At 37.7% G+C, this 288,358-nt stretch overlaps 1 protein-coding gene and 1 long non-coding RNA gene across 2 annotated transcripts; both read left to right on the forward strand.

The window, feature by feature from the left end:
* Window positions 1-77,965: 77,965 nt before the first annotated feature.
* Window positions 77,966-181,339, forward strand: LOC133250034 (bifunctional heparan sulfate N-deacetylase/N-sulfotransferase 4-like). Its single transcript, XM_061421205.1, has 9 exons — window positions 77,966-78,193; window positions 80,073-80,299; window positions 126,642-126,804; window positions 150,092-150,274; window positions 168,176-168,272; window positions 170,973-171,096; window positions 173,226-173,400; window positions 180,175-180,345; window positions 181,226-181,339. The coding sequence occupies exons 1-9, from the start codon at window positions 78,029-78,031 to the stop codon at window positions 181,337-181,339; spliced, it is 1,419 nt and encodes a 472-aa protein (XP_061277189.1). The 5' UTR covers window positions 77,966-78,028.
* Window positions 181,340-186,226: 4,887 nt separating this feature from the next.
* LOC133249228 (uncharacterized) lies at window positions 186,227-194,591 on the forward strand. The gene is made up of 2 exons (XR_009736880.1): window positions 186,227-186,323; window positions 191,440-194,591. It is a non-coding gene; the product is annotated as an uncharacterized LOC133249228 (long non-coding RNA).
* The last annotated feature ends 93,767 nt before the right edge of the window (window positions 194,592-288,358 follow it).

Consider the following 288,358-nt stretch of genomic DNA (forward strand, 5'->3'; position numbering starts at 1 on the left):
GAACTGAAGAGCCCTGGTGGGTATCAGTATCATCAGCCTGGATTAATAGAGAAATGTGAGGAAATGTAAAAGGTGTAATGGACTCCCTCTAGGTCCCTACATTCAAAGTAAGTACGGCAAGGGCAGTTGAGGCAGCTGCGCCGTGGAAACCCAAACTGCCTACTCAGTTGAACAGGAACATGGATTGTTAAGAATGCATTGAAGTAAAAACAAGTCACTATTTCTTCTAAACATGACTTTCTGTTTTTTGGGTTTTTTTCCCCCATTTTAGTCTATTAGGCCACCTGTGAACACATGAAAGTGTTCTCCAGATCATTTTCTAATTTAGCCTGAGTGAAGAGACTCACAGTAGCAAGTAATTTGTGTTCTCAATTTAAACCAGAGTACACTGAATGAAAACTGGATTTTTAATATTGGCCATGTTTAAATAACTTAAGATTCTCGTAATAAAAACAGGGGATGTTTATTTCATTCTAGGCTGATCACCTTTCTGACAGGTTCAGGAGGTACAGCAAGTGTCTGTAGAGCTGAGACAGAACTTTGGAAACAGAAGATTCAGCTCTGAGAATGCCTCTTGCATATTATTAGTGTTTGTGTCCTTAAGGTGCAAAGGTGTTCTCTGACACAGCAATATGGAGTTAGACATGAATAATAGCATAGCAGAAAATGAGGGATCAGAAAACAGCATCCCAATCTCTAAGATGAACATCCTGTAAGAACTTGAGAAGTCTTATTGTCTGAGTTTTCTATTTCTCCATACATAAAAAATATATGCACAAGGCAGGTTTTCATGATTTGCATCATTAACAACATGACATGCACACAGCCTCAGTAGTGTCCAACTCTTCTGTAACCCCATGGACTGTAGCCCACCAGGCTCCTCCGGCAAGAATACTGGAGTGGGTTTCCATTTCCTACTGCAGGAGATTTTCGTTAATTCTTCAAGGTAGATCTTTTTATTTCTGTTTTAAGGATGGGAAAACCAAGGTTCAAAAAATTTACTGTTAGTTGGCAACTCAAGTTTCTGCTTTAAATCTTTACTTCATTATAATTTTAACACATCAAAAAACCAATAGAAGTTTGGTTTTTTTTTTTTTCATGTTAACAAAATAGATTTTAAAATATTATTATTATAGAGAAATTACAAAAGATATTTATAAGAATCAGATGTACAATATCAATATAGGAAGCAAACAGAAACCAAGGTATTCCAATTAAGATGAATGATTAGGAAGACAATTTTGGAGAATTGAAATAAAATTTGCACAGAAATGTCAGGATCTTTATATATCATTTAGTCTCTGATCATATGCTGGGAGGGATTGGGGGCAGGAGGAGAAGGGGATGATAGAGGATGAGATGGCTGGATGGCATCACTGACTCAATGGTCGTGAGTTTGAGTAAACTCCGGGAGTTGGTGATGGACAGGGAAGCCTGGCGTGCTGCGATTCATGGGGTCGCAAAGAGTCGGACACGACTGAGCAACTGAACTGAACTGAGAAGAAATGTATTGGACCACACAAAATAATGTCTACACATGTGTCTAATATAGATACTTACTCAAGTTAACATTGTATTTCAGTGTCAGAATTTCAGTAGTGTAATGATAATAGCTATATATAAGAGAGGTCAAAATACTTTCATTTTTATTACTTCTAAGTAAAAATATCAGAGGTATAAGTTTATTGAGAATTAATCAGTGATATAAATGATTATGAATCAAATCTCTTAATTCAAATAAAAATATGTTAATATATCATTGTAAGCATTTCATATACTGATTCTAGCTTCACGGTTCCTGTAACAGTGATGAGATAGCTCTGGCTTCATCTGATTATATCATTAAACACCATTTCATAACTGTATAACTTCCTGCCCAGTTTAGAGGAAATTAGAAAAGAATGAGAAATAATAACTTAAATGCTTCTTTGAGATTCTAGGAGAGGAACTGTGTGAATTATAGCAAACAGTTCAGCACACATTTCAGTCTCTAAATTTATACTTCTGGTACCACTTCAGTGATCTGTAATAGTTACAAATCAGAGAGAATTTCAGAAGTGACATCTTAAAATGACCTCTTCCAAGAAAAGCAGGTAATTTATTCAGAGATTTTTTTCTGCTGCTGCTCAAAAAGTCTATTGAGATTTTTATGGTTTTCTCTATTCAGTGTGGCATTTTCCTGGTTAGTTAATCAGCTTGTTGATTAATTAAAAATTTTTTTAAAATTTTAAAACCATTTTTTTTAAATTCTAGGGGTTTTGTTTTTCACAAGATCTAAATGTTCTTCAAGTTGCAATATTATTCTTATTGTATCATCTGATTATCTAACCCAACAGGCTCAAATACCTAGTTGTATAAAATGACTCAGAAACTGAGGAAAACATGTGTACCTTTGAACATGACCCTCTATTCATTTCAACCAGCTGACAGTAATTGCAACCGCACTGGAAATGTCTTCACCCTAGAGGTGTGAAATGTGAGCACCTACCCCCCAGTAATTGATCTCCATTGATTCCAAATACTGTCATCATTCATTCACTGCATGTTTATTGAGCACTCCATGTTTCAGGTACTGTTTTAGCCCCATGGAATATCAGATCAGATCAGATCACTCACTCAGTCATGTCCGACTCTTTGCAACGCCAGGCCTCCTTGTCCATCACCATCTCCTGGAGTTCACTCAGACTCACGTCCATCAAGTCAGTGATGCCAGCCAGCCATCTCATCCTCTGTCGTCCCCTTCTCCTCCTGCCCCCAATCCCTCCCAGCATCAGAGTCTTTTCCAATGAGTCAACTCTTTTCATGAAGTGGCCAAAGTACTGGAGTTTCAGCTTTAGCATCATTCCTTCCAAAGAACACCCAGGTCTGATCTCCTTTAGAATGGACTGGTTGGATCTCCTTGCAGTCCAAGGGACTCTCAAGAGTCTTCTCCAACACCACAGTTCAAAAGCATCAATTCTTTGGTGCTCAGCCTTCTTCACAGTCCAACTCTCACATCCATACATGACCACAGGAAAACCATAGCCTTGACTAGATGGACCTTTGTTGGCAAAGTAATGCCTCTGCTTTTGAATATGCTATCTAGGTTGGTCATAACTTTCCTTCCAAGGAGTAAGCGTCTTTTAATTTAATGGTTGCAGTCACCATCTGTAGTGATTTTGGAGCCCAGAAAAATAAAGTCTGACACTGTTTCCACTGTTTCCCTATCTATTTCCCATGAAGTGATAAGACCGGATGCCATGATCTTCGTTTTCTGAATGTTGAGCTTTAAGCCAACTTTTTCAACTCTCCACTTTCACTTTCATCAAGAGGAATATATCAGAGTATAAAGACGGAAAGCTTCTCTACCCTCATTTGAGTGTCGGGGAGAGTTGACATATATAACTAAGTAAATGTAGAATAGGATAAGGTGTACTGAGTGAGGTTTGGAGGAGGATATATTAGTATACCACAGTCAATGTTGTTTTAGGGGATATTAGATGGAAATCTTGAAAGAGGTCCCAGAATTTACTGTCAGTATTACTTCAACAAACCAAGGATCCTGTTTATCTGTGTGAAATCAAGAAAATCATTGTCAGCCAAGGAAGATCTATTCAAAATAAATAATTACATGAAATGATGGAATATAACTCCCATTACATTTGAAATGCAAATTATACTGAAAATCTTCCCAAGAGTTCCCTTCCAAGAAAAAGAGACTGGGTCACAGTTGTTTTGTTTTGTCTTTAAATAATGTCATCAGATTGATTTCATAAAGTTATAATCTATCATATATTGAAAATTAACATTTTAGAAGAGAGGAAGGAATTTACTAACATATTCCAAAAGGAAATTAAGCTACAGCTGACACAGCAGCCCAACACATTGAAAGATAACACATTGAAGACTGACGAAAAAAAGGAGGTTTGAGGTAATGCCAAATAACTCCAGTATATACATGTACATTTGATTTTGTGGAACTAACATAATCTCACACATTCTGGAAACTGCATGACTCAGATACATTCTTTGTTGTCATATAACAACATTTTGTGTTTATTAAAATCTTAAAATGTACCACATATTTTTCACATATAGGAGTATTGTATGTTACTTCAATTATTCCTAACATGTTACTTCAATTATTCCTAACATGTGGGAAGTTAAGAAACAGAAGGTGTGAGTAATGTAAGCCGTAGAGCTTGTTTTGAATGCATACTGACTCCTTGGGCTTCCCTGGTGACTCAAGCAGTAAAGAATCTACCTGCAGTGTAGGAGAACCAGGCTCGATCCTTTGGTCAGGAAGATCCCCTGGAGAAAGGAATGGCTACCCACTCTAGTATTCTCACCTAGAGAATTCCATGACAGAGGAGCCTGGCGAGACGGGGATGGGGACTACAGTGCCTGGAGTCACAAAGAGTCAGACATGACTGGGTGACTAACAGTTTCATTTTCAAACCGACTCCTGATTTCCTAACCACAGTGTGACCTTAACTCCTATAAGAAGTTTGTCAAACACTACTCCAGTGTGGACTGAATACAAGGCAATCCATTGGCATTTGGGAAAAAAAGTACTAAGACACTGATTGATAGTCATCTAAAAGAAAGAAAGATTTGACCTAAATTATGATTTTGTAGAGATGAACCCTGATGCCCCACTAGACTGAATCTCAGACAGCATCCTATCTTAGACCATATGCACAGCATCCTTGGAGGAGAAAGGGAGTGATACAGTGAACAGCTTTGACAGTAGCAACCTCCCTGATTCTTCAATTCCAATCTTTTGTTACATATTGTTTATGAAGTCACATAAAGGCATTTACAGATATGTATGCCCTGGTTTGACCATATTAACCCTCCCAGAGGAAGCGAGAAGTTTGAACACTCTTCCTAGGAATAGACTGCCTTTTAAACATAATACCAGGAACTCAAGCACAAATGAGTAGCAAGAAAATGGCACAGCCAGCAGTACTCCCACTTCCCGGATGCATGCTTTGTCTGTCAAGTCACATTACGGTTTTCAAGCCAGGATCTCTAATCAGATCTGACTTGTTCAGTCACATTTCTTTCAGTTAAGACATTAAAATTTTTGTTTGAACCAAACAAAGGTATTATGCTGTTAACAAATAGAATAAAACATTGAAAATAATGTTCATTTTCTCATTTCTATTTTGCATATTTTATAAAGAACATAAATGATTATAGGTGGACAAGTATTTGATTTATAGAAATAAATATTCATGTACTAAGGACATAACCTCAAAATATTTACTGACAGTTGTGAGGCTACAGATCTAGATCAAAACAATTATCATTACAAATGGGAATGAATTTTTATTATAAGATTAACATTAATTTATGTCTGTTTAACATGCAAATTAATAGACATTAAGTGTCCATACTTACCAACTTTTGAATAATGTCCTTAAATGTCTGAATAAATCTTACTGTTTCAAGGTTACTTTTAACTCTGAGTTTTTTCTGTCCTTTTATAAGTGATTAAATTTGGGACATATGCATGCATTTCTCAAGAATATAATATGTTTAATTCATCTTCAGATCATTTTAACTCAAAGTACTTAACACTCCATTGGTGTCACCATCCACACCAGTTATTTCCTTTACCTTCAATATCATTCTGTGAGTGGGCTTCCCCTGTCTTCTCAGATACTCAGGCTCAAAGATTTCTCTATTTCCTCTCTATTTTTTAGCATAGAAGAAAACTGACAGTCCCTGTGTTTTCTTCCTCTGCAAGGCACTCCATTTGTCTCTTCTTTGCATTCTCGGCTAACACCACACCAAAGCTCTTAAAATATTACTTTAATAACCTCTGTTTTGCTGGTTTCCCCTGTCATGCCCAGATCCCATCTGACAGCCAGGATTGATCTGTCCACATTTGCCAGTTTATTCTAACTTTAAAGATTACAGTTTTTTGAAGAGGGCTTATTTCCAACCCTGAAGTCAAATTTTCCCATCTGGCTCACAAAACTCTCTGCCTCAACTGCCTTATCCTGCATCCTTTGGCCTGCTCATTCTGTATTTTGCCTGTTGTCCTGGTACAAGACAATACTGTCAAGCCTCGTTTTGAATGTTCATAGCACTTTGCTGATAAAATTCTTATGACATTTTTCCTTCTTCTTTTTATAATTACTCAGGTACATCTTTTTCTTCACACTGATTATCCTTGAGGATAGACACCATGGTTCACAAAATTAAAAAAAAAAAGAAAAGAATCTTACCAACTTCTAGCACTTTTGCATGCTGATAAATACTCAAAATTAATATTTGATGAGCTACTGCTAAGTCCGTTCAGTCGTGTCTGACTCTGTGCGACCCCACAGATGGCAGCCCACCAGGATCTCCCATCCCTGGGATTCTCCAGGCAAGAACACTGGAGTGGGTTGCCATTTCCTTCTCCAATGCATGAAAGTGAAAAAATAAAGTGAAGTCGCTCAGTTGTGTGTGACTCCTAGTGACCCCATGGACTGCAGCCCACCAGGCCCCTCCGTCCATGGGATTTTCCAGGCAAGAGTACTGGAGTGGGTTGCCATTGCCTTCTCCATTTGATGAGCAAAAGTAGTCTAAAATAATGTAATATTTTCCTAGTTATTTAGAATGGACTATAACATATTTTAGTACCAAACAGGCCCTAATTACTGTTTACATTTGTCTGTGGGATTGATTTTGAATAGTGTCCTCTGCGGCCAAACCCACCTGCCAATGTAGGAGACACAGATTCCATCCCTGGGTTAGGAAGATCCCTGGAGAAGGGAATGGCAACCCACTCCAGTGTTCCTGACTGTAGTACCTCATAGACAGAGGAGCCTGGTAGGCTATAGTCCATAGGGTCAGAAAGAGTGAGACACAACTGAAGGGACTTAGCAGTAGCACAGGCCCTAATATTCTCTATTTTTCATTGATTGGTGTATTTGACAGAATATTAGCTAACAGAAAGCCACTATGCATGTGGAAGCTACTTAGGGACATGTACAAAGAGGTAAAGGAAATTTGGCAGTATGTCATTTTATGGGAAGGTAAAGTATATTCTGGGTCAGGAAGATCCCTTGAAGGAGGGCATAACAACCCACTCCAGTATACCTTCCTGGAGAATCCCGTGGACAGAAGAGCAGGAATGGCTACAGTCCATGGGGTTGCAAAGGGTCAGACATGATTGATCAACTGAATAACAACAAAAGTATATTATCACAGCCAGATATTTAAACTGTGTTATGCCATTTAAAATAATTCATTTATCTCTAAAATCTGAGAAGGGGAGAAGAGAGATACAATTTACAAAAAATATGATAATAAATAATTCACTTTTGCATACTCTTTCTCACCTTTTTTAGATTTATTTTTTCCTTTTTGTACACTAGGTCAGATATCATAGTTTCTTCAAAGATCTGTTTTAAACTCACTTAATGAAATCTCTTCTGATTAACATTATACTGCACTATTTTTTTTATTTTTTTATTAATTTATTTTATTTTGTTTTTTAACTTTACAATATTGTATTGGTTTTGCCATATATCAAAATGAATCCACCACAGATATACATGTGTTCCCCCTCCTGAACCCTCCTCCCTCCTCCCTCCCCATACCATCCCTCTGGGTTGTCCTAGTGCACCAGCCCCAAACATCCAGTATCGTGCATCAAACCTGGACTGGCGTCTTGTTTCATATATGATATTATACATGTTTCAATGCCATTCTCCCAAATCATCTCACCCTCTCCCTCTCCCACAGTGTCCAAAAGACTGTTCTATACATCAGTGTCTCTTTTACTGTCTCGTATACAGGATTATTGTTACCATCTTTCTAAATTCCATATATATGCATTAGAATACTGTATTGGTGTTTTTCTTTCTGGCTTAAATCACTCTGTATAATAGGCTCCAGTTTCATCCACCTCATTAGAACAAATTCAAATGTATTCTTTTTAATGGCTGAGTAAGACTCCATTGTGTATATGTACCACTGCTTTCTTATCCATTCATCTGCTGATGGACATCTAGGTTGCTTCCATGTCCTGGCTATTATAAACAGTGCTGCGATGAACATTGGGGTACACGTGTCTCTTTCAATTCTGGTTTCCTTGGTGTGTATGCCCAGCAGTGGGATTGCTGGATCATAAGGCAGTTCTATTTCCAGTTTTTTAAGGAATGTCCACACTCTTCTCCATAGTGGCTGTACTAGTTTGCATTCCCACCAACAGTGTAAGAGGGTTCCCTTTTCTCCATACCCTTTCCAGCAATTATTGCTTGTAGACTTTTGGATTGCAGCCATTCTGACTGGCATGAAATGGTACCTCATAGTGGTTTTGATTTGCATTTCTCTGATAATGAGTGATGCTGAGCATCTTTTCATGTGTTTGTTAACCATCTGTATGTCTTCTTTGAAGAAATGTCTATTTAGTTCTTTGGCCCATTTTTTGATTGGGTCATTTATTTTTCTGGAATTGAGCTGTAGGAGTTTCTTGTATATTTTTGAGATTAGTTGTTTGTCAGTTGCTTCATTTGCTATTATTTTCTCCCATTCTGAAGGCTGTCTTTTCACCTTGCTTATAGTTTCCTTTGTTGTGCAGAAGCTTTTAAGTTTAATTAGGTCCCATTTGTTTATTTTTGCTTTTATTTCCAATATTCTGGGAGGTGGGTCATAGAGGATCCTGCTGTGATGTATGTCAGAGTGTTTTGCCTATGTTCTCCTCTAGGAGTTTTACGGTTTCTGGTCTTATGTTTAGATCTTTAATCCATTTTGAGTTTATTTTTGTGTATGATGTTAGAAAGTGTTCTAGTTTCATTCTTTTACAAGTGGTTGACCAGTTTTCCCATCACCACTTGTTAAAGAGATAGTCTTTAATCCATTGTATATTCTTGCCTCCTTTGTCAAAGATAAGATGTCCATATGTGCATGGATTTATCTCTGGGCTTTCTATTTTGTTCCATTGATCTATATTTCTGTCTTTGTTCCAGTACCATACTGTCTTGATGACTGGCTTTGTAGTAGAGCCTGAAGTCAGGTAGGTTGATTCCTCCAGTTCCATTCTTCTTTCTCAAGATTGCTTTGGCTATTCGAGGTTTTTTGTATTTCCATACAAATTGTGAAATTATTTGTTTTAGCTCTGTGAAGAATACCGTTGGTAGCTTGATGGGGATTGCATTGAATCTATACATTGCTTTGGGTAGTATACTCATTTTCACTATATTGATTCTTCCAATCCATGAACATGGTATATTTCTCCATCTATTAGTGTCCTCTTTGATTTCTTTCACCAGTGTTTTATAGTTTTCTATATATAGGTCTTTAGTTTCTTTAGGTAGATATCTTCCTAAGTATTTTATTCTTTTCATTGCAATGGTGAATGGAATTGTTTCCTTAATTTCTCTTTCTATTTTCTCTTTATTAGTGTATAGGAATGCTAGGGATTTCTGTGTGTTGATTTTATATCCTGCAACTTTACTATATTCATTGATTAGTTCTAGTAATTTAGAAATGAAAATGTAGAGATCACAACAGACAACACAGAAATACAAAGGATCTTAAGAGACTACTATCAGCAATTATATGCCAATAAAATGGACAACATGGAAGAAATGGACAAATTCTTAGAAAAGTACAACTTTCCAAAACTGGACCAGGAAGAAATAGAAAATCTTAACAGACCCATCACAAGCACCGAAATTGAAACTGTAATCAGAAATCTTCCAGCAAACAAAAGCCCAGGTCCAGACGGCTTCACACCTGAATTCTACCAAAAATTTAGAGAAGAGCTAACACCTATCCTACTCAAACTCTTCCAGAAAATTGCAGAGGAAGGTAAACTTCCAAACTCATTCTATGAGGCCACCATCACCCTAATAGCAAAACCTGACAAAGATGCCACAAAAAAAGAAAACTACAGGCCAATATCACTGATGAACATAGATGCAAAAATCCTTAACAAAATTCTAGCAATCAGAATCTAACAACACATTAAAAAGATCATACACCATGATCAAGTGGGCTTCATCCCAGGGATGCAAGGATTCTTCAATATCCACAAATCAATCAATGTAATACATCACATTCACAAATTGAAAAATAAAAACCATATGATTATCTCAATAGATGCAGAGAAAGCCTTTGACAAAATTCAACATCCATTTATGATAAAAACTTTCCAGAAAGCAGGAATAGAAGGAACATACCTCAACATAATAAAAGCTATATATGACAAACCCACAGCAAACATTATCCTCAATGGTGAAAAATTGAAAGCATTTCCTCTAAAGTCAGGAACAAGACAAGGGTGCCCACTTTCACATTACTATTCAACATAGTTTTGGAAGTTTTGGCCACAGCAATCAGAGCAGAAAAAGAAATAAAAGGAATCCAAAATGGAAAAGAAGAAGTAAAACTCTCACTGTTGGCAGATGACATGATCCTCTGCACTATTTTTTAATTTGGATTCACTGAGTACTTACATCTAGTTGCTTCTACCTTAGTAACAAAACATTTTGGCTAACCCAATAACATTCTTTACATGCTGCCTTTTTCCAGATTTATTTTGTTCTGTTTGTTCAATAGAAGATTGCTTCTCTTAGATATAGTGACAGTTACTTTTATTTATTTTGGTTCCTGCTAAAACCATGGAACTGTTTCAAGTACATACTAAGTACTACATCTGTAAAAGTTTCTTTGAATGGGAACAAGAATATGATTTTTAACAGGTAAGACACTATATATTTTTTTTTTAAAAAGTCAGCACATTCTTTTGGGGCTTACACAAATGTATCTGAACAATTCAGCATAAATCTCTGAACCAAATAGCAAGGTTAGATATGGCTTTCAAAAATGAAACGGATAAAGAATCACAAAGGATTCCTTTGTTGTTGTTATGTCATGAAATCATGTCTGACTCTTTGTGACCTCATACATGGCAGCACACAAGGCTTTGCTCCCCTTCACTATCTCTCAGAGTTTGCTCAGCTTCATGTCCATTGAGTCAGTGATGCCATCCAACTATTTCATCCTCTGTCGTCCCTTTCTCCTCCTGCCTTCAATCTTTCCCAGCATCAAGGTCTTTTTCCAATAAATCGGTTCTTTGCATCAGGTGGCCAAAGTATTGGAGCTTCAGCTTCAGTATCAGTCCTTCCAATGAATATTCAAGGTTGATTTCCTTTAGGATTGACTGGTTTGATCTCCTTGCCAATAAACAATGTCCCTGTCAAGATATGGAATGTAGTTGACCATGTATGAGTCATAAAAAAAAAAAAAAAACAAGAATTACTAATCTACTTTTACCTCCTGAATTGAAGTAGTACAACAAAATCAGAGGAGCAGTGTCCTTATGGAAGTTCACTTTAAGAACAAGGATTTTCACTTTAATTAACTAGAGAACTCCTAAGCAGATGATATCCTTGATGAGTGTACAGCTTTTCAGAATTCACATAAAACTTGTATAGGTGATTGCCTCCATCACTTGGTTTTGAAAGCAGGAGCTGGAATGTAAATTTAAAGATTATTTTAAATTTGTTCCTAAAGTACCCATAAATTATTTAAAAAAAAAAAAAAAAAAACAGATCTAAAAGTCAGCAGAATAGGTATCCCCTAGAAGATATCATCATAACAACTTGGAATTAATGCTGAGACAGAGCTACTTTCAATTGTCTTATCCTTCCCCTGCCCCCACCACATCTAAAACTGGTCTTCTTTAAATCAGTCACAATAACTTGGAGGTTAGAGGGCAAAGAAACAACTAATAAGTTTGCATCTTATTCTATTCTTATCAGATAAGGAAAAAATATGAAGAACTGCATTATTAAGACAGGTTACTGTCAAAATAAATGAGTCTTAAACCTTTCAAATTGGGTGCAGTTTAGTAGTGGACCCAGATGAAATTCCTCTATCGAAAACACCTCTAGATTCTTAGCCTGTCAATAAGAGTAATGAACAAAAAGATTTTTTAAACTTTCAACTAAATTGTTTAAAAAAATATGAACGCTTTGCAATTTGAGTCTCATTTCTTTGAGATTCCAATAACATACTATCTATAGCACATCATGAAACAGTTATAATTATATAACATTAAATGTTATTTTGTTTACTTAAGTTTTGACTCCTTCCTGTGAAACATTAAATTCTGAAACTAAAGTGGCCATTTTAAGTAAAATATGTGTGGCTCAGTGGTAAAGAATCCACCTGCTACTGCAGGAGAACCAGGTTCAAAACCTAGGTCAGGAAGATTTCCTGGAGAAGAAAATGGCAACCCACTCTAGTATTCTTGCCTGGAAAATCCTGTGGACAAAGGAAGCTGGCAGGCTGCAGTCCATGGGTTTTCAAAGAAATGAACATGACTTAGGGACTAAACAATAACAATAATATGTGGATCAGCTAAACTATTCATAATTGAGCTAACTATCATAAGTAGATAATGCCACATGTGGCACAGTAGCCATAGGCACTATGAGGGACAAGAGATTTGGAAACATAAGATTCGGATTTCAGAGCCTGGTTGAGTCCCACCATTTTTTAGATGAGTTGCTAACCTCAGCTGTGAAATAAAGATATTATAATACCTAGAATTATTTTAAACATTAAATGAAATACTATATGACAATATTCAAAAAATTTTTAATTCTCAACAAACATTATTCATAGAATAACAATATTTTCTATTTTCTCAACTTAAAAAAAAATGTTTTTGAAGTAAGCCTTCTTTTTTAAAATTCTATTCTTTTCCAAATCTACGCTTTCCCCTCTGCATATTTGGAAAAAGCCAAAGCAAAGAAATTGTCAATGGCAAAATTTATAGCCAATTTTACTGTCTTTCATAACTGGGTATTTGGGGCTTTGTAGTTAATATACATTAATATTTATTGCATAACTTTCCAGCACATAATTGACCACCTTAGATTTCATATAAGCATATTTAGACAAAAGCATAAAATTATGTTTAAAGATATATATATATATATATAGTGATTTCTTATAATCAACAATAATATAGAACTTTAAGCTCCATTAAAACAAGGAATGGCTCCTGTGTTATCTCCTTCCCATCTCATTTACTCTAGTCCAATTCACAGTGCTATATACATAAAAGATGCTCAAGAAAATCTGATCTGACTTTATGAATTGAATCCATTTAGCAAATAAATGTTATTTCAAGCATTATCTATGAAAGAAAAAATTGGTAAGTGGGACTTCAGTAAAATTCAAAACTTCTGATGTCTTCTATGGGCTTCCCTGGTGGCTCAGCTGGTAAAGAATCCACCTGCAATACAGCGGACCTGGGTTCCATCTCTGAGTTGGGAACATCTCCTGGAGAAGGAAATAGCTACCCACTCTAGTATTCTGGCCTAGAGAATTCCATGGACTGTATAGTCCCTGGGGTCTCAAAGACTCAATGTCTTGTACAAAAGATACCATTAAGAGAATGGAAAGACAAGTCAGAGAAAATATTTGTAAAACGCATATCTAATAAAGGATTTGCATCCAAATATGTAAAGGACTCTAAAAACTCAACAACAAGAAAACAGGCAACCCAAATGAAAATGGGCCAAAGAATTGAATAGATACCTCACCAAAGAAGATAAAAAGATGGCAAAGTATTCGAAAAGATATTTGACAGTGTATGTTGTTTTTGCTATTTAGTTGCTAAGTCATGTCCAACTCTTTGCAACCCCACAGACTACAGCAGTCCAGGCTTCCCTGTCCTTCACTATCTTCTGGAGTTTGCCATGAGTCTACTGTCATGTCCTTTGAGTCTATAATGCCATCCAACCATCTCCTCCTCTGTTGTCCCCTTCAACTGCTATCCTCAGTCCTTCCCAGCATGAGGGTCTTTTCCAATGAGTCGGCTGTTAGCATCAGGTGGCCAAAGTATTGGAGATTCAGCTTCAGCATCAGTCCTTCCAATGAATATTCAGGGTTGATTTCCTTTAGGATTGATTGGTTTTATCTTCTTGCAGTCAAAGGGACTCTCAAGAGTCTTCTCCAGCACCACAATTCAAAAGCATCAACTCTTTGGTGTTCAGCCTTCTTTACAGTCTAACTCTCAAGTCTATGTATTACCAGGGGAAAAACCATAGCTTTGCCTATACAGAAGTTTGTTGGCAAAGGTCCATATAGTCAAAGCATATGTCATTAGAAAACTTCTCATTAAAACAATTAAATTCCGCTACCATACCTATTAGAATAACCAGAGCCGAAGTACTGACATTACCAAATGCTGGGGAGGATGTAGAGCAGCAGGAGCTTTCAATCATTGCCTATGGGAATGCAAAATGGTAAGTCACTTTGGAAGACAGTTTGGCTGCGCCCCCTGGTGGCTCAGACGGTAAAGCGTCTGTTTATAATGCGGGAGACGCAGGTTTGATCCCTGGGTTGGGAAGATCCCTTGGGGAAGGAAATGGCAATCCACTCCAGTACTATTGCCTGGAAAATCCCATGGACAGAGGAGCCTGGTAGGGTACAGTCCATGGGGTCGCATGGGGTGACTGAGCGATTTCACTTCACTTCTATAACATTAAACATTTTCATACCATACCATCCAGTGCTTGCACTCTTTGGTATTTACTCAAATGATTTGAAAACGTATGTCCACACAAAAACCTGCACATAAATGTTTATAGTAACTTTATTCATAATTGCCCAAACTTGGAAGTAACCAAGATGCCCTTCAAAAGGTCAATGGATAAACAATATATGTATTTCTGGACAGTGGAATATTATTCAGCAATAAAAACATATGAGCTATGAAGCCACAAAAAGACATGGAGTAGTCTTAAATGCTTATTGCTAAGTGAGAAAAACTGATCTGGAAAGGCTACATACTATATAATTTCAATTAAATGATACTCTAGAAAGGGGAAAATTATGGAAACAGTAAAAACATCAGTGGTTGCCAGGAGAGGAAAGGGATGAATAAGTGGAAAACAGGAGATTTTTAGGAAAGTTAAACTATTGTCCATGAAATTGTAATTGTGGATTCTTGACATTCTGTGTTTGTCAAAACCCATAGAATTTACAATGCAATGAAGGAATCCTAATGTAAACTATGGACTTTTGTTAATAATAATGTATAAATCCTAATTCATCCATTGTAACAAATGACGGATCTGCAAGAAGATACAGGAAAAAAGTTGTATATGGGAATTCTTGCTTATTTTTTCTGTAAACCTAAAACTCTGTTAAAAAATAAAATAAGTGTGACTCTCATAGCCAAAAGGAGCTTAAGGAAATATGTACCTAAATGTAATGTGGTACCTGAAGCAGAAACAGGAAAAAGTGAGAATATGAATAAAGTATAGACTTTAGTTAATAATAAGGTATCAATATTGGCTCATTAATTGTGACAAATGTACCACCCTAATAAAAGACCCCATAAGTATTGGTATATATGAAATCTCGGTACCATCTCTGCAATTTTTTTGTAAATCTAAAAAAATTCTAAAATAAGTTTATTGAAGAAAAATGTTTATGGGTCATATACTCTTGAGTCAGGAACAACGCTTAGAAACATAAAAAGGAACATAATAGATTTCATGCATAAATGTAAATTTAGTTATGGAAATCATATGTTTAAATTAAAAAATATATTATCATTGAAGATTTAGGTATTAATTAGGAAGCCGTGTACAAGATTAAAATCATTCATGTGTGGATGTATGTGCTATCAGAGCAAAACAAAAACGTTTTTCATTTTAATCTAACCACACTATTTGTTAAGTGCAAAGGTTCCATGTAATTGTTATGCTCTAATCTCTTATTTTGGTTCATATTAAAATTTACATAAGTAACAAGTTGTCCCTACTATCTGCTATGACAGGACTATATATTATTTAAATTTACCTTCCCCAGTGGTTAGACATATGCATTGCCTGCAAATACAAATAGCAACTGACATTCCTAGGAATTTCACAGTTTAGCAGCTAAGTTGCCTCTGCTTCTACATATTCTTATACCTCATGCTAAGCCCACATATCCTATACATTATTAAAAATAGTTCCCCCCAAATACTGACTTGCTTTTGCTTCACAATCTGTGATAAATTATTTGAGATTAGTTTTCCTAGTCTCAATGAAAATGCCGTTTTCTCTCAACTTCATAACTCATTCCTCATGCAAAAGACAAATCTTGCTCCTGCAGCCCTATTGATCCAGGTGGCCCTTTTGGTTAGGAGTAAAGCCTCTTTAATTACTTTGGCTGACTTTCATTTTTTACAAAGTCTTAGGCACATTAACTGTCGTGCTGTAGTGTTCTCATTTGTCTTAAATTTAAATGCGCCTTAGTCTCCGGAGATTGATTGACTGTCTATATTCTTGAGAAACCACCTCCTGCCCATTCTATATTAACTCTGCGCAGCTTAGAAATCTGAAAGAGCCATCTTTCAGCTTCTCCTAGGGTTTGATAACCTCTTCTCTTTCCTTCACCAGAGGTGTTTTGACCTTTAATTAAAAGGAAAATTTGTTGTCTTCCTTTTAGAAGACAGCAAATAATGAACTCATTAAAATGAGGTTAGTGTTCAGGCCTTAGAGCAATAAGAGTTGAAGTCTCATTAGCAGCTAACAATGCAGAACACAGCACATAAATAAGCCTAATACGGCACAGCAAAATGCCTCAGTGCACTAAATTTGAGCAGAATCAAATGTTTACCATCAGTGATGTCTAGGGCATGAAGTTTTAATGCACTTAATAAAGGAAAGCAAATTGCTTCCTATTAGCCTTGAAATGTTACCACAGAAATTGCCCCAAAAAGTATATTATGTAAATGTAGGATATGTTAGTAATTAACAAGGATATTGTAGAAAAATACCTGTCTTACATAATAGAGGCAGCAATTAGAAAGAATAAAGATGGCTCAAAATCTCTAACGGTAATTCTAGAAATTAATGTAAAATACTGCAGGATGTGAGAGTAAGATTTTTTTAAGAGGCTTTATCTCATTCATGGCCCAAGGTGAGAGATATTTGCAATGTCAAACTAGAGAGCTGGTTAATAAAATGAAGCATTCCTGTAGTTGATTAAATATATTTTAGGAAAGAGATTCCTAAGAACTTATTTTAAAGAGTTAACTACACTGAATTTATTAGACGTTCAGAATTGTTTCAACAAATTCTAATATTTGGTTAAGTTTTTTCTTATAATGCTAAATGAGTCATAATTAGTAAAATAAGAATTAAGTTTTATTGAGTTTTATTTCAGCAGTTCAGAGAATGGAATGAAAGTATAAATCCTGTTTAATATCTGATATCTTTACCACAATATTTACATAGAATGGTAATGATACGCTTTTCGGTTTACATTGTTTCAGATTCCTTATATAAAGCTAGTTAAATATGTTTAAATATATTTTCTCTGCTTTTTTTTTTTGTCCTTTTGGGGTTTTTTCTTATATTTTAATTTTACTTTCAGAGAAAAAGGAATTTAATACAGCAGGAAGAGTGAACATCTGCATATTTGTATCATATTTTTACATGAAGATTTTTTTATTCTGCAAGATTTCTTAATTTACTTTTTTAAAATCAGAGGATAATTGCTTTATAACATGTGTTGGTTTCTACCATACAACCACGCGAATCAGTCATAACTACACACACACAGACACACACACACACAGACACACACACACACACACATATATATATATATATTTCTCATCCCTCATTTTGGCCATCACAGAGCACCAGCTGAGCTCCCTGTGCTATACAGCAGCTTCCCACTAGCTATGTATTTTACACGTGCGTGCGCGCTAAGTTGTCAGTCATGCTGGACTCTTTGCGACCCTGTGGACTATAGCCCACCAGGTTCCTCTGTCCGTAGGATTTTCCAGGCAAGAATTCTAGAGTGGATTGTCATGCCCTCCCCCAGGGGATCTTCCCAACCAGGGATCTAACTGTGTCTCTAATGTCTCCGTCATTGGAAGGCGGGTTCTTTACCACCAGCGCCAACTGGGAAGCCCTCTGTTTTACCTTCTCAATTTGTTCCACCCTCTCCTCCTCCCACTGTGTCTATGAATCTATTCTCCACATCTGCGTCTCTGCTGCTGCTGCTGCTAAGTCACTTCAGTCGTGTCCGACTCTGTGTGACCCCATAGACGGCAGCCCTCTAGGCTCCCCCGTCCCTGGGATTCTCCAGGCAAGAACAGTGGAGTGGGTTGCCATTTCCTTCTCCAATGCATGAAAATGAAAAGGGAAAGGGAAGTCGCTCAGTCGTGTCCGACTCTTCACGATCCCATGGACTGCAGCCCACCAGGCTCCTCCGACCATGGGATTTTCCAGGCAAGAGTACTGGAGTGGGGTGCCATCGCCTTCTCCAACATATATCTAATATTCATCTTTTAAAAAAAAAAATCCTTAGAGCAGTACTTTTACCTTATAATTCACTCCAGTATTTTTTCCAAAAATATTTGAAAAAAGCTTGCTTTAAGTCTATACTTTTGGGGCTCTCATGAAAACACAAAGAAAACAAATGTTATTTAACAACAAAAAATAATAGATTAGGAACACCTGCTTTCTGTAGCTAAAGCCAGTTCACTAAATGATACCCTGGGGGTGTTGAAGAGATACTTCACTACCCAAGAATAAATGTGGTTGGTAATTTCCAGTGTTCATCTGATACACAAAATAGGGGAACAAATGCAGGAGTCATCATGCACCACATCCAGTTCTCTTATGACCTGTATTCAGTTCATCATCTAATATTTAAAGTCCTAAATATCTTCAAACTACATCCCAAATCTGAACCTCTTACATTTCCTCTTACATTACCACCAACTCCGATGCACTTTTTTCTCAATGAGCATAGTTCCTTCTTCTAAATGTCTTCTTCTTCCATACATGTCCCCCTTGATGCAATTAATTCTTCATACAATGACCAGATTTTAAGATGTGATGAATATGTTATTTATGCTTGATCAAAATTCTCCAATGGCTTCTTAGTACTGTCATCCTACTGCACCATTAGCTTATTGTTTACTATGCGTCTCACTCACTTGAATATGAACTCATAAAGAAAGGACTTTGTTTTGTTCAAAAGCCAAATCTCTAGTATGTATGACAGCTGGAATATATTAGCTACTCAAATATTTCTTAATAAGTAAATACAACAACATATTTCACTTATTTGAGAGTCCTTCTCAAAATTAAATTACTTTAATTTAATTAAAATAATTTTTAATTCCTTTTTAATTCCAGAAAAATTCCTTATAAAAATATACTGTGAAAGGTGGATAATGTCAATCATAGAACTTTAAAGAATATCATTTACATATGAGATATTTTGAATGCTGCCTTCTTTTGTTGGGAAATGAGAACTGGACAGAAAATGTTACCATTAATACATTTTTGTTTTTGTCAGTCTCCTCTATGAATACCTCACTAGCTTTCCTTTATTTACTGAGAAGTGGAGTTGGTAGACTAGTAGGTGTTTATCAGATGATGTCAAGACTGTTTTGTTAAGAATCTGAATTGTAATTAGACTTTAAATAGAATTGAGCTTGAGGATGTGACAACATCTCACAGGAGCTTTCAATTTTCAAAACTCTTAAGTTTTGTCAGAGGGAGGGAGAGAGTTGCTAAAAGATGATTTGTCTACCAATATAGGAAATATCCACCTTAAAATAGTTATACCATGAAATACGATACACTTAAGTTATAAACAAATCTAGGTGAATAATGACATGTATTTCACACTTATTTTTAAAAAAACAAAACACAAATAGATATATCTTTTCCTGGCATTATATTGAGAAGATTCTACTACATATGAATTTAAACAATAAAAGAGATTTAATGCCTCAAATGTATGTAAGTTGACACATGACTTGATACTTAGCTTTTGGAAATGATTTTTTGATATGCATTTTAAAATGTATGTATCTGAATATATATTTGCAAAATATTAATCTATGTAGTATATGAAAAATTTCCAAAAGTTTATGGAATTGATCGTGAAAATTTTAAATAATCTAGATTTATTCAGATATGGTAAAATAACATGAAAATAAAATACAGAAATGCTTTCACCCAGAGACTATGTACTTATTTGCATAATTTTTCAAGGGGCACATTATATTAGCAAGACCTAGGAGACTGAAGATAGAAGTGGTTTGATAAATGCTTGCTGAAGTACAGTTACTTATAAAGTTTTTGGTATTTCCTTGAATCTATTTGGTGGCTACAGATAGATGTGTTTATTTACAAGTAATTTTTTGTCATTTCACCTATTCAAATAAGGTAACTACTGAATTTATGCTATTATCATGAATAAATGAAAAACTAACTCTAGGTTCAATTCTATTATCAGCAATAACATTTTACTCTTGTTTTCTAAGCCTTCAAAGGAATGTCCTTTAATTTTTTAATTTGACATTTCTGTCCTTTTATCCAAATATGTCAATATTATGAAATAATGATGCTTTTTAAAAGTTAAGCAAATAAGTTATCATGCACTACCTTAAAAGAGTAGACCCTGATAATAAATAATACATTTGCTAATAAATGTGGTAGGTTTATTCATCTATTAGCTAAACTATGTATTCTAAAATAGATATCCTTATTCAGAAAGACAGTGAGAGACTATTTTCTTGGGCTCCAAAATTACTGCAGGTGGTGACAGCAGCCATGAAATTAAAAGATGCTTACTCCTTGGAAGGAAAGCTATATCCAACCTAGATAGCACATTAAAAAGTATGGGAGAGGGAGAGGGTGGGAAGATTTGGGAGAATGGCATTGAAACATGTAAAATATCATGTATGAAACGAGTTGCCAGTCCAGGTTCAATGCATGATACTGGATGCTTGGGGCTAGTGCACTGGGATGACCCAGGGGGATGGTATGGGGAGGGAGGAGGGAGGAGGGAGGAGGGTTCAGGATGGGGAACACATGTATACCTGTGGCGGATTCATTTTGATATTTGGCAAAACTAATACAATTTTGTAAGGTTTAAAAATAAAAAAAAAAGTATAGACATCACTTTGTTGACAAATGTCCATATAGTCAAGCTATGTTTTTTCCAGTAGTCATGTGCAGATGTGAGAGCTGGGTCATAAAGAAGGCTGAGTGCTGAAGAACTGAGGCTTTTGAACTGTGGAGTTGGAGAAGACTCTTGAGAGTCCCTTGGACTGAAAGGAGATCAAGTCTGTCAATCCTAAAGGAAATTAGTCCTGAATATTCATTGGAAGGACTGATGCTAAAGCTGAAACTCCAATACTTTGGCCACCTGATGCAAAGAACTGGCTCATTGGAAAAGACGCTGATGCTGGGAAAGATTGAAGGTAGGAAGAGAAAGGGATGACAGAGGATGAGATGGTTGGATGGTATCACCCACTTGGTGGACATTAGTTTGAGCAAGCTCCAGGAGTTGGCAATCGACAGGGAAGCCTGACGTGCTGCAGTCCATAGGGTCGCAAAGAGTCAAATATGACTGAGTGACTATGTTGAATATGTGTGTGTGTGTGTGTGTGTGTGTGTGTATTTCACATGCCACCTAATCTACACATGTTATGCAATTTTTTGGTAGCCAATAAAGTCAGTGATTTATCTTTGTTCAAATCATTTATAGCATATCAATCTGTTGAATAATTACTGCACACAACTATTTTCACCTTTAAAATCTTGCTCTGCCCCAGTGGTTACTTCAATTGAGAAGATTCAGTTCAGTTCAGTTCAGTTCAGTTCAATCACTTAGTCATGTTCAACTCTTTGCGACCCCATGAATCGCAGCACGCCGGGCCTCCCTGTCCATCACCAACTCCTGGAGTTCACTCAGACTCACGTCCATCGAGTCAGTGATGCCAACCAGCCATATCATCCTCTGTCGTCCCCTTCTCCTCCTGCCCCCAATCCCTCCCAGCATCAGAGTCTTTTCCAATGAGTCAACTCTTCGCATGAGGTGGCCAAAGTACTGGAGTTTCAGCTAGCATCATTCCTTCCAAAGAAATCCCAGGGCTGATCTCCTTCAGAATGGACTGGTTGGATCTCCTTGCAGTCCAAGGGACTCTCAAGAGTCTTCTCCAACACCACAGTTAAAAGCATCAATCCTTAGTTCCTTTTAAATTAATAACAGAAAGTCAGTAAAAATTTAAAATGTATGATTTTCAAGTACAGTCTTAATGAAATAGGAAAAGCTTGATACTGAAAAGACATACGGATTTTCACTGGAAGTTTATTTATATTTTGAATAGAGAACAACTGAGAGAAATCACAGGGAAGATGAGAAGAGACTATATCTTTCTAAAAGAAAGTGGATAAAAACCTGCAGACAACTTGATGCTCTTAGTAATATATCCCTTGCTCCTGTGGGACATGAATGATGGAAATTGACAAGAAAGTTATTTTTTGTTTGTTTTTTATTTTGAATGAAATGTCTGTAGATACAAAAATGGTTGGTTCCAGGAAATTTTTAGAATTATTATAAGACCAACATGTCTGTCAAAGCTGTGGCAGGAAGCCTGTCTCCAAGACCCTAAAAATGTGTCACAGAGTTCAGATGTTTCCAAGCTGTATCCATGAAAGAATAGGGAGTTATATAAAAATGAGAATAGAAAGTACACCTTCTGTGCTCAAGAAATACTTGGAAATTGTTACAATTTTTAGTGAAAGAATGATATGATATGATATAATATGGCTAATAAGTGAATACCTTGCAAGTGGTAAAGCAGATGGCAAGAATGGACATTGACATTTTAGGAGTCAATGAACTAAAATGGGTGGGAATGGGCGAATTTAATTCAGATGACCATTATATTTACTACTGTGGGCAAGAATCACTTAGAGGAAATGGAGTAGCCCCCATAGTCATCAAAAGAGTCTGAAATGCAGTAAGTGGGTGCAATCTCGAAGACGACAGAATGATTTCAGTTTGTTTCCAAAGCAAAACATTCAAAATCTCAGTAATCTTGCAACTGAAGACAGAGAAGCTCTATACCTTTCAGCAAAAACAAGATCTGGGGCTGATTGTGGCTCAGATCATGAGCTCCTTATTGCAAAATTCAAACTTAAATTGAAGAAAGAATGGCCACTAGGCCATTCAGATATAACCTAAATCAAATCCCTTATGATTTTACAGTGAAAGTAAGGAATAGATTCAAAGGATTAGATCTGGTAGACAGAGTGTCTGGAAAATTATGAACAGAGGTTTGTAACATTGTACAGAAGGTGGTAACCAACCCATCCCCAAGAAAAAGAAATTCAAGAAGGCAAAGTGGCTATCTTAGGAAGCTTTACAAAAAGATGAGAAAAGAAGAGAAGTGAAAGGATAACCACTGTGGTATGGTAACTCACCTAGAGTTAGACATCCTGGAGTGTGAAATTAAGTGGGCCTTAGGAAGCATTACTACGAATAAAGCTACTGGAGGTGATGGAATTCCAGCTGAGCAATTTAAACTACCAATATGATGCTGTTAAAGTGCTGCACACAACACATCAACAAATTTGGAAAATTCAGTGGTGGCCACAGAACTGTAAAAGGTCAGTGTTCACTCCAATCCCAAAGAAGGGCAACACCAAAGAATCTTCAAACTACCATACAATTGTGCTCATTTCAAGTGCAACTAAGGTTATGCTCAAAATCCTTCAAGCTAGGCTTCAGTAGTATGTGAACTGAGAACTTCCATATATACAAGCTGGGTCTAGAAAAGGCAGAAGAACCAGAGATCATGTTGCCAACATTCATTGGATCATAGAAAAAGCAAGAGAATTCCAGAAAAATTCTGCTTCATTGACTAAACTAAAGCCTTTGACTGTGTGGATCACAACAACATATGAAAAATTCTTAGAGATGGGAATACCAGACCACCTTACATGTCTCCTGAAAAACCTGTATGCAGATCAAGAAGCAACAGTTAGAACTGGACATGGAACAAGGGACTGATTCCAAATTGGAAAAGGAGTACATCAAGACTGTATAGTCACCCTGCATATTAACTTCTATTCAGAGTGAAGTGAATGTAGCTCAGTCATGTCTGACCCTTTGCAACCCCATGGACTGTCCATGGAATTCTCCAGGCCAGAATACTGGAGGGGGTAGCCTTTACCTTCTCCAGGGTATCTTCCCAATCCAGGGATCAAACCCAGGTCTCCTGATTTGCAGGCAGATTCTTTATCAGCTGAGCTGCAAGGGAAGCACAAGAACACTGGAGTGGGTAGCCTATCCCTTCTGCAGGGGATCTTCCCGACCGAGGAATCCAACCAGGGTCTCCCGCATTGCAGGCAGATTCTTTACCAACTGAGCGATCAGGAAAGCCCTTTTATTCAGAGTACACCATGCCAAATGCCAGGCTGGGTGAATCACAAGCTGGAATCAAGATTGCCAGGAGAAGTATCAGGAGAAATATCAGCAATGTCAGATATGCAAAATATACCACTCTAATGGCAGAACGTGAAGAAGAACTAAAGAGCCTCTTGGTGAGGTTGAGAGAGGGAAGTGAAAAAGTTGGCTTGAAACTCAGCATTCAGAAAAACTAAGATCATGACATTGGCCCCATCACTTCCTGGCAAATAGATGGGGGAAAAGTGGAGGCAGTGACAGATTTTATTTTCTTGGGCTCCAAAATCACAATGGGTGGTGACTGATGCTGTGAATTTAAAAGGTGCTTGCTCCTTGGAAGGAAAGCTATAACAAACCTAGACAGTATATTAAAAAGCATAGACATTACTTTACCAACAAAAGTCCTTATAGTCAAAGCTATGGTTTTTCCAGTAGTCATGTACATATGTGAAAGCTGGACCATAAAGAAGGCTGAGCATTGAAAAATTGATGCTTTTGAACTGTGGTGCTGGAGAAGCCTCTCGAGAGTCCTATGGACAGCAAGGAGATCAAACCAATCAATCCTAAAGGATATCAACATTGAATATTCATTGTAATGACTGATGCTGAAGCTCCAACATTCTGGCCACCTAATGTCAAGAGCCAACTCATTGGAAAAGACCCTAATGCTGGAAAAGATTGAAGGCAGGAGGAGAAAGAGGTGACAGAGGATGAGATGTTTAGATGGCGACACCAACTCAATGCACATGAGTTTGAGAAACTTCGAGAGATACAGAGGAGCCTGGTGTACTGCAGTCCATGGGTTGCAAAGAGTTGAACACAACTTAGTGACTGAACAACAACAACAAAAATGAATACCTTGGTGTTGAAGATTTCCAAATGCGTGTGAGAAGAGAATTTTTCTAGAAATGAAATTAGGTAAGTCAGTTACAATACCAGACAACAATTACTGAATATCTGTATTGTGCCAAGAACTGTTATAAGAGCCCTCAAACTTGCACTGAATGATGAGAGATTAAAGAATTCAAAATGGAGACTGTGAACAAAGATAGAGCATGATTCCTAAGGAAGAATGCCAATATCTGACCCTGATTAAGACAGCTGCTTTAGAGGCTTGCATTTTTAAGACCTAAAATATAAAATGAGAATTTTTATCTTGAAATAAAATGTAATTTTGGTAATGAAAACAATTAATAGTTGATTTTAATCATTTTTCATCAAGATGCTCCAAGAAGTAACATCATATTTATCAAAAGGGTAATTGTTATTTCTAAGTATATTTCCACAGTTTCATAATACTAAGAAATTGATTTTGTTCTTAAACTCTTGTGGGATAAAAAATCCTGGAATAATGGAAAAGAACTCTTTTTCTACAGAATACATACAGATAGTTAATGCAATTATATAACTGAGTACATGTGCAGAACACATTTCTTATAAAATCACAGCTGTTATATTTTGCACCTTGCATTGGACACTAAATAGGGAACTGTGTTTGATCAAGGCTATCATGACCCCAGGAAACATGTCTACTTCCAAAGTATTAACCACCTTTTAAATGTTTTTCCCTAAGACTATAGCTTAAAATTAGGCAGGTAGGAGTGTGCATTGCTGGCAAATAGTTTGGGGGGAAAACTAAGATAAGTCAGGTACAAAATGTTTCCTACTATAGTGTTTAGCATGTTAATGTGAATTGAGAACTTCCTAAGAGATATAGCTTCCCAGTGGTGTTTGTGGTATAGAAACCCACTTGCCAATGCAGGTAGATGTAGGTTCAATCCCTGGGTTGGAAAGATTTCCCTTGAGGAGTGCACAGAAACCCTCTCCAGCGTTCTTTCTGGAGAATCCCATGGATAGAGGAGCTTGGAGAGCTACAGTCCATGGGGTCTCAAACAGTTGGGACCCCATGACTGAAGCAACTCAGCATTCAAGAGATATAATAGAGTTTTTACCAAACATTTTGAACATGAATTTACCTTTCATGGAATTATTAAATTTTACAGACTTAGTGACACACCAATCACCATTTGGAAATGTGTAATCAGGAACTCTTGTTTCACTGGTTGTTGGCTGTTCTGCAATAAAATCATCCATGATAACCCACTATTGAAGGCAGCCCAAGCTTTAACACTTCAAGGACCCCAAGCTAGCTCTGAAGATAATGATTCTGTCTCTGCCTCAGTGCAGACATAGCAGAACAAAGCATTTCTATCAAGTAGGCTCTCCAACACAGAAGTCAGGATTATTTATTCAGGGTGATTCAGATTACATACTAAAAGTTTCAACCTAACACAGAGAGAATTGGGGTCCAGTTTTGAATCTCTGGAAATATTTTGAGTTCTAAATGACTTTGCTCCCATCCTCACCTAAAAAAAGGTCTGACATTGTTTTTTTGTCCATGTTTATGTTTCTCTCAGCTCTCTGATTCCTTAGATTCCTGAAGCTATCTTTCTGTCATTGGGCTTACAATGACCAGTTTCATTCTACATCCCCAAAGAAGTCCTAATATAAAATAGTTCTATCTCACTATTCTTTTATCATTTACTTAAACACTTCAGCCTAGTGCAAATAAGACAATTATTCTTGCCATTACTCTATAAAATCCTTTGAAATAATCATACTATATGAGCCATGTATTCTGTTATACATGTATCTTTTTACAACTCAAAAAATTCTTATAGGCCATTATGGAGACTTAGGACCAAAGCACATGGAATATATCAAATAATATAATTGATGGGGAGACTTAAAAGCACTAGTAAAGGACAAACCCAGAAATTCAAGAGGTAATATGTTAAGGGTCTTACGAGTACATGTTTATTTGAATTTATTTATTTGATTCAAAATCCCAATCAATTAAGTAGAACATGAAAAATATGGAAACAGAAGTACAGAGAGAAGGGAATACTCAGTCTATGATGACCTTTGTGGACTGAACCTGAGCATAGTATTGAAGAGAAACTGGAGCGGTATTTTACCACCTTTATAAAATTTTTCTGATTCCAGAGAGACAACCAGAGGGCTAATATAAAAGCAGAAGCAGAAATTTATCTCATATACTTCCAGATTGGACTGAAGTCGGTGCCTTAGAATCCTGTGGAGACAGATATACCAGATACCGATGACATTCCCCCAGTGATCAAAGTATAGGGCACAAGACAAATTCAACCACAGTCGCTGGAAATGGAGAGCAAGACACATGGAGTGCTTTGCTGATACAATCAAATAAAATCTACAATACTCTAAATGCACTTCAAGTTTAATGATTTATAGCACCTTCATTGTGTTCTTTGATTATCAAGCAAAAAATGCAAACTCTTCACATACATGACATGAATTAATATTATTTTACAAGGTAAAACCAGTTTTCAAATTTGTCCTTCCCTTTGCCTGTATCTTTTAATCAGTATCAATGTTTAAACTTCTGGTATCCAAAAATCACTCCTGGTATGTTGAGACCACTCCCCTACTAATACATACACATCTTGTGCATATTGGTACCTATATGCTATGTGTATTGGAAAGCAATGATGATGTAGGACTTTAAACTCTGTTTTTCATACTAGGGATGATTGGGGAAGAAATATGTAGTGTAGCCATAGAAGTATTGATTTTTCCCTCAAAACTTTTCTCAACTTTTCCTTCACCTCACTGAATGTCAGAAAGCTGAATCATTAATTAAATCACTCCACTTTACTTCCCACATAAGCTCAAAAATAATTATACAATTTACTTCTTTCCATGCCCAGTACCACCAGTAGAAGTCATGCCTGTATTCTCTCTTACTGGAACTACTGCAAAAGCCTCCTGAATGATTTCCCTATTTTCTTTACAGTTTTCCTATGATTCCTTCACAGCCAGGAGCCAGGGGAACCAATTTAAACTATAAATAATATGCTAGATGAGGTGAAGTAGAGTGTGTATTAATAAATAACAATAATTAATTCATAAATGATAATTAATTAATAAATGATGAAAATGTAGGTCCTCTATTGTAGTTTCAATAATAGCATATACTATTTTAGCATATTATAATACTATAACAATAGCATATACTATATAACATTCAAAAAACTAAGATTATGACATCTGGTCCCATCAATTCATGGCAAGTAGATGGGGAAACAATGGAAACAGTGGCAGATTTTATTTTCTTGGGCTCCAAAATCACTGCAGACAGTGACTGCAAGCCATAACATTAAAAGGCTCTTGCTCCTTGGAAGAAAAACTATGTCCAACCTAGATAGCACATTAAAAAGTATAGACATCACTTTGCTGACAAAGGTCCATATAGTCAAGCTATGTTTTTTCCAGTAGTCATGTGCAGATGTGAGAGCTGGGTCATAAAGAAGGCTGAGTGCTGAAGAACTGAGGCTTTTGAACTGTGGAGTTGGAGAAGACTCTTGAGAGTCCCTTGGACTGAAAGGAGATCAAGCCTGTCAATCCTAAAGGAAATTAGTCCTGAATATTCATTGGAAGGACTGATGCTGAAGCTGAAACTCCAATATGTTGGCCACCTGATGCAGAGAACTAACTCATTGGAAAAGACTTTGATGCTCGGAAAGATTGAAAGCAAGAGAAGAAAGTGACAACAGAGGATGAGATGGTTGGATGGCATCACCCACTCAGTGGACATTACTTTGAGAAAACTCTAGGAGATAGTAAAGGACAGGGAAGCCTGGCATGCTGCAGTTCCTGGGGTTGAAAAGAGTGGGACATGACTTAGCTACTGAACAACAATAATAACTGTTTTAACATTAAAAATAAAAAATTCAATTAAATAATTACTTAATTGATTTACCATGCATTTGTGTGTCTAAAAAGAGTGATAACAATATACAAAGTAGTTTTGTCTGTCAGACACTTTCTGTCTCCATAACCGAAGGTAGTTTATTTAGGCTCTTTGCAACTTACTTTGCCCACTTGTGAAATGAGGTTAATAAAGGGATCATGGAGAGACTTGAAGAGAGTGCTTGGAGTGTTTCTCATAGTACCTAACAGTACCTTACACATAGTAAGTGCTCAATGACGCTAGATATTGCTGTCACCATTCTCCACTGTGTCCTCAGTATCTAGAAGAATGCCTAAAACAAGAAGCAGGGGTCCAATATCAATACTGTTTGAATGGATACATGAGTGAAAAACAGCACAAGGAAGTAGAGAGCCAGAGTTCCAGATTTCTGGCTTCCTGGAGACTTAAGTAAAAGAAGATGGACAGCAGTGGAACACTTAGATGGTGGGCAGAAAGCAACAGGATAATTGCTCTGAAACAGTATGGTGTTTTTCTACCTGGCCAGTTGTTCTTCAAATTGATTCTGATTTCAGCAGAAAGACCCCCAAACCCCAAACCTTTTTCCCCATAAGAAACCACCACATCTCTTCACTATTATCAGAAGACTGCATTTATTCTTCCTTAATTAACTCACCCATTCCACAATCAGAGCTAATCTGCCCCACATAAAATTGTTTAGAAGACTCAGCACATTGGTATAATGTTTTGTCGCAACATAAATTATATCAGATAGTTTCCTCTTTGAGTAGCAATGAGGGTTTATCAGGAAAAGAAAGAGAATAGATTTCTGAAGGAATAGAGATTTCTCTTAAGGGGAAAAGAGACGAGCAAGAACCGAGGCACAAACCATCAATGACGAACTTCAAAAGCTTCATATTTTAACCCCGGGTCAGACCTATCAGTCTTCATTTGTACATTGACAAATAGTCTCTGCACAAAAGTTCGTGAAATTCTGAGTCTGTTTCAACCTGGGTGGCCACACAGACTTACTCTAGTGAGACCTGAAGTTAAGTCAGACCAAATGTTTAGGCAAACACGCTCAATTTTGGCACCCTTGCTTTGTTACCTGGTTGTACCATTTAAACTTCCCATGAAGCATTTTTTTCCCACTTGGAAAATAGTATAGATGTAACTTCTCTGATTTCCACATCAAGATCTCATAAGTATAAATGCTCTTGGTGGTTCAGTTGTGTCCGACTTTGTGACCCCATGGTCTGTAGCCCACCAGGCTCCTCTGTCCATGGAATACAAGCAAGAATACTGGAGTGGGTTGCCATTTCCTACTCCAGGGGATCTTCCTGACCTAGGAACTGAACCCATGTCTCTTACATCTCCTGCAAGCTGATTCTTTACCACTGCGACATCTGGGAAGCCATGTAAATAGGACCCCATCTTGAATATTGAATGTAATAAAAGACTGTTCAAGGAAGACAAAAACTATCACTCTTTGGTATTTGATTTGAAGTTCTGGAAGTGTAAGCCTATACCAAAGTATGTATATAGTCATGACTTATTAATTACGTACATGTAGGGCAAGGGTTCAGTTCAGATCAGTCACTCAGTCGTGTCTGACTCTTTGTGACCCCATGAACGGCAGCATGCCAGGCCTCCCTGCCCATCACCAACTCCTGGAGTTTATCCAAACTCATGTCCATTGAGTTAGTGATGCCATCCATCCATCGCATCCTCTGCAGTCCAAGGGACTCTCAAGAGTCTTCTCCAACACCACAGTTCAAAAGCATCAATTCTTCGGCACTCAGCTTTCTTTATAGTCCAACTCTCACATCCATACATGACCACTGGAAAAGCCATAGCTTTGACTAGATGGACCTCTGATGGCAAAGTAACGTCTCCGCTTTTTAATATGCTATCTAGGTTGGTCATAACTTTCCTTCCAAGGAGTAAGCGTCTTTTAATTTCATGGCTGCAGTCACCATCTGCAGTGATTTTGGAGCCCCCAAAATAAAGTCTGACACTGTTTCCACTGTTTCCCCATCTATTTGCCATGAAATGATGGGACCAGATGCCGTGACCTTAGTTTTCTCAATGTTCAGCTTTAAGCCAACTTTTCCCTCTCCTCTTTCACTTTCATCAAGAAGCTTTTTAGTTCCTCTTCACTTTCTGCCATAAGGGTGGTGTCATCAGCATATCTGAGGTTATTGATATTCCAGCTTGTGCTTCATCCAGCCCAGAGTTTCTCATGATGTACTCTGCATATAAGTTAAATAAGCAGGGTGACAATCTACAGCCTTGATGTACTCCTTTTCCTATTTGGAACCAATCTGTTGTTCCATGTCCAGTTTTAACTGTTGCTTCCTGACCTGCATACATGTTTCTCAAGAGGCAGGTCAAGTGATCAGTTTTCCCATCTCTTTCAGAATTTTCCACAGTTTATTGTGATCCACACAGTCAAAGGCTTTGGCATAGTTGATAAAGCAGAAATAGATATTTTTCTGGAACTCTCTTGCTTTTTCAATGACCCGATAGAGTTAGCCTGATGGTAAACAATCTGAATGTTAGAATTGCTTAAAATGTATGCAGTATACCTTGAAATTAATACAAACAGTGCACTAACAATATTTTCTGAAGTTCCTTGATGGCTATAATCTCTAGTTTGAAGCTATATGAATCACCATTATAAACACAGATTCCTAGGCTCCATCCTATTCTCCAATTCAGAATACCCAGAAAATGGGCCTAGGAGGAGCATCCTGGTGATTCATTTCATTTCTTATGGGTAAGCTGGAAACAATTGCTTGACCTTCTTTAAGAACCAACAGGGGTGTATAATGAAATACATGTCCTTGAGTCCCATCATAGACAGATTAAATCAATAATTCTTCAAGTGGGTGCACAGAATTGACAATTTTAGCAGTCTCCTCTAGAAAATATTATGTGTGATGAAGTTTGAAAAACATTGCTCTCTTCATTATTTTGCAATAAGACAAAGTTGTACTTGCTTTATTAAACACAGAGGAACTCATTAGAAGAATATTAAATGAATGCAAATTATGTTTATTAAAATAATGAATTTTTGCTTTTACTTAAATAAGTTATATATTAATTCTCTTTAGTATCCAAATGACTTAGTGAGTCCTTCATGAATAATGCAAGGAAAACCTTCAAAGCAGTTAATATGTATTTTTATGACTTATAAAATATTAAAATAACTAAAGTTTGTTATCTAAACATTTAATATATTTTATTTTACATATATTCTTAAAAGTTAGTCAAATTTGTCCACAAAATGTTCTGATAAAATTAATATATTTAAAGCTGCATATTATTTCCTATATTTTATTATTTGATTTTTATTTCAAATTGAGACATATTATTTCTAGTCCATTAACAAGTTTTCCTAAATTAAGGTTTATTTTTTTTTGCTTTACTGTATTTTATTTATTCATTATTTTATATTTATATTTTTCCTGTCTGATATTTCCTGATATTTTACATTTTTCCTGTATTTTAATCCTTTATTTTTTCTATACTTCTTCTTTAATTTTCATGATTTAACACTTTTTTCTTTTATATTTATTTCTGACTTTTATTTTTTTAAGTTATATCCATTTTATACATATTAATTTATTTGTTCTCTCTATTTTTTTTTAATCATTGAAAGACATGGAACCATTCTTTCCTTGAATTTTTAAACTCAAAGAACATTTAGTTACAATGAAGTAGGAAATTCTGAATCTTTTAGAATTTTCTTCTTTTTATCCATTTGTTTTGTTTTTGCTTATAGAAATTGTTATTTTACTCCAAATTAATCAAGATTACATATTGGGAGGTGTGACTAGACAACTCAAATTATTTTAGAAATGGAAAGGTCTGTCAAATTCTTCATATAGCTAATTAGCTCCAGTGGAAGAAAATCCATCTGCCCTGCCCTGTGAGAGCCTGTCTTACTACACAATTTACAATTTAAGATTATAAGACATCCATGTGATAAATGTGTGGGTGAAATACAGAATCCTATCTATGTCATGTAATGGTATGGCCCATGAGCCATTTTTATCATTTTACCATCAGAAAAAAATGTTAGTAATAAAAGTAAATGAAACTAACTCAGTAGGTTGCTGTTTATTAATGTAGCTTTTATGTTTTAAATGTCTTCCACATATATGAAAATGTATTTAGCAACATGGCATATGTAAAATGAGCAGTAAATGAAAATGATGCAAGTCTTAAGAAAAACAATTTACGATCTTTCTTTGGGAGATGAGAAAAGGAAAAGCCTTAAGGCATCAAGGAAGGCTTCATACAAATAGATGACGTTTGGGCCAAGCTTTAAAAATGGGTAAGGCTGAAAAATGGGATGAGGAACAGCTGGACGCTTTTCAGGACAAAAAAAAAAAAAAACACAAACAGAAAAGACATGGAAAAATGTAGAAGGTGGACAGAGGACAGGGTGATTTACAGGTAGCTTAAACATGGAGACACCACTGATACCTACCTTGTGGTAAGAGATTGCCATATTAAGTAGTCATCAACAGCATTTTTCAAGATTTTATTATGTACCAGGCACTTAGCTAAGCACTTTGTATGCCTTATACAATGTAATCTTCATAATAATTGCGTGAAACAAGTATTAAGCACGATCTCATTTCACAGATAAGGGAAAAGATAAGAAGAGAAATGACCAACAAAGCTGAGTCCCTAATTGAATGGCTTCTCTGACCACAAGGGTGAAGTGCATTGCTTTTTTGGGGATGTTAGCATGACAGCACAGTGTAAAATAGAATAGAGGAAGGTGGGGAAACCATTAGTAGTCTGTAGTGTTTTAAAGTCCAAGAAAATAATATGTAGGTCTGCCTAAAGTTGGTGGCACACTGACTGGGAAAAAAATAGATCATTTGAACTTTTTTAGATGGCCCCTAGGAAAGCATCAAGTGGGCTCACATCCTCAGTCTAAATTAAATGTCTTACTGCATCTGTCACAACATGCTCTAGATTTCTTTCGGAGCTCTTATGATTTGTAATTTTGCATTTGAGGGATCCTCTATTTAATATCAGAGAAGGCGGTGGCACCCTACTCCAGTACTCTTGCCTGGAGAATCCCATGGACGGAGGAGCCTGGTGGGCTGCAGTCCATGGGGTCGCTTAGAGTCGGACATGACTGAGTGACTTCACTTTCACTTTTCACTTTCATGCATTGGAGAAGGAAATGGCAACCCACTCCAGTGTTCTTGCCTGGAGAATCCCAGGGACCGGAGAGCCTGGTGGCCTGTCGTCTATGGGGTCACACAGAGTCGGACACGACTGAAGCGACTTAGCAGCTATTTAATATCTCTCTCCCTCTCAGTAAAGCCCAAGGTGACAGAGGCTATGCCAAACCCCACATTGTATCCATCTAGAATAAATATTTACTGAATTTAAGAATGGATAGTGGATTAGTAAATATGGAATAAAGAATGATTTCAAGAACAGAGATGGAGTGGATGGGGATGGACTTGTGAGAACAGGGGAAGGAAGAACTTAATAAACTTAAATTTTGGAAAAAAAAAAAAACTATTTCAAAGTATAGAAGCTCAGAGATTGTGCATTGAATCAAACAATAAACACAGAAAAAAAAAACTTCCTAATAAAAAAAGATGCATAATTTTTTTAAAAAAATTTAAAGCTATATTCCAGAGTATATAACAATAAGCTCAACTATTTATTTTTTAATTCTTTTTATTTTCATATATAAATTGCTTTTGGGGGTAACTTTTAAAACCAGTTACATATGTCTATTTTTTTTTCCTTTTTCTATTTAGCTGATGATATTTAATTAAGATTAGCCAGGATTATACTCAGTATAACTGTAACCTTGGATAACCAAGAACCATACAGCTTATCAACCTTGTAATTCTCTTTTTTTCTTTACAAATTTTCAGGAAAGCTCCCTTAACTCTGGGGGGAATAAAAAGTAAAGTTCATTCATGCTCAAAAGAAATTGTCTAAACCTCTGCTCTTTTGTACCTTAAAAAATGGATAGGAGTAACCAAAAAACAATCTTAGTTATATCTCTAGTTGGAAGGAGTTTCTCACTTACATCAGAAGAAAATAAACTCCCTTTTAAAAATTCATTAAAAATTGAGAAAGCATTCTGAATCAATAATCAAATTACAATGTCCAAGGATATGAGATTCTGAATTATACTACATATGTCGACACAGAAATAATAGCAGTAGAATGATTGGCAGAAAATTTAGAGGACTAAGTCTGACTCAAAGATTACTGTCCAGATGTTCTTATCCTGTCTACAAGCAGGAAATTGACCTCTAATAATTCCAGAATGAGAAGTTAGGAAATATTTTTCCATGTTTAGAGAGTAGTTCTTTATGGAATTACTGATTTCCTACCTCCACTTTCCTTGTTCATATCTCCAGGTCTGTAATTAACATCCTATAAAATATAAATTTCCCTTTAATTTGTAAAATAAAAATCCAAGCTTTCAACTCAATAAGTATGCCTTAAAAATGACAGGAGAGGTTGCACAGTTAAAAAAAATACTCAGTTGGAACTCAAACTAAAGTTATCTTCCTATCCCTTACCAACAAATACAGAACATGTCTATATCCAGCTACTCTGAAAAAATGTCCCCAAGGAAAAGAACTATAATAATCTAAAATTCAAGAAATGTCTCACATAGAAATGAAAAATGATTTCAGTGCTGTGTGGTTAGAGAATTGCCTCTCAGCAATTTATAATGTGCTTAAGACTTAACTGCTTCATAATTTGGTAAACCTCAATAAAAATAATAACAAAAGTGATTATAATACCTGGAATATGAATAGCACATAACAGTAGCTATCAAAACCCCAAAAAGCAACAAAGACCACATTATTTTGTTTCGTTCATGCATACGCACTTGAAAAAGAGGCATCCCAAAAGCTTCATATTTATTTTTCTAAAATCATGTTAATTTCTTATTTATTTCAGGCATTACTAGAGACTCAAAATTTACTGCGCACTCAGGTTGCAAATTTTACCTTCAACCTTGGATTTTCAGGGAAGTTTTACCACACAGGTAAGAAGGAGCTTTGTATTCTCAGGCAGCTACATATAAATAGGAGAGAGGATTTTTAATGTTTTAAAAGTAGGAGAAATAGAATATTCAGACTGATTATGGGAAAAACTTGGGTGCATTATGAGTAGCGAAATCCAAAATCAATGAGACTTGCTTACTTTGGCAAATACTGTTGGAGTCAGGGCAAAACAGGAAGAGAAATGACTTAGTCAACTCCGTAAAAGAAACTATAACCATTATTCTATGTCTATGCATCCTGTGAAGCGTGGAGACGATGGTGGTGAAGATGATGACAATGAGATGATAATGATAATAATAACAATGGACAGTGTTTTAAAATTGTAGGACAACCTTAGGGGCACATATTTTTAGTATATTTTTTTTCTTTGGAAAACATATAGTGGTAAGAGAAGAATTTTAGCTTCAAGAAATTTAATAGATGTTACGCATCATCTTGCTTAATTTATTGTCCCTTCAGGATTTTCCTTAAAAATATTACAATGATTTGGCCAACATGCATTAAAACCATCACACTCAAACTTGTATTTCTTACCACATCTATCCAATCACAGTTTCATTTCTTGTCAGTCTCAGCCTTCAAACAAATCCTCAAAATGTGATTGGTGCGCATGGACTACTCCATGTTCTGCTATTTTTCACCTCTTTACCCATCTTTACCTCCAGAATTTGACTCTTATTTTCTGAATGCAGCATGATAATGGCAGGTACTACTATGGAGAAAACTATGTGGGTGAAAGTAATTGTCTTAATGGCACAAAATGGTGTCTTAGGGTTTGTATTAGGGCAATGCCTACTATCTGCTACTATTTCTGCATCTTTGGTGAAAGCTAAATGCTTTGTTTAGGGCTTTCCATTGTTGTTACTTCATAGTATTGTAGTAAAAACATTTCACAGTATTCTCTATGCATGCAATTTATTGACTCATTAAAAATATCCCATGCAAAGGTAGTCTTTAATTATCATAAGTTCAGTTCATTTACCCAAAGAGGTTTTTTAATGTTTACCCAAAGAGGCTCAGGAGGTTTATTAGAATATTGAAGCAGCAGTGTCATATTGGCTTTTCTTTAATGCTTTTTTCCCTCCTGCTTTGAAACATGTAAATCTGTTTAAAGTAATAGAAGGAAAATTGGTATTTAGACCAGTTGACAAATGAAATCACTGCATATTTTAAAAGGATATCTTGCAGTAAAAGATTTGGGTCATCACATCTGCACAGCCACAGCAATTCTAGCTTACAATTTTGAAAATAGACATGGTTTTATAAACCTTTTTCAAAACCCCCTCAAGAAATGAGTTCAGACCCAAAAATCACTGATTATGAAGTTATAAAGCAGGTAACTCTAAAGACTATGTCTACTCACACTGGGGAAAAAATATGGGATTGTTTGGAGTTCACACACTAACAATACTATTTTGTCTTAAATAGCTGTATAAGAAAAGTAAAAAGATTCTTCTGGCTGAAATATATCTGGATAACTGCCTCAGCTTTTATTTACTTTTCATATTCAAATCTACTAAACCTGTCAGACGTTTGCAGAGTTAATGTTGATAGCAGGTTATAACACTTCCCATTTCTTTTTTATAATCCTGAGCATGTACACACTACACATCCCACTAGGAAATGAACACACTAGTTAATATCACAGGGACAGTTGTTGGAGGAGGAAACCAAACAATAAAAAAAAAGATATTTTAATTATATCTCTTAATTGGACCTTATTGACACTTTATGTTGGTACTGACCTAATAAAAATAATGGAAGACACACTGTTCTGTTTTGCTCTGGGATAATGTGCTTTACAGATTCTGTAATATATATATATGTATAAGTTCTGGAAGCTTAATTACCTTCACATAAATATGAAGCTTTATTTGATTGGCTACATTATGTGTAGAATCATTGAAATGCATCCATGACATTTTCCAAGGGTACAGTCATGCTATATTAAGTACTTATTTATTCACTTGAGGATATCAAGGTTTCTTCCAGATTGGAGTTAAATATTGATAGTATTCACTTTCGCTAGGGCATGCCTCTTCCCTATCTAGTCGCTTCCTATATGAAGTTTTAACTATCAGGAGCTTAACAAATCAGAAAAGTTCTTTCCTTATCTATACACTTGACTGTGACAGGTAACCATGAGAAGATGGCCTTGCACAATCACCGTCTCAGATTCTCACAGAATGATCTGATTTTCCAATGCATGAAGATGCTGATTGATGAGTTTCATTGTTTTGAAGACACTTAATCACATATGCCTAGTGTAATAAAGATAGATTCTGTATTCCTAGACTGCTTCACTTATTTGTATTTTCCATGTATTCTTTCCTGTTCAGCTTCTCTGTCCTTCACATGCTGAAAACAATCTCACCCAAAAAGCACATTCCTAAAAGTCATTCATTCATGGGTGCCAAATTGAAAGAGGAAGGACGTTCTGCTGATTGAAAGTAAAAAATAATAATAATAATAAAAGCATGGAGTTCAGAGTATAATCTTTTAGTCTGGAAATATTTTAAAGCATGATTGGAATTACACAATGAAAGCTCAATTGAAAAATGGAGACATTACAGTATCAAGATGACTTGCAGGGATGGAGAGCTACAAATATTTTCTGTGGGGCAGGATTTCTGGTGACAATCATTACCAGTTTTTGTAATTGACAATAAATTGAATATGACACAAACAATTACCTCATGTATAATATTTTCAAACTGGAAAAATACATGTCTTTTCCATGAGAGTTCACTTTATATAAACAAAACAGAATCTTATAAAAAACTAACTTTTAAATATAGAAGTGAAAAAGTGTTACATTCATTCTCTTTTGCTTGCTTTTGTTTTACTTTATAATGTGCTGCTTCAAAGACTAGACATTGGAAACAACCTGCTTTTGTTTAAATCTAGGTTCTGACATTACACTAGCTATGTGAACATAAACAGATTACTATTCTGTGCCTCAATGCCTGCATCTCCAAAATGGGAATAATAATATCTCTCATATAGAACAGTACATAGCATGTCATGATATGCAAATATTTTTATTACTAAATATTTTTGTATAAGAATCAAATATTATTTAAAAATAGTGAACTATTCACATGTCTCTGTTTTCCAAATTTGGAACTATAGATAGCTTTTAATCAATTTTAATCATCAAACAATTCTTTTTATTTAGTATATTTAATTTATTCTATACTCACCTATGTGGAAGTGTGCCAGATTCAATACATGAAGAAAGTTAGAAACCTCGTCTTACAGTTTCAGAATTACAATATTTCACATATAATAGCAAATATAAGACAAACATTTATACAAAACTGATAAGACTCTGGAATTTTATGTATCTGATTTTAATATCACAACTGTGCCTTATGGAAACTAATCTACAGCCCAGAACTTGCTAAACTTATTCTTATTTGGCAGACTAAAAAACTTTTAGAGGCATACTCTTATCATATAACACAGATACTCCAAAAGCAGAAACAAAGAAATGAGTGCATAAATAGTTTACTTCTGAATTAAACACTTTTATCTTCATTAACAATGATGTAGATTTGAATCTAATCAGGTTAGAGGTAAAAGGGTCCATTTGAACACAGACACCTGAACAGACTAGCTTCTGCTGCTAAGTCGCTTCAGTCGTGTCCGACTCTGTGCGACCCCACAGACTGCAGCCCTGCAGGCTCCCCCGTTCCTGGGATTCTCCAGGCAAGAACACTGGAGTGGGTTGCCATTTCCTTCTCCAATGCATGAGAGTGAAAAGTGAAAGTGAAGTCGTTCAGTCGTGTCTGACTCTGAGCGAGCTCATGGACTGCAGCCTACCAGGCTCCTCTGTCCATGGGATTTTCCAGGCAAGAGTACTGGAGTCGGGTGCCATTGCCTTCTCTGGTGCTAAATAGTCATGTATGAACTACAAATTATATTCTCACATGTAATTTAATCATATGTTAGGTATCAAAAAATAAGTATTTACAAACGAGTCAAAAATTTTAATATTTTCATTTAGCTGGATTCAAAAACATTTGAAATTCTTCTTTGATCCCTCAGCATGACTTGATGTCATATTTTTCATTAAGCAATTCTAATGTCATCAGCTTGCCTTATGTGGCTTTGAATTATATGACTTGTATAAAATAAGAGAAAGGCTGATGGGAAATTAATCCATGGAGTGAAAAACAAAGAGGTCTTAAACATCACTCCTAATATTGTGGGGAGTGCTTACAAATTACCACACTTCCTGGTATAAAAATTACCAAGATTTTGTGATCAATCATGCATCTGTTTATATCAGTAGTCAGAAAAATTATCTTTAAATTTGAGTAATTTAAAAACACTTCATACTTAAAATCCATCTGAGGAAGTGACAAACTTCTTTACATTTGGATTTCAATATTTGAAATTCTTAATATATTAACAAAACCAATGAATTGTAAGTCTATAATGCTAATAATTTTGGCTCAAGTTAACAAAATTAAGATTTTTTTTCTGCTTATCTTATTTATAGAACTTTATCACTTTCAAAACTTCTCTTTATATATAGTAGCAACTATTATAGTAGTAATACTGCCAGTTAAACTTGTTGGTCCCTACACCTTTTGAGAATTATGGATTATAAGATATATACCAAGAATAACACATACATATAAATACACACAAAAGTTGACAGGCACTTAAGCTGATACATGAAGGTTCAAAAATTCAGTGACTATATACTAATATAGACTGAGGTAAAGTTTTCTCTTATTAATGCAAGTTAAAAGGATCCAATTTCAGACTTCAAGAATTTGATAATCTTGGTAAGGCAATATTTTTAAGAATGTGTGAAAATATGCAACTTTAGAACACCACAGGCATAAACCAGTAGGTACTATTTTTAAGAAGAAAGTGATCTTAGTATTTATGAATCAATAATTCACAATGTTAAGTGCTTTAATAAATTGATCTCATTGATTCTTCATAAAAGCCCATGAGATAGATTTTTATACTTCCATTTTAAACCAGGAAACTAAGACTCAAACAAATTAACTTATACAAGATCACATAGCCAAGGATACACTTTAACAAATATATGCTTTAACCCTCTCATGGCACTCCTTCATGATTCATGCTGTCTTTACTACAGGACACTTGAAAAGGAATATTCAGAGAAGACTCTTTTAAAAATTCCTTTAATATTTTTTAAAGTAAACAATATAAAATCATCATAAAACATACTCCAATTTGAAGAAAAAAATTATCCAAATAAATCCACCTCACACTATAAGCCAGGATTTGTTACTTAGCTTGTTTAGTTAAGTATCCAGAGACCATATAGGAATCAATTATGTTACTGATTGAGAATATTCTAAAATTGAACTGTTATAAAATTGTACAAAAGTTATGATTTCATACCATGAAAATGTCCTTGGATTGCTGTAACACAGCGAATTTCCTTGGAACTAACTTGCTGATGTTGTTTTCCTTCCCTTATTTCCCTTCTTGTATGACAAATGGTTTTTTCCTATGCATTAGGCATTGTTAACAAATTTTCCTAATAGAGGATGAAAAATTAATACTAGTTTTAAATTCTCAATTCAAGTTTTTATTGTGTTAATTGATTTTTTGTTTACATTTTATTAAATTATTATATCAAAATGAGAAATATTTATGTTTGTAATGGTAAGTCTAAAATATAAGGACACAAACATATTTATACAGTAAGAGCTCAACTTTTAAAAAAATAAGTAGAAAAAGAGTTAATGAAAAATACAAAAATGCTTCTACTGGTTAGTTCCAAAGATGATTTTTGGTTTTGGTTTTGTTTCTGAGTTTTATATATCATTCTCTATGCTTTCTGCCTATCTTCAATGAGAATATATTTTATAATAAAAAAAATTAACAGACATCATCATTTAAATTTAAAATTATTCAGTTCAATATTGGGCTTATATGCAGAAATATTTTTAAGAGTAAAAAGAATAATCATCTTTTACCAGGTTTCCCCTATTCATCCAATAAAGGAGAGAATTAATAGTTGATAACTTTAGAACAAAAATAGACTAAAACTTGCTCTGTTTTTTGCTGATGTTATCGTTACCACCGTCTGCTAACAAATCTAAACAATGCCAGTGATAAAATATCCCTAAAATCTAAATGTAAACAACATCTGCACTTACCGCTTCCCATCCCAACCCCTAATCCCACTGCCTCTGATATAATTTAGGCTATGGTCATTTCTCTTTTATTAAAACAACACAAAATTGGATTTAGGTATCAGTAGCAAGAAGAATAATCTGACAAACATAACCTTTAAGCTAATACAAATTTTTCACTTAAGCCATTTGTTATGTTTTACAGGGACTGAAGAGGAGGATGAGGGAGATGACCTTTTGCTTCGGTCTGTGGATGAGTTCTGGTGGTTTCCTCACATGTGGAGCCATATGCAGCCCCACCTCTTCCACAATGAGTCATCTTTAGTTGAGCAGATGATTCTCAACAAGGAATTTGCACTGGTGAGTACATTTTATTGAAGTATTTTTCAAACTATGAATTGTGATGTATTAGTGGATTGTAAAATCGGCTTATTGGGTTTACTCCGATAGAAATAGAACAGAACAGAAAATACAGGAGTGTGCCACAAGTGTTAGGACTTCCCCAGTGGAGCTACTGCTAAGAATCCACCTGCCAATGCAGGAGACACAAGAGATGCAGGTTTGATCCCTGGGTTGGGAAGATCCCCTGAAGGAGGGCATGGCAACCCACTCCAGTATTCTCATCTGGAGAATCCCATGGACAGAGGAACCTGGAAAGCTACAGTCCATAGGGTTGCAAAGACTTGGACACAACTGAAGCAATTTTGCCACCATAAGTGTTAAGTGTACATACTGCTTTGTTTCAGGCATGTGTGTGTACATGTATATGTACTAGGTCATGATGTGCTATAAAATGTATTCAAAAAATTAGGTCATTGTCTGAAAGTTCCTATCTCCTGCTTTATGAAAGTATTATACTATGAACAGGGAAAATAGTACTTTCTCCATTGTATTCCTTGCTCTTGCTCAGTTGCTAATTCATGTCCAACTCTTTGTGACTCCATGGACTTCAGCACACCAGGCTTCCCTGTCCTTAACTATCTCCCAGAGTTTTCTCAAACTCATGTTCATTGAGCCAATGATGCCACCCATGGGATTCTCCAGGCAAGAATACTGGAGTAGGTAGTCATTCCCCCTCCAGGGGATCTTCTCAACCCAGGCATTGAACCCGCATCTCTTGCATCTCCTGCATTGGCAGGCAGGTTCTTTACAACTGTACCACCTAAGTCAGATTTTTATTGTATTCTAGTACACAATAACTGTCCTCTCAAAAAGTATTTGTTGCAAGCCTGAATAAATCAGTTCAGTTCAGTCACTCAGTCATGTCCGACCCTTTGAGACCCCATGGACTACAGCAGGCCGGGCCTCCTTGTCCATCACCAACTCCCAGAGTTTACCCAAATTCATGTCCATTGAGTCGGTGATGTCATCCAGCCATGTCATCCTCTGCCGTCCCCTTCTCCTGCTGCCTTCAGTCTTTCCCAGCATCAGGGTCTTTTCAAATGAGTAAGCTCTTCATATAAGGTAGCCAAAGTATTGGAGTTTCAGCTTCAATATCAGTCCTTCCAATGAACACCCAGGACTGATCTCCTTTAGGATAGACTGGTTGGATCTCCTTGCCATCCAAGGGACTCTCAAGAGTCTTCTCCAACACCACAGTTCAAAAGCATCAATTCTTCAGGACTCAGCTTTCTTTATAGTCCAACTCTCACATCCATACATGACTACTGGAAAAACCATAGCCTTGACTAGATGGACCTTTGCTGGCAAAGTAATGTCTCTGCTTTTGAATATGCTGTCTAGGTTGGTCATGACTCTCCTTCCAAGGAGTAAGTGTCTTTTAATTTCATGGCTGCAATCAATCTGCAGTGATTTTGGAGCCCAAAAACATAAAGTCCTCCACTGTTTCCCCATCTATTTGCCATGAAGTAATGGGACCAGATGCCATGATCTTAGGTTTCTGAATGTTGAGCTCTAAGCCAACTTCTTCACTCTCCACTTTCACTTTCATCAAGAGGTTCTTTAGTTCTTCTTCACTTTCTGCCATGAGGGTGGTATCATGAGATTATTGATATTTCTCCTGGCAATCTTGATTCCAGCTTGTGCTTCTTCCAGACCAGCGTTTCTCATGGTGTACTCTGCATATAAGTTAAATAAGCAGGGTGACAATATACACCCTTGATGAACTCCTTTTCCTATTTGGAACCAGTCTGTTGTTCCATGTCCAGTTCTAACTGTTGCTTTCTGACTTGCATACAAATTTCTCAAGAGGCAGGTCAGGTGGTCTGGTATTTCCATCTCTTTCAGAATTTTCCACAGTTTATTGTGATCCACACAGTCAAAGGCTTTGGCATAGTCAATAAAGCAAAAATAGATGTTTTTCTGGAACTCTCTTGCTTTTTTGATGAATAAATAGAGTCCCTAGAACAATGACTCTAGGCCAGTGATTCTCAAACCAAGCATGTATCTTTTTCACTTAGAAGACTTTTTAAAACACATATGCTGGGGTCTCTGGTTCAGTAGATTGTCAAATAGGCCTGAGAATTTGCATTTTTGACAAATTTACAGAGGATGCCCTTGCTGTTGGAGCTGCACTTTGAGAACCATTGCTTTGGACTAGGAGTTGGTAACTATGGCCAATGAGCCAAATTTGGCCTGCTATTGGCTTTATATTGTTCTTGAGCTAAGATAATTTTGTTTGGGTTTTTTGAATTTATGTTTTAAAATGAAAAACAGAGACAATAATATTCTGTGACATAAAAATTACATACAATTCATGTTTCAATGTCCATAAATAAAGTGTTATTGGAATAGCACCACACTCTTCTCTTTATGCATTGTCTGCAGCTGCTTCTTTATTGCAATGGGAGAGTTGGGTAGCTGCAAAAGAGATTGGATGTCCTACAAAGTCCACCTCAAATAATTACTATCTGGACCTTTACTGAGAAAGTTTGCCCACCCCCGTGCTAGATAGGAAGTAAATCATCTATCCTTTTAACAATCTACTGAAAGAAATCTTTTCCCCAGAAAAACACTCAGAGGCATATTCTCACATCTTCACACAGTGTGGCAGATGGTCACAAGGGGTATGTGAATCCCCCAAAGGCCTCCATCTTAAGGTGGTTTTTTAAAAAATAAATAGTTTATTTGCACTGTGTAATTGCTGATAGATATCATTGTTTAAAAGTCAAATTGGGAGGCACAAACCCAAGGCCTTATAAGTACTAAAATATTTTATGACATTATGCCTAATTATTATGTTAATAGATCACCCTTCTTTCCATCTCTAAATCCCAAGACTTATGTCAGATCTGCATGTAGGATCCTCACTAGTCATTGTGGGAGCATAAAAAGCAGTTAAGATCATGGATTCAAGACTGTGTGTGAATCCTGGCCTTCCATCAATGGCTGTTTGAACTTGAACAAAAATTACTAAGCCTCTGTGTCTCAGTTTCCCCATCTGTAAAAATGAGAATAATCATGACAACCACCTCATAGGACCACTTTGTGGATATGTATAATGTACTTAGCATACAATCAGCATTCAGTGGTTATTAATCAATTATGATCTTTCTAAATCCAGACAATTATGTGGTTATATCTTACTTTAAAAAAAATATTGTTCAAAATATGGCTTTACAAAAGTTTGATCCTCACTTACTTTTGGGGAATGTCTAAAAAATTTTGTGCTGCCTCATAACATTGGAAAATTAAGTAAATATTCCTTTTTCAAAAAATAAACTTACCTTAAGTAAGCATGCTGAATTTTCTCAGAGCAGTTACCTTGAAAATAAACTGTATTTATCATTTGGCTTGAACCTCCCCCCACCTCATTTTCTCTCTGAAGCCTTGCTTTTTAGGCATGTAGATTATATTTCATAATGGTTGATTTCACCTGTTTATGTAAAAAATTTTAAAGCCATGCTGAGAGCACTGGGAAAGACTCAGATGTAATTGCTTTGTAATGAAATGTTGAAAGCTATTTAGAGTCCATTCAGCACACTTATATTTGTTCAGTCAGTGTGCTTAGAAACTAGACTGAAACCTATAAGTATATTTTATAAGGAAAAAATCTTATTATAGTTTGCATAATCAAAATATAATAACTAAAGTGAAGTCTGTTAAAAACACATACTGAAATGATATTGTTCTTTTCCTTCTGATGTTGAGCTCAATAAAACTAATCAGGATTCTTCTCGGGGTGACATTAGAACCCCAGCTTTATGTCATCCTGTACACATAAGATGACAATATGTGTGTTGTCCAGAGAGTCAGGAAGCATATTTCTTTCTTACTGAATTATTATCTTTCTATATCCAGATGACACTTCAAAACCCTCCACAGTATTAAGATGGGATAGGATAGTGAAAAGCATTATATTGGCAGGCTACATTTTACCCTTGACTGTTAGTAACATGTTCTAGTACAGCTGGCACCTCATTTAATGTCTTCATACCTCTGTTTCCTCCCCTGAAATGGTAATGATTCCCTTTTTCACTCTCTAAACTATAGAGCTTTTAGATAATTAATTTATATCAACTCATCTGCCAACCTAAAGCACAGGACCAGATAATCCACTGATCAATTTCAGTTCTAAAATTCTGTGATCGTTGATATTGGTCCACAAATTTGAAATGAACATCTTGAAATACTCATCTAGCTACAATCGAAGCAATTATGGAAAGGGATTTTCAAACTAAAAGGCCAATTTATACTGAAAAACATCCAAAGTGTTTAAATCTCTTTTTTATTCCATCCTGACATTACTCCCTATTCCTTGGTTTGACCTTGGCTGGCAGAGGTGTGCTGTGCTTTTATCAGTGAAAAGCACAACTGTTCTCACAACATTTACAAAAATGATTCACCTAACATATTAATAGCTTCATATTGATATTTAAAAAATTGTTAAACAATCAAACAAAATGGTTCATTTGTAGATTTTCTCTGAATTGTTTCTGGATAGAGTTTATTTTGTGTTGCAATATGTCTAAAAATCATGAGAAAAACATATTGCAAGACTGTTTCTTTACTATTTCATTGTGTAAGAAGAATTATTATTACTGTAAAGCACCATCATTCCTTAATTCACACACACTTAAGTCTGCAGTGTGAATGTTTGTGTGTGGGGGCAATGACGTATGTCTATGTTGAATCCATGACCACATGTGTACATAGTGTGTGTTTGTGTGTGCATTTATATATATATGCATGTTTAATCCATGAACATATATGCCATGAGAATGTGTTATAGAAGATGTTAGTCTATTGATTAGCACAGGCAACCCAAATATGGTCATTGTAACGAGTAAGGCAGTAGGGTGGGAGAAATAATTTTGACTCTTCTTTTTTTTTTCTTTTTACTAAATCATACATTTTGCTGTCAACAGACAGAAATAACACTTCGAAGATGACAGCAAAAAATTAAGGCTAAAGAGAACAAGAATATTCAGCTAATCTGCTTGATGAAAAAGTTACCAAAAAATCATTCCTGACTTAACCCATATCTCCTTTTCAAAGGAGAGAGAGAATACCTGTAGCATAATCCTGAATTATTTATTTCATTCCACAATAGATTTGTGGGGAAAAAGTAAGAAACGGTGGTTTGTTGTTGGAAGTTTTGTATATATATATATTCATTAAAATTTCCAAATGAGAGGAGCTTTTTAATTCACTAACAGTAGCAGACCGAAAATATCCTGAAGGGAAAAAAGAACACTTTTCCTCTTCAATGGTGACTTTTCAAAAATGCTGGGTTTTTTTTTTGACATTTTATCAAACAGTCTGAAACCTTATTCATAAGTAAATAAGTAAAAGATTCTAGAAATAAAGGCACAGGTTTTTTAATCTGCTTTTAAAACACTACATGTATTTCTGAACTCTATATAACTTGTTTTCATAAGACACAATATTCCTGATATGAAAAATTCTGACACTAAAATAGTTCTCATAAAAAATCTAAATTCATCAAAGAGCAAATGTGAACAATTAGTAAGTGTCGCAGTGACCTGCACATAAAATCAGCTATGTAGAAATTTCAATTAAAAAATAAAAGGTATGTGATAGTGGAATTAATGGCACAATGAAATAAAACAGAGACAGTGCTGCCTTTCATTAGCTGCTAAACCTGTGTGTTTACTAAATGATGCAGTATATAACCTTATGCTAAGTCACTTCAGTCCTGACTCTGCAACCCTATGGACTGTAGCCCACCAGGCTTCTCTGTCCTTGGGATGCTCCAGGCAAGAATAACGGAGTGGGATGCCATGCCCTCCTCCAGGAGGTCTTTCCAACTCAGGGATCGACCCAGGGTCTCTTAGGTCTCCTGCATTAGAAGGCGGGTTCTTTACCACTAGTGCCACCCGGGAAGCCCCAGTGCTGTATAGCAAATAACAGATGTCAAAAAACTCTGATAATTACAACCAATAGGGTATTTCAAAAGCAGGAAATGTAGAGAAGGTAATAATATTTAATCAAAAGTAAAACTGTGAACAAACATTGATTTGATAAAAGTTTTGGGGTTTTTTTTTTTTGTGGTTGTGTTTAGTCGCTAAGCTATGCCTGAGCCTTTTGTGATCCCTTGTGGACTGCAGCATGCCAGGTTGCTCTGTCCATGGGCTTTTCCAGGCAAGAATACTGGAGTGGGTTGCCTTTTCTTCTCCAGGGGATCTTCCTGACCCAGGGATTGACCCTGCATCTCCTGCAATGGCAAGAAGTTTCTTTCCATCGAGCCACCAAGGAAGCCGTGATGAAAGTTTACTATGGAGCAAACAGTATATTTTGTAGGTTCAGTGATGTATAAGGCAGTCTGTATACCCAGCAGAGTAGACACATGAGTATGGATTTAGATGAAATATAAAGAAGCAAAGCATCTAGGCATAGGAAAGTTTGAAATATTTTCAGCAGTTGCATGAGTTCTTGAGGGATCCTGCAGAATACATACCCATGTAGTACAAATATCCAAGTGAAATAATTCTAATTACTAATGTAATTGGGTATATTTGTTATCTTTGGCTTCACAACAAATTAGTCAAAAACTTAACAATTTAAAACGATGCACACTGATACCAAACAGTTTATGTGGGTCAGAAAGTTGAATATGACTTAACAAGATCCGACAGTTTAGGATCTCTCAAGAGATCTCAACCAAAGTGCCAGCTGGGGGAGCAGTCATTTCGAAGCCCAACTAGAAGGTGGACCAGCTCTGAAGCTCACCCAGGTGGTTGTTGATAAGACTTAGGGCCTCGTGGGCTTTCAGGCTGTGGACCTGAGTATCTCATTTGCTGCCTGGTTCCACGCTCAGTTCCTCACCATAAGGGCTCCTCTAGAGGGAATTAACAACAAGCAGTTGTTTGGTTATTTGGGTTCTTTGAATTTCCATAAGAATTGTAGGATCAGCTTATTAATCTCTGCACAATGGCCAGCTAGAATTTCAATAAGGGTAGCATCCATGGCTTTCATGGATCAATTTGGGAAATACTCTCATCTTAGCAATATTAACTCTTCGAACAGGCTGTTTTTCCATTTACTTAGGTGGTCTTTAATTTCTTTAACAATATTTTATATTTTCAGGGCATATGTTTTGCACTTCTTTTATTAAAAATATTTCTACTTCTTATATTCTTTTTAATGCTATTGTAAATGGACTTTTTATTAATTTCATTTCATATTGTGCATTTTTATGTGTAGAAGTACAATTGTTTTTTGTATATGGATCTTGTAACCTTCAAATTTGCTGCACTCGCTTGTTAGTTCAAGAGGTTTTTAAAATGGATTCTTCTGGTGAGTCTATATGCAAGCTCATGTTATATCTAAGTAAAGATAGTTTTACTTCTTCTCTTGTCTGGATACAGTTTATTTTATTTTATTGTCTAATTTTCCTGACTAGAACTTGCAATATAATTTTGAATAGAAATGGTAAGAGCAGATATCCTTGTCTTATTCCTGATTTAGGAGGAAAAATCCAGTTCTTCACCATTAATCATGATGCTAGTTGTGGACTTTTGAAGATACCCGTTATCAAACTGAAGTGTCTATCTATTCCTACTTGGTTGAGTATTTTTATCATAAAAGGCTGTTGGATTTGTCACATTTTTTTTATGTCTATTCAATTGATTGCGTTTTTTTCCCTTTTTTATTGTGATTCTATATTGCATTAATAGATTTTTAGATTTTAAACCAACTTTACATGCTTGTGATAAATCTCAGTTGGCCAGAGTACATGCTTGACATGTTGTCAAATTTAACTGCTTAGTATTTTGTTGAAGATTTTGCATCTATATTCTTAAGGATATTCTTCAGTAGCTTTCTTTTATTACGAAACCTTTGTCTGGTTTTGGTGTTAAGGCAATACCCGTATATACTGATGCACTTAACAGTGTGCCACATCTCTCTGAGATTTTATGCAATTTTAACTATTTGTTTCCTCTCTGTTCTTCAGATTGCATAATCTCCATCAATGTATCTTTCTTTAAGTTTCTGGATCTTTCCTGTGCCAGCTCTTCTGTTGAAACCCTTTAATAAACTTTTTATTTTAGTAATTGTACTTTTCAATTCCAGAATTTCTACTTGATTCCTTTTTTATAATTTATATCTTTTTATTGATATGCTCTATTGAATAAATCGTTGTCATCACACACTTCTTTACGTGTGTAAGTATGACTTGTTTCAGTACTTAGAATGCATTTGAAATCATTGTCTGCTATGTCTGGCATCTGAGCCCTTTGACAGCAGTTTGCATTGCTTACTTTACTCTGCTATCTATGGGTCACATTTTCCAGTTTCTTTGCATATCTTGTAATTTTCTGCTTAAAACTAGACATTTGGTTTGGTGACTCTGGTTTTGACCCCAAGGTTCTACTCTTCCTACAAGTCACCACTGACCTCATTCCCTCTAGGCTCTGGGGTTCTGGAATTTGGAGGAGCTTTCCCTACCTCCCATTCTCTACACCACATACACATGCTTAAGAACAAACTAGAAAGGCATGGGTCAAAGAATATTTTAGTGACTTCATCTTTTGTTAATTCAAAAGTTATCCTTGCCGGTACTGAAAAGAAGTTGAGGAGAGAGAAGAAAAGTCTTGCCTTTGTCTCTTCTACCTAAAGGTAAATTGTCTATGTTCTGGTCTTATCTTCCACTTCCCCTTTTCCTTGCTCCTTAAGGATAAAACCACTTTTATTTTACTGCTTTTATCATGCAGTTCAATCTGTGTAATCCACCATCCTAATTCTCCATACCAAAGCTACCATCCCACTTTTAAATTTAAGCCTTGTGATAGAAATGAGGCTATAATTGTTGATAATTTCCCCTGATAAGCTAGAATTTCTAGACTAGGTTTCCAAATTAAAACCCACTCTATTTTTGGAAATAATTTTTTGTAATGGTATTTAATCCTAAAGCAGGCACAATGCATATATTTTTAATTTTGGAAAAAGCATTAAATAAGGAAATCAAATATTAACGGCATTTCCTTGGAAGATAGAACAAATGTTTAGTAAATGGAATATTTGTATAATCTTGAATATAGTTATTTAATTATACTTATTGGAAATCTGTAATGAGCAAAATGGTGTCAAACAGAAGAAAATACTAAAAATCATAGTGGGAAGTTTATAGAAACCAGCCAGCAAGCTTGAAGCACATTATATGAGCAATTTAAATGACTTTGTTACTGAATATAGAACATTTACTTATAGATGTCATTTTCCAGCTGTTTAAAAGTATTTTCGTATATCTATGTGGTCAGTAGAGATATCCTTTCATCATTATGCCTATATATTGTTTTTGCTTTTTATATTATATATGCATATATTTCTCATATATTGTTCAGAAGTATCATTCACTCCATCACCATATTCCTTTCCTGTGACGGTACTGCCTGTCACAATCCCCAATCCTTTGTGCCTTCCTGTCAATACTCTTGTGTTTAATTCACAATAAAAATGAATAAAACTTTGTGTGAAAAAATGGCACACCTGTAAATTCAACCTTTAATATATGCTGTATCAAGATGGAATATTGTGTTACAGTGAGTGAGCTATTCATTTGTCACTGAAAATCTTCAGCATTTGAGTGCTTTACTGTTTTAACCATTTCAGAGAGTAACCTTTTAAAATACATAACTTACCACTTTTCAATTGATAAATGTGTACTAAGTATTATGCCACATTTTTTCATGATGGCTAAAAGTTTTCATGTTGATTCAGGTTATTTTACTATACTCTGTTCTTGCTGTGTTCTCAGAATCAACTGCAATTATGTGGATTGTTTGTTCCTAAACTATGTTCACAGAATTTTTTGAATTCTTGTGTCTACTTTTTCTAGTTTTCCAGTCTGTGGTTTGTAATATCGGTAGCTTTCTCTTCTAGCCATTGTCATACTATCTGGGTCTAGCAGCCAGGTTGCCATTTCAATAAAATGAAGTGGTCAGACTAGATGACTACTGAAACCCTGATGTCTCTAAAATCATATGAACTTGAATTGCCTTGAGCTTCGAAATCAGAGTAGGCTTCTTAGGCTTGCCTCTCAAGTAAAAATGAAAGCTCTCAATTTCACAAATGAAGAAACTGAGTTCATACATGACATGTACTTGGTCACACAGAGAATCCACATTCTGCCCTGGGGAGCCTAATTCAATGTTCTTTCAATTACACCACATAGCAACCCAAGCAAGAGCTGATGATTTGTGGGAGAACCAGACAGTCTCTCTCTAAGGCAAAATAAACCAATTTGTGTGCCCTGTTTTCCTAACGGCTTTTTGCTAATCATGCGTGTGTGCTGTGTGCTAAGTTGCTTCAGTAGTGTCCGACTCTTTGTGACCCTATGGACTGTACCCCGCCAGGCTCCCCTGTCTATGGGATTCTCCAGGCAAGAATCCTGGAGTGGGTTGCCATGCCTTCCTCCAAGGGATCTTTCTGACCAAGGTAATAAGTGTGACCTCTGCAAAGTTGAATCATTGTTGAAGAACCCAGACCTATCTCCTGTATTGAGAGTAGATGGTATTATATAAAATTTCAAAGATTAATATGGAAATTTTAGTGTATTAATGGCATAATGACCAATGTATTGCATAACAAGCAAAAATATTTTGACTTCTCTCTCAGCTACCTGTTGACAGCAAGTAGGTTTTTTACTCTTATTACAGTTGGATAATACTATTTAATAAAATTCTAGTTAGTTTATAAAAAGAGCTGCTAAGATTCTCAATTTCTGTTTTCACCAAACCTATGACATAAAGAATAGGAAAACTTTTAGCCAGGAAATTAGAATTGGTTTTTCACTAGCTATTAATATTCATACTGCTGAGTAATGGATTTAGAGAAAAGGAGTGACTTTTCTTGTCATGGTCAATCCTTGATTTGCCAGTGTAGTATTGACAGGTAGATGAAAGAATTTCCCCTAGACGGAAAATTTCTGCAATATATATTTATCTATTTGCTATTTTTAGTAGAGGGCACCATTAGAAACCCCCGTCCCCCATATTCCTATCTTAGCTGCAACATTTTTTTTTCTGTAAAGTGGCTATTTTTTCCCTGAACATGTTTAAATTCAAAGGAATAAATACCAGCTAGAAAATACACTTTAATATTGAGCAGCAATGATTGAAGGAAAATGAGCTATTTACATTACTCAGATACATTAACATGAATCTATCAAGGTTTGCATCTGTCTGTTCCGAGTATCTTATTATTATTTTTAGTAACTAGAAAATCTTAAATGTCATTCTTTCTGCTTTATGTTCTTTATGTATTTAAATATTTTAAGATTAACTAGAGGAACTCCAATTCTTTTCAGCTGCTGGTACATATATTAATTGCAACAAAGATTTCCCCTAGGAGGTAAGCTGATAACTGCTTAAAGTAGTTGTTAATATTTAATTTACTTACTATAAGGTAAATACATATTTCCTCTAAATATTAAGTTTCATTTATATAATACTGTCCACAAAATACAAAAGAAAAATTCACGTTCCTCTGAAGAAAACAAAAAGTTAGTTATTTTTATACATAAACATCTTTTATGACATGAGTTTACCCTGTGGGAGCCCTGTGTAGTTGCCCAGAGTATTAATTAAGCTCATGTGTTTAGCTTCAGACATATCTTGGTTCAAATTGCATGTCTGCCAATTACTAGATGTGTGTCCTTAGCAAATGACTGAAAATTCCTGTGTGTTAATTTTCAATGTGTAAAATGGGGATGATAATAGTTTCTACCTGATAGGTTTCTATGAGGATTAGATGATGTGTGTACATAGTCATATGTGTATAATGCTAAGCTAAGTGCTTGGCACATAAGTGTTTCAAAAAGTGTTTGTCATCATCACCATCACTGTTGTTGTTGTTTAGTCGCTGAGTAGTGTCCAATTCTTTGCAACCCCATGGACTGTAGCCCGCCAGGCTTCTCCATCCATAAGGTTTTCCAGGCAAGAATACTGGATTAGGTTGTCATTTCCTTCTCCAGGGGATCATCCTGACTCAGGGATTGAACCCAGGTCTCCTGCATTGCAGGAAGACTCTACCTTCTGAGCCTCCAGGGAAGCTGGAAAGTGTATCAAATTTGAATCATAATGATGGACAGTATTTCATGAATCCCTAATTAATGCACATCTAAACCTGCTGTGCCCTTAGAAATAATGAAATTTGTGGAACACAGAATACATTTAACTCTTGCCCTTATGAATCTCCAAAAGGAGCATAAAGAGTTGAAGAAAGGAAGAAGAAATTGATTTGGTGTCAGAAGAGGTTTGAGTTGGGAATTAAGAGAAAATTAGATTGTGTGGTTCTTGTGGGGCCAGAATATGCAGGAGCTTTTCCCCTTGGATTTGAGGGTCTCAGAAACCCTAACTTCAGCTGTACTGATCACTTTTGCTTAGAATGCTATCTTTTGACATTCCAATTCTCCAGATTCTCATATCACCTCCCCTAATTAATGTATCCTAATTTACTGCTCTTCTCTAACCTCCTAGATCAGGACTCTTATGTGCCTTTTATACATTAGATTAGGAAGTGGGCCGCTTAGCAACAAGGCATTGAGAATTCTTATTTCTTCATTCTCATTTCAGGGTACAGATGTCTTTAGTACTTGATGAACACTTCTAACAGAGAAGGCAATGGCACCCCACTCCAGTACTCTTGCCTGGAAAATCCCATGGACGGAGGAGCCTGGTAGGCTGCAGTCCATGGGGTCGCTGAGGGCCGGACACGACTAAGCGACTTCACTTTCACTTTTCACTTTCATGCACTGGAGAAGGAAATGGCAACCCACTCCAGTGTTCTTGCCTGGAGAATCCCAGGGACGGGGGAGCCTGGTGGGCTGCCGTCTATGGGGTCACACAGAGTCGGACACGACTGAAGCGGCTTAGCAGCAGCAGCAGATCACTTCTAAATGCATCCTCAGTACCCATTTTTACACTGTTCCTAGTAAACAAAGCCAAAGTGTGATAGTGGAGCCAAAATGTCTAGCTAGAGGGCTGATTTTTCAGCTTTTTCTTTAAGGTAGAGAGCATTTGGTATCGTTCTGGCCAGTTAGATGCAAGACTATGCTGTTGTATGGAACTTCCAGGAAAGCAGGTGAGATATGGTTAATGTCTGCCCTTTTGCACTCTGCCTTTGTTCCTTTCTCTTGCCCAGTATATTGTCTTACTGGCTGGAAATGACACATCCATCTTAAAACTATGAAGGAAAGGCCAAGAGAATCAGAGACCTCACTTCTGGCATTCTTGAACTTCTGAACCAACCACTTATCTCCAGATTTCCAATTACTCAAGAAAAATAAGCTTCTTTTTTTTAATCCATTGTTTTTTGTTTTCATTTTGTTTTTCTGATACAAAGTTTGACCATTTCCTATCCAATGCTTTTCCATTGCATTTTTTCTCATAAGTCATTTTTAGGTTTGCCTACATCCAAATTGCCCCCATTTCTAAAATTTGTAGACCCTTCAAAGGAATATTCATATGGAATGCCCTAAATAAGCCTTGGCTTCCCCAGTGGCTCAGTGGTAAAAAATCCACTTGCAATGCAGGAGCCGCAAAGACTCGGGTTTGATCCCTGAGTCGGGAAGATCCCCTGGAGGAGGGCATGGCAACCCACTCCAGTATTCTTGCCTGGAGAATCATATGGACAGAGGACCTGGCAGGCTACAGTCTATAGGGTTGCAAAGAGTCAGACATGACTGAGCAACTTAGCATGCACGCACACAAACATGGCCTAACACTTTTTAAGAAGTGTTGATGGTGAAAATTTTATGCTAATTATCAATCAATTATTAGATAGCAGTTCTGTGAGTGAATTCTTAGAATATTCAATAATACCATAATTACATTTCACTGACAAATTTTCATTATTTGCCTCAGTAACCAAAGTTGTTTGCAATTAAGTGATTATGAGCTAATTAAAATCTGAGACTTTTAAGATTTTTTTCAAAAATTTAACTCCACTCTACTGAGCATACCCTATTCAGATTGAATAATCTATCAAAAGCATTAATCAACATGTGTTTTTCTCTTTTGTTTTTTCAATTTGAAAAATTCATTCAGCTCAATAGGTTTTTTTTTTTTTTTATGTTTTATCTATAGTGGTTGAATGTTTTCATCATTCTGTGATTACCTCTTGAGAGTCAACACTTCAGATCCCTATAGTCATTTCTCAGTATCCTGAATAATATGAGAATATGAGAAATTGTTTTCAAACATGTTGACAGTGGAAAGAGTTAAAGCTGGTTATTAATACATGAGAATTGGAGTGATTGACTGAAGTTGTTTTGAGATGAAAACTGCACTGATACTTTGATTTCCAAATGGGATGCTACTTTAACATGAGGATAAGAAAATGGAAATATAATATTTGGTATGACAACATGTCTACAGAAAACCAGTAATTTAATCATCTTTATAGGCAGTTACTTAAGTGATCATGATTTGCTTTTTATTATATAGGCACCATTTGTTAACATAAACTTACTTTTTATTTGATGAAATTTATTTAACAGGCTCATAAAGTTTCCACGAAATTGGAAACAATCACAGATGGAAATTAGTTTAACTCTTAGAGAAGGTACACAATGTCACAGAAGGACAAAATGTAATAATACCCTGTATTTTGGAGATGGGGAGGAAATTTACAACCAGAGGAATGTCTCATTCTCATACCAAATGTTTAAAGCATTTTTCCATAAATGCATTAAGCTGACATTAAGGCAAAAAATGACTCCTAAGGGAAATTTCAGCATGACTCAAAAATAATATTAGAAATAAATCCCATTGCTCAGAGAAAATAATAGTTTATGCAAATATATTTCTGCAAAGTGAAATGCTTAAATTAATGATTCCAAATCATCAGCCATATAATTGTGGAAACATCCAAAAATTAGGAAATGTGCACAAAATTTTTAAATAAGGGACATTCCAGCCAGCTTCAAAAAGAACAAGTTGCTCTTCTCAACTTGTCTAACACACACACACACACATACCACAGGCATTTCACTTAAACCAGTGCTTTATTTCAGAAACATAGATAAGCAGGTAGATTTTCTTATTTTTTTTAATTTATTTTTTATAGAAGGATAACTGCTTTATAGAATTTTCTGTTTTCTGTCAAACCTCAACATGAATCAGCCATAGGTATACATATATCCCCTCCATTTTGAACCTTCTTCCCATCTCTCTCCTCATCCCACCCCTCTAGGTTGATTCAGAGCCCCTGTTTGAGTTTCCTGAGCCATACAGCAAATTCCCATTGGCTATTTTACATATGGTAATGTAAGTTTCCATGTTAATCTCTCCATACATCTCACCCTCTCCTCCCCTCTCCCTATGTCCAGAAGTCTTTTCTCTAAGTCTCTTTCTCCATTGCTGCCCTGTAAATAAGTTCTTCAGTACTATTTTTCTAGATTCCACAACATTTATCTTTCTCTTTCTGATTCACTTCACTCTGTATAACAGGTTCTAGGTTCATCCACCTTATCACAACTAACTCAAATCTGTTCCTTTTTATGGCTGAGTAATATTCCATTGCGTACATGTACCACAACTTCTCTATCCGTTCATCTGTTGATGGACATCTAGGTTGCTTCCATGTTCTAGCTATGTGGTAAATAGTGCTGTAATTAATAATGGGATATGTGTGTCTTTTTAAATTTTGGTTTCCTCAGGGTATATGCCTAGCAGTGGGATTGCTGGGTCATATGGTTTCTTTATTCCTAGTTTTTTAAGGAATCTCCATACCATCTTCCAGAGTGGCTGTATCAATTTACATTCCCACCAACAGTGCAAGAGTGTTCCCTTTTCTCCACACCCTCTCCAGAATTTATTGTTTGTAGAATTTTTGATGAAGGCCATTCTGACCGGGTGTGAAATGGATATCTCATTGTAGTTTTTATTTGCATTTCTCTAATAAAGAGCAATGTTGAGCATCTTTTTATGTGTTTGTTAGTCATCTGTATGTCTTCTTTGGAAAAATGTCTGTTTAGGTATTTTTCCCATTTTGGATTGGGTTGTTTGTTTTTCTGGCATAGAGTTGTATGAGCTTCTTGTATATTTTGGAAATTAATCCTTTGTCAGTTGTGTCACTTGTTATTATTTTCTCCCATTCTGAGGGTTGTCTTTTCACCTTGCTTATGGTTTGCTTTGTTGTGCAAAAGTTTTTAAGTTTAATCAGGCCCCACTTGTTTACTTTTGTTTTTATTTCCATTACTCTAGGAGATGGGTCATAGAGGATCTTGTTTTGATTTATGTCATCGAGTGTTCTGCCTATGTTTTCTCTGTAAGTTTTATAGTTTCTGGTCTTATATTTAGGTCTTTAATCCATTTTGAGTTTATCTTTGTGCATGGTGTTAAGAAGTGTTATAATTTCATTCTTTTACATGTAGCTGTCCAGTTTCCCCAGCACCATTTATTGAAGAGGCTGTCTGTGCCCCATTGTGTATTCTTTCCTCCTATGTCAAAAGTAGGTACTTATAGTTGCATGAGTATATTTCTGGGCTTTCTATTTTGTTCCTTTGGTCTATATTTCTGTTTTTGTGCCAGTACCATACTGCCTTGATGACTGTGGCTTTGTAGTATAATCTAAATTCAGGAAGGTTGATTCTTCCAGCTCTATTCTTCTTTCTCAAGATTGCTTTGGCTATTTGGGATCTTTTGTGTTTCCATATGAATTGTGAAATTTTTTGCTCTAGTTCTGTGAAAAATGCTATTGGTAATTTGATAGGGATCGCATTTAATCTGTAGATTGTGTTTGGCAGTATAGTCATTTTCACAATATTGATTCTTCCTACCAGGAACATGGAATATCTTTCCATCTGTTTATGTCATCTTTGATTTCTTTTATTAGTGTCTGATAATTTTCTGTGTACACACATTTAGTCTCCTTAGGTAAGTTTATTCCTAGATATTTAATTCTTTTTGTTGCAGTGATGAATGGGATTGATTCCTTAATTTCTCTTTCTGATTTTTCACTGTTATACAGAAATGCAAATGAGTTCTATGTATTGATTTTGTATCCTGCAACTTTGCTAAATTCACTGATTACATCTAGTAATTTTCTGATACTATATTTAAGGATATCTATGTACAATACCTAGAGCCAGACATCCTGGAATGTGAAGTCAAGTGGGCCTTAGAAAGCGTCACTATGAACAAAGCTAATGGAAGTGATGGAATTCCAGTTGAGCTATTCCAAATCCTGAAAGATGATGCTGTGAAAGTGCTGCACTCAATATGCCAGCACATTTGGAAAACTCAGCAGTGGCCACAGGACTGGAAAAGGTCAGTTTTCATTCCAATCTCAAAGAAAGGCAATGCCAAAGAATGCTCAAACTACTGCACAATTGCACTCATCTCACACGCTAGTAAAGTAACGCTCAAAATTCTCCAAGCCAGGCTTTAGCAATATGTGAACCGTGAACTTCCTAATGTTCAAGCTGGTTTTAGAAAAGGCAGAGGAACCAAAGATCAAATTGCCAACATCCACTGGATCATGGAAAAAGCAAGAGAGTTCCAGAAAAGCATCTATTTCTGCTTTATTGACTATGCCAAAGCCTTTGACTGTGTGGATCACAATAAACTGTGGAAAATTCTGAAAGAGATGGGAATACCAGACCACCTGATCTGCCTCTTGAGAAATTTGTATGCAGGTCAGGAAGTAACAGTTAGAACTGGACATGGAACAACAGACTGGTTCCAAATAGGAAAAGGAGTTCGTCAAGGCTGTATATTTTCACCCTGTTTATTTAACTTATATGCAGAGTACATCATGAGAAACGCTGGGCTGGAAGAAACACAAGCTGGAATCCAGATTGCCAGGAGAAATATCAATCACCTCAGATATGCAGATGACACCATCCTTATGGCAGAAAGTGAAGAGGAACTAAAAAGCCTCTTGATGAAAGTGAAAGTGGAGAGTGACAAAGTTGGCTTAAAGCTCAACATTCAGAAAACAAAGATCATGGCATCCAGTCCTATCACTTCTTGGGAAACAGATGGAGAAACAGTGGAAACAGTGTCAGACTTTATTTTTCTGGGCTCCAAAATCACTACAGATGGTGACTGCAGCCATGAAATTAAAAGACGCTGACTCCTTGGAAGGAAAGCTGTGACCAACCTAGATAGCATATTCAAAAGCAGAGACATTACTTTGCCAACAAAGGTTCGTCTAGTCAAGGCTGTTTTTCCTGTGGTCATGTATGCATGTGAGAGTTGGACTGTGAAGAAGGCTGAGTGCCAAAGAATGGATGCTTTTGAACTGTGGTGTTGGAGAAGACTCTTGAGAGTCCCTTGGACTGCAAGGAGATCCAACCAGTCCATTCTGAAGGAGATCAGCCCTGGGATTTCTTTGGAAGGAATGATGCTAAAGCTGAACTCCAGTACTTTGGCCACCTCCTGCGAAGAGTTGACTCATTGGAAAAGACTCTGATGCTGGGAGGGATTGGGGTCAAGAGGAGAAGGGGACAACAGAGGATGAGATGGCTGGATGGCATCACTGACTCGATGGACGTGAGTCTCAGTGAACTCCGGGAGTTGGTGATGGACAGGGAAGCCTGGCGTGCTGCAATTCATGGGGTCGCAAAGAGTCGGACACAACTGAGGGACTGATCTGATCTGATCTGATCTGATATACAGTATCATGTCATCTGCAAACAGTGAGAGCTTTACTTCTTTTCTGATCCAGATTCCTTTTATTTCTTTTTCTTCTCTGATTATTGTATTAGGACTTCCAGAACTATGTTGAATAATAGTGGTGAAAGTGGACACCCTTGTCTTGTTCCTGATCTTAGGGGGAATGCTTCCAGTTTTTCACCATTGAGAATAATGTTTGCTGTAGGCTTATCATATATGGCCTTTACTGTGTTGAGGTAGGTTCCTCCTATGCCCATTTTTTGAAGAGTTTTAAACATAAATCGATGCTGAATTTTGTTAAAGGCTTTTTCTGCATCTGTTCAGATGATCATATGATTTTTATCTTTAAATTTGTTAATATGGTATATCACACTGATTGATTTACATATATTGAAGAATCCTTCCATCCCTGGAATAAGCCCAACTTGGCAACCCACTCCAGTGTTCTTGCCTGGAGAATCCCAGGGACGGGGAAGCCTGGTGGGCTGCCATCTATGGGTTGGCACAGAGTCGGACACAACTGAAGCGACTTAGCAGCAGCAGCAGCAGCAGTAGTCATAGTGTATGAACTTTTGGATGTGTTGCTCAATTCTGTTTCCTAAAATTTTGTTGAGGATATTTGTATTTATGTTCATCAGTGATATTGGCCTGTAGTTTTCATTTTTTGTGTTGTCTTGGCCTGATTTTTGGATCAGGGTGATGGCGGCCTCATAGAATGAGTTTGGAAGTGCAATTTTTGAAAGAGTTTTAGAAGGATAGACATTAGCTCTTCTCTAAATGTTTGATAGAATTCTCCTGAGAAGCTATCTGGTCCTGGGTTTTCGTTTTATGGGAGACTTTTTTTTTTTTTAATCACAGCTTCAATTTCAGTGCTTGTGATTGGGTTGTTCATAATTTCTATTTCTTCCTGGTTCAGTCTTGGAAGATTGAACTTTTCTAAGAACCTTTCCATTTCTTCCAGGTTATCCATTTCATTGCCATATAGTTGTTCATAATGGAAGTGAAAGTTAAACTTGCTTAGTCGGGTCTGACTCTTTGTGACCCCATGGAATAGTCCATGGAGTTCTCCAGGCAAGAATACTGGAGTGGGTAGCATTTCCCTTCTCCAGGAAATCTTCCCAACCCAGGGAAGGTCTTCCCAAATCTTCCCAAACCCAGGTCTCCTGCATTGCAGGTGGATTCTTTACCAGTTGAGCCACCAGGGAAGCCCATTGTTCATAACTGTCTCTTAATCCTTTGTATTTCTGCATTATATGTTGTTATCTCTCCTTTTTCATTTCTAATTTTACTGATTTGATTCGTCTCTCCTTTTTGCTTTGTAAGTCTGGCTAAAGGTTTATCAATTTTGTTTATATTTTCAAAGAACCAACTTATAGTTTTATTAATCTTTACTATTGTTTGTTTCATTTCTTTTTCATTTATTTCTGCTCAGATCTTTATGATTTATTTCATTCTACTAATTTTGGGGGGGGGTGTTCTCTTTCCAGTTGTGTAAGGTGTAAAGTTAGGTTTCTATTTGATGTTTTTCTTGTTTCTTGAGGTAGGATTGTATCGCTATAAACTTCCCTCTTAGAACTGCTCTTGCTGCATCCCATAGGTTTTGAGTTGTCATGTTTTCATTGTCATTTGTTTCTAGAAATTTTTTGATATCCCTTTTGATTTCTTCAGTAACCTGTTGGTTATTTAGAAACATGTTGTTTAATCTCCATGTGTTTGTTTTTCTTACAGTTTTTTTTTTCTTGTAATTGATATCTAATCTCATAGCATTGTAGTCAGAATAGATACTTGATATGATTTCAATTTTCTTAAATTTACTGAGATTTCATTTGTGACCCAAGATGTGGTCTATCCTGGAAAATGTTCCATGTGCACTTGAGAAGAAGATGTATTCTTCTGAATTTGAATGGAATGTCCTCAGGATATCAGTGAGATCCATTTCATCTAATGTATCATTGAAGACTTTTGTTTCCTTATTAACTTTCTGTTTTGATGATATGTCCATTGGTGTGAGTGGGGTGTGAAAGTCTCCTACTATTACTATGTTACTGTCGGTTTCTCCTTTTATGTCTGTCAGTGTTTGTCTTATGTATTGAGGTGCTCCTATGTTGGGTGCATCAGTTCAGTTCAGTCACTCAGTTGTGTCTGACCCTCTGCAACCCCATGGACTACAGCACGCCAGGCCTCCCTGTCCATCATCAACTCCAGAGTCTACCCAAACTCATATCCATTGAGTCAGTAATGCCATCCAACCATCTCATCCTCTGTCATCCCCTTCTCCTCACGCAATCAATCTTTCCCAGCATCAGAGTCTTTTCAAATGAGTCAACTCTTCGCATGAAGTGGCCAAAGTATTGGAGTTTCAGCCTCAGCGTCAGTCCTTCCAGTGAACACTAAGGACTGATCTCCTTTAGGATGGACTGGTTGGATCTCCTTGCAGTCCAAGGGACTCTCAAGAGTCTTCTCCAACACCACAGTACAAAAGCATCTATTCTTCAGTGCTCAGCTTTCTTTATAGTCCAACTCTCACATCCAAACATGACTACTGGAAAAACCATAGCTTTGGCTAGACAAATCTTTGTTGGCAAAGTAATGTCTCTGCTTTTAATATGCTGTTTAGGTTGGTCATAACTTTTATTCCAAGGAGCAAGCATCTTTTAATCTCATGGCTGCAGTCACATCTGCAGTGATTTTGCATAGATATTTACAATTGTTATGTCTTCCTCTTGGATTGATCCCTTGATCATTATGTAGTGTCCTTCTTTATCTCTTGTAATCTTTAAGATCTATTTTGTTTGATCTTAAAATTGTTACTTGAGCTTTCTTTCCTTTGCATTTGCATGGAATATATTTTTCCATCCTCTCACTTTCAGCCAATATGTGTGTTGAGGTCTGAAGTGGGTTTCTTGTAGACAGCATATATATGGGTCTTGTTTTTGTATCCAATTAGCCAGTCTGTTCTTTTTGTTGGAGCTTTAATCCATTTACATTTAAAATAATTATTGATATATATGTTCCTATTGTTATTTTCTTAATTGTTTGGGGTTGATTTTGTAGATCTTTTTCTTCTCTTGTATTTCTTGACTATATAGATCCCTTTAAAATTTATTGTAAAGCTGGTTTGGTGGTACTGAATTCTCTTAACTTTTGATTTTCTGAAAAGCTTTTTATTTCTCCATCAATTTTGAATGAGATCCTTGATGGGTACAGTAATCTTGGTTGTAGATTTTTCCCTTTCAGTACTTTAAATATATCCTACCATTCCCTTCTGGCCTGCAGAGTTTCTGCTGAAAGGTCAGCTGTTAAGCATATTGGGTTTCCCTTGTATGTTACTTGTTGATTCTCCTTTTCTGCTTTTAATATTCTTTCTTTGTGCTTAGTCTTGGTTAGGTTGATTAGTATGTGTCTTGGTGTGTTTCTCCTTTGGTTTATCCTGTATGGGACTCTTTGTGCCTCTTGGACTTGATTGACTATTTCCTTTTCTGTGTTGGGGAAATGTTCATCTATAATCTCTTCAAAAATTTTCTCATACCCTTTCTTTTTCTCTTCTTCTTCTGGGACCCCTATAATTCAAATGTTGGTGTGTTTGATATTGTCCCAGAGGTCTCTGAAACTATCCTCAGTTCTTCTCATTCTTTTTACTTTATTCTGCTCTTCAAAAGTTATTTCCACCATTTTATCTTCCAGCTCACTGATTTGTTCTTCTGCTTAGGTATTCTGCTACTGATTCCTTCGACAGTATTTTTAATTTCAGTAATTGTGTTGTTTGTCTCTGTATGTTTATTGTTTAATTCTTCTAGTTCTTTGTTAATTGATTTTTGCATTTTCTCCATTTTGTTTTCAAGGTTTTCTATCATCTTTACTATCATTATTCTGAATTCTTTTTCAGGTAGCTTGCCTATTTACTCTTCAGTTATTTGGATTTCAGTGTTTCTAGTTTGTTCCTTCATTTATGTAGTATTTCTATGCCTTTTCATTATTTTTTTAACTTATCGTGTTTGAGTTCTCCTTTTTCCAGACTTCAAGGTTGAATTCTTTCTTCCTTTTGGTTTTTGCCCTCCTAAGGTTGGTCCAGTGGTTTGTGTAAGTTTTTTATAGGGTGAGATTTGTGCTAAGTTTTTGTTTGTTTGCTTTTCCTCTGATGGGCAAGGCTGAGTGAGGTGGTAATCCTGTCTGCTGATGATTGGGTTTGTATTTTTGTTTTGTTTGTTGTTTGGATGAGGTGTCCTGAACAGGGTGCTACTGGTGGTTGGGTGATGCTGGGTCTTGTATTCAAGTTGTTCTTTTGTGTGAATTCTCATTATTTGATACTCCTTAGGGCTGCCATCTATGGGGTTGCACAGAGTCGGACACAACTGAAGCGACTCAGCAGCAGCAGCAGGGTTAGTTCTCTGGTAGTCTAGGGTCTTGGAGTCAGTGTTCCCACTCCAAAGGCTCAGGGCTTGATCTCTCAGTAGTTGCCAGTCCAACAAGCAAAACTAACCAGCTGCTCCACACCAGGGGCCAGAAGGACTCTAGAGAATGTGGCATCTCAATCAGGACTTATATCCCCTCCTTCTCATTCTCACACAGAGCAAGAGCGTAGCCAAGAAGAACCAAACTTAAGATGTGCAGTAGCACTTCTGATGTCTGACATAGGCCTTCCTGCTGCAGAGTGTTTCAGGAGGAGCAGTGAAATGAGAAGCAGGCACTCTGAATAAGAAACAAAGTCCAAGAATGACTAGAGGTGCTTTCCCAGTACTTGTGGCAGCTTGGGGTTACCCAGTTTTTGTGGAAATAGGATTGCCCAGGTGGAGCAGGAACCACCCTGATTTTCTTTATTTAATACATGCTGTGCATAGATACTTGAGGTGCTAAGAATAGATATATATGGCAAGGTAAATTAGTTATATTATTTACTTGAGGTAAAATTACAAATGAACATGTGAAAATTCTGTGATTTGCATTAAACAGAATTATTTTGAGTACTTTCTTTTTCTCATTTCTGCTTATAGTAACTGTGGAAATGATATCATAATGGGATGGATAATGCTATTGTTGTTTCCATATCACTCAACACATTTACAAAGATTCTCTAGTGTTATTTCTTCCAGGTTAAAAACACTGTTACATGTTCTAAATATTTAATATCCAGTATCATTTCTCTTGTCACTAAGTTACTTCTAGAACTAGATCTTGACATGCAACAGAGGCAATAACTAATAGAAAGGTACTAACAGGCAGTCCTGGCATTTCTGGAGATAACCTGATAACACGTCTTTGCTACCCCTAACCCTTCACAGGTCTTTGCTTTCCTCTTTATTCAGCTTTGCTCAATAATCAATCACCATAACCATTCCCTTGAATCCTCCCTGAACTCCTTTATACTTCTTGGTTCATCAAACTCCCTCACAAAGCCTCAACTCAGTTTAAATCCAAATCTCTACCTAGTCCATACCCGTACCCCTGAAAGTGAATGTGGCTGGGACTAACACTGGACAGTTCTCACTTTACAAGGACTGCAGACCTCACGTAGATCCTCAGCGCTGCCCAGAAGTTAAGTAGCGACTTTGTTCACAGCCTTACTCCCCTGGACCACTCTTTCATACCTTCTCTTTCTGTAAAATATACACATCTTGCCCCATCCTCACTCTCAACTGATGAGCTTCTTATTTCACTGAAAAAAAAATATATATCAATCAGTTGAAAGGGAACTTCTACTTGGCCCCATCACTACAGCTACTACTTCAGTGTGAGGATAGCAAAATGGAAATATAGGTTTGATTTTCATCTGCAACATGTGAACCTGTCTAGACAGAAAACAAACGTAAAGATTGTAATAGTCATCATAGCTAGTGACTCTGGTGGTGATAATTATTTAGTACAGTTTTTTGAATATATAGATATATCACTTATTACCATAAACTGTGTTAACAGTGACTTAAATATACACTGTGGTCTGGCATCAGGAGCTTGTGGGGCTCTGGATCCAGCCCTCCATTCAAGAGCCTCTGCTACGAGCCCCCACATTTCAGCCAGCGGGAGTTCATCCCCGTGTGGTGGGCAGTGCCTGTGGCCTGTGATGTGTCGGACTTGCATATCCCGGGTGAGTCAATCACCCAGTGCTGGGAGATCCCTACCTGCATGCATGCCACTGCCTCATTGAGGGCAGGCACAGCATCTTCCAGATCTTCCTGGCTCTTGGACTGGGCCCAGTGGCCGCCCTGCAAAGATGCTTACCTTGAAAAACCAGTGGGCGGAGGTGGCACCTACTCTGCCAGTCACTTTGATGGGATCCCGTGCAACATGTACCCACCATCTCAGGGGACCTAGCAACACACACCAGTTCTGTTTCATTATGGACCATGCCTTCTGCCTGCTGAAGACAGGAGCATCCTTGCCCTACTGCAACCTCACTCCCAGAGAAGCTGGCGAAGTCCAGGTACTCAGACATCACCACCAAATTCAAGGAGACGCAGGTGGACACCCTGCTGGAGGCTGGCTTCCACCGGGAGGACACCTACACACAGGTTGCGGCCGACTGCCTCAGTGAGCCTTGTGGAAAATGATCACGCCCTTGGACACCAAGCACTAAAGCCACCGGGCCCAGCTGCTCAACTGCCCACACAGCCCTGGGGACCCCAGGCTTCAGGTACAGCCAAACCCCATGCCCCCACTAGGCACCTTTGTGACCAGGAGTGCAGGCTCTGGCCTCTCAGCCCAGGTCCAGACCCACACCAGCTGCGCAAGGTCAGTAAGCTTCCCTAACCTTTTCTCTGCACCTGGATTATCACTACCTTCCTCCCAGGGTCTTGAAGGTGAAATATACATTATATATATATATATATATACACACACACATTATATATACATATATGTAATATAATTGTATATGTGTATTATATATATGTGTGTGTGTATGCATCTGTATACACATAACTCAGGCAATTCCCACTTTTCTAAAGCATTTACCTTTCTATAAACATGCAGTTATTTTTCTCATCTTCAGAAAGTCCAGTGCTTATGTCATTTCTCCCTCCAACTCCTGCACCATTTCTTGATCCTTCATTTTAGCAAAACTTCTTAAAATCTTTGTTATACTCACTGTCGCCATTTCAGCTCCCTTATTCTCTCTTAAATCCACTTAAAAGCCACTCTGGCTTGCTTGCTCCTCACCACTCCATAAGGTCTTCTCTTTTCGGGTTCCCTAAACAGCACTGAGTGTTAAACCCAATGGGCAGTTCTTAGTTCTCATTGTAAATTCCTGATGTCCCTCCCGTCTCACTTGCAGTAGTCATTCTGAGTGTATTTCCTGGATTTATTCTATTTTCTCCACTTTCTTGATGTTAATTTGTCCCAAAGATTTACCCTAGGCCTCCTCTTCTGTCGGCATGCTCATTCTGTTGGTGATCTTAGTGAGTTTTATAACTTTAAATAAAATCTATATGTTGCTACCTCACCAAATTTAGGTCTCCAGTGGAACTCCTCTAAACACTAGATGTATTTATTTGACTGACTTCCTACCTGGTACATCCAATTGAATGTCTAATCCCAAACATGTGTCCTGTCCTTCTCCCCCTAACCTGTTTGATTTTTAAACTTTGCAGTCTTATTTGATGGCAATTCCATCCTTCTAGTTGAGCACCTTCTCTCATGTTTCACATTCAATCTATCACAATTTCCTTGGCTCCACTTTCACAATATATCCAGAATAAAAATTACTTCTCACTAGTTACATTGTCCCCACCCCATTCCACGCTATCCTTATCTCTCACTTATTATACAAACCTACTAACTGGTTCTTACCTGCCTCCTTACTTCCTTTCAGTCAACTCAACATAGCAGCCCGAAGAATTTTGTTTTTAATGATAGTCTAGATTAATCTATCTCTCAAACGTTCCCAGCAACTCCTCCTCTCATTCAAGGTAAATAAACATCACCATCCTTATTGAGGCATATTAAGGACTTACATGCTCTGCACCCATTCCTTCTTGTCATTGATACTGTGTCATGCAACTTCTGTAAAAGCATATTCAATGTGAATGGTGCCCCCTGGAGTTGTTCAGTAAAGAACTTGCAGCAGTGAGGCCTCTTGACATCACCTCTTGCTACTCTCCCCCTTTGCTCATGCTGTTCCAAATATAATTGAGTTCTTATTCTTCCTCAAAAATACCTGATGGGCTTTCAACTCAGAGCAATGTACGCGTGTACTGTCCCCTCTGCCTGGAATGATCTTCCCCAAGTTATCTGTATGGCTTAATCTCTCACAACTTTAGACCTGGACTCAAAATACTACCTTCTTCATGAGACCCTCAGTGAATCATCTATTTATTATAATGTTGCCACCCATACCCTTTGTTTCCTCTTCATTTCTCTGCTGTGTTTTATCTCCACAGCTCTTGTGCTTAGCTGTTCAGTCATGTCTGACTCTTAGCAGTGCTATGGACTGTAGCCTGCCAGACTCTTCTGTCTATGGGATTCTCCAGGCAAAAATACTAGAGTGAGTTGCCGTGCCCTCCTCCAGGGCATCTTCCCAACCCAGAGATTGAACTCAGGTCTCCTGCCTGCAGGTGGATTCTTTACCATTTGAGCTACCAGGGAAGCTCTTAGCTCCTTCTAATATAATGTTTATGCTCTGTGTGTAGTAAGTTGCTTCAATCATGTCCAACTCTTTGAGGCCCTATGGACTGTAGCCTGCCAGGCTCCTCTGTCCATGGGTGGAGAATACTGGAGTGGCTTGCCATGCCTTCCCGTAGGGGATCTTCCCAACCCAGGGACTGAACTCACATCTCTTATGTATCTTGCATTGGCAGGCAGTTTCTTTAGCTTAGCACCACCTTGGAAACCCTAATATAATATACACTTTACCAACTGTAATGTTGTTTATGATCTTGTTCTTACCCCACTAAAATATAAGCTTCCTGCTGGCAGAGATTTATATTTGCTCATTGCTATATCCTCTGTAACTAAAATGGCTCTAATACATAATAATAAATAATAAATAGATGTTGAATAATTAGCAATAAAGTGGGAATTCTGAGCACAAAAAGTTAGCAGTGAAAGTGCCTAATCAACTACATTTTATACAGTGTGAATGAAGACTTACTTAGTTTTCCTGTTAGTCATCTTTAAGCAGCTAAGTAGATCTTTAGCAGGTCAAGAATACTAAAGAGATGTGTCTCAATTGCTCAAAATAGCTCACTTAGAGTTGGAAATTTCACACTATAGAAGCAGTGCCATTGCTGTGCTATTTCTTTTTCAAAAGAAAAATCCATTTGTAACACAGAGCTCTCCAGAGATTTGTCACCATTTACTAGGCTTCGCTCCAAAAAGTGTCAGGACTGACCCAGCCAATTTCCAGGGTCATGCAGCCATTGCTTTTATCACTTATGAAAACAGAAGACAATCTCAGTACCCAAAACACAGTGCAAAATCAATGACCCTAGACTCATTCTCAAAGTTGACAATGTGATTCCAAGTCCTTATTAAAAGGAAAAATAGATAATGAGATCTGTTTTCTTGGGCACTAGTGTCACTCCCTAGAAGTTGTGTAATTAGGAGGACAAATCAATCATTTAAGTTCGAAAGGGTATTGTTAAATGCATTGTCTCTTTACTATGAGTATATTCATTTATGCTTTACACGTATATTCATTTATGTAATCATCATTTCATTTATTTTTCTTCTATATTCATTTATTAAATATATGTGATGAATTTGTTTAATACAAATTTTTATTTGCTATTTTCTTTAAAAAATATTTATAAAACAAGCATGCTGCTAGGAGTGGGCATATTAAACCATCCTAAAATGTGTTAGGTCTGGTTTCATAATAACAGGGAAAAATGCCTTTTGTCTGACTCTTCTCCTCTCTGTATCAGGACCTCCATCTATTGTTCAGGTTTCTCTTCAGCTATTGTGATTGATCTAGGGAATGTCTCTGGTATGTCCATGAATCCAGATCTCCCAACTGCCGTTTTTCTCCTTTTCTCCTCTGACTCTCTATGGTGTGCCAGGTCTTCTAAAAAGTACCTACCAATGATTGACCACAGAATTGTTCTTTCTAGCTCTTGTGTTGTGCCTGCAGATCTTTTGGCCCACATATTAGGATGTGGTTATCTTATGAAGGGGTATTCCTTTACATGCTGGCACAAAGGTGCTTGTAAGTCGTCAACATTAATACATTAGGCAATGTTATTTCTTTTTTTTTTTAAACTTTACATAATTGTATTAGTTTTGCCAAATATCAAAATTAATCCGCCACAGGTATACATGTGTTCCCCATCCTGAACCCTCCTCCCTTCCCATACCATCCCTCTGGGTCGTCCCAGTGCACTAGCCCCAAGCATGCAGTATCGTGCATCGAACCTGGACTGGCATCTCGTTTCATACATGATATTTTACATGTTTCAGTGCCATTCTCCCAAATCTTCCCACCCTCTCCCTCTCCCACAGAGTCCATTAGACTGTTCTATACATCAGTGTCTCTTTTGCTGTCTCGTACACAGGGTTATTGTTACCATCTTTCTAAATTCCATATATATGCGTTAGTATACTGTATTGGTGTTTTTCCTTCTGGCTTACTTCACTCTGTATAATAGGCTCCAGTTTCATCCACCTCATTAGGACTGATTCAAATGTATTCTTTTTAATGGCTGAGTAATACTCCATTGTGTATATGTACCACTGCTTTCTTATCCATTCATCTGCTGATGGGCATCTAGGTTGCTTCCATGTCCTGGCTATTATAAACAGTGCAGCGATGAACATTGGAGTACACGTGTCTCTTTCCCTTCTGGTTTCCTCAGTGTGTATGCCCAGCAGTGGGATTGCTGGGTCATAAGGCAGTTCTGTTTCCAGTTTTTTAAGGAATCTCCACACTGTTCTCCATAGTGGCTGTACTAGTTTGCATTCCCACCAACAGTGTAAGAGGGTTCCCTTTTCTCCACACCCTCTCCAGCATTTATTATTTGTAGACTTTTGGATCTCAGCCATTCTGACTGGTGTGAAATGGTACCTCATAGTGGTTTTGATTTGTATTTCTCTGATAATGAGTGATGTTGAGCATCTTTTCATGTGTTTGTTAGCCATCTGTATGTCTTCTTTGGAGAAATGTCTATTTAGTTCTTTGGCCCATTTTTTGATTGGGTCATTTATTTTTCTGGCCTTGAGCTGTAGGAGTTGCTTGTATATTTTTGAGATTAGTTGTTTGTCAGTTGCTTCATTTGCTATTATTTTCTCCCATTCTGAAGGCTGTCTTTTCACCTTGCTAATGGTTTCCTTTGATGTGCAGAAGCTTTTAAGGTTAATTAGGTCCCATTTGTTTATTTTTGCTTTTATTTCCAATATCCTGGGAGGTGGGTCATAGAGGATCCTGCTGTGATGTATGTCAGAGAGTGTTCACGCGCCGTGAGAGGGGGCAGACCCAGTGTGGCTGAGGCAATGTTATTTCAATGCAATTGATTCACCTTCTCTTGTTATGATATGGTTTCACCATGAGTTGACCTTTGACATTTATTATTTAAGACTGATCGCATGTCAGTCAGTCTGGTGGCCTCAGCCTGCAGTGGTATAACTCAGGGTGTCAGTTCTGGCCAAACATTAAGGTCAGGTTTAGGTGGTGAGGGCATCTAGCCACAAGTCCAGTCGTCAGTGACACAGCCCTGACTCATCAGCTTTGCAGAAGAGACTTCCCGCAAAGACTGAAGGTACTGAAACAAGTAAAGTGCTTATTAGAATGAAAAGAGAACAGTTATTTGTGAACAGGCACAGAGGCAGGCTCAGAGACCGAGTCACACCCTTGTGGTGGTTTGAATCACTTTTATGGGGCATTTCTTCCAGGTTTCCTTTGACCAATCATTTTGATTTGCCTGATTCTGAGTCTATATTTGGTATATCTCAGGAACCTCACATGTGTGTACTTAGGTCTTAACCAAGATGGATTCTAATGAAGAGGCATATGGGTAGTTGACATCACTTATCATGAGGTGACACTCCCTCCCTTTTTTACCTCCAAGGAGCCTTTCTGCACATGTGTAATCCAGGAGGTCCCCTTGACTTCAAGAATGAGGATTATGTGGTCTTTTATCTCTTATCTGGGCAGGGCCCAGCCTCGTCCAGCATCCTGCTTTTATAGAGTTTCTGCTATTATGGAGATTTTGTCCACAGGGGAGAAACTGTTCAGCCTAGGGCCCATCTATTGCCTGCCTCATGACTAGTCTCCTAGTTATTTTCTCTGTACACTAATCACTGGCTGATCAACATAAGATTTAATGTTTTTGTTGTTCAGTTGCTAAGTCGTATCTGATTCTTTTGAGACCCTATGGGCTATAGCCCACCAGGCTCCTCTGTCTATGAGATTTCCCAAGCAAGAGTACTGGAGTAGGTTGCCATGCCCTCTTCCAGGGGATCTTCCTGACCCAGGGACCAGACTTGCACCTCCTGCCTTGGCAGGCTGATTCTTTACCATTGAGCCAGCAGGGAAGCCCAGGAATTAATAGTCATATATGATAGTAACCAGCTAGACAAATAAATGTTTCTCGTGTATTAATGAATTTTCTTGAAGATAAACCATGCAGTACTTTAGCAAACTCTATCCTTGGTTTTCCTAGAATTCAAGCCACTGACATCTCACCTGAACCCCTTAAACCTTTTCTATTTATTAGAAAGGGGAAAGACCACCTGTATCAGTCAGATTTCCGTGACAGAAACAGAAGCCATTTGGAGCTTTTTTAAACAAAGAGAATTTTTATTCAGCTATTCAAGATTCAAGTACTTCCAAAACTTTGGAAAGGCTGATGGAGCAGATTCTAGGCTGTACTCCTCCTCTGGGACTTGCAGAGCCAGACAGAACTGGCTCCCTAGGGGAGCAATCGTTTCTAAAGTTGCTACTGGAGCTCTGACAGAAGTATAAGTTTTCACTGCTCCCCTGCAAATGGGCACCAAATTCTGCTTCAGAAAGGATCTTCCATACCAGCAACAGGAGCCAGGAGCTGCCAGGCTTTAGCATCTGCCCGCCTACTGCCTTCTGACATCTTTTCTAAGTACTTCTGGTTGACTGAAACTTGTTTGCATCAAAAATGATAGCTGCAGAGTTTCGGAAGTGTATAATTTTGCTTTATAACCCTTCCAAGTAAAAATAGTGGTAGGAGTTCTGATTCAGAAATATATTTATATTAAAATCAGTTCCCTATTGTCAGTAAAGTGCTTCTAGTCATTACCTGGGAGTGGGGAGAGAGGGTCACAGTAGTAGTAACTGAGTAGAAAAGCAGAAGCAATGAATTTAGAGGACTTGGATACGATTCTAGCTCTGACATTTGTAAACATGAGCAAGTTATTTGCCTTCCCTGAGCCTCAGTTTCCATATGTGATAATAACATCCAGGCTACCTTACAGGGAAATTATGAGGAGAATGCTAGACATGAATGTAAAAACACTTCATAAATATCAGATACTAAGTAGTTACAAGCAGATATGATCAGTAGGAAGGACTAATGAAAAGTTAAATGAGATCATGTCCATTACTGTTAGGTGTTTGGTGCTAAATATATTTTATTTTATTCTAGTTTTTGAAAACTGATGACCCTCTTTTTTAATGGTCTATAAATTACCCCATTATCTCATTTTCAAGTCAACTGGGAATTTAACATAAATGGAAAATTAGATCAAGTTAAGTTCCCAATCATTATTTGTGATGCCGTGTCATATTATGATATCATAGAACTCCTAGATCCTTTAAAAGACATGGTTTTAATAAATAATATAAAATAATTTACTCTGTCATTTTTATTTCTAATTTTGTAATCTCAAATGTTTCCTATATTCACATTAGAAAATATTTTAAATTTTGAAATTTTTGTGATCTTGTGAAAATATATTTAGTTCACTTTTTAGTTGACCAAGTCACTGTGAAGTATATTTTAAGCTCTAGACAGTAAAGAATGAAGGTTTCTACAGCAAGCCCCTTGATAACAGAAAAAAGAGTTACTAGGGAATTACTTTTCATTTTCTGTTATCATTTAGATGGAAAAAGTATAAACCCATAATTATCTAGTGTGATTTAGTATTTTGATTGAGCTCCAGTTGTCAGTGTGATAAGATGACTTTATGAGCAGTAGAACATTAAGCCCCCAGAAATCAATAGATATAATAAAATCCTTTTACTGTCCCTTCCTTCCTACTCACCAAATCAATTGCTTTTTACCTTCTAATTTTTTTCATGAAAGTTCTACAATTCATTTTACTACCTGTCAAAAGTGAAATGTCTTTTTTTTTTTTTGCTGAATAGATAAATGTTTAATATTTCAATTCTTTCATGATTTTATTTTCTATCTCTTTGCTTCTAGAAGATTCACATACTTATCTAGTGTTCTGAGCCCAAAATTTGGAATAAAGTATTGAAGTGAAAGTGAAAGTTGCTCAGTTGTGTCCGACTCTTTGCGACCACATGGACTCTACAGTCCATGGAATTCTCCAGGGAAGAATATTGGAGTGGGTAGCCTTTCCCTTCTCCAGGGGATCTTCCCAACACAGGGATCGAATCCAGGTCTCCCTCATTGTGGGCGGATTCTTTACCAGCTGAGCCACAGGGGAAGCCCAAGAATACTGGAGTGGATCAGATCTTCCCAACACAGGAACTGAACCAGTGTCTCTTGCGTTGCAGGCGGATTCTTTACCAGCTGTGCTACTAGAAGTGATACAAATGAGGACTAACAAAGTGATTGGTAAAGATGTTAGAATTCATGCGTTGTTGACTTTGTTATTCTTTTAATCATGGAACAAGACTAATACAAAACCATATGAATCACTTGAAAGAATAATAAGAATATAACAGGTTGTCACCCCTTTCTTTGTAAATCAGAACTACTTCTCTCTGCACCAGTTACACAACTCCTATTCACCAGACAGAGAGATTTGAACACACTTGATCTTAGACTTCTCTCATGAGAAACTTTATCTGTATGTCATACCCAGCTCATTCACATTTTGACTGCTGCATGATACTGATCCTCAGAAGGCTTTGGGACCATTCACTGAGCAACATGGAACTAACCAGAGAGATCTAAGGCTTTTCCCAGTACATGTTCCCCAGTGAGTGTCAGCATAAAAGTAGTTACCTTTTCCTTCTGGTAGTTTCCTAGCATATTTATAACTGGACTTTGCCAACCTTACTTTATATTGAAAACATAAGCTCCTGGAAGAAGTATTTTTCTTCTGCATACACAAAGAAATGAATTTTCCTCAGTACCTAGCCAAAGACTCCAGCTCATTTTACAGCATTGATTTCATAATTCAGTTTTTCTATGGAGCCATTTATTGTAATAGATGTTGGAAAACACATACTCCTAGTGAAAGAGAGGTGAATCTGGCTGTACAGTGAGGGCCAGACTGTGAAAGGAAGAATGAAGACTTGTTTAGGGCCTATCTTCTGAACTGAATGTGGCATTGACTTAGGCATTGTAGACACATGATCCATTCACTACTTGCTTATTATGCCAGACTGAATTCTTTCCCTGCTCTGTGTATCATATAATAGAAAATATATGTGGCAATTGTCAAGTCAACACTTTTTTTGTGTTCTGTTTTTTGATTCAGTCAGCCTTCATGTATTACTGAATATTGTCATCTATACCCTCAATTGATGAGATCCAACCCTTCAAGGCGTCTTTATAAAGCAGATAAGCATTAAAAGGGAGAAATACAAAGAAGCAGAAATTAGAAGACTACAGGTCGATATCATGTAGTTTACAATGTAATACCATCCTTCTACAATTTTCTCCTATTATTGTTTTAAATTTATCCTTCTTTCCTTTAGAGTTCACTGTTTACCCAAGAGAAGCATCTCATAGTAAACAGTAGGTTTTATAAAAATAAACTGAGCTGCTAAGATCTAAAACCAATCTTCACTTTTCCTTTACCCACTGTATCCACAACATCACTGACTCTCATATGGCATTTTTTCGTAGGCTTTTAATCTGACCACCAACAATCTAGGTTAGGTCCTCACGTTCCCTCTAAACGGTACCATCACAATAGCTTTGTAATGCACAGGCTTAATTCACATCTTCCTCACTTCTGGTTCATCTTCGCATGTGTCACCATATCCTGCTTCCTAAGACATAGAGCAGTCACGATCCTCCATGATCACAGAGCTTCCTTGTCTATGCCATTCAAATACATTAATTCCCAATCCCTGATGTTAACAGTAAAAGCTCATCACATTATTGTACGTACTTACCTTTTTGGTTGTCTTCAACATCATAGACACACACCCTACATTGTACTATTCATCTCTTAGTTGGGCAACTTACACACATGCCATTTTTTTGTTGTTGTTCTTTTCTGAGGAAGGGCCATGTCCTCTTCCTATCTTCCTCCCAAACTTTCTGTATTCAAAATTCAGAATTAATCTTAGCATCCCAGCTGACAAAGAACCTGTCTGCTAATTCAGGAGATACAGTTTCAGTCCTTGGGTCAGGAGGATCCACTGGAGTAGGAAATGGCAACCTACTCCAATATTCTTGCCTGGAAAATTCCATGGAGAGAGAAATTCGGCAGGCTACAGTTCATGGGTTTGCAAATAGTCGGACATGACTGAGCAACATGCCCAACGAATTTACTACAATTATCATAAGATCATGAGTTACTGAAGGACAAAAATGCCATCCTATTAGTTTTTATGTATTTCATCCTTCTCATAGAATTCAGTATATCCTAAATAGGTATTTGTGGAAATGATTTTAATTAAATTCAACTGACCACATGGCATATGATGTTATTCTGGCTTTCTTTTAGGAACATGGAATACCTATCAACATGGGCTATGCAGTGGCACCACATCACTCAGGGGTCTACCCAGTTCATATTCAGCTGTATGCAGCTTGGAAGAAGGTCTGGGGTATTCAGGTCACCAGCACTGAAGAGTATCCGCATTTGAAACCTGCACGATACCGAAAGGGCTTCATTCACAATAGCATCATGGTGAGCATGTATTGTTGTGTGTATCAAAGGCTCTCAGTACCTACATGTGGAATGAAGACAAAATCTAACTTCCAAAAAACTCGTTTACATGAGTATCATAAATCCCTTGCACACCATGATGGTCACACATTAATACACTGCTTGGCTATAGACTTGCTTCTTAAGCTGTGGGGTAGTTTTGGCAAATTCGAGACAAGCTCAAAATGTTGGAAGCAGGTTTCATGTAGGTCATCCCCTGCAGTTTCTGGATTTGTCTATGGACCTTATACTTCTGGAGAGTTTCTCTAGGTCCATTTGTTTGGCTGGTTCTATTTAGAGTTTTCTAGGCAAAATGTAGGTTCGTAAATCAAGAAAACACCTCTCAAATCACTACACTATCAACAGACAGAATCTAACAAGTAGTATCCAAGAGCTAAATTTATCCACTCAGTTTATTTTCAGTTTCAGACACTGGAGAATATCTTAGGATAGCAGTTTTTCATTGTTTTCTTCCTAGCATATTATAAAAATGAAGGTATATATTTTATTTTCAAATATATTAACTGAAAAATAACAATTTGATGGAAGGATGATGCATATGTTCCTATAAATGAAAATAAAACCAAAAGTATATCAGATGGGAATTTATAATTATTCATGAGAATGAAAAAAATTGTCTTGTTTTGCTTTGTGATAAAATAGCTCATCTTAAAACATCCATCCCCACATCCAGTGCCTTAGGTCATGTTCTCATCACTGGTTGCCAAGATCATAGGAAAGGTTTACAACTCTTCTCCCTCCTTTAAATATTTACACCTTTTCAACCCATTATTCAGGTTACTACTAGAATCATCTGCCTATCTATCTTTCCACCCAATAAGTATCTAAAACCAAAGAATAATAGCACGCATGTTAACAGAGATAATACTTAACATTCATTAATCATAAAACTTTAATTTGTTTATTGTAAATTGGTACTAGAGGACCTAAAGAAGCCTCAGATTTAATAGATCTATTGAAAATGCAACTAAAGGTATTGATGTCCATAGAAATCCAGCAGATATTAAAAGTTTTACCCTGATACAAATGCAGATCAGAGTGAAAGCAGTTTTCCCTTAATTGAGTAGTGTGACCATTTGCTATATTATTAAATAGAAACATTCCTTTAAGTCAGCACTATGTATTTTCATTTACCTTGGTTTTAATAAAACCTGTTATGAAAATTAAGCAAAGAATAAATAGTTATTCTGTGCAATTGAATACATGTCCTCAACCCCATTAGATTATAAGTGGTTTATTATTCAATACAAAGTTTTTGGAATAAAATTACCTATTCACTTTCTCTGTTGAACATTCTGAGTTACAACAGAATTAAGCACAAGACATGCCAGAAGCAATCATTAGATAATTTGACTATTACTGGGATTAAAACTTTAATTCAGAGTAGTAAAAACAAAACAGAGTGGTGAGGCTGATGAAAACTCATTGTTTTGAGGACTCTGAGATGTAAGTACATGTAAACTGTATTTCAGGATCAAGGGGAAAAGCGATCTAATACCATGAAAAATGTAACCTTGGAGAATCTCTATATTTGAATTAGGTTAACCCTAAGAAGCCTTTTTTTTTTTTTTTTTAACCAATTCTGTAATATAACTCAGCTGGTAGGTGAAATTTGTAGGCATGAATGAAAATGTTGTAACATATATGTCCTATGACTTTGGGCAGCTGTCTTAATATTTACATAATTACATCAGTGTCAACTCTTGATTACAGTAAGATTTTGGCTTTATCCACTGGGAAACTCCAATAGGAATGATAATATGCAGACTCTGAAGTCATGACACAGCAATGGAACTTTTAATTAAGTCATGTCAATATGCTGCTTTTTCTTTTTTCTCAGGTCCTCCCTCGACAGACCTGTGGGTTGTTCACACACACTATTTTCTACAAAGAGTATCCAGGAGGCCCCCAAGAACTGGATAAAAGTATCAGAGGAGGTGAACTTTTCCTCACAATCCTTCTAAACCCAGTAAGTATCCTATTTATGCTTTTCACAATAATTTCAGACTTTTCAAATATATGTTTCATTTTGTTTCCGTTGTCAACCTTCTCACAAGAGAGTAGATGGTAAATACTAGAGAGAAATTAGACTATATCTCCAAATTATTAAATTTCCTTAATAAATGTCAATCAAGAAAAGTACAGATTTGTTAGGATCCATGTGTTGACTATAACAATTAAATGTAAGCTAATATCTCAGTGTTGGCTCTTATACTTGAATTGTAGTAAAGACATATATACAGTTGTCTAGCAAGAGATACCAATTCAAGTGGGTTCGATCTCTTGGTCTGGAAGAAACTCAGGAGAAGGAAATGGCAACCCACTCCATTATTATTGCCAGGAAAATTCTAAGGACAGAGGAACCTGGCGGGCTACAGTCCATGGGGTCACAAAGAGACATGACTAAGTACATCCAAAAACATTCACAATATAGTGGTGTGTATTTTGTCTGTAAATTGAATCTGCTTCTAGCTCAAGTAGTAGTATGTCTATCAGTAGACATACATATTGCCATCTCTAAAAATGATCACAATGAAAAGCTGCATTGAAAATACATGATGTTTGTATTTAGTTCCTCACTTACGTCTGAGACTTTGTCACCCCATGGACTGTAGCACTCCAGGCTCCTCTGCCCATATAAATTCCAGCCAAGAATACTGGAGTGGGTTGCCATTTCCTTCTATATAAAAATACATAACTATGCATTATCTTTAAATACTAGGGTCATCTGAGGCTTCTTTTTAAAATATTCGTTAATTTTATTTGGAATCAAAGCTAGAAAATTTGTCCCTTTTAGTTGTGCCCTTTGATTATTCAGAGTTTTTCAATTTGATTTCCAGTTATATGTGGAAAAGTATAGCAATATGGGAATATATTGTCACTAGATAATGTTGCAATTACTTCAGCTTTTTCCATTTTTTCCCTTAAGGATTCCATTTCTGAGGTTTTAGAGAGGCATGTCCTTTTTTTTACATCCCATTGCACACAAGAAAATGTGAAATAGTGAGTTGTATGCTGTGTCTAACTTGTTTGGGTAAGAAATTTTCACACTGAGAGAAAATGATTCATGCTTTAAACAAAACTATGTTTCACTTGTCTCTGTTGAAGCTCCAGGTATGTTTAAATAAATTTAGATCATGTATATGCTATTTATAACCCATGAAGAAAGGAAATAAAAACCTAGCTTGTGTATAGATGAAAACTTGTAAATTGGATTGAAGGGGTTGAGAAATGGGGGCAAAAATGCATGTTGTCATTCAGTCACTAAGTTGTGTCTGACTCTTTGAGACTCGAGACTACAGCACTCCAGGCTTCCCTGTTCTTCACCATCTACCAGAGTCTGCTCAGATTCATGTCCATTGAGTTGGTGATGCTATCTGTTGCCCTCTTCTTTACCCTTCAGTGTTTCTCAGAATCAGGATCTTTTCTAATGAGTTGGCTCTTCCCATCAGGTGACCAAAATATTAGAACTTCAACTTCAGCATCTGTCCTTCACTGAACATTCAGGGTTGATTTCCTTTAGGATTGACTGGTTTGATTGCCTTGCAGTCCAAGGGACTCTGAAGAATCTTCTCTAACATCACAGTTTAAAAGCATCAATTCTTTGGCACTCAGCCTTCTTTATGGTCCAACTCTCACATCCATATATGACTACTGGAACCACCATAGCTTTGACTAGACGGACCTTTGTGGACAAAGTGATGTCTCTGCTTTTTAATACCCTATCTAGATTTGTCACAGCTTTCCTTCCAAGGAGCAAGCATCTTTTAATTTCATGACTGAAGTCACTGTATGCTGTGATTTTGGAGCACAAGAAAATAAAATCTGATACTGCTTCCACTTTTTATTCTTCTATTTGCCGTGTATGATTGGGCAAGATGCCATGATCTTTGCTTTCTGAATGTTATAAGTTTTAAGCCAGCTTTTTCACCCTCCTCTTTAATCTTCATCAAGAGCTTCTTTAGTTTTTGTCACTTTCTGCAGGTAAAGTGGTATCATCTGCATATCTGAGGTTGTTGATATTTCTCCTGGCAAACTTGATTCCAGATTGTGAGTTATCCAGCCTGGCATTTCATATGATGTGCTCTGCATAGAAATTAAATAAGCAAGGTGACGATATACAGCCTTGGTGTACTCTTTTCCCAACTTGGAAACAGTCAGTTGTTCCATGTCCAATTCGAACTGTTGCTTCTTGACCCACATACATGTTTCGCAGGAGGCAGGTAGGGCGGTCTGGTATTCCCATCTCTTTAAGACTTTTCCAGTTTGTTGTGATCCACACAATCAGAGGCTTTAGCATAGTCAATGAAGCAGTTGTTGTTGTTGCTAAGTCGCTTCAGTCGTGTCCGACTCTGTGCGACCCCATAGACGGCAGCCCACCAAGCTTCTCCATCCATGGGATTCTCCAGGCAAGAACACTGGAGTGGGTTGCCTTTTCCTTCTCCAATGCATGAAAGTGAAAAGTGAAAGTCAAGTCGTTCAGTCGTGTCTGACTCTTCGAGACCCCATAGACAGCAGCCCATCAGGATTCTCTGGAGTGGGTTGCCTTTTCCTTCTCCAATGCATGAAAGTGAAAAGTGAAAGTAAAGTCGCTCAGTTGTGTCCAACTCTTAGCGACCCCATGGACTGCAGCCTACCAGGCTCCTCCGTCCATGGGATTTTCCAGGCAAGAGTACTGGAGTGGGGTGCCATTGCCTTCTCTGAGTGAAGCAGTAGTAGATGCTTTTCTCTGAAATTCCCTTGCTTTCTGTATGATGCAATGAATGTTGGTAATTTGATCTCTGGTTCCTCTGTGTTTTGTAAACCCAGCTTGTACATCTGAAAGTTCTTAGTTCATGTACTGCTGAAGCCTAGCTTGAAGGACTTTGAGTATGGGGAATGAGCACTTTATCTGAGTATGAGTAATCAACAAACTTCTTCAAACTGCAGGAGTATTAAAAACATAACAGAACTGTCTTTTTTGTTGGGGTTCCACTAAACTGGGGAATAGCTTGGATGCTCTATGATTTTAGTAAGAAACTCTATTTTTCAAAACTTGTTTGCTCTCCTGTAAGACAAACTTATAAACTAGACAATCTTCAGTGTTCTTCAAAAGTATTCCTTTTGGATATTTCATTTTGTATGTGTTTAATTCAAGCTCACTGAGACTTAAAAGAATCAATAACATCACAAAATATTTTTGAGAGTTGATATATACATGTGAATGTGAGTGAAAGCAAATATGGGAAATCTTTCTCTTTACTCCTTCCCTCATTAATTGAGAATTTGATCTTCATAGAAGCAAGGGTCACATCTTCATACTGTTTTCACTTTGGGGTATACTCCCAACCCCAAATCTGCCCTTGTCCCCTCTTCAGGGGAAGGGATAAGCATCAGAACAATGATGATTCCCTCCCATGAACCTCTAGCCCCAAGGTCTGATTGTTACTGATATTCACCACCTGGGTGCCCATGGGGCTACTTGCCATTAAAGAGATGTATTTATAACTCTGCTTTTCAAAAACTTTGAATTTAGCACTCCATATATAGCATCATTCACAGACTAACAGTTGGCCCTTGACAGTGGTAAAGAACACGCCTGCCAGCACAGGAGACATGAGACCTGGGTTCGATCCCTGAGTCGGGAAGATCCCCTGAACAAGGAAACAGCAACCTACTCCAGTATTTTTTCCTGGAGAATCCCATGGACAGAGGAGCCTGGCAGGCTATAGTCCATGGGGTCGCAAAGAGTCGGACACAACTGAAGTGACAGGATGCAAGCATGCATAAATCGTTACTCAGAGGGTAATAGCTGGTCCTTTAAATAAGGTGGAAGACTATTTGGCACTTATACCTGTAGCACTTGCTATAAACTGACAAAATAACACTAACCTCACTTAAAAAGCTAATCATTGCCAACCAAAGTTATTTTAATTGCAGGAGAAATAGAACAACGAAAGAGGGGAGTTTTCAGGAGATTTCTAGAATCCAATAACAAACTATACTTAATCATTGTGAACTAATGGTGGTCTTAAAGTAGGATTATGAGTAAAAGCGAGAAACCCAGAGAGACAAAGAAGAAGGAGCAATGTTAGAGATGATTAACAGTGTGGATAATATAAGTCATTCTATGTACAGTGATATGAAGCTGGGATCAGACAAATAGCAGTCCACAAAGATATGGGAGTAAGGAATAATGCTGCTCAAAACATGAACAGTGTAGTCATAGGCAATCCAAGGAGAGGCTACTCAGCTCTCTAGGGAGACACACTGTGGGTGGCATTTGACAGAACCCAGATTAAAAAAAAAAAAAAAAACAGGTCTTAGTTCTAGAGCTGCATAAGCAGAAGTTATCAGATATATTAATCAGGGTTCTTCAAAGAAACAGAACTAAGAGGATGGGTGGGGGAGGGAATTATTACAAGGAATTTGCTCATGTGATTATGGAATTTGGAAAGTCTCAAAATCTACAGTGAACAAGCTAGAGTCCCAGGGGAGCTGATGGTATAGTTTTAGTAGAAGTTCTCTAGCCTGAGAACCAGAACAGCTGATGGTATAGTTCTAGCCCCAAAGTAGACAGGATTGAGACCCAGGAAGAGCCAGTGTTTCACTTCAGGTTCTTAGGCAGGTTAAAAAAAAACAAAACACAGTAATCAGTTCAAAGGCAATGGGGCAGAAGAAATTCCTTTTTATTCACAGAAGAGTGAGACTTTTCATTCTATTTGGCCTTCAGCAGATTAGATCAGACCCACCCACCTTATCTGCTTTCCTCAGTTGACCAATTTGGTTGTTAATCTCATCAAAAGCATCCTCATGGACACACCCAGAATAATGTTTGAGCTACATAACTTGTGGCCCAGTCAAGTTGGTACAAAATTAACCATCACACCAAATGAGGAAATTAAGATGGGAACAGACAGGAAGGGAGTGAAATAAAATGGGAAACAAAGGAAGAGGGAAGAAAGTGATGAATGAAGATACTGTAAGCTTGGAATTTTTTGTAGCTGTGTCCTGTTATGAATAGAGAGGCACCAGAAGTGATGCATTTCATGCAAAGATGAGCACAATAAAGGACAGAAATGTTATGGACCTAACAGAAGCAGAAAATATTAAGAAGAGGTGGCAAGAATACACAGAACTACACAAAAACCAACTTCATGACCCAGATTACCACGATGGTGTGATTACTCATCTAGAGCCAAACATCCTGGAATGTGGAGTCAAGTGGGCCTTAGAAAGCATCACTATGAACAAAGTTAGGGGAGGTGATGGAATTCCAGCTGAGCTATTTCAAATCCTAAAAGATGATGCTATGAAAGTGCTGCACTCAATATGCCAGCAAATTTGGAAAACTCAGCAGTGGCCACAGGACTGGAAAAGGTCAGTTTTCATTCCAATCCCCAAGAAAGACAATGCCAAAGAATGCTCAAAGTACTGCACAATTGCACTCATCTCACATGCTAGTAAAGTAATGCTCAAAATTCTCCAAGCCAGGCTTCAGCAATACATGAACAGTGAACTTCCTGATGTTCAAGCTGAATTTAGAAAAGGCAGAAGAACCAGAGATCAAATTGCCAACATCCATTGGATCATTGGAAAAGCAAGAGAGTTCCAGAAAAACATCTGCTTCTGCTTTATTGAATATGCCAAGCCTTTGTGTGGATCACAACAAACTGTGGAACATTCTTCAAGAGATGGGAATACCAGACCACCTGACCTGCCTCTTGAGAAATCTGAACGTAGGTCAAGAAGCAACAGTTAGAACTGGACATGGAACCACAGACTGGTTCCAAATTGGGAAAGGAGTATGTCAAGGCTGTATATTGTCACCCTGCTTATTTAACTTATACGCAGAATACATCATGTGAAATGCCAAGCTGGATGAAGCACAAGCTGGAATCAAGGTTGCCTGAAGAAGTATCAATAACAGCAGATATGCAGATGACACCACCCTATGACAACAAGCAAAGAAACACTGAAGAGCCTCTTGATGAAAATGAAAGAGGAGAGTAAAAATGTTGGCTTAAAACTCAGCATTCAGAAAACTAAGATCATGGCATCTGGTCCCATCACTTGATGGAAAATCGATGGGGAAACAATGGAAACAGTGACAGACTTTATTTTGGGGGCTCCAAAGTCACCGCAGATGGTGACTGCAGCCATGAAATTGAAAGACACTTGCTCCTTGGAAGAAAAACTATGGCCAACCTCAGTTCAGTTCAGTTCAGTCACTCAGTCATGTCTGACTCTTTCCGACCCCATGAACCGCAGCACACCAGGCCTCCCTGTCCATCACAAACTCCAAGAGTCCACCCAAACCCATGTCCATTGTGTCAGTGATGCCATCCAACCATCTCATCCTTCGTTGTCCCCTTCTCCTCCTGCCCTCAATCTTTCCCAGCATCAGGGTCTTTTCAAATGAGTCAGCCCTTCACATCAGGTGGCCAAAGTATTGGAGTTTCAGCTTCAGCATCAGTCCTTCCAATGAACACCCAGGACTGATCTCCTTTAGGATGGACTGGTTGGATCTCCTTGCAGTCCAAGGGACTCTCAAGAGTCTTCTCCAACACTGCAGTTCAAAAGCATCAATTCTTCTGTGCTCAGCTTTCCTAGCCAGCATATTAAAAAGCAGAGGCATTGCTTTACTGACAAAGTTCCATCTAGTCAAAGCTATGGTTTTACCAGTAGTCATGTATGGATGTGAGAGTTGGACTATAAAGAAGGCTGAGTGCTGAAGAATTGATGCTTTTGAACTGTGGTGTTGGAGAAGACTCTTGAGAGTCCCTTGGGCTGCAAGGAGATCCAACCTGTCCATTCTAAAGGAAATAAGTCCTGAATATTCATTGGAAGGACTGATGCTGAAGCTGAAGCTCCAAGCTCCAATACTTTGGCCACCTGATGCAAAGAACTGACTCATTTGAAAAGACCCTGATGCTGGGAAAGATTGTAGGCTGGAGGAGAAGGAGACGACAGAGAATGAGATGGTTGGATTATATCACCGACTTGATGGACATGAGTTTGAGTAGGCTCCGGAAGTTGGTGATGGACAGGGAGGCCTGGGGTGCTGCAGTCAATGGGTCGCAAAGAGTTGGACATGAATGAGTGACTGAACTGAACTGAGAGTTGATCTGCTGTGATCAATAGTCCTTCACTGACATCCAGAAAATAAGTACTGAGACTGCTTGATTAATGGCTATTTTAAGTTAGGTGGTTTCAGCAAGACTGGCAAAGAAGAAGCCTTCTGGAAGGAAAATGAGAAAAGAAGAAAACAGAAATAAAGTAATACTGATACCCAGTCTTCTCCTCTGGTCTCTCCTTTTTCTCTAATTTCCACTTAATTCTTTGTCAGAGTAAAGAGTATCTCCTTATTCTTTTTCATCAAAACCATTCTGAAGAAAAAAAGCCTACAAATTCAGTGATGTGAATGTATGTTTTCAACATGAGTTCACTGATATGTTGACTCTAAAGACTATTTGTATCCTCACAGAGCCTGTGCCCAAAGGAGATTCTATGACTGCATTTTTTTTTAATGTATCAAAGTCCCTTAGGGAGATATGATTTCAGTAGAAACAATCAACATCCATGAAATCATAGAGAAAGATGATCACTTCTCCTACCTACTGTTTGAACTGATTTTGAACATGGAAAACCAATGTCTTGGGGGCTTATAAGTAGAATAAGTGATCATAGTGTTAGTATAAACTCTAAAGATTTAAGACCAATCTCACCTTATTTCATTTTTCAATAATGACCTAAACTTTCACATCCTGGAAATACTATAGACACCTTATATTGTGGCATCTCTCTTGCATAGTGATTCTCTTTGAGGATTTGTAAATGATCCATAGATTTTTGTCCTTAGTGTTGGGTTTTCAGTATATTAATGAACGGATGGATAAGGATAAGATAGTGTGACACAAAGGTGGCAGTGATGGTAAATACATCTAGTATACATAGCACAGTGAATTTACAGACCAAATCTAGCAAGATGAAATTTAACAGGCAATAATAAAAAGCCCCAAAATTACTTTCAAAGAAAATAGTGCATAAATTCCAGAATTATTTAAGTATAAATATTATATAAATATAGATTAAATCTGCCAGTAAATTGTATGGACTGCCTCATGACATATTTGGTTTCTTGTCATTGAAGCTGTATAAACAAAAATTTTGTAGGAATGTCAAATCTATTACTTTTAATATCTCATCTGATGCTAAAACTGTGTAATTCTGTTCTTATCCAGTTTAGACATAGGTATATATTTTTCATTATGAAACATAAAAAATATGAAGTAGGTTTAATTTTACATATTACAAACCAGCACTACATATTTAGTTATAGTAGGGTCAGAGGAAAAAGGAAATGGCAGTTTATCAACATGTAAGAGAATTAATAATCAACCCTGCATATTCATTGGAAGGACTTATGCTGAAGCTGAAGCTCCAATACTTTGGCCACCTGATGCGAAGAGTTGACTATTTGGAGAAGACCCTGATGCTGGGAAAGATTGATGGTAGAAGGAGAGGGGGGCAACAGAGGATGTGATGCTTGGATAGCATCATTGACTCAATGGACATGAGTTTGAGCAAACTCAGGGACATAGTGAAGGACAGGGAAGCCACCAGGCTTCTAGCTCATGCTCCAGTCCATGAGGTTGTAGAGAATTGGACACAATTTAGTGAAACAACATCAACAATAAGAATTAAGGGTTTCTCTGGTGGTTCAGTGGTGAAGAATCCTCCTGCTAATGCAGGAGATATGGGTTTGATCCTTGAATCAGGAAAATCCCCTGGAGAAGCAAATGGAAACCCACTCCAACATTCTTGTCAGGGAAATCCCATGGACAGAGGAGCCTGGCGGGCTACAGTCTGTGAGGTCACAAAAAGTCAGACACAACTTAATAACTAAACAAAAACAATAGCAAAAGAATTAAAAAATTATATAAAATGAGAAGATATTCACTGGTAGATGTATTGAAGGAAGTAGAAGAGGAAGAAATTTCTATCATCAGTATCCTGAAAGAAATATTACTGCCAGATTTAGCAGATCATTTGAACTGATTGAATAGTTTCTGGATTCATTTGTATGTACATATCCTATGAGGATAATAAAAGCTGGGAAAGGTATATGAGGGAATATCCTGGAATTTCCCTCTCTAGAGTACTTTAAAATAGAATCAAAAGCTATAGAGTTCTTCCTTATTGCCTTGAGGAATGGGACTGGATTAAATATCCTTGAAAAGTTCTACCCCCTTGTTTGTTTGTGTTTTGTTTTTCCTGGTTTATAACTTTCACAACTCGGTTCTGCAGTCAAAAAGGCATGAACCACACTAAGACTATTGTAGCTGCTTTCTCTGTCTGGCTTCCACTTTAGGAATTCACATTATTTTGTGTTGCCCTTCTCTAGAACAGACCTGTATATCGCCTGTGCTCGAAAGTCTCTAATATTTGTCTTTATGCATGTTCAATGTTTTTTTTTAATTTCATTTTGATTCTAGCTGCCATGCTGTTCTCATAGTTTTACACATTTTAAAATATATGTCATTATTTTCTAATACACCATAAAGCAGAAAATTGGAATATATTTTTACATCTTGACTCATATATAAACTCCTGTTATTGTTGCCCATTAGATCTTTTGATTCAGCAAACTGCAATAATTGGGGTTTCTTGATTTCCTTAGATACCAACTGGTTTTGCCCAGATTAATGTAAAAAAAAATGAAAATTAAATGAAAGCTGTTTGAATGACATTTCAAAAGAATAGCTAAGCATCTGTCCACTTAACATTCAGATAACTTTCTCCTGGTTTTTTTTTTTTTTTTAGATTCCATCATGACCTCATCACATATTGATATTTTCCTGCACTGTTCCACACTTGTCAAATGCTAACATGTATTTCCCTAGTGCCGAATTCTTCCTGCATTTTCAATATAATCTTTGTACAGGCAGGAAGAAATATAATTTAATCATGTGTGAGGTGAAACAGCTTACACCAGGTAACCCACTATCATTCAAGTCAAGACACTACCCCATAAATTATGCAACAATTTACTGTAGTAGAGGAAGCCTGGAGTCTTGTCAGTTGCTGTCATCACTAACTACAAAAGCTTAAAATGAATATGCCTTGCTGGATTTAATATTTTTATAACTCATTTTAATTTTGTGCTCCACAAAGAACAATATGAAAATAGAATTTTCTAAGTTTTCTTGACAGATATATCTAAATATTCTCTGATTCTAGAAGGCTTTAAAATGGCAGTACTGGAGCCACGAAATCCACTGCATCATCCAAAGTCCAGAGCAGTGCCTAGACTCACTAACCTTTGTCTGATTTTGGCCTGTTGCAAATCCAGGTGAACAAAAAATATGAGCCTGAAAGAATGCTGTACTTGCAGTTACCAGTAGAGTATAATGAAACTGCAGTGATGTACTTCCCCACTACTGTCTCCTGAACCTTCACACACCTAGGCTGGCTAATGAGCTTTTCTTTCTTGTGTATATCAGTCTCCAAATTCATGGAATCTAATAGCAGGTGCAGTACATTATGAATTAGTGCTCGCTTTTCAGATAGATTAAAGACAGCTGCAAGGCTTAGGAAAACATCAACATGAACTAAGCTGAACTAAGCTTTAAGTTCTTTTAAATCCTAAAATAATATGGAAGTGGATATGTAAGATAATTCACAGAAACATATGCAGCACAGCAAAATAAAATGCACAAAATATCCCACAGCTTTTTTAAAGAAAATTATAAACCATTACAGATTACTAATACTCAAGACATCCAAATATTCTTTGATAATTTTGATTTCCTATGAATGCTGTGCTTTATAGAACATTGTAACCATCAGATATTTCATGTAGAACAAAGCAAATGCATATTCCAAGTGGTAAAGAACTGCACCTGGTTTTCCCTGGTGGCTCAGCAAAAAAGAAATCCACCTGCAATGCCAGAATCCCAGGAGACACAGGTTCGATCCCTGAGTCAGGAAGACCCCCTGGAGGAGGGCATGGCAACTCACTCCAGTATTCTTGCCTGGAGAATCCCATGGACAGAGGAGCTTGGTGGGCTATAGTCCACAGGGTCTCAAAGAGTCGAACACAACTGAAGTGACTTAGCACACACACAAAGAACCCACCTGCCAATGCAGGAGACATGGGTTCGATCCCTGGATCAGGGACAATCCCCTGGAGGAGGGCATGGCAACCCACTCCCGTGTTCTTGCCTGGAGAATCCTATGGCCAAAGGAGCTTGTCAGGCTACAGTCCATAGCGTCACGAAGAGTCAGACACAATCAAAGCAACTTAGCACACACGAACATAAAATGTACTTCTTTATAAAATAATATGTTAATATTTCTAACTCAGGATCATGGAAGATATTGACATATGTTTCAGCAGTATTTATTAAAGAATAATAAATTAACTTCTAACTGCCCTACTACAGTGAAATGTGCCTCTTATCTGGGCAGGAACTTTTGAAGCAATTAATGGTATTGGAGCTCTGAGGCTTTAGAGCCTGGGAGAACTGCCACCAACTGTGAGAAGAATGGACTCCTGTAGAGTATATAGATTGTGGAAAATTCTATTTCCACTTACTGAAAGACCTATAGTAACCTCTTTTTTTCCCTTTATCAGTTTTTCGTTTGGTCTTTAAAAAAAAAAACAGAACTTAAAGATTTGCAAGACTAACCTTTACAAAAGAACATGAATCTTCACTTCTGCAATGATTCACACTCACAGTAGGAATGTTGCAGAATATGGAGTCAGCTAATATCCATGGCTTCACTACAGATAATACTGTTTTGTTTTTGTCTACACTGAAAATCAGAATCAGAGTTAGTATAACGTTTTAGAGAATGCCGAGAAATTTTTGCTTTCTCCCAATTTGGGAATAGTGCATTTTTTTTGTTTTTTTTGCAGTCAAATTTACTTAGTAATTAGTATTTCAGAATGTAAAGTTTGCCACCACAAAAGACTAGAATAGTTTGTATCCTAGCCCTGAACTCTGTCTTCTCATCAAATGAGGAAAAGGTTGCTATTATTATATAGACATGCATCTTTCTATACCAGAGGTTCCTACAGGTCCTGATGGGATACAATTTACATTCCAATATATTTCTAGATCATGAACAAATCCATAAAATTGCACGGTTTGGTTTTTTTTTTCAATTCTGTTTCCCTAGAAAAAGAAATGAAAGCAGCATTATTTTATTGGGGGAAGTCTGTTTCATCTTGTGTAACTGGATAATTTAGTTTTCCCAAAGCATGTTATGAAAGATTGTGGGATAGCTCTTTTACATAAATAAATTTTCAACAGCAAAAAATACAACCTCCTATTTGTGTAGATGTTGGTCGATAGATTTCTCCTATTTTGAGGCTTATAATAGATAAGTATTACATACATAATGTTCTTAATAAGTTAAGGATTCTTTGAAAGCAAAATCAGTAAATTTGTGGTTATCAAAAATAAATCGCTCTGTATTAGTGTTTATATGATTTGGTGGCTAGTGAGATAATAAGAAAGTAGGTGCATTCTGTGGGAGCCCACAAAATTAATACTGATTTGTGTGTGGGTTTTTTTTTTGGTTTGTGAGTTTTCACCCCACCATTTATTCTCTCTTCTCCCCCACAAATTATATAACACCTAGATATTTCAGTGTCTTGTTTCTTTCTTTAATATTTATTTATTTTTAAAATTTGAAGTACATTGAAGAAAGACCATTTTGGATCACTTTATTTTGTTTCATTTTCATTATTTGTACTTTTCCTCTGGCTGCTCCTCAGAGTCAGATATTATGAAAATAAAACTACAAATTATTTTCTAAAACATGTTATTTTCATTTTTTTTATTTTAGAAAACCAAATTATTTTGTCTTAGATTTTCCATCGGTGGCTTATAATTTTGATATAATAAGGATATTTAATATTATATAGATATTAAACTTGCTGATATCCACTGAAGAATTAAAAAGTCTTGTCATTTTCATCCATATAGTCTTATCAGATGAACAAAGGTGTCTATCACTAAATTTGTTAAATGCTTCTTTGAGATTCATAAACTCTCAAATGTATTACTTGTTGATAAAAATAATTGGGAATGTGGTGCTTAATTTATGGTGAGTTGTTAAAATGTCATCAGTTGCTTAGAGTGTTAAACCTTGGCTACTATTTATATCTCAACTATTTGATTTTTTCAAGGAGATCTTCGTGATGTGTTCACCAAAAAGCAGTTCTGTTGTGTGGATATTGATGTGTGTGTATAAATCCATGAAGGAAGGCCTGGGAATCCTTCAAATCCTCAAATACCAATCCAGAGGAGTTGGTATTTGAGCTGAGCATTGTAGGGACTCATCAGACAAATGAGCTAGTGAGGTAGAAATAGGGAATGGGAGTTTGCAGCAGTAGAGGGGAAAGGTGTACAGGGTCACAGAGGGTAAAATGCTCATGGCAATTTTGGGAGCTATAAATGTTTGTGTTTTGCAAGAGTACAAAATGAAGGTAAAGTCATTGCTGCTGCTGCTAAGTCACTTCAGTCGTGTCCGACTCTGTGTGACTCCATAGACGGCAGCCCAGCAGGCTCCCCCATCCCTGGGATTCTCCAGGCAAGAACACTGGAGTGGGTTGCCATTTCCTTCTCCAATGCAGGAAAGTGAAAAGTAAAAGTGAAGTTGCTTAGTCATGTCTGACTCTTAATGACCTCATGGACTGCAGCCTACCAGGCTCCTCCGTCCATGGGATTTTCCAGGCAAGAGTACTGGAGTGGGGTGCCATTGCCTTCTCCGAAAGTCATTAAGAGTAGGTAAATAAAATCATGGAAATTTTTGTATGACATGTCACAAAAGAAGAGGAAAGGAATTCAAACAAGGAAGTGATAGACCCAAATAATATTTTGATTTATAATTCTAGCTGACAGGTTAGGGCCTTGGATACACACTCCTTCTAATGTCTACAGTACTTTTCTTTTTTTTTTTAATTTAAATTTATTTATTTTAATTGGATGTTAATTACTTTACAATATTGTATTGGTTTTGCCATACATCAGCATGAATCTGCCATGGGTGTACACGTATTCCGCATCCTGAACCCCCCTCCATCCTCCCTCTCCATACCACCCCTCAGGGTCATCCCAGTGCACCAGCCCCAAGCAACCAGTATCATGCATTGAACCTGGACTGCCGATTCATTTCATATATGATATTATACATGTTTCAATGCTACCCTCTCAAATCATCCCACCCTCTCCCTCTCCCACAGAGTCCAAAAGGCTGTTCTATACATCTGTGTCTCTTTTGCCTTCTCGCATATCGTTACCATATTTCTAAATTCCATATATATGCATTAGTATACTGTATTGGCGGAGAAGGTAATGGCACCCCACTCCAGAACTCTTGCCTGGAAAATCCCATGGGATGGAGGATCCCATGGGCTGCAGTCCATGGGGTCGCTAAGAGTTGGACACGACTGAGCAACTTCACTTTCACTTTTCACTTTCATGCATTGGAGAAGGCAATGGCAACCCACTCCAGTGTTCTTGCCTGGAGAATCCCAGGGACAGAGGAGCCTGGTGGGCTGCCTTCTATGGGGTCACACAGAGTTGGACATGACTGAAACGACTTAGCAGCAGCAGCAGCAGCAGCAGCATACTGTATTGGTGTTTTTCTTTCTGGCTTTCTATTCCCATTACTCTCGACTTCACCTCACTGTTTTCCCTCAGACTCTATCTCTGATTTCTCTTCCTCACCTGGATCCCCTCACAGGTGAGCTCTCACTGCTACGTGAATATGTAATATATACAAAGAGCCACGTGTGTAATACTGCTCACAGTGGTAAATAGCTTTATGTTTAGTGAATGTCATCTCCCTCACCTGTGCTGAATGTACCCTCAGGAACAAGTATTCCCTCAACAGGCACCTGTTCAATAAGACAGTACATAAAAATTATATCATCAGACTACCTGTGTCGACTGCATGCCATCATTTCATATGAGTTGTTTAAATTGCTTCAGAAGAAAAGGGAAAGGAAAGGAGAAAGAAGGAATAGAAAAAGGAAGCGGGGAAAAGAAATGAGAGCAGAGGGCAAATGTGGAAGAAAGAGAAGGAAAAAGAAGAGGCAAGGATGGAAAGATGAGGAAGCTAGTTCTCTCTCTTTTTGTAAAATCAGATGAACAGCAGGAATGTAAATGTATTCACCAAACTCAGAAGTTCTTGTTTTATTTTTCCAGGCTGGCTAAATACTGAAGAAAAAGTTGTGTAGTTTCTCTGTGCTTCAGAATTTCTCTGTCTGTAAATGAAATGAGGAAACTAATGTTGGTTCCTTTAGAGGGAGTATGAGATGTGACAAAAACTAGTGTTGGATTTTTTTTCAGAGAAAATGTAAATAATTTGGAAGTAATTCTTATTTGAGAAAGTGGAAGTATATATCACTTTTATTATCAAATATATTTGAGGATGTTAGCAAACTGCAAACCCTGAGTTTATTTACAGTGTGAATTTGCTTGATTGTTTCTCCCTGCTAGAACACATAAATCATGTGATAAATGCATTCTCTTTTACAAAGGTATTTATTTTATTATAGGCTTCGCTTCTGAAAATGTTCTTGATTGTCACTTTATTGTGCCTTCTGAGCTATTTTTAAACAATAAAATATCTATCATTATTCTTTATTCCAGTGAAGCAAACTGTGTCATCAAATGCAGTGCTTGCTTGGTTGGTCAAGACTTGTTTTGTTTTGTTTTGTTTTAATTTGATTTTGTTGTCTACCAAAGTACCTCAGATGTTTTTGCCAAAGGTTTTTGTTTTTGTTGCTGGCCTTGCTGATTTTAAGGCCTTTTGTTTATTTATTTTATTTTATTATTATTATTTATTATTTTTTTTTTTTTGGTTAATAGGGAGCTCTGCTAGAAACACTAGGTCCATACTTTGATATATTTTATGTTCCAACACTGACTGTTGTGCTCAGATGAGGAGTATTATAGAATTATAGCAATCTCTGTGTTTAGTACATAAAATTAATGATATGAAAAATGGAAGACCTTCCCAAATGAGACATAATTACAGATAATTTAGATGAATGAGTTGAACTTATTAGAAATAAGAAAACCCAAACCCACAAACCAAATGCAAAACTCTAGACTGACTTTCATTACATATTACAATGGGGAGACACTTTTCATGTCTGCCAGCATTGACCCTATAGATCTGTCTTCACTGGACTTCACACCTAACAAAACAGTCAGTGTTCAAACCTCTCAGTGATAACATTAACTAAAACTAGAGAAGGATCCAAGAGATTTACTTTTCATGAAAGACTGTGTTTTTGTGAATAGGGTTCATGGGGAGTTTAGCCCTGTATGAAAATTACTAGCTTAAGCAATGTAAAAGATAAGATATCAAGCATGAAGTGTTTCCCTGATTTACAATTGTCGCTTTTAAGCCAATTTAAGGTATCCAATAATGTCATTCAAAGTATAAAGTGTAAGTAGCAGAATTGTGCTCCTTCTTGAAGCTGTTATTATAGCCACTTAAACTTTTTTTCACACATAGATACACCTTCAAACTAAATGTGAATAAAAGATGTGACTTGAAAATTGCCGTTCTCTTGTAATTTCTTTTCAGAAGTCCATTCTGTAGTTCACTTAAATAACTTGCTCAAGCAATCAAATCAATACAGGCAGACTTTTCTACATGGGCTGCAATGTTATGATCATAAACACAAAGATTTTAGAAATTATGATCTATTTAAAGAAATAAAAAAAGAAACTTTAAACACATCACAATGCCCCAAATTGAAATCATCTTCTATTCCATCTTTTGCTGAATACACCTTAAAAAATATATGCTATAGCTTATAATGATTCTTGAATCTTTAGTAATTTAGATTTTAGAAAAACACCCATTCATAGGAAGTACGGTGATAGTGACTTACAGTGTGAGGAGTTATTAACTCAATCTAATGATTGGCTTTGGAAATGATTTTGTAGAGAGCAGGCATATTCCCAAGTAATATCAGGAGACATTCGTTTTGCACATTGATGCTCACTGTAGGTCATGTTGTATATCTGTTGAATGACTAAATCTATCAGTGCCACTGCTGCTGCTGCTGCTAAGTCACTTCAGTCATGTCCAACTCTGTGTGACCCCATAGACAGAAGCCCACCAGGCTCCCCAGTCCCTGGGATTCTCCAGGCAAGAACACTGGAGTGGGTTGCCATTTCCTTCTCCAATGAGTGAAAGTGAAGAGTGAAAGTGAAGTCGCTCAGTCGTGTCCGACTCTTAGTGACCCCATGGACTGGAGCCTACCAGGCTCCTCCGTCCGTGGGATTTTCCAGGCAAGAGTTCTGGAGTGGGGTGCCATTGCCTTCTCCGAAATCTATCAATAAATACCGTCAATTCTACTTTCAAAAAACTGAAAGTGAAAAAATTTGAAAGTTGCTTGCTGCTGCTAAGTCACTTCAGTCGTGTCCAACTCTGTGCGACCCCATAGATGGCAGCCCACCAGGCCCCACTGTCCCTGGGATTCTCCAGGCAAGAACACTGGAATGGGTTGCCATTTCCTCCTCCAATGCATGAAAGTGAAAAGTGAAAGTGAAGTCGCTCAATCGTGTCCGACTCTTAGTGACCCCATGGACTGCAGCCTACCAGGCTCCTCCGTCCATGGCAGGAGGAGCATTTTCATTTCCTCCATCCATTTTATAGGCAAGAGTACTGGAGTGGGTTGCCATTGCCTTCTCCGTGAAAGTTTCTTAGTCATGTCCAACTCTTTGCAACCCCATGGACTATACAATACACGGAATTCTCCAGGCCAGAATACTGGAGTGGGTAACCTTTCCCTTCTCCAGGGGATCTTCCCCATCCAGGGATCGAACCCAGGTCTCTCACATTGCAGGTGGATTCTTTACCAGCTGAGCCACAAGAGAAGCCCAAGAATACTGGAGTGGGTAGCCTTTCCCTTCTCCAGGGGATCTTCCCCACCCAGGGATCGAACCCAGGTCTCTCACATTGCAGGTGGATTCTTTACCAACTGAGCTATGAGGGAAGCCATCTACTTTCAAAGTATGTTCCAATTAGTGTTTCTCTCTCCACTTTCCGATGATGGCCCCCTTATCTCTCCTCCAGAGAACTGTTACCATTCTGGCCACCAACTCTGTTATTCCCAAGGGCAGTCAGAATGATATTGTTAAATCCAACACAGACAAATGTCATGGTCATTCTTAAATGCCTTCAAAGACTTCTCATTTAATCTCAGAATAAAATTCAAACTCTGGTCCATGACTTGGCCTTCTGCTGGCTTCTCTGCATTGACCAAGTTCCACTCAAACCACACCATGCTTGTTTCCACACAGTCCTTCAAAGATGCCAAGATCGTTTGCCCTTCACGGCTTTTGTGCTTGCATCCTTTTTGCTTATAAGGGTTACTTCCAGGAATTTGTTAACCCTGATGTCTACTGCCTCTCATGTCTCAGGTCAAAAGTCACCACCTCAAAGAATGGTTGCCTGGCCTTTTTTGCAGTCATTGTCTATGACTTGTCTGTCTTATTTTTCATCTTTTCATTTCATGGCTGCAGTCACCATCCACAGTGATTTTGGAGAAGAGGAAAATAAAAGCTGTCACTGTTTCCACATTTTACCCTCATATTTGCCATGAGGTAATGGTACTGGACTGGAAAAGGTCAGTTTTCATTCCAATCTCAAAGAAAGGCAATGCCAAAGAATGCTCAAACTACCACACAATTGCACTCATCTCACATGCGAGTAAAATAATGCTCAAAGTTCTCCAAGCCAGGCTTCAGCAATACGTGAACTGCGAACTTCCTGATGTTCAAGCTGGTTTTAGAAAAGGCAGAAGAACCAGAGATCTAATTGCCAACATCTGCTGGATCATGGAAAAAGCAAGAGAGTTCCAGAAAAACATCTATTTCTGCTTTATTGACTATGCCAAAGCCTTTGACTGTGTGGATCACAATCAACTGTGGAAAATTCTGAAAGAGATGGAAATACCAGACCACCAGACCTGCCTCTTGAGAAATCTGTATGCAAGTCAGGAAGCAACAGTTAGAACTGGACATGGAACAACAGACTGGTTCCAAATAGGAAAAGGAGTTCGTCAAGGCTGTATATTGTCACCCTGTTTATTTAACTTATATGCAGAGTACATCATGAGAAATGCTGGGCTGGAAGAAACACAAGCTGGAATCAAGATTGCTGGGAGAAATATCAATAACTTCAGAAATGCAGATGACACCACCCTTATGGCAGAAAGTGAAGAGGAACTAAAAAGCCTCTTGATGAAAGTGAAAGTGGGGAGTGAAAAAGTTGGCTTAAAGCTCAACATTCAGAAAATGAAGATCATGGCATCTGGTCCCATCACTTCATGGGAAATAGATGGGTAAACAGTGGAAACAGTGTCAGACTTTATTTTTGGGGGCTCCAAAATCACTGCAGATGGTGACTGCAGCCATGAAATTAAAAGACGCTTACTCCTTGGAAGGAAAGTTATGACCAACCTAGATAGCATATTAAAAAGCAGAGACATTACTTTGCCAACAAAGGTCCATCTAGTCAAGGCTATGGTTTTTCCTGTGGTCATGTATGGATGTGAGAGTTGGACTGTGAAGAAGGCTGAGTACTGAAGAATTGATGCTTTTGAAGTGTGGTGTTGGAGAAGACTGTTGAGAGTCCCTTGGACTGCAAGGAGATCCAACCAGTCCATTCTGAAGGAGATCAGCCCTGGGATTTCTTTGGAAGGAATGATGCTAAAGCTGAAACTCCAGTACTTTGGCCACCTCATGCGAAGAGTTGACTCATTGGAAAAGACTCTGATGCTGGGAGGGATTGGGGGCAGGAGGAGAAGGGGATGACAGAGAATGAGATGGCTGGATGGCATCACTGACTCGATGGACGTGAGTCTGAGTGAACTCCGGGAGTTGGTGATGGACAGGCAGGCCTGGCGTGCTGTGATTCATGGGGTCACAAAGAGTCAGCACGACTGAGGGACTGAACTGAACTGAACTGAATGGTACCGGATGCCATGACCTTAGTGTTTTGAATGTTGGGTTTTAACCCATTGTTTTCACTCTCTTTTACACCCTCATCAAGAAATTCTTTGGTTGCTCTTCACTTTCTGCCAATAGAATGGTGTCATCTGTATATCTGAGGTTGTTGATACTTCTCCCAGCAGTCTTGATGCCAGCTTGTGTGCCATCTAGCCCAGCATTTTGCATGATGTACTCTGCATGTAAGTTAAGTAAACAGGGGGACAATATACAGCCTTGTCATATTCCTTTCCCAGTTTTGAACCAGTCCATTGTTCTGTATCTGATTCTGTTTCTTCTTGACCTGCATACAGGTTTCTCAGGAGACAGGTAAGGTGGTTCGGTATTCCTGTCTCTTTAAAAATTTTCCATGGTTTGTTGTGATCCATACAATCAAAGGCTTTAGCATAGTCAATGAAGCAGAAATAAATATTCTTCTGAAATTCTTTTGGTTTGTCTATGATCCAAGGGATGTTGGAAATTTTATCTCTGATTCCTCTGCCTTTTCTAAACCAAGCTTGTACATTTGGAACTTCTCAGTTCACATATTGTTGAAGTCTAGCTTGAAGGATTTTGAGCATAACCTTACTAGTATGTGAAATGAGCACAGTTGTCCTGTAGTTTGAACATTCTTTGGCATTGTCCTTCCTTGGGATCAGAGTGAAAACTGACCTTTTTCCAGTCCTGTGGCCACTGCTGAGTTTTCCAAATTTGCTGGCATATTGAATGCAGCACTTTCACAGCATCATCTTCCAGGATTTTAAATAGCTCAGCTGGAATTCCATTACCTCCACTAGCTTTGTTTGTAGTGATGCTTTCTAAGGCCTACTTGACTTCACATTCCAGGATGTCTTTCTCTAGGTGAGTGACCACATCATTGTGGTTATCCTGTTCATTAAGACCTTTGTTGTATAATTATTTTCTATGTATTCTTGCCACCGCTTCTTAATCTCTTCTACTTCTGTTGGGAGGACAGATTCTACCCACATTCTTTCAGCAGTATAGTTCAGTGTCTCTCCAAGTTAGACTACTGTTCAAAATAATAACTTGGGGAAAATCTGTCTTTTTGTGATAGAGTGATTTTAACAGCAATAACTAACTATATTACATCAACTTCCAGGGCTGAACACATTTATCGCAGATATACATCTATCTATATCTGTATTTTGGAAAATTCCTTGCCTACCTCTCAGCCGTAGCCTCCTTGATTCATTCATAAACACCTATTAAGTGTGGTTAGTGTGCCAGAGATATAAGAAGACAAGAGTGCAGTCTTCACAGACTGGTGGAAGAAACAAACATACAACAGAAAATTTGGATATGGCTTTTGTGCGATCACAAAAGGCATAGAAACACAGAAGAGGGGAGATTATCACTGAGTGAAAAAAATCAGAAGTCTTCAAGGGTGATATGACATTCGAGCTGAACAGAATGTATAGAGTTTTGAGTGTCATTGAAGGAGAAGTGTGTTTCACCCTGTGAGGAATCTAATGAGATAGTGAACCAGAGTTATATAAAGAAAAGGGGATGGAAAAAAAATAAATAATACAAAGAGGATGGGATAAGAGTAAAGAGAGGAAATGAGGTGAGCAGAGGGCTGGGGCTGCTTTGTGCAAGTTTTTATGGATCATTCAAAAGGACACTGACTGATGTGATGCTCAGATTTAGAGACAATGCTAATATTCTTATTTCTTAATATTCAAGCTATTCCATCAACATGTTCTTCTTTGAGAAAGGATCGCCTTTTATTTTAATCACACCATGAGTTTGCTAGAACTTTTGAAAAAATCATCCTCATTTCAAAGAGCCCAGAAACCAATCCTGTTAGTCCTTTGCTCACAAAGAGGATGCTGGTACAAGAGATGAACAGTATGTGCTGTCCTTTCTCCCTAGGATGCTTTGCAAAATGAACAGCCTCAGAATTTATGAAGGTTAGTCTTTTAAAATTAATTTTAAAATCGTGTAACAAGTGGAAATATTTAATGTTGTGTCCATAGTCTTTGTGGGTTTTTTTTTTCTTTTTCTTTCTTCTCTTTCTTTACTTCTTTCCTCTTTTCCTTCCCTTCCCTCCCCCTCCCTTCCTCTTTGTCCCTTCCACCTTCCCTCTTCTTCTGTTTTCTTTAATTAAGAGCTTCAACACATTTATTTCTAAAATCAAGATAATTATTAGACCACAGAAAACATATTGTAATTTTATACTATCCACTGACATTTAATGTCACTTATAATGATAAAAATAATAGATTCCAATTAACAACCAATAAAGTAGAGTTTAAAATGAACTTATATTTAGAAAAACACACAGGCTTTGTAATATTTCACCTAATATCTTTAATGGAATGTTTTCTGTGTTAAAGAAAAACAGAAAGAAATCTGTTAGACTGCCGTTACCCAAGAAAAGTAACTTTTAACTTATAATTTTAATGATAAAAAGGAGGACTTTTTCATTACACATCACAAATGTGTAATTTTTGCACATTTGACTGTTAAACAGATGACTAAAAGGAATAGATTTAATATCTTACGTGTGAGTGTGTGTTAGCTTAGTTGCTCAGCTGTGTCCAACCCTTGTGACCCCATAGACTGTAGCCTACCAGGGTCCTCTTTCCATGGGGTTCTCTAGGCAAGAACACTGGAGTGGGTTTCCATTTCCTTCTCCAGGGTATCTTCCTGACCCAGGAATTGAACCCGGGTCTCCTGCCTTGAAGGCGGATTCTTTACCAACTGAGCTATGAGGGAAGATCTAATGTCTTGTGTGTGTGTGTGTATATATATATTTCTTTAATTAGACTTATTAACCTCAGTGCATCTTATTTGGTGTCACTGGGGGGAAAATACTGATCCATTAACAAACAAAACCAGATTTAAGTACAACTAGTTCACTGGCTCTGCTATGGCATTGACCAAGCTTTACAGTTTCCCTCTTGGAGATCTCACAGCTTTGTGGTTTGTTCTTTGTTCTTAGAACATTGAGCAGAGGCTACGTATTTTTGATTGCTGGAGAGCCCCTGAGAACAGAGGGAGTCTAGGGAGAACAGTTGCCTTCAAGGGAGGTTCATCTTACCAGTTTACTGGAGAATCTTGCTTTTCGAGTTCATAGTTAACACTTTTGCTAAGCAATATCTTATATCCAATATTTTTCTTCATTTTAAAAAATTCATTTGGATGCTTGCTCAGTTGCTCAGTCATGTCTGACTCTTTGCGGACTCTAGCCCACAAGGTTCCTCTGTCTGTGGGTAGGATTATCCCGGCAAAGATACTGGAATGGGTTGCTGTTTCCTCCTCCAGGGGATCTTCCTGAAAATAAAAATCAGATCAACATGTGTAGTAAAGGAGAAATTATAGGAGCAGACATAAAAATGCCTCTCTTCTTACCTGCCTTCTGTCTGAGTGCAAGTTACCTGTTCTCCACCTGATGATGCCAGGAGTGCAAAATAATTTGATGAAACATTAAAGGGAAACAAGCAGTTGCTCTTGCCTTTCAAAAGCTAGCATTAAAAGTGTGAACTGGAAATCTGAGTCCTCCCCATCTCAACTTCCTGATGCTCCAGGATGGTACTAATTCTGAGAGGATGATTGTTATCTTCTTAAAAAAGTAAATGTAGATGGATGAAAGCATGTTTACTGAGATGGGGAATATTGGGAGAGGAGCCAGTTGGGAAAAGGCCTATTAAGAGTACATTTATTGATAAGTTGATTTTGATATATACTTTAGGCATCCACAACATTATCTGTTTGTTATTTGGCTACAGCTCAGGAGCTCTGTCTGTAATATCTGAAATAGTAAGATGTATTGTCATCAAGATGACATATAAAGTTATGGTACTGAATGATCTATCTACAGAGCAGTAGAATAGATTCAATAACATGCAAAATTTCTTTCTCATATTTAGGAATATTATCCAAACTGCTATGTCTTATTAGTAATTGCAAGGAAAATCTCATTTTCTCTACAACAAAGAACAAGTCACTACACACACATAGACACAAAACCCAGTCTCTGAATGACTGTCATAATATTGAAATATGGTGATGTTTTAGGGCCTCTTTTTTCCTCTAATAGAGATATTCATTTCCTGAAATGGAAGTGTTGAGAAATTAAGGACATGGATGACTGAGATGACTTTCCGATTTGCTCACATACTAAAGTTTATGCTTCATTGGATACCTTTAATTTCCCCCCTATTTCTTCACCAAGCTTTTGAGTCGGTCTGAAGAGAAAGTGCTCTTGCATATTTAAGGCATTGTGACACAGGATCTGTACCCATGATCATATCTCTTTAGTGTCTACAAGGTCTCATAGTATCTTTTCCCCAGCTCATCTTTCTTGCTCCCTTGCCATTTTGGACGATAAAGAACCAGCTCATAAATGTTTAACAGACAAGATAAGCTAATAAATACAGCTGCAAATACCATCCCCTTACAATAGTCCAGGAATTATCTATCTTGGGATAATTCTTATGCCAACCAAGAAGAGCTCTCTAGAAGCCAAACTGTTTAAGTCAAAATTCAAAACAAAATCTACATTTCAAATGAGATATTAGCAACTCTTCTGGCATTTTAATGATGCATCTTGCCACTCATCTCAATAACCTTTTCATTTAATACTAATGCATTAGATTGTCTTTACTAATGAGTAAGGATTTGCCCAAGGAACTTGGTGTTATGTTCACAAATAAATTTTTGAATGGCCATTGAATTAATATAAATTAGAAATGTAGCTTTCATATAAGTCTTAGTGGTTGAGATATTTTAAGACTTTAATCCTGATGTCATGTCAGCCTGTTTGTAACAAATTACCTAACAGCCTCTTCATCCTCAACATGCATTATTCATAGTCATCATAATGATTAAGATAAAACACTAAATTATATATTTATTTAATATTTTATTTTTGAAGGGTGAGATATCCCAGAATATTCCCAGAAGAGAAAATTTTTGATAAGTGAATTTTGAAAATAATAATAAATAAATAAATATTCCTCTATTATAGGTTTGTGTAAAAGTGAGATACTATTTTGGTTAGGATATTGTGAGAGGAATAATATTGAGTAATAAAAGAGAACTGGTCCATTTCAAGCATTGTACTTTGTAACATATTTTTTGATAAAATTATTTTTAATAAAGGCATTATTTCATTTAATAAATTTAATGAGAGACATTATTTTTATTTGTTGAAACAAAATTTTAATAAAATATACAAAGACTCCAGTCTTGACAAACAGGCTCAAAAATAAATGCATTACAGTCCCTTCAGAAGGGCTGGATATTTTCAAATGCAAGTTGATTGGAAGCTTGCCTCCAGTCTAGATAAAGACCAGATTTATATATATAATATATATCCTCCAAACTTAAAGTCAGAAGGTCTATAACAAGATAGATAAAGAATATGATTTTATTCTGCTTCAGTAAATATGGGAAAAACTTAGCAAGTAAGTATTTTACATATCTTGTATCTGTGATGGTATGTGAAATTAACTGAGTCAGGGAACAGCTGGGTTAACCACATCCATTTGTTTACAGTATTGAAGTTTAAAGATTACATTTATAGTGAAAGGTGTCTTACTAAAGAATGCTTATCTGTAGAATAATCTTCCCCAAATATCTCCTTTCATAACAAGAAATGCTGCTAGAGGTGATAACATGATGGAAAAATTACAGCACAAACATAAAAGTCAAAGGGGCTTTTATCATCCAACTCCAGATACTTGATTAAATCTATTTCTCCCTAACTCAAGCTTTTCTGCACAATTTTTCTTCCTAAATATGATTGTGTAAGTCTATCTTTCTTTTCAATCTTTTCTCCTCATTTTCCTTCATAATACAGAGCTCCCAAATGAAGCAAAACATCAGGATGTAATGAAAATAATACATTCCTGCTTCATATCTTATAGTTAATTGTGTTATGACTCGTAGAAAAATTGATCCCAAGGTTTGTAATTTTTCTTATTCTCATTTCTTATGTTTGAAAGCTGCCTTTCCACCATTTCCTCATTAATGTAAACCAATAGTGGTCCTTGTTTGAAAGCACTTAATCAGAATTAGCCTCAAGTGAGTCGACTGATGGAAGAAATGGTAATAAATGAACAGGTGTCAACAAGAGTGCTGTTGAGCAAAAAATTCAGTTACCTTCCAGCATAGACTACAGGATAATTTATTAAAGTGTCAGAAGCAAACCTTTAAGGTAAAAAATGGCTGATGCAAAGTTCTCTGATTACCCAAAATGAATCTTTAATGTAAGTAAATGGAAAAGAACAGAATTGCAACTGTGCTGTTCACAATTCAAAATTAATTGGAAAATGGTTGGCTTAAAAATATGAAATACTCTAGCAAACTGACTACATAGTGAATAACATTAATTCCAAGGATTGTTTACACATAGTAGAGATCCAAAATGAGCAAGTGCTTTGAATCATAAACCTTATTTTTAAAAAGCTGCATGAAATCAGGCAGACGATGGAAAACAAAAAGTCACAAAAACAAATGTATGTTTCACTAGTTCTTTGCAGTTTTTATAACTTGAATTAAAAAAAAAATCATTCTTAATCTAGTTCAGTTCAGTTCAGTCATTCAGTCATGTCCGACTCTTTGCGACCCCATGAATCACAGCACGCCAGGCCTCACTGTCCATCACCAACTCCCGGACTTTACCCAAACTCATGTCCATCAAGTCGGTGATGCCATCCAGCCATCTCATCCTCTGTCGTCCCCTTCTCCTCCTGCCCCCAATCCCTCCCAGCATCAGAGTCTTTTCTAGTGAGTCAATTCTTCGCATGAGGTGGCCAAAGTGTTGGAGTTTCGGCTTCAGCATCATTCCTTCCAATGAACACCCAGGACTGATCTCCTTTAGGATGGACTGGTTGGATCTCCTTGCAGTCCAAGGGACTCTCAAGAGCCTTCTCCAACACCACAGTTCAAAAGCATCAATTCTTTGGTGCTTAGCTTTCTTCACAGTCCAACTCTCACATTAATACATGACCACTGGAAAAACCATAGGCTTGACTAGATAGACCTTTGTTAGTAAAGTAATGTCTCTGCTTTTTAATATACTGCCTAGTTTGTTGGTCATAACTTTCCTTCCAAGGAATAAGCATCTTTTAATTTCATGGCTGCAGTCACCATCTGCAGTGATTTGGGAGCCCCAAAAATAAAGTCTGACACTGTTTCCACTGTTTACCCATCTATTTCCCATGAAGTGATGGGACCAGATGCCATGATCTTCGTTTTCTGAATGTTGAGCTTTAAGCCAACTTTTTCACTCTCCTCTTTCACTTTCATCAAGAGGCTTTTTAGTTCCTCTTCACTTCTGCCATAAGGGTGGTGTCATCTGCATATCTGAGGTTATTGATATTTCTCCCAGTAATCTTGATTCCAGCTTGTGCTTCTTCCAGCCCAGCATTTCTCACGATGTACTCTGCATATAAGTTAAATAAGCAGAGTGACAATATACAGCCTTGACGTACTCCTTTTTCTATTTGGAACCAATCTGTTGTTCCATGTCCAGTTCTAACTGTTGCTTCCTGATCTGCATATAGGTTTCTCAAGAGGCAGGTCTGGTGGTCTGGTATTCCCATTTCCTTCATAATTTTCCACAGTTGATTGTGATCCACACAGTCAAAGGCTTGGGGATAGTCAGTAAAGCAGAAATAGATGTTTTTCTGGAAATCTCTTGCTTTTTCCATGATCCAGCAGATGTTGGCAATTTGATCTCTCGTTCCTCTGCCTTTTCTAAACCCAGCTTGAACATCTGCAAGTTCACGGTTCAAGTATTGCTGAAGCCTGGGTTGGAGAATTTTGAGCATTACTTTACTAGCGTGTGAGATGAGTGCAATTGTGCTGTAGTATGAGCATTCTTTGGCATTGCCTTTCTTTGGGATTGGAATGAAAACTGACCTTTTCCAGTCCTGTGGCCACGGCTGAGTTTTCCAAATTTTCTGGCATATTGAGTGCAGCACTTTCACAGCATCATCTTTCAGGATTTGAAATAGCTCAACTGGAATTCCATCACCTCCACTAGCTTTGTTTGTAGTGATGCTTTCTAAGGCCCACTTGACTTCACATTCCAGGATGTCTGGCTCTAGGTGAGTGATCACACCATCATGATTATCTGGGTTGTGAAAATCTTTTTTGTATAGTTCTTCTGTGTGTTCTTGCCATCTCTTCTTAATATATTCTGCTTCTGTTAGGTCCCTACCATTTCTGTCCTTTATTGAGCCCATCTTTGCATAAAATGTTCCCTTTGTATCTCTAATTTTCTTGAAGAGATCTCTAGTCTTTCCTATTCTGTTATTTTCCTCTATTTCCTTGCATTGATTGCTGAGGAAGGCTTTCTTACCTCTCCTTGCTATTCTTGGGAACTCTGCATTCAGATGCTTATATCTTTCCTTTTCTCCTTTGCTTTTCACTTCTCTTCTTTTCACAGCTATTTGTAAGGCCTCCTCAGACAGCCATTTTGCTCTTTTGCATTTCTTTTTCATTGGGACGGTCTTGATCCCTGTCTCCTGTACAATGTCACAAACTCTCCGTCCATAGTTCATCAGGCACTCTGTCTATCAGATCTAGTCCCTTAAATCTATTTCTCACTTCCACTGTATCATCATAAGGGATTTGATTTAGGTCATACCTGAATGGTCTAGTGGTTTTCCCTACTTTCTTCAATTTAAGTCTGAATTTGGCAATAAGGAGTTCATGATCCGAGCCACAGTCTTCTCCTGGTCTTGTTTTTGCTGACTCTATAGAGCTTCTCCTTCTTTGGCTGTAAAGAATATAATCAGTCTGATTTCGGTGTTGACCATCTGATGATGTCCATCTCAGTGGTGCTCTGCTTCTTAATCTAAGGCAAAGTCAAATAAAGCCCTTTATCTACACTAATAAAGACATTCTGATTAAAAAGTCAGATTAAGTCTTCTCTGTGAGTAGTTGATAAGTTGATAAGAAATCCCTATTAACACATTACAGAGATTCAATTTGTGTGTGCTATACAGTGGCTTTAAGAAGAAGCTAAATATTATCTGTATAATTCTATCAAGGATACATAGGCCATTTAACAAGCTTTACAAATTAACAGTGAAGTGGTCTAAGGATGTATAATGTAGAGTTTTATAGGGTGGTGTATTAATTAGGTTAAGGTTGTACATGTACCACTTATTGATCTTTAAGAGGGGGAAAAAAGAAAGAATTTCCATCATGCCACTGTATTTAGGGAAGGACAGATGAAGAAAGAGACTCAGTTTAAGTAAGTTTTTATAGCCTGTTTGTTTGTCCATTTGTTTTTCATTTTCAGCCTGATTTGATGATGTAGACAAAGTAGCTTTAAGGGTAAATTTTAAGTGTAAATTTTTAAGTGGAAATTTTTGACTTTACAAACCCATTACTGGAGAGTGACAATGTTCATTTTGGGGTCTGGTCCAGTCTTAATTAACTGTTAATATATGGATGGGTAAGGCTAACAAAGCCTCAAAATTGCTTGATCACCTGAAAATTTCTGTAATGGATGTGTGACCTACAGTAATTAGTGGGAAGATAATCAATTTAATACCTATCAGTCTATTTGGAATTGCATATATTTAATAATATTGGTATTGATATATTATATCTTGTTCCTTATTGAAAACCTCTAGAACTTACTGAAATGATACCTGTTCTTTTTGTCCAATATCTCAGAATTACCAACATAATTATTTAAAAAATTTATTTTAATATTCAGCTATTTCTAGCATCTATGTGGCAAAGCAATTAGATAAATATTGTCAAAAGTAAGTTTCAGATACACATATATTTCTCTTTTATATACATTTTTATGATCTTTAAGCAATCTGATATATCATGTACACATAAAGTGAACATGTATCATTGATACTAAAATTTGCTTGTTAGATGAAATTATGATTGGCAGTAATAGCAGTAATCATTACTAATAGCTTATTCAGTTCTAGAATAAATAAACAAGAATATTCTGTGAGACTTTCTGCTTCTACACTGATTATCCTACTGTTTCAGATTTTTTCATATTATAGATATGTATTAATGTGTTAGTTGAGGAGAAAAAACAGATAATAAGTATGTGATATACATTAAAGTAAGGACTTTTACTTGTGTGAGAAATAGGAATTGAAAAGAGTACTGTTACTCAGATATGAATAGTTCATATAAAAAAGTATAACTTTTTGTGATTTAGATCTCTCAAATTCTTCGTTCATACTTCTAAATATGCATTAATTAAAGAGAAAATATTTTCATATTTAAGTCATTAATATTACAAAAGATACATGACATCAAGACTAACATTTTTTTTAAATATCTATATAGGAATTATAATGCCAATCTCAAAGGAACCCTAAGTCAACCTTGAAGAATCTTATTTCATTCCATTAGCTTCTGCCTTTGGCATCTACAAGTTGAGTGAAAATCCCTGTAAGTGTCAATAATCTAGAGATTTCCAGATGCTGGAGAGTTAAAATGGGAAACCGAAGTTTAGATTACAAGTGTTTCAAGTTTAAAGATAGCACATGTGTTGTTGTTTTTAATTTTTGTTGTTGTTGTTCATTTCTCTTTACTAAAAGTCAAACCAGACTTCAGATATCTTGTCTGGTATATAAAGAGTTTGGAAGTCACTACTCCATCCAAACAATAAATAAAAAGAAAAATCAACAAGTCTTCTTAGGTCAGAGGACTTAGGTCATAGGGCAAACTGCTATCCCCAAAATTAGAAACACCAGTGAATAGGGATAATCACAACTTACTGGAGTAGAAACCCCCATGCAAACCAGTGGCCAGGTAGAAAAAACCTGAACTGTAGTTGATATGTCACTGGAGGTTCAGTAGAGACAAGTCTGAGGGTTCAACAGGGGCACTCAGTCCCAGGGGACTCCCCAAACTTTTGTGAGTTTTACATTTCATAAGCTCAACCAGGAAACTTCCAGTTATAAAATAAGCCACAGGAATGTAATATATAGCATAAGTGAAAGTGAAGTTGCTCAGTTGTCCGACTCTTTGTGACCCCATGGACTGTAGCCCACCAGGCTCCTCCATCCATGGGATTTTCCAGGCAAGAGTGCTGGAGTGGGGTGCCATTTCCTTCTCCAGGGGATCTTCCTGACCCAGGGATCGAACCCAGATCTCCCACATTGCAGGCAGACGCTTTACCATCTGAGCCACCAGGGAAGTCCATAGCATAAGGAATGTGCCCAATAATACTGTAATAACTTCGTATGGGAACAAATGGTTACTAGACTCATCATGGTGATCATTTCATAATGTATTCAAATTCATATCACCATACAGCACACCTAAAACTAGCATAATACTACACTTTGATAATATATATATATTTTTTAAGAGTGAACATCTGAGGAAATGCTTCTTGTGTTTCCCGCAAGGGGAAAGAAAAAGGAACCGTTTCGATATACCCCAGAGCACTTTGTCTTTCTTAACAAGATCTTCTCTTGGGAGACACTTTTCAACCAAAGCCTAGCCTAAAGGGATTTTATAAGAATCTAATTGATCTAGGAGAAGGAAAACACCCAACTCCAGGCCAATCTAGCCATCCTGTCCCACCTGAATGAAGAAGGTGACTGAAAAGTCCCTAAGAAATTCACAGTCCAAGACATAGGCTCACCACATGACTGAGAGCTAATCATAGGACCATAAACTGCTTCACCTTCTCCCACACCTCACCACCACATCAACACACATCTATTTAACATAGTACTTTTTATCTAGTACATCATGTCAGGCTATTAAAAAAAATTAAAAGCATAGTAAGAAACAAAAACACAATTTGAAGAGACAAAGCAAGCATCAGAACTAAACTCAGATACAGCAGATGTTGGAATTAGCAGACCAAGGTTTTTAATATCTTTATGATTAATAAGGTATACAGCATGCAAGAATAGATGGGCAATGTAAACAGAGAGATGGAATTTCAAAGAAAGCACCAAAAGAAATGATGGAGGTCAAAACACTGTAACTTAATGCCTTTGATGGGGTTATTACTTGTCTGGATATGGCTTAGGAAAGTGTCTCTGATATTACAGATCTCAAAAAAAAGAAAACAACTCCAAAACCAAAAAACAATGAAAAAAGACTGGGAAAAAGAAAAAAACAGTACATCTAAGAACCTTGGACAACTAAGAAAGGTATAATATACATGTAATGGAATTACGAGGAGAGGAAGAGAAAAGGGAAAGAAGAAATATTGGAAGTAATAAGCAGTGAAAATTTCCCCCAATTGGTGTCAGATACCAAACCATGGAGCCAGGAAACTGAGAGAGTATCTTGTAGGATACATGCCAAAAAAAACAAGAAGCCAGAGAGAAAAACACCTAAACCTAGACAGAAACAAACATAAAAATTACATCCAACTTCTTCCCAGAAACCATGCAAGTAAGAAGAGAGTGGAGTGTAACAGACTCAGAGATACAGATGACAAACTGGTGGTTGCTAGGGAAGGAAACAGTGGGGGCTGTGCACAGTAGGTGAAGGGAATTAAGTACAGATTTCCACTTATAAAATAAATAAGGCTTGGGGATGTAATATACATACTAAGGAATATACAACTTTATAGGATGATGTATGTAACTAGATTTATGGTGATCATTTTGTAAAGAAATACTGAATTACTGTGTTTTAAACCTGAAAATGCCATAATGTAACTCTGTTATATGTAAATAAATAGGAAAAATGAAGAAAATGGAGTAAAATATTTAAAATGTTGAGAGAAAAGCATCCACCAAACTAGAATTTTGTGAACTATGATATAATCCTACAAAGTGAAGGAGAAATAAAGACTTTCTCAGACAAAAATTGAAGGAATTTGTTGCCAGTATACTTACCTATGAGAAATGTTAAAGACATAGCCCTAGAGAAGAAGAAAATTATATAGGACATAAACTCAGAACTACACAGAATGAAAGGCAAAAGTAGGAACAAAGATTAAGGACAACGAAGAAAAAACGGTCAGGACCAGCCCAACAATGAACCGACCTGAGGGAGCGGTTCCGCAGAAGAATAAGGAAAAAGAAGACTCAGAAATAAAGTGGGGATCAGGGGGCTGATGCTGTTCACAGGCAAAAGCCCGAATCCTAATCCTTGCACGCCTTTTACTGTTAACTTCTACTTCCTCATTTGTGCTCTAGAGATATCTATTCTTTACAATCTCAGATCAGGGATAAAGATATACAGAACCGAGTTCAAGGCAAGAAGTTATCAGGAATAAAAACAGGAATTACATGATAAGGAATCATAAGGGATCAACTCTTCAAGAAGACATAACAGTTCTCAGCGTTTTTATGCCGAATAACAGAGCATCAAGCTCTGTCCGACTCTTTGCGACCCCATGCACTGTAGGTCGCCAGGCTCCTCTGTCCATGGGGATTCTCCAGGCAAGAATGCTGGATTCGTTTGTCGTACTCTCCTCCAGGGGATCTTCCCAACCCAGGGATCAAACCCAGGTCCCCCTCTTTCCAGGTGGATTCTTTACCATCTGAAAAGGGTACAAACTGTATAACCCCAACTATATGACCTTCTAAGAAAGCAAAAACTATGAAGACAGTAAAAATATCAGTCATTGCTAGGAGTTAGAAAGCAGAAAGAGATGCATAGTTAGAGCATAGAGGATTTTTAGGGCAGTGAAACTATTCTGTATGATATTATAATCATGAATATCTGTCCTGTGTGTGTGTGTGTGCTAAATCACTTCAGTCATGTCCAAATCTGTGTGATCCTATGGACTGTAGCCTGCCAGGCTCCTCTATCCATGGGAGTCTCCAGGCAATAATACTGGAGTGGATTGCCATGCCCTCCTCCTGGGGATCTTCCTGACCTAGGGATCTAACCCATGTCTCTTATGTCTCCAGCATTGGCAGTTAGGTTCTTTACCATTAGCACCACCCAGGAAGCCTGAATATCTGTCATACATTTGTCCAAACCAATAGAACATACAACATTAAGAGTAAACTCTGACATAAACTACGGAGTTTGGACAACAATGATGTGTCAGTGTAGATTCATTAATAGTAATAAATGTACCAATATGGTGGGGAATGTTGATAATGGGGAAAGTTATGTATGTGAGGAAGCGGGGCTTATGGGAAATCTCTGTACTTTTAAGTTTAGTTAATGCCATGAACCTAAAACAGCTCTAAAAAGATAGCATCTATTTAATACATGCATATATACATACATTCTTACATACATAAACCCTTGAATTTAGACGTGGCTGACTCTGACAAACATTTTGACAACAAACCATAATTTTCTTAAAAACATGACAACAAACAAAAACAAGTAGTAACCCTTAAAAAAAAATGTAAAATAACTGTTTGCTTAGATTTTCTTGAAAATAATTTGCATGCAATCTGAATAATTAATATGTAGTCCAGGTGCGTATTAAGAATTATATATATATATATGCCAATATGTAGTTTTTTGTCCAAAGAAAATAATTTAGGAATGAGTAATCACGATGGTGTGATCACTCACCTAGAGCCAGACATCCTGGAATGTGAAGTCAAGTGGGCCTTAGAAAGCATGACTATGAACAAAGCTAGTGGAAGTGATGGAATTCCAGTTGAACTATTTCAAATCCTGAAAGATGATGCTGTGAAAGTGCTGCACTCAATATGCTGGCAAATTTGGAAAACTCAGCAGTGGCCACAGGACTGGAAAAGGTCAGTTTCCAGTCCCAATCACAAAGAAAGGCAATGCCAAAGAATGCTCAAACTACCGCACAATTGCACTCATCTCACATGCTACTAAAGTACTGCTTAAAATTCTCCAACCCAGGCTTCAGCAATACGTGAACCATGAACTTCCAGATGTTCAAGCTGGTTTTAGAAAAAACAGAGGAACCAGAGATCAAATTGCCAACATCCGCTGGATCATGGAAACAGCAAGTGAGTTCCAGAAAAAACATCTATTTCTGCTTTATTGACTATGCAAAAGACTTTGACTGTGTGTATCACAATAAACTGTGGAAAATTCTGAAAGAGATGGGAATACCAGACCACCTGACCTGCCTCTTGAGAAACCTATATGCAGGTCAGGAAGTAACACTTAGAACTGAACATGGAACAACAGACTGGTTCCAAATAGGAAAAGGAGTACATCAAGGCTGTATATTGTCACCCTGCTTATTTAACTTATATGCAGAGTACATCATGAGAAACGTTGGGCTGGAAGAAGCACAAGCTAGAATCAAGATTGCTGAGAGAAATGTCAATAACTTCAATGACACCACCCTTATGGCAGAAGTGAAGAGGAACTAAAAAGCTTCTTGATGAAAGTGAAAGAGGAGATTGAAAAAGTTGTCTTAAAGCTCAACCTTCAGAAAATGAAGATCATGGCATCTGGTCCCATCACTTCATGGGAAATAGATGAGGAAACAGTGGAAACAGTGTCAGACTTTATTTTGGGGGGCTCCAAAATCACTGCAGATGGTGATTGCAGCCATGAAATTAAAAGACACTTACTCCTTGGAAGGAAAGTTACAACCAACGTAGATAGCATATTGAAAAGCAGAGATATTACTTTGCCAACAAAGGTCCATCTAGTCAAGGCTATGGTTTTTTCAGTGGTCATGTATGGATGTGAGAGTTGGACTGTGAAGAAAGCTGAGTGCTGAAGAATTGATGCTTTTGAACTGTGGTGTTGGAGAAGACTCTTGAGAGTCCCTTGGACTGCAAGGAGATCCAACCAGTCCATCCTAAAGGAGACCAGTCCTGGGTGTTCATTGTAAGGACTGATGCTGAAGCTGAAACTCCAATATTTGGGCTACCTCATGTGAAGAGTTGACACATTGGAAAAGACCTTGATGCTGGGAAGGACTGGGGGCAGGAGGAGAAGGGGACGACAAAGGATGAGATGGCTGGATGGCATCATCAACTCGATGGACATGAGTTTGAGTGAACTCCAGGATTTGGTGATGGACAGGGAGGCCTGGCATGCTTTGGTTCATGGAGTTGAAAAGAGTCGGACACAACTGAGCAACTGAACTGAACCGAGTGATACTTTAACAGCTTCCCTGGTGACTCAGCAATAAAGAATCCACAGGCAATGCAAGAGAAGCAGGTTGAATGTCTGGGTTGGGAAGATCCTCTGGAGAAGAGAATGGCTACCCACTCTAGTATTCTTGCCTGGAGAATCCCATGGACAGAGGAGTGTGGTGGGCTACAGTCCATGGTGTTGAAAAGAACTGGACATGACTGAGTGACTAACACTTTGCTTCCACTTTTAAGGCGTCATTCTTATACAAAAGAAGGATAGACTTTATGACTCTTTGAGAAAAAGAATGTAGGAAGACTCACACAACTAGATTCCAAAGCTTATTTTTAAAATATATTATGTATCTTTCCGTATATGAGTTATATCTCAAAGCACAAGATGTAAAAAATTTAGGGTAGAAAAATACAAGTAGGCTAATAGTACTAAGTTAATTATTCAAAATATATCCAACTATATATGATGTATATAGTATTCATTATCAACTCATAAATTCAGTAAGTTAATATTAATTGAGTGATCATAGATATAAATATGTTAGAAAAAATTCAAAAATATCTAAAATCCATTGCTATCTTTAAGGAGCTTCTAATTTAATAAGATAGACGTTAGGTTATGCTAGGTAAAAGTACATGTACTCAACCATTTTTGGCCTATAAAAGGGCAATTTCATATGGTTTACATAGCATAACAAAAAACTCACACGTTATGTTTGATATAGGCAGTAAGAAAAGGATGGAGTGCTACAATTATTCAGAAGGTAAGTTTGAAGAAGGACTAGAATTTCCAAAAGTAAAATGGAGAGCACATAGACAAGATTATATACAAAGATATGGGAAAATAATTATTATGTTTGAGAAATGGCATGCAGTTATATCAGAGTCAAGACCTGGGACTCGAGGTTAGGATTACATTGCAAATGGTCTCAAATAGTGTTGAAGTAGCTTTAGCATTAATTAACAGGTACTGAATGCAGTGAACATTTCTGAGGGGGAAAGACAAAGTTATGCCTTATGGTGAATAAAGTGGTGGCTGATGCTGAATGAACTACGGGGGCAAAGATAGAAATTTGGACCAGGGAAAAGAGTCTTGCAATAAAGCCAAGGAGAGGTAAATAGACTATAAATTAAAATGGTGAAAATGCAAATAGAAAGGAAACATTTGCAGCAAGACTAGTGCCAAGGTAGACTCAATAGTCAAATGACAAAAAGATTCTACACTGATAGAAACGGTAGAGAGAAATGAACTTGGAGAAATAAATAAGGAGTTAAGAAAAGCCTGGAAGAGCCACGTCTCAGACTGTACACATGGCAGTAAACTTTTCTGATCTTGAAGGTATTTCTGATTCCCTTACTTTAAGGTGGTTATATAACGAGACCTTTTATAGTATTGGGAGAGGATATTGTATAGCAAGAGAAAAGGAAATAAATGATTATGCACAGGACTCAGAGGACTTTTCTAAAAAAAAAAAAAATCTATAACAGAAAACAAGAAAGTATGACCCGAGTTTGTTATTATGGCGGAAGATGAGCACTGCAGAGGCAGAGGAAAAAGTCAACATTGTCAGGAGATTGACACCTCAAGTGGGGTGAAGATGTTAGGTTTGATGAAATCCTCTGGAGTTGGCAATGAGGAAGTTATTGTGTGTAAGTCGCTCAGTCGTCTCCGACTCTTTGCGATCCCATGGACTGTAGCCTACCAGGTTCCTCCATCCATGGGATTTTCCAGGCAAGAATACTGGAGTGGGTTGCCATTTCCTTCTCCAGGAGATCTTCCCAACCCAGGGACTGAACCCGGGTCTCCCGCATTGTAGGCAGACGCTTTACCATCTGAGCCACCAGGGAAGCTCAGAGAGTTTCTGATATGGAGGTCAAAACCAAAACCAAATTTAAAGTACTAATGAGTCAGTGCTTAGGGACAAATATGAAAGAATTTGACAAATTCAGTCAGGGGGACATAGCAGAAAGTTTGCATAGCTGCTCCAGGGTAGAAGTAAATTGAAGGCTATTTTAGAATTAAAAAAAAATAAAAAAAGAAACCTAGATGATTGTAGACAAAGTGGTAGTGGAGAAGTAGGTAGAATAAATTGCAGGAGTTTGACTTAGAACAGAAGAGAATGGGTAATTAGTAGGAAAAATGCCCTGAGGACAGAAGAGAGTGCCACCAAGAATTAACCTTGGGCGGGCCAGCCTAATCTGGTTCTTCTGAGGAAGCAGGAGAGAAAAAGAAGATAAAATTAAAGATTTTCAGAGATATTGGGAAAGACATTGCAGGAATGCTTAACTATCTCTTAGCATTGCTTTTATACTAAGATAGGAGTAACAACTGTTAATATCTGTTCGGAGAAAATTTCTGCAGTAGTCAACTTCCATAATTTTACTGAAAATATTGGTGGTGATGGCTCTTAAGGAAAAAGTGTTTTGGGGCTTCTCCCAGGACGTTCATGAATGAGTCACATCTCATTACTTGTAAGGTGATTCTATAGACAAGGCTTTGTGTGTTAATGAAGTTTTATTAGAATGCCCTTGACTTCCTGTTGTTATTTACTTAAAAGGGCTCTGACACTTGGGGTCACATGGCCACGACTTTGCGACTGAACACACAAACACACACTTTATTTATATTTTGACTCACAGTTCTCCCAATAAAATATATTAGATTTGTAAATATTCTTACCACCCAAACTATAACCTGGAAAATGGTACAAATGTAGACTCTTTAAGAGATACCAAGAGACTTTAGAAAGAAATCAGAACTTTCCACATTTAACTATTCAATTTGTATATACTTGCTATACAATGATGAAAAGAACTATCGGTATAAAACAATTATTTGGTGCTTTAACATTGGAGTTATTGAAGAATTGCTTCAGAAAGTTACTAAGATTTCTTAAGCTCCATCTCTGTTATTATTGTACTTTCAGTGAACATTCAAAAACACAGTTTTCTGTTCACTCTGAACCAAAGTACTTTTCTTCTCACAATAACCTTATGATGTGGGTATGATTATCCCCAGTTTGCAGATGGAGTCACTGAGTTTCTGAGAGGATAAATAGCTTCCCCAAGGCCAGTAGTTAGAAAATGATGAAGTCAGAAGTCACAGACGGTTGCATCTGGTACGAAATTCTGTGCTTTTTTTCTCATCCAGTCTCCCTGGAAAGTGCAGCTGTTCCATTTGAAGACATCACATAACATTTTTTAAAGAAGTTTATAATTGATGTTTGCTTTGACATTTTCTAAAGGTCTTTGTAAACCTCTAAGAGGATTATCAATTTTGCCGCACCTCTCTTGAGTTTGGTGCTTTGTTCCAAGTATGGTTTAACTTTAAACACTTTATTACCTAAAGTGAACACAGGTTTTGTTATCTCTGCCAGACATCTCATTCAGCACAGTCTTAATATTTGACTTAGTATATTCTTCAAGGTCATTGTCCATCTACTCCCTTAGACTTCTTAATATTTGATAAGAAATAACCAGTTCTATGATCTGTATATTCATCACCTGCCTAAAGTAAACAGAACCAAAATCCATTTAGTGTAAGATGTACTAAATTGAGCCACTTCTTGCAAAGGCCATCTGAAAAAATACCCTTATTTTCCAAAGAAAGGACTACAAATTGAAATATTCACTTTGGTGGCAAAGGGGATAGCTGTTCTTTTGCTCAAAAACATGTGCTTTTTTGAGATATAAAAATCTATGAAAATTGGTTTGAAAATGTAGATGTGCATCTTTTTTACCATGGAGGATATTATTTAAGAAAGTATGATAATATCCAGCCTGCCTAAATGTGAAGACAGAGCAGAGATGTGTGGATGAGAACCAGGAGGTGGACATGATATTTTAAAAAAGAAGAAAGAAGGGAAAAGAAAGAAAGAGGAAGAAGGGAGGCAGGGAAGGGAGGGAAGAGGAAAGGGGAAAGAAATAAAGGAAAATAAATTCAAAATAGGAATAAATTGGTTCTGATCTTCAGAGTACCAAAAATGTGGAATGAGAAAACAAATCCAAACAAATACGGAATGTAAGATTCAGTAGCTAACTGTCATGATCTCTACAGAAGAAATAGGGACCAATTGTTTTTCTTAGGGCCAAAGTCAAGGGTTTCTCACTGGTCAGGAAAGTAGTAACAAGGCCAACAAAATTAAGGGGGTTAAGGAGGAAATTTTTATCAAATGTTAAAAAAAAATTGTGAATTAACAGGAAAATGATACATTACACATAGAATATTGTTTAAGAGGGTTTGAGAATCATAAACTCCTTGCATTTTAAATCCAATCTGTGTTATTGTGTGTAGGTATGTCTCTTAAGTTTTAGTTTCTTCAGAAATTAAATGAGCATATTAGGGCAGTTGCAATGCCTAGAATTTAGGTTTGTATGTACTTGTGATTAGATATTTTTAAACTTCAGCTGTCCTCTTACTCAATGACTAGGCAAATAAATGCTTTTAACCTTGGGCCTTAATAAGTAAGCAGCTTGACACTGAACTGATTCTACTTCTCAGGTGTATTATTTCTACCTGTAATTTCCATCACTTGCAGTGGAGTATACTTGCATTCTAAGATAGCACTGGCTATAATGAATAAGAGGGAAAGCAGCAGAATCAATGTGCAGACTCCAGTAAATTTGTTAGGATCCAGACAACCAATTATATGAGAAGAATATTCCTCCCTTTCCACCACAGTGAAGACAATAAAGGAAATCTGAGATTACCTAATGACAGCAAGTGGGAAATCCCTAGGTATATTATCAATGTCCCTTGCTGACCTGTGGTCCAAAAAGTGAGAAAGGTAAATTGCATGGGGATAATAAACTAATTAGTACATGAACTGAATGTACTCCAGGTGAACAAAGATACTGTCTAACATTTCAGGGATTTTAAATGCCAAATTACATTTAGCTAGATAGTTTGGGGTTTCATAGAATAATTACTGAGCAGATCTACACACGGATGTCTGTTTTTGTGCCAGCAGGCAGGCAGGAGATGGCTCTAAGTTTTAATCACAGAGTCTCTTCTGTGCAGCTGCAGCTGAATGTCAAGTTACCCTTAGTCTAAAGCTCAACACTAAGCCTTATAGTATTATGTCCAGGCAGAGATTTCCTTTAACAGTTTTTACTTAAGCACTGTACTCTTTCTCATTCAGGTTTGAAATCTCCTGCATGATTCTTAAAAAGATACAGATTCCATTGTCACAATATTCGCTGCTTTATATTTATCTCTTTCTTTACATTAAAAATCACATTTAATTTTTGAAGTAAATTAATATTTACATTAACCCAAGAGTTTGCTGCTGCTTCTTAAAGTAAAGCAAGTTAGATCCTGATATTCTTTGTTGTTCCATTGCTCAGTCTTGTGTGCGACTCTTTGTGACTCCTTGGACTGCAGCATGCCAGGCTTCCCTGTCCTTCACTCTCTCCCGGAGTTTGCTCAAACTCATGCCATTCTTAAAAGTTTTAATTCATAAATTGTTTGGTTTCTCCTATGGACACTGATTTTAAATTCAGATTCTTTGAGAACAAAAACTTCAGCACATTTAGGAATACTTGGTTTCACATTTGCCTCTGGTTGCTCTATTGCTGTTTTTTAAGTATAATTCACAGTGGACTCATTCCTATTATGCACTTCTTAAAAAGCACCTACATAAGTCTATGTGACAGATAATATCACATACTCACTAAATGCATAACTATGTCTTATCTTTTCTGGTTTTCTCAGTTCTCCTGTGAGGTCCTTTGTTTGCAAGGGGTTCATAAATGTAAGCCCTCTGTACTCACATAAAAATATTCAAAACTTCTGTTTGTTATTTGCCAACAAGCAGGCAAGAGATAAGGAGATGGGGAAAGTCCAGATCCATGTAAGCTGCTGGCTTTCTTTCTTTCCATCTTTCATCACATGTTTCTCATTTTCTCATTGAGTGAAGCAGCAGATGGTATCTAAGAGTAAGAGAAATAAATTTTTCCTGTAAAAAATGTTTAGTTCTACCAAAAAAATACATGGTAATGAGCAAAACTATAAACTGTAAACATAAAAAAGGTTTGTAATACTTTACAAGTTAGACAATACCCAATAGTATACAACCTACTCCCTTTTTTAGAGTTTACAACCTGATTGCTTATGTCACAAATATTTTATTTCTTTTGGTCAAGAATTGGCAGTGTGAAATCTTCATACAAAGTGGAGAAAACCTGCAGGAAAACAGTAAAGTGCTATGATGAAGTGTTTTCTGCATCTATCTAAAGAGCTCCTCAGTGAATCCAGGGACTCATCTCTGTGTTCTGAAGAACTTGACGGACATTCAGTTGTTTGTCTGATTCCAAGAACGAAATAGGAGAGCTACATGGACCAATACTTCTCTACTACACAAGACAGTGAACAAGTCCCCCATGAAGCCACATATGCCTTTATTTGCTGCTAAGTCGCTTCAGTCGTGTCCAACTCTGTGCAACCCCATGGACTGCAGCCTACCAGGCTTCTCCATCCATGGGATTCTCCAGGCAAGATCACTGGAGTGGGTTGCCATTTCCTTCTCCAATGCATGAAAGTGGAAAGTGAAAATGAAGTCGCTCAGTCGTGTCTGACTCTTCACGACCCCGTGGACTACAGCCCACCAGGCTCCTCCATCCATGGGATTTTCCGGGCAACAGTACTGGAGTGGGGTGCCATTGCCTTCTCCCATGCCTTTATTTATCACCCCGTAAATATCTTTCTCATTGCTGATGGTTCAGTGATCTCCCCCATCTGGCCTCAAGCTTTCTTAAGCTATATTTCACTGTCCAGCCACATAAATCCTCTATTCCTGCTGAAACAGTGTGCTCACTGTCTTAGTATGCTGGGGCTGCCAAAACAAAATGCCACAGAAACCAGTGGCGTCATCAGCAGTTACCTTGTCACAGCTCTGGAGGCTAGAAGTCCATGATCCTGAGACCTCACTCCTTAGCTTGCAGACAGGTCCTGCCATGATCTTTGCTCTGTGCTCATGCATCCTTGATATCACTTTCTTCTTATAATGATACCAGTTAAATTGTATTGGGGCCAATACTGGGCTTCCCAGATGGCTCAGTGGTGAAAGAATCCATCTGCTAATGCAAGACCCACAGGAGACACAGGTTCAAGCCCTGGGTGGAGAAGATCTCCTGGAGAAGGAAATGGCTACCCACTCCAGGATTCTGGAGTGAATAATATTATTGCCTGAATAATCTCATGGACAGAGGAGCCTGGCAGACTACAGTCCATGGGATTGCAGAGAGTCAGACACGACTGAACTTGTAGACACAGGGTCAGTACTAAAGGCTACACTTTAATGTAATCACTTCTTTAAAGCCTCTGTCTTTAAACACAGTCATGTTTTGACATATTGGGGGTTAGGGCTTCAACAAATGAATTTTAGGGGAACACAATCAGCTCATAAGTTGCTTTTCTCCTATGTGTCCCATTTTCATGCTTTCCTTCCTATCCAGAGTGAAATAATACTAAATGCTTTCTTCTGAAGGTAGTCAAAATTTACTTACAGTCAAAGTCTAATTGAAGTTCCACCCATTTTGTAAATTCTTCCTGGACCATGCAACACACTGAAGCCCTTCTCTCTGTTTTCAAAGCAAATGTGTTCATCCAACTGCCTTGTAACTTAAAATATTTAAATTAAAGGAAAAGCAATCTTCTAAACTCTGCAAGAACTCATGCAATTTGAAATTCTCTTTCTGCTCTTAATAAGATTTTTTTTTTTTTAAACTTTACAATATTGTATTGGTTTTGCCAAATATCGAAATGAATCCGCCACCTGTATACCTGTGTTCCCCATCCTGAACCCTCCTTCCTCCTCCCTCCCTATACCCTCCCTCTGGGTCGTCCCAGTACACCAGCCCCAAGCATCCAGTATCGTGCATCGACCCTGGACTGGCGACTCGTTTCATACATGATATTATACATGTTTCAATGCCATTCTCCCAAATCTCCCCACCCTCTCCCTCTCCCACAGAGTCCATAAGACTGATCTATACATCAGTGTCTCTTTTGCTGTCTTGTACACAGGGTTATTGTTACCATCTTTCTAAATTCCATATATATGCGTTAGTATACTGTATTGGTGTTTTTCTTTCTGGCTTACTTCACTCTGTATAATAGATTCCAGTTTCATCCATCTCATTACTGGAAATAGAACTGCCTTATGATCCAGCAATCCCACTGCTGGGCATACACACTGAGGAAACCAGAAGGGAAAGAGACATGTGTACCCCAATGTTCATCACAGCACTGTTTATAATAGCCAGGACATGGAAGCAACCTAGATGCCCATCAGCAGATGAATGGATAAGAAAGCTATGGTACATATACACAAAGGAGTATTACTCAGCCATTAAAAAGATTATTATTTTAAATAATAATTTTGCATTGCTTGTTTTTGTGTTTTTTTACTTTCCTTCTCTGTTGATATTTTCATTGGATTATATTTTCTTTCTGCATAATAATATTTAATGGTTCCAGGTAAATATAACTTCAGATACTTAAGTAAAACTAAGAGAGATGTTGAAAGTGTTCTATAGTCTCTTTTTACATCTGTTCAGATCAGATCAGATCAGTCGCTCAGTCGTGTCCGACTCTTTGCGACCCCGTGAATCGCAGCATGCCAGGCCTCCCTGTCCCTCACCAACTCCTGGAGTTCACTCAGACTTACATCCATCGAGTCAGTGATGCCATCCAGCCATCTCATCCTCTGTCATCCCCTTCTCCTCTTGCCCCCAATCCCTCCCAGCATCAGAGTTTTTTCCAATGAGTCAACTCTTCACATGAGGTGGCCAAAGAATTGGAGTTTCAGCTTTAGCATCAGTCCTTCCAAAGAAATCCCAGGGCTGATCTCCTTCAGAATGGACTGGTTGGATCTCCTTGCAGTCCAAGGGACTCTCAAGAGTCTTCTCCAACACCACAGTTCAAAAGCATCAATTCTTCAGCACTCAGCCTTCTTCACAGTCCAACTCTCACATCCATACATGACCACAGGAAAAACCATAGCCTTGACTAGATGAACCTTTGTTTACATCTGTTATTTCCCTATTAAATGATGATCTCATGAAAATATAATAAAATATATAATTTTATTAAGAGCACAAAGAGAATTCAAATTGCATGAGTACTGGCAGAGTTTCAAAGGTTGCTTTTCCTCTAATTTAAATATTTTAAGTAGCCACATATTGATCAAGCAATTCTTCACTTATTTCTTCACAATTTTCTAAATCTCAGTATGGATATTTAAAGAAAAAAATATTTGGGGCTCACTTTCTAGAAAACTTTATGGACATTGCATTTTACTTGTAATAACCTTATGCATTTGCTTAGCATGCAACACAGATCCCATTATTGAAATTTAGAAATTTCTGATGCAATATGTATAAAATTGTTTGATCAATATATGGTGGCTTAAGATATTTAAATTAAAGGAAAAGCAACTTTTCAAATTTGCAAACACTCATTCAGTTTGAAAACTATCTCTTTATGCTCTTGATTTATAAATTTGTATAGCCAAAAAAGAGGTAAATTGTACTGCATTTTATTTTTGCAACTTTAAACATGTTATTAGTAGAATTGTTATCCATTTTATTAATTAATATAAATGTATGTTTTAATAAGTGATCACTTTTAATATACAAACAACTAGTTAGTGAAACTATGCTTCAAAATGTGTGGGCTATGAAAATATTTTACTTTTCATGCCCTGCTTTTCGCCATTTGCATTTCAGTTGAGTGTCTTCTTCAAAGTTTAAGAAACTCAACACATGGCCTAAATTCAACTCATAGACATGTTTTGTTTGGGAGGAATGTTGTTCAGTATTATTTTAAAATGTAAATACATTATCAAAATGTATAGGAAGTTTTGAAAAGTAGTATGGCTATCTACTGGAGAGTAGAGAGCAAAGAATTAGCTTTTCAGTTCAATACTAATGCCGCCACCCCTGATTGTCTTGAATGTGAATTTGAGCTTTTTCTCATTTGCGTCTTTTGGTTTGCTTTTATAAATCCAAACTATTTTATTGTACTTTAACTACTGCAATAAGTTCTTCTGAGTGTGTGATTCCTGTCCTTCTTATACCAGGAACTATGCAGAGTCCAGGGTAAAGAAATGTATAAAAATGTTTTCCCTGCTCCAGGTGTGCTGACGATCTAGTGGGAAAATAATTAATTAAAATATAGTAAATAAGCATATAAAGCCATATTCAAAGTGCTGTGGGAACACAGAAGAGAGAAAAAACTTTCATTCAAATCTTGCCTCTTTGGCGTTTCATTGAAGAAATATTACAAAGGAAACATTTAACTCATGTCAGATGTGCTGAAATAAAGACACATGGTATCTATACAAGCACCAAATTAAATCACAGGGACAATTTTCAGGCACATAAATTACTCTGGTTCAGGAGCAAAAGGATCATTAATATGAAAAGTGGTGAATTCGGAGACAATTTGTCATTATTAAAATTAGTGTTCTGTCAGTCCAAAAATCTCTGTTTCAGCAGTCCTTTTGTGTTACTGCAGCTGTTTATTGAGTTACCAGATCCAAGTGTTACAGGAGGTCCAACAGTGAGTGTATTATGCTGTTAAATATACAGGAGCAGACTGTAATCTGTAATGGTAGACTGACAGAGGATGACACATGTTAAACACTCAAATCTCAAAGAACCACTGTAACAGATAACCATGCATGGAACTGTTTGGGTACTGAGAAATGGACACATAGGGATGTTTTTGTTCACAATGCTCTTCATGTATTTAAAAGTATAGCCTGCTGGCGTGTAGATCAGATTTGACAGCTTGGAAATTATAGAACATTTTGCTAGTTTAATAAAAAGACTGAGGCCAGCGAAACCCATAGTTATGTCAATACACAACAGAGAGTGGAAAACAAAAATGGTAGCTGCTGCTGCTGCTGCTAAGTCGCTTCAGTCGTGTCCGACTCTGTGCGACCTCATAGATGGCAGCCCACCAGGCTTCCCCGTCCCTGGGATTCTCCAGGCAAGAACACTGGAGTGGGTTGCCATTTCCTTCTCCAGACAGAGGTTTAAAAAAATGGTGAAATGGAAAGATACAAATTTTTCTTTGTATGTGATCACTGCAAAACCACAAAGCTCGCAAGTCACTGAGATGATTATCACCACAGTAGGGTCAGCCTCCAAACCAAACTCATTTTAGCTACCTGGCTTACTTTAATCAAAATTTTAGTACCCCTCTATTTAAATATCTTAATATGTATTTTGATATTGTTTGTCCATCATGAGTTTCAATTGAGGAGTTATTATGATACTCTTTATTCAGCATCAGATGGAGAACCATTCATATCCTTCCCTTTGTTGTCTTCAGTAAAAGACAATAAAGGCAAAAAACACCAAAAAACCAAACGACAGATACTTTTAAATGAGAAACAATACATCTTGAGAGTTAATTTAAGTCAATATTATAAGTTATAAAAATAAAAGATTTAACCCATATTAAAAAAAGTTTTAACAAACATATAAGCATTTCTTCTGTTAAAATATGTAGAGAAGATCATTTTAAAGACACTATATCACTATGAACTATTCAGTTCAGTTCAGTCGCTCAGTCGTGTCCGACTCTTTGGGACCCCATGAATCACAGCACGCCAGGCCTCCCTGTCCATCACCAACTCCCGGAGTTCACGCAAACTCACGTCCATTGAGTCGTGCCATCCAGCCATCTCATCCTCTGTCGTCCCCTTCTCCTCTTGCCCCCAATCCCTCCCAGCATCAGAGTCTTTTCCAATGAGTCAACTCTTCACATGAGGTGGCCAAAGTACTGGAGTTTCAGCTTTAGCATCATTCCTTCCAAAGAAATCCAGGGCTGATCTCCTTCAGAATGGACTGGTTGGATCTCCTTGCAGTCCAAGGGACTCTCAAGAGTCTTCTCCAACACCACAGTTCAAAAGCATCAATTCTTCAGCGCTCAGCCTTCTTCACAGTCCAACTCTCACATCCATACATGACCACTGGAAAAACCATAGCCTGTGAACTATTAGAGAACCATTATTGGACAACATATGATTATATAAGTTTATTGAGAACACTCACATGTGCTGCATTGAACCCTACTTCCGACAAGGTAGAGGATTCTGTAGGTGTATCTTAACCTGAATCCATAACTCTCTAGCCACTTTTAGTTATAAGAACATTGTAAATATTTTAAGTTGAAAATTGTGATTTTCAACCCAAAGTCTTTTCTGTCTCCCAGTGTTAACTGTGTCTGCTTGTCTCCCCAGTAGCTTGAAGATGGTATGCGTGTGCATACATGGCTACATATGGGTGTGCAAGGGAATGTGTTACTATCTGAATGCATATGTGCATCCGTGCACATGAGTGTATGAAGAGCATATGTGTGAGTTGCAAAGTCTGGGGTCTCTTTTTGGCAGTGTGTGCTCTTTATCCCTGAAAGCCTTCCTGTTCTGGAGCCGAGTTTTCTAAAATAAATGCAGGTACTCGAGCTGTCTTTGTTTCATGTCAGCATGACATATCTTTCCCCATCCTTTTACTTTTAACCTAGTTGAGTCATATTTAAAGTGGGTTACTTGTAGACAGCATATAGTTGAGTCTTGGTTTTGTAATCCACTCTTGTAATATCTTTCTTTTAATTGGTGGATTTAAAATATCTACCATTAGAGCAATTATTGATAGTTGGATTAGTATCTATCATGTTGTAATTCTATTTGCTGTATTTTCTCTTGCCCCCTACCCTTTCTTTTTTGGCCTTTGCTGGTTTTAACTGGACATTTTAAATGACCCTATTTTATTTTCTCTTTTAGTGTATCAAATATACCTCATTTTAAAAGATTTTTAGTGGTGGCCCTAGAGTTTGCAACATACATTTTTAACTAACCTGAGACTACATTCAAATAATGCTATACTGCTTCATATGCAGTTCAAGTGACTTGTACCAGAGTTTTCACAGTTCTTTCTTCCCATTCCTTATGATGTTCTGTAGCTAAAAGTGAGTAGTTTAAAGTATAAAAATATACTTTAAAGTTTGAATATATTGTTAATTATAGAAAGCACATTGAGATAATGTCAGTCTCTGTCTGCCAATCATTACTAAGAAATCCCTTGCCCCACTTTGTTTCCATCCCATTAATTTAACAAGTCCCCAATTCTGGAATAATTTAACTGCCTGCTCCCTTCAGATCTATAACCGACTTCTAAAATGGACAAAATGTTAAAGAATATCATACAGCTTGAAGTCTCTATGAATTGATGTGATCTCAACAGGACCCTCAGAGCAACCACAGCAAGAGACTGTGCTTTCCATTAAGCTTTCTGTCTGGTTCTATATGACCACTATTTTAAAGCTTTTGTTTCTCTTAATCTCTTCTTCTATTTATTCCTTTCAGTAAAATTCTTTCAGTATCCATCAAGTTACTTATCCCAGAAAACTAAATGTCATCTTCAATTACTTCTTTCTTTCACTTTTCACATATAATCAAACAGGTCATTAGAGATTCATTATTTTTTTCTGTTTTTATAGAGATATGATTGACATATAATATCATGTAAGTTTAAGATGTACAACAAGGTGATTTGATGCATGTACATCACAAAATGATTACCACAGTAGATTATCATCATCATCTCACATAATTATCATGTGGTCGGTGTATAGTGAGAACAATTATGATTTACTCTCTTGGCAACTTTTGAGTATATACTAGAGTATATAATACAGTATTTTTAGCTATAATCACCATGCTATACATTAGATCCTCAGAATCTATTCCTCTTATAGCTGGAAATTTATACACTTTGACCAACATCTCCCCATTTCTCCTATCTCAGAGCCCCTGGTAACCAACATTTTAGTCCTTGTTACTATGAATTTGGCTTTTTAGATTCCAGATATAAGCGATACCACATGATATTTGATTTCCTCTGTTTGCCTTATTTCCCTAAGTAGAAGGCTCTCAAAGTACATTTATAGTGTCTCAAATGACAGGGTGTCCTCCTTTCTCGTGGCTGAATAATATTCCATGATCTCCACATCCTTGGGGTTACTTACTGGAAGATTATTGTGATTCTTTGGCATTTTCTTGGACGTGGGGTAGCTCCTCTTGGCTGCCGCCCCTGACCTTGTACGTGGGGTAGCTCCTCTAGGCAAAAAAGATGGGCTCAGTAAAGGACAGATATGGTATGGACCTAACAGAAGCAGAAGGTATTAAGAAGAGATGGCAAGAATACACAGAAGAGCTACACAAAAAAGATCTTCAGTTCAGTTCAGTTCAGTCACTCAGTTGTGTCCGACTCCCTGTGACACCATGAATCACAGCACACCAGGCCTCCCTGTCCATCACCAGCTCCCAGAGTTCACTCAAACTTACGTCCATCAAATCAGTGATGCCATCCAGCCAGCTCATCCTCTGTCATCCCCTTTTCCTCCTGCCCTCAATCCCTCCCGGCATCAGAGTCTTTTCCAATGAGTCAACTCTTCGCATGAGGTGGCCAAAGTATTGGAGTTTCAGCTTTAGCATTATTGCTTCCAAAGAACACCCAGGGCTGATCTCCTTTAGAATGGACTGGTTGGATCTCCTTGCAGTTTAAGGGACTCTCAAGAGTCTTCTTCAACACCACAGTTCAAAAGCATCAATTCTTCGGTGCTCAGCTTTCGTCACAGTCCAACTCTCACATCCATACATGACCACTGGAAAAACCATAGCCTTGACTAGACAGATCTTTGTTGGCAAAGTAATGTCTCTGGTGTGACCACTCACCTAGAGCCAGACATCCTGGAATGTAAAGTCAAGTGGGCCTTAGGAAGCAGCACTACGAACAAAGCTAGTGGAGGTGATGGAATTCCAGTTGAGCTATTTCAAATCCTAAAAGATGATGCTGTGAAAGCGCTGCGCTCAATATGTCAGAAAATTTGGAAAACTGTGTAGTGGCCACAGGACTGGAAAAGGTCAGTTTTCATTCCAATCCCAAGAACAGGCAATGCCAAAGAATGCTCAAACTACCACACAATTGCACTCATCTCACATGCTAGTAAAGTAATGCTCAAAATTCTCTAAACCAGGCTTCAGCAATATGTGAACCGTGAACTCCCAGATGTTCAAGCTGGTTTTAGAAAAGGGAGAGGAACCAGAGATCAAATTGCCAACATTCACTGGATCATTGAAAATGCAATAGAGTTTCAGAAAAACATCTATTTCTGCTTTATTGACCATGCCAAAGCTTTTGACTATGTGGATCCCAATAAACTGTGGAAAATTCTTCAAGAGATGGAAATATCAGACCACCTGACGTGCCTCTTCAGAAATCTGTATGCAGGTCAGGAAGCAACAGTTAGAACTGGACATGGAACAACAGACTGGTTCCAAATAGGAAAAGGAGTATGTCAAGGGTATATATTGTCACCCTGCTTATTTAACTTATATGCAGAGTACATCATGAGAAATTCTGGGCTGGAAGAAGCACAAGCTGGAATCAAGATTGCCAGGAGAAATATCAATAACCTCAGATATGCAGATGACACCACCCTTATGGCAGAAAGTGAAGAAGAACTAAAGAGCCTCTTGAAGAAAGTGAAAGAGGAGATTGAAAAAGTTGGCTTAAAGCTCAACATTCAGAAAACTAAGATCATGGCTTCTGGTCACATCACTTAATGACAAGTAGATGGGGAAACAGTGGAAACAGTGGCTGACTTTAATTTTGGGGGCTCCAAAATCACTGAAGATGGTGGTTTCAGCCATGAAATCCTCCTTACTTACTTACTCCCTGGAAGGAAATTTATGACCAAACTAGACAGCATATTAAAAAGCAGAGATATTACTTTGTCAACAAACGTCTGTCTAGTCAAGGCTATGTTTTCTCCAGTAATCATGTATGGATGTGAGAGTTGGACTATAAAGAAAGCTCAGCACCAAAGAGTTGATGCTTTTGAACTGTGGTGTTGGAGAAGACTCTTGAGAGTCCCTTGGACTGCAAGGAGATCCAACCACTCCATCCTGAAGAAGATCAGTCCTGGGTGTTTATTGGAAGGACTGATGTTGGAGCTGAAACTCCAATATTTTGACCACGTGATGCGAAGAGCTGACTCATTTGAAAAGACCCTGATGTTGAGAAAGATTGAAGGCAGGAGGAGAAGGGGATGACACAGGATGAGATGGTTAGACGGCATCATCGACTCAATGGACATGAGTTTGGGTAAACTCCTGGAGTTGGTCATGGACAGGGAGGCCTGTCATGCTGCGGTTCATGAGGTTGCAAAGAGTCGGACACGGCTGAGCGACTACACTGAACTGAACTTGGTGTTTTCTTGATTTTTTATATTCCTTAATGTCTTGCATATCTGCCTTCGCATTTCAAGTAACAATCACCTCCTCTAGTCTTTAATAACTGACTTTAGGAGAGAAATACCTTCTGACAGTCCTGCAAGGAATTCTGAATCTTTCTCAGTTCTTCTATAAATCGTTTGCTTCACAGTGTTCTCTTTTGAGAGAGTTCTTAGTTTTATGCCTTCTCTGAATCCAGCTATGTACTAGGCTGGGTTCCGAGACTCCCCCTTTTGCTTTCCCCGAGGTGGAGCTAAAGCTCAAATTTGTAGCCTCTCAGAGGCAGGCTTGGCCTGGTCTCCTGTGCATGCTCACTATGAGTCTTGGGAGCACCACTGCGAGCCCACCTGCAAAGTTGACCTGGTTTACTGCACATGCTCACTAGCTTTCTCAGGAACACATACTGAGGACCCTCCACAGGGTAAAGCTGTGTGTGGGTGAGCCGTGCAAAGCTCTGAGGTTTCCTATGGCCCACTTGAAGGAATCTGCAGACAGACATGCCCAAAGGCTTCTGGATGGGCTTCTTGATGGAATGAGAAGCAGTTCTCATTGAAGGAACTGCAACCCTTCAATGCCTCCAAGAGTGTTATCTGCCCCTCTTCCAGCCTGTTCCCATCCACCAGTCATTCAGCTCATGACTCAGGACTCTGGATGGGTTGAAAGACATGAGGATTCTTTGGGAGCATCCTGCACAGCTGGGGGAAGTGGGTGCTCCCTCACAAGCTTTCACTTGCTCTCTCAGGAGAAATCGTGGCTTGAGAAAAATGTGTCTTGGCAGTGAACTGTGCTGTCCTGGGGGAAAGGTGATATGGGGTAAACTTGAACTCTTTCTTTTATCCTCTCCAGTGCATCCAAACTCTATTTTTTTTTCCTCCACTGGAATCTGGACTTCCACAAGGGCTCTATCTTCAGTGGGTGATTGTCCAAGATGGTGTTCTCCAGGGACCCCTGGACTGAATCCAAGAGGAGCTGGACTCAGTTCATAGGCCACTGTAGGGGTCACAGCTGGGACCGAAGTCTGTATACCTATTACCCTTACCCACGGGTGGGATAGACTCCCTACAGTTCCCTTGGAAATGTTCCTGGATCCCACAGCTTTCTCAAAGGCACTTTGGTCGTTGTTGTTGTTGTTGTTTAGTCACTCAGTCGTCTTTGCGACCCCACAGACTGCAGTGCACCAGGCTTCTCTGTCCTTCACTGTCTCCGGAGTTTGCTCAGATTCATGTCCATTGAGTCAGTGATGCTATTTTACCATCTTATCCTCTGCCGCCCCCTTTTCCTTTTGCCTTCGATCTTTCCCAACATTAGGATCTTTTCCAATGAGTCAGTTCTTCACGTCAGGTGGTCCGTGAATGTACGTCAAATTGTTATTGTTTGAAGGTGAGACACAAATGAGGGACATATTCATTCACATTGCTGACATCACCCCTCGACTGATTATCTTAACACCATTTGAATCTGTTTAATTTGTGTCGCTTCCCATGGGTACTGGCCAGGTCATCATTATCTCTCAATCATTTGACTAGAAAAACCTCCTCAATGACTTCTGACCTCCAATCTTCACCTGTTTTCAAAAGGAAGTCAGGATGTATTTCTTAAAATGCACACCTGACTATACTTCACCCCTATTCAAAATTGGTCAGTGTTTCTCCATCGTTCTTCAGATTGAAACTCAAACCCTTCAAGAACTTAAAAGATCTATGTGAACTGGTCTTTTCCTTTCTCTTGCTACCTTGCCCCCTTGTATGGACTACATTGCATTTTTAGTTTCTGGAATGTAAACTTTCACCAACTGTCACACTCACATTTCTCTCTTCTAACATGTGACCTTAGCTTCAGGTCCCCATTCCTACTCCAACTCATTCTCTTACATGAAGTGGCCCTAACTCATCATTTTTCAGATTTTTAAATCCAAGCTTCTTTAAAAAAAAAAAATTCCAAAAGTCCTTCTTTAAGATTTTTTTTTTATATGAACCACTTTTTTTTTTTTAATTTGTTACAATATTGCCTCTGTTTTAAGTTTCAGGGGTTGAACCTGTACCCACTACATTGGAAGGCAAACTCTTAACCACTGCACAGCCAAGGAAGACCCCTTCTACAAGTCTTAGATCAGTGCCCAGCTCCCTGCATCTGTGTGATGTCATAGAGTAGGGAATTGCTACATCACATTGTATTATAATCTGCTATGTTCTTTACTATATCGCCACTTAACCCTCAACTCTTCTAGGCAAAAAGTATTTATAGTTTATTAATAATTATATCTCCAGTCCCTATTTAACTGACATTTGGTAGGCAATTAATATTTAATAAATTAAAATATTAATAAATAAATAATAAATTGGTTGATTGAAGAAATAAAAATTCTTTCTTTTCCCCCTTGAAAACTGTTGAACTCTGAGGCTATTAGCGCAGCTTACACTGATCACTAAAGGACATGTTTCCTCTGCCCAGGGGCTGAACTGCCCATGATTATTCCCGGGGTTATGAATTTGCACTTCTATGACTTTTACATAGCACTATTGAAGCATGGTTGGAAAGGAGATTCAATCTTTTGAAAAGAGAGTAATGCTAAGTAGCTCAGATGGGAAGCAGCTTTGGTTGGTTGTCTCCCTTCATGTAAAAACGATAGGTCTTTGTTCAGAATCAGGCCGTGCTAAAAGGCAATTATGGCCAACATCTAAAACCTGGATTGTGACTTGACTATTAAAACAAGACAAAACACAAATATATTCAATAGTGATATGGTTGTGAGCATGTGTTGCCTTTTAATGACTTAGGCCTCTATTAATGTACAAGAAAAATGGAGAGTATAGCTCCTGCTCACTGAAATAGAGCCGGCACCCACTGTTCTCTGTTAGGACAGATGCCTTCTTCCCAATGGCTTTGACGTTCAGGAAGCTTCTTCATTCAGGAAGATCAGTGTTTACACTCTAGTTGGTCTTGAATCAAAATAGTTCTAATTTGTTAATAATTCACTAACCAAATATTATGACTGCAAAACTGGGACACTGGTAAATAATCAGATGCAGAATGGAACTTCTGTTGCATTTAGCCTGATAAATGGAAATGGAAAATACAAATAAAAAATGTAATTTAGCAATTCATTGTCTCCTATTAAATACCAGCTGTTTTCAGGGATTTAGGACAGGGTGTTTTGTGTTTCCCCTCACGTTTGGAGAATATGGGGAATAATTGGAAAGCAATGAAGTTATTTCACATTTTCTACTAGCAAAAGTAGTGTATGGTATACCAAGGACTCATTTGTTTATTCAATAAATATTTGTTGTGAACCTAGTATTCCCTGACATCTTGCAAACCCAGGGTAGAGTGTATGAGAGAGAGCTTACATTTTAAAATGGGAGGAGGGAGCAAGAAAGAACCAGATACATAAGGTCAGGTGGTAAGTGCCTTGAAGGACAAGGGAAGGGGTCTAGGGGTACTCTTTGATTCAGGTGCGTAAGGGTGGAGCAAAGCAGACATCAGCTCATGGCATTACTTCCCTTGAGTACTGTCTGTCTATGAAATCTCATTGCACTTTGTGAAATAAAACAAAAGATTACATTTAACCATCTTGTCCTATATTGATTCTTAACTGCAGCTGTTGGAAGTGATTCTGGGGGATAAAACTTACATTTATTAAGAAATTGCATGAAGACTACAAAAGAGCTTCATATGTTAGATGTCAAACAGTGATTTTTACTCTGGTGTAAATATATCCAACATTTTCTGGTCTGACTAGAAATCACAGTGACTATCATAAGCATGATATATGCAGTTATTTCAGCAAATCAAAGAAACACCAACTTTGCTTACAAAAGATATTACCTCTGAGATGTATATCAACTAATTAAAAACTATATTAGATATGTTAACTACTCCATAGTTACTTTAATTGAATATGCATAACGATAATACATTTTATAAAACTGTAATTTATTGTTTCTATTTATAGTAGAAAATTCTGAGATTCAGAGATGTTAATCTATATGGTAGGGCAGAGACAGTCTTAAACCCAGGCATTTTGGTTCCATATTTCATATTGGTACTGTCCCACTGTGTGCACACCAAATCGATGTGAATTATAACAGCAACCCAAAATCCTTTATGTTTTCTGACTTAGGCAGTAAAGACTCCCAGGATAATATGTTATTATTTCTTTCTCTTTTTTTTTTAACTGTTTGATTAGCATTATTTTCTTCATCAAACCTGCTCTGAATTAAAAACAAAAGTTTAGTTTTTTACACACCCAGGAAAAGTCTTCCTTATAATAGTCAAGGGTGTGGGATGCTAAAGCATCAGCTGAGAGCAGTAATTAATTATAAACGCCTGTGGCGACGCTCATCTTACATGAAACCGCACTGAAAGTCACAGGGAAGGAAAGAGCTCCCTCTGCTTAGAGAAGCAGGGTGAGTGGTTGAATCAATAGCGGGAGTGTACTCAGTAGAGATTTAAAGACGTGAACTAAATCATCCCTACATTTTTCCTGTCCATCTGCCCTAGAGATGGTGAAATATGTTTGACTCTGGGCCTTTCTCTGCTTCCCTTTCTTCCCTTTGCTCTCTTCCTTCCTGCCCTCCTGCTTCTTCCTTCCTTCCACCCTCCCTCCCTTCCTTCTTTCCTTTCTTTGTTCCTTTCTTCTTGTTCTTGTCCTCTTTTTGTTTCTCCTTCTAAGACCAGTTTTAGAGAAAGACATTTTGAATGGTCTTTTGAAATCAATGTTTCTTTAATATTGAAAGTTTGGAGTTACTGTCAACTTGTAGAACACATTTCTATTAAGAAATATGCTAATCTTCCCATATGAAATAGCAGTTTCTGTCTTCACTGTGTATTATTTTGAAATGTTCAGAGTCAATAATCAGTTGAAATTGTATATGTGTAGAGATATAAATATTGAAGTAGTGACCTATTTCTTTCACTTCTAAAAACATTTAATACATAAATCAAATTTTATGTTAGATCAATTCTAGGAAAAGTTCACAAAGAAATGTTAGTTTTGACCTAATGTTGTTATAAATAAAATCTACCAGATAATTAAAATGATATAAGGAGAAAAAGAAGAAAATAGAAATTAGATAAACTTGTTACCAAAGTCTCTGGCAGAACCTTGGGTGTGAGCACTTATTCTGAATTCACATACCCAACTTTGAGCAATGATTTGCTGGGATTCCATTTATAATCTCAGAGAGAACACTCAAACCCTTTGATCTTCATGAACCTTTTCTCTAAAACAGGGTGAGTTCTTAGCACTTAATCAATACAACAAAAATGAACATAAAGCCCCATGGCAAAGTTATATAAATAAATTAATATTATGATTCAATAGCATCATGTATTTAAAAAATCAATCATTGATCAAATTTTCAACATATGATACTTTAAAAAAAAATAAAGTGGTATAATTCAATAGTGAATTCCAAGCTAATGATAGGCTTTTAGACTGAGTGGCAAAGTAATATAACTGTATTAGATTTGGGCAAATATTCCTTACTTTTGGCATCTGAAAACATAGACATAAGCATATACCAAGTTATTAGTTGCCCAGGTCTGAAAAGGTAGCATTGGGGTGCCTCTAATTATAATACAACAATTATGTCATAAGTGCTTAAAGCTGGTAATGTTGGTATAGTGCTTAAAACTTGGTAATGAGTGCTTAAAACTTGGCAATGTTAAGCGCAGTTTAATTCTTAGTATCTCTTGGTGGTTCCAGCCTATGTTCAGAACAAAAAGACATAAGATCTCCTTTTATAGGAAATATATGAGTACAATGCCAAAGCCCATCAGATGAACCATCAGAGATGCCTTCCCCTATATTCCATCTATGTTCACATTTTATGAGAACTAAAAGCCTAATCAATAATTTAACAAACTAATGGACATATTTTTAAACACAATGAACTCTTTCTGAAGAGCAGCACATTGACAGGGCCACAGAGGCAGAAATGGAAACTACCCACTATTATTTAATGTTTATCTGTGCTGTGGCATGAAGACAAGGCTAGCTGCTTTAAAACAGGATACATTTCTTCTTGCTCTGCAAAGTTACTGTATCTTCCTGTATTTGTTATAATACTGTGCTTTTCCTATGAACCAGGTATCTGACAACTCTGAACAATTGCATTTTTAGAGGCACTATAAGGCACAGAATTGATACCCAAATATTTCAAGTGTATTTTAAATAAGAATATATGCTCTAAAAATGATTTTAAATTCCAATTTAAGCTACTACACTTGATTTTCTGGTTATGGATATTAGCATCCATACAATTTACGCTGCCATTGTGTCTGTCATACAAGTAGGAAAAGCCAGAAAACTGTTCAGGTATTGGCAGTCTAAAAATATTTTTGCTCAATTTAAAGAAAGTTGATGCTTCATTTTCTGGATAAAATAAAGCTTTTGTTTTTGTTTCCCGCCCCCCCCCCCCCTGCTTTTTCCCTTATCCTTTCTACTTAATAAGAGAGACAAAATAAAATGATATACAAAACAACTGAATGACTTGCAGCTAAAGACTCAGAAGAGCAGTCACTTGCCCACATTTACAGAATAATAATTTGTTTGTCGCTGCAACAGGCTGTGCTTTTACCCACATTTAAAAATTAGCCTCCCCATGGCTCAGCAGGGGAAGAATTCACCTGCAATTCAGGAGACACAGATTCGATCCGTGGATTCAGGGTAAGATCCCCTGGAGGAGGAAATGACAACCCCCTTCAGTATTCTTGCCTGGGAAATTCCATGAACAGAGAACCCCGGGGGTTACAGTCCAGATGGTCACAGAATCAGACACAACTGAGCACGAGCATGACAAAATGAAAGGTTACCCTTTAGAGTTCCATTATTTTTTATCCAATTCCCTGTTACCAACATTTATATATCACTTTATTTAAAACCTCCTCTTTCTTTGAACAGTAGATACCTCCTTCAATAGATTTATTCCAGGTCATGATTTTCCTAAATTTGGTGCGTGTGTATTGCACCTGACATCGAGAAACTCTGTTTTATGTTTTTAATGAATAATTAGACTATGAGAGTAACTTCCAGCTTGATTTTAATTTTTACGACAGATTAAAGGAAGAATTTAGATTTTGTTCATGTTTGGTTATAATAGAGTTGAGAGTGTGGAGAGTGAGGGAGAGACACATGTCTCAGAGACAGTGACAAGGTGGAGGCGGCCCAGAGGCCAGCGTGGTGACAGAAGCCTGGCCTCAGTGACCCCTCTGGAAGCCTTGCCAACAGGGGGCCTACTGACATTAGCATTGGGTATCTCATTCTTAATCTCATCCGTTGAACATGATGTCTATGAATGGTAAAGTGCTACGCAAATCTCTGAGCTACAGTATTTCCAGGTCCAGTTGGTCTGCATTTGTAAACCATTTGCAGCATGTATCACAGTCATACCTTTTCTAGATGATGCTTTGGGAAGTATTGGGCAGGAGTAGTTTTACTATATCCTTAAGGAAATAACAATCAGAATAAAAGCACAGGATAAGTGGAGGAACATATTGTTTAGTTGCAAAGTCGTGTCCGACTCCCCATGGACTATAGCCCTCCAGGCTGCTCTGTCCATGGGATTTCCCAGGCAAAATTACTGGAGTATGTTGCCATCTCCTCCAGGGGATCTTCCTGACCCAGGGATCAAACTCACATCCCCTGCATTGGCAGGCAGATTTTTTACCACTGAACCATCAGGGAAACTGTGGTGAACATATACTGTCGTGTAAAAAATAGTAGCAATATATTATGTCTGTAAAAATTTATTTACAGCTATTTTATACTGAATTTCTTTTGACATTCCTTATTTATGCTTCTGAAAACATCCAATATTAATTTGTCTTACTCTTCCTCCATGCTTTGAATAGTTTTTTTTTTTTTTTAATAAACAAGACATGTGGCCAGAAATCCTAAAACTAAAATGTTCTGTCTGCTCAACAGGCACTTTTAGCAACTCATATATGCACAGTTCAGTTGTGCTTACAGAATTTTTCTTCTTAAAGTGCAGTCAGTTGACCATGTACCAGCACTAATTTATTTCTAACCAGTAAAACATGCACGCATGCTGCCTGGTACACAGCTATTGGAACTGTTGTGGCCAGGTTGCTCGCCTTTTTTCTCAGCAATGGGACATTTAAATGCAGAGGCGTGCCTCAGCTTAGAACCACACAGTGTCTCCAGACTGCTTTCTTCCAAACGTGCATTTTCCATTTGCCTTGCGTCCGTGTTTTACTTCCTTCAGAAAGCACAACTTGTTCTCCTAAGGAAATTCTGGATAAACGACAAAATTAGTAGGCCACAAAATCTTTTAAGAGCACTATGGCAATGCCCACTCTATAGTATACATCTGCTCATGATATAAAAATAATTTTTACCATATTCTCCAAGTAGTATTTTTTTATTTATGGTTTCGTCGGATTTTAGATGACAGGTGCCTTAAAATTCCATTTTAAAATAACAGTGCTAGAGGGCAGGTGGGAGATTTCTAGGACCTTATAATATTTCTTCAGACATTTGCCTGCAGCCTGGTTTTTCATAATAATTTCAGTCCTGAGGAACTATAATTATCCTGGACAATTCTACTTATACTGTCTTATTTCTTAATTATAGTAGTGACATGAGATAAATGTACACTTATTGGGATCAAATGCATATTATTTTGTGGTGATTACAAAGACGTTTTCATGACCGCAATTGCAATTATATGGTCATCAACTAGTGATACTATGTTATGTTCTAAAAAATCTATAATTAAGTCCTGCCAAGAGGGCACTTTCTATTTGGGGGAAAAAAAAATGAGCTTAAAAGTGAGAGAGAGTTTGACCAATGTAAAGACCCTGAACCTGTTCAAATGATTCCACATGAATCTCAAAATCATTATATCAACTAACATGTGAGGGATTTAATTTGAATTTCTATCTAAACAAGCTTTGTAAAGAATATTCTTTAAAATGGTTTTTCTCTCTTCTGACCTTTAAAATAAAAAGCTTTGAATACACCCCGGGGGGTTGGGAGGCGAGTAGGAATGGACTGGAAATATGATAGGCGTAATACTGCCTTCAAAGATAAATTTGTAGCCTATCTGTAAAATTCTTTTCAAATACTATAATTTGTTGTCTTAAAAATAATCATGTGAGTCCAAAAATAATTTATGTTCTGTTGTCATTCTGAGTTAAAAAAGAAAACCTTTACGTTGCCAAGATAATACCTAGATTTTCTACTTTCTTCATATTTTGGTCTTTTATTTTCAAAAGGCAAAAGTAAAGCAATGATGGATGTCAAACTCTATACATAAAACTGTTTAGGTGAAGGTTTGGGGTATATCATGTATCAGCTTTCCCTAGGTTTTAAATTCTGCTCTGCCGTTGAATAAGGGACCTGAACAAATCATTTAACTATGCCTCAGTCCATGGGGTTGCTAAGAGTCGGACATGGCTGAGCGACTTCACTTTCACTTTTCACCTTCATGCATTGGAGAAGGAAATGGCAACCCACTCCAGTGTTCTTGCCTGGAGAATCCCAGGGACGGGGGAGCCTGGTGGGCTGCCTTCTATGGGGTCTCACAGAGTCGGACACGACTGAAGTGACTTAGCAGCAGCAGCAGCAGCGGTTTCTTCATCTCTCGAAGGGGACAATAACCATACCTGCCTTATAAGACTGTGGTGAGGACTTAATCATTTCATACATGTAAAGGGCTTAGAGTTATGCCTAACACATAGTAAGTGTTATATACTTGATGGTGATATTTTATGTAATTCAGGATTTTGAGGAGAATAGTCCAAGTTCATCCACTCTCCTCCCTACCTTCAGCCATGATGAGGAGTATCTTTAACCAGCTTAGTGAGCTGTCCTCAGAAGATCCTTTTCAGCCTTCTAGTAAAGGGCATTCCATGAATCTGATACCTTTGACTTACAGCTTATACTACCTTACCAGAGTGCTTTTTTCTTAATTCTTGGGCAAGCTAAAGCTCTATTTTTTTCTAGTTTTATTGAGATATGATTGCCATACTGCATTGTTTAAGTTCAAGGTGTACAGCACAATGACGTGACTTAGCATACATTATGAAATGATTACCACAATAATTTTAGTGACTATCCATTATTTTATATAGACACAAAATTAAAGCAATTAGAAAAGAAATATTTTCTCCTCATGATGAGAACTTATAATTTACTCTCTTTACAAGTTTCATGCATAACATACAGAAGTGTTAATTGTATTTAGCATGTTGTACATTATATCCTTTGTAGTTATTTATCTTGTAACTGGAAGTTTATACCTTTTTGACTAACTTCATCCACTCCCTCCTCCCTCTTCCCACCCCCTCGCCTCTGGTTGCCACAAATCTGATCTCTTTTTCTGTGAGATTTTATATTTGTTTGTTTTTGACATATAATTGATGTACCACACTATCTTAGTTTCTGGTATACAACATAGTGATTCATTATTTCTATGCATTTTTTTTTGCTTTTTAAAAATTTTTTTAATATAAATTTATTTATTTTAATTGGAGAGGGAGAGGGTGGGATGATTTGGGAGAACGGCATTGAAACATGTATAATATCTTATATTTCTATACATTTTTAAATGACCACCACAATATGTCTAGTTACTATCTACCACCATACAAAGGTATTACATATTTATTCACTATATTCCCCACACTGTATATTTCATGAGTCATTGATTTTGCAACTAGAAGTTTGTACCTTCTCATCTCCCTCACTTATTTCTCTTCCCCCTGAGCCCCCTTTTCTCTGGCCACCACCTGCTTGTTTTGTATATCTGTGACCCTTGTTTCTGTTTTGTTATGTTTGTTCATTTGTTTTGTGTTTTAGATTCCACATGTAAGTGAAATCATACAGCATTTGTCTTTTTCTGTCTGACTTATTTCAGTCAATATAATACCCCCTAAGTCCATCCATATCACAAATGGAAAGATTTCATTTCTTTTATGGCTAAGTAATATTCCATAATATATATGTGTTACTATATATATATATATATATATATATATATATAGCATCTTCTTTATCCATTCATCTAATGATCAGCATTCAGGTTGCTACCATATCTTGGCTATTATAGATAACACTGCAAAAAAGATAGGCGTGCATGTATCTTTTCTAAATTGTGCTTTAATTTTCATCATATACATACCCCAGAGTAGAATTGCTGGATTATGTTAGTTATCTTTTTAATTTTTTGAAGACCCTCCATACTGTTTCTCACAGTAGCTGCACCAGTTTACATTCTTAGCAATATAGCATGAGGATTCTCTTTTCTCCACATCCTATCCAACGCTTGTTATTTATTGTCTTTTTTTATAATAGTCATTCTGACAGGTTTGAGATGATATCTTACTGTGGTTTTGATTTGCGTGTCCCTAATAATGACTAGAGATCTCTTCAAGAAAATTAGATATACCAAGGGAACATTTCATGCAAAGATGGGCTCAATAAAGGACAGAAATGGTATGGACCTAACAGAAGCAGAAGATATTAAGAAGAGGTGGCAAGAATACACAGAAAAAATGTACAAAAAAGATTTTCATGACCCAGATAATCATGATGGTGTGATCACTGACCTAGAGCCGGACATCCTGGAATGTGAAGTCAAGTGGGCCTTAGAAAGCATCACTATGAACAAAGCTAGTGGAGGTGATGGAATTTCAGTTGACCTATTTCAAATCCTGAAAGATGATGCTGTGAAAGTGCTGCACTCAATATGCCAACAAATTTGGAAAGCTCAGCAGTGGCCACAGGACTGGAAAAGGTCAGTTTTCATCCCAATCCCAAAGAAAGGCAATGCCAAAGAATGCTCAAACTACCACACAGTTGCATTCATCTCACAGGCTAGTAAAGTAATGCTCAAAATTCTCCAAGCCAGGCTTCAGCAATATGTGAACCATGAACTTCCAGTTGTTCAAGCTGGTTTTAGAAAAGGCAGAGGAACCAGAGACCAAATTGCCAACATCTGCTGGATCATGGAAAAAGCAAGAGAGTTCTAGAAAAACATCTATTTCTGCTTTATTGACCATGCCAAAGCCTTTGACTGTGTGGATCACAATAAACTGTGGAAAATTATGAAGGAAATGGGAATACCAGACCACCAGACCTGCCTCTTGAGAAATCTGTATGCAGGTCAGGAAGCAACAGTTAGAACTGGACGTGGAACAACAGACTGGATCCAAATAGGAAAAGGAATACGTTAAGGCTATATATTGTCACCCTGCTTATTTAACTTATATGCAGAGTACATCATGAGAAATGCTGGGCTGGAAGAAGGACAAGCTGGAATATCAATCACCTCAGATATGCAGATGACACCACCCTTATGGCAGAAAGTGAAGAGGAACTAAAAAGCCTCTTGATGAAGGTGAAAGAGGAGAGTGAAAAAGTTGGCTTAAAACTCAACATTCAGAAAACGAAGACCACAGCATCTGGTCCCATCACTTCATGGGAAATAGATGGGGAAACAGTGGAAACAGTGTCAGACTTTGTTTTTCTGGGCTCCAAAATCACTTCAGATGGTGACTGCAGCCATGAAATTAAAAGACGCTTACTCCTTGGGAGGAAAGTTATGACCAACCTAGATAGCATATTCAAAAGCAGAGACATTACTTTGCCACAAAGGTCCGTCTAGTATGGATGTGAGAGTTGGACTGTGAAGAAAGCTGAGCGCCGAAGAATTGATGCTTTTGAACTGTGGTGTTGAAGAAGACTCTTGAGAGTTCCTTGGACTGCAAGGAGATCCAACCAGTCCATTCTGAAGGAGTTCAGCCCTGGGATTTCTTTGGAAGGAATGATGCTAAAGCTGAAACTCCAGTACTTTGGCCACCTTATATGAAGAATTGACTCATTGGAAAAGACTCTGATGCTGGGAGGGATTGGGGGCAGGAGGTGAAGAGGACGACAGAGGATGAGATGGCTGGATGGCATCACTGACTCGATGGACATAAGTCTCAGTGAACTCCGGGAGTTGGTGATGGACAGAGAGGCCTGGTGTGCTGCGGTTCATGGGGTTGCAAAGAGTCGGACACGACTGAGCGACTGAATTGAACTGAATAATGATGTAAGGAGAAGGCAATGGCACCCAATCCAGTACTCTTGCCTGGAAAATCCCATGGACGGCGGAGTCTTGTAGGCTGCAGTCCACGGGGTCGCTAAGAGTCTGACACGACTGAGCGACTTCACTTTCACTTTTCACTTTCATGCAATGGCAACCCACTCCAGTGTTCTTGCCTGGAGAATCCCAGGGATGGGGGAGCCTGGTGGGCTGCCGTCTATGGGGTCACACAGAGTTGGACACAACTAAAGTGATTTAGCATCAGCAGCAGCAGCAATAATGATGTAAAGCATTCTTTCATGTGCTTCTTGGCTATCTATAAGTCTTTTTCCAAAAATCATGTCTATTTAGACCCACTGTCCATTTTTTAAGTGAATTGTTTGGACTTTTGTGGTGTTTTTTTGTTGTTGTTTGAATTCTTCATATACTTTAGATCAGTCAGTTCAGTTCACGTGTGCAGTTCTGTCCAACTCTTTGTGACCTCATGGACTGCAGCATGCCAGGCTTCACTGTCCATCAACAGCTCCCAGAGCTTGTTCAAACTCATGTCCATCAAGCCAGTGATGCCAACCAACCATGTTCTGTAGTCCCCTTCTCCTTTTACCTTCAATCTTTCCCAGCATCAGGATCTTTCTAATGAGTCAGCTCTTTGCATCAGGTGGCCAAACTATTGGAGCTTCAGCTTCAACATCAGTCCTTCCAAAGTATATTCAGGACTGATTTCCTTTAGAATTGACTGGTTGGATCTCCTTGCTGTCCAAGGAACTCTCAAGAGTCTTCCCAACACCACAGTTCAAAAGCATTAATTCTTCAGTACTCAGGTTTCTTTATGGTCCAACTCTCACATCCATACATGACTACTGAAAAAACCATAGCTTTGACTAGATGGACTTTTGTTGGCAAAGTAATGTCTCTGCTTTTTAATATGCTGTCTAGGTTGGTCATAGCTTTTCTTCCAAGGAGTAAGCATCTTTTAATTTCACGGCTGCAGTCACTACCTGCAATGATTTTGGAGCCCCAAAATGTAAAGTCTCTCACTGTTTGCATTGTTTCCCAATCTATTTACCATGAAGTGATGGGACCAGATGCTATGATCTTAGTTTTTTGAATGCTGAGCTACAAGCCAGGTTTTTACTTGCCTCTTTCATTTTCATCAGAAGGTTCTTCAGTTCTTCTTCGCTTTCTGCCGTAAGGGTGGTGTCATCTGCATATCTCAGGTTATTGATATTTCTCCCGGCAATCTTGATTCCAGCTTATGCTTCATCAGGCCCAGCATTTCGCATGATGTACTCTGCATGTAAGTCAAATAAGCAAGGTGACAATACACAGGTTTGACGTTCTCCTTTTTCCATTTGGAACCAGTCTATTGTTCCATGTCCTGTTCTAACTGTTGCTTCTTGACCTGAATACAGATTTCTCAGGAGGCAGGTAAGGTGGTCTGATGAATTTTCCACAGTTTGTTGTGATCCAGACAGTCAAAGGCTATGACATAGTCAGTGAAGTAGAAGTAGATGTTTTTCTGGAATTATCTTGGTTTTTCTATGATGCAACGAATGTTGGCAATTTGATCTCTGATTCCTCTACCTTTTCAAAATTCAGCTCAAACATCTGGAAGCTCTCAGTTCATGTAGTGTTGAAGTCTAGCTTGGAGAATTTTGAGCATTGTTTTGCTAGTGTGTGGGATGAGTGCAATTGTGCGGTACTTTGAACAATTTTTGGCATTGCCTTTCCTTGGAATTGGAATGAAAACTGACCTTTTCCAGTCTTGTGGCCACTGCTGAGTTTTCCAAATTTGCTGGCATAATGAGTGTGACACTTAATCTTTTGAGTGCAAATTTGCTGGCATACTGAGTGCAACAGCATCATCTTTTAGAATTTGAAATAGCTCAACTAGAATTCCATCCCCTCCACTAGCTTTGTTTGTAGTGACCTTCCTAAGTAGACTTCACATTCCAAGATGTCTGGCTCTAGGTGAGTGATCCCACCATCATGGTTATCTTGGTCATGAAGATCTTTTATGTATAGTTCTTCTGTGTATTCTTGCCACCTCTTCTTAATATCAGTTGACATCTTTTTTGGTGTTAATTCTAGAAGGTCTTGTAGGTCTTCACTGAACCATTCAACTTCAACTTCTTTGGCATTAGTGATTGGGGTATAGACTTGGATTACTATGATATTGAATGGTTTGCCTTGAAAACAAACAGAGATCATTCTATTGTTTTTGAGATTGCACCCAAGTACTGCATTGTGGACTCTTTTGTTGACTATGAGGGCTAATCCATTTCTTCTAAGGGATTCTTGTCCACAGTAGTAAATATAATGATCATCTGAATTAAATTCACCCATTTTGGTCAATTTTAGTTCACTGATTCCTGAAATGTCAATGTTCACTCTTGCCATCTCCTGTTTGACCACTTCCAATTCGCCTTGATTCATGGACATAACATTCCAGGTTCCTATGCAATATTGTTCTTTACAGCATCAGACTTTACTTCTATCATCAGTCACATCCACAACTAGGCTTTGCTTTGGCTTTGGCTTAGCCTTTTCATTCTTTCTGGAGCTGTTTCTCCACTAGCATATTGGGCACCTACCGACCTGGGGAGTTCATCTTGCAGTGTCATCTTTTTGCCTTTCCATACTGTTCATGGGGTTCTCAAGGAAAGAATGCTGAAGTGGTTTGCCATTCCCTTCTCCAGTGGACCACATTTTGTCAGACCTCTCCACCAATACCCATCAGTCTTGGGTGGCCCTACATGGCACGGTTCATAGTTTCATTGAGTTAGACAGTAATTCATATTGTAGATAGTAACCCAATAAAACTCTACTATTTTTAAGGTGAAAGATGTCTTCCCTACATGATATTACTCTTACTTTTCTCATGAAGTTAATGAAATAATTGTATTCATTGTTCCAAAGTATATATGTAAATAGTAAATAATAAAATGTATTTTTAAAATTCTTATATGTGTATATGAGGTTGAGGAACAAGTACAAGTATTGTCTATGGTAGAAATGATGAGCTCCCTTTTTAATGAGTTGCATTTGTAATTTCTTCAGTTTAGACGAAGATTATTCAAGTTCTCTTTTATTTGGTATTATTTTTTTCATTCCAGCTGCAATCCTTGATGAGTTGTATATAAGATTATATTTTTAATCACATTCGAATTTTTGTTGCTCTCTCAAGAGCAATCAATCTAGATTTATACTTTTTCCTAGACTCTGATCCACAATACCCAAATGCTGCCATATATTTAAAGTTAATCCTGAGAAAAGAAAAGTTATAAAAAAGTAATAAGTATGGAAGAGTAGTTGGCTAAAGGCAATCAGTGGCTGTGCAAACATCAACAGTTTCTTTATTGCAGTAAAATTCCTCATTAGACCCACAAAAAGACAAGTATTCTTAAGTTTGATTTCATTTCAACCCATATACATATATAGACTAAAAAAGTTCTGAAACAATTGTTTAATTTTAAAACTGGTATGATTCTGGTTCTTTGCTAGTCTGGAAGTTATTAGATTATTGAATTTGATAGTGTTGATTCCACAATGAGGAAAAAGCTAATATGTAAAGTAACACTATACCTTTAATGAACAATGAGGTTGGCTTATTCCAATTTCAATTTTTATTTTTAGAGTGAGTTTAAGAGTGACTTTGAAATAGAAATCAGATGTGTGACTTTCTACCAGTATTCAGTTCAGTTCAGTTCAGTTCAGTCTCTCAGTCGTGTCCGACTCTTTGCAACCCCATGAACCGCAGCACGCCAGGCCTCCCTGTCCATCACCAACTCCTGGAGTTCACTCAGACTCACGTCCATCGAGTCGGTGATGCCATCCAGCCATCTCATCCTCTGTCGTCCCCTTCTCCTCCTGCCCCCAATCCCTCCCAGCATCAGAGTCTTTTCCAATGAGTCAACTCTTCGCATGAGGTGGCCAAAGTACTGGAGTTTCAGCTTTAGCTTGCAAACTGCCATAACAAGAGATTACAGACTGGGTGGTTTAAACAACATACATTTATTTTCTCAGTTTTTGAGGTTATAAGTCTATGATGGAGGTGCCAGAAAATTCAGTTTCTTCCTGACTTAAAGACAGCCACTTTCTGGCTGTGTTCCCAATTGGCCTCTCTTCTGTGCATTGCAGGAGGGAGGGAGCGAAAGGGAGAGACAGAGAGAAAAGGAGAGAGAGGGGGGGAATGCACTGTGGTATTTGTTTTCTTATAAGACCACCAGACCATCAATCTAGGATCCTTATGACTGCATTTAAGCTGAATTACCTCCCTAAAGAACCTACCTCTGAATACAGTCACATTGGGAGTTACAGTTTCAACATGTGAATGTGGAGGGCGGGACTACGATTCAGTCCCTAATACCACCTAAAATGATAATTGTACTTCTTATAAAATTCCACGTTTAGGTGAAGTTCTTCTTAGAGCTTCCATGCCACTTTTGAGCATATGCATATGATATTTCTGGTCATTTTTATTTTTCAGATCAGCATTTTCATGACCCATTTGTCAAACTATGGGAATGACCGCCTAGGGTTGTACACCTTTGTGAACCTGGCCAACTTCGTTCAGAGCTGGACCAACCTGAAATTGCAAACTCTGCCTCCAGTGCAACTAGCGCACAAGTACTTTGAGCTCTTCCCTGAGCAAAAAGATCCTCTCTGGCAGGTAACACTGAACATTCTCTCCTGGGGTGAAAGAAAAAACCTAGCAATTTGTGAGTGCTGAATTGATGTTGGGAACTCAGCTGGAAATACTATAGCTGGCATTCAGCACAAACTTCTTTTTTATCCAGTAGTTGTATTCTCTTCAATAATGCTTTATATTTGTTTTGTGGATTAAGTATTTGCATTTGGGGTCTGTTTTTCTGGGGTTTTGTTTGTTAGTCAGTTGGTTTGGAAGTTTTGCCTAGAGGATATTGTTTCATTGTTGGTATTTTCTCAGAGCTAATCGTTTTGACTTGCATTTACCGTGGCCACTGACTAGCAGGAAAACAGTTAGGTGTTAGGTAGCTAGTGTTGCGGAGAAGGCAATGGCACCCCTCTCCAGTACTCTTGCCTGGAAAATCCCATGGACAGAGGAGCCTGGTGGGCTATAGTCCATGAGGTCGCTGAGTCGGACACAACTAAGCGACTTCCCTTTCACTTTTCACTCTCATGCATTGGAGAGGAAATGGCAACCCACTCCAGTGTTCTTGCCTGGAGAATCCCAGGGACGGGGGAGCCTGGTAGGAAGCCGTCTATGGGGTCGCAGAGAGTCAGACACGACTGAAGCGACTTAGTAGCTTAGCAGCAGCTAGTGTTGAGGCAGTCCGAGTGCAGGTTGGAAAAGAATTTCCAGACATAGAACATTTCAGAAAGGAGGAAGTTTATCAAGAAAAAACAGCAGAGATAAAGTGGGCACTGCGAGCGCAGTGGGCCAACACCTCCTGACAGGCATGGGAGAGTCAACCATTTTTGTGAGTTAATGGCCAATTTTTATAGCCTCAGGACAAAGGAAATTCTTGCTGGATGGTTTGCATTAGGTGATTGGTTGGGGTGCTATAGTGTGTTTACTGGAGTGGGCATCTTTGCCTAACTGGGAGTCAGGGAGCTTGTTAGTGATTACCAGGGGGCTTTTGGTAACAGTTACAAAGGGGCGTAGTCAGCTTTGGAGGTGACCTTGGTTCTGGGCTCTGTTCCTGTGGCCTTGGTGCAAGGCCTGTGGTTCTGGGGCAGGACCCATCATCTAAGAAGACGGGCTTCCCAAGTGGCTCAGCAGAAAAGAACCTGTCTGCAATGCAGGCGCCACAGGAGACATGGGCTGATCCCTGGGTTGGGAAGATCCCTGGAGGAGGAAAGGGCAACCCACTCCAGCATTGTTGCTGGGAAAATCCCATGGACAGAGGAGCCTGGTAGGCAGTCCATGGATAGCGTTGCAAAGAGTCGATCACAACTGAGCATCTGACCACACAGAGTAGATGTCTAGGAAGACAGAAATCAAGGGCCACCATAATCTAAATGCCTATAACTAGACCTTGATATGTACGTGTACAACACAGATAGTCTAAGTAGAAAAGGAAAGGCAAGTGTTGCTTCAAGCCCATACAGATTCTATCTATTGATAAAGAATTGTCAGTTTTAATTCAACTTTTTGTGGGAGCCACTGAGCCTCAGGGCATGAAAATGTAAACTAGCTGCTTCTTACCATTTATCTAGGAAAATGCTACCTTCTACTTTCTTGGTTCTTTATGCATCAGATTACATTGACCCACACAATCAATAAGCTGACTGCAGAGAGCAGATCAGATGGTCCCCTGCTAAGTAGTCAGTAGGGGAGTAGCGTCCTCATTAATGAGAAATCACTGTGAAACACACTTTTTACCATTTCCTCTCCCTTTCTTGTGTTTCTCTTTATTCCATAATTCATGTTACATGCCCTTCTGTATCTATATGGTAAAAAAAAAAAATCCCCCGTATGTTTATTGAGCATCTCCTATGTATAAGGCAAGGCTAATTGCTCTAGAAAATTCAAAGAAGAATAAAATGCAGTGCTTTCTCTCAAAGTCAATAGAACATTTTCTTGTTATTTTTATTGACCATTACATATTTTTAAATCTGTTTTAAAACAGCTACCGTAAGTCATACTTTATTTTAATGATTTATTCAGCAGTTTGGTGTATATGTTAAGCAGACAGATAAGTAAAAACAAAGTTTTTATAATGTGTGTAGTCATACTACATAGATGTTGAATTTCATAAAGGCAAAACCTTGTGTCCCATAAATGGTAGTTAAAAGTGCTCACATACGTATAAACTTGACAAATCATTGATAGTAAATCAATTCTTTTCTCACATATTTTTATTTATAAGATATCTATAATTCATGGTACAGGAACAATAAAAAGTAGCCAACTTAACAAAGGTCATAGATGATCTAAAAATGAGTCAGTGACCCCAAACTCTACTATCTTCAGAGGGGAAAAAAATGCTTTTTAAATGAAAAATTTATACATCTTAATGCTATATGAGTTTTAAAAAATAAATAATTGTGTTCACTGATAGTTTTCCATCTTAGAGACGGTACTTGTTTTCTTTGGAAATGAGCATAATCAAAAACACATCAGCTCCAATAAGATTTGGTCAATATGATGGTTTTAAATTTAATGATCAAATGTTAGATATGAAATACTGTGCTAGATGAACAGGGGTATAAATGAAAATTAGAAAAAGAAAACAGTGTTATTCCTTAGAGAACTGCATCACTTTGGAAGACATGAAAACATATGCATACACACACAAAAAAAGACATTTGTGAGTGTGACTGTTGTAATTTTGAATAGCATCATACAGGTAAATTCCTAGGGAGTTCTTAATAAATGATATAATTAATCAGAAAAGGCATCAGATCACAAATTTAAGTTGCTGTTTTCATTCATATTTCTATTATGAAAACATAGCTTATTATAAGAGTATTTAAATAATACTCAACAGTAAATGTTTACTAAAAGTCTCCTGCTTTAACACATGAATTATACTATTTATATGGTTACTTTTAACTGAAAAATGAAGTTGTAAACATTTCTTATTAACTAACATTCCATATGTTCCCAAATGTATTTAAGAAAGAAAACAAGAACTAGTAAACAGAAATACAGTTAAGTTGAACAGGGAAATATTCACATATATGAGATTTTGAGAACCATAGACTCATTGAAGCAAAACTTTTCCAGTCATAAAGGATATCCAGTGAACTAGTGAAGTTGCTCAGTCATGTCCAACTCTTTGTAACCCCATGGGCTGTAGCCTACAAGGCTCCTCCATCCATGGAATTTTCCAGGCAAGAGTACTGGAGTGGGTTGCCATTTCCTTCTCCAGGAAGATATTCCTGACCCAGGGATCGAATCCAGGTCTTCCGCATTGCAGGCAGACACTTTACCATCTGAGCCACCAGGGAAGCCATAAAACTGCAAATGATCTAGTGAAGAAGATAAAGGGCATAATACTTTTGATTTCCTTTCTATGGTGGTTTTCTCTTCTTCTCATTTCCTGTTTATAATAGCAAGCAAACAAAACAGCTATAAGCATTATCATTGTGTCCTTTGAACAGCATCAATTTAATTTTACAAAATATATATAATCTTGAAATTGAAAGTGTTGCTCAATCATGTCTGACTCTTTGTAACCCCGTGGATTGTAGCCTGTCACATTACTCTGTCCATGGAATGTTCCAGGCAAGAAGTGGAGTGGGAAGCCATTCCCTTCTCCAGGGATTGAACCCAGGTTTCCTGCATTGCAGGCAGATTCTTTACTACCTGAGCCGCAAGGGAAGCCCCACACATAAGCATAACCAACACTAATTAAAGATTTTACAGTCCATTCATGACAACCCTACAGAGATAAGATCAATTAATATTATGTATCTCTGTCACTACTATACCAGAGAAGGCAATGGCACCCCACTCCGGTACTCTTGCCTGGAAAATCCCATGGATGGAAGAGCCTGGTGGGCTGCAGTCCATGGGGTCACTAAGAGTCGGACACGACTGAGCGACTTCACTTTCACTTTTCACTTTCCTGCATTGGAGAAGGAAATGGCAACCCACTCCAGTGTTCTTGCCTGGAGAATCCCAGGGATGGGGGAGCCTGGTGGGCTGCCATCTATGGGGTGGACACGACTGAAGCGACTTAGCAGCAGCAGCAGCACTACTATACATTCTCTAAACGTTGCAGATACTGTATTATATTTAATATAAACATGCCTTTTTATTTAGTGTATTTCACTTTTAAAAAGTCAACTGTTATATTTCCTTAGATTTTCAGTTCATGCTTTTTTATTGTCACAAATAAAAAGAAAATGTGCAAAATGATAATCTTAACAGCTATTTAATTTCCGTTGGTTCCTTATGTAGATTTTCATTAGCACCAACTAATGGATATGTGAAAACTTCTTTGTCACCTAATTAAAAAGTGCAATATGAATATCTGCCAATGGCCAGCAGGGAAAGTACAACGCAGAATGTTCTCCCTTCACTGGAAGTGGATTCTTTTGAAGTTGTTTAATATGAGATATGTACTGAGCACACAAGGAACTCGATCCCTAGAGTACATCCGCCTCAGTGCAGTCCCTGGCATGTAAGATTCCTAAAATTATACTCATGGATTTCTATTAGTTCATGCCCCTTTTTGTTTGGGTGGAATAATCACTATAAAGCATAAAGGAATAAGGTTTCCTCTTTTTTTTTTTTTTTAACTCCCATTATAGAAACCCAAACCCCAACATGGAGGCAGTTGGAAGGTCAGATCATTGCACATTCACTAATCGGTGCTTTTAAGCTCTCAGGCTGTCAGGTTAGCTCAGTCTCTATCTCCAGTCAGTCACTCCAGGGTCTCACTATCAATAAATGTGCCAAGCGTGATGTGGATTCCTGCTCGCCTGTGTGACCAAGGGAATGCTCAAAGAGCTGCAGCTCCTCTCTTTCCAGGCCAGTGTCTCTAAAAGTAAAGAAACAGGGGAACAAAGCCACAGGGTGGTAACCTTAGGGAATTAACACCTTGGTAGATTCTCGCTGGGAAATCATCTAACTCCCGCTTAGAAATGTTGAAATCTGAATGTCTATGACATAAACAAATCACATGGTCTAGTGATACAAACACTGTAGATTCTATAAGTTGGTGCTGACACGGAGAATTAAGGATTGTAACAGCAAGAGGCAGTGGGGCATCTAGCTCAACCTATTCATTTTAGACACCTGAGGAGGTGCCATGTCTTGTTCTAAGTTACGTGACTTATTAGGGACAAGTCAGAACTGAAGCTCAAGTTGCCTTATTATTCCTGGAACTCCAGTTTAGTCCCAACCACACCAAGATGGTAGTTTTATGTTTAGAATAATAAATATACTTCTATCATTGACTGTCTATGTAGAACGAAATATCAGGAATACCTTGTGACTTCAGAAGCACAGGATGGAGTACTCAGTGAGAATTTATGCAAACAATGCTTTTGAAATACCTGTATAATAAAAAGAAAGGTCTTTGCCTTCATGGAATTTACAAACCATTATAGCTCCTGGTTATGTGAACAAAATGACATCATAAATTTGTCTTCATATTTTCCTCCTTTTTGTTCACTCTATACCTTATTTATGACTCTAGTATTGCATTTACCATATGGTATTGCAGACACTTGTGCTTGTCATATACCGGCTCATGCAAACCTTAAGGGGTAAGATGTTCGTAATCTAGAACCTAGCATAGTACCATGCTGCTAAGTCACTTCAGTCGTGTCCGACTCTGTGCGACCCCATAGACGGAAGCCCGCCAGGCTCCCCGGTCCCTGGGATTCTCCAGGCAAGAACACTGGAGTGGGTCGCCATTTCCTTCTCCAATGCGTGAAAGTGAAAAGTGAAAGTGAAGTCGCTCAGTCGTGTCCGACTCTTAGCGACCCCATGGACTGCAGCCCACCAGGCTCCTCCATCCATGGGATTTTCCAGGCAAGAGTACTGGAGTGGGGTGCCATTGCCTTCTCTGATAGTACCATAGCTACTGTCATTAAAGTGTCACAAATGTATCAGCAAACACAGAGGGTGTGTGTTTTTGTGTGCAAAACAGCAATAACGGTGGCACACTTGTTTCTCGGTAAGAGTAGGCATAGGACATGACCTTGAGGAGCACGCGCAAGCCAGTCAGGAAAGCTTTGTGAGCTGTCAGAGTAATTTGGGTTTGAAAGGCAACAAGTGTGTTCTGAAGATGAGAGGGGAATACTTTTTTAAGTGTTGGCCAAAAAAGATCATAGCAGAAGTTTTTGTTTGTTTGTTTGTTTTCGTTGACAAATAAGAACAGGGAGGAGCTGGAGTTAGGTAATAATCTAGATATGAAAGAGGGAAGCCCTGAGTAGCTTCATGGCTATGGGGGGAAAAAGTGAGATCTTAAAAGAAAATGTGTTAGAAATTGTTTGTGGGTGAGACCCTGAGATTAAAGGAACTCTGATATAAGTAATTATCCCCATAGCTGGGGAAATAACGGTTCTATAATTTCATAGTCTTCACTTCCCTTTATTCATCTTTTAGCCTTTCCGGTAAAATAGCCAGAACACTTTTATCACTTCACACTCAGAGCAGAGGCCAGACTTCAACACCATCTGATACATTTTTCCTAATCACCATGTGGATTTACGTGTTACAGCACTACATTTCTCTTCTTAATTCCGAATAGTATTTAAACCTTTCAGAAATTCTTCCCAAATACTCAGGTAATTCCTCATGATTTTAATTCTTTTAGTATTTTAGTTCTTTAGTTTACCATGTACCATTTCATTCTTTTGAGCATACAAGGCTGTCAGACAGTCTGACATCCAGAAATGGTGACATAAGTCATGGATTTTTCTTTTCCTGTCAATCAGTTGCAAATACAATCTTGTCAGGTTTCAAATTCTCCACACAAGTACCTTACTAAGGTTTCATCATGGAAAAACTACTTGCAGATAGCAAAAGAAAAAAAAATTATAATACTTTCATACTTGATGAATCAAAATCATCATCAGATAACTATTTTGAATCCTTAATCCAAGTATAACAATAAAAAGTGAATTTTTTGTGTATGCCCTACAGAAATGTCTGATAACTTTTAACATACTACTAGGGAAACATTATATGAGACCAACCTATTAATAAGAGTTTAAAATACAGTTTCTTTCATTGAGTTGATTATCCAGATTCCCTGATAGTATATTCATAAAGCCATAAATAATAATATAAGGTATTATATGCAAGAGTGTACAGTCATGTTTGAAGATACTCAGAGCTACAGAGTAAACTTGTCACTTTCCCCTGGGCTCAACTGTGCTTTTGAGAATATTTCACGGGAAAATACAAATAGTGTGAATTTATTGAATAAAGATGGTGTAATATGGTGAAGAATGCACAGGTGTTTAGGATAAATCAGAGGTATTTTGTGCTTAAAGCAATTCTTTTGCACTATTACCGTGATCCACACATGAACCGCAGGCCTCTTTCACCAATCTCACCCCCAGAGGCGGGCGTTTATGCACCTTTGTAAATCAGACTGGGCTCCCAGATAGTGCTAGTGGTAAAGAACCTGCCTGGGTTCGATCCCTGGGTCAGGAAAATCCTCTGGAGGAGGGTATGGCAACCCACTCCAGTGGCGGGCCTATGAGTCCATAGGGCCCAAAGAGTCAGACACAACTGAAGCAATTTAGCATGCAGGCACGAATCCGAGTGCTTTGGTAGAAAAGTTTTCTGAATAAGAATCAGACTATTACACAGGAGTTCTGTGGAGAAGGCATTCATTATGGATCAGTGCACACAGAAAGGAAAAGCTCTTCCAAGGAGCTGATGGACTCCCCGGCTTATGTGATGTGCAGGTAGAATGGAGTCTTTGCAAAGATGGTGTGCGTCTCAGAGTTTCTCCATAAGGATTTGCTGACTGAAGCACTGAGGATACATATCCCTAACCTATTAAAATTCTTCATCAGTGTATGTGAATTGTATTAGGCTTAAATGACTTTGAGAGACAAAACATTGAAAGTCACCAGCTCATATGATGCAGACTTGGAAAAGAATTTTCTTTAAAGATGTGCGCGTGGCAAAGTTTAGTAAGCAGAATAAAATTTAAAACAACACACCAAGATGGGCGGAAGCTGAAGAACTTGAAAAACAGAAACACCTTTCGTAGCATTCTCCTTTGAACAGTGAGGTCAGAATAGCAGAAAGCAAGCATACGGAATGGAGAGAAAACCAATAACCTGGAAATGTTTCTAATTAACAAAATAATCCTTCTACCATGAGCACTGGGCAATTTTAATGTTTCAGCTATTAAGGTCTAGAGATCTCCTAGTTATCTGGAAAAGACACATGACCTGAGAGAGGATAATCAGTCCAATTGATAGTTCCATGGTGTCCTTCTCAGGGAAGGGTGTGGAGAAGCGGTGAACAGAACAAATTGTTGGTAAAGAAAAGGCAGGTAGGTTGGAATAACCAGATCTAATGAGAGCAAAAGTTATTTTCATCATTCTATAAAACATGAATTTCAGGATCAGGACTGTGGTGTGACTTTTTTAAAGTATGTGTCTCTAGCTTGATAGTAAATTTGAAATTTTTACTTAATTAGAGAGGGAAAATCTGAGTGCTCATACCCTTCTTAGTAACATGATTTCATCAGAATTACTGCCCTTTCTAAGTCTGGTTAATCATCTCAGGGAATCTCGTGTCCACTCTACCTATATCTACCAAAAAGTAAATCTGCCTCACCTCATCATATATTCCATGTACAAAAGCTACCTGTATCCCGTTTACCTGTGTGAGAGATAGTTGCATGCATTTTCACTATGCTGGCACTGTTATCATACACACTGCCTAAAGCAGTTTTAACTGAGTATTTTTCCAAAGTTTCAGCATATCTATCATGCTACATACTAAAAACAGAAAATTACAGTGTGTAACAGTTTCAGATATGTAGGGAACACTCAGGGATATAATTGCTTTATAAGTTTCTGATCTTTAGAATTAAAACAATAACAATGGCACAAAGTATGAGAAAGTGCATGCAAATGAACCCCTTTTCTTATAATCACTGTAGAATCTTCTCCCCCTGCATCCCTTCTCTCATACACACACACACACACACACACACACGTGCAATTTAACAGCAGAGACAACCCCAGCTTTGGATTTAAAATCTGAAACTAATGTCCTGTGTCACCTTCAGCAAGACCTAAATAAAACACCTTGCATCTCAGCTTCCTCAGCTATAAAGAAGGGATAATAATATCTGTCTTGCCAGGTTGCTTTGAGGATTAGAAATAATCTATATCAAGCAAGTGCCTGGAATATAGACGGTGATCAATAAAAGTTAGAAATTATGTTAGCTGTTATTCAGACAATAAAAGGAGAGTCAGAGTAGGAAAAGTCTAAACAAACATTTTCAGAATATAAAATAGGAAATGCAAACATCCTGTTATTAAAGCTGTGATTAACAGAGACAAGAAGGAACATACCAAGAAAAGAGATGAAAGAAGAAATGTGGGCATCCCCAATAGCCGTAAAATGATCTAACATAGAAGGAATGCAGTTAGAAATAAAGTCTGTCCAGACCAATGTATACAAATGCCACCAATTATAAAATACCTACAGGAAAACTGAAGTAGTATAAATTGAATTAATAATAAAAACATTTGGGACAGAAATATACCTGATAAGGAAACAGCTTGGAGTTTCTTCAGGCAAACTTGAAGCTATAGGCTATTCTACCAAATGATGCAAAGACTCCTATATAATCCTAATTCAGTTTATTTCTGGATATTTTTTCTGCACATTTTATTATATTTAAACATAATCTAGATACATTTACTGCTTACTCAGATGGCTTTTTAAAAATGTTATTTTATTTTAATTTATTTTTTAAAAAGCTTTTAATGTTGTGTTGGAGTATAACCGATTAACAGCGCTATGGTAGTTTCAGCTGAACAGCAAAGGGACTCAGCATACACATACATGAACCCATTCTCCCCCAGACTCTCCTCTTATCCTATTTTGGGATATTCTTGCTATTTGGCTACTGCGACTCATCCACTTCATTATTTTAGCACTTGTTGTCATTCAGGGCTCAACTCACGTATCACCCCAAGCCAGAGGCCTTCCCTGATGACTAGAGCCAAAGCACTTCCTCCCATTCCTGTTTCTTTGTAAGAGCTTCCTGTCATGTTTCCTTCACTGCATTTCAGTACCCAGAATTATTTACTTCAAGTGTGTGTTTCTAGTCACAGTATGTAACATGCATACTAATAGTTGGTTATATTTCCAATAATTATATTCAACTAGAATGTAAGTTCTCTGAAGAGGAGACCTCTGTCTTCTTTATTGCTGCACTCTAATACATAAGAGTTGCTTGATAATTATGGACTGAATGGTTGATTAACTGTGATAGGATGGGCACCATAAACATTTGGTATAAGCATAGGCAGGCTTTGATACATGTTTGAAAACTATTGTAATATAAACTGTGTAGATATTTTACTTCTCAAACACCCACAAAAATTTCAGTCACTGATGATGTTCTTCATGGTGGCCCCAGAAGCTATTTCTTGCTATTTATTCATATTATCACTATAGAATTTAATCTTTATTTTCCTCGTATTATCATTTAACTGCATCATTTGCAAAGAAATTTAGTTTTCTACTATATTTTAGATATTAAGCAATAGGAAAGCAGTGTCAATTGCCTATTCTTATTGCATTTCACCATATATAACTCAACAAAGAACAAATCTCAGAATAGGTGTTCAGTTCATTATCTCAAATGGTTTTCTTACAAAGTGGATGAGCAAACTGATTGATTTTTTCAGTGCCACTGTTGAAAGTCAAAATCTTTTGTGAGACCTCTCTTGGTTGTGTATGTTTGACTAAACCTCTTTTCTTCTTTATCACAATATACACAGCTTTGCCATTCAAATTTCTGCATGCAAAACTGGTGAAACAAAACTCTCAGAGAAATAGGCAGATTGATAATGTAAGACTAAGAAAGAGTTTGACTCTCACACACAGAACGTGGATAAACATTCATTTTGGCAGACAAAGACACTAGTTATTTTAGTTGTACTTTCCCAGGAAATTACACTGATGGGAGTAAACTATAAAATAAAATTACCTGGTGCTGAGGTGGGCTTTCCTCGTGGCTCAGAAGGTAAAGAATCTGCCTGCAAAGCAGGAGATCTGAGTTCGATCCCTGGATTGGGAAGATTCCTTGGAGAAGGGAATGGCAACCCACCCCTGGAGAGTATTCTTGCCTGGAGAGTTCCATGAACAGAGGAGCCTGGCTAGCTACAGTCCACGGGGTCACAGAGTTGGACAACTGAGCTCCTAACACACTGGCACACTGGCACACTGGCAAGATGTTACAATATTTCTAGATTCAAATTTAGAGGAATCAAGGGATTATTTATATTGTGTGCATGCTCAGTCACTCAGTCTGATTCTGTGACCCCATGGACTATAGCCTACCAGGCTCCTCTGTCCATGTAATTTTTCAGGCAAGCATACTGGAGTGAGTTACCATTTCCTTCTCCAGGGGGTCTTCCCAACCCAGGGATCGAGCCTGTGAGTCCTCTGTCTCCTGCATTGGCAAGTGCATTCTTTACCATTGCACCACCTTGGAAGCACTTTAAGTATAATAAGTGTGAAAAAAAATAATATCCATGACTGAATTAGGATTATATAGGAGTCTTTGGATCATATGATAGAAGAGTCTGTAGCTTCAAGTTTGCCTATATCTCATGCATCCCAGGAATCTAGCCATCCAACTCTGAGAAGGGGCAGTCACCTTAGTTGCTGGTGCTTCTGACAAGGACCAGGAAGTCAGATCTCAGGATGAATATCTGCAATAAACCAGTCCATCAGCAAGCGTAATCTCTTTCTGCTGCTTCAGTTGCCTAACTAATCTGAACAAAGGGAAAAAAAAGAGTTTATGGGAGATCACAGAATAAACTTCCCAGGTGGTGCTAGTGGTAAAGAACCTGCCTGCCAATGCAGGAGACATAATAAACGTGGGTTTGATCCCTGGATTGGGCAAATTCCCCTGAAGTAGGAAATGGCAACCTGGTTCAGTATTCTTGCCTGGAAAATCCCATGGACAGTGGAGCTTGGCAGGTTACAGTCCAGGGGGTTGCAAAGAATTGAACACGACTGAGCGACTGAGCCCACAGAGTAAGCACTTTTTTTTATAGAGCACAATTTAATGTTGTTTAATATATTAACTCATTTAATGTTCTCAATAACTGTGCAAGGTAAACAATATTAATCATGATTTAATGGATGAGAAACCTGAAGTCCAGAGAGTTTGGGGAAATTGCTTAAGACACAAGCCTCCTGAGCTCACACTCTTAACTACGGAGCTCTGCTGCCCCACCAAAGTAAATAGGAATGATTTATGACAGATATTAGCTTCAATGAGAAGAACTGGCAAGATTTTGACCCTGAATTGTAGAAAAAAAATAAAAGTGTTGCCCAGAAATATAAATAATTCAAAGATTCACATGCGGGTATGAGTGTATCTATAATAGTGAATACAGCAGAACGGAAGCTTTGGTTGGTGTTGGCATTTGTTACCAGTGCCAGTTTCTCAGTCCTGTCTGACACTTTGCAACCCCATAGACTATAGCCCACCAGGCTCCTCTGTGTCCATGGAATTTTCCAGGCAAGAATACTGGAGTGGGTAGCCATTCCCTCCTCCAGAGGATCTTCCCGACCAAGGGATCAAACCTGGGTCTCCTGCACTGCAAGCAGAGGCCCCTGAATAGGTTTGAAGTATTTGTTGACGATTCACCATGAGACAAAAAGATTGTGCCAACATATAAACAATCTATATCAAAAGCAACCGGTTACTTCATCCAGAATCTTTTCTTTTTTCCTGCAGTGAAATGTTCTTGTTGAAGCATGCAGTGCAGTAATTCATATTGTGACACAAATTTATTTTATTTTTACTAGTGTTTCTATTTTCTGCAATCAGTTGTTATGTAAGATAGATAAGACCTGTTGCGCTTATTGGCTTGTAATCAACTACTTGATCACAGTTTCTATAGATGAATTCATCAAGATATTCAAGATGTATAGGAGAACCTTTTGTGAGGCGAATTCCCACAGATTGCATACATAACTGGCATTTTTGTATTACACTGTACTCTTGTTCCAGTGAAAGATGGTGATGGAAAATGCATCAGTTCTGTGATAGGGATCTGGTTCAATGATTTGTCGAGGAAACACTTTCAGGAAAAGCTTATAAGGGAAAATGTGGAACAGGAAAAAGCAGAGCACAATGCAGTCTTAGAAAAGTCAGGCCTCGACTGGATCTGCAGGGAGAGAGCTAATCATACAAATTGTCTGACCTTGAAGCAAGCTGGTCAGGCTGTCACAGCCCTGAATCAGTCAATCACTGGACACGGGCCATCTCTGGAAAGTGGCAAGGGATGCATGACTTCCTGTCAAGTGGCTTCTATTTGGCCAAGGCAGTACTGTCTCCCCAGCTTGTCAGAAATAGGGTGTTTCCTTCAGTGGAGGAAAAGGCATTCAACCTCTATCACTGCCCCATCCACACCTTGTACCACAAAGCTATACCTGCTTCTCATAGTACACTCACTCACCCAGGCACAATTTTTCCACAATTGTGAACATAATTCCTGGGGAAACCTATAAGAGGAAGGTCATTAGGAGAAACTGCAGCCTCATTGCTGCAGCCAGTTCCAAAGCTGAAACCAATGCACATTTTCTCCATATTTTCCCACCTCTGTATCCCCTACTCTGGCTTTCCCCCACCAGTGGGTAACAGTCCTGCTGGTATGGAAAGCTGACCTGGTGTGTTGAGTAGCTTCGGGACCAACTTCAGTAGCAGCAGCTTTAGTTTGTCCCACTAATTCCTTTCTTATAATTTTCTCTGGGAATTATGACAGAGGAAGGCTATGCCTGGATAAAGATAACTTATGAAGAACTGTACCAAAAAGATCTTCACGACCCAGTTAATCATAATGGTGTGATCACTCACCTAGAGCCAGACATCCTGGAATGTGAAGTCAAGTGGGCCTTAGAAAGCATCACTACGAACAAAGCTTGTGGAGGTGATGGAATTCCAGTTGAGCTATTTCAAATCCTGAAAGATGAAGCCGTGAAAGTGCTGCACTCAATATGTCAGCAAATTTGGAAAACTCAGCAGTGGCCACAGGACTGGAAGAGGTCAGTTTTCATTCCAATCCCAAAGAAAGGCAATGCCAAAGAATACTCAAACTATTACACAATTGCACTCATCTCACACACTAGTAAAGTAATGCTCAAAATTCTCCAAGCCAGGCTTCAGCAATATGTGAACTGTGAAATTCCAGATGTTCAAGCTGGTTTTAGCAAAGGCAGAGGAACCAGAAATCAAATTGCCAACATCTGCTGGATCATGGAAAAAGCAAGAGAGTTCCAGAAAAGCATCTGTTTCTGCTTTATTGACTATGCCGAAGCCTTTGACTGTGTGGATCACAGTAAACTGTGGATAATTCTGAAAGAGATGACCACCTGACCTGCCTCCTCAGAAATCTGTATGCAGGTCAGGAAGCAACAGTTAGAACTGGACATGGAACAACAGACTGGATCCAAATAGGAAAAGGAGTACATCGTGCTTATTTATCTTATAAGCAGAGTACATCATGAGAAAAACTGGGCTGGATGAAGCACAAGCTGGAATCAAGATTGCCAGGAGAAATATCAATAACCTCAGATATGCAGATGACATCACCCTTATGGCAGAAAGTTAAGAAGAACTAAAGAGCCTCTTGATGAAAGTGAAAGAGGAGAGTGAAAAAGTTGACTTAAAGCTCAACATTCAGAAAACGAAGATAGTGGCATCTGGTCCCATCACTTCATGGCAAATAGATGAGCAAACATTGGAAACAGTGGCTGAATTTATTTTGGAGGGGGGGCTCCAAAATCACTGCAGATGGTGATTTCAGCCATGAAAATAAGAGATGCTTACTCCTTGGAAGGAAAGTTGTGACCAACCTAAACAGCATATTCAAAAGCAGAGACATTGCTTTGCCAACAAAGGTCTGTCTAGTCAAAGCTATGGTTTTTCCAGTAGTCATGTATGGATGCGAGAGTTGGACCATAAGGAAGGCTGAGGGCTGAAGAATTGATGTGTTTGAACTGTGGTGTTGGAGAAGACTCTTGAGAGTCCCTTGGACAGCAAGGACATCAAACCAGTCAATCCTAAAGGAAATCATTCCTGAACATTCATTGGAAGGACTGAAGCTGAAGCTCCATTACTTTGGCACCTGATTCGAAGAGCCTACTCATTGGAAAAAAAAAACCCTGATACTGAAAAAGACTGAAGGCAGGAGAAGAAGGGGGCAACAGGATGAGATGGTTGGATGGCATCACTGAATCAATGGCCATGATGCAGAGGCATCAGTGAGACCATGATAGGTAACATGGGGTCTGGGCACTTGTAAAGTTTACTCGTAGCCTTCGTATCTTCTTGAAATAAATTGCAGCTGTATCACTCCATCTTATAATGAATAGCTCCTGGGTATGCTTGAACTTGACTTGGTTGGTCTGTCAGTATTAAACTTATGATAGTGAATTGTGACCACATGATTACTTTGAAAATCCATGACAAACATAATCTCTTCCAGGGCCCAGTAGCATGCCAGGAGCTACTGTTTGAATGAGGTGCTGCAGAACCTTAAGGGTAAACACTGTGCTTCTCCTCTGGGACTTGACCAGAACTCTGTTTGGTGTCCTTTTATACCATAGAGGCCATGGTCCCATGGGTCTGCCACAATGCATGGCCCAAGTGGGAGGACTGCTTAGACTTCAGACTTACCTCTTGCAGGGCTCTTTCTTGTTCTGGGTTCCCTCAAAACCAGCAGGTTTCTGCATCATTCAGTCAGTGACTCAGAGAAGTATTTCCTAGGTCAAAAAAAAAAAAAAAAGTGTCTAAAACCCAAAAGAAGCCTATAAAGCTTTGTGCTTCTATCTTAGTGAAAGTGCAAGTGTTAGTCACTCAGTCATGTCCAACTCTTTGAGACCCCATTTACTGTAGCCCGCCAGGTTTCTCTGTCCATGGAATTCTGCAGGTAAGAATACTGGAGTGGGTTGCCATTCTCTCCATCAGGGGTCTTCCAAAGCCAGGGATCAAACCCAGGTCTCCTGCATGGCAGGCAGATTCTTTATTGTCTGAGCCACCAAGGAAGCCTCTCTATCTTAGTAGTAGGAATTGCAAAGTACAATACTCACCTTTTACTTTGGAAGGCATGTCACCACATGCTCCAGGCCCCTGGGCCTCTAAAAACCAACCAAGGTGATAGGCTCCTGAAACTTGGCTGGTTTAGTAAAAGCATTCTTCAGAGGAACTTGGGTGACATATTACTAGAGCAGATATGGATTAAAAAAAAAAAACTGGTTTAAGTACATAAATATGCACCATAAATGATTAATTATCTTATGCCATTTTTAAATTGAATAATAAATGTAAAATTATAATTGTTAATGGTCAACATATAGTTTTTAAAAAGAATTTTGCAAAAATAATTTTTGAATATATTTATTAATTAGATTACCAATATAATAAAACCATTTTGTCAGTCAATAGATATTTTAAACGAAACCCTGTATGTGAGACAGCAAAAGAGACACACATGTATAGAACAGTCTTTTGGACTCTTTGGGAGAGGGAGGGGGGGATGATTTGGGAGAATGGCATTGAAACATGTATAATATCATATAAGAAACAAATTGCCAGTCCAGGTTCGATGCAGGATACAGGATGCTTGGGGCTGGTGCACTGGGATGACCCAGAGGGATGGTATGGGGAGGGAGGTGGGAGGGGGGTTCAGGATTGGGAACACATATACACCCGTGGCAGATTCATGTTGATGTACGGCAAAACCAATACAATATTGTAAATTAATTAGCCTCTAATTAAAATAAATAAATTTAAATTAAAAAAAAAGTGGTATCACTATCGTTTACCCTTTTTTTAAAGATTATTTAGTTACTTATGGCTGTCCTGGGTCTTGTTGCTTTGCATGGGCTTTCCCTAGTTGCGGCCAGCGGGGGCTACTCTTGGTGCAGCACTCGGGCTCTTCACTGCAGTGACATCTCTTGCTGTGGAGCACAGGCTTTAGGGCACACAGGCTTCAGTAGTCGTGGCACATGGGTTCAGTACTTGCGGCTCACAGGCTGTAGAGTATAGACTCGATGGCTGTGGCACATGGGCCACGAGTTCAGCGGCATGTGGAATCTTCCCAGACTGGGGACTGAACCAGTGTCCCTTGCATTGGCAGGTGGATTCTTATCCACTGAACCACTAGGGAAGTCCTTAGGACTCTTAGTTCTCAAGTGTCATGAATTGGATGGTAAATTTGGACCTCTATACTTGAACGGAATGGAGGCTGGTATAAGAGAAAGTTGAGATGGAGATAAAATTGGATATATGGCTATGTTGGTCATTTCCTCACCACGTCTGTGCAACAGTGACATATACACAATTTAAATTATTGTTTAGGAGGAAAGTAGGGACTAGAAATAATGATCTACATGGCATCTGCTTGTGGAATATGGCCAAACTATGAGATTATCTGGATCAGCAGAGAACAGCATACAGTGTAAAAAGGGAAGAAAAAATTGGCTAAGTCCAGAGTTCAAGGATGACTTTCCAGCCCTCTAGAGAAAAACAAGTAGGAATAATTAGGGCAGAGCACAGATATCTGAAAACCTGAGTTCAAACCAGGTAGAGACAAGCTAAGGATCAAGTATACAGATATAAAACATGAATTCAGAGGTAGGGTGGAAACTCAGAAGTTAGAACACTGAGCCAAGCCTGAGAAGAGTGATGGCAGGAGAGACTTGATGCAGAGTTCTAGCCTTGAAGGAAAGGAAGGTGCCATTTTAGAAGGAAACAATTTGAAAATCAGAACCAGAACAAGGTCTATCTCCTAGCTGAAGGGTAGTAGGCAAGAATTTGATGCTGTGGTTTGACAATTTTTATGGAACAGAGCCAGGTATTGATCACACGATAAGATTCATTATTCTTCCTTCTTGCAGAATCCATGTGATGATAAAAGACACAAAGACATATGGTCCAGAGAGAAAACTTGCGACCACTTACCAAAATTCCTTGTGATCGGGCCACAAAAAACAGGTAAGACTAACCAACTGTGCAGTTTGTGGGGGGTTTTGCATTTGTTTGTCATGAAACACAATGTCATATAGTATTAGATTAAGTTTGCCTTGGTGAAATATTTAGACAGCCATTCAAGTTCATTATTGAATTTCTCTTCATCCCTATGGATCATCTTTATGCCATGATCCTCAAAGGGACCCTAAAGTTGCTCATTTAATTAATTAAGACTTATTTTAAAGCTGTTCAACAGACAACACACTTTTGACAACTCTGAGCTTATATGTCACAGTTGTGGCATCTGATTTTTAATTTCTACCCTTTTTTGTGGCTTTGCCTAATTAACTGCTGAATTAAATTATAAAAGAGAACTTTGGCTTCATTCAAACTATTTTATACTGCATATCAACCTTGAATTGGCTTTTTTTCAGAACCACTGTCATTATCACCTTCAAATATTCTACCTGTGTGGTTTGTTTGTTTCTTTGCTTGTTTTCAAATAATCTTTATGTATACATATGGTTTGGATTTATTTTCTGATGCACCTTATGCTTATTAGGCAGCTTTTCCCCATGATATTTTCTCATGTGCTGAAGGACATGTGTATAACAATGCAGTAAAAGAGAGTGACAGTATTTCGCCAATGAGATGACACTTTCAATTAGACTATTTTATACTTTCTTCAGCATGTGACAGCTTTATATACTTTGCTCATGTCCTGATTAATTAAACTTTTTATTGACTTGCTGTATTTTGAATTCACAACTCTGACTAGAAGCATTTTCATCAGTGAGTGCACAAGCCATAACACAAAACAAACAGTGACGATAAATAAGCCTGGCCCAGATGAAGATATTTGTAATACAAGCAAGTAGATCATTTTAAAGGTTGTGGGCAAAATTTCCAGACTATTAGATATTGGCTGTTGAAATCTTTTTTTCCTCCAGGAATATAAATTGCGTTGCAACAATAAGTTACATGTGTGCAGGGAGAGAAAAAATGCAGCGCGTATTTTCATATATATCACTTTTGTTATTGTTCTTGTTATTTAAAATGTTCATTAATTTTCCACCAACTCCCTCACAGCTGTTCTAACACTGGAATGATGACTAAAGAAAGAAAGCATTTCTATGCTGTAAAACTATGTTGAAATTTTAATTTAAAATCATATCTTCTATCATTTGTCATTGAATATTACTACTTCTTAGTTCTACTAGGACACTACAGGTTAGTAAGTATAAATCTAGTTTTCCTCTTTGCTGGTTGTATTTATAAAGACAATAACTTACACCTTTAGATTTTCATATTTGACCTACCAGTGTGGAAATGATAAAGCTTTTCGCTGATTTGAGCTTTCCCAAGATGAACAAACAAGTCAAAGAAATTGGATGATGATTTTTATATGCTATAAAAATGAAATCTCCTTAAGGGCATTTATTAAATTTTGCCCTGCCATTTCACTAGGAGCCACCATTCTGGATTTCCTAGGTGCCCTAAGACCTATTGTTACTTTCTTTATCTACACAGTTCTCTGTGATCTCTTCTTCCAGATGCCCAGCTGCTATCATTATTGTTCTGCCAGTCCACCTGTGTAGTTCATTCCACGCTCTCCTAGGGTTGGGAAACCCAACGAAGTCTCCTGAGTGCACCATGTTACAAAAAGAAATAACCTTTTCCATAGGGAAGTTTTGATTTATGAGAGCCAGTCATTTCATGGTCCTTCCTGCTATGGCCCTCAATTTCTGCCTTAACCTAGGTTTAGCTGTGACACTCATGCCTTCTGTGATGTCATCCACTCAGTGGTTAACGTCAGCCAGTCTGTTCAGCCTAGTGCCTCATTATCAGGCTTGTCAGGGTAGGACAGTCAACTGCTGTCTTCCACAATCTTGCACCTCTCTTTCTGCCTTTCGGGAAATACTGAAATTTTTAAGGTACAATCTTGGAAAATGCTTCCTCCTGGAAGCCTTCCCTGATAGCCCAAGTCTAAATTACCCATTTTCTCATATATTGGAAAAGCACTCTACTCTTTTCTCATCATGGGACCTTCCTCACCTGTTTACTTGACTCAAATCCACAAATACACTTAAAGTCTACTGAGGCCAGCAAATATGTTTTTCTTATCAAGAGTTATCACCAATCATTACTACAGCGAGTTGTTCAGAGTTGCACTGGTCGACATCTGTTGAATAGTTTGATTAACTTTAATTGATTTGAACATAGTATTAATTGAGGTTCAGGTACTGTGCTGGATGTTTTTGATACTTTAGCCACTCATCTGACTTCAGCAGGGAAATCTAATCACCCAATTTCTGAATTTCTCCCCTAGCTGTATCAACCTACTTAACTTTGACTATGTACTCAGATTAAATGAAATGTTTAGGTCAATAGAACCATGAAGACTAATATAAGAACACAAATCATTGCCACATGAAATGCACTTAACTGCTTTTTAGGAAATCATTTTGACACCGGAATGATTTGGTCTTGCATATTACTTTTTGAGCAAAAATTTTGATAAATATTTGTCTTAGGACTTCCCTGCTGGTCCAGTGGTTACCACTCTGCACTTGCAGTGCAAGGGGGCCTGGATGCAATCCCTTGTTGAGGAAACTAAAATCCCATATGCTACTCCGCAAGCCTCCACCCATAATAATAATACAATATTTTTCTTGTCTTTTATTGCTATATAACCTTTTGTCTCCTTTTCTTTTTTTGTAATAGGAACAACAGCACTTTATTTATTTCTTCTTATGCACCCTTCCATCATCAGCAATCTCCCCAGTCCCAAAACATTTGAAGAAGTCCAATTCTTTAATGGAAACAACTACCACAAGGGAATTGACTGGTAAGCAAAATAACAAAAAACAAAGTCCATTATTAGCACGTGCTCATTCACAGATGGGCAATTATAGGTGTATGCAAGGCATCTACATAATTACAGAATAAATGTGTTATGTTCAATTCTACCATAGTGAATTAAAAATTAATTTATAATGATGATATGTTTAATCAGTGTTGCCTATAATTTGATTTGGACAGTGCAATAATGATAATATTTTTCTGGTAAATTAATATGATTGAATAAAGAGGATTATGGAATATTTTCATCAGAATTATTCATAAGGATATTTAAAATTCTCCTTAAGCATATTATTATTTTACTGAGTCTAGAGGTTTTTTTTTTTTTACTAAATACATAATTTGTCTTCACAATAATGCCTGAGAAAACAAATAAATCAAAAGGTTGTTTTCTTTTATACTCTGTGACTTGTATCTTCATTAAACACATAGATGGTAAATGTTGTATTGTAATCTAAGCTGATATTTGTCATGCAAATACCAGAGCGTTTCTAAAACCTTATTAATGCTAGTCACACAAGTGCATAAGAGGAAAATTACTTTGTACTTAATAAGTTATGAAAATTTTAAAATCACAATATTATCCCTAAACTAAAACAGAATAAACCTGATACTGTAACTGATGTTCACTCTGGTTTTTTTTTCCTAGCCATGTCCCAATTTTTAAGGAAAATATGGCCCTGATTTCCAAATCCCAAGTATATAAGGCAAATTCCCCCTGAGGTAAACTCCCCTCACTGCATACCTGGGTAGCATGTACTGATGGCTCAGTGGGTAAAGAATCCGCCTGCAATGCAGAGACCAAGGAAATGTGGATTGGATCCCTGGGTCAAGACAATCCCCTGGAGGAGGGCACGGCAACCCACTCCAGTATTCTTGCCTGAAAAATTCCATGGACAGAGGAGCCTGGTGGGCTACAGTCCAAAGTGTCGCAAAGAGTTGGACACGACTAAACAACTTAACATAGCATGTAACGTTATGTCAACATCACACATGAATCTGTCCTCATGAAAAGCTCATTCTTTTAAGATGCAGCTAGGATGAGAGTGGGGCCAAGGCGATGGCAGTGAGCAGATTTGAGTTCCCATTATGAGTATCGACGTGTCCACTCTGCACCTAGGATAGCACTATTCTGTCTTATTTAAAAAGACTAAATGAATTTGGAAATTGCATGCAAGTTACTGAAGGCAGAGCAGCAATTTCCTCTTATCTGTGGGCTCAAATGAAATGCAAATTGTTAAGCAGGAATATAGATGAGACTTTTCACCACTTCACATTTGGGAAACATGATAACAAATGTCAAAGAGGAAAATAAGTATCTTATATGAATTCTTAATTGCTCTCATTATTTATTTCTAGAACATTTGAGGGTTAGAGAAGTGGTGAGCTGTAAGGAGGGTTACACACATAATTAATGCCTTGCACTGAAATAACCTCTGAACATATTGATTCTATAACCTACACACAGAGGACTGTTCTGACAGCATATGGAGGGGTGAACATGCCGAGGCTCCGCAGGATCAACTGGCAGGAAATATCTCCTTAATTACTCTAGATAGACTATAATGTGTTCACATTGCTATACACACTACAAATTATGCAGAAGTTAAAAAGGAGGAAAGCAGCTATGCCCTAATCTGTCTAGTATTTTATAGCTATTCTGACTTACACATTTTCCTCTTTTGTGCACTTTAATCTCAATTTAAGAATTTAGCATTCAAGTATGCAAACATAAATTTACTATTTTAAAATATTTACTAGGCAATATGGTGTAATTTGCTGTTTGCCAAGGGTGAACTTAACTTCTTTAGATTTGGCTTTCAATAGCACAGAACATCAACCCAAATTTAAAGAATTTTCCCTCCATTCCTTAGCAACCTACCCATTCCATCTCACTCTTTCACCTGCCCTAAATAAATAGCCCATTAGAACAGTAATACCTGGGATTGTTTTCACTTTCAGAGTGTACAGAATAGTCTCTATTTTAACTATTATAATATCAATAATTAAAAATGTATATAAATGGATGTAAAAATGTTTAAATAATTTCCTATCCATAGTATGGTAGGAAACAATTAGACCTCAAATTAATTAATTGTCTTTCTCTGCCTTCAGGTATATGGACTTTTTTCCTACTCCATCCAACATTACAAGTGACTTTCTATTTGAAAAGAGTGCTAATTACTTCCATTCAGAAGAGGCTCCCAAACGAGCTGCATCTCTGGTCCCCAAGGCCAAGATCATCACCATCCTCATTGACCCTTCGGATAGGGCATACTCTTGGTACCAGGTATGAAGCAGTAAAAAATATCGTTAAAAGCATTTGGTGATAACTTGAATGTAAGCAATGGTGAATTACTAAAGTCCAGATATATTCAACAGTCAAATGTTAAAAGAGCTATACAAACAAGCAAAAACTATGAGAAATAAGAGCTAATATCTAATTCATATCAATTTGGGCAAGGAATTTCAAACATAACATAATAGAAAAAAAATCAAAACATTAAGAGATTGAACCATGTAAGCATGTAAAATGTTGGTCTGTCATAATTAACAAACTTAAGTATCCAAGTAGACCATCTTTAGCAATACATGGTAAAGGGCTTAGTTCCCTTAATTTGTGGGGAAAAAAAAAAAAAACTTCCTGCAAATTGTTAAAAATAAATAAATAGTAGAAAAATGAGGAAATAAACAAAAGACATAGATATATGATTTACATACACACACACAAATCCAACTGCACAATTTCTGTGTAAGAATGATCAACCCAATTATTTATCAACAAAATATAAAATCAAAATGGTACTCATAAATATCATCCTAGCATCCTGTTACCCTTATTCTCTCTGCTGACAAGGGTGTCATAATAAAGATGCTCAAACGTTCCAATAGAAGGATATATATGGAGATGTTTTTTGAAAACTGATGACAGTTATCAAACAGTTTGTAAAGATACTTTTGTGGTATGATTCCTCTTCTGGGAGCAGCCATAAGAAAACCTCAAAAGGATTAAAAATATATATCCTTTTTTATTCATCAGGGTACTAATCATAATAACAAAAGGAAAAGGAAATATCCAACAATATAGAATTGTGTCACACCAAAATGGAGTCTTCTTCAGCATTGAATGCTGGTTTTAATCCATAGAATGATAATTAAAACATTGTGTTCATTCTAATATGTGAATAGTAGTTTTAGTCGATCAGTCCTGTCTGACTCTTTGTGACCCCACAGACTATAACCTGCCAGGCTCCTCTGTCCATGGGATGCTCCAGGCAAGAATAGTGGAGTGGGTGGCCATTCCCTTCTCCAGAGGATCTTCTCAACCCAGGAATCGAACCCAGGTCTCCTACATTGCAGGCAGATTCTTAACTGTCTGAGTTACAGGGAAGTCCTAATAGATACTGATCCAATATATCTCATTAGAAATTTTGAAAGCACTGTGAGGAAGCATGAAAGGTGCTATAAGAGCAGTCTGGAGAAATAAACTTTAGACTTAAAACTGAAGGACAAGTAGGTATTAACTGAGTGAGGCAGAGGGAGACTGGACAAGAGAGAAACTCTGTGTAGTCCACTGGGTACAAAGAACCACAGCATAGCTAAAGAACTAAAACAAAGTCCATGTGATTAGAAAGCAAAGCCAAGGAGAACATCTGTAGGAGATGAGCCTGAGAGGCACATGGGAGCTGGAAGCCAAGTGGGAGACCAAGTGGCCACCATTCCTTGAGCAATCAAAGTGAGGTGAAAGTGAAAGTCACTCAGCCATGTCTGACTCTTTCTGACCCCATGGACTATACAAGTCCATGGAATTCTCCAGGAGTGGGTAGCCTTTCCCTTCTTCAGGGGATCTTCCCAACCCAGGGATTGAACCCAGGTCTTTTTGCATTGCAGGAGGATTCTTTACCAACTGAGGCACGAGGGAAGCCCAAGAATACTGGAGTGGGTAGCCTATCCCTTCTTCAGCAGAATTTCCCAACCCAGGAATCCAACCGGGGTCTCCTGCATTGCAGGTGGATTCTTTACCAACTGAGCTACCGGGGAAGCCCTGAGTGATCAAAAGCCTTTTAAAAGTGTTAAGCCAGTGTGTAACTACCAGAATTTCTTTTAGAAAACGATACTATCTGATCTTTGAAGAATGGATTGGAGTGGAAGAAATGACCACTCAGAGAAATCAATTAGAGGCTGTAGCAATAGTCCTGCTGAGAAATGGCGGTAACAAGGACAAAAATAGGAAGCAGAAACTAGGTGAGGCATAAAGTATCAAGAAATCTTTAGGGATTAAAATCAATAGAACCTGGTTATAAAACAGTGTCAAGAATAACTCGAATTTCCAGTCTGGGCAACTAGATGATAAGCATATATTCCCATGAAAAAGTACTGAAAAAGGATACAGGCATTGTGTGGGGATGGGGAAGGCTAAAGATGTGACATAGATGGAGATCAGGAGCTTATGGAATCACTGTCACACGAAAAGCAATAGTAGAGGTCGCTGGTGCTCTGGGGAGAGGTCTGAGCAGGAGACGGAAATTTGCAACTGAGAGGCCAAACGCAAAATCTGGTGAAATCATCTAAGGAAAATGTTTAGAGGAGAAAAGTATAGAACAGAATGAGGCAGCTAGAGGGGTAGAAGAAAAAGTCAGTGGTGTCATGACACCAAATACTAGGAAAAGAGCACAACCAAATGAAGGATCAAACGGCTGCTAAGAAATCAGACACCATGGACTGCAGCCTACCAGGCTTCTCCATCCATGGGATTTTCCAGGCAAGAGTACTGGAGTGGGGTGCCATTGCCTTCTCCGAGAAATCAGAGAAGCAGGCAAAATAAGGCCTGAATTATTTTCACTCAGTTGAAAGACGGGGGAAGAAGTAAAACCTTTAACAAACAAGAATCCATGCACAGCAGTCTGGATGGGTCAAGGAAGGTGTTTTCTGTGGTGGTGATTTGAATAATAATGAGAAACTTTCAAAGGAAGAGGGCAGTTAAAGGCCCCCCAGGGGAAAATGGGAAATCAACCCTGGGAGGATCCAAACTTCTTATCACAAGGGTGAAGGGCTCAGTCTTTGCGGCCTCATGGACTATACAGTCCATGCAACATTCCAGGCCAGAATACTGGAGTGGGTAGCCTTTCCCTTCTCCAGGGGATCTTCCCAACCCAGGGATCGGACCCAAGTCTCCTACACTGAAAGCAGGTTCTTTACCAACTGAGCCACAAGGGCAGGAAACAGCTTAGATGGAAGGCAGCACTCCTTTTACAGAGTCTTACTTTTCTTGTGCTGGGTCCATCCTGGCTGTCAGATGAGTCTATGCGCTCCATTTCAGAAACATATTTTCAAAGCATTAAACTATATAATATTACAAAGGAAACAAGTATATAGAAGTATAATTATCAAATCAGTATATACCAATATATCAGAAGTATAATGATCAAGTTTGCTACTTTTAAAAGTAACATCATTAAATGGCAAGATCTAATGCTGGGGATAATACTACTGTTTGAAGCAGTGATGAGCATAAACAACTTTTGATAGAACTGAAAGACCTATAATGTGATATAAAAGAATTGATTCTTATTGGTGGTAAAATCACAGGTACAATAACTGCTAAATTTTATTTAAAAGTTACTAAAAATAAAGAGGCATCTTCTTTTTTTACAGATCCAAGTTCTAAAGTCCTCTCAGTTCTATCAGTGGGTATCTATTAAGAACCCCTGCACTGAAACTTAAGGGAGGAAAAGTGTATAAATGTACATGCTGGTAAATTTGGAGGTCTGGGATAGAGAAATTAAAGTGACTGTGACTGTCTCTTTTATTTTAGAAAGTTGAGAATGAATTAACCTAGGAAAAAGAGAGGGATAATTTGGGAGGCAGTAGTTTGAGGAGCAAAAAGAGAGGGTGTGAATTCTTGGTACAGGAATGAGATAAACTTGACCAGAGAAATGTAAAATTGCTTACTGCAATGAACACCTAATTAAAGTTGATGCTCTTGAATGTATGGTGATAACAATCTATATGTACTAAAAACCAATGAATATGAATGTATACATAAATTAATGCCAAAATAAAGAAGATTAAAACATTTAATAACATTTTTAAATAACATGTAATTTTTATTTTTCCTTTTTTCTCTTGGCTTTTCAAATTTTCTTCAATAAACATATGTTGCTGAGAACAAATAGCAATGGACAGAAAAATATGGTTCTGCAAACTGAGATTGCAAGAGGTTGGGGACTGAAGTGGAACACTTGTCTTGGGAGCAAAATCCAGAAATTATTAGTAGAATCCATGAGTCAGTGACTCTCTCAAGATACAAAAATGTGTCTTTCTCACTTTATCAAAATTCATGTTGCAAAGCAAGATAATTTTTTTAATTGTGCCAAAAATACTGAGATGTTAAGCTCTTAATGAAACATTTTGAATGTGAATACATGGGGCAAAGTATTGCACATTTTCCTGGCAGAAAGCACAATCACTACTCAGAACAGATTTATATGAATCTTTTTATTTCCACATGGATTCAATCATTTTTTAAAAAAAGAGAAACTATGCCTCTTTTTTCAAGTAAATTCTTTGAACATACACATTTGAAAGGAATAATTTTTTTCTGATAATACTTTTTACTGCTATATTGCTAAGAGTAGGTTCCCCAGACCACTGTACATTTCAAAATAATGCAACCTATTACTTAGCCAGCCCTGTCTCTTCAGTAAGTACCATAAATCTGAAGCTTGACAGGTATAATTCAGAAACTCCTACAAATGTCACCTGCCACTATAATTTCTACCCCACATTTTTATAATGGGCCTCACAGAGGACCTGCAGTGCTATTTTTTCCAGTTCTTTTGTGACTTCTGGTCATATTTTTATGCTAATCTTTTTCATTGCATGAATATAAAAAAGTTGATGCTAGACTGGTGTAAGTCAATATAAAGCAGAATAGGTACAATTCCATATTATCACAGTGTGAAGTAAAAATGTTAGCATTACTTTATTAATAATGCACAGGGTATATTTATATTTATTCAAGTTATGTTGTTTCTACATCTTATATTAAGTAAATATATTATGTAGTCTCTATGTATATAGCATTTACAGAGAAGGTCAATAAATATACAATTATGAGAGAGGTTCAAAAGTTTTATTTCTACCCATCTACCACTCTTTGCTGCTGCTGCTGCTAAGTCGTTTCAATCATGTCTGACTCTGTGTGACCCCATAGATGGCAGCTCACCAGGCTCCTCTGTCCCTGGGATTCTCCAGGCAAGAAAACTGGAGTGGGTTGCCATTTCCTTCTCCACTACCACTCACTAGTTACTCTTTAACCATCCATCAGTTAATCATCTTTACTTTCTTAGTAGTTTTTATTTCTAACATATATGGGGCCTCAGTTCAGTTCAGTTGCTTGGTCGTGTCCGACTCTTTGCAACCCCATGAATCGCAGCACACCAGGCCTCCCTGTCCATCACCAGCTCCCGGAGTTCACTCAGACTCACGTCCATTGAGTCAGTGATGACATCCAGCCACCTCATCCTCTGTTGTCCCCTTCTCCTCCTGCCCCCAATCCCTCCCAGCGTCAGGGTCTTTTCCAATGAGTCAACTCTTCGCATGTGGTGGCCAAAGTACTGGAGTTTCAGCTTTAGCATCATTCCTTCCAATGAACCCCCAGGACTGGTCTTCTTTAGGATGGACTGGTTGGATCTCCTTGCAGTCCAAGGGACTCTCAACAGTCTTCTCCAACATCACAGTTCAAAAGCATCAATTCTTCACCACTCAGCTTTCTTCACAGTCCAACTCTCACATCCATACATGACCACAGGAAAAACCATAGCCTTGACTAGATGGACCTTTGTTGGCAAAGTAATGTCTCTGCTTTTGAATATGCTGTCTAGGTTGGTTATATAGGGCCTACTATTACATAATTCTATCAGGCTGTGATATACTTCCAAACTTATCCTGTAGTAAATTTTCTTTAAGTTCACTTTGAGATATCTTGCAAAAGCAATTCATCCATTCCCACACACCTCATTCATCTTCACTCAGATTTACTTTAAAGTTCTTCTGTTTCCACATTAATTTTTTTTCTGCTTATCAAAATCTTTCTCACTATATTTTAGCTCAATAGCTTCAATCACTAAAAAATACCTTCACATTTCATTCTGAACTGATCACTTATTGGTCTGGCTATCACAGCAAAAAACTTATACCTCTATCATACATATGACTTTATCACAATCTGTTGATTTGTTGCTTTCCATATAAGGTTTTCATTTCTTTGAAGATAGCATTTTGTCTTACCTATATCTTTTTATCTCTATAATCTATTGCAGTTCTTTATTCTGGCAAGGATCTTGATAAATGCTTGTGAAATTATATTGACTTGTGTTGGGCTTTTGAACTTGACCAATGATGGTTGGATGTGAAGGACTCAGAGGATTTGGTACTAAAAAGCAGCCTAGTGAATTCATATTTAGGAATTAGCAGAGTTAGGTGGAAGCCCTTGGGAGGGAAAAAGCAAAGTGCCTTGGGCAACATCAACATGAATGTGACATCTAAACAAGTGTTATAGACACCTGCCTTCTCTGTATACATAGCACCTGCCACACAGGGATATTGGGGAATTGTCAGAACTTGCCGGAGCGGCTGTAACCAAACAAGAGCACAGTAATGTGGAAGCCAGCCCCCGCCAGTTGAAGTCTGTTTTCATCAGGCTTGATTCATCTGGTCCCTGACATCTTTTCACTTCCACTCAGATCCATGGAGAAAATCCTTGTACTCTGTCTCTTGTCTTGCACCTAAATATTTTATATGTGAAGACAGCTACAGGCTTACATGAATGCCACTTGATATGTATAGAAGGCTTATACTCTAGAGAAGCCATATGCCAATGCCTCGGTTTCAATATAGCATGTACTTTTCACCTTGTTTCTCATTCTAAAATCAAGTAATCATTTTTCATTACTTTTTTGGAATAAAAGACACACACACTCATCCACACATCAAACACATACAGGCACACATACGTTTGCAGGCATAGTGATTGATTTTACAACTAACTTTCTTGTTAAAGCACCAAAGATCACATGAAGATCCAGCTGCCCTGAGGTTTAATTTCTATGAAGTTATCACAACAGGACATTGGGCCCCATCTGACCTGAAAACTTTGCAGAGGAGATGTCTAATACCTGGCTGGTATGCGGTCCACATAGAAAGATGGCTCACTTACTTTGCTACTTCTCAGGTAATGTTGTGAAATGAATTTCTTCGGTTTATTGTATCATGACAGTGTTGCACTGACAAACAGAAAATATAAATTAACATTGCCACAGATAGCAATTTATTATCAGAGATGATCATACCTGAGGAAGAAATGTGGCTTTTTACATTTCTAATGGCAGTGGTAGTACTACAATGTTAAGTGACTATGAAACACGTTCTTGGGATCTTGTCCTCACGCAGGAGGCTTCACGTGCTTCATAGGCAGTAACCAATAGCAGAACTGCCAGTTAAATGGAACATCTATTGAACTCCATGTGCAAATACCCATGCATCACCTATCGCATGGAACTCTTATGAGAAAAGAAGGCCATGGATTAGACTGTCAAAATGGGAAGAACCTGGGATAGAACAGGAAATAAGGATTTGAGGAAAGTGTCCACATCCTTTATCTTCTTCATTCCTGTTCGGCTCACAACCATGTGAGTTCTCTGCCGTGGTTTGTAAGGAGAATAGATGGGTAATTTTCATCTGTATGTCCATTATTTCTAAGCCCTTCACTCTAAAATTAACTCATGGGACTTCATAGTTTGGATAATTTCCTGATTACAGAACAGATGGAAAATCGTGTTTCTACTGCACTACTGAATCAAGAAAGTGTCAATGTCTATTTCTAATTTACAATCACATTAGTTAAGGGTTATGAATAATGCCTTTGGCAAACTTTGTTGTTTTATTTGGAAGGACATCAGAATAGTAAATATGCATATGTATGCTAAAGAGTGCATATTTTCTTTCTATTCACACTGATCTAATTGATTAACATCCTACCAGGTCAAGGGAGACAGATCAGTCTACCTAATATAGTTTTGTTCTTCATAGAGTGACTATTTTTGACTCTACAGTTGCTAATTATTGATGGACAGCAGCTGAGATCTGACCCAGCTACTGTGATGGATGAAGTCCAGAAGTTTCTGGGAGTTACACCTCATTATAATTACTCTGAAGCACTAACGTGAGTCTATTCTCATGCTTGATTTCATTTCCATTATTTGCCATCATAAATTATCACTGGTAGGTGTGTATATAGCATCATTAATACTAGCTATGAATTTATACATCATTATGCTTCTCAAAAGCAGTCAAAGGAATGTCCTCATTATTCATGTAGTACATCCCTTTCAAATACCAGGATATTTTATTGGCTAAGAACATGCCTATAGAACACCTTATAGCCATTTTTTATATCACAAATTTCCCTTTTTGTGAGCTCTTTCCCAACACAAGTTTATGTAAATGTTTTACATGCCTACTCTGTGCAGAAAGTGTCCTAGGAATGGAGGTTACAGAGGTGAAACAGATGATCTTTATCTCCAAGTAATTTGCACGTTAGAAATAAAATGTTGATGGCCACGATTAGCCCTATGAAAATGAATAGTATTTCAGGCAGAACTGGGAAAGGGATGCATTCATGTTTTACTCTGTATTTATTACATTGTATATAACCAAAAATAATCATGTATAACATTGCAGTGGTCTATTATTGTACAGTAAACCTCCCAAAACCTACCAGCATGTAACTGTAGCCATTTTATTATGTTCATGGATCCTGTGGGCTGGGAATTTAGACAGGACATAGCCAAGACAACTTGTCTCTGGTCAAAATACCTGGGACCATATCTGGGAAGACATGAATATCTAGGTATGACTTGAATGGCTGGAGACTGGAGTTTTCTGAAGGCTTCTTCACTCACATCTTTGGCTCTTAGACTGGATAGCTCAAAGCTGAGCTCAATGGGAGATCTCTCTGGGTGGCTTTCTTGCAGTGAGCATCCTAAGTCACTTCAGTCATGTACAACTCTTTGGAACTCCATGGACTATAGCCCCCCAGGCTCCTCTGCCTATGGGATTCTCCAGGCAAGAATACAGGAGTGGGTAGCCTTGCCCTCCTGCAGGGGATCTTAGGCCCCCTGGGATCGAACATTGGCAGGCAGGTCTTTACCACTCGCACCTCCTGGTAGAGACTGTGTGTTCTGAGAGGGAACGAGATGTGGAGGGAACACGGTTCAAGGCCTTCTCTGACCTAGCCTTGCAAGTCATGCAGCATCACTTACACCATATTCTGTTGATTGCAAGCAAGGCACTAAAGCCAGTCCAAACCCACGAGGAGGGAAAGGCACCTCCTCCTCTTTCTGGGGAGGGGCAAGGGCGTCCTGCAGAAGAGAGTGAAGGTGGGGAGGGGTTATGGTTGCAGTCAGCTTGGGAAATAAAATCATATACTTCGGGTAATTAAAAATGGAACAAAAAAGGAAAGAGGCAAAATAACAAACAAAAACAAGAGCTCCAAGCTGTCAAAATATACATTTAAAAGGTCATGTTCTTGACTCCCTTCACAAGCCCTGATATAAAGCCTATTATGTTTTAGACAAAATTTTACAAGCCTGATTATATAATTTCCCAGTTCAAAGCAGATTAGAATCAGCAATTAGACACAGAGGGTAATGGAGGGGCAGGAAAAGCAGTAATAAGACTGGGTTTTTCCTTATCCACTAAAACACATCTAATGAAGTTTTTACCTACACATGGAAATAACACACGGCATGGCCCCCACCGATTAAGTAGACAGATCGTCCTCTAATACACTTACATGAAGAGTCATTAGTGTCAGCACGGCCTCCCCTTACTCCCTGCAGTAATTCAGGGAATGGTTTTAGCCTGTTTACTACAAATAGTTCCTTATGGTTCAATAAACTTATAAAATCATACTTTTAAAGAAGAGATTGCAAACAAGTACAGAATATATGGTTTTTAATATGTCTCACACATCACAAAAATTAATAACTACAGTGATGTTCAATGTAATAAAAGAAGTCTTGTGGCAACCAATTCATGTCCTCAAAGTTATCTAACAGTTATTTGAAAAAGCCTTTGCATCTTAATTTCACAATTTCATGCCTGCTAAACCAAACCATAAAACAAGGAATTGATATAACTTAGCAAGAATAAATGTCCTTTGTTAGACTCCGTGTTTATAACATTGCCAATGCAATAAATGATACCAGGACAGCAAAATAATGTGGATTCAAGGTTTTAACAACCCTATCTAAAAGAATGACTTTCAATAGTCTGGATGGCTCTCCTTCCTCAGATCATATTAAGCTCTGCCTCATAACAGCTGTTTGGAGAGTGAGAGAGACGGGAGCCTGTCCTGAGACCTCTGCACACCCGAGAGCAGAGGAGATGCTCTCAGTGTGTATAAATATCTTGACTTGGTTGCCAAAGCTGTATTTTACCTTAATGCAGTTAAACATTCTCATCCTGAGGCAGGAGATGCTGTTTAGGGGCACCGTTATGCCACCTCCCCCATTTCATTTTGCACAGCATGCCAAATTGTTCTTCCTCTTGGGAAATTAATGAAAACGAAAGAAAGGCCTATGATAGGCAAGATGCAGATTGGAAACGTCCAGGTTGGAAATGACTCTGTCTTCCTTTTATCCATTTAACCGGTGATGTATTTAATTTTAATTGATAGCATGTACTAGGACAACCTGGACTGTGAGGATCAGGTCTCTAATAATAGATTGGGCAGGGAACTGTGAAGAAAATTTCCCTCTCCCCCTAAATGAGTTCACATATGTGCAGAAGCAAATTGCAGGTGCATCGGTATTATAGGAATGGGCCCAGGGCAACAAAGTATTCTGCAACTAATTAACTTTACATCCTAGTCAATTATGCTTCATCCTCCTAAAACATCTGCTGAGAAACAAAAATGCAAACCTTTTCGATGTTTTATGCATGCAGCAATTCCCACAGCAGTAAATTTAAAATTTCCCTTCCTATTTGGTTTATTCTTTCCTTTTTCCTATCTTGTTAGTCCTAAACAAAAATTCTTACATATCTGAGTTTAAACAAATAATTAGATTACACATTCTTTCTTTGGTAACTTTGTGCGGCCAAGGATGCAAAACAATGTTAGAATACTTTTTATGAGTATAGAGATCTGAATGATCCAATAGAATCATTCACCTTCAACAAAAGAAATGAAGAGTTGTCTAATGTTCCACTCACCATTTGTATAACCCATGTCTTATTTTCTCTGAAAAAAATACTGAATTATATTGCTAGCCTTTTAATTTCATCCTTGAAAAGTGTAAATGTTTTGAACTGTTAAAAAAATCAGTATTTTTTCAATTTGTTAATTAGGTATATTACATTGATTGATTTGCGGATATTGAAGAATCCTTGCATCCCTGGGATAAAGCCCACTTGGTCACGGTGTATGATCTTTTTAATGTGTTGTTGGATTCTGATTGCTAAAATTTTGTTAAGGATTTTTACATCTATGTTCATCAGTGATATTGGCCTGTAGTTTTCTTTTTTTGTGGGATCTTTGTCAGGTTTTGGTATTAGGGTGATGGTGGCCTCATAGAATGAGTTTGGAAGTTTACCTTCCTCTGCAATTTTCTGGAAGAGTTTGAGTAGGATAGGTGTTAGCTCTTCTCTAAATTTTTGGTAGAATTCAGCTGTGAAGCCGTCTGGACCTGGGCTTTTGTTTGCTGGAAGATTTTTGATTACAGTTTCAATTTCCGTGCTTGTGATGGGTCTGTTAAGATTTTGGAGAGGGTGTGGAGAAAAGGGAACCCTCTTACGCTCTTGGTGGGAATGCAAACTAGTACAGCCACTATGGAGAACAGTGTGGAGATTCCTTAAAAAACTGGAAATAGAACTGCCTTATGATCCAGCAATCCCACTGCTGGGCATACACACTGAGGAAACCAGAATTGAAAGAAATACGTGTACCCCAATGTTCATCGCAGCACTGTTTATAATAGCCAGGACATGGAAGCAACCTAGATGTCCATCAACAGATGAATGGATAAGAAAGCTGTGGTACATATACACAATGGAGTATTAGCCATTAAAAAGAATACATTTGAATCAGTTCTAATGAGGTGGATGAAACTGGAGCCTATTATACAGAGTGAAGTAAGCCAGAAAGAAAAACACCAATACAGTATACTAACGCATATATATGGAATTTAAAAAGATGGTAACAATAACCCTGTGTACGAGACAGCAAAAGAGACACTGATGTATAGAACAGTCTAATGGACTCTATGGGAGAGGGAGAGGGTGGGATGATTTGGGAGAATGGCATTGAAATACGTATAATATCATATATGGAACGAGTCTCCAGTCCAGGTTCGATGCACAATACTGGATGCTTGGGGCTGGTGCACTGGGACGACCCAGAGGGAGGGTATGGGGAGGGAGGAGGGAGGAGGGTTCAGGATGGGGAACACATGTATACCTGTGGCGGGTTCATTTCGATATTTGGCAAAACCAATACAATATTGTAAAGTTTAAAAATAAAATAAAATTTTAAAAAAATTAGTATTTTTCTTAGAAGCTTTAAAATTCATGTTTGTATTTAAAGAAATATGTTTACATTATATTGTCACCTTAATATATACTATTGAATGATTTCAAAGAAATTTGCTAATATATTTTGACAGGGAAATCATATAAATAAAAAAATAAATATTGTAAAGTCTTGTATATATGATTGTAGTTTTGTTGATTCATCCTTGATCTTTTATGGATGAATAGGTAAAATATAAAAACCTAATAATTTCATCATAAAAAGACCAAATATCCATATGTCTTTTTTCATTACATTAGAAATATTAAAAAATATATAACATATAGTTTATTTAATTTTAATTAAATTCTCTCAAATTGATTCAATTAATATTTATAGAATTGAATTAAATTAAATCAAAGCATGAGTATATGAAAGTGCATTTCCATTGTACAATTGGTGAGGTTGTCTTAAAATTCTGTATATAATTTATAATCATTATATCTTTATTTTCATTTATATCTTTGATCTTTTGTAGTTTTGATCCCCAAAAGGGTTTTTGGTGTCAACTATTGGAAGGAGGAAAGACCAAATGCCTTGGAAAAAGCAAAGGTCGAAAGTATCCCCCCATGGATCCAGAGGTAATATTTTCCTTATCTTTGAAATTCTCTGGTAGTGCTGAATCCAAGCATGCTCTGCTGCAGCACAATAGGCCAATGAATCTGAGCAAGGAGGTGTTGGGATGAGGAATATGACTTTATTCCGAAAGCTGGCTGACAGAGAAGATGGCAGACTACCATCTCAAAATAGCCATCTTATCTGGGTCTGGATGCCAGTTCTTTTATGGATCAGAGATGGGACAAGGTGAGGAAACAACGTAAAAAGGCCATTAATCTTGCAAACATTTACCAGAATGGCAAGCCTCAGGCAGAGGGATGTGTTCATTTCTTCCTGCCATCTACAGGCGGACAGAGTTCTGAACAAAGGCACTTTAACAGTCAGGCAGAGGGGCAGGATTCTCTGAGGCAGACCATTAATTATGATTATGATGACAAAAACAATGGAAAACAAGTCAAAGAAACAGTTCCAACATGAAGTCAGAATTAATCCTTTCCTGTTACAGTAGAACCCTGTATATACAACTGTTTCAAAATTAGTAGACAATAAACTTGACTCCTTTTTCTTGACTTTCTTTGCTATCAATAGTTTATATATTGAGAAGAGAGATAGACCAACAGATAGAGATGATTAGTAGATATTTATGGAAATTGTATCCTGTTGGGATGCAATTCAAATATAAATACTGAACAGTAACTTCTTTCCAAATGTGTAAAGGGCTCAAACAAATAATCTAGTAAAAAATGATTTTGTATAAAATATACAAGTATTATTGTTACATATTGAATGTGTATATCCAGTGCCTATACCATGCATGGTATGGATCTAACAGAAGCAGGAGATATTAAGAAGAAGTGGCAAGAATACACAGAAGAACTGTACAAAAAAGATCTTCATGACCCAGATAATCACAATGGTGTGATCACTCACCTAGAACCAGACATCTGGAATGTGAAGTCAAGTCGGCTTTAGAAAGCATCACTATGAACAAAGCTAGTGGAGGTGATGGAATTCCAGTTGAGCTATTTCAAATCCTGAAAGATGATGCTGTGAAAGTGCTGCACTCAGTATGCCAGCAAATTTGGAAAACTCAGCAGTGGCCACAGGACTGGAAAAGGTCAGTTTTCATTCCAGTCCCAAAGAAAGGCAGTGCCAAAGAATGCTCAAACTACTGCACAATTGCACTCATTTCACATGCTAGTAAAGTAATCCTCAAAATTCTCCAAACTAGGCTTCAGCAATATGTGAACCGTGAACTTCCAGATGTTAAAACTGGTTTTAGAAAAGGCAGAGGAACCAGAGATCAAATTGCCAACATCCTCTGGATCATAGAAAAAGCAAGAGAGTTCCAGAAAAACATCTATTTCTACTTTACTGACTATGCCAAAGCCTTTGACTATGTGAATCACAATAAACTGTGGAAAATTCTGAAAGAGATGGGAATACCAGACCACCTGACCTCCCTCTTGAGAAACCTGTATGCAGGTCGGAAGCAACAGTTAGAACTGGACACGGAACAACAGACTGGTTCCAAATACGAAAAGGAGTATGACAAGGCTGTATATTGTCACCCTGCTTATTTAATTTATATGTAGAGTATATCATGAGAAACACTGGACTGAAAGAAGGACAAGCTGGAATCAAGATTGCTGGGAGAAATATCAATAACCTCAGATATGCAGATGACACCACCCTTATGGCAGAAGTGAAGAGGAACTAAAAAGCCTCTTGATGAAAGTGAAAGAGGAGAGTGGAAAAGTTGGCTTAAATCTCAACATTCAGAAAACTAAGATCATGGCATCTGGTCCCATCACTTCATGGGAAATAGAGGAGGAAACAGTGGAAACAGCGTCAGACTTTATTTTGGGGGGCTCCAAAATCACTGCAGATGGTGATTACATCCGTGAAATTAAAAGACGCTGACTCCTTGGAAGGAAAGCTGTGACCAACCTACATAGCATATTCAAAAGCAGAGACATTACTTTGCCAACAAAGGTCCATCCAGTCAAGGCTATGGTTTTTCCTGTGGTCATGTATGGATGCCAGAGTTGGACTGTGAAGAAAGCTAAGTGCAGAAGAATTGATGCTTTTGAACTGTGATGTTGGAGAAGACTCTTGAGAGTCCCTTGGACTGCAAGGAGATCCAACCAGTCCATTCTAAAGGAGATCAGTCCTGTGTGTTCATTGGAAGGACTGATGCTAAAGCTGAAACTCCAATACTTTGGCCACCTCATGGGAAGAGCTGACTCATTGGAAAAGACTCTGATGCTGGGAGGGATAGGGGGCAGGAGGAGAAGGGGATGACACAGGATGAGATGGCTGGATGGCATTACCAACTCGATGGACATGAGTTTGAGTGAACTCCGGGAGTTGGTGATGGACAGGGAGGCCTGGCGTGCTGTGATTCATGGGGTCGCAGGGAGTCAGACATGACTGAGTGACTGAACTGAACTGAACTGATACCATGCATGGTAGTGAGTTGAGCCATGGAGAGTAAACTGTTCTGATCAACAATTACAACATGTGGTAGGGAGGTTTTTCCATATCACCAAGCAAGGCTCAGATACCAGCTGGGTCTCCAGAACCCAACACAATACTGACACTCTCTACAAAGAGAGAGCGTGTCAGGTCCCACAGGGAAAAACAGCAACCACCTCACATATCCAGATACCACTCTAATGGTAGAAAATGAAGAGGAACTAAAGAGCCTCTTGAGCGTGAAAGAGGAAAGTTAAAGAGCCGATTTAAAACTAAATGTTAAAAAAAGAAGAAAAAAAACTGAGATCATTGCATTCAGCAGCTTTACTTTATGGCAAAGAGCGGGAGAAATGGTGGAAGTAATGACAGATTTCCTCTTCTTGGGTCTAAAATTACCACGGATGGTGACTGCACCCGTGAAATCAGAAGACATTTGCTTCTTGGCAGGAAAGCTATAACAAACCTAGACAATGTGTTGAAAAGCAGAGACATTACTCTGCTGGCAAAGGTCCATATAGTCAAGGCTATGATCTTCCCAGTGGTCAGGTACGGTTGTGAGAGCTGGAGGCATAAAGAAGGCGTAGCATTAAAAGAATTAATGCCTTCAAACTGTGATGCTGGAGAAGACTCCTGAGAGTCCCTTGGACAGCAAGATCAAACCAGTCAATCTTAAGGGAAATCAGCCCTGAATACTCCTTGGAAGGATTGATGCTGAAGCTGAAACTCCATTATTTTGTCATCTGACACAAACAGCTGACTGATTGGAAAAGTCCCTGATGCTGGGAAAGATTGAGGACAGAAGGAAAAGAGGGTGTCAGAGGATGAGATGGCTTGATGGCATCACCGATGCAATAGACATGAACTTGGACAAACTTCAGGAGATGGTGAGGGACATGAAAGCCTGGCATGCTGCAGTCCATGTGGTCACAAAGAGTTGGACATGACTGGGTGACTTAACAACAAAAACAAAAAGCCACTTCATTAACATAACAAAGTATACCTTTACCATTATCTCACTTTGGAAATTCCAAGTGCGCCTTGTGCCAGAAATGGAGTCAATGACCAACTATATATTTCTTATTGTAATTCAAAATGTCACAAATAGGTTACAGGATAAAACAGTTATTATGAGCCTAGATTTATTATAAGAGAGTAAATTAGTTATGGTCACTTGTTTATAATAAAATATATAAAACAATATCAAACTGCAAAAAGGCAGGGGAGAAAAATCTATCAGTAAAAGTTATGAGAAGACAGAAGGATTGGAAAACTAGGTAGCAATCAACTGAGCAGATATAATGAGTTATCTCTCCTAAGACAGTGTGGGCCTAAGGAGGATGGAAGTGATTAGGTGTTACTATGGAAATAGAAGAACCAGAAGGTTCTCAAACTACACCTTTGAACCCAATAATTTCAAAAAGGCTTCAAAAATCACGTTGATCTCCCAAGAAATCAGTGTAACAACTCCACTACTTCTATAAACATCTTATCCAGAATTTGAAGTGTTCACAATCCACTCGAAGGGAAGAAATGCGGTGAAAAACCTAGTGAGCGGACAAGAAAAAAAGTAGTTATCTGGAATTCATTTCCACAGTATATAAGTTGCTAAGGGAATTTTAGGAGGAAAGAGACTAATTTGTGCTAAAATATTGGGAGGGGTTTAAGAGAGATGGTTTAAGTTTGACCAAATGGAAAAGGCTGCCCATATTTCACAGGAAAAACATTCACCTCTATTATTTTATCAAAAAGACACAGAACTATGTTCAGTGGATTCTAATATAAGATAAATGACATCCAGAGAAAAACCCATTAACAAGTTTTTTGTCTTCTTGGAATAAAATAAACTAAAACCACAGACTTATTTTATAATCCTTTTTTCAGCCGTTCATCTAAAAATTGTCAATCACTCCAGCTTGGTTAGGAACATAAAAATTCCAGGAAAGATCACTTTAATGACCTTTATAATAAGACCTTGTAATATTTGTGAAGTAGAAAAGCTTAATGGTTTTTCAAAAAAATCTGTTTTGGTCCTAAATGAATATAGAAAGCATTTTATAACATGGCAAGTTATTTATTTAATCATGAAATTCAGCTTTTATGATTATGTTGACTGATTATCTTAATGCTGTGACCCAATTTTACAGAGAGTGACCAATTTCATAAACCTAAGTGTTTCTTTTCGTAGATTTTGTGCCACATCTGGTGCCTACTTACCTCATTCTTCTTTAGTATTACATGCCTCTCATCAACCTCTTCATCAGTCCCTCAGTAAATAAGTGTGCTTTATATTGAGTGGGACACCATGCCCTCCTCACTGACAGATGGTATTTAATGTACAAAAATATTGACTCAATGTTGTATACCCAAAACTAATATAATATTGTAAGTCAAATTATACTTCAGTTTAAAAAATTCAAAAAGCTAATTCTCCAAATGTTCTAGGAAAAATAAGCTATATAAGTTATTCCTGGACCCATTTTTATTTTGCAACAACTTACCTTTAGGAAATCTTTCCTAAAGGTAAAAATAAGTGGCATCCGTGGGAAAATAGAAAGAAATGCCTGTTTTATATGCAGTCCCATTGCTGGAGAATTTCTTAATAAATTTGCAAAATCTCATTTAATGAACTAATAACTCCCTTTGTCTTCTTTTTGCTTTCAGTCTAGAACCTTCCTCTCTAATTACTACCGAGATCATAATGTGGAACTGTCCAAACTGTTACACAGACTGGGGCAGCCTCTACCATCATGGCTGAGACAGGAGCTTCAAAAAGTGAGATAGCACTGGAGAGGAGAACTAAGACTCACAAGACACTGACTTTTACTATGAAACCGAAAAGCAAACTCCCCATCTTTTATCCCTTTAATGCATTTGTGATTGTCAATAGAGGACCATGTGAATAAATCTCCTACCTTTTTCATAAAAATGAAAACTATTATATATGCACGCATTGGCGATTACTAGCATAATTCCTATGTGAGCTTTTGGGAAATAATGTGGGCTTTTATGGCATTATCCAGCTTCCAGTGTGGGGATCATGACACAACCCAGTTCCTCCTTTAACCATAAAATTTTGGAAACTATGTTTTACTGAGAACCCTGATTATATGCAATTGACAAGTTGAAATCTTAAGAAACACACTGTGATATCTGTAAATGAGACTGGTAGTAACCCAATATCAGAATTAAGGGTATACATTTTCCCTTGCTAATTTGAAAACAATTTTGCATTTGTTGTGAAATTATCAGTGTAATCTTATGTTCTTATTTTGAGCAGTTATTATTTATTCTATTTATAGAGTAAATAAAATACGTTTTCCTCTGTTAATCCTCTTTAGGAACGTCTTTGACTTGCCCAAGTTGTAAAGTTGTAACCTCCCACATGCTTGATCTGTTTTGATCTTGTAGGAGGATACCATCTGCAAGTAGCTCATAATAGTATTTTATCTGGCCAACATGCAATTCTCGGTGAATTTTGCATTGTGGTTCCAACACCATCTATCAGAGATTTGGGGGATAAATGACTGTGAAAGTGCGTACTTTACATAATATTAACTACTATGTGTAAGGCCATCTTTCCATGGGTAAAAATCTTCAGTTCAGTTCAGTTCAGTTCAGTCGCTCAGTCGTGTCCGACTCTTTGCTACCCCATGAATCGCAGCACGCCATTACCATACTATTAATCTAGGTATTTCCACTTTGATAATGATGTAGTATTTATATATTTTTTTCTCTATCCCAGAAGGAAAAAAAAAAACTTTATTGATAAGGCTGGAATGAAAATACTAATATGTGTTTACAGGTAGAGTGAGGCACCCGTGCCTTTTGCATAGTATATGTCAGTCATTTAAACCATGGACTTTTATGCATGCCAGTGCATATACTAATGCAGAAGATTATGTTTTTAATGCCTATTTAACAGAAGAAATGTAATCTAAAATTTACCTCTTTAAACACCACAAATTCTCTAAATTAAAACCTATTTCTCAGCCATGTCATCCAAAAATTAATTTCTGGAGAAGAAATGATACTCTTCCTGTCTTAGAGTTGTAGGTTACTCTCCCATTTGGAAATTGTCATGCTAGTTGAATGGTTGTCTCATTTGTCAATGAAGATACGTTAAAGCTTTGTTAGTCTTTTCAGTGATACATGAGGGTAAAATTTAAACAGAACAGAAAATCAAAGTAAATTTGGAACGTTACCTATGAATTCATCCTTCACCAGAGTAATTTTTCTACAGGCTGTAAATAACATTATGCTTGACATAATTCTTCAAAGGAAATGGAAGATCTTTGTTTTTGTTTATTTGTTGTTTGTGGTTTTAAGCAAACAATTCAAGTATAATCTAAAAGAGAACCAATAATTTTTACATAGTTTATTTTGGGATTCAACTTTGGATTTATACTTTATTAAGATTTTTGTTTGCTTTTTGTTTTCCTACTGCATCTAAAGGCTCTCTCTATTTTTCAGAAAATGTTAAGATTTTTTCTGGGCATGTGTTGATACAAACCACAAACTGATGCTTTTGTTGATTCTTTGTTAGGCATGAGGCTTAATTTCTCAATCTTACTGTTACTTAGGTGAGCATGTGCTTGATAGCATTCCATTAAGCACACTAAAATCATAACAATTGTGTATTTAGAGCTCTAGCTTTTTTGTTAATTTCCTCCAGTTTGCATTCTAATTTTTTCTTTTGTGAACTAGAGATTAACTTTTTTCCCCCATAGATATTTATAGAAATCAGATGAGATACTTTTCATATTGGGTAAAATTCATGTAATTAAGAGTCCAACTTATCTCTAGATTTTTTTTAAATGTAACTAATTTTCAGCATTTTCTTATTTTTTCCAAGTAATATATACAGTATCATTCACCTATGTGCAGAGAGCTGGGAGAAAAATTCCCCCAAATTCCAAGTTCAACTAGTCTCTTCTCCCCTGGTTCATTTCAATCAGTGTGTACATTTTTCTTACTAAGACTGATAATACAGACAAAACAAAATTTAATTATGTAATTCATCTCTTACAGTGAACTACTTAGAGGGACTCTGGGCTGTGAGATTATAATAAATCTGAAAACTTTCAGTTTTAAGAATATCTTCGTTTTCCCAAATTTCACCCACTGGCTATTGAACTACTGACTCAAGATTTAACATACATAATTATTTAACCTTCTAAATAAATTATCTTCATTTTGAATGACATACTTTTTAAAATTTTAAAGAACTTCCTAAAACCTTTAAACAAACAAGCCAGTATCTTCTCTTCATTCCTTCTTTTTCTTTATTCCAATTGCTTAATTTACAAATATAATAATTGATTACATTAATAAAGATGAGACAATATCTGATATAAATCTATATCAAAATATGTGTGCTTGTCAAATACCAGTCTCTAAAAATTACATTACAAATCTCATGCAAAAACAAATTTTGCTTGTATTTAACAATGGCCTCAAAATAATTAAGCAACAAGGGAGAATGCTAGAGAAGAAAATATATATTCCTCTAACACTATATTTTTTCTAAAAAAAAAAAGTTCTCCATCCAATAAGAGATTTTATTTGCCTTGATTTCAACAAACCCGTTCACATGTACCTTATGGAGTTTTCGTTCTTCTGTCTCACTGTTTTAATATGACATAAAGTAACCTGTTGACCATGAGTGTTGATTCAATTATGCGAGCAATTTATAGCCCAATGATATTTTGAAAGCCTGTTTTTGGTGGCTAGATAACATATTAACTATTTGCTTGGTGGAGTTTGCTTGAAAACAATTGTGGTCAATAATTTTAGAAATAAAGAAATCAAACAGTCTTGCATATATGGTTTAACTTCAACTATAGGAACACAGCTTGGCCATGAGTACATATATATAGTCTATAGATGATGAGTGTGTGTGTGTGTGTGTATATATATACACAAATGATTATATTCTTGTGTGAGCCTGTGAGGTGAGCAGGAAAAGCAGAAAGAGAACTCGGCATTTACTGAAATTGTTAAATAACTGGTGTGTTAATAGTACATGCATAACGTATCTTTGGTTCTCATTTCTTCAGAATAAATACTATTGCTGGTATGGTCACTAAAGTAATGTTGTTTCTCCTCTGAAGCCCAAAGTTTTAATCAACAGATGAATCTTTTTCTTTCCCTTTTCCTTCTTTTGCTCTATACACACTCCCTGAATTCCAAACATATAACAAGTGTAACCAGGAAGCTAGGAGAGTGGATTTGGGGTATCTGGGTTTTACATCTCAATCCTGCCTTGAGCAAATTGTGTAGCCTCAAAAATTTGTGGAACTTCTCTGAGTCACAGTTTTCTTTTCTGTAAAATAGAGACAACAGAGTATTACTTACTGGGTCATTGTAAACATTAAATGAGAATATATTTAAACAACTAACTACAATGCCTAATGTAGTTATGCTGAAACATGTTTCTTATAGAAATAATGTATAATATTCAAACCACTCTTTCTTGATTCATCAAACAAGTATATGTTTTTCTACTCCCTTTAATAATAAAGCATATATATCTTAAACATATAATTAACTGTATTTGGTTAAAAATAGAAATTTTCTTCACCATCATTATCCAAAAAAAATTTTTGTATGGCTCCCTGATATTATTTTGATAAGTATTCAGAGCAAAAGTTTTCCATCTCAGTCCATTCTATTAAGGTCTCTTTATCCATTTCCTCCTACTTACTTCTCCCTCCGTTTATCTAATAGAATATCTCCCTTGTAAATCTTTCTCTTCAAATTTTTATTTAGCTGGCTTCCCTGGTGGCTCAGCCAGTAAGGAATCCACCTGCATGCAGGAGATCCAGGTTCGGTTGGAAAAATCCCCTGAAGAAGGAAATGGCTACCCACTACAGTCTTCTTGCCACTATCACCAAACCTATAGCTTTATATTGAAGAGATAAATGCTGTTCCCTCAGATAAGACCCTGAGGACACATGGATCCCATTTCAGTAGCATGGCAAAGCTGAAATGAAAGACTACAACAGACTTAGGTAATAAGAAGTTATGCCTTTGTCACAGGTAACATACAATACATACAATCTCCAACTGCTTCTTCCCTCAGCCAACTTCAATCGATAGAAATAATAAAGTGAGCATTTATCAGCATGCGTGCTAGTCTCTGAAATGAACCAATGAATAAGACTCCCTCGTGATTTCTGTGACAAAGTCTATCAAACTATTTGAATTATTTCAACCTGAAGAAACCCAGTGCATAATGTGGTACATAGATTTCTGAAGCCAGAGTCACAGTTCAACTCCTTGCAATCCCACGGAGGCCTGGCGTGCTGGGGTTCACGGGGTTGCAATGAGTCGGACACGACTGAGCGACTGAACTGAACTAAACTGAACTGAATCCCACTTAGCACTGTGTAAGTTTCCTTAGGCACATTCCTTACACTCACCGTGCTACAATTGTCTCAGCTCCACATTGTGGATAATAATAACAGCCACCTCTTGAGGTTATTGTGACAATTATGTGAGTTAAAATACATAAAACAGTAGCTGGCCACTGTAAGAATGTTTGCTATTGTTAACTACTTTGTGCATTATCTATTTTAGATGTACAATACTCATCTTAAAAAAGCATGTCCCAAGAGAGTTGGTTTCATATAAATTTAATTAAGTATATTCAAATCACAAGAATCCACAGCCACAAGACAGTTATAGGTAATAAGAAGGCAATAACACAGAATCACTTAAAACATCTCCACATTTTAAAATTCTAATTCTGTCAACTATTTTTATATGGGTGACCAAATCATGGGATTCCTCTGAGCCTCATTTCTTCCTGAATAAAGAACTGAGGATAGAAACCCAAGAAATGTGCATGGGATAAAAGAAACTAAAGTCCAAGAACAATGAATAAAAATTTATATTTGAACACTGAAATATGCTCATTAAATTCAAGTTTCCTGGAAGGGATGGATTTATTCATCATAACACTGAGAGAATGTGCAAAGTAGATCATCATATCATCATATTTATAAAAACAACAATGCAATATTGTTTAGGCATTATTATTGAGGAATAAGGGAAAAGAGAAGTTCCCATTGATAAGTTCTAGAAAATATCAACCTAATTTCTTTAAATGGAGAAAAAAAAACAGTGTAATCTATAAATAATAGATCATTGAATGTAACAATATGTGCACATGGGCAAGTCTGCAACTATTTTTGCAAAAAATATTCCACAGAAAACTAAATTGTCAGGACATAAATCTAGATGAGATAGAATGTCCAAATTCCTCATGTGATTCAGATACAGTCTCAGACAACTCTTTTTGAGATTTAAAAGAGTGTACATATTTAAAGTTTTGAGACCCCAAATATATCTAGATTTCAACAAATCCTGTCAGCTTTATCTTCCAAACTCTTTAGACCCTAAGAATGCTGCATCATACCCAAACTTGGCACCCGAATTCAAGCCCCCACTATCTTCTCAAAGGGAATTAATAACACTTCTCACTTACAGATGTGGGTGCCTGTACCTATTTTCCACATCAATCAGAGCGGTTCTTTGACCACCTTTCCCATCACTTTCCCTTTGTCACCATCTTCAGTTCACACCAGCCTCCTTACTTTCCTCTGAGCATATGCCAAACAGGAGGCCAGAGTTTTCACACTCCCTGTTCCCTTAGCATGAATACAATTTCCCCAGGCACCTCCTCCTCATCCCCCTCCCTCCTTCGAGTCTTAAATGTCACCTTATCAGACAAGTCTTTCCAGACCCCACACCATCAATCTCCCAACTCTTTACCTACTTGGTTCTTCTCCCTACCACACTTACCAACTGACCTATAAATTATTTGTTCATTTGTCTGCTTCCCCGAGCTATATTATAAGGTTCATGAAAAAAGGGCTTTTCTTTTGTTCATCATTGTGATGCCTCCCTGTGCCTGGAGTTCGCTAGAAATTTGTATAAACCCTCAATAAATTGTAGTGAAAATAATTAAAAGTAAAGCCAAGATGCTAAGAAGCATAATACATGTTGAGGACGTACAGAAACTGGAAATGTCTTAACAGAAGTTTGGGTATTGACAAGGAAAATGAAGTCAGCAAGAATAAGAATAGGTTTCAAAAATGTGTTCGTCTCAAGACCCTGTCACAAAAGGAGATAGAAGTTATAGAAAGGTAAATTTCCTTTTAATAAAAAATACTTTTTAGTAAACAAGGCAATTGGAATGATCTTGGAAGAGTAGTAATTTTCACACGTTTTTAAGTCTTTAAAAACAGAATAAATTGGAATTTTAAAGGAAAATAATAAAATGAAAATCTCAGCTTTATATTCCCTTCTCATTCTGAGGACTATGATATTAGCAGTAAGAAAAAGGATATAACATTTGATGGAGAATGATAGCTAATGTTTGATTGGTTGATTAATTGTGTAGAAATATTTCTATTTTTCAAGTATTTAATTTATTCTTATATTTAAGAATGCTGCCAAACAATCTTATCTACAGACTAGGAAAGAAACTTGTGAGCAAGGGACTTATCTCTAACACCAGCCTTAGATAGAAGAGGAGTAATAGTCCTCGTTTTCAGATCAAATCATCTTCCCTAGTCAGGAAAATACACGTTATATATATGTATATTTATATATAGTATATATATGGAATATACGGATGTGTGTGTGTGTGTGTGTGTCTGCCTTAGTTAGTGCTAGTTGCTCAGTCGTGTCCAACTCTTCACAACCCCATGGATTGTAGCCCACCAGGCTCCTCTGTCCATGGAATGCTCCAGACAAGAATACTGGAGTAGGTAGTTATTCCCTTCTCCAGGGGATCTTTCTGATCCCCAGGGATCAAACCTGGGTCTCTTGCATTGCAGACAGATTCTTTACTGTCTGAGCTACCAGGGAAGCCCTATATACACAAATCCATATATAAATGTGTACACATTATCATGTGTATGTATGCTGTAATAATACAGAGCAGTAATTACATCTCCAATATAGGAAGCATGTCAAAATATTATGGTTTGGAAAAAAACCCTGAAATTTATCATCACTGGGAATGCAGTACTATTATCTTTTTCACTTCTAACAGCAGCAAATAAATACTTTTATTTTGTCTATAGCATTTTATTCTTCACATTATGACACTTATACTACTTATCACCAAATTCTTTCTTTCTAGTTGATTTTACAATTCATCTTCTCCAATAAAAGTTTTATAACAGGAATCTAATGAATTAGACCCTACAGAAAGAAAAGCAAATTGGTCTGTTTCGAAGCTCAAAGCTACAGCAGTAAGTTCTATGGATTTATGGCAGACTCCTCCACTGCTCCAGAGAGGATGCCGAATGCATTGTTTCTTAGCCTCCTTTACAACTTTTTTTAAAAGGAAGAAACTGCTCAGATCTATTCCACTAGAATCATAAAAGACCCAGAATTCACAGAGCAGCCAAATAAGAAAAGTCATCAAAAAGATGAGCACTGGAGAAAACAGTGATTGTGTGGGATGCTAAAATACGGCATTCAGGTACTGGTCTTAGAAAGCCCATCACATGAAGAATCCAGGAAAACAAGGAAAGCCACAGAAATAAACCTAACTCTTTGGGGAAACATCAGAGCAGTCCTGGAGGGTAGAATTGGGCAGGTCAGGGCATCCTTGTGACCCAAGAAGCCTAGAAGAGAAGCAGCACCCAGGACATCAGAGATTGTGGCTTGCATCTCAAAGAGCACAAAGCGAGAAACTTATAAGAGGGTTATAAAATAAAATCCTTGACTTTATCCGTTGTTAAATTCTAGCAAGGGATTGTCTTTTATTGTTGCTGCTGTTTACCTTGCTAAAGTGAAAGTCTTAGATCTCAGTCAAATCGTGTCTGACTCTTTGCGACTTCTTGGACTGTAGCCCACCAGCCTCCTCTGTCCATGGAATTCTCCAGGCAAGAATACTGGAGTGGATTGCTATTCCCTTCTCCAGGGCATCTTCCCAACCCAGGGACTCAACCTAGGTGTCCTGCATTGCAGGCAGATTCTTTACCGTCTGAGTCACCAGGGAAGCTCCTTACCTTGCTAGGAGGAAACCAAAGAGATCTGGAAAGGTCACTTTCTCTTAGACACACTGATGCTTACTAATTTCTGTAAAGGCTGCAGGTCTGCTACATATGTCTTGATGTTAGATTTAGATAAAAAAGAAAATAAAACCTCAAATCATTGAATTCATTGTTAAAATAAGTTTAAAAATAGGAAGAAAATTAAGCATAGCATTTACATGATTAAGCAAATGGCATTCATTTTAGTTGATATATAGGTGATAGCTACTTCACATCCATAATTTATCAAGTCATAATTTAGCAACCAATAATTTAATTTAAAAGGATTTTGAATGTGAATGGATCAAGTGGAAAGTACAAACGAAAAGTTGCTAAAAATTCACCATTTTCCTTTTTAACATGCTTAAATCATATTTAAATAAGAAAACAAAGTTAGTGTGGGTAATTAGGATAGTATTTTTGATTAAAATAATCATCGTAAGGTTCTTCAAATGAACAAGAAATTTGGGAACAGTAAATAATAGGCACACTTTAACATACTACATTGGTAATATTATATGAAGTTGCACTTTTCTTAGCATTTATGAAGATAAAATAATAACAAAAAATGTTTGTCCATGACACCCAAATACTTAACAGAAAGGTTTTTTTTTTGTCTATGTATTATATATTACTGACTGGTCCATATATAATTAAAAGCATATTTTAATTTAGGCTACATTTGTTCATATTGACACTATTCTGCAATTGTACAGTCACCAATTTTATTGAGCAAATTAGCCTCCATTCATATTAATAAAATTGTTTCAAGTGTATTATGTATTATATTACTACAGATAGGTATTAGAGGTGCTTTCTATGTTTGAGAAAAAGTCCCCACCAAATATTAACATGCCTTCTACTTCTCCCGGAGGAATGCTGGTGCCTCATTATCCCACAGTAAACCACTGCTGCCATGTCAAGTCACAGCAGTTGTCCAAATTTCTCTCCTTCATTCCCCCTACAGACTTAGCGTGCCATTTTTACCAAGTTTTAAAAATGGGCCATTCATGTACTTCTACTGAAATATTATTGCACCAGTATTAAGCTTTGTTGATCAATAGAGCTTTTAGTTTATACTGTTAGAATTCTTTTTTCTTCAAAAGTTCTGTCTCTTCTTGTTTATTCTCCAACACAATTTTAGTACTTGAGAAAAGTAAATAAATACATTAATTCTATTAATGTTTTCAATGGAACTGCATTATATATAAAATGTAATTTAAAATATCATTAAATCATTCAGTCTTTCCATCAAAAATATTGTGCAGTTGTCTTCTTTTTGTATAAAATTATTATATGTGTAATATAAGATTTTAGACATGCTTATTAAGACATCTGTGTGTGTGCTAAATTGCTTCAGTCACATCCCACTGTTCGCGACCCTGTGGACTGTAGCCTGCCAGGCTCTTTTGTCCATGGGATTATCCAGGCAAGAATACTTGGAGTGGGTTTCCAGGCTCTCTTCCAGGAGATCTTTCCAACCCAAGAATCAAACTCATGTCATCTCAATATTAATTAGTCCCTAGTTTCCTCCATGCATTATATAATTTAGCTGATATTAAGCATGAGGAAATTTTTTCCCCAGTGTTATTTCTAAAGTAATAGTTTTCATTATGGGGAACCTGGGAGAGTTATGAAAATCTTTGAATTGTTTTGGTTTGGTACTATCTGATGGCTTTCCAAAATTTTTGTTTTTTTCAGTTGATTTGAGTTTCTTGGATAGCAATTTTTGAAATAAAACAATCACATTCATTTTATCTCTTCCCTTCATATGGCCATATATCTGTTTTTATTCCATCATTAAGAACTTCAAAAAGGTTGAACACAGTTTTTTTTAATTAATAAGACATATTCAGTTTGGATAACTTAGGTTTTTACAAGTTTGTATTTCGTGGGGGCATATATGAACCTATAAAGTACATTCAAAGGTAAACTAATTTAATCATTTTAAGTTTTAAAGCTTAATGTAGTTCAGATTTGCTAAATATGGCATTTTATTATATTTAGCAAACTTTATCAAGGTTCAGGCATTAGGGATAAACCCTAGGGACTTCAAAACATAAGTATAAATAAGAAAGAAACATATCTGGAAGGTTTGTAAAATGTGAGCAAATCATGGAACCATTCCTGAAGGAGCTTGTTAGACCTCTATCACCTACCTACAAAGCCCTGTGAGAGTTTCACATACTACAAACGTTAGAGCCATTCAAGCTCAAAATATCGTCAGGATATTATAGACAAAATTGCAGTGATAGGAAGAGAGTTCAGAGATGCCTGTGTATAGCTAAGCTACTCAGTATGAACAGCGCCAAAATAAATTTTTAATTAAAATGACTAACTTTAACATTAATCATTTGATAGAATAATTGGATTAAATTTAAGAGGAATATGCAAGTGACATTTTCAAATGTGCTTTCTATAGTATCTTCTACTATAACAAGAAGACACTGTTATTCATAAGATTGAAAATCATCAAATGAAAAGATAGCTATACCTGGCAAGAGAGTTAAAGTACTATTTCACTTTATAAATCGTGACTTTACACAATGAGATAACAGACAATAAAAACGTATATGGCCATGCTGTTTTATTGTTGAACTATATCTAATATCTTTATGACCACTACCATATTAATCTAATAATTTACTCTGTAAATTTATTTTTATATTGATTTTTCCATCCAGAATATAAAAATGAACACAATAAAATTAGTTGATCTGCTCCTAAGATATATCATTTAGCTTTCACTAATCAGGAAATATAAAAATAAGTGATAACATTGTATTTATGAACTTCTTTCAAAAAACTCCTTGAACCTGGGTCAAAATCAAAGGAATTAACATTTTTTTATAGCATTGATCTACCAATGCCCAGGCCTATGCATATCCATCTGATTGTTTTCAGATCATTAATTTAAATGTGTAAGATGATGCCAACTATTCTCAAATATCCATTCTTTATAATCAGTTGAAATATTTCTTATATCTCAGACCCTCAGAGAGTCTATATCAGAGATGCTTGAAATTGATTGACCCCTTTCAGATGGATTGACATTTCAGCTATAGCTTCACATACATGAGTCATTCAGTCACTAAATAGATATTTATGTGTGCATGCTAAGTCTCTGCGGTCGTGTCTGACTCTTTGCGATACCATGAACTGTAGCCCATCAGCCAACTCTGTCCATGTGATTCTCCAGGCAAGAATATTGGAGGAGTGTGTTGCCATGCCCTCCACCAGGGGATCTTGCCAACCCAGGATTGAATCCACATCTCTTATGTCTCCTGCACTGGCAGGTGGATTCTTTACCACCAGTGCAACCTGGGAAGCCCTTTGATATTATAGAACTCTTAAAACAATTCACAATTGCCACATGTTAATGAAAAAGATACACCTTCTGCCTTCCAGTTGTTTAGAGTAAAGCAAGGGAAGAAGCATATGACCAATCATTTCAATGCAGAATGTTAGTATTCTGTTAAAACTCTCCATGGCTTTACAAGGAGAAATAAGAAGGGACTTGATGGGAATATAATATACAGTGTGGCTATTATAGGTAATAATACTGTATTGCGTATTTAAAAGATGCTAAGAAAGAAAATCTTAAAAGTTCTTATCACAAGAAAAAATTATAACTATGGAGGTTTACAGATGTTAACTAGACTTGTGTTGATCATTTCACAATATGTATAAATATTGAATCATTATATTGTATACCTGAAACTAACATAATGTTGCATGTCAATTATACGTCAATTTAAAAGATTTAAAAGTAAAAAAAAAAACAATAAAAATGTCTTATAAACGCACAGACACACACACACACACACACACAGAAGGAACGTGACACAGGCAGTAGGTTAGGAAACACTTCTTAGTTTATTATTTTTTTAATTTTATTATTTAACTTTACAATATTGTATTGGTTTTGCCATATATCAACATGAATCTGCCACAGGTATACACGTGTTCCCCATCCTGAACCCTCCTCCCTCCTCCCTCACCGTACCATCCCTCTGGGTCGTCCCAGTGCACCAGCCCCAACACTTCTTAGTTTAAATTGATGGGAGAGATGGGAATTACAGAGGTCATAGTGAAGAAAATTCCAAAAACTCATATTAATGGAATAGGTGGTTATTATATGAGTGTCTATGCATGCAGTCCTGGGAAGAGATTTGACAATCATCAATATCATTTCAGGTCAAAAAATTCCTCTAACCTGATATATAATAGGTGGTTAGTTCAAAGGCAAATTTTTTTTCAGGCTGGAATGATACAAAAAATTTTTTTTTTCTCATTACAGTATCTTTTAAAAAGCTCTACTGCCTGGGCAGAGATTGGTGCACGCATGAGTAATCAATTGTATCTGACATTTTGCAACCACCTGGACTGTAGCCCTCCAGGCTGCACTGTCCATGGCATTTTTTAGGCAAGTATATTGAAGTGGGTTGCCACTTCCTGCTCCAGGGAATCTTCCCAACCCAGGAACTGAACCTGTCTCCTGTATGTCCAGTATTGGCAGGTAGATTCTTTACCACTGTGCCACCTGGGAAGCCCCGCAGAGATTGGTACCACTTGTGAATTCTGGTCTATACACCCCTCCCACCCTTCTGAGGTCTAAAACCCAGAAATATGATCCAACTTACAGGGACAACTGTCACATTAAACATTCTGATTTTGAACAATGAAAAGCAGATGACACCACCCTTATGGCAGAAAGCGAAGAACTAAGAGCCTCTTGATGAAAGTGAAAGAGGAGAGTGAAAAAGTTGGCTTAAATCTCAACATTCAGAAAACCAAGATCATGGCATCCAGTCCCATCACTTCATGGCAAATAGATGGGGAAATAATGGAAACAGTGACAAACTTTATTTGAGGGGGGAGGCTCCAAAATCACTGCAGATGGTGACCACAGCCATGAAATTAAAAGACATTTGCTCCTTGGAAGAAAAGCTATGACCAACCTAGACAACATGTTAAAAAGCAGAGACACTACTTTGCCAACAAAGGTCCGTCTAGTCAAGGCTATGGTTTTTCCAGTAGTCAGGTATGGATGTGAGCGTTGGACTGTGAAGAAAGCTGAGTGCCGAAGAATTGACACTTTTGAACTGTGGTGTTGGAGAAGACTCTTGAGAGTCTCTTGGACTGCAAGGAGATCCAACCAGTCCATCTTCAAGGAAATCAGTCCTGAATATTCATTGGAAGGACTGATGCTGAAGCTGAAACTCTAATATTTTGGCCACGTGATTAAAGTACTGACTCACTGGAAAAGGCCCTGAGCTGGGAAAGATCGAAGGCGGGAAGAGAAGAGAATAGAGGATGAGATGGTTGGATGTCCATCACGTTGATGGACATGAGTTTGAGTAAGCTCCGGGAGTTGGTGATGGACAGGGAAGTCCATGGGGGTCACAAAGAGTCAGATATGACTGAGCGACTGAACTGAACTGAATTTAGGAAACTTGGACAATCTATATAATTCTTAGCTATGAAAGTATTAAAAGTGTTCGACTCTGAAGCCACAATATTTAACATTTGAAGCAATCACACAAACTTACCAGATATAGCATTAATTTAAAGAAGGCACCTAGAAGTTAGCTACAAAATAGAAAATAGTGTATCTCGATTTTGTGTTTTTAGGGAATATCAAATTATTAAAATGGATACTTTCCTCAAAGTTTCTCAAAATGCAGAGTTTATTAAATTTGTATGTAAAAAGTCATTTAACCAAAATGCCCAATCAGCTTTAATTTCTGCCATCAATACAGCAGCTGAATAAAATGTTCATAAGCACATTCTAAGTAAGACGTCTCAAGAATAAAGTGAAATGCATATTGTAACTCATTATAAACACAACTAAATACAGAAATTAAGACACTGGTAGCACAGAAATGAAGTGATGTGAACCCATAAAAGAGTATTTGCAGGATCTAATGCACTGTTTCTGCTCATCATATGAAAAAAATCAAATTTTGAAAAAAGTAACTATAAGCAAGTAATTTACCTTGAAGAAATATCAAGGAGAATGAGCACAATGTCATAAGTAGTATTTGGAAACATACCCTCCTTAATAGTCATCTACAGCTCATTGAGTGTTGTTTTTATCTGAAGTTAAGGGCACTTTTCAAATTTAGTTTCACAACTGATTCACTTAAGTAACAGTAAGTGCATTTTGGATTGATAAATTTGTATAATTCTAGACAATAAAAATCTACTGCAAGTTTTACAAACGGAGTTGCCTTCCAGATGCTCACATGCTCAGGAATGATATTATATTTTTAAGACTTCTTTGTTTTGTCTAAAGAATGAAACATGTCTCCACATGGGAGATTACAGTGTGCCCATATATACTGAGTACTAGGTGTATACTTAAAAGAAATATACTCAAATGACTGAAACTTGGGCCTTGAGATGAAAAATGATAAAAAATAAAAGTTTAAGTTTACTACATATTTATTGTAGAATATCCATAAACTAAACATTTTTAATGTTTCAATCATTATAAATGTATTATAAGCACTTCTACACTTATTGAAAAGAATTAATGAGTCAAAACACTGAATCAGTTCAGTTGCTCAGTCTCGTCCGACTCTTTTCGACCCCATGAATCACAGCACGCCAGGCCTCCCTGTCGATCACCAACTCCCAGAGTTCACCCAGACTCACGTCCATCGAGTCAGTGATGCCATCCAGCCATCTTATCCTCTGTCATCCTCTTCTCCTCCTGCCCCCAATCCCTCCCAGCATCAGAGTCTTTTCCAATGAGTCAACTCTTCACATGAGGTGGCCAAAGTACTGGAGTTTCAGCTTTAGCATCATTTCTTCCAAAGAAATCCCAGGGCTGATCTTCAGAATGGACTGGTTGGATCTCCTTGCAGTCCAAGGGACTCTCAAGAGTCTTCTCCAACACCACAGTTCAAAAGCATCAATTCTTCAGTGCTCAGCCTTCTTCACAGTTCAACTCTTACATCCATACATGATCACAGGAAAAACCACAGCCTTGACTAGACGGACCTTTGTTGGCAAAGTAATGTCTCTGCTTTTGAATATGCTATCCAGATTGGTCATAACTTTCCTTCCAAGGAGTAAGTGTCTTTTAATTTCATGGCTGCAGTCACCATCTGCAGTGATTTTGGAGCCCGAAAACACAAAGTCTGACACTGTTTCCACTGTTTCTCCATCTATTTCCCATGAAGTAGTGGGACCGGATGCCATGATCTTCGTTTTCTGAATGTTGAGCTTTAAGCCAACTTTTTCACTCTTCACTTTCACTTTCATCAAGAGGCTTTTGAGTTCCTCTTCACTTTCTGCCATAAAGGTGGTGTCATCTGCATATCTGAGGTTATTGATATTTCTCCCTGCAATCTTGATTCCAGCTTGTGCTTCTTCCAGCCCAGCGTTTCTCATGATGTACTCTGCATATAAGTTAAATAAGCAGGGTAACAATATACACTAATATACATATATTAGTGATACTAATATATTCTCTATTTAGCTGATTTGATGAAAAAAATTAAACTATGGTTTAGAATACTAAATTTTGCATTTTGAAAATTCAAAATGTTAGTAAACCTTTAAAAAATTTTCCTAAAAATAAAAGTATTTCTTTTGTGTTAAAAGATTAGATTTAAATAAATACCACAGATGTCAATGATATTTGACAAGGAATAGGATTTAAATTTTCAACTCTTTCCTTATTCCTCAAAATTATGCATTTTAAAATAAATCTCATGTCATTTTTGTATGCCTATTATTTTTGTATAGTTATTTTGAATTAGTAAAACTTTGTGTGGCATATGTATGAAGTAACAAAAGTTATTTGTTATTTTAAGTACCTAATATCCTAAACATTTTAAGATTACTGCATTAGACAAAGAAATGAAACAGACTTCTGCACATCAGTATTCAAGCTGAGCAGAATGACAAAGTGCAAACAGCAAGGACAATGAATGACAAATGTAGTATCACTTTATAATTCTTTTTTTATAATAGTGTATCTAAGGAAGTCATTAAATTAAAGTGAATTCTGTAATTGCTTTCATTGAACAGACAATTGAAAATAGAATTGTATAATGCAGACTCATTTAACATTGCATTAATTTCCCATTTTTAGGAAATTGACAAGACTTCCAAATTACTCATTACATTTCACACTCACTTAAATAGCTATCTATATAAATAATATTCTACATAATATAACAATATGATGTAAGATTTCAAATGCTGTGTTTGGGGCTTGTTGTAATCAGTCTTAGCTCCAGGCTTTTTCTTTCCCTTTGACTAGTCACAAAAGTCTTCTATCATACTACTAAGAAACCCGAAATTCCTTTCCTTACCTTTTTTAAAAATAATAATAATTATGTGCATATATATAGAAAGATATAGACATATGCTATACCCCTCACAAGAGAAATCAGAATCTAGCATGATCTATTATGTCAGTGTATCAATTACTCTCACATCTTCCTTTCTTCCTCATCAGTACCAGCCAGGCCCAAACCTTCAGTCAGGTGACACTAGTCACTTAGAAAAAGAGAAAGATAAGCATGCAAATAATTTCAGAAAATAATACAACTTGAAATTTAGAGCCTGAACTGATTGCCCAATTGAAAAACTGGTGAACCTCCCTGGTGATCAGTGGTTAAAACTCACTTCCTTTGCCTAGGGAGCAAGTTTGATCCCTGGTCAGGAAACTCAGATACCACATTCTATGTGGCACATCCAAAAAAAGAGAAGAAAGAAAGAAAAATTGGTAGAACAACAATAGAGGAAAACCAATAATAAGCCTAGCACAGAAGAGAAAATCTGAATGGCTAACACACCTGTGAAAGGATGCTCAGAATTATGCATTACCTCACCTACTACTCAAATCTAGGCAGAAGTACTGTTATATTCTTTCGATAGATTGGAAAGCCAAGGCTCAGATACGGTGAGTGTATTAATATCAAGGTCACACAGGTAACAAATTACAGAGTTGAGATTAAATCCAGGTGCCACACTAGGGAAAACCTAAATTGCTTAAGATAATGAAGTAAAAATATATTTTTTAATACACAGAAATCTTTTTACTAAACTACAAAAGGGCAGAAACATATGCAACTATAAGTAGGATACAAAGAAAAGCAAGGACTAGATGAGAGTGAAAAACTAGCTTAAAACTCCATATTCAAAAAAAGCTAAGATTATGGCATCCAGTCCCATGACTTCATGGCAAATAGACAGTGTATTAAAAAGCAGAGACTTCACTTTGTCAACAAAGGTTTTGCCAGTAGTCATGTACAGATGTGAGGGTTGGAGCATAAAGAAAGCTGAGCACAGAAGAACTAAAGCCTTTGAACTGTGGTGCTGGAGAAGACTCAAGAGTCCCTTGGACTGCAAGGAGATCCAACTAGTCCATTCTAAAGAAAATCAACTAGTCAATCCTAAAGGAAATGTAGCCCTGAATATTCATTGGAAGGACTGATGCTGAAGATGAAGCTCCAATACTTTGGTCACCTGATTGGAAAAGCCTACTCATTGGAAAAGACACTGATGTTGGGAGAAGGGGATGACGGAAGATGAGATGGCAGGATGGCATCACTGACTCAGTGCACATGAGTTTGATCAAATTCCAGCAGGTAATGAAGGACAGGGAAGCCAGCATGCTGCAGTCCATGGGGCTGCAAAGAGTAAGACATGATTTAGTGAGGAAGCAAGAACAAATTGCCCAGAGTCAAGCAGAATGACATTCCTACCCCACTCAGATAATTTACTTCCTACCAAGACAATTTATGGAGAAGGAAATGGCAACCCACTCCAGTGTTCTTGCCTGGAGAATCCCATGGACGGAGAAGCCTGGTAGGCTGCAGTCCATGGGGTTGCACAAAGTCGGACACGACTGAAGCGACTTAGCAGCAGCAGTAGCAGCAAGACAATTTAAACATTCTGATCCAGAGTTTTTTTATCAGTCAAATGGGAATAATCATTTAAACACAGATTTTTCTGTGGGGGTTACATAAGATAATTGATATGAGAGTCATAGTATGTTGGTAAAAGAAAAAACCATCTTTAAATATTAATTTTCTTACCTACCCTTTGCATCTGCTACTTATTACTTAATTTGTCCTATGTATGTATGCTGATAATCATGTCATTAGATGTTTTTTCTTTCTGCAAAGCTTTGCACTTAGTCTTATAAAAAATGGGTTAGGAAAAAAAAAAACCTCAGCCTTGTTATAGTTCCAGGTTATTCATTAATTGCAGCACCACTCAGCTTTCTCAGAGAACATGTTATGTAGCTGTGACCCAGTTTACAATAATGCTTAGTAGCATTACTTCCTTGTTTCTATATTAGAAAGTAGATGTCATGTTTTATTAGTCACACAACTGTTAAGAAGTTCCAGCTGCCTGTGGTAAAACAGAGAAAGAAAGTAATGCTGTTCCTTATTAAGTTTTAGAAGTAATATTACAATGTCTTCTGTGTATTGGATATTAGAGCCTTATAGTTAAGATCATCAAAACATTAGAACATGATCACTTTACTGTTGCAAAGTCTCATTAAAGGTAGTATCAACAAAAGCAACTGATAAGCTGCCTTCTTAAAGCAAAAATAAATTTGTGATAATAAACCAATCTCCAACCAGACTTCAAAATCTTAGAAGACACAAAAATAATATTAATGCATGGTTATCTTTTTAATGAAATGCATATCAACCATTATCAGAAGTCTACTAATAAAGAAATGATTATGCATGTTTCATATGCTCCATTCATAATTATAAAGATTTTTTGTTACTTTTCTAGTAGAGATTTTATTATTGAAAGTCTGACGTTTCATCATCGTGATCAAATTTATTTTGAAGATATCTCACTGACTCTAGTGTACATGTAGCAATGGAAAATTCTGTGATAAACTTTAAATGCAGTGTAATGGTGAGGTATTCGTTAAAGTGACACTCATATTCCATTATAGTGCTATCCTCCATTTCACACCCCACTTCATAGTTTAAATAACAAACCTGCTCTAGAGAGCAGAGACCCTGAACTTGCCCATTTCCAGTTCAGGAGTGGTGTCAGATGAATTTCTAACACTGTCTCTTTACGACCACCTGGCGTGGGTGTAGTTTAAGTCATTTTCTTCATATATGTGTATATATGTATACTTTTTTTTCTTCTTAGGGCCTCAATTTTCCCATTTGTAAAATTGATGTAAAAATAAAATTTGAAAAGGTAGGTAAAACATCTGAATAGACTTGTTTTCCAAAAAAAAAATGGGTATTTCTTCCTCACATCCCTAGTTTCTTTGTGTAAATAACTGCAGAAAATCAGAGGTAAATATTTGGAAAGCCTCAATAATAGGCCCCAGTAGGCTTCAGTATTTGGAGTGGAGGATGAATATTAGAAAATGGGTACCAATTTTTTTTGCATCCATATGCTGCTACTGCTAAGTCATTTCAGTCCTGTCCAACTCTGTGCGACCCCATAGACAGCAGCCCACCAGGCTCCTCTGTCCATGGGATTGTCTAGGCAAGAACACTGGAGTGGGTTGCCATTTCCTACTCCAATGCATGAAAGTGGAAAGTCAAAGTGAAGTCGCTCAGTCGTGTCCGACTCCTAGCGTCCCCATGGACTGCAGCCCACCAGGCTCCTCCGTCCACGAGATTTTCCAGGCAAGAGTACTGGAGTGGGGTGCCGTTGCCATCCATATGCAGTAGAATATAAACATATACATGAGAAATATACACACCACCCTGTTACCTTGGGCTTAGATGTATTTGTAATATTATATTTTATTAAAATATCTAAATCAATATAGCAAATAGTAACAGTTTCAATCTTGGTAGTTATGATTTTCTGCAGGTATGAAATACATCAGAAGTGAGGAATTGAAATTCCTCCCTAATTATCTCAAATGTTACATGCACAGTGAGCTGGGGAAAGTCTCAACATACTATGGTACCATCTGGAAAATATTTATTTTCTTTAATATGAATGTAGATTCTATATCTGAGAAAGACATGTGAGTTGTTAGTATTTATATTTCTGTGAGTTCTTTACTTTTCAAGATTTAACAATGAAGCAAAAGCTGAAGGGGAAAAAATATGGGGAATTTAAAGGGGCCAGGACTTGAAATGATTAGTGTCATTCCTCCCTGTTCTGCTGTAGTTCCTCCACATTATGTTATTGTTCTAACCAGAATATTTCTAACTTTCTTGAAAGTAAACTATGGTTTATTTTAATCACTGATTTCCTTGGTAAGAGGATGGGGGAAGTGTGTGAGTGGGTGCTAATTATAGGGTGAAAAACTCCTTGTAAATGTAAAATGAAGCTTTTCCAAAAGTGATTGAATACTCACAATAAATGAGTAAATAAGTGACCTTCTGAGCAATGTGGATATAGACAGAGGGCAGCAACACTAGGAAGTATGTACTCACTAAGGGAATATTATAAAGGACATAAATTATCTTTTCTAGAGTAAAAGCAGGTATATTTAGCATCTAACTTATTTTCCCTGTAATATACTCAGTTCTTACTATCCTCATCTCTCAAGTCAGAAAAGCATAATTGCTGTGAGTTATGTGGGATACAAGAAATAGCATAGTGCTGAGTCCTTGATTTGCCTGCGAGTTTAGAACTGAATGGAGAAGGCAATGGCACCCCACTCCAGTACACTTGCCTGGAAAATCCCATGGACGGAGGAGCCTAGTAGGCTGCAGTTCATGGGGTCGCTGAGGGTCGGACACGACTGAGCAACTTCACTTTCACTTTTCACTTTCATGCATTGGAGAAGGAAATGGCAACCCACTCCAGTGCTCTTGCCTGCAGAATCCCAGAGACCGGGGAGCCTGGTGGGCTGCCCTCTATGGGGTTGCATAGAGTCAGACAGGACTGAAGTGACTTAGCAACAGCAGCAGCTGTTTTTCTGGAGAAGGCAATGGCAACCCACTCCAGTACACTTGCCTGGAAAATCCCATAGATGGAGGAGCCTGGTGGGCTGCAGTCCATGGGGTTGCTAAGAGTCAAACACGACTGAGCGACTTCACCTTCACTTAGAACTGAGCTGGGCTTGGAGAAAGTTAAGCCCTGGGGCTAGATGCCTGGTTCTAGGAAACACAAAGGATACCCAGGGAGAGGCTGAGAACAGCAGACAAAGTCAGGCAGGAGCCGAGAATAAATTACAAGGGGGGCTGACTCAGTGGGGGATGAGAGAGAGCTCCTTCTCCCTTCTACACACAACTGCTAGGAGATGAAGCTTGAGGGGATTAAGTGGATATAGACAGGACTTCCAATTTCTCATCTATTTCTACTGTTTTTCAGTGCTTGTGTGGAGTCCTAAGGAAGTGCTTCCTTGACTCAGAGTAAATGGTTTAGGAGAATGGCTGAAAAGGTGAGCTATAAATCCAATAATCCTTTTCACCAAAGCTTTTTCATTTTTTTAATTAACTAATTTTTTTTTATTGAAGAATGATTGCTTTACAGAATTTTGCTGTTTTCTGTCAAACCTCAACGTGAATCAGCCATAGGTATACATATATCCCCTCCCATTTGAAACTCCCTCCCCTCTCCCTCCCATCCCACCCCTCCAGGTTGATACAGAGCCCCTGTTTGAGTTTCCTGAGACACACAGCAGATTCCCGTTGGCTATCTATTTCACATATGGTAATGTAAGTTTCCATGTTACTGTCTCCGTGCATCTCACCCTCTCCTCCCTTCTCCCCATGTCCATAAGGCCTATTCTCTATGTCTGTTTCTCCACTGCTACCCTGTAAGTAAATTCTTAATACCACTTTTCTAGATTTCGTATATATGCGTTAGAATACGATATTTAACTTTTTCTTTCTGACTTACTTCACTCTCTATAATAGGTTCTAGGTTCATCCACCTCATCAGAACTGACTCAAATGTGTTTTATGGCTGAGTAATATTCCATTGTGTATATGTACCCAAACTTTTTTATCCATTCATCTGTTGATGGACATCTAGGTTGCTTCCATGTTCTAGCATGTAAATAGTGCTGCAGTAAACAATGGGATACATGTGTCTTTTTAAATTTTGGTTTTCCTCAGGGTATATGCCTAGAAGTGGGATTTCTGGGTCACATGCTTTTATTCCTAGTTTTTTAAGGAATCTCCATACTGTCTTCCATAGTGGCTGTATGAATTTACATCCCCACCAACAGTACAAGAACATTCCCTTTTCTCCACATGCTCTCCAGCATTTATTGTTTGTAGACTTTTTAATGATGAACATTCTGACTGGTGTGAGGTGAAATCTCATTGTAGTATTGATTTACATTTCTCTAATAATGAGCTATGTTGAGCGTCTTTTCATGTGTTTGTTAGCCTTTGTATGTCTTCTTTGGAGAAATGTCTGTTTAGGTCCTTTCCCCAACTTTTTGATTGAGTTGTTTGTTTTTCTGGTATTGACTTATATGAGCTGCTTGTGTATTTTGGAAATGAATCGTCTGTCAGTTGTTTCATTTGCTATTATTTTCTCCCATTCTGAGGGCTGTCTTTTCACCTTGCTTATAGTTTTCTTTTGGAGAAGGCAACGGCACCCCACTCCAGTACTCTTGCCTGGAAAATCCCACGGACGGAGGAGCCTGGTAGGCTGCAGTCCATGGGGTCGCTAAGAGTCAGACACGACTGATCGACTTCACTTTCACTCTTCACTTTCATGCATTGGAGAAGGAAATGGCAACCCACTCTAGTGTTCTTGCCTGGAGAATCCCAGGGACGGGGAGCCTGGTGGGCTGCCATTTCCTTTGCTGTGCAAAAGCTTTTAAGTTTAATGAGGTCCCACTTGTTTACTTTTGTTTTTATTTTCGTTACTCTAGGAGGTGAGTCATAGAGGATCTTGCTTTGATTTATGTCATCGAGTGTTCACCAAAACTTTTTATATGGACTTCCATCTAAGAATTAATCTGTCAAAAGATTCCTGGGACACAGAAAAGGAGCAAATAAAATTTCTATTTTTATTAAATAACAAAATTTGTATAATACAGATAAAATAAATAAATTATGCTTCTCCACAGTGGCAGAATATGAAGGGAAATAGTCCAGGTATTTGTCATAGTAGACTGACACTTTAAAGATCTCTATAATACTACAGAATAAGTTACTTTTTTTTTTTACTTTAAATTTTCTGTCTTTGTAGAATTAAGTTAATCAAATCCTTAAGCTTATAAGCAGAGGTTTTAAAGGAATGAAAGGAATAAAGTAGTTTTGTGTTGTACAGAATTTAAATGTACAGAAATTAATCCCACACTGAAGAATCTATTAGAATAGAGGTGCTCACTGTCCTTTCAAACACCTGCTAACTAGTAATTAATAGTAGGTCAACTGGTCAAAAAGATGTAGGAGAACTAAACCATTGAGTGTTACCCTTACCTTTTGGTGAATGCCTGATCTTTCTAGGCCACCGTTCCAAAATGTAATTTTGTTATCCTTCCTTTCTTGACTATCAAGATCTCAGAAATCCCCTTTGGAAAGTCTTTCATATGCTGTAACTGAGTCTTTTTGCTCCCTACAGATATAGGACTATCTGTGTCATCTGTAACCCATAACCCATTTCTCTAGTATCCCTCCTCACTACTATGAGATACATGTAGAGTGGAACAAGAAAAATGAACATTATATCTCCTCCTAATTCTGTTAACCAACTGATAGTCATCCATAAGCCTCCATGAGATTGTGTTTCCTCACTTGAAACTGAAAGTTTATTCCATGGAATATGATTTCATTTCAGATGTTAATAAGTTTTCAGAAAAATATTAAGTAACATAAAATAGTATTATTTCTGGCATGACTTTTTAGCACTTTTACTGTGCAAATGTTCACTGTAAATCTTCAAAATTGTGCACCATTTCCTGCTTTATTTTATCATGAAACCCCGAGTTACCAGGAATCTTACAGAAATAGTGTTATAGGCATCAGATTTAGGGAACATGGCTTTTGATATTTCTCCCATCCAAGCTTCTACCTTACATCTTTCTGAATGTAAGAAAAGTAAAGGCATAAGTTCCATCAGTGACAAGGTAGCATAATGGGTTTTCTCAGACATATTTAATCAGAATATCTAGGGTAAGAGGATTAGGAATATAAAAAGCATCATGCGTGCATGCTTAGTCATGTCTGGCTCTTTGGGATCCCACAGACTGTAGCCTGCCAGGCTCCTCTGTCCGTGGGACTTTCCAGGCAAGAATACTGGAGTGGGTTGCCATTTTCTGCTCCAGGAAATCTTCCCAATTGAGGGAACGAATCCCTGTCTCTTGTGTCTCCTGCATTGGTAGGAGGTTTCTTTACCATGAGCTACCTGGGAAACCCAGTGAAAGAGTATGTGGTCTTTCATAGAGCTTAGACTCCAGTGCACCCAGCACACTCTGATACACATCAGCAGCATATGAAAAAAGCAGACAAATATGACATTTTTACAAGGCGTATGCTAACTTTTCATTTTATTGTGAAGAGGCTTTTATATTAGAAAATCAACTGATGGAATTCATCATGTTAATAGATTGAAGGAAAATAGATGTATGATCATATTAATAGAGGCAGAAACACAGTTGATGACAAAGAGTTTATACCAAAACTTTTTGTACTAGACACAGAGTGATAAATCTTTAACTGGATATATCTGTGTTAAATATATACTCTTACATGTATATATGAAATATTCATAATAAAAATGTTTAAATATTAGTGATTGTAATTCATAGTTATACCTAGTAATCATTGTTCTAAATGGCTTATTCTGTAAGGAATAAATATAAATATATTGAGCAAAAATAATCTAAAAATGTATTTTATGTGTTAACTGTAGGATTTAAAAAATAGCATATATAGATAACCAACAGGGATCAACTGTATAGCAGAGGGAGCTATACTTAATATTTTTTAATAACCTATAAGGAAAGAGAATCTGAAGAATATATATATATACACACACATGTACACACACACATCCAACTGAATCACTGTGTGGTACACCTGAAACTTACACAATACTGTAATTCAACTAAACTTCAATAAAATAAATTTGGTTCAAAAAATGATGCATACAGAAGCATAACATGTCTCACTAGCAGCTCCAGCTAATCTTCAGTTCAGTTCAGTTCAGTCTCAGTCGTGTCCGACTCTTTGCGACCCCATGAATCATAGCACGCCAAGCTTCCCTGTCCATCACCAACTCCTGGAGTTCACTCAAACTCATGTCCATCGAGTCAGTGATGCCATCCAGCCGTCTCATCCTCTGTCGTCCGCTTCTCCTCCTGCCCCCAATCCCTCCCAGCATCAGGGTCTTTTCCAATGAGTCAACTCTTCGCATGAGGTGGCCAAAGTACTAGAGTTTCAGCCTCAGCATCAGTCCTTCCAATGAACACTCAGGACTGGTCTTTTTTAGGATGGACTGGTTGAATCTCCTTGCAGTCCAAGGGACTATCAAGAGTCTTCTCCAATACCAATCAAAAGAATCAATTCTTCAGCTTTCTTCACAGTCCAACTCTCACATTCATACATGACCACTGGAAAAACCATAGCTTTGAATAAACGGACCTTTGTTGGCAAAGAATTGTCTCTGCTTTTCAATACGCTATCTAGGTTGGTCATAACTTTCCTTCCAAGGAGTAAGCATCTTTTAATCTCATGGCTGCAATCACTATCTACAGTGATTTTTGAGCCCAAAAAAATAAAGTCTGCCATTGTTTCCACTGTTTCCCCATCTATCTGCCATGAAGTGATGGGACCAGATACCATGATCTTCGTTTTCTGAATGTTGAGCTTTAAGCCAACTTTTTCACTCTCCTCTTTCACTTTCATCAACAGGCTTTTCAGTTCCTCTTCACTTTCTGCCATAAGGGTGGTGTCATCTGCATATCTGAGGTGATTGATATTTCTCCCGGCAATCTTGATTCCAGCTTGTGCTTCTTCCAGCCCAGTATTTCTCATGATGTACTCTGCATATAAGTTAAACAAGCAGGGTGACAATATACAGCCTTGACGTACTCCTTTTCCTATTTGGAACCAGTCTGTTGTTCCATGTCCAGTTCTAACTGTTGCTTCCTGACCTGCATATAGGTTTCTCAAGAGGCAGGTCAGGTGGTCTGGTATTCTCATCTTTCAGAATTTTCCAGCTAATCTTAGAATGTAATATCTGTAATGCACACCAGTGTAAGTTCTTGTTTTTGCTTGAGGTTTTTCTTTCTGTTCATTTTTCAATAACAGCTTTACTGAGATCACTCACATTCCATAAAATTCACCTTTTCAAAGTGTACAATTCAGTGTTTTTATTATATTCACAGAGACGTGTAACTATCATCATTCTCACAGTTTAGAATAATTCTGTAGCCCTCTAAATAAATTCTGTGCCAACTAGTTTGCAGTCCCCATCTCCCCCTTCTTCCCAGCTCCTGGAAACCACCACCCTACTTTCCTTCCTTATGGATTTGCCTCTTCTAGAAGCATTATATAAAAGGTCCTATTCAGTATAGGACCTTTTCATGTGGATTCCTTCACTTAACATAATGTTTTCAAGAGTCATCCTTGTTGTAGCAAATATTAGTACTGCATTTCTTTTTATGGAAGAAAAATATTCAGTTATACAGATATACCACATTTTGCTCATCCATTCAACAGTTGCTGAGCATTTAAGCTATTTCCACCTTTGGCTATTATAAATAATGTTTGTATGCACACTAGTTACAATTTCTTATGTGGACATATGTTTTCAATTTTCTTGAGTATATACCTAGGAGTGGAATTGCTGGTCTTATGGTAACTATATGTGTAACATTTTGAGGAGCTGCCAAACTGTTCTCCTAAGAGACAGCAGCATGGTACCTTTCTGCCAGCCGTGTATGTAAGTTCCACTTTTTCCACTTCTTCACCGACACGACTTATTCTCTCTCTCTTTTTTTAAGCATCTGTGAGTATGAAGTAACATTTCATTATGTTTTTGATTTGAATTTCCCTCATGACTAATGACATTGAGTATATCTTAACTTGCCATTAGACAATTGTATATGTCCTTTGGAGAAACAAGCCCCTTATCAGATATATGATTTGCAAATATTTTATCTTATTACATGAGTTATCTTGGAAGCACAAAATTCTTAATTTGTATAAAGTCCAATTTATCTTTTTCTTTTTTTTTTTTTCTGGTCACTTGTGTTTTTGATGCCATATCTAAGAAACCATGAAGAAGGTTGACTTTTCTTCTAAGAATCTTATACTTTCAGTTCTTACACACAGGTCTGTGATTCATTTTGAGTTAATTTTTGTATAGTATAAGGTAGGTAATCTAACTTCATTTTTTGCCTTTGGATATCCAGCTATCTCAGTACTATTCATGAAAGGCTTCCTTACATTTTAATAAGTGAGAATTTGTAAATAAAATCCAAATAGAACCGACCATATGGCTCAGAAATTTCCCTTTCAGATGTAAACAAAAACCTGACATAATGCAGGAATTTTAAGGGAGTTTGTAACAGAAAAGTCGGTGCTCATCTATAGCGGTCAACATGAAGAGACTTATTGGTACATTAAATAATTTCATGTGTAAATCTCTCACAAACTGATTTGCCACTGGCCAGTAAACTTGTTAAATTCTTAGAATTTTAAATATAGTAGTGAAAACCCACATTTACTCCTAACATAAGAGCCAGGCATCCATGCAATCACTGAATCTATTTTATAAGCTGAGTGTCAAGTAACAGTCAAGTGCCAGAGATTCTGCAGTGAGTAAGGCATACAAATAAAACCTTCCCTGGTAGCTCAGAAAGTAAAGAATCTGCCTGCAATACAGGAGACTTGGGTTTGATCCCTGGCTTGTGAAGATTCCCTGGAGAAGGGAAAGACTACCCCTTCTAGTATTCTTGCCTGGAGAATTCCATGGACAAAGGATCCTAGCAGGATCCCTGGGGTCAAAAAGAGCTGGACACGACTGAGTGACTGACTGACTGAGGCAGATGCAGGCTCTGTCTGGAGAGAATCCAACCAGCATTCCTCAGAAAGCAATATGCTGTGTGTTTTTTCCCCTCTAAAATGAGTCTCTGTTTTATACGTTTATTTATTCATCTATTCATTAAAACAAATTGCCTACTATGTGTCAGGCACAAGCTAGGAAAGAATAATACAACAATAATTAAAAATAGATACTATTCTGCTCCCTTAGGACTTTCAACCTAGTGATGAAAATCCATATTAATCAAATAAACTGCACGTCAAAGACACAATACCTTCTGCGAAAGAAAGATTCACAACGTGGTGAAATTCTCTAACGGAAAGAAGGATTTGACCTGGTCAGAAATTAAGGAAGATATTCGCAACAAAATACCACTTTATCTAGGATCTGAAGATAGAATGGTATTGAAGAAATTGGAATGACCTGAGGAGACAAGGATCCTTGTTCTTCCCAAGAAGAATAAAGTATTATCCAGTAGGTCAGGATATTTGCTTGCGTTTAAGTCCGTGGGAGATGACTGGATGCTCTGCCCGCGCTGAGAGAGCGTGTCCATGTCTTCTGTTTTCACTCTCTCCTTTGCTGTCAGCCTTTATATACTTCTGGGTATTTGTTTCACCCGTACAATTTTATGCTCCGTCTCTAGCAACCTGCCGTTTATAGTTAAACTACTAGATAGTTCTATGACATCGTGGTGAGGTCTTCCTAACCCAGTCCAATTACACTCCTTCACAAGACTGTCAGAGCCCTCAGAGGTCTGTGCTGAAAAATTACTGGCACAAGGCCAGGATATCTGTCTTCTTGTCTCAACTCTGACAAAACAAGTTATAAGACCTTGAACAATTTTTTTGCCTTACGTAAACCCAGTTTTCTCTTGGTTGGCGATAGATGGCGATTATTGCCCCTGCTAGCTATAAAATCGGCAACTTTCTACATATCCTCTGAACTTGAATCTGGCCACCCTTCATACCAGTCCCAAAGGCACTTCAGTTTAGCCTAATGTTAGCTTTTTCATAAAGTAGTCCATGCAAAGGCGTTGCTTGCATTGGAATATTGCATGACCGTTTGGAGCATGGTTCAGCAGAATTTCTGAAATGCCCAAAACAGAGTTGACTTGAGAAGGGAGAAAAGAAGAATGTTCAAATGCATATCAAGAGTTGACTCTCCTCACTCAGTGTAAATTGTCATTCACCTCCCGTGAGTGGGCAAATGACTATTTACAAAGCCATTAGAGGACTCATTAACTGTCATTATTATTCACAGCTATCACTGCAATTACCAGAGGGCCTCTGTGCATTTTACCTTGGAGTTCTCTTTTTTAATTAGTCATATTGAATGTAACTGGCTGACCTCCTTGCATAATGGATAAGTCAAAGGAAGTACGCTGCAAAGTGATGAAAAACCGGATCTTTGTTGTAAGGAGGGGATCTGTGAGGCTCAATCAGTGGCACTTCATCACCATCACCACGCACGCCTGCAATTTTACCTGCACAACAACCAAGAGAAATGACATCATTAAGCATGCAGACTAATGACATTTTAATGGACCTCCCCTCCTCCAGGGAGGGCGAGGAGAGACTCTGTTTTCCAGAGCCTGGAAATCAAGAATTAAATTGCCAGCAAGAATCCTATCATCCTGTTATTTAAGCATTTAAGCCCATGCCCTGGTGAAGCAAGATTAACAAGAGACCTGCCCAGGGTATCAATTTATGTTGATGGGACTCATTGTCAAGTGACACAAGCACAGTCCAGACTTGCAATTCATTATTTAGGCCGATTTGTCTTTAAGGTTCACTTGAATGTAAAGATTGGTATGTTTAGCTTTATCTGGCAATTCCTAATCCAGAAAGCAATGATTTCTGTTTTCCTACTATAATGCAATGCTTTCATTGGGACTTTTTCAAATGATATTAGGAATAAACTATTTCAAAGAGGGATTTGTATTTGCTATATTATACAACGCTTGCTACTCATATGAGTCAGTCAAAACTATTATCGAGAGCCTACTACAGTGTGAAAGAGAAAGTGTTCGTCTCCCAGTCGTGTCTGACTCTTTGTGACCCCATGGACTGTGGCCCGCCAGGCTCCTCTGTCCATGGAATTCTCCAGGCAAGAATATTAGAGTGGGTTGCCATTCTCTTCTCCAGGGGATCTTCCTGACCAAGGGATCGCACCCGGGTCTTCTGCATTGCAAGCAGTTTCCTTACTGTCTGAGCCACCAGGGAAGCCCCTCTCCTACAATGTGGTAGTTGTTAAAGTGAAAGAGAAATAGTAGCAACAACAAAAGTGGAATTAGCTGTTACAATGAGTACTGCAGCAAGTTATCAGTGATAAAGTTTAAAGAGAGAAGAGATTATGATGGCTAAGGCTATCAGAAAAATTTCATGGCAGAAATAAAGATGGAACTGGACCCAAGAGTGTATCTTGACAGATGTATACAAGAGAGAATGATAATTCAGACAAAGGGAAACACCACACAAAAATATACAGGTGGGAAGACTTTTATTGTATTTTTAAGTCAGGGAAAACTTCTCCTAATGGGTTAATTTTGAGAAGCAGCAAAGAAATGTGGAATAGGAAACAAACAAACAAAAAAATGTATGGAGTTTCAAAAAGTAAGAAGAAGTTATAAACTTAACATGTGATAATAAAAGTGTGGCTCTTGACAGTTCTTTCTAGTTTTCTCACAGTAATAATCCACAGTGGGCAAGTCAGACACTGGCATCATCTTCATTTAGAAAATGAGAAAACAGTTCTCCTGTAACGCAGGGGTGAAGAAGTGGTGTCCACACTTAGTCAACGTGATCTGACTCTGGAGGTAGGAATCCTACAAGGTGACCGTGTCAGTCCAGGGAAACGATTCTTATAGCACATTCAGGATGGATTAAGGAGGTGAGAAGCCAAGGTCAGAGTCACCTGGAATCAGGCAGCAGCTTCAATGCCTCCTTTGACTTAGATGGTAGGATGGATATGGAATCCTCTAAGAAGAAATGTGATAACCGAAGAAGAATAGTTCAGAAAGGGGATAATAATAACAAACTAACAAAGATTCAGGTTTTGGTTAGATAAACTTTGGAAGATAGATTTTTAGGAAGTCGGGAGTTCATGAGTTCATATTCAGATTTGGATATTTGAATCTAACATTCAAAAACAATTCCAGGTTCTCTGTGAGAGAATAAGCATAAAGATATAGTTAGTGTGAGGGACCTCCCTGGCAGGTCGGTGGTTAAGATTCCACATTTCCAACGCAGTGAGTGTGGGTTAGATTCCTGGTGGGGAAACTAAGATCTCATATGCCACGGCCTCCCCACCAAAAAAAGATAAAGTTGGACAGAAGAGCCTGGCAGGCTATAGTCCACAGTGTCACAAAGACTCAGACATGACCAAGTAACTATCGCTTTCAGTTTTCACAAACCACGGAAGAGAAGAAATTAAGCGGCCCTGCAAAAGAAGCACAGGGAGCGTGGAGGCCTTCCCATTGCCCTGACCACTGTCCCCAATACTCATTCTTCAAAGCTTGGCTTATGCAGTACAGACAGTAGAAGTCCTCGTTCATCCGATTCGAGTTCTATTGTGTTAGTACCCTGTATCCAACCACACCTAAGTCATGTGGGACTTATTGATGTACTTGCATTTCCCCCTGACTACTAGGCTGTAAGCCTTGTGACAGCATCTAGTTCATCAGTACATAGCAATGAACTACAATGCCGCAAGAGAAGAGAAAGAGGCGAAGGTGGTTTACAGATACGGGTGGTTTTTCACATCACATCCCTACCTCCCTACCCTGCCAAGCTCAAATTAAGATTATTCATCCATTAAGTGATTTTTATTGCCTTTGAAATGAGGGCAAATAAGAGAGTTTTGAGGGAGAGTAGAGCATGTTTGATAAAGTTATGGAAAACAGGAAAGGAAGTTGTTGAGCAAAACAAGGCAGCATGGTCAGGTGATATTATTAATAGAAGACCAACTAATGTTGCAACTGTACTTTCAGTGTGGTTAATAAGATCTCTTGGGTTTTATTGAGAGGAAAGCAGTATTTCAAGAAGATAGTCACCAGGATAAAACTTTGTGAATCTTCTGGGGCAACGCACGTTGACTTGTAAACATACTGCTAAAGAAAAATGCAAAGAGAAATGGAGATAATATTAATATGGAAGTATTCTAGACCATTGGATTCATTCTTGTCATAAAGATAAGAAGCCATTGGCAACTTCTAAATACTGGGAAATCCTTGGAGTTTATTTAGCTAATAAACATTTTTTGCTTTTTGTTCAGTACTAAGTTGTGTCCAACTCTGCCATCCCACGAACAAAGAGTTGGATAAAATTTAGTGACTGACTAAAAACCAAAAGTGATTACAAGCATCAGTTCAGTTCAGTTCAGTTGCTCAGTCATGTCCAACTCTTTGCGACCCCATAAATCGCAGCACGCCAGGCCTCCCTGTCCATCACCAACTCCCGGAGTTCACTGAGACTCACGTCCATCGACTCAGTGATGCCATCCAGCCATCTCATCTTCTATTATCCCCTTCTCCTCCTGCCCCCAATCCCTCCCAGCATCAAAGTCTTTTCCAATGAGTCAACTCTTCACATGAGGTGGCCAAAGTACTGGAGTTTCAGCTTTAGCATCAGTCCTTCCAAAGAACACCCAGGACTGATATCCTTTAGAATGGGCTGGTTGGATCTCCTTGCAGTCCAAGGGACTCTAAAGAGTCTTCTCCAACACCACAGTTCAAAAGCATCAATTCTTCGGTGCTCAGCTTTCTTCACAGTCCAACTCTCACATTCATACATGGCTACTGGAAAAACCATTGCCTTGACTAGATGGACCTTTGTTGGCAAAGTAATGTCTCTGCTTTTGAATATGCTATCTAGGTTGGTCATAACTTTCCTTCCAAGGAGTAAGTGTCTTTTAATTTCATGGCTGCAGTCACCATCTGCAGTGATTTTGGAGCCCCCCAAAATAAAGTCTGACACTGTTTCCACTGTTTTCCCATCTATTTCCCATGAAGTAATGGGACCAGATGCCATGATCTTAGTTTTCTGAATTTTGAGCTTTAAGCCAATTTTTCCCGAACAAATTCTCACCTGCTAAAAATCCATCTTAGAGAGAAAAAAAAACCACTACTCGAGGCCAATAAGGATGAGTTTGTGTTAAAGTGAAATTAGCAGCAATCAGGTGGATGAAGCCACAGAGAATCTGAAAATAGAGAAAATGAAATTACTTTTGGAGATTTAAACTATTAACACATAAGAGCTTAAAGTAGAAACAGGCAAATTTACTTTGGGGAGTGTGGGACAGCAAGGAAATATTTTTATTTCTGTACAATTAAGGCTTTCTGAGTAAATCTTACTGAAACTAGGAGTTTGGATTAAAAGCAAGATTTTTCAGGTTATTTGTGACTGGGAGCAAAAATAAACTGTGATTTGGGAGCAAAACATAAGAGATACTTAGTTTTTAATAAGGAGATAAATGGCTTATAGACAAGACTGTTACTTGATTCAATGAGCTAATACACCTAATAAAAACTTTAGTGTATATGATAGGAAATGGAGGGAAAAAATTGGGACAAATCATACTTCCAGATGTCAGTAGTTGTTTTTGGTGTTATCCAGGGCCAATGGTCTAATCAACTACAGCAAAATTTTCAAAATTAAGTAGGCTATGGAGCTTCTTATCTTTCCTGGTGGCTCAGTCGGTAAAGAATTCACCTGCAATGCAGGAGACCCCGGTTTGATTCCTCTGTCAGAAGATCCCCTGGAGAAGGAAATGGCAACCCATTCCATTATTCTTGCCTGGGAAATCCCATGGTCAGTGGAGCCTGGCAGGCTGCAGTCCATGGGGTAGCAAGGGTAGGACATGAATTAGTGACTAAATCACAACTGCCTTCTACTTGTTATGCTCAGAGACTCTTAAAAATACTTACCCCTCTAGGAACTTATTCACATTGATTTCAGAACATTCACTTGAGAATTAAAAATTATTTTCAATTATGAATAATTCCTTAAAATAGTCTGATATTTATAATTCATTTTTATAAACTACAAATGAAAACCAGAAGTAAACTCTAATCACAGAACTAATAAATCCCCAAACATATTGAAAGTCTAGAATTTCTAAACAGTAGTGTGAAAAACATTCCTATTTGGATATTTTCCTCTTGCAAAGGTTGACACATCATGCTTTCACAGAATGATGCACCAATGATTAAAATCATCCAACTCATTTTAATTTATCTGATTTCATGATTTTAGATTGCAGGTTGACATTTTGTGCACATTTGACTACAGAGGTCTTCCTCTGTAGTCATTTAATGCAAATATCTACATGTCCTGGTTGTAGATCTGTTTGCATAAATTCATAAATTGTCATGTTTTTATTTTGTTTTGCAATGTTCTTCACTAGTTTTGCAGCGAGGCAAGTGACCCTGCATACATTAACAATTATATTTCCAAGGCAGCAAATCTTGAACAAAATCCTGAATGTGATCATCAATCATTTCTTTTGAAGGATGACTAGCTTTCCTCAGGTGGCACTATTTCTTCTCATTGCAAAAATGAAACAAGGACAAAGAAACTATGTCATTTTAGAGTTTATAATAACTGAAAAAATGAAGACATGTATCCTTGAAGGCAGAAATCCAAATATGTAGGAAAGAGATAGTATTGATCTCATGATATGAGATTCTGTCATAGAAAGTGCTTAGGGGTTCTTAGAAATATAATATTTATTTTTCAATCATAAATGATTCTGTTGAGAAAGATAGAAGATACCTGAAGAATGCCAGGAAAAGTACATATTGTGTGCTCTGATCAGTTCAGACTTTAAAATCCACATATAAAAGTGGAGAAAATACTTAAAGATAAATAAGAAGATGACACATACCAAGCTGATCAATGTCCTTGCATCTAAATCTCCTAATGAGTTTAGGCTTTGAAAAATTGCCCTCAACAACCATGTTTATTCTTTTGTTTAAATGCAAACCAGAAAAGATGATGAGATAGAAAGGCTTGCCTTCAGCAGCCTGTGATGCACTATTGATGGGCAACATGAGGCGCATTTCCTCTGTTATTGTGTTTCTATCTCCCCTCTCAAGCAGAATGATTTCCAGCCTGGCAAGGAGAAAATACCACCTAATATGAACAAGGAGACTGTTAGAGAATACTCAGGCTGTTGTAAATGAATTAAGTCCTCATGGTGAGAGGATAATTATATATCAGGATATAGGGAAATGTGTAAATGAGATCAGTGAACTACTGTTAGAAACCTTTGAAGAGTTTGGAGGATAGGAATGATGCCAGTGTGCTGTGGAGAAATAAATGCCACGGCTAATTTAAAAAGAGGAAGGAAATAGAATCCTTCACCTATTTATCATTTATATGTTTAATTTTTGTCCTACTAATTTCATATAGGGTTTGAGGGGATTTATACAAAAGTGTAGGTTAGATGGTAAAGAATCTGCCTACAATGCAGGAGACCTGGGTTTGATTCCTGGGTCAGGAAGATCCCCCTGGAGAAGGGAATGGTACCCTACTCCAGTATTCTTGCCTGGAGAATTCTATGGACAGAAGACCTGGTGGGCTACAGCCTACAGGGTCACGAAGAGTCGAACATGACTGAGCTACTAATACTTTCACTTTTCATACAAAAGTACTGCAGAAATGATAACAGTGATGATTAAAATATAATAGAAAACATAATCAAATGGGGCTGAGAGAAGAGAGCCCTGGCTGCTGGTGTGTGAAGTGCAGAGAACATCTCCTGTCTTCTCAAACCTGGACTTTTTTCTGCTGGCTACAGTAACTACCGCTCCAGGGTTAAACAGGTAATCAACTTTGGACCACTCAGATTATTATTTCCAGCAAACAGAAGGTCAGAATTAGGTAGTATGAAGGCTGATATTTGTTGGAGCTGTATTACATGTAATGCTCTAGATACGAGATTAGGAAAGGACCTGCCAGAATCTCCCAACTGGCTTGGGTCCTTTGCTTCCTGAGATCCTCTCATCGAACTTGTCTTCTGATACTTTCCTCTACAGACTTAATGTTGTAAACAAGAACCCCTAAATCTCAGTGGCTTACCACGGTAAAATGTGTCTGCTGCTCATACGGTAGCTCAATGGGTTTGGTTAGGTAAGACGGTTCCCCTAAGAGGTGTCTTTCATTTAACAACTTGTCGACTTCAGCAGCTTCTTCCATCTTGTGACTCTGCCTTCCTTGAAGTCCTCAGAACTGAGCAAGTGAGAAATGTAAGTATTTTTATGGTTCAGCAATGCACGTGTCAGAATCATTCCCATACCATCCATTGGCTGGAACCCAGTGCAATGGCCTAAACTACTTGCATGTCATTAGCTGTGTGCCCGGGAGAGAGAAGAAAGCAGTTTGGTGACCAGCTAGTCAGTCTCTGCCATAGTCAACCCTCTGGTCACCAAATGCCTCTTGCTCTTCTCACACAGAGAACACACTTACCCCGTACTCAAGAGATTCTCGAAACACCACGCCGTCACTATACCCAGTTCATGTTCCCAGGAAAAGGCAAAAGCTTGGTGTCAAGTCTCTATCACAGCTTAAATCCTGTCTAAGCTAGTCAAAGTAGATTTATGATGCTTGCAACCAAAAGTGTTGCCCAATAAGCACCAATTGGAAACAGACTTTTAAGGCAGTTTTTTTTAATATGTGTGGGATCTTGAATTACTTAGGTTTTTTATTTCATTTGTTTGTTTGTTTTACTTAATACAAATAGACTCTACCTTCAAAGATTCTGATTTAATTTAACTAGGTCAGGATTTCGGCACTGGTGTTTTTTAAATATTCCCCAAATGAGTGTAATGTTCATGTGGGACTGAGAACCATTTATCTACAAGAAAGTTGAAGAGACAGCAGCTGCATGTATAAGTAACCACTTCTACTAAATAAACAGAACCAATAGGTTAGGAGAAAAATTGTGCACATAGAAGAAATCTACTAATTTTCTAACCCTTGTCAATAATCATCTGAATAATGAACTTTATTATAGCCAACATATGAATATTAATCTTTTATTACCAGGGTTACATATCAAATAAAGATTTTTTTTAAAAATGTTATCTGAAAGAATTTGCATTTTGACTTGAATAAAAATGATCACAGAGCTGAGAGACCACAAACACCTGAGCTAGAGAGAAGACAATCTGGCCCGAGTGCTGTTCAGTGTTTGAGAATTAAATCTGTGTCTCCCAGGGAATATCATCTTAGATACCACTATGGTTTCCCTCCCTGTAAAAAAATTCTTCTTTTTGATTTTTTAATAACTGTATTTGAGATGAAAGAAAAATTTAGGCAAAAATTCACCAAAGGAGTTGTTTTTAGACACTAGATTTCCTGTCCCCTCCCTTCATGGAGTCCTTTATTTTGCTAGACTTGTTATCTGCTTCCACCTCCCCACATCCAGTCCTGTAAAGGTGGGACTGAACTTCTAGCTGCAGTGACGGGGGTAGGAGCTTCAGGCAGAAAAGCCCTATAAGCCACTTGGGTTTGGGACTTAACACTAAATTAGGGACCTCAGACTGATATGCTGTCTGCACACAAGTTGCTTCTTGAATGTTGCTATAGGATACAAACAGGCATACCTTTAAAATCACCTTAAGATTTCAGTAGGTTTTCAAAGATCACTAAATCAACACTTTCAGATATGAAAACAATGGAAGTGAACACGAAGGAAAAGTACATTCTCTTAAACAATGGTTTGGACTTAGAAGAGTTTGACTAAAGTGAAGTTTCTTTGATGCATCAAACTCAGAAAGGGTAAGGGTTGTGACATGTGGATAGACCAATTTTACTCAAAACAGACTGCCCAATTTACAGCTATGTGTGTATGGGTGGACATGGTGTAAATGAACACTCAGAAATTCTATCTATAGACATGCAAAGGTATTAGATAGAGTACAGTAAAATATTTTATCTAAGTATTGAAATATGACACAATGGTGTGTTTTAAAATCATATGCAGTTGCTAAGTGATTTTAATAACTTCAAAGAGCACATTTAAATGTATGGGTATTTCTCAAATTACCTATCTCTAAACAGAAAGGTATCAATATAAAGAAAGACTTGTTTCTTATCGCCCTGCCAACTCAAATTCAATCTATGTGTGCAACATCCCTTCATTTAGAGTCAGAAATAACAACAAAAAAATGTAGCTGTTGTTCAAAATTGATCATGTCCAGAGTTGATTAGCTGTAAATAAGGTATTTTGGAATGTTTGTCACCAAGTGTCTTCTATTTATTTTTTGAAATTGTAGGCATATACGTGGGCTAAAATTGAACCACTTTTGATACACGTGTAAGAGCTTGAATTTAGAGCTTGTTTCAGGCTAATTGGCCAAATATGATAAGACAATTTTTCAAGCTACTTTATGTATTTCCATTTTACACTCATTTTATTTTTAATTTTCTGCCCATCACTCTCTTTCAAACTTATCACTTAGTCTTTAAAAGGAAACTGATTATAATGTCTTAGGAAAAGAGCTCCAAATTGCATACAATAATGACAGACAGTTTCAGAGTCTTCAGCTCGGCTCCAAAAAAAGGCTACCTACACTGAGGAAAGACATTGGATTAAAAAATTGCAGACAACAATGAAAATGAGACACTGACTGGAGTAGAATGTAATTCGGTGCTAAATTGTTTGCTTTTTGCAATTTTATGTAATGTAAAGCATTCTGCAAATGCTTCTTGTGCCTGTTTTTATGGGAAATAGTTATAGTTGCTTTTGGTAAACTGCCTAACTCCATCATGTGATGACATTAGTTTTTCAATGTCATTTGCATTGTCTTCATTATCAAAAGATGTTGCAGGTAAATGCAATGCAATCCTAAGGATTTTTTAAGGGTGTGCTTGGGTTATCAACTCTTAATGAATCTTGTTGATAAAAACTATGAAACTCATGTTGTAAACCAATGTTACCTCAATAAAATAAATTTTTTAAAAACACTATTTTATTTGATAATAACGGATTTTGCATACCCTAATTAAGATAAATTTGCATTGTAGAAGTCAAATGCTTTGTCATCATGACATATAAACATTAAAACAAGAAACCTATTAAATGTTAGGACAGTCAGTGGCTTTTAGACATCATAATTAATCTAGGATGAAGATTGTGGAAAAAATAGTCTGCACAATATGAAAAGTAAAGACAGGCTTTTTGTTTTTACCCTAGGAGATAATATTGAAAGGTGAAAAGAAATATTTTTGTGTTTTGTGTCCCAATTGAGAAAGTGTATTTTCACATAATATAAAGTGACACTTTCTTGTAAAACAGATTAAAATTGAACCCACCAAATTCAATGTCTCTAACTCACACAGAACTCTAACAATTGAAAATGTCATTTAGTAACCCCTCCTTCTGCAGGTGGCATTACACCTCTCCTCTCCAGCATAGAAAATTAGAAAGAATTTACAGGTGAAAGATTTGTTTTAAGATCCATGAAGTGCTGCACCATTTGTCTAATGATTCCATTAAAGAGAAGAAAAATGAGAAGAACAGGGAACAACTGAAGTCAGATATTCTATCTTCCGAAAAGAAACGGTATCTTTTCATTACAGTACAGAAATTTCTTTTAAAAGGATTGTTCCTATTACTGACATTTTAAGTTGTTTTTGCTCAAAGTTAACATACTGTTTCCTTAAACAAACATGTTAACTGAAAATGGAATCAGGAAACTAATGATTTATGTGGAAATAATTTCAGTATACAGATTCTAGGTTGAAGGCTTTGCTTATTCAGCTGAGACTGGTGGTTTGGTGTATATTACCAAGAGCAGGAAGAAAACCCTCACACAGGTTTGTTTGATTTTCCTAACTTCGGTTCCTCTGGTCTGGTTTTGTTTGACGTTGTCTCACATCATTCATTGACTCACTAAATGCATTGACGACTAGAAAAATCCATGTTTGGCACACTTAAATTTCCTCAGATTGCAGAATAGACAATCACAAACTAGGTTCCTTTTGAACCTGAAAACCCCTGTCCTTCTGCCTCTCTATGGCAGCAACCCCCACCCCTTGGCTCTCTATGGCAGCAACTCTGCCTCTCTATGGCAGCAACCGCCTCTCTATGACAGCAACCTCCACCCCCTTGGCTCCCAAGGAAAACTGGCGATAGCAATCCCATCAACAGAGACAAATAAAATGTGTCCCAATTGATGAAAGAGGAAAAAAGGAAAGGAGGAAAGTAGGGAGAGAAGGACAAAGGGAAAGAAGAAAGGAAAGAAGGGAGGGAGGAAGCAAAACCACAATGACCAAGGTTTTTTCCAGACTGTTCCCAAGCTTTCCATGGGACTGGATTTTTCCAGATGTAGGTTCTAAATTTAGAAACTGTACTAAACTGAGTTTAAGTAGGAAAGAGATAGACTACAGTCTGCATAGAAAATTCTACATTGTTCCTTTAATATTTTATTATTATTAAGTTCATATGTTGCTGTTGTTGTTTCACCCCTATGTCATGCCCAACTCTTTGCGACCCCATGGACTGTAGCCCACCAGGCCCCTCTGTCCATGGGATTTCCCAGGCAAGAACACTGGAATGGGTTGCCATTTCCTTCTCCAGGGGATCTTCCCGACCCAGGAATAGAACCTATGTTTCCTGCTTAGCAGGGGGATTTTTTACCACTGAGCCACCTAGAAAGCACTTGAAGTTCGTAGATAGAGCCTTACTAAAATTAATAGTCACTATTTATTGAGCACAGTGAAGAAAGCACATAATGTGTAAAGGATTGTTGAATATATTAAGTCCTCAGAACAACATTATAGGGTAGATTTTCTTAGTTTGCAGATAAGAAAATTGAGGCTCAGGAAATGCTGTTTAGTCTAAGTATCAAAACTAAGAAATTAACCTCAGTCTTTCTCTTTGCATAGGTATTGAAACCTTGGCACATTTTACTGGCTGCAGGGGATAGAGTAGAAGTCTAAGTGCTTCCACTAGCTTTGATAACGTTGGGGCAGATACTTAACACCTCACTTGGTGTCTGCCAGTTGTGGCTGTGAGTAGGTCACTCCAACTGGCCTTCATTTGCTCTCTGAATGTCTCCTTAGTAGCATCCATCCCAGACTTAGAGACTGTCATAAAGAGTGAAATAAATCAGAAAGAGAAAATCAATTGTCATACATGAACGCATATATGTGGAATCTAGAAAAATGATACAGATGATCTGACTTGCAAAACAAAAATAGAGACTCAGTTGTAGAGGACAAACCTATAGACCCCAAGAGGGGAAAAGGGGAGGAAGATGGGGACTAATTGGGAGATTGGGATTGACACATATACACTATAGACACTATTTTATGTGTAAAAGAGAGAACTGACTTGTTCTCAGGGGACTCTACTCAGTGCTCTGTGCTGACCTAAATGGGAAGGAAATCCGAAACAGAGAGGATATATGTGTACATATAGCTGACTCACTTTGCTGTACAGTAGAAACTGAATTGCAAAGCAACTATACTTCAATAAAAATTTAACTAAAAAAGAATAACAGTCATCCCACTGGTATTAATTTGTATGATGTACCTGGACCCCTCTAGATTGCAGACTGCCTGAGGGCCCTGTATTCTGGAACTCTTTAAACTTCCACAGACTGATAAAGCGCTAAGCATGCAATTGAGACTCAGGAAATGGTTGCTGAATTATTGGTTATAAATTATTACAACTTACTGTGATCTCAAAGTACTTGGGGAAAAGATAAAATTCTGTGCAAACAGTAACCTTCTGACAGTAGCTACTTAAATGATTAACTGCTGACATACTGTCTCATGGTCCAGTATTTGCCTCTCTGTTTTGAAACAAGCTAGGCAACTCAACTTGGAGGAAATTGGGTGTTCATCTTTGTGCTAATATTTGATTCAAATTTCATTGCCAAGCAAAACCCTTCCTATTCATTGTTAGAAGGTCCAGAATAGAGTTTTCTCTCTACTTATATGTAGATGAGAGCATATCTATATCCAGAGTAACTGGTTCCACTATAGTTGCAGGAATAAGTCTAAATATGTTACTTAAAATAGGAGGTTAGAGAAAAATTGTTCCTTTCATAATTTCTGACTGGTAGTGTATAAAATTCATTATTTTCCAAATGCAAAAAAAGACAATCACCTTGGGCTATGAGTGCTGAATAAACCCTTCATTTATATCCATCATCCCCCTTGGCTAACTACTCAGGTAATTTGGAAGTTTTGGCACAATAACTTGCCATCTGAGAAAGAGAATTATCAATAGCAAGAAAACTGTTGAATCTTACAGTGTGCCTGGTCGAAGGAAAAACATAGCAAATATATAATTAAAGTGAATTAAGTAATTTTGCTAGATTGGGTAAAAGCAATTGATATACACAGACATATATATATTTAGATAAATAAAAGAAGCAAATTGAGCATGTCATTGTTTCAAATTGGAAATTAAAAAAAAATAATAGATTACTCATAAAGCCATCCAGAAATAGAAAAAAATGGTCATGGTGGAAATTTTAACTGTGAAAGTTTAATTGGACATCACTCTGAATAGCAAGATGATACTCAGGGCAACCAAGAATAGATTCAGAATCTGAAACAAAAAATTGAAGAAGGCACCATCCACAGTCATACTTCTAAAAATGTAGACAGGCAATGTGCATTATGGCTTTCAAGTAAAATTAACAATTTCATTTGGCCCATAAATGAAACGTTTTGTTCACCAAGTCTCTGTAGCACCTGCAGACTTCTGAAAGTCATTTGTGCTCCATTGAACAAGGGGCTGTTAAACTCAGGCTTAAAATGCATGCGATGGTATTCTGAAATACACCTACTTTTCATGTATACAATAGTTCAACAATCTCCAAAACATTTCTACCATGGATCAGGTAATAGGAACTATAAGAATGTATGGTCCTTGCCCTCATGATGTGTATGATTGCTCTAGGTAATGAGTTGTGAGGGTCTTATACAAAGTGCTAGATAATCCAAGAAAGAGAGATACTAACTCTCTGGAATTATTAAGGAATTCAGTTTGACCTGTCTTTCTAAATAGAAATTTGCTATATAGAGAGAAGGAATAAAATAATCCAGATATGGAAGATCAAGGGGGGAAAAAATCTCTTTAGGTATTTGTGCTAAAGTCTCCCTAAGAAACATTACACCCTATGAATGAATTGAAAAAGCAAGAGAGTTCCAGAAAAACATTTATTTCTGCTTTATTGACTATGCCAAAGCCTTTGACTGTGTAGATCACAATAAACTGTGGAAAATTCTGAAAGAGATGGGAATACCAGACCACCTGACCTGCCTCTTGAGAAACCTATATGCAGGTCAGGAAGCAACAGTTAGAACTGGACATGGAACAACAGACTGGTTCCAAACAGGAAAAGGAGTATGTCAAGGCTGTATATTGTAACCCTGCTTATTTAACTTCTATGCAGAGTACATCATGAGAAACGCTGGGCTGGAAGAAGCACAGCTGGAATCAAGATTGCAGGGAGAAATATCAATCACCTCAGATATGCAGATGACACCACCCTTATGGCAGAAAGTGAAGAGGAACTAAAAGCCTCTTGATGAAAGTGAAAGAGGAGAGTGAAAAAGTTGGCTTAAAGCTCAACATTCAGAAAACGAAGATCACGGCATCTGGTCCCATCATTTCATGGCAAATAGATGGGGAAACTGTGGAAACAGTGTCAGACTTTATCTTTTGGGGCTCCAAAATCACTGCAGATGGTGACTGCAGCCATGAAATTAAAAGATGTTTATTCCTTGGAAGAAAAGTTGTGACCAACCTAGACAGCATATTAAAAAGCAGAGACATTACTTTGCCAACAAAGATCCATCTAGTCAAGTCTATGGTTTTTCAATGGTCATGTATGGATGTGAGAGTTGGACTGTGAAGAAAGCTGAGCACCAAAGAATTGATGCTTTTGAACTGTGGTGTTGGAGAAGACTCTTGAGAGTCCTTTGGACTGCAAGGAGATCCAACCAGTCCATCCAAAGGAGATCAGCCCTGGGAGTTCTTTGGAAGGAATGATGCTAAAGCTGGAACTCCAGTACTTTGGCCACCTCATGTGAAGTGTTGACTTATTGGAAAAGACTCTGATGCTGGGAGGGATTGGGGGCAGGAGGAAAAGGGGAGGACAGAGGATGACATAGCTGGATGGCATCACTGACTCGATGCACGTGAGTTAGAGTGAACTCCGGGAGTTGGTGATGGACAGGGAGGCCTGGCGTGCTGCGATTCATGGGGTCACAAAGAGTCAGACACGACAGAGCGACTGAACTGAATTGATGAATGAATTATCTCATGAGAAATACTACTTAATTAAGTGTACACACAGCAACTTTGACACTTCCACATTATACGGTCTCGGATAAAGATGCAAAATTGATGTTTCCCCACAGAAATCCAGACTGCACTTATTCATGCCACACTGATTAAGAAGTTGTGATATGCTGTCATTTTGCATTTGTGTAAGTCCTCCCCTTTCCACATGATATAAAAAAGTTGCAGATGAAGTAAATCCATGAAGAAGTTGTATACCTTTTTTAAAGTCAACATAAACCTTGAGAGTAAAGTATATTTGTTAAAAATTGAGACTCTGAAGTTGGACTACTTGGATCTGAATCCTGGCTCTGACTTTTACTGGCTTCAGGAAGCTGAGCAAATTTTTTTTTAAATTTTGGAACTCTAGTGTTCTCTTCTGTAAAATGTATACAGTAATATACAACCTTTAAAATTTGCTGTGAAAAGTAAATATGATCATGCCTATTAGTGCTTTGCATGGTTCCTGCCACTGAGTAAGCATTTAGTAGTCTAGTTATGATCATCATGACTATAATCAAAGGATAATCAAGAGGCACACACAGGACTGCCCTGGTGGTACAGTGGATAAGAATCCACCTGCCAATGCAGGGGACACAGGTTCTACACCTGGTCCAGGAAGATTCCACACACCGCAGAGCAACTAAGCCCATGTGTCCCAACTACTGAAGCCTGTGCTCTGCAACAAGAGAAGCCGCTGCAATGAGAAGTCTGCGCAGCACAGCAAAGAGCAGTGTCCCCTTGTAGCAACTAGAGAAAGCCTGCACAAAGCAACAAAGACCCGTGCAGCCAAAAATAAGTTAATTAATTTTTTTTATAAGTCACACATGTACATGCAGAAAAAGAAGGGACTTTTATATATATCTTGAAAAAAATTAACCAGAATTGGCTGACAGAACCAAGCCTCTGTCTTCACCTTGACCATCCTTTATTACATCTTTTGAATGTTTATTGAAACTAACAAAAATAGCAGTGGACAATGTGCTTCTCATCTTGACAGTGCAGCTTCCCTAGTCATCACTAAGACAGCTTGTTATATGAACAGCTAAGAGAAATAATAAGGCTGTCCCTCCAATATGATATACTGTCTACACTGTTAGGTGACATGTCTTTTAAAAATTATTTTCTTTTTTTTGTCTTCTACCACTGTTACCATTTTCTTTCTGTAATATTTTACTTTCTTTATTTTCTATTATATGTAACTCCATCTTTTGTTCCTTATCACAGAGTCACCTGAGTCCTAACCTACAACTATAACTGTCACTTTTCACACGGCCAATTGGCAAATCCTTCTGGTTCCTCCTTTACAAAACTATCTCTTCCTTCCATTTCCACTGCTATCAACCTAACCGAAGCCCCAGTCTTTCATGTGTGACCTATTATAATAGCCACCTGTCTTCCAGGTTGTAATCCCACCAATTGATGCTAGAGTTCATAGGCAGAACACTCTGATGCTCAATAGTCTCCAACGATACCATTATCTGTAAGATAAAGTTAAGATTACTTAGCAAAGTGTTCAGGTGGAAAATTCAAAGAAGAAAGAAAATTGCACAAAGATTTTTTGAATAGGCAGTAGGTTAAAAGATGGACACAAGGAAGAAAGGAAGAAGGGGAGGGATGGAGGGAGGTAGGGAAGGAGGGGCTCTTAGATTTTATAGGTCAAGATCAAGCCTAAAATTTAATGTGATAATAGAGCAGTAACCCTGAATTTCTTGGTTTGTGCAAGATGAGTGAAGCTGCACATCATGGACTATGATCATTGCAAGGTCACTTTTCAGATGTATTAACTTAAAATACTGATTTTTCCTTAAAAGTTGTCATTATTAACCAAATCTATAAAAACAAAACAAGTATACTATTCCAAAATATGATTTCAAATCATAGTTCTGTTATAAATAATATATTTAGTATATTGTGCTGTACAAGCATTCCTTCCTATTATATATACTTTTTGTAGTCTCACTGATCACTATAGAGAAGTACAACTCTCCTCTTGCTAACTGTAAGAATACAGTATCCTCTAATTAAAACAACTTATAATCTATATTTTGGCAGGAAACTCCTCTCAAGGAGTCATAAAACTAAAAATTTTCATCCTATGATCAACCCCAGAGGCTCTGTCATGATTTATTTGTGCTGCTGAACTAATTTCCCAGATATTTTTAAGTTTCTCTATCCTAAAAATTCATCAAGATTTGAGCACACGTTAAAAAAAGGGAGCATCAGCAAAAACAAAAGGTAAATGATGAATTTCTTGTGTCTTTTAATTGCATTTCCAGTTTTAAGTTAGATAGGCCCCAGGTAAAAATCTAGCTTAGGTAGCTCGATTGATTCTGTTTTATTTGTTAAAGGTTACAAGTTTTTAAACTTCTTTTTCTAACAGAAAAAAAAAAAAACCTTTCCACAATTTTCAACAGTGGTTCAGAAACCACTGCCATTCTTCCCTTCTTTCAAATTCCATCTGAATAAATTTTATCTGAGCTCTGTTTAATCATGGGGCTTTCTGCCATGTTACATATAATGTACATTTTTGAATGTACGCATGCATGTCTCCAAGTGTTCTGTGAACTATCAAACCACCCTGTGATTTTCCCCGTTCCCAGAGGCCAGAACACACTTTATGAATTCCTTTATAATCTTCAAAATGGCACACACATGCCAGAAGTAAAATTGAGGCTTGTCACTTCTATGTGGATATTTTGGCTAAATATCTTTTAAAAAGTGAAAATATACATTTTCTTTATCATAAAACCAACTCAGGCCTCCATGCTTCTCCCACTAGCAACCAGTCCCACGTGCCTTCAATATTACTCAGATATTTTGGGGAACAAATTCCTTCATAACTCTTAAAGCTATACTTATTATTTAAAAGAAAAGTATCTATTAACTATTTTGAAAGTGTTATTAGAGGAAAAATAAGATTATATGTCTATGCAGAGCAACTATAAAACATCTCGGCAATTTCAGTTTTAGATGATCTGGCAAAAATGATAGCACATTTGTGAATTGGTGAAAAATTTTGTGGTTGGTTAATCAAACCCAGCAAGAGAGTCACTTCTTATTTACTCCAATTTCTAACGTGATAATAAAGATTTTAAAAACAAAAGAAAAGCAAAAAGACTTTGGGCCAGAAAAATTGATGTGAAAATGAATACTTAGACAATAAGCAATCATGGCTGCAAAGTCCTACTGACAGCTTTAAAACCCAAAGAATCTACAGAACCGGCTTGTAGCTCCTCCTCTAAGGTTATGTTTGACTTACTAGTCCCCCTGACACCACACAGAAATTCATTGCCTCCCTCACAGCCAGATATCATAACATTTACCTGCTCAAAGCTTTTCAGTGACTCCAATTGCCTTTAGAGTAAAAGCTACATTTCTTTGCAAAGCACTTTGTGATGTAGCTCTGCTTATGTGACCATACTTCTCCCCATCCCCTTCCTGAGTTCTCCATGAATGCTGAAAACAAAAGCTGTAGTTCCCCCAAGCACATCATGAATTTTGCTAAGATATTCTGTCTTTTTGATTCCTCTCCTCCATGTATAGTGCCCCTTCTCATTTAGGAATCAGCTCAAACATTAACTTTTCTAAGAACCCTTCCTTGACCATTCACCCCTTCTGCCCCAGTGGAACTCTAGGAATAGTATTCCTCACGTTCAGCTATACTTACTTAGGTTTATCCTCTCCATCAGATGGTAAGCTCTTAGAAGATCAGAATGCTATCTTTCTCATGATTGTATCCCATACATGGCTTACTACCTATCATAATAAGAATTGGTCATATTCTGCATTCATCTATTATATATGGAACAATTAGGAAGGACTGTCTTAAAGGGCAATAAAAAGCACAAAAAGCGTTTTTAACTAATCCAAAAACATTAATACAGAGAGTTGACCTCTACTCTATTTGAATGAGCAAATTTTTTAGATATAAAACCTTCAGAAGAGGTCTTCTAAAATGTAGAAGAAAACCATAAGGCTTTCAAGTCTAAAAACTAATGATGCAGATAGTGCTCTAGTACTGTTCACTAAGTTCATGAATGCTAGATGTCAGATTTGATGTATATAAGTGACTATTCACTTCTTGTTACCTCATCTGCCATTAAATATTATACCACCTCATGCTCAGCAAGCTCAATAGAATTTTAATTTAATTTAAAGCTATTAATTCAAGGTTTTCAAGGTTTTGGATGGACTTCACAGGCAGCTGAGGTGGTTCTTTCCTTAATAAGGATATCCTCTCCTTAAGGATGGTCCTCTCCTTAATAACAAGTAAACCAACTTAGAGGATCTGCCACATATATAGCTTTATATCCAAAGAAAAATGGTGGTAATAATGAAGTTATTAATAACAACTGAAGCAAAACAAAAAACAAGCAATTGTTGAACAACTTGTTCAACCAGGTATTGTTTGAAATGCCTCACAAACAATGTTTGATCCCCACAATATTCTGTACCCCACTAGGAAAATGCTATCATTTCACAGATGAAGACCCTGAGGCTTGGAAAAATAAAACATCTTATCAAGGTCATGTAACTAGCAAAATCAGAACACTGAGATTTGAGCCCAGAGACCCAAACAGCAATACCTGTGTGATTAACCACTCTGTGATAGCCTAAGTTCCAACTTAATACTTTACCATTACAACCTACACTATCCATAGTTATTAATCATGATAATAACAAGTTCTGTGTCAACCTCTTTCATCCCCTTAGATTATATAAGAAATAATACTCACCAATATCATCTTTAGTGCTAGAATTTAACACATAATTTTGATTAAGATAGGTAACAGAATGCACATGAATTTGCAATAAACATTACTGAATTTTGAATTGCTAAGATGTCTTTAATAGCTTCAGGAGACATGTGGCTTGCAACTTCCACTTTTCTCAACCACTGCTGGTTAGTCCTCCAGTTATACAGTTTTCCTCATAATGCATGCTGTTATTAAAAAAAAAAAAAAAATTACATTGTGAAGCCTGAAATACCGGCCAGTTGAAAGGAGAATATCCAGCAGGGCTCTTTTTATATATGTTTGAGAATTTAATCATGTGCTGCTGCGTGGATATGTGGTCTGTGAAGGTTACACAGTGGTCTCTTAAACTATATTAGTAAAGTGCTGGTACTGGGGGAAAGATCTGACGGGCTGATGAAGCTTCCAACCTGGGCAATTATTTCAGCAAATCTCTATACCCTGGACTTTTTAAGCCACATGACCCTTTTCATATCCTTGTGTGTATTAATTGGAAACAATGTCACATAGGAAAAAAGCTCCTTCAGTTTTCTTCCTTCTCTGATCCTAGCTGAAGGGAAAGCTATTAAAAGCTCCTGGCCCCTTCGATACAACTAAAATTCAAGTAGCGTTCTGGATTTCACACACACACAAAGTATTTGCTTATGTAAAAAGTGGTGGAAAAATAAAATTTTATTGTGTTCAGCTGCCCCTGAAAACATCTGTTTTCCTCTCTTATTTTTGGAATTTGACAAATATACAATATCCAGAAAACTCTTTTGATCTCCTAGCTAAGTATGCGAGTCATAACAGTGTTTTCCTGCAAGACGCCTTCCTTGGGAGTGTTGGTGAGTTACATGATCCCAGTATAGTGCCCAAACACTTGGTTATACCCTTGAAAAACCAACATTGCCAAGATGGACAGCCCAATATTAAAAATCACTCTGAGATTGTCATTATGTCCATTTGCGGTCTGCCTGGGACTAAGCAGAAATTCGAAATGGACCCTGGGAATAAAGTCAGTTTTGTGGCATTTGTCAACAAAGCTATATTACTGTTTTGATCTGGATGACTCTCTAGATAAAAGAGAGATGCCTGTAAATCATACAATGGATGTAATTTAAGAAGTGGTGAGCAAAAATGACCCTGAGCAGCAAAGAATACTATGACTTTTTTTTTTTTTAATTCCATGGATTATTAGTATCGCATCCTTCACAATTCTCTCCCGTTAATTCTATCAGCTGGGAAAACACCTCTAGCTTTGAAAAGGGACAAGAATATCACACTTAGCAGCACGAGAGTCCTGCTGAGAGGGAGTGGTAATCATTGCAGCGGCCTCTCTCTGTGAGACCTCATAGGATCCTCCAATCCAATTTACACTATGAAATTACCAGCCCTTATTTGGTAATGAAAAAATATTTTTTTGCAATGAGAATGTTCATTTCCAAAACTTCAGGACATTTCCTCTTTGAATGAGCAAGAAATAGGTTTTATTACTATGCTAGTTGCTACCAGTCTTATTCTTCCCTTATATTGTATATTTATGACTTTGTTTTTTTAATTAACCTTAGCACTGCCCTGGGAATCTGCTCTATTATTCTGTTCTTTCTGAGATAAAGAATTTAAGTTGACGTCAACAAGCAATGTGTACTGAAAGTCACTGGCAGATTAGATTCAAAAGTCAGCCATTGTGACTTCAAGCACTGTTACTACTAGAACAAGCATAAGGAGATACTTCTGGTTATACATTGTTATCTGATTACTTCTGTTCTTATTAATTTTTTTGAGATTGGATTTGGCTTGCAAATGTCCTGCTTATTGCACACATATACAGTTTTTCCTAAAGCAAATAAAATAATTCCAAATACGATATGAAGATATGAAGATTTTATTATGATATAAAATACTGTCTTATGTTGTAGCCATTGTCTAAGAACAGATAATGCTGATGAACAAACTGGTAGATCTTTTTGTTATTTAATCTGTTCTCTAATATATGCTTTGCTCACAACATCTGAAATTTCATTTTCTGAAAGAGCACATATTGCATTTTTTTTTAATATCTAATAAAAAGAAGTTTTTATAGATGTTTATTATTTTTTTACACAATGATTTTCTTCTCAGTGCTAAAGACTTAAAATCTGTTCATGGTGAAACAGTACTGTATGAACAATATTTGTTCACAGGGACAGAGAATAAGATAGTAAAAAAACTTTGTTTTGTTTTCAAGCAAACTTAAGCTCACATCAGTGACATGTGTTGAGAAAGTTACTTTCTTCCTTAGAGATTCATTATCCCTCTGTCTGATAAAGAAATTAATACTAATACCTGCCTTATAGGATGGTTAAGAAATCAAAAACACTGGAAAGTGTCTACTGTCTGATTTAGTAAATTCAAAGAAAAAGCAGGATTACTAAATTATTTAATTAAATAGTTTTTTTTAATTGTAATAAATCAGTTTTTTTTTTGCTCTGTGACTTAGCAGCGCTTTGGTTTTTGTTTTACCACTGGTCAGATCATTAATAAATCGTCTAATAGCACCCTCTGATAGTTTTTATATGTATCTTCCTGACCACTGCTGTTTATTAATTCAGAAATGAACTACTCTCTGTTTTCTTTCTCTTTCTCCAGTCTTAACATACTTCTTGGTGACTTTATTGTGAAAAATACATTCAGTCTTTCTTCCTTGCTTTCATTTTGTCTTTAAAGACATATCCATCAAGTGAAACACTGTCCTAGGCAAAGGAGATATTACAGTGAACGGAGCAGGCACTTTTTCTGCCTTCAAGGACCTCACACTACAATTGAGGAGCCAGCCTTTAATTCAACAATACTAATATACCAAAATATTATTGCTATAATAATAAATCAGAACTATGTTAAATACTACATAGGAAATAAATGTGGTCTTTGTGACTAAAAGAGGAGGCATCTGGGAGTCAAGGAGGCTTTACTGAATGAAAATTAAAATTGGTATGAGACTTGAAAGATAAGTTAGAATTAAGTAGTTGAAAGGTACTGTGGGGGTTGAGAACAGAGGTGAACGAAGCAGGAGAAACAATAGGAGCTAAAGCCCTGAGGTGGGAGGGAGCAAGGGGCGTTCAAGTGCCCAAGAGAGGGCTTTAGCACTGAAGAGACAGAGGTGAGAGAGGAGATTGGTCTGGGAAGGGGGGGATAAGACTAAACTCTGTCCTCTCAAATGTATTAATAATTTTAGTCTTTAACAAGGGAAGCCACTGAAATGTTTTTAAGAAATAGTAGGTGACAAGATTATATTTGCATTTTTAAATTTGAACTTACATATATATGGGAATATATATGAACATATATATGGGAATATAGCCAATTAACAATGTTGTGATAATTTTTGGTGCACAGTAAATCTACCCCTATACATATACATGTATCCATTCTCCACCAAACTCCCCTCCCATCCAGGCTAGAATAGTGGCCACCAGACAGAGTACAATTAACAGATGGTGGAGATACTTACATGGCAAAATAGGATGAGAGAGACTCTGGCTTTTGAAGGATGAGAGAAAAGATTTGACGAGGCAAAATTCTAGGATTCAAGTTATCTTTGAGATGGCCACAGATAGTACACTTTTAAATCTATGGATTTAGAGCTAAAAATAGAGGTCAAGGCTGTCAGGATTATCGTGAGTCAGATTTTCTATAGGTTGAGTGTATGACGCCTTGAATGTATTTCAGTGTGGGCGTTGGGTGTCCTCCAGTCCCGCGCACTATGGCCAGCTCAATCGCACTTGCCTCCTACTCATCTGAGAAAAATAAGGCCATCAAACGTTTTTCTGTTTCCACATTCATATTTAGCTGTAACTCAACTCACAGTCACTTCTTTTCTCCAGTATCTGAAGAGCAATAGCTCCTTTTTGAAATTAATCAGAGTCACATTCCTTAAGTTAATAATTTATGTTCATTGTGTCCTTTTTCTCATGTGGCATTCCTGTTCTACTCACTATGATAAAGTTCTGCCTTGGCAACTCAATCAACCAACTCTATCTACAGTTTTTAAGTTCTCAACTTGTTTTTACTTCTCTGCCACAGTACTGCCCATGTCTGTCTTGTAGAAACTCTCATCCTTTGGCTTCTACTACATATAGTGCAAATGTTTTCCTTTTATCTTTCCAAACATTCCTTCTCACCGCTTCTGATGGTTGGTCTTCCAGGAATCTGTTTAATGTTGACACAGCCTAAAATTGTGTGCACTCCCTCTCATTAAACACTAACACTTCTCATTAAACACTTAACCCAGTGATTCAGCTGCTATTTACATGTTTGAAAACAGAATCACTAATCCGCTCTTTCCTGAGCTCCAGATCCATATAGCCAACTGCCTATAGGACATGCCACTCGAGTAACCCCAGACACCTTAAAGCCAACAGACCTAAAATTGAACTCATCTTTATTTACTGAAATGGCTCCTACTGTTTTAGGTAAATATTCTTGGCAGAAAGCTGAGATCCAGTCAAGACTTATTTATCCTTCTCCTTCCTACCCTCAAGCCAGGAGATGATCAAAATCTATCAGTTCTTCTTCCTCTCCACCGTACCTCCACTACTGGTGGCCTTTAGGACCTCTTCAGTCCTTCCAGGCATCACTGAATCAGTCTCAAAAAAAAGTCTCTGTGTCTTTGCTCTTTTTTTCTTCCACTTCATCTTCAAGCCCTTGCTAGTGTGATTTTCCACTTTGTGGCTTTAAATATCTTTACCAGTCTCCTATTCTCTATGAGAAAATGGTAGAGCATACTAGCATCCTGGTAAGGTTCTTCCTGATCTAGATGTGTTTATAGCTTCTGTTTCTCATAACAATTTCTCTTTCATTCCAATAGTCCTGCATTTCTGGCATTTAAATTGGCCAGGCTATTTCATAACAATATGACCTTCAATGTGGAACGTCATGGGATCCCCCTACCTGAAAGGCCCTTCCCTAGTCAATTTGGAAGAAATACATTTATCTTTCCAAACTTCAAGCATCTCCTTCTTTTGAGATGTTCTCTGATCCTGCCCCTCTCTTTTGTGTCTATACTGTACACAGGCACATATTTCTTTCATGGCAGAGCAATTTATCTGTGTATTTTTTAATATGCCTAATATACTAAACTGTGAATTACTTTAGGAAAAGATTTTATAACACTGAAGTTCCCAATCCAACTCATTGTAGTAATATAAACTCAACACAAAATGTAGTATATATGGTGATAACTCAGTTTTCAACCCATGCCTGCACAGTGCCACATCTTGTCCCATGCCACTAAGAAACCCACTGGCCTACTGCTCTTGAGTTTACATGGGGTCATTTCTCCCCTATATCTTTTCCTTTACACATTTAGGCAGTATTTCAAAATAATCTCCCTTCATGACAACCAGTAGTAGGAAACCCACTCCTCTGGCTCTCTCATAACAAGCTTGGATGTCTAGGCATCTGGCTTAGATCTCCCCTTGTTCAACATAGGCCTGTACTGTCATCCTTTATTGGAAGACACATCTTGGTCCACTTTCCCACATCCATTTTATACACATTATTTGTACATTTGGACAATTTTGGAGAGTTTTAACACCCCTATGCTTTCCTGGTGGCTCAGTGTTAAAGAATCTGCCTGTCAATGCAGGAGACACAGGTTTGATCCCTGGGTCAGGAAGATCCCCTGGAGAAGGAAATGGCAACCCACTCCAGTATTCTTGCCTCAGAAATCCCATGGAGAGGAGCCTGGTGGGCTATAGTCCATGGGATTGCAAGAATCAGACACAACTTAATGACCAAAACCACAACAAAACCCTATACATAGATAGAATAACATAATAGACAGAATAACATTAGGTTGGATAAAAACTATGTTTGCACTTTTCCATATGATGCAACAGAAAACTTTAGATGAATTTTTGGGCCAACTCTCTACAAATTGTCTTGGACAGTCTCTTCTGGATACATCCTAGTTTATTAATTTTAATATTAAAAGGATTCTAATTTTTATTTGTGGCCTAGATACTATAAAACAGGACTTCTCTTTGTGAAACTGTTATTTATTGAGCATTTCTGAAGTACCAGATATTCTTCAAAATGCTTTGCTTGTGAAACAGGAACAGTAGGAATGGTTCAGTACCAAATCAGATAAGTTAGAGAGAGAGAGAAAGGAATTCTTCAATAGTTAACAAAACTAAATTTCCCTACAAGATCCTGCTTCTGTTTGGCACCAGCTAGTGTTGCTACTTACAGTCACAAGTCAAAACATATTCAGAGTTAGGTGAATATTTAATGTAATTAACGTAGCATTGCCTCAGCCAATGCTTACCCATCCCTCTCTGATCTTCGTCCAATTCTCAGAGGTCTTTCCCTCTTATGCCACCTGTTTCTATCATTTAATTTCCCTCTGTCACTCGTGCCAGGAGCCAGGAGCAGCAAGGACAGAACGAAAGTATCACTCATGGTTGGGTGCCCATCGGCATCGTTGTAGGGAGCACATCGTTTCTTCAGCTTCATCTGCTCCTCCAGCTGGTGCAGGTAAGTTACCGTCTCTTGGCATAGATAGCTTTGAGGTTGGCTTTTACTGTGCAGTCATGAGAATGACCTTCATGTGCCCATATGGCCCTCTAGTAGCTTTCTCACTTGGGTACTTATCTAGAGGGATGGTGGAAGCTTCCCTTTTTCATCCCGCATAGGTGACCCACCCTGCAGGGTTGCATGGTCATTGGGCAGGCTAGGCTCAGAGATATGTTTTATTCCACCTCCAGCCTGCAGAAACATTTTAAAAGAAAGAATCTAAAAATAAATTTGCTTTTTCTCACAGCTTCGTGCAATGTGCCAATTTGATCAGCATGCCTTATTCATTGAAATAAAGTTATTAATTGAAAACGTTGAGTATTACTGTGGAGAGAATAAAGCTCTGAGACCTCATGTTAGCTATCTTTTCATGCTAACAGCTCATTAAATTTTTAACCTTTGTGTCCAATTAATCAACTCCTCACAATTCTACCTAATTATGCCAGAAGCCATCCCTCATTCTCATCCACAAAAATGCTATTAAAAGCTATTGTCAATGTCTTACAGAAAATCAGGACCTATGTGTCTAGAAAATTCTCTGGTACACTTAAGCAAAGAAAGAAGGAAGAAGACTAAAAACTAAGAGGGAAACTAAGGAAGGGAATAGGGAAAGACAGTGGGGTGAAGGGAGATATGGAGGAAGGAAATAAATAATAACAAAAGGAAAAGAAAAGAAAGAGAACCTCTCCTGATTGATTGTCACTCAGTTCCCTGAGGGCTGTAGTGTTCACTGCAATCCTATTCACAGATCAAGGGCTTATTAATCCACTATATTATGTGGGAGGTTTTATCATGATTAAAAAAAAAAATTATACAGTATTCAGCTCCCCTTCCTCAACTTTTACTCATTCATGTTAGAATCTTTCATTATTAAGAATTCTTTGTTTTTGAGTTATCTGGAAAAAAAAGCAAAGCATTGATGTTTTGTTTCCCAGTTTCAGGACTGATACTCAGCTCTCTCTGTGTCTCTTCTTCCTCACTCCCCGCCCCTTCTTCTGGCATGGCTACCCTTACATTTCCATTAATACCACCAAGGCATGGAAACCCGTAAGGCATGGACAATCAAAGTTTGTAAAAGGGCAGTTCTGTAGATTTTGGGGGAATTGCTTTAGGCTCACCAATCTGCAGTGGATAATCTATTCTGTCTTCTATTTATTGGAAACCAGAATGTTATTTTCTGCCTTCAATTTTCTAGTGTCCTTCCATTTCCCACAACTCCTCAAAATGTATTAGCAGCAGACATGCGGCCATCTCCTCCCCGAGTTCCCTTGGAACTGAGGATACAATTTGTGTGAATGGTTTGAAGCACCAGATCTACTCTATAAATTATCTCACCTCTCTCACAGATCAATTCCCACCTGACAATATGGGCTCTACCCTCTCTAGCTGAAGGATCATTTCCTCTGACAAAGTAGCTAAAACTTTGTGAAGTGAAGGAATCCTGTTTATCCCCCTGTCGTCTGTTAACATTATACCATCTGTCCCAGGCAGCAGGTTTCTACTTACTTTTGCTTTCTACTTGCTTTTAGCATGCTTGAAAAAGCCCTTTGGCACAGTGACATTTTTCTGAAGCCTCATTTGACTCAGGGTTATACATTTCCTGATGCAATTTATACAAGTTTGCAACAATTTTAATATTAATGTCATTAAGGCCATGTCAGCTAGTTTCTATTCTTGTGCATGATTAATTTCACAATAAATCAACAGAACCTAAGTGTTAGTAGATGTTCTATATTATCAACTTGAACTCTTCAAAATTCTCTTTCTGAAAAGAGCAATGCCTCTATACTTGCTCCCCTTCCTCAACTTTTACTCATTCATGTTAGAAGCTTTCATTATTAAGAACTCTTTGTTTTTGAGTTATCTGTGCTCAATTTTTCAGTCCTGTCCAAGTCTTTGAGACCCAAGGCTCCTCTGTCCACGAGATTCTCTAAGCAAGAATATTGGGTATGTGGGCAGCCATTCCCTTCTCCAGGGGATCTTCCTCAGGGATAAACCCTCATCTCTTACATCTTCTGCATTGGCAGGTGGGTTCTTTATCACCAGTGCCACCTGGGAAGCAACTCCAATATGTACTGCTGCTGCTGCTGCTGCTGCTAAGTCGCTTCAGTCGTGTCTGACTCTGTGAGACCCCATAGATGGCAGCCCAGCAGGCTCCCCTGTCCCTGGGATTCTCCAGGCAAGAACACTGGAGTGGGTTGCCATTTCCTTCTCCAATGCATGAAAGTGAAAAGTGCAAGTGAAGTCGCTCAGTCGTGTCTGACTCTAGCAATTCCATGGACTGCAGCCTACCAGGCTCCTCCGTCCATGGGATTTTCCATGCAAGAGTACTGGAGTGGGGTGCCATTGCCTTCTCTGCCAGTATGTACACCACTATTTATAAAGGTAGACAATGAATGAGAACCTACTATTTAGCACAAGGAACTCTACTCAATGATCTGAGGTGACCTAAATGGGAAAAGAATCTAAAACAAGAGTCGATATATGTATATGTATAACAGACTAACTATATTGTACAGCAGAAACTAACACAACATTATAAAGCAACTGTACTCCAATAAAAATTTTAAAAAAATAATTTGTCTTCCACTCATAATTTATGGTTACCTGGAGGGAAGGTTGGAGGAGAGGAATAGATTGCATATAATATATACATATTATTGTATGCAAAATAAATAACCAAGGAGGACCTACTGTATAGCACAGGAAGCTACTCAATATTCTATAGTAACCTAATGGGGAAAGAGTTAGAAAAAGAACAGACACACGTAAATATATAAGTGAATCATTTGCTGTACACCTGAAACTAGCTCAATGCTGCTAATTCTTTAATACAAAATAAACATTAAAAAAAAACAATGTGTCTTCCAGATAAATCCTCATGAGAAGAAACTCTCATTACTATAGGAACTGGCATATTTCCTTTGTTAGCTATTTTTGTTTTTATTCATTTTTAGTTTTCCTAAAACCCATCAACCACTTTCTTCATCTAGCTGGAAAGTCCTACCTCTATGTAAATTTTACTTGCATTTGTTTATTGCTTGGTCACCTTAAAGGGAGGATAAATATGTTTCCTGATGCTCTTTTTTTTTAATTTATTTTTTTATTGAAGGATAGTTGCTTTACAGATTTTTGTTTTCTGTCAAATCTCGATATGATTCAACTATAGGAATATATATATCCCCTCCTTTCTGAAACTTCCTCCCATCTCCCTCCCCATCCCATCTGGTTAGGTTGATACAGAGCCCATGTTTGAGTTTCCTGAGCCATACAGCAAATTCCCATTGGCTATATATTTCACATATGGTAATGTACGTTTCCATGTTACTCTCTCCATACATCTCACCCTCTCCTCCCCCTTCCCCATGTCCATAAGTCTATTCTCTGTGTCTGTTTCTCTACTGCTGCCCTTTTAGTAAATTCTTAAGTACCATTTTTCTAGATCCCATATCTGTGCGTTAGAATACAATATTTATCTTTCTCTTTCTGACTCACTTCACTCTGTATAATTAGATTCTAGGTTCATCCACCTCATCAGAACTCACTCAAAGACTCAAAGGTGTTTCTTTTTATGGCTTTTGGAAGGAATGATGCTAAAGCTGAAACTCCAGTACTTTGGCCACCTCATGCAAAGAGTTGACTCATTGGAAAAGACTCTGATGCTGGGAGGGATTGGGGGCAGGAGGAGAAGGGGACAACAGAGGATGAGATGGCTGGATGGCATCACTGACTCAATGGACGTGAGTCTGAGTGAACTCCTGGAGTTGGTGATGGGCAGGGAGGCCTGGCGTGCTGCGATTCATGGGGTCGCAAAGAGTTAGACATGACTGAGCGACTGAACTGAACTGAATATTCCATTGTGTACATGTACCCAAACTTATTTATCCATTCATCTGTTAATGGACATCTGGGATGCTTACATGTTCTAGCTATTGTAAATAGTGCTGCAGTGAATAATGGGATACATGTGTCTTTTTAAATTTTGGTTTCCTCAGGGTATATGCCTAGGAGTGGGATTGCTGGATCATTTGGTGCTTTTATTCCCAGTACTCTAAGGAATCTCCATACCGTCTTTCATAGTGATGGTATCAATTTACTTGTATCAGTTTATATTCCCACCAACAGTGAAAGAACGTTCCCTTTTCTCCACACCCTCTCCAGCATTTATTGTTTGTAGACTTTTTGATGATGGCCATTCTTACTGGTGTGAGGTGATATCTCATTGTGGTTTTGATTTGCATTTCTCTATAATGAGAGATGTTGAGCATCTTTTCATGTGTTTGTTAGCCTTCTGTATGTCTTTTTTGGAGAAATGTCTATTTAGGTCTTTTTCCCACTTTCTGATTGGGTTGTTTGTTTTTCTGGTATTGAGTTGTATGAGATGCGTGTATATTTTGGAAATAAATCCTTTGTCAGTTGTTTCACTTGCTATCATTCTCTCTAATTCTAAGGGTTGTCTTTTCACCTTGTTTATAGTTTCCTTTGGTGTTGGAAAGCTTTTAAGTTTAATCAGGTCCCAATTGTTTACTTTTACTTTTATTTCTGTTATTCTAGAAGGTGGGTCATAGAGGATCTTGCTTTGATTTATGTCATCGAGTGTTCTGCCTATGTTTTCCTCTAAGAGTTTTGTAGTTTCTGGTCTTATATTTAGGTCTTTAATCCATTTTGAGTTTATCTTTGCACATGGTGTTAAGACGTGTTCTAATTTCATTCTTTCACATGCAGCTGTCCAGTTTTCCCAGCACCATATATTTAAGAGGCTGTCTTTTCCCCATTGTATATTCTTGCTTCCTTTTAAAAAATAAAAATATAAAAAAAAATATCTTGTTCCATTGGTCTATATTTCTGTTTTTGTGCCAGGACCACACTGTTTTGATGACCATAGCTTTGTAGTATAATCTGAACTCAGGATAGTTGACTCCTCCAGCTCCATTCTTCTTTCTAAAGATTGCTTTGGCTATTCGGGGTCTTTTGTATTTCCATATGAATTGTGAAATTTTTTGTCCTAGTTCAGTGAAAAATGCCATTGGTAATTTGATAGGTATCATATTGAATCTGTAGATTGCATTTGGTAGTATAGACATTTTCACAATGTTGATTCTTCCTACCCAGGAACATGGAATATCTCTCCATTTGTTTATGTCATCTTTGATTTCTTTCATCAGTGTCTTATAATTTTCTGTGTATAGTTCTTTCATCTCCTTAGGTAAGTTTATTCCTAGATATTTAATTATTTTTGTTACAATGGTGACTAGAATTGATTCCTTAACTTCTGCTTCTTTTCACTGTTAGTATACAGAAATGCAAGTGATTTCTGTGTATAGATTTTGTATCCTGCAACTTTGCTAAATTCACTGATTAGCTCTAGTACTTTTCTGATACTATCTTTAGGGATATATATGTATAGTATCATGTCATCTCCAAACAGTGAGAGCTTTACTTCTTTTCCAATCTGGATTCCTTTTATTTCTTTTTCTTCTCTGATTGCTATAGCTAGGACTTCCAGAACTATGTTGAATAATGGTGGTGAAAGTGGACACCCTTGTCTTGTTCCTGATCTAAGGGGGAATGCTTTCAATTTTTCACCATTGAGAATAATGTTTGCTGTAGGCTTATCATATATGACCTTTACTATGTTGAGGCAGATTCCTTCTATGCCCATTGTTTGAAGAGTTTTAACCATAAATTGGTGCTGAATTTTTTAAAAGGCTTTTTCTGTATCTATTGAGATTATTGTATGGTTTTTATCTTTCAATTTGTTAATATGGTGTATTGATTGACTTGTATATAATTAAAGAATTCTTGCTTTCCTGGAATAAACCCAACTTGATCATGGTGTATGAGCTTTTGGGTGTGTTGCTGAATTCTGTTTGCTAAAATTTTGCTGAGGATTTTTGCATCTATGTTCATCAGTGATATTGACCTGTAGTTTTCTTTTTTGTGTTGTCTTTGTCTGGTTTTGGTATCAGGGTGATGGTGGCCTTGTAGAATGAGTTTGAAAGTGTTCCTTCCTCTGCAACTTTTTGAAAGAGTTTAGAAAGACAGGCATTAGCTCTTCTCTAAATGGTTGATAGAATTCTCCTGTGATGCCATCTCATCCTGGGCTTTTGTTTTTGGGGGAGATTTTTGATCACAGCTTCAGTTTCAGTGCTTGTAATTGGATTGTTCATAATTTCTATTTCTTCTTCATTCAGTCTTGGAAGATTGAACTTTTCCAAGATCTATTCATTTCTTCCAGGTTATCCATTTTATTGCCATATAGTTGTTCATAATAGTCTCTTATAGTCCTTTGTATTTCTGCATTTCTGTTGTAACCTCTCTGTTTTCATTTCTCATTTTGTGGATTCAACATTCCTCTCATTTTTCCTTGATCAGTCTGCCTAAAGGCTTGTCAATTTTTTTTTTATCTTCTCAAAAAACAAGCTTTCAGTTTTATTAATCTTTACTACTGTTTCTCTCATTTCTTTTTCATTTATTTCTGCTCAGATATTTATGATTTCTTTCCTTCTACTAATTTTGGGTTTTTTTTTTCTTCTTTTTCCAGTTGTTTCAGGTGTAAAGTTAAGTTGTCTATTCAATATTTTTCTTGTTTCTTGAGGTAGGATTGTATTGCTATAAACTTCCCTTTTAGAACTGCTTTTGTTGCTTGTTGCATACCATAGGTTTTGAGTTGTGGTTTCATATTCATTTATTTCTAGACAATTTTGATTTCCCTTTTGATTTCTTCAGTAACCAGTTATTTAGAAACATATTGTTTAATCTCCATGTGTTTGCATTTCCTATAGTTTTTTCCTCTTATTTTCTAGTCTTGTAGTGTTGTGGTCAGAGTAGATGCTTGACACAATTTCAATTTTCTTAAATTTACTGAGATTTGACTTGTGACCAAAGATGTGATCTCTCCTAGAGAATGTTCCATGTGCACTTGAGAAGAAGGTGTATTCATCTGCATTTGGATGGACTGTCCTGAGGATATCAATGGGATCCATCTCATCTAATGTATCATTTAAGACTTGTTCCCTTATTAGTTTTCTGTTTTGATGATCTGTCCATTGGTGTGAGTGGAGTGTAAAAGTCTCCTATTATTATTGTGTTACTGTCAATTTCTTCTTTTATGTCTGTTAGTGTTTGTCTTATGTATTGTGGTGCTCCTTTGTTGGGTGCATATATATTTACAATTGTTATGTCTTCCTCTTGGATTAATCCCTTGATCATTATATAGTGTCCTTCCTTATCACGTGTAATCTTTATTTTAAGACCAATTTGGTTTGATCAGAGGATTGCTACTCCAGCTTTCTTTTGCTTTCCATTTGCATGGAACATATTTTTCCATCCTCTCACTTTCAGTCTATATGTGTCTTTAGGTCTAAAGTGGGTTTCTTGTAGACAAAATATATGGGTCTTGTTTTTGTATCCATTAGCATTTAATCCATTTACATTTAAAGTAATTATTGATACATATGTTCCTATTGCCATTCTCTTAATTGTTTGGGGTTGATTTTGTAGATCTTTCTTTGTGCCTTATATTTCTTGGCTATAAAAGTCCCTTTAACAATGGTACCGAGTTCTCTTAACTTTTGCTTGCTTGAAAAGTTTTTATTTCTCCATCAATTTTGAATGAGATCCTTTCTGGGTACTGTAATCTTGGTTGTAGATTTTTTCCCTTTCAGTACTTTAAATATATCCTGCCATTCCCTTCTGGCCTGCAGAGTTTCTGCTGAAAGATCAGCTGTTAAGCATATGGGGTTTCCCTTGTATGTTACTTGTGGCTTCCCCCTTGCTGCTTTCAATATTCTTTCTTTGTGTTTTTTCTTTGTTAGTCTGACTGGTTTCTGTCTTGTTGTGTTTCTCCTTAGGTTTATCCTGTGTAGGACTCTTTGTGCCTCTTGGACTTGATTGACTCTTTTCTTTTCCATGTTGGGAAAATTTTCAACTATAATCTCTTCAAAAATTATCTTATACCCTTTCTTTTTCTCTTCTTCTTCTGGACCCCTATAATTCAAGTGTTGTTGTGTCTGATATTTTCCCAGAGGTTATCCTCAGTTATTTTCATTCTTTTTACTTTATTCTGCTCTTCAGAAGTTAGTTCCACCATTTTGTCTTCCAGCTCACTGATTCATTCCTCTGCCTCAGATATTTTGCTATTGACTCCTTCTAGAGTATTTTTAATTTCAGTAATTGTGTTGTTTGTCTCTGTATGTTTATTCTTTAATTTTTCTAGGTTTTTGTTAATTGATTCTTGGGTTTTCTCCATTTTGTTTTCAAGGTTTATGATCATCTTTCCTATCATTATTCTGAATTCTTTTTCAGGGAGTCTATCTATTTCCTCTTCATTTATTTGGACTTCTGTGTTTCTAGTTTGCTCCTTCATTTGTGTAGTATTTCTCTACCTTTTTTAAATTTTTTTTAACTTATTGTGTTTAAGGTCTCCTTTTCCCAGACTTCAAGCTTGAATTCTTTCTTCCTTTTGGTTTCTGACTTTCTAAGCTTGGTCTAGTGGTTTGTGTAAGCTTCATATATGGTCATATTTGTGCTGAGTTTTTGTTTGTTTGTTTGTTTTTCCTCTGATGGGCAAGGCTGAGTGAGGTGCTAATCCTGTCTGCTGATGATTGGGTTTGTATTTTTGTTTTGTTTGTTGTTTAGATGGGGTATCCTGCATAGGGTTCTATTGGGGTTGGGTGATGCTGGGTCCTATATTTAAGTGGTTTCCTCTGTGTGAGTTCTCACTATTTGATACCCTCTAGGGTTAGTTCTCTTGGAGAAGGAAATGGCAACCCACTCCAGTGTTCTTGCCTGGAGAATCCCAGGAATGGGGAGCCTGGTGGGCTGCTGTCTATGGGGTCGCACAGAGTTGGACACGACAGAAGTGACTTAGCAGCAGTAGCAGCAGCAGGGTTAGCTCTCTGGTAGTCATTTTGGAGTCAGTGCTCCCACCCCAAAGGCTCAGGCCTTGATCTCTGGTCAGGAATAAAGATTTCACAAATGGTTTGTTACGGCACTGAGACTAAAACAAATATCCAAAAATGAGAAAAAAAAAAGATTAAGCCCAGACAAATGGCAGTTACAAAATCAGGCAAATAATAATTAAAATAATGGAATATCCACATATACCTATACCCCCAAGAGCAAAGTAAAACAGTCCACAAAAATAAAGCACAATAGATTGACCTGGCAAACAAAGGAAATCAAAAATTATATTTACCAGTTAAGAACAAAACTAACTGAAGCACCAAGTGGAAAACAAAACTAAATCAAGGTGCCAAGTGGAGAATAAAGCAATGAAAACAAAACTAATAAATATGTTGAGAGAAAGGAATGAAAGAAAGAATAGGAATGGAAAGTTAAATAGAGGTAGATGAAGAAGATTTATACACATTAAAGCTTAGCTGCAAGGGGAAAAGAACAATAGGAAAGGCAAACAAAGGAATAAATGTAGAAAAAATATAATAGGTTTTTAAAAGTTAAAAGTATAAAAAAGAGAGGAGAAAAAAAAATGGAAGAAAGAAAAAAGGAAAAAAAAGGAAAACTCCACAGAACTGCAAAAGCCCAATGTAGATGCAGAGCTTTATAACCACAATAAAAATTGTGAATGAACATACATATATACATATACACCCATAAGAAAAATCAAAACAACCCAACTAAAATAAAGTATAATAGATTGATCTGGAGATCAAAGGAAACCAAAAATTATATCTACCAGAACAAAACTAACTAAAGTACAAACTGGAAAACAAAACTAAAGCCAGGTGCCAATTGGGAAATAAAGCAATGAAAATAATACTAACAAATATGTTGAGAGGTAAGGAAAGAAAGAAAAGAAAGAATAGACATGCAATGTTAAATAGAGGTAGATGAATATTTATATACATTAAAGATTAACTGCAAGGGGAAAAGAACAGCAAAGGGGAAAGCAAACAAAGGAATAAATGTAGAAAAAATAATAATAGGCTTAAAAAATTAAAATCAAAAAAATGAGAAAAGAAAATAATGAAAAGGAAAACTCCCCAGAACTGCAAAAGCCCAATGTAGAGGCAGAGGTTTATGAGAGCAATAAAAAATGTGACTGAGTAAAAAAAAGAAAAAGCTCAAAAGCTTAATTAGATTTCATAGTGCCAATAAAATCGACAACTACAACAGAGGGGGAAAAAAAGAAAAAAAAAATCAAAAGAATCTACAGAACAATTCAAAACATGAGACTAATAAGTGTTTTCTTGAGTCACTGCTGTCAGAGTCTTTTCCCTCGCTGGGAGTCACAGTCCACCTCACCGCCCTAGGATGCCCTCCAACACTGTGCCGATCTCTGGACTTATTTGTGGGGGCAGCTCAGATTCTAATCTGGTCCCACTCCTCTGTGTTCTTGACTCCAGTGTCCACAGCTATCAGAACTAGTGCATTTTCTTTTGTGGGAGCTCTGAATGACCTTTTATATATTCCGTAGACAGAGTCTCCCTAGTTGATAGTGTGGATTTAATCCGCAGCTTGTACAGCTGGTGAGAAGGTTTTGGGTCTTCTTCCTTAGCCACACTGCCCCTGGGTTTCAATTGTGGTTTTATCTCCACCTCTGCATGTGGGTCGTTCACTGGGGTGTGCTCCCGGGGCTGCCCTGGAGGGCTTTAGTTTGCTCCTGTGAGGGCTAGGTGTGGAGGTGGTGCAGCTGCTTGGGTCGCAGGGGCTCCTGCAGCACCAGGTTCTCAGGGGAGTTGGCAGCCAGGGCAGCAGAAAATACAGTGCTCTAGAAGGGTATGGCAGCCAGTATTGGCCAATACGCTCTAGTATTCTTGCCTGGAGAATCCCCCTCCCTGACAGAGAAGCCTGGCAGGCCTCAGTCTACAGGGTTGCAAAAACTCAGACACTACCGAAGGAACCCTGGGCACATAGATTCAAGACTATTTTTTTGCCTGTGACTGCTCTGCCCCAGTAAGAGTTGAGCATGAAGGTGGAGCAGCTGCTTGGCTTGCGGGGATCCTGGTGGCACCAAGTGTGCAGGGACACGGACTGCCTCCACCACAGAAGTTATGGCCCTATCGGAGTCTTCTTTCAAGTCTCTTGTAGCTAGCAATCAGAAGGTCTTTGGCCAGTCTTTCTCTGTCGCTCTGCCCATTCAGTCACTTAGAGGGCTCCCTTGCCTGGAGTCCTTCTCTGTTCTGCGCATCAGGCACTTAACGGAGCACCCTGGGTGGGGTCCTACTCTGAGTTCAGTGCCTCAGACATTTGATGGGCCAGCCTCTCTACTGTTCAGCTGCCAATGCTGGCATGTGGGAAGAGAAAGGCTATGGTGATGGCTTCACTCCCTATACGTGACTTAACAGTATCGCCTTGTTACCATGGCTGCCCGGCTTTCCTCCACAGGTATTTCCCACCACAATGTCCTCCCTCACATCCCCTCTCTGCAGTCAACATCAGCCCTCACCCTGGGATTGCACCACAAGCCCTGGGGATCTATGTCCCTGTCCAGAGTATGTATGGCTGCGGCAAGGACTGTCTGATTCTCATTCCATTTAGTCCTCCACAGATCAGCTGTTTCACTCTACCTTAAATGCTTCTCCTCTGACTCAGAAAATCACCTCGCTGTGGGGATCTGCCCCTGCCTCAGCTCCCCCACCCGCTGAGGACAGGTCCAGCCCTACTAACACTCCTGCTTTTCCCCCTAGTGCCTTCATCCTACCTAGTTTTGCGTGGATCTATATATTCTTTTCCACTAGTCAGGTACTCCTGTCCGCTCTCAGCTGATGTTCTGCATGCACTTCTGTGTCTGAAGGTGTATTCCTGATGTATCCATGGAGAGAGATGTACTCCACATCCACCTACTCCTCTGCCATCTTGTTCTCCCCTTCTTGATACTCTTAACGGTTTCTTTACCAAATTTCTTGGCACTTTCTCTACGATTGCCACCTATTTATGTCAGCAAGACGGACAGAATACTGTTCAAGTCCATGTGTCAAGGAGACAGACTATTAATTTTACGTCTTTACTAACAATATAACCTTGACCAAGCTTTTTTAATATCTTCAGGTCCCAGTTTTCTAATCAACATTTTGTGATTTAAATTAAAAAAAAATCACACCAAATAAGTTAGTGGAGATAATTAAACAAGCTAATGCATGGAAGAATCTTAGAACTTATAGTGTACCTTAAGAACTTAATAAAATGGAGTTCTCATAATCTATGTAACTCTAGTGTTTTGGTTTTCATATAATAAAAGCATTTTTTCTCTCCCTTTCCTCTCTCTTCTTTCAGATGAAAATCCCACTGATTATGTTGGCAATGTCTGGGTCACTGTTCTTTGTCCCCACCAAGTAATTCAACCCAAATCAAGGACACATTCTCGCAGATTAAAACAGGTCAAGGAAAATAAATCCTGTTCTTCCACAAAACAACCATTTGCTCACTCCCAATTTTCTTTCTCCTCTAAAGTTATGATCGTCCGTTATAAGAGGAGGTAAAAATCAAATATATCTTCAAGCCTTTTACTTTTCTACCTGAATGTCTACTGTTCCTTAGAGACTCCTTGCCAATTGATCTGGCTGTGGCATTTGTTCCAATATAGACCAACAGGAAGAAGGTCATTTCAAAATTTTTATAAGATGCTCTGTCCTGTAAACAATAATTGATATGTGAAGGCCGACACTCTCCCTTCCTCATAATAGCCTGTCCACAGAAACTTGCCGTAAACTTCAGTCATAGCCATTAGCTTCCTTGGGTCTTTTTCTTAGAGGCCATCAGCAGGTTTCCTCAAATCTGTTAGTCACTAAAAATCCTCTTTATTGTTCAGGAAAACAAAAGCTGCCTTTCCTCTTTAGATATCTCAATTCGGCTCCTGTGAAAAGGATTTATAGCACTGTAGGTTCACAGTTTCTCTTCTTTCTCACCAGTTTTTTCAGGCACTTGCAAAGTTTTGCTGGTTTTGACTGGCTTCAGCTTCCTCACACTGTTCCTTCCTCACTCTTAAAATTCCGGTTATTTCTTATGTGCAGTCTAGGAATAGTTCAACCCCAATAAAGAAATCTTCCTCAAATACACACAGGTTCTTTGCATTCTTTCACCTTCTCTTTTGCTTGAACATGCAGAAGTTCGTAATAATCTGCCTACTGATTAGCACTGGTCCTCTGGCTATTTTCAATCACAAAATGCAAACACAGATGTAATCAGTCATATCACAGAGAGCATTACTAGATTTTTTAGACAAATTTTGTTTTCTTAAACGTTTAAAAAGTCTGCTTCTCTTCCCTCTTTGGCAGACCTTTAACCATTTTCAGACTTAAAAAAAAAAATCAGGTACCTATATCAATGAATTAAATCAAGAAAAGGCTTCCTTAAATTTGTTATGCTGCATTATCCACCCAAGACAGTCCTGACCCAAAATCCTTGTTTCCCACTTTTCTTTCATTAAAGGCTGCCAACTGTACGGTGATTTAATAATCCCCTTTTTGGCATGGGGAGGAGTGCAAAAGGACATTTGGATGAGATGAGCAAACTCATTATTCATATCAACCTAAAATGTGATACTGTGAATTCTAGTGGTGAGAGGTTAATGGTATAATTCACTAGACTCCTTTGAATTTTAATTAAAATTATTAAAAAGATTTTGAATTTCAATATGAACTGGAGATTTCTATATTGACTATCAGATATATCATCACACCTAAATCTCCTTAAGCAGTAAATGAAGAACTCTGACAGTACTTCTCATTTACTTCTCACGAATTTTATTTTATAAATACATCTGATTATGCATTTCAAATTATCATTATATTTATTAGTGGGCAATACTACCTAATATCTGTCAATAAACTGTATATACCACGTCCCAAGAGCCAGACTCTCTGAATGATAGGTCAAACTTCAAGTTTCAAGTATTCTTTATTTGTTGCATGTTCTCCTTTTGCTGTGCCACGTTTAATTTCTTTAGGTCTTAAAGGGGACATTCAATGTCACCTACAGTAAAGCCCTTAGGAAATTAAATTAATCTTCCCTTTTATTATTAAATGTCAAAAGAATGTATCTCTTTGGGAATCATGTTACATAGCACCATACTAAGAATGTTGATAATAGCAAATAAGTTGGTAACAGCACGTAACTATATAATGCTTATGCTGTTCTAGGCACTACTGCAAATGTTTTACATATATTAACTCAATTAGTTCTTACAATAATCTTATAAGCAAGTACTATTATTACCCCACTCTTCCAGGTGATAAGTGTCCAAGCCAGGATTCAAAGCTGGGTATTTGGAACTAGAAACCACAATTTATTTTAAGTAAAATCACTTATTGTCTCCAGATCTACATCTGTAATGAAACCTGATACCGAAAACATGAAGAATTCTCCATTTAAATAAAACTTTATGCTAAATATGGTATACAGAATATTGTTAGATACCATGGTGTGATGTCAAACATTGTGATTTTGTTTTCATACTATTAAATACAAAAAAAGAAAGAGAAAGGAATCAGGATTTCAAAATTCAAAAGGCGGTTTGTTAGGTGCTTGGGAACACATGCAGTAGAGGAAAAAGTGTTGCCCGGAACCACTAGGAAGTTTTGACTTGTAGCGGGTTCTGTCTTTTTCAGCACATGTATTGTGGGTTTTATTCACCAATATGCTATCTGTTTTGGAGCCAAATGCCACGTAGGAGCCTTCCAGGGTTAGAATTTTTAGATATTTCAGTATTATGTGCATCACTGCAGATTCACATTGTGTGTAGTGTATTCATATCAGTTCATTGAGGATATACGTATAAATTCACTTTTATTATTTTTTCCTCAAAGATGGCAATAAATAATTATTTTTTTACAATAACTTTCTTATAACCCACCTTGCTAGAAAACAATGATTCCATTTGATTGGGTGTGCTTGTATTCATAACTACAAACTCAAAATTCTCAAGATAATTCTGAATTATCAAGCCTCATTACACTGCTTATACTAAAGACTTAACTTATTTACATAATAGGTATGCTATTTAAAGCATATATTCCATATGTTTTAGTGAGGAAAATTCATCATGTTTTGAAAATACTTCAAAAGTGATCTCACTGTCTGTATTTTTCTTTTATGAGCATCTTTTAACATTACCAGTGAACAGACAGATGTAGAAACAATTAACAGCAGAAAACAACAGACAGAATCTGAACTGAAGGATTTAAACCAGCAGGTAAAGATGGATTCATGGTTTACCAAGGTTCGATCCATAGTCTGAAACAGCAGGTGGAAAGAAGACATGACTCAGGAGAAGGGGATATTTTTATTTTAAAGAAGTGGTCAATCAATCACACTGAGAAGTATCTTTGAATTAATGAAGAACACATACTACACTGACTTATTTAAGAGAATCAGTTGGCGTGTTTTTAGTTTCTGTTTTGCTTTCCTTTCCCCCCTTCCTAGAAGCATGAAAATCCAATTCTTTTTAACCCTGCTGATTTTTTGACATTTTCCATTTGGCAAAAAAAGGAATTTCTCTCCCTCTCTGGTGTTTCTAATGGACCTGAAACCCGTGTGATTACATGGCTTCCTTCTTCACACTAGGCTTGGCATCAATAACGCTTTCAGAAATAATGTGTAGATCTCCTTAGATCAAGTGCTAATTTCTGCAAATCCTGGCTAAAAAGCTGTTATTCTTGGCCTCCCTTATTCAACCTGAAATCTAAGAAGAAAATACTTTTGCTGCTTATGTTTTTGCCTTTACATTATTCAGAAAATTAAAATTATGTTAATGGAATGTCAAGATCAAGTTATAAGATTTTCTTCTTTGGGGGGCACAACTTCCATTGGCTTAGAACAAACAGGCCATGTTTCAAGGTACCTAACCAGACTGCCTAGGAGAATCATCCAGGAAACTTTCAAACTAAAAATATCAGTACCCACATTCCAGCTTCAGAAAGGCTCAGTCAAGAGTTCTGGACTAGCACCTGGTATCGAATAATTTTTAAATTTCTCCAAGTTAATACTAATGTACAATCAGGAGTTAAACCATTTGTTTACTCTACCTAACATTCATATAATTGAAAAGTTAAAAAAAAAAAAGGCATTGGTGAAATTGATGTTTTGAGGTGAAGTCACAAGAAATATCTTCATTTAAATAAAAGTTGTTTACCAGGTTAAGACAGTCATGCTGGTTTAACATTTCGTGCTTAACAAAATTCAACTTCATGGCCAAAGTTTAAAGTCAGTTCTGGAAAAGTAATCCTTTCTGTTAAATCCCACAACCAATTTATCAGTGAGTCAAAATATTCAGAGAGCTTGATCTCTTCTTACTGACCCCACTCCAACCACACTTACCTAAGCACCGTTCTGTCTTACAATCCAGGTCTGCTAACTGGTCATTGCCCTTTCTTTCTTAAATATCACCTTCTCAATGAGATCTATCGCAATCACTCTGTTTAAATCATAGCTGTCCTCCCAGCACTCCTTAAGTTGCTCTCCTTTTTCTTTTTCTACAACCCTTAAATTTTGAAAACTACATAATAAGATAATTTATCATTTTTATTGTATAGTGTTTCCTCCTTTTAGACTGTGAGTTCCATAAAAGCAGAGTCCTTTACCTATTTCCTTTAGTGATCTATTTTAATGGCCTGAATGTGTGTCACACAACACTAATAAATACCTGTTGAATGCATAATGTGTGTAAAGTGACTAAATAAATAACAAACACCAACCCTGTGGGATTATGCTTTTTAATTGTAATTGATAATATCTTTACAATATGGTAATATCATATTTTTGTAGAAATGTTATTATATTTCTAATTAGTTCTTCATGTCAAATGTTATGTACTGTTTTGAGGGCTTCAACATCCTGGCAGCCCCTCCAGGCCCTCAGATAATTTTCATATAGGGACACAGGTATACAAAATAATCTATTAAAATATTAGGAAGGCTTTTCCATAATACTATTCCCTATCCCTAAAATCATTATCATATCATTCATGTAGATACAACTTTCTACTTCATCTTCATATTATTGTGTAAAATGAACCACTTCCATTACATATCAAGCAACCTAATTGTCTTCCTATTATTCTTCATCAGGATATTGGCATCAGGATACTTTATCAGGGCTTTAAGTGATTTCTATATTGGTAATTTCACCAATTAAAGAGATTCAATAATATACCTAACTTGATTCAAAAGCTTGTGAAAGAAGCTAACTTCAAACACAAATAAGTGCTGCATCTCTTCTCCTTCCTAATAGTAAATGTAATTCCTTTGTTTTTGGCTGATGTTTCTCACTTGTCATTTTATTAATTCAGCAAATACTTTGTATTGCCTGTCTCTGTTCTAGGAACTTAAGTTTACAATGAACAAATCACACAATGATCCCTCCTTGTGAGCTCACACTCTCATCTTTTGATTCAGTGACAACTCAACAATTGGTTTCATCCGAGTGCTAAATATACCTAGTCTATGCAAATCTTGAGGGGCTTCCCTCGTGGCTTAGCCACAAAGAATCCACCTGCCAATACAGGAGACACGGGTTTGAACCCTGGGTCAGGAAGATCCCCTAGAGTAGGAAATGGCAACCCACTTCAGTATTCTTGCCTGGAGAATTCCAGTTAGAGGAACCTGGTTGGCTATAGTCCATGGTGTCACAAAATGTCGGAATTGACTCAGCTACTAAGCACACACATGCACATGCAAATCTTGATTAGATGCATCATTAAAGACATGTGGACACATTTTAAAATAAAGAATAGCAAATGCAAATACCAGCCTCCTGCTAATGAACATACTTGCTCTGACTTGGATTCTATTGCCCTGAGAATTACAAAGCTTGTCAGCGTTGGAGACATCAGACCTGCAAATCCATCTTTCAACTCCATCACTTCCTGCTCATGTGACCTGGAAAATGCTACTTCAGTTCTGTAACTCTCACAGTTTCTATATCTACCGAATGCAAATAGCACTTCACAGAGTTGTATCAAAATCCTATAAAGTTGCATTAGTTTACATTCCCATCAACAGTGTATGAAAGTCGCTCAGTCCTGTCCGACTCTGTGACCCCATGGACTACACAGTCCATGGGATTCTCTAGGCCAGAATACTGAAATGGGTAGCCTTTCCCTTCTCCATGGGATCTTCCCAACTCAGGGATCAAACCCAGGTCTCCCACATTGCAGGTGGATTCTTTACCAGCTGAGCCACAAGGGAAGCCCCAACAGTGTATGAGGGTTCCCTTTTCTCCACATCTTCTCCAATATTTATTGTTTGTAGATTTTTTGATGGTGGCCAAATACGTGATACCGTATTTGATTTGGTCATAAATTCTCTCTAGAGTAGAGGGTATAGAATTTCAACCCTAAGAAGGAGACCAGTTGCGTCAGAGATAATGTTCTTTGCTGGGCTTCCCAGGTGGCTCAGCTGGTAAAGAATCTGCCTGCAATGTGGGAGACCTGGGTTCCATCCCTGGGTTGGGAAGATCCCCTGGAAAAGGGAACGGCTACCCAGTTCAGTTTTGATTTGTACTTTTCTAATAAATAGTGACATTGAGCATCTAGAACTCTACTCAATGCTCTGTGGTGACCTAAATGGAAAGGAAACCTCCAAAAGAGGGGATATGTGTATGCATATGGCTGATTCACTTCACTCTACAGCAGAAACTGACAATATTGCAAAGCAACTATATCCCAATAAAAATTGTTAGGAAAATCCTGTAAAGAATCTACAATATTAACCAATAGTAAGTATTCACCAAATTATAGTTATTGTTAAGTTACATATAGCAAAGGAGAAAAAAAGAACCCAATACTCACTAGCTATAACATCAGGAAATTGAAGAAAACAATTCTTGAAAATAAAGACCCTGCAAAAGTACTTTACTAGCAAAGAAAGTGAAAGCTGCTCAGTCATGTCTGACTCTTTGCAACCCCATGGACTATACAGTCCATACAGTCCACAGAATTCTCCAGGCTAGAATACTGGAGTGAGTAGCCATTCCCTTTTCCAGGGGATCTTCCCAACCCAGGGATGGAACCCAGGTCTCCCACATTGCAGGCAGATTCTTTACCAGCTGAGCCACCTGGGAAGCCCAGCAAAGAACATTATCTCTGATGCAACTGGTCTCCTTCTTAGGGTTGAAATTCTGTATTCTCTACTCTAGAGAGAATTTATAACCAAATCAAATCAGGATGAATTCCCTTACTCTGGTCCTATATTAACTAGTGTTTTCCCTTCCCTACTTGTCACAGTCATAATTACATGACTCACATTGGACTCTACCACTTTACTGCAAGCTGCAAGACAGCAGGAGATGGGTCTTAGCATTCTATAGCATAGTCTCCTTCCTACTGAATGCCTAGCACACAGGGCATGAGACACTGTAATGCAATCTCACAGTTCCCTGTTGTCTAGTTGCTAGGATTTGGCCACTGTGGCCTGGGTTCAATACCCAGTCAGGAAAGGAGTGTTTTTGGCAGCTTCCCAAATGGTGCAAGTGGTAAAGAACCCGCCTGCCCAGGCAGGAGACATAAGAGATGCAGGTTTGATCCCTGAGTTGGGAAGATCCCCTGGAGGAGGGCATGGCAATCCACTCTAGTATTCTTACCTGGACAATCCCACGGACAGAGGAGCATGGTGGGCTACAGTCCATAGGGTTGCAAAGAGTTGGACATGACTGAAGCAACTTAGCATGTAGTCCAATTAGTGAGAAGTTTGTAATTTGCCTCATAAAAGGTCTGTTTAAATTTTTTTTAGTGTAGCTAAGTCATGTTTTAAAAATGTAGGTGCCAATATCCTGAGAAACAAAGCAGATCCCTTGTAATAGCTTTTATTTTTATCCATAAACCTGTCTTATCTGTTCTGATTTTTATTGGTTTTCTTACTTTCATTTTATTTTTCAGAGAATTGCCTCCCTAGAAACTATTATTCCCAGAAATACTGAAGAGCAGTCTGCATGAGCTGAGAAAAATGAAACTGGTATTCCTAAAGAGAAAAGCCAGGTACGGTCAGAGAGGGATTAGGAATAAGCTGAGAGGAGAAGGACGCAGCTCCCAGGGCGGCTGACCAGTCCTTTTGTGTGCCATTGTTTAGGATGTTCTAGGCCAAGTCTTTCCCTGACATACATATGTTGAACCCTCACCATGACCCTAGGTGGGCCTCCTATTAGTGCTTCCATTTTGTCCATGAAGAAACATGTCTCAGTTGAAGTTTAGAATTCTCAGAGGCAGATGCTGCTAAGAAGACAAGATGGATTTTCAGCCCAGGACTCCCAGACCCCTCGTCATGACAGTCCTGAATGTCTCATGAATGTCCTTTTGTAATCTTGATCCTGGGTTCAAATAAGAACAGTTTTACCTATCCTACAAACAAAAAATAGACTTATGACTTAATCAAAAGCTAAACAATGGGTATATTTTTTTCCAATTTGCAAAGAGAAAAGAAAAGAAAAAAAAAAAAACAGAGAAGAACTATTTCATAACTACACCTTAGTTTCAGAGAGCAATTTCTTTTTCCAAAATAGTAATGTTGGGAAACCTTATCTCTACAATTAGAAGGAAAAAATATATCCTGCAGTATTATAAATTAACATTCAGTAGTGAGCTTGCTTAGGACTTCCTGAGACATAGAAGAAAATAAAATTGCATAGGAAAAATGACTTTTAGCAGTTGACATCTGGGCAATACTTCCACATTGTTTGCAGTATCTTTCTGTCATGTTCTGCTGCTACTACTGTGTGTGCTCACTCCTGTCTGACCCTGTGATCCCATGGACTGGAGCCAGCCAGGTTCCCCTGGCCATAGGACTTCCCAGGCAAGAATTCTGGAGTGAGTTGCCATTTCCTATTCCAGGGGATCTTCCCGACCCAGTGATCGAACCTGTGTCTCCTGCATCTCCTGCACTGGCAGACAGATTCTTTATCACTGTGCCACCTGAGAAACCCCTCTATCGTGTACACAGACAAATAATTGGTGAATAAAAACTAACATAGGTACTTTCATATATTCAGTGTTGCAACTGATACCCTAATAAAAATGCTAGATTAAGTTGAATGCAGTGAAAAGCTTCTAGCCAATTTCCTGGATGGTGTGAAAAGTGCTAGAAAAAGTTGACTATTTAATTATATAAAGTCTCTAGTTTTAATGACTTTGCAACAATTTGTAAATTATAATTTTAGGTATTATCAGTTCTTACGACCATAGTAAAGGGATGTTATGTTACATTAACCCTCATGTTCTTGGGGAATATATTGAAACACAAGCTTATCTAAAACACAACTTATCTAAAGTGACTCCAATTGCCAATAGGGCCAGAAATGGGAAAAATATTCCTTTTTGCACAATGTACCCCACATTCCTATTCATCACATGCATATATCAAAACCTTTGCTTCTCATCACTATACTACCAGGAGTTTCTGGCTATTGAAAGTGTGGTTAAACGGTACTATCAAAAAATAGATAGGTTGAAATTTTGTTTAAAGAGTGGTGTGACATCAAATACATGAAAAAATCTAGGGAAATAGTAAAACAATGGAACTCTGAGAAGAAAGAAGAAGGAATATTATTCTTTCAAAAATGGTGCTGCAGTCATCCTTCAGAGTAGCAGTTTCCATTTCCTTAAAACCTATGGTCTGTCCTCAAATATTTTATTTGCGATGACCTTCAACATGAGAATTATTAATTCACACCACATTGCTACAAGCAAATGCTGAAAATTAATTTCTTGAAGATGTAGTATCAAGCATAATAAAGCAACACATTCATAAGCTATGTTTTTGCTCAGCTTTTATATAGTACTACTGATCTGAATCTTGCTTCATCACTTCACATCATTTTGTATCAGTTGGATATATTCAGTTTATGTGGTGTGTGTGTGTGTGTGTGTGCACGCACACGTGTGTGTGTGTTTTCCAGAACACCACAGCCCAGTTCTAACCTTGGCTGTCTTAATGTTCTTTCTTTTGGATGTACTTTGGATTAAAAGAATTGCAAAGCACAAACATGGATTGCCAGTACAGTTGACCTTTCTTTAATACTGGATTATAACCTGTTTATACAAAAATGAGTATCACTGTCCTAAATCTTGGTTCCAAGAACCAGATGCTTCCTTAGCTTATTACTGGTTAAGTGAGGTGAAGTGAAAGTCACTCAGTTGTGTCTGACTTTTTGCAGCCCCATGGACTATACAGTCCATGGAATCCTTTAGTCCAGAATACTGGAGTGGGTAGCCTTTCCCTTCTCCAGCGGATCTTCCCGACCCAGGAATCGAACCAGGGTCTCTTGCATTGCAGGCAGATTCTGTACCAACTGAGCTGTCAGGGAAGCACATTACTGGTTAAGACAACATTTAATTAGGCATTTACAGGGCTAAAGAGTCTCTACTGGTGCAGAATATCTTTATGCTACGGGTTTCTGCTACCGAAGCTACTGCTTCGGGTTTCCATTGAAGAAAACAGGCACTGACGAAATAACCAGTTACGGGTATTCATGAAGAAGAAGAAGGTCGTTCTACACAGACACGAGATGTTAGACCCTGCCAGTTCATGTGGTCCGGCTGACTGTACTTAGAATCAGGTGGCCTCAACCCTTGATTTCTCAGAGAATGCTAAGCAGGGTTGATGCCTGGTTTGAAGGGCTGACAGCAGTTCCGCCAGGTTCCTGCTCCATAGTCTCTGCTGCCAGCTGCATGCCTGTGCTCCTGCCAGCCACACGCTCACCGCGGCTGCCTCCTGGTGCTGCCAGCTGCCGGGAGACAGCCCCTGCCCGTCACACCCTGGGGCCTCTGCCGGCTCCACAGCCGTCCCTCCCTGCCACATGGCAGCCACTGTACCCCTGTGACAGCCCTGCTGTCACATGCAGAAAATCAGTCGACGGGTTGCCGAAAATTAACTTTCCCACAGAGCCTCCTTCCCTGAGCTCCTTTCTTGAGTGAGATGTGGTTTCATTTTCTCCTTTGAGACAGTAAGCATATTTCATGGAAAGGGATTCTTTGGCTGGTGCGGGTACACTGTCTGAGATGCTCGCGAAACATATTTGCTTCTCACACATTTACCACAATTTTCTTGCACTTAATAAGGTCACTGGGCAGAAACAACTAAATTTGAAATCTGGAATCCAGATTTGAAGAAAGGAAAGGAACTTTAAATAATCTTCTCCTAATGTATACACAAAGTCATAAGTTAACAAGAGAAACTTCAGAATTCGTAGCTTCCATGCTTTTCATCTCCCCAGTATATATTAGTTTGGGCAGAATTCTGTCTTGAACAAACTGCTACCTAAAAATCTATACATTCTTTTAAAATAGTGGTCAAATACCTACTGTGCTCTAAGGTATTAGAACAGATGAAGAGATATAAAAATGGGTTCCAAAAAAATGGTTTCTGTTCATAAGTAATTTTAAATATGTTTGGGGATCCCAATAACATTATACAGAGTATTTGCAACATGAAAAAGTCAGCTGTCATTTAACTACACATTGTATACCATGGCCTATGTGCACATACAGTGCCAGGGGTTTAGGGGAAGGTGGACGACAGAGAATGAGATGGCTGGATGGCATCACTGACTCAATGGACGTGAGTTTGAATGAACTCCGGGAGTTGGTGATGGACAGGGAGGCCTGGCGTGCTGCGATTCATGGGGTCACAAAGACTCGGACAGGACTGAGCGACTGAACTGAACTGAACTGGTTTCTACCTTGAATTGTGAAAGGAAATTCTGAAGGAAATGGGCCTTGAGTTGGGATGAATTGACTAGATTAGTGGATCTGTGGTAGACAATGCTGTGCCCAGGTTGTGAAACCTCTTGAATACCCAGGTTATGGACCCTGGATTTTAGAATATCAGCAATGGGAAGTGATTGACAGTGTCCTGGGTAGAAAAGTAACATGATAAACTTTGGAACAGGTTGAACCATATGCATTTCCCCCTTTTTTCCCAAGTCAAAAGCATTCCGTATCTGTGCTTTCTTAATGTTCAACCTAATATAAAAGACAAGATGAAGAGAAAAGAACAGAGAAATTGTCTTCTCAATAACACATTTTTGCTCTATCAACATACTTGCCAAATTACTCCCTTTACCAGTGTCTACTTTCTAAAACAAAGAGATGAAAAGAATAAGAAAAAAAAAAAGATTAGAAGATAGAACCAAAGAAGGAAACAAAAAGGCAGAAAATTAAGAAAAATCATGGAGCATCTTCAACTATGTTCTTGGAAAGTTCCTAAGCAAATCTGCACAAACACTCTTGTTAGATCACAAGGAATAGAACAGCTCTGTTGAATCTATACAAGGGTACATTTTGAGTTCAACAAAATATAATTTGAAGGTTATATTTTTCCCCTTCCTTCCCCAATTAACTGTTATTTACTTTTCCTTAAAAAAAAAATTCACTTTTTCAGGCTCTAAGGAAACTTGTTTTTTAATCCACTACTTTAAATTTAAAGCTATCAGAGGATATCTATTTCCTTGCATCGTATTTAGTGGAAGAATTGTATTTTCTACTAAACTTCAGATGATGCGATTGAAATACCAAATATTTGACTTCACAGAATATAAGCACACTGTCCTGCTGCCCTATAATCTTCACAGCTGGCATCATTTAACTCTTGGCCCACACTCCAGGACCTTTCACCTCCACAAGAGAATCTAAGGAGCCCAGTTCAGGCGTGGTATCAGCAAAAATATTCTTATTGTTGATCACGTATAATACCATGCAGAGCCTCCTGCATGATGAACACCCCACACTGACTTCCAAATCCCCATTCATCTGGCCCACATCTTTCTGCTTCCTTCTTCTCTGCAACTATTCTTCTCCCAAAGGACATTTTCTCTGAGGCCATTACATAAAGGAATGCTATTTCCCTGTCTCTTGGCTACTTTTCTTTCTCTGAAACAGCTAGAGGGAAACATAGAGGAGATAATATAATAGTCAATGGTAAAATTACAAAGAGAATACTAGCCTCGAGAATGGTAATAGTCATTCAGGTTCTATGCAAATAAACTGGGTCTAGGCATGCTCCTGGATGGACATGCAAAGAGTGGGACACGACTGAGTGACTGAACTGAGCTGAACTGAGGCATGCTCCTGTCTACATTTTTACCTTGTTGTTTCACTGGCATAATGTTCTCCGTGAAATTCGGAGGCTAATAAAAACTCTCTCTTTTTCTTTCCTAGTAAACTACTGATTTTTCTTTGTTCTTTGACAGGAAGCTCCAATCTCAGACTCTGCAGTTCTCAGACAGAAAAGAAAACTGATGAGGGTTTGACTTTGTTAGAATAAATAAAAAGATTCATTTACAGGAGCCAAGGTCTCTGCCAATAGCCTGTATGTTGATCTTTGAATTTTTGTTGATTGGCTGTACCAGTCTTTGCTCAGAAAGACACACTTCATCTTAGATTCACTTCCCAAGGGTCAAAACTCAAGTTCCTAAAGAGTCCAGAAAGGTAATATAAATTAGTGACACAGAGTCAGGTGTAAAAAAAATAAGAAGTGACAGGAACTGTGATGATCTGAAGGGCTTGTGCCTCATCTTAAGGGGACCACATAAACAAATCAATAATTGCTTTGAAGAAGCAGGGCCAGTGTTTTCAGATCTTTTTACATTTTTGAAAATGTTTTTAATTTTAAAAATTAATTTAAAATTATTCTAAACCTTATTAAATCAAATGAAAATCTCTTTACAAATGTACCTTAAAAATATTCATTTGCATCTCACAGAATAAGGCCCAAAATTCTCAACATGGCCTTTGGTCTCCATAATCTGCCTCTGCCAACCTCTCTCATCATATTTCTTTATACACTCATTATTCATTGAGCTCTAACCCCACTTAGCATTCTTTGTAAACTTCAAGAACTCTCAACTTGGGGCCTTTGCAGTTGGAATTTTCTTTATTTGGAATTCTCTTCCCTTATCTATCTTCAGCTCTTTATTTCCTTCATGACTCTGCACAAATAGCACCTTATTGGAGTGCTTTTGAGTTTTTCCTGTTAAAAATAGTGCCTTCAATTCTTACCCTAGCTTCCTTATTCTGCTTTATTTTCCTACGGAACATTTATTACTATTTGACATATTACATGACACATGCAATGAAATATACGCAGCATGAGAACAGGTATGTAATTGCTTTTATTTTTTTGGCCAAGAAGCCAGTGCTGTTTTCTTTATATTATTGCTCTTTTGATTGCTCTAGCCAAAGCACTTTCACTAACTCTGGATGCATTTTAGACACAGAATAAATGTTTTTGAATAAATTTATCACATCTATCCAGATTTTATGCATATTTGCATGTATTTCTGACAAATTTATCTTGTGTGTGATACTCTATGGCTCTAAGTAACATATTTCTAGAAATGCCAAGCCCTCTCATCAGGTAGATTCTAAGTGAATTCCAGGGCAATGTGACATATTAAGACCAAACCCAGTGGTTTTCAAAGTGTGTAATTTGTGAGGCTACTCTAGATAAAGATGTGAGGACAAAGTTATAAAGTGACATGAGCCAAAGGGTCCTAGATTAGGGTTTAGAAATAGAAGCGACGGAGTAGGACTTGGAAAAGCAAGGGAAAAAAAGCAAGTATAAACACTGCTTGTGCTTGTGTTAGTCACCTCCTACTCTTTGTGACACCAGGAACTGCAGCCCAACAGGCTCATTTGTCCATGGAATTCTCTGGGCAAGCATACTGGACTGGGTTTGGGTGGCCCTTCCCTACCCCAGGGAATCTTCCCAACCCAGGGGTCAAACCTGGGTCTCCCACATTGCAGACAGGTTCTTTACCATCTGAGTCACCAGGAAAGCCCCACTGAATGAGCCTATTTAACTCTGGCAACACAGATTGAGTCTTTCCTCTGTGAAGCTGTGTTTAATGGCTGGGTATGTGTGATCATACTACATAGCAAATAAGGTCACCACCCAATCAATATCTTTGCAGAAGAAACTTTGTTTTACAAACTTGTGTAATCTCAGTGCTTAGCAAAATATTCTACACATAGTACACACTCAATGAACATGTAAGAAAGCTGAGAATAATAATTCTTAAGATAGGAGACTGACAGCCCCAAATTATTAAAATATGTGCGAGGTTCTCAGCAGGTGAATACTCTCAGAAATATATTCCTTTAGCAGACAAAGCACTTTGCTTCCATTCTGTTTCCCTGTTGAAGTACAAATTACTGATTGCCAGCTAAACAAACTGGAGAAACAATCTTTGTGTCTCTTTTCTTGGAAACAGTTGTGAAATATGTATAGATGTCAAAGAGAAAAAAGGATTCTTCTTTGGGATCTCCCCAATAGTGACGACAACCTTTCAACATTGTGTTTATTTAGTATTCTTATATCTGTCATTTTATTTCTTTCAAAGAACATACAATCTCACCTTTACCTTGACAGGTATCTTCTTGTCTTCATGCAAATGTTATTAAAAAAACTCTGAAATTTCTCTATTGTCTCAATAGCCCAAAGAAGCTTATTGGTATGCGGGCATATTGCAACTTACATATGAGCAACTTCATCCTCACCACATTTGTAAAATTATTCAAACTACTGTTCTCCCTTATCAAAATTAAATTCTCAATGAATAAATATCTGACAATTACCATTTTAATGGATTTTGTTTACATATGTCATACACATCATAAAATCCAGCCAAGGCAAATTTAGCTTTATCCAAAAGACAGTGACTGATTGGGTGGAGGCTTTTTGTGTTAAATAATATATCATTTGATGTTTATATGTCATTGATATAATATTTGGTGCTTCAAGCTTAATTTTCTGCAACCCAAGCCTTTGCAGCTCACTTGAGAGAAAATAAGTAAAATAACTTAGGAGGAGAGGGGCACTTTTCCAGGGACTATCCTTTAAAGTGAATGTCACTCCATCGTGTCCAGCTCTTTGTGACCCCATGGACTATACAGCCCATGGAATTCTCTAGGCCAGAATACTGGAGTGGATAGCCTTTCCTTTCTCCACGGGATCTTCCCAACCCAGGGATGGAACCCAGGTCTCCCAATTGCAGATGGATTCTTTATCAGCTGAGCCACAAGGGAAGCTCAGGAATACTGGAGTGGGTAGCCTATCCCTTCTCCAGCAGATCTTCCAGAAAAAAAAAATCTATTTTTATTCCCTACAATAGTGAATCATGGCCTAGCTTGCCCACAGCAACAAGACAGGGAAATAACAAACAGAAAACTCTGAGGGTGTTCCACTATTTCCAGTTGTTTGGTAAAAGAAAATGAGGAGAGACAAAGTAAAGACTTCTTATTTAGTAGCAACAGATGGCTTTAACACCAAGTAATAGTATATTCTTTTCACCTCCATCTGCTTGCATTCTCTATATATTCAATCGCAGACCGTAGGCAATAGTATAGGCTGGGAAACTGTAATTCTAGATGCATGTTTTATTGTCTTATTGTAATAAGTATGTGACTCGGCTAATCTCGTTCTTTAAGCTTATTTTTGCTTAAAATGGTAACATTTCAAAATACCATGTGAAATTTGATAGTTAAATCTTGTAAGAAGTTAATCATGGGTACGAAGGATATAGGCAACTTGGCATAAACAGTGTCGGGCATCTATTAGCCTGTTCACAAATACACGGAATATCTGGCATTGTCACTTTAAGGTAATCTAGAAAGAACTTAATAGCTTTACTCCATGTATTAGGAAAGGATGCAGAAAAAGATGCAAACATTAAAAATAAGAGGCCTTGACTATTAAGTTCATGGCATTTTAATCCATCTTGTTTGCCTTTTGGTCATCAAACCCCATCATGTTACCAAGAAATATAAACAGAATTGAACTGATGATAACATTTTCTCTAAGGTGTTTTCCATCCAGAACCAATGAGCTATTTCTTTTAAATCTATGGTCTTTTCACTACATGCATACAGTTTGCTATAATGAAAATAAAAGTTTTGAGAAGTCAGTCATTGTAAATATATCTGATTCATCCTCTTGGTATTTTAACTACTAAGGTAAAAGTTTAAAACTTTAAGGAGATGACTGAGAAATCATACAAGTCATACCTGAACCAATCCAATGGAAACTGAGCTTTGTGTATAAGTTGTTTTCTGTTCATTTATATTGGATCTGAAATTAAATATTATTACCTTTCTCCCAAATTGCTTTCTCTCACATCTGGAATTTATTTGATGGAATAAAAGTTTCTATTTGGACATAAAAGACCAAAGTGGTGAGAAACCTCTGCAAAAGTCTAAACTGACAACATCTGAACAACCCAGACACAGCACACGCCCGGAAGAGGCCTGACACCCTACTCTGATAGAGTGGAGATTGGGCACTCAGATCACTGGGTTTGTGAATAATTGATAGGTTAGTGTAGGAATAATTAAATCTCTTCTTAACCTGAGAGGACTGGGAATAAAACTCTCCATTAGAGTATTTTCTGTTCCTTTCCATCAGGGTTATGGCATTATTAGGATTCCAATAATGTCCAATAATGTCCAACTGACAGACAGATGGATGATGTGTCTATTTATTTCAAAGCTGGATCTGCTTTAATGAGGTTTACTTTAAACTATATTTTTAGTTTGATATTTCTTCAATATATATTCAATACCCATAAAGCATTTCAGTATTTTTAACTATATAAGATGACAATATATCTCAATGCAAATAATTTTGTTCATTTTGAAACCATCTGTTCTGTCTGAGGCGTGGTAGAAATAGAGAAATATAAACTCCTTCCCTGTATGGTTTAAGTGTCTAAAAGGGAAGACTGCTGTGCAAATTAATAATTATAAATGAATAATTATTAGACAATCATATAAATATACAAAATTCTTGATTAATCTAGAGAAGAGAGTAAATAACTGCTCAGGAAATTAAGAAAAATGTAGAGAGCAATTGAGATTTGAGACAGGTTTAAGTTTGGATAGGAATTTCCAGGTGGAAAAGTCAAGGAGAGATATAGCCAACTGACTAACATGCAGTCAATAGAAACATAAAGGAAAATGGCCCATTTATTACTTAGAATAAATGCTACGTGCTATTACAAAAAGACTCAAGATGGACAGAAATAAAAACAAAAGTTTGCCTCTCACTCATATAAAGTGGATATTCCTGGCTGACCTGTGGCTTTTCTCCAGGCAGTAGTCCAGGAATGCAGGCTCCTTCCCTCAGAGTCTCTGCTGTCTCTTAAGGTACCATTACTTCTTACACCCTCCTAACAGAGTGAGAGATCCTGGAGGGTCATATCTACTGGCCTGCAAATAACACACGGTGCATCTACTCCTATTCCATTTGCTAGAACACAGTCACCCGTCTGACTGAGGGAGAAAAATTCAATGAGGCAGAACTTAGATTTACTGTTAGATGAAAAAAGCATAAACACACCTACACCCCAATGTTTAATGTGGGGCATATGTAAAAGGTCTATGCACTCAGTCACTCAATCATGCCCAACTCTTTGCGACCCCATGGACTGTAGCCCACCAGGCTCCTCTGTCCATGGAATTTTCCAGGCAAGAATACTGGAGTGGGTTGCCATTTCTTCCTCCAGGGGATCTTCCCAACCCAGAAATCAAACCCACATCTCTTGCATCTCCTGCATTGGCAGGCAGATTCTTTACCACTGAGCCACCAGAAAATCCTGATGATGAGATGGCTAGATAGCATCACCAACTCAGTGGACATAAGTTTGAGCAAACTCTGGGAGATAGTGAAAGACAGGAGAGCCTGGCATGCTGCACTCCATGGGGTTGCAAAGAGTCGAAGAATTGGACACAGTTGAACAACAATAACAACAGTCATATGGCCACAATTAACTCTAAGGGGAGCTAGGAAGTCTCCAGCTCTGGAATTCAAGTGTATTGGGCAGGGGAGGCTAACCCCTATCGGGGGTGGGGGGGGGGGAACTTCAGTGGCTTATCATAGTAAATGTTTGCTTCTTGCTTGTATCACCGTGTAATAAGGATTATCAAGAAGGCTCTCCTGCAAACACTCATTCAAGCTTTCTTCCATGTAATGGTTTGACAACATCCTGGGACCTTAAGGCTTCTTCCTGACCCTGAGCAGTGTGGCCAGAAGACAAAGGGAGAGAGAATCATGTGAGGGGCCTGCCTGACAGTGGTGGATGGCATTTCCACCCTCAGTCTTATAAGCAGAGAATAGTCATACAGCTCCAGCTGTAAAAAAGGCTGGGGAGTAACGTCTAGCTGTTTGCCAAGGAAAACTGATGTTTATAAACTAACCAGTGTTTGACACCCCTGTGTTTTGAATATCCCTTTGCTCGTTCCACATAGAGAATATCCTTGCCATCTCCCCAAAAGGACAGAGCCAGAGTCTCATTCAGTCACTGCCTCTAACCCAAAGTCAAGAATCTCCAGGAGATGTGCAGTCCTCAAGTGCAAATGCTGTTCCTGATGATTTTATGTGTAGTAAGAACACAAATTGAACTCCGGGAGTTGGTGATGGACAGGGAGGCCTGGCGTGCTGCAATCCATGGGGTCGCAAAGAGTCGGACACGACTGAGCGACTGATCTGATCTGAAGAACACAAATTAATTTGGATGGTATATACAGATATGTGCAAGCATGCTCAGTCACTTCAGTCATGTCTGACTCTTTGTGACATTATGGGTTGTAGCCCTCCAGGCTCCTCTGTCCATGGGCTTCTCTGGGCAAGAATACTGGAGTGCTAGGCATTCCCTTCTCTAGGGGATCTTCTTGACCCAGGGTTTGACCTACATCTCCTACATTGCAGGCGGATTCTTTACCACTGAGCCACTGGGGCAGCCCAGATATAGATATGGATATGGATATAGAATATGGAGCAGGGACAGAATAACCACAATAAATATGCTCATTTGAAGAAGGAAAGAACCAGAGTTGTAATTAAACTGCATAGATTCTGAAATCCTGTAGGGTCAACCTGGTGAATGAATGGAGGTCCCTCTCCTGGCACCTGGTTTCTGAATCAGACCTGCTTCTGCCTTCTGGGAGGCACTCCTCATTTTTCACTGTTCTTCACAGCCCCTGACTCAACTTCTCAGACGGTTCCTCATTTGCCATTGCTCTCTACCAGAAGAAAGCCATCCTTCAGGGGTGTCCAGTTTTCACAGCTCATTTTCTCTTGGAATAAGCTTGGTGGCCTGAAATTTGTTTGACAGCTTGAACATTCAAAGGTTCTTTCTCATTGACACTGTTTCATTGACAGCACAACTCCAAAATGTCGTAACAAGCTTCTGCTTACTTTGACTTTCACGTGCCAGTAACCACACATGAAGTACTGTCCTAGGCCTCTCGTTCCCGTGCTTTCTCACCCTTAAACCCATCTCTCAGCTAATGGGCCTCCTCCATACCAGGTGGGACAATAGACCAAATTAGAGGATACTTTGATTTGATTTGTGTCTGGGCCTGAGTAACTCACTTCACCTGAAAAGTCTCACTGGGTTTTCAGTGTTCAAAGCCTTTTTTTAATCTTATCTTTTATATCTCTCCCAATTTGATGTTCGGAATCAATTGGTTTTCCTATTAATAGCCAGATCATGAAATCTGTTTATGCCATGATAGAGAATTGTTTTCCATTCTGAAGTCAGGCAGAATCTATTTGAGATTATTTTTCACAGTAGAATACCACAATCAAATCTGCATTATAGGAGGACTACTCTAGAAATATAAGAGGAAGAAGGAAACTAACATTAATTGAACATCATTTAACACCTTAAATGAGCTAGGTTCTTTTCATTTAATTATAGCAATAATCTTGTAAAGAAGGTAATTTTTATTGTGTCCCATTTTGACAAGTGAGGAAAGTTTAAAATCTTAAAGCTTTAATTATCTTTTTTCTTGTCCAACAAAAAGTTTCAAAGTCAGTATGCAAGATAGAAATATCTGACTTTGGAATCCATACTCTTTTCACAAGCTAAGCTGGTTAATTGGAAGTGAGACTAGAGACATAAAGGCATTTTAGAAAATTCCTTTAATATCTCATGCAAGTAATGAAAAGAGGGTATGTACTATAGGTCAGCAGCTGTGAGGGTAGAAAATGGAGACTTGTTTGGAAAGTAGCTTGAAAATATAAAGAATCTGCCTGCAGTGCAGGAGCCCCTGGTTCAGTCCCTGGGTTGGGAAGATCCCCTGGAGAAGGGAAGGGCAACCCACTCCAGCATTCTTACCTGGAGAATCCCATGGACAGAGGAGCCTAGTGGGCTACAGTCAGGGGGTCACAAAGTCAGACACGACTGAGCAACTCACACACACACACGCATACAAGGCAGAACCTGGCCAAAAAAAGTGATTCTTTCTTTCCAACAGCCTCCAGAAAGAAGCTCAAGCTTGCCTTCACCCCGATTTTAGGCCAATGAGACATATTTTGAAACTGTAACATCCAAGATCGTAGCACAATAAATTTGTCTTGTTTTTAATTGCTAAGTCTGTGATGATCTGCTACAGCAGCAGCAGGAAACTAAGGTGTACTCCAACACCAACAATCTTTAACCCCAGAAACAACAATAATACTTTGATCATATTACGTTTTCACTGCCTCCCACTGACCTCTCCACTTTACTCAGTCAATTCACCAGCTTGAAAATCCTAGCCAGTTATTATAATCATTCCCCTCTCTTGTTTTATGATATTCACTTAGCAAAACCCAAACACTAGCTCTCTACCCACTCTAGGCCTGCATTTAGATGATAGAACATGTTCACGACAGCGCATGCAGATCACAACCACCTTAAATCTGTTGCGTCTTCCATCAAGTGTCTCCTTAACACTGACCTGCTAAAACACTGCATTTCTCTAGTCCATTTATTAAGTAACTCTTCTGTTGACATTTCTATACCTATTTCTCTCCTCAAAACCTTCACATCAATTCCCCTATTACTTTATTTCATTAGATGAAAGGAAACAATCTGAAGATTAATCTGCCTACTTGCACCATTATGTCTAACCCATCTTCCCATGTCTGTGCCCTAACATTTCTCTCATTACTATGGCTGATTTGTCTGTGCTTTTAACTGAAGTCAAATCTTTCATTTATATGCTAACTCTTGAGTCTTCTTGTTTTTTGTTTTTTAAAGAACTTAGCTGGTTTATTTATCTGTTTAGTTTTTGCTCTGCCCCAGGCATGCAGGGTCTTAGTTCCCTGACCAGGGATCGAAATACAGCCCCTTGCATTGGAAGTGGAGTCTTAACCACCGGACGGCCAGGGGAGCGCCAGCCTTGTTTCCTCTTATCTATTTAACCCAGAATTTCTCCTGTGTCTCTCAAGCTTCAACTTTCCCTACCTACTGACTGTGCCATTCTATATGTGAACAGACTGCTGTTTCCTCTACCTGAAGAATTGACCGCATTCTCTTGGTTCTCCCATCCCTCTCCATAGTTGTCCCATTTTCTTCTTTAAGGTAAACTTCTGAGAAGAGTTGCCTGCACTTTTATCTTCTATTTCTTATCTCCACACGCCTCATGCCCTCTTGAACCCCCTCCACGTAGGTTTTCCTCAAACACTATAAAAGAACAGCTTTTGTTAAGATGCCAGTTACCCTGTATTCCAAAAACTAAAGGTAAATATCAGCCATCATTTATTTGATCTATCAGTTCCATTTGATCCTGTAGCTCACATTCTCTTTCTCGAAATGCTTTTTTCACTTTCTTCCCAGGTCACCATCATTTCTTGGTTTCCCTCTCATCTCAGAGATGTCTCCTACTTCCTCTTCTTTGTTCTTTTCATAGCATATGTACAATCTTTAAAGAGTGCGGTGTCACTGGGCCTCTTCTCAGCACTCACCTATTTAGTGAGCTCATTCAGCTTCATTGCTTGAGATGCTATGCTGACAATTCTTAAACTGATGACTACCCATGAACTCACCTCTGAACCTCAGCCTCTAATGTTCAAGACTTTCTACACAGCATCACCATTTGTACGTTTAATAGGCATCTCAAACAAAATATCCCAATTGACTCCTCCTCTCCCTGACACACAAACCATGGACTGATGTACTGAGAAAATAGGGGAAAAGCCCTTAACAAGCATCACACTGAAGAAGATATACAGATGGAAAATAGCATATAAAAAATACACAAATAAGCATTAAGATGCTCCACATCGTATGTCACCAGGGAAATGCAATTAGAACAATGAGATACCCGTACATGCCTATTGGAACAGCCAAAATTTGAAACACTGAAGACACCAAACACTGGCAAGGATGTGAAACAATAGAAACTATCATTTGTTGCTGCTGGAAATGCAAAATAGAAGAGCTACTTTGGAAGACAGTCTTGTGATTTCTTATAAAACTAAATGTACTCTTTTCATATGATTCGGCCATTACACTCCTTGATATTTACCCAAAGGAGATGAAAACCTGTGTCCACACCATGATGGAAAGATGATACATTGGGGAGGCTATGCATGTATTGTATTAGGGTGTGTGGGAAACTTCTACACTTTCCTCTCAATTTTGTTGCTGTTTAAAAAGTATGCATCTATTTCTCCCCTTTCCTCTAGTAAATAGAGCCCCCAAACAAGGCATCCAGCATAAAAAGCCTTCCCCATCTACCCTGTTTATAACTGCAATGGCTCCTCTCTCCACTCCCACTTCACCAGAACTCACTTTCTTCTATCTTATTTTTCTCCATTGCATATTATATTTCTCACCTATTGATTTTGCTTAATTTTGTGATTTTCTATCTCCCTGCTCTAGGATTCAAGGTCCATGAAGACAGGCATGTTAGTCTGTCTTGTTTACTACTGGATCCCTAGTGCCTATAAAAGTGCTTGATGTAGAAGAGGTGCTCCATTATTTCTTGACTTAACTATATTTTTGAGGGAGAAAACCTAACACCTTTGAAACATAATGAATATGATCACTCAGAAAGAAAAATGTTTAAAATGAAAAAACATAAAGCAGAAGAAACAAGGAAGGAATGGAAACAAGAAAGGACAGCGAGAAGGAATGGCTCAAACCATTCCTTCCAGCTTGATTCCAGCTCGCCAGACTCAAAAGAAATCAATTGCTTCCTGTGATGACATAAATCATACTAATGATTCTTGAAGCCGTCAGATTATTTCTAACAAGGACTGTGTGAGTGTGAGTGTGTGTGCACATGTGATGGGGAATTAGGAGAGGGGAAGAGATGACTAACAAATTTAGCCTTAGAAAATTTTGGAAATTCATTCCAAGCAATGGCTAGCTTGGAAAACCTCAGGCTAGAGTAAACTGAACAACCAATGCTCGATTTTATTCGTGTTTGTCTTTTCTCTGCTGTGTCTCTCACAAAGTACAAAGCCACAAGTGGTAGAAATATATGTCAACAGCTCAGAAATCAAAGCAAACAACACTCACGTTTGTTAAGCAAAAAACCAACCCCTTTGCCTTATCATTTTCTAACAGAAGATCTAAAATTTAAACTGCACTGACTTTACCAAAGTTTTACTCCTTTGCATCAACGTATCTTCCTGGTGCTGAATCCTTTTAGTTGGATCATAACAGTCAATGACACAGAAAATGTTAGAAACTAACTTTTTTAAAAGTAACCTTGCTTTTCATGCTCCCCTGTTGTTCACCTCATAGGACATCTCCTCTCTATTTGAAGGTGTTCACAAATTGAATATGCCCACTACACTGGAACTCCATGAGATGAAAGGCAAAAATCACCCAGCTGCAACATTAAATGCATAATTCATCAGATCAGTTTCTTTCTATAGAAACAGTCATGAATTCTCTGTTCTATAATGTCAGTTCTCAGGTTCGTGTTATTGTTCATTGTCAACTTGCTGAAATCAATTCTAAAAGCATGACTCCCCATCCTGTGACATTGGATGCCAACTGCAAAAATACCAATTGCCATGAACAGCATGCTCTGGCTGTTGGTTCCGATTGACAGAATGTTCTAGCCAGGTCTCTTCCTTGCCCTTTCCATTTGTCTAACATTTGTCCTGTTCTACTAGCCAACTTGTAAGAAATTAATTGCTCAAATGGTCAAATGATATTTAAATTATACGGAAAGCAACTCAGCAAGTATTTTTCCATTTAAAATTTCTTACTAGACAAACATTTTGTGAAAGACCTTTTGGGGACAAATGGCAGTTTGATAGGGGACTGGGGACTGAGGACTGGACGGCATTAAGAAGTTCTTATTTTCAGATGTGATGTTATTGTGGGTGTATATGTGCTCTTATTTTTGTAAAGATGCAAATTGGAGGTAGTTCAAGATGAAATGTAATGATGTATGCAATTTATTTCACAATAGCTCAGAGAATAAAAAATGAAGTTATAAAGTGAAAAATAAAGCTATCAATTCCCAAAACATAATTGATGATTTTCATTAGCTCTCATGTTGGCATATATTCTTCCAGTTAAAAGGTAAGTGTTACTACATAATAGTTATGGACTGCTTGTTTTGTGCCAGGCACTCTCATAAGTATTTCATATGCATGATCTCATTTAAGTATCCAACAAACTTGTTTGTGGTAGATAATAATATCTTCATTTTAAACATGGAAACTGTACTTCAGAGAGATTAAATAATTTTACTAGATTATACAGGTTTTTCAGTTACTCTCCATTGTGTATACTCACACACACAGAGATACACACACAAACACACATATTGAAACAAAAACATACATACCTCCCCAAAAGCTTTCATTCAAATATGATCTTTTTTTATTATGCATATACCTCACTATTCCCTAAGTTTCTTAGACACAGACTTACACACCTTCACCTGAGTAAGCCTCATCTGGGCTTGAAACCCCAAATTTAGACAGTGTGTACATGTGCAGTCACTCAGTCATGTCCAACTCTTGGTGAACCCATGGACTGTAGCCCACCAAGCTCCACTGTCCATGGAACTTTCCAGGCAAGAATACTAAAGTGGGTTGCCATTTCCTCCTCTGGGGGATCTTCCCAACCCAGGGATCAAACCCGTGTCTCTTGCAGATTCTGCCTAGCAGGTAGATTCCTTACCACTGAGCAACCTGAGAAGCCCAAATTTAGAGCAACAGTTTTGAAATTGTTCTTTGCAAAGCTGCGGGTTCCATGGAAGACATCATGGTTCCCATCTCAGGGAGTCAAGAGACTCCTTTTGAGCAGACTCCTCTTTAAATCCATCATATTTATCAGGCTGCACATAAAATCCCATTTGATAAAAAATATTCTGCTACTAGAGCTTCCCAGGTGACGCTAGTGGTAAAGAATCTTCCTGCCAATACAGAAGCGCAAGAGAGGAGGGTTTGATCCATGGGTCAGGAAGATCCCCTGGATGAGGGCGTGGCAACCCACACCAGTATTTCTGCCTGAAGAATCCCATGGACAGAGGAGCCCAGTAGGCAACAATCGGTGAGATTGCAGAGTTAGATACAACTGAAGTGACTTAGCATGCATGCACACACATTCTACTACTAAAAAAAGTTTTAAAAATGCATATCTAGATAAACAAGTAGATAATACCTTCATGCAATCCTTTATGACTTATTATTTATCTCAACAAACCTCTTGAAAGTTATTGAAAGGCAAGTCAAGAGTATACTCCTGGAAAGGACACTGAGTCCAGTGGCTCCCGCTGTGGGAGTCCAGTGCAGCACTGTTTGCTACAATAGGCAGGTGCACTGCGAGCAGGCCGACACCCTCCTGTAAATCGTTTAAAAGGGGCTGATCTCCTCTGCTCCTGGGTGAGCCAGGTGACACCCTCAGGCGAGACTAAGATTGTCATCAGACAGCAATTCTGAGCGTGATCTTATACAGCAGTACCCAAGCAAGCTAGGCTTCACAATTCCAAGCCATAGCCCCTGCCTGAATAATTTTACTTGAAACACATTTATAGGGTTCTACCCATTGCCCCTTAAACCATATGAAAGTGCCCAATAAACCATACAGAGCACAGGACGAGCATCTATATATTAATCTGCAGTAAATTGTAAATAAGCCGAATATTTTACCTACATTAACTTCCACTTTAAGATATTTTATATGTACTAAATAACTCTTTTCTTCTGCCAGCAAATATATAACTGGAGCTAGCTTCTATTAAGGCCACTATTAGATCCTGATAATAAAATGAATTCATTTTCATATAAGAGAATGCTTATCGTTCAATTGTCTGGAGCAGAGACTATTCATCTAGAGATATAAAATATTTATGAAGTGTGTAGAAATGGGCAGAGAGAGTGACCAGAACACAATTCCTTCCTCTTGAAGGCATTATGTGATGCATCGATAACCCATCCCCACTGACTTAACTCTCTTAGTATTATAACATAAATCTTTATACATTGTTAACCAGTTGATGTTAATTAGTGTATCGCAATCCTTAGTAATAATCTCTGTCCACAAATTTAAAGACAAGCAAACTTGGGTGAAAGCCAGTTTTAGATGACCCTGGAAATTTTTGACAACAGAGTAACACGAAGTGTGACAGTGGTTAGTCCTGGAATTGTTGTTGTTGTTTAGCTGCTAAGTCATGCCCAACTCTTTCGTGACCCTAGAACAGCAGTGTGTAAATGCAGCCTGTATCCTCTGGAATATTGGCTTGAAATAGTTTCACTTGTATTAAGCAAGAAAATAGCACACACTTGATATTAAAATCTTAATGAGTTCATAACTTGGGAGAAATAAAGAGCTGCTTTCTTAAAAAATAGAATGGACCACATACAGCATGATACCAAGGGGGAAGATAGTGACAAAATCAAAAGAACCATGAAAAGTCTGTATACAGTCACAAAAGAACCAACTTCCTCACCCTGCAATCCACTATTTAGCCAGATTTTGTTATTTTAGCTCAATTATAATATATGGCCCAATCACAGAGTAGCTAAGAATATAGCAATTAGTATTGGTATGTTTTGATTTAGGTCATACCTGAATGGTCTAGTGGTTTTCCCTACTTTGTTCAATTTAAGTCTGAATTTGGCAATAAGGATCTCATGATCTGAGCCACAGTCAGATCCTGGTCTTGTTTTTGCTGACTGTATAGAGCTTCTCCATCTTTGGCTGCAAAGAATATAATCAATCTGATTTCGGTGTTGACCATCTGGTGATGTCCATGGGTAGAGTCTTCTCTTGTGTTGTTGGAAGAGGGTGTTTGCTATGACCAGTGCGTTCTCTTGGCAAAACTCTATTATCCTTTGCCCTACTTCATTCCATACTCGAAGGCCAAATTTGCCTGTTACTCCAGGTGTTTCTTGACTTCCTACTTTTGCATTCCAGTCCCCTATAATGAAAAGGACATGTTTTTTTGGTGTTAGTTCTAAAAGGTCTTGTAGGTCTTCATAGAACCATTCAACTTCAGCTTCTTCAGTGTTACTGGTTGGGGCATAGACTTGGATTACTTTGATACTGAATGAAATATCAATAACCTCAGATATGCGGATGACACCACCCTTATGGCAGAAAGTGAAGAGGAACTCAAAAGCCTCTTGATGAAAGTCAAAGAGGAGAGTGAAAAAGTTGGCTTAAAGCTCAACATTCAAAAAACGAAGATCATGGCATCTGGTCCCATCACTTCATGGGAAATAGATGGGGAAACAGTGGAAACAGTGTCAGACTTTATTTTTTGGGGGTCCAAAATCACTGCAGATGGTGACTGCAGCCATGAAATTAAAATACGCTTACTCCTTGGAAGGAAAGTTATGACCAACCTAGATAGCATATTCAAAAGCAGAGACATTACTTTGCCAACAAAGGTCTGTCTAGTCAAGGCTATGGTTTTTCCAGTGGTCATATATGGGTGTGAGAGTTGGACTGTGAAGAAAGCTGAGTGCCAAAGAATTGATGCTTTTGAACTGTGGTGTTGGAGAAGACTCTTGAGAGTCCCTTGGACTGCAAGGAGATCCAACCAGTCCATTCTAAAGGAGATCAGTCCTGGGTGTTCTTTGGAAGGAATCATGCTAAAGCTGAAACTCCAGTACTTTGGCCACCTCATGCGAAGAGTTGACTCATTGGAAAAGACCCTGATGCTGGGAGGGATTGGGGGCAGGAGGAGAAGGGGACAACAGAGGATGAGATGGCTGGATGGCATCACTGACTCGATGGACGTGAGTTTGAGTAAACTCCAGGAGATGCTGATAGACAGGGAGACCTGGCGTGCTGCGATTCATGGGG

The sequence above is a fragment of the Bos javanicus genome, chromosome 6, assembly GCF_032452875.1.
Source record: "Bos javanicus breed banteng chromosome 6, ARS-OSU_banteng_1.0, whole genome shotgun sequence".
Taxonomy (NCBI): Eukaryota; Metazoa; Chordata; class Mammalia; order Artiodactyla; family Bovidae; genus Bos; species Bos javanicus.

Excerpts from the sequence above, each read along its gene's own strand:
- LOC133250034 (XM_061421205.1), top strand. The coding sequence starts at position 78,029 with ATGGGCTATGCAGTGGCACCACATCACTCAGGGGTCTACCCAGTTCAT. Across the intron at positions 150,275-168,175 it reads AAAAAGATCCTCTCTGGCAG|AATCCATGTGATGATAAAAG; the intron begins GTAACACTGAAC and ends TCCTTCTTGCAG. Across the intron at positions 173,401-180,174 it reads GGGCATACTCTTGGTACCAG|CACCAAAGATCACATGAAGA; the intron begins GTATGAAGCAGT and ends TTCTTGTTAAAG.